Here is a 288,358-nt window from a genome sequence, read left to right as displayed (position 1 = left end):
GGTTTTCCTTTTCTTCCTGCTAACATTACCTCTTCATACTCTGAGGAATACCAATCTACTAAATTTTCTTATTTCAGGATTTAGACACAAGCCTAATAATTAGACAATGGTTAACATGTATCAAACACTTATGTTCCAGATTCTGGGCTAAACAGTTTACACACAAATCTCATTTACTCCTCAAAATCAAATTCTTAATAGCCCTTTTAAATAGAGGAAACAAACTCAGAGAAATTATGTAATGGGAGACTGAATATGCCAATGGACAATGGCCTGACCATATATAAAATTAGAACTCTGACCTACAATCTGCAGTAAATGCCCAGGAAACCAACCCTTTATTACAATGACCAGCCCAGAAAGGCAGCCTGTTATAAGTCAGACTTGTTAGGGGGTCAACTGCTATCTCTAATAACAATCCAGGAAGCCAAATAATACTCCTTGTAACAATCAGCCCAAAATGCCCCAGACTTGATTAATAAGTAAGTGATAGCTTCCCTAATTTTCTCCCTGCTTCCAATTTGGGATTAATTAGAGAAGGTTAAATATGTACCTCTAACCAACAGTATAAAATATGCTGCTTCTAGTTAGCCTGCATCAGAGAGAAATTTTCCTGTATTCTTCTAGGTTCTTTTGACTGGTCTAAGAATTACATTGACATGCACAGAGTAACAGGAAAAAATCCAATTACATTTCATAAGTATGGCTGTTCTATAAGAAAACGGGAGCTCAAGAACAAATCAGGCAGTTGAGGCTTATGTGCCTTCTCGAGCTAAGGAGAAAAGAGTAGTGGTTTGGAACTTCAAAAAGGAGGAAGGCAATTCAATGGAGATAGAAAAGCAAATGTTTACTAGGCCATGCAGAGAAAAGTGGGACACAGAGTGGACTTGGATATCTAGGCCCTACCTAGTCTCTCCTACCACACTTTGCTCACATTCTTTGTAGAGATATCTATGGTGATAGCTCTATTCTGAGAACAGGCCCTTTTATCTAAAATCTTTTAGGCAGTTAAGGGGGAAGTAACAAGAAAAACTTCTAAGTCTTCTGTTTCTTAAAAAACATCCAGTCTAAATTAATGCGTATGCCAAAGAGATACACTTTGGGGTGGCAAATTTTGCTCCCATACACCTGCCTACAGTTTTCCCATTGTAACACCACCAAGTAGGGCATACTCGAAGCCTTTTCTTTTTTCACTGTAAAGATTTTCCACTCCTCTGTCAGCCTTTGAATATCTTCCTAAGCCTAGATAGTGGCTGACTCTCTTGCCACAGCAAGCTCGGAATGAAATAACCTTTGCTTCTTCTCACTTGATTGGTCTTTGTTTATTTCCACAGTGATATCCTAAGGGTCACAAAGCTATTAAGTGGCAGAGCTAGGATTCAATCCCTGGTCTAGCAGACTCCAGAGGCCCAAGTCATTAACCAATAGGATATACTGTCTCCCCACACATACTTTCAGGATGTTCCTGAATTGCACATTTTGATGGCATCCTCTTCACCTTTCCCACTGGAAAGAAGTCGTCCATTTAAGATTCCCCTATGCAGCAACATCTGCCTCCAAAATAACTGGAAACTCTTCTTTACCTTCTCTAAGTCATTGCACAAATGCAGGTGCAACCTACGTACCATAATTACAGGGCTGGCAGCACCCAAGGTAAGAATATACATATGTGTTTTCTTCAGGGCTGACACTATGAGTAGGCAGTATAATCAAAATAAAGATATAACATTTGTTGAGTACTTACTGTGTGCCGAGCACCATGCTAAACACTTTACATGCACTATTACATTTAATCTTCAGAACAACTCTAGGAAAAAATAATTCTATTATTCCTAGTACAGATTATGAATCAGAAGAAGAGAGAGCTCTAGATATGTTGGCGTGACTTCGGGGATGGAGAAAACTTCTCTGCTCCCCAGAACACTTCTGGGTAGCTGTCCTTTTGCCTGAATCCACATTTTTAAAGAAGTGCTGGTTTATGAAAATGCCAATCTCTCTAAAGAGGTAAAACATTGTCTTCCCAGCCCTTTGATTGGAAGTTTAATTTTTTTATTTCTTGATTTGAGAGAGAGAGAGAGAGAGAGAGAGAGAGAGAGATTTTCTGTTCCACTTACTTTTGCATACATTGGCTGATTCTTGTATGTGCCCTGACTGGGGATCGAACCTGCAACCTTGGTGTATTGGGACGATGCTCTAACCAACGGAGCTACCCAGCCAGGTGTAAGTTTCATTTCTGAAAGCTGGTTTGGACATGTAGAAAAGTGGAAAAAGCAAGGACACAGTGAGGTGGCAGACTTTGGGGTACTTACTGAGGGATATAATTCAGGTAAGAGCCAGAGAGCTAGCCCTGGGTTCTGTTTCATTTCTAGTATCCTTCCTAAGAACTGTGTCTGAGGCCTTCCCATTTCTATTTTACAAGCTTTTCTTTTAAGCTTTGGACAAGGACATTCCCTCCCCTTATGAAAATCAGGTTATAAAACCTTTCCCTTAAAGCTCCTTTAAATTATTACTTACCCTAAATGGCCTTCTTTGATTAACGTTATTGAAAAATGGCAGGGTTGCTCTTTGCCAGAGAGAGATGGCTGGAGATGCAAAGAGCTGTTTAAAGGGCTAACACATACGTTTTATTGGCAGCCACTTACCCTGGGGCTCTGGCAAAGGAGGGGGCAGTGTGCTGGAGACACCTGAGGAGAGACTGGGGAAGTAGGCTTTGGGGAGAGAACCAAGAGTAGCCAGCAGGATCCTGGGGCTGACTCATCTCCCATATGGCAGCAGCCCTCTGGCTCAGGCAGATCACTCCCTTGAGTGGCACCAAGGTGAGATGACACAATAACCCCGCTCTCCAGGGGAGACTCTACCCGACCCTGTGGTATCCAAGACTGACTGCTCAGTGCAGAGTGACTAGATTAACAGCTGAGGGAGACAGCCACAAACAGTAGATTCCTGGAAGTCTTGAATAGTCTGCCTAAATTCAGACAGGGTCACCATTTGATATCATCAGAGACAGATCCAGAAAGAAAAAACAGTGGTCTCCTGCCATAGAAGTGCACACCACAAAGTCATGAAATGAAGACAGATCAATTTAAGAAGCAGGAGAAAAAAAGAACAGTCTCACATATAATGGGAAGACAAAGAAACACTCTCCAGTCAAAGGGAAAGGAGGAATTCCCACACAGAACTAAATGAAATAGAGGCAAGTAAACTATCAGATACTGCATTCCAAACAAAGGTTCTAAGGAAGCTCCATGAGCTCAGTGAACTCAGAGAGAATTACAGAAGACTACAGGGAAACTATGAGGAACTTACTGCCAACTGTATCAGCATGAAAAAGGACATAGAAATGATCCATAAGAGACAAAAGGAAATGAAGAATACAATGTCTGAATTGAAGAACACAGTAGAAGGAATCAAAAGCAAGCTCAATTAATTAGAGGATCGAATCAGCGAGCTGGAGGATAAGATAGAAAAAAAGCTCCCAGAAAGAGCAAGAAAATGAAAAAAGACTCAGGAGGAATGAAGAGGCATTTAGGGAAATGCAGGACAACCTGAAACATAATAATATCCATTTAATAGGTATAACAGAAGGAGAAGAAGAGAAGGAAGAGATAGAGAACCTGTTTGAAAAAGTAATGATGGAAAACTTCCCTAATGTGAGGAGAGAAAAAGTCACACAAGTACAGGATGCACAAGGGTCCCACTCAAGAGGAACCCAATGAGGCCCACTCCAAGACACATCATCAATAAAATGACAAATATCAAAGACAAACAGAATCCTAAAGGCAGCAAGGGAGAAAGAGGATGTAATATATAAGGGAGCCCTGGCATGGCTAGCAGCTGACTTCTAAACAGAAACACTGCAAGCCAGAAGGGAATGGCAAGAAATATTCCAAATCATGAAAAGCAAAGGCTGGCAACCAAAACTGCCCTTCCCAGATAGGCTGTCAATTCAAATGGGAGGTGAAATAAGGAGTTTTCCAGACAAAACAGGGCTAAAGAAATACACCTCCATCCAACCAGCACTGCAAGATATGCTAAAGGGACTGCTTTAAGAAGATGAAAAAAAAGAGTCTATGAATACCCAGTTCCTTTCACAGTTACAAATACTGGATATTACCAATATTTTTAATACTTATTAATTGATTGTGACAATGATGTGTTGTTTTAATGGTTTATTATTTGTTGAAACTAAACCTGTTTTTGTATATTTTCCCTATTTATTATTTTTAAGAAGTTTTAAATGAATTTTGGTATTCTTTATCCATTTTTTGATTAAATGTTTGTAGAATTTTTTCCCTAAAAATACAAACAACTATTAACCCTTTTTTAGATGTGTTGCAAATACTTTCCTATTCTATTTCTTGTCCTTTAACTTTTATTATATATATATATATAACTGTATAGTCTTAAATGTTTAATATAGTCATGTTGTAAATATTTTACATTATAACTTCTGGGGTTGAATATTTTACTTCAGGATAAGAAATATATTAGTTTGTATGTCTCCTAAAATCCCTTGATTTTACATATTGATTTTTAACTCACCTAAGATTTGCTGTATAATGTGTAAAATAGGGGTCTATAGTTGTTTTATTTCAAAAAATAGTGGTCCGTGCACCTTATTCGTTGAATAAGCCTTATTTTTCCTATTCATTTGAAATATCTAACTATATATTATATTGTTCGACAGATATATATTTTTGTTCCCATTATGTTGATTGATCTACTTGATTATTTTTGTACTGGTGTCATGTTGTTTTAATGCTGAGATTTGATGATAGATTTTAACATTTAAAAAAATAAGTAAATAAAATCAATCTGCATTAAAAAAAGAAATAAGGAAGGAACTCCTGGTCTAGGGGGGAATCAAGATGGCAGTGGAGTGAGTGGAAGTCACGCTGACCTCCTCTCAGGACCAACCTAGAATTAGAGCTAAATTGTGGAGAAATCACCCAGAACAAACAACTGAACAATAGCGAGAGAGGAGCCTTGTAACCTCGGAGACAGAAGAATTGGCTTTAGCGCAATCTAACTGGTAGGGAGTGCGATACAGACCTGAGAAGGCGGGCGGGGCGTCCATGGGTAGCAGCACCAGAAGGATATTGAAATGGCCAGTTGGATCCCCCTGAAGAGAGTGGGGTCTAAACCAAAAGTGGGGATCTCTAGCCCACAGCACCAGAGCCCAAAAAGTGCATGGAAAACAGCCAACTCTGAAAAGCGGCAGGGTTGCTCTCTGCCAGAGACAGGCAGCGGGAGACGCGAAGAACTGTTTAAAGGGCCAACGCATAAGTTTTTATTTGCGGCCACTTACCCTGGTCTCCAGCAAAGTCAGGGGCATGGTGGGCTAGAGATGCCTGAGGAGAGACTGGGGAAGGAGGCTTTGGGGAGAGAACATGGAGAGTGGCCGGCGGGATCTCGGTGTTGACTCATCCCCCATGCGGCAGCAGCCATCTGGCACAGACAATCCCCTGAGAGGCACCAGGGTCAAAGGACACAATAGCCCTGCCCCAGGTGGGATTCCACCCCGCCCTGTGCTGTCTAAGGCGGCCTGCTGAGTGAAGAGTGAATAGATTAACAGCTGAAGGAGACAGCCAGACAGTAGATTACCGGAAGTCTCAAACAGACTGCCTAAAGTCAGACAGGGTCAACATCTGACATCATCAGAGGCAGATCCAGAAAGTAAAAACAGCGGTCTCCAACCAGAGAAGTTCACACCACAAAGTCAGGAGATCAAGACAGATCAACTTAAGAATCAGAAGCAAAAGAGAAGAGTCACACAAAGAATGGGAAGACAAAGAAATATGCCCCATTCAAAGGGAAAGGAGGAATCCCCACAAAGAGAACTAAGTGAAATAGAAGCAAGTAAACTATCAGATATTGAGTTCAAAACAATGGTTCTAAGGAAGCTAAATGAGCTCAGTGAGCTCAGAGAGAATTACCAGAAACTACAGGAAAACTGCGAGGAACTTACTGCAAACTATATCAGCATGAAAAAGGACGTAGAAACTATCAATAAGAGACAAGAGGAAATGAAGAATACTACTTCTGAATTGAAGAACACAGTAGAAGGAATCAGAAGCAGGCTAGATGAAGCTGAGGACCGACTCAGCGAGCTGGAGGACAAGGTAGAAAAAAGCTCCCAGAAAGAGCAAGAAAATGAAAAAAAGACTCAGAAAGAATGAAGAGGCATCAAGGAAAACGCAGGACAACCTGAAACGTAATAATATCCGTATAATAGGGATACCAGAAGGAAAAGAGGATGAGGAAGGGATAGAGAACCTGTTTCAAAAAGTCATGATGGAAAACTTTGCTAATTGGAGGAGAGAAAACATCTCACGAGTCCAGGAAGCACAGAGGGTCCCAGTCAAGAGGATCCCAATGAGGCCCACTGCAAGACACATCATCATTAAAATGGCAAATATCAAAGACAAACAGAGAATCCTATAGCAAGCAAGTGAGAAAGAGGTAGTAACATATAAGGGAGCTCCAATACGGCTAGCATCTGACTTCTGAACAGAAACACTGCAAGCCAGAAGGGAATGGCAAGAAATATTCCAAGTCATGAAAAGCAAAGTGTTGCAGCCAAGAATGCTCTACCCTGCAAAGTTCTCAATTAAAATGGAAGGCAAAATAAGGAGTTTCCCAGACAAAAGAAGGCTGAAAGAATACACCTCCACCAAACCAGGACTGCAAAATATACTAAAGGGACTGCTTTAAGAAGAAGACAAAGTTTCTATGAATACCCTGTTCCTTTCAGAGTTGCCAATACTTGATATTAGCAATATTTTTAATACTCATTAATCTGATTGTGACAATGATGTTATTTCAATTGTTCCTTTACTATTTGTGAAACTAAACCTGTTTTGGTATATTTCTTGCCTATTTCTATTATTTAAAAAAAAACTTTTTTTTGGTAGTCTTATTCATTTATTGATTAAAGGTTTGTAGAACTTTTCCCCCCTCCCAAAATCTCCAAAAGACAAAAATCTTATTAACCATGTTTTAGATGTGTTGGAAATACTTTTCTATTTTATCCCTTGTCCTTTAACTTTTTTATATGTATATTACTATATAGTTAAATGTTTAATATAGTCATATTGTTAATATTTACTTTATAGCTTCTGGGTTTGAATATTTTACTTCAGGTAGTGAAAAATATTAGTTCTATTTTCTTCTAAAACTCCTTAGAGTCAACATACTGATTTTTAACTCACCTGAATATTTCTTGTATAATGTGTGAAATGTGGCTCTGTATTTGTTTTATTTCAAGTAATAGTGGTCCATGCACTTTATTTGTTGAATAAGCCTAATTTTCCCCATTGATTTGAAATATCAACTTAATCATATATTGTTAGATAGGTATATACGTTTGTCTCTAGAATACACATCATATTTTATTGATCTACTCAATTATCTGTGCTGATGTCATGTTGGTTTAATTGCTGAGACTTTATTATGGTTTTAATTTTTTAATATTTTATAATTAACTTTGACACTTAAAAAATAAATAAAACCAATCTGCATTTAAGAGAGAGAGAGAGAGAGAGAGAGAGAGAGAGAGATGGAACTCCTACCTTTTGTGACAACATGGATGGAACTGGAGAATATTAGGCTAAGTGAAATAAGCCAGTTGATGAAAGACAAATACCATATGGTCTCACCTATAAGTGGACTCTATTCAACATATTTAACTAACAAACAAAATAAACCACAGGCACGGAAACATGGAGCAGACTGAGAGTGATCAGAGGGGATGGGGAAGGAGGTCAATGGTGGAAAGAACGGGAAGGGACTAGACAAAGAATGTCCATGTTATGTATGAATTACCCAGGGACATGGACAACAGAGTGGGAATTGACTGTGGGGGGGGATGGGGGTGGAATGGGTGGAGGCAGGTAAAGGGGTAAAAATTGAGACAACTGTAATAGAATAAACATGATATATAAATATGAATGAATGAATGAATGAATGAATGAATGAACAGAAGTGCCTTGGAGGGATTGAGCAGAAAGGTAAAAGGACTCATGGATACTGGTAACAGTGTGGTGATTGCTGGGGGGAGGGGAGTATAAGGGGACTAAATGGTGATGGAAAAAATACAATAAAGATTAAATAAAAAAAAGAAAAGGATATCAAATTGGCTTAGGAGAAGGATAAGTGTAAGCCAGTTCCAAGCAAAACTTAATATTGTTCACACCTGACTGTAAATGCACAAGTGATTCCCTTTAATAAGAGGCAGTGGTTGCAGCCCTGCTGCTGCTTCTGTGGCTGACTCTGCAAGGAGCAGCGCTGTGCAGGCCAGCTGGCAACAGAAGTGTAAGGCAAGTGAATTCACTCTTGAAATTGTTTTTGAATGTTTTTTCCTCTTTCCCCAAAACTCTTATTCCTTCAAATAAGCTGGTCCTGCTAGCCTGATACTATGAAAGAAAAAAAGCCATACAAACATAGGCGCTGGAAGTTTAATATTTTCCACCGTGAAGAAATATCAAGACTCCTAAAAGCTTGGTCACATCACCGGAAGACGTGGGAAGGTAACAGATGAGTTTGGAAGCCTTATAATTTCAAACAGATGTGGGGCTGCTTGGTAGAGAAATTGCTAAAGAGAAGGCCCTATCTTACACCACAAGCATTTTGCCATTCTTCCTGTTTTGCAAAGTGTTTAGGCAAGTGTTTTTCTAAGCATATTTTTCTCACCACTTGCATTAGGATCTACTGGGTCAAGTAGCTAAAAAATGTAGATTGTGGACCCCTGGAGTTCTTTCTCATTAAGTTCAGTGTTTTTAACTAGGTCTCAAGGAGATTCTGTTATTCTATTATGCAATTTTTGAATAGATGATATCTTCACATGACACAAAGTTTAAAAATATAAAAATGTATCAAGTGAAAGTCTCTCTCCCATTTCTGTCCTCAGGTGCCCTGTTCCTACCTTACCCCACCCCCATCGGCCATACAAACCTAGGTAACCACTGCTTTTGATTTCTTATGAATCTTTTCAGAGTTTCCTTATCAAATACAGGCAAATGAAGATATATATTATTCCTCCTCCCACAAAAGTTATCATTCTTCACACACTGTTCTGCATCTGAAATTTATTTATATATGTATGTATATATACATATATATAACTAAAACATCTTTCTGTATATGTAATAATTTCATTACTAGTTTTCACAGCTGCATAGTAGTCCATTACATGGCTGCACCAGACTTTATTTCACCAGTTACTCTTTTTTAATTTTAATTATATTTTATTTTAGAGAAAGAAGGGAAGGGAGGGAGAAAGAGAGGGAGAGAAACATTATTTGGTTGCCTTCTGCAAGCACCCCAACTGGAGCCGGAACAGAGACCGCAACCCAAGCAAATGCTTTGACCAGGAATCGAACCAGTGACTTCTCAGTTTGCAGGATAACACACAGCCAACAGAGCCATTCCAGCAAGGGACACTTTTTGATGAACACATGCATTGTTTCCTGTCTTCTGCTAATATAGTCAATGGGTGAAATGGATTACCTTGTACACACATCATTTTTCAGATATAGGATAAATTTCCAAAACTAGAGTTTCTTCTCTGACTCATGTTGACACACACCAGAACTTAGAAACCACTGGCTTTAGGGTTGCTGATGTGATAGGACTAATTTGCTTTTGATTAAGCCTTTATATACTCTTTGAATGGCAGAGCAAGCGTAACCCTCAGAGATCTTCTTGCTCATTTTATAGATGAGGAAATCAATTCTCCGATGGAGAAGGGACTTGCCCAAGGTTACACAGCATGTTGGTAACAGACCTGAGACTGGAAACAAAATTTCTTTACTCCTAGGCCTGTGCTTTGCTGCCTGTGATTATCATCAGCAAAGCAATGAAGTGTGTTCTGTGTAGTGTACTATGGACTCTAGCTAGATCAGATAGGGCATGTACTGGAAAGATAATGCAATGGAGCCTGTACATAATGTCAGATATTTGCAGTCATGGAATGGCAGACTTTCAGAAATATCAGAATTAAATAGGCAAAGTATTTTACAAATTATTGTGAACCAGTGACCTCTTTCCACAGAATGGAGAAGGGCCAATAGTACTCTGTTCAACTAGTTTAACCCAAATTCAGGAAAAAGTAAAGTTGTTGGGATTCTGTGCAGCTTCTTTAATGGGCTTGCTAGAGAAGGTAGGGTGTAGCTAGTGACTTGTTACTAAAGACCAAATTAAGGGAAATGACTTGGGATTGGGAATTCTCAGTAGAGGTACAATTCTTATTCTGTAGATTAATTTACAATGTAGAGAAAGCCTCCTTGAGCAAATCAAGGTCTCCTATCCTCTCACCTTGCCAAAAAGGATATGGTGTTTGGTGCAAAGCTGTGGGATGCTCAAGGCTTGTGATCACATGAACTCAAGAGGATACTTCATGAATAATATATTTCAATGCAAATAAACAGATGGTTCACTTCTAAAAATTAAAAAAAAAAAACCTTCTACCCTAGAATCTCTTCTCTAATATAAAAGATTTTTCAGTTAGGCCTCCGTAGGAAGCTTGCTGGCTCTCTCACCTTTTATTCAACGTGGAGGTAAGGTGGGATGGCATCAAAGCAAACCTCATCAATATTAAAGCTTTATATGTCTTTTTGTAGCGTCTTCAACCTTGTTCTCACTACCTTTGCAAAATGAAAGGGAGGGAGTGTGTGTGTGTGCACTTAAAAACAGGTGAATCATTTTGTTGGGTCTTGTGCAAAGAGGCAGTACATTTTATCTCTTATCCTAACATCTGACCTCAGCATAAAAAGAGAAAATATCCTAATTAAAGTGTTCAGATAGGCATCAAAGGAGCTTGGGATTTTGAACTGCAGGGGCTATGTATACCAGCCGGAGAAGAAAGATGCATCCTTCATCCCATTACCAGCCACTCTACAGTTCTAATTTTGATAAGAACAAGGCTATTATTAAGTGAGGTGCTCCTTACTTAACATCTTAATTAACCATAGCTATAACAGCCTCCCTTTTGTATGGTCAGCTATTAGTTGTGTCTCCTGAGAGAGGGAAATGAGAGAGAGAGTCTTTAGAAAGTAGCAGGTAAAAGTAGCCAAAGAAAATTAAATTGCAAGTTTTTATTCTTTAATTCTGAAACATATTTGGCTTAATAGCACCAAGACAGGTCAAAGCTAGAAACCCTTTGCCCCCATTTCCAAGCAAGAGGGTGAAATATGATTTTGTCAGTACCAGAGTGTTAACCCAAGAATTGCTTAAATGTTGAAATCATTTAACAGTATTTTTCCGTCAAGTCCTGTTTGGATCCTATGCCAGTATTTCTCAAAGGATAGTCCTTGGAAAATATCTATCAGAATGATATGGAAAGCTTGTTAAAAAATGCTTCACTTCAGCCTACTGAATCAGAATCTCTGGCAGTAGGACCCAGGTATGTGAGTATTCCTCACATTATAAATCTGTTATACCATAAAACACAAGAGCTGCTGCCCTTACTATGAGGAGCCTTTGTCTGGTGGTTCCTTCTTCTGCTCAAATAGATTCCAGTGTTGTAACCACATATAAACATAATGGCAGTGCATGTTAACTGAGAATTTATTATATGACAGCCACTGTGCTAAATGCTTTGTACATTTCTATTGCACATTTAATCTTTATGATTACCAACTGACGTAGAGGGTATTATCATATCTCACAGTTATGGAAATCAAAGCATGAAGAAAAAGCAGCTAGTAAGTGGCAGGACTGGGAATTGAACCCAGGTCTATCCATTTTTGAAGGCTATGATCTCAGTAATTACTGCACCTTGCCTCCAGCAATCATTTAAAAGCTGATTCTAATAGCACTTAGTAATTCTTAAGGGATAACACAAAATGTCAGGATGAGGAGTTGGCACAGTTATGGAAAAATGTAGCATATCTGTAACTTCATTTTGTCAACAGATCTTTCTTTCCAATCTTCTTTCTCTGTCTTCATATTTTATCTTTGGCACTCACCACTGCTTTCTGAAGGTAAACCTTACTCCTCTGCTCATCAAACTCTACTACAAAGCCACTATACTCTAAACAGTCTGGTACTGGCACAAGAACAGACCCATAGACCAGTGGAACAGAACACAAAGCCCAGAAATAAGCCCAGGTCTCTATGGGAATCTAATATTTGACAAAGGGAACAAAAGCAGAAAATGGAGCAATAATAGCCTCTTCAACAAATGGTGTTGTGAGAGCTAGACGGCTACATGCAAAAAATTGAAATTGGATCATCAGCTGACACCATACACAAAAATAAACTCAAGATGGATAAAAGACTTAAATATAAGTCACAACACCATGAAAATCCTAGAGGAGAACATTGGCAGGAAACTCTCAGATATCCCACGCAACAATTTTTCCAGCAATATGTCTCCTAAAGCAAGGGACATAAAGGAAAGAATAAACAAGTGGGACCTCATCAAAATAAGAAGTTTCTGCACGGCAAAAGAAAACATCAGCAAAATGAAAAGGGGGCCAACCCTATGGGAAAATATATTCTCTAATGATACATCAGATAGAGGTTTGATCTCCAAGACATATAAAGAACTCACTCGACTCCACTCCAAGAAGACAAACGATCCAATCAAAAAATGGGCAAAGGACCTGGGCAGACGCTTTTCCAAGGAGGAGATACAGAGGGCCCAGAGGCATTTGAAAATATGCTCAGCATCACTAGCCATCAGATAAATGCAGATCAAAACCACCATGAGGTACCACCTCACACCGGTCAGAATGGCCATTATACACAGATCCACAAACAACAGGTGCTGGCGAGGCTGTGGAGAAAAGGGAACTGTAGTCCACTGTTGGTGGGAATGCAGACTGGTGCAGCCACTGTGGAAAGCAGTGTGGAATTTCCTCAAAAAGATGAAAATGGTACTGCCTTTTGATCCAGTGATTCCCCTGCTGGGACTATACCCTAAGAATACCAAAACGCCAATACAAAAGAACCAATGCACCCCAATGTTCATAGCAGCACAATTGACAATAGCCAAGTGATGGAAGCAACCTAAATGCCTATCAGTAGATGATTGGATCAAAAAGTAATGGTACATATACACAATGGAATACTACGCAGCAGAAAGAAAAAAAAGAACTACTAAACTTCGCGATAGCATGGATGGTACTGGAGAGCATCATGCTAAGCGAAATAAGCCAGGAGGCGAAAGACAAATACCATATGATCTCACCTATAAGAGAAACCTAACCAACAATACAAAGATGCAAGGAAAATAAGACCAGCAACACTGAAAGGAAAAGAAATCAACAGAGACAAGAGGGAAGGAGGGAGGGGGGGTGGGGAAAAGGAAGGGAAGGGGAAAGTCAAGGAACATATAGCAAGAACTCATGGACAAAACCAAAGGGGAAGAGCTGAGGGAGGGAAGGAGGGAGGGCGCAAAGGAAAGTGGTGGGGGGTAGGCAGAGGCAAATGTATTTCAAAAAATAAATTAAAATTAAATTTAAAAAAAACAAAAAACCTTACTCCTCTGCTTACCAGAACTTTTGGTATTCTGGATACGGGTATTTGTTTGGGTTGATGCTCTGTTACAAAAAAAAAAAAGAGAGAGAGAGAGAGAGAGAGTTAATTCAAAGGATGTTTTCATGTAATAGATGCATGAATGCACGTGTCTAGATTATTTTTTGAATGCCAGACTCTAAATGCCAATCACAACTGCCAGCCTTGCCGACTCAATGTTTCCTTTAGCCAAGCTCTCAAATTCTCCACTTTTACAAAGTCGGTGCAAAATATTTGTACATTTATGTTGATTCTCAGGAAAAAATGTAACTAAAAACTCTTATTATGTTTAAACAAATTGTGTGTCACTATTTTACAGTTCAACTGATCACTTCATGATATGGTTGCTTTCTGAAAATATCCACCACCAATCCCCCAGTATATTGGTCTTTAAGGGACTGGCACAGACCTGCTTTTAGAAACTTCCCTATCTGTAAACAAGTAAAAACTGAATTTATAATTTTAGAAGGGGCATTTATTGTTGACCTCTAATAATGCCAACTACATAAAGAGTATTGCCTACGTGGATGGTAACAGATGGTAAACCCAATTAAGCGGACAGTCTTTGACTCATCTTTTCTTCCTCTCTGGGTCTCACCTGAAAGAGCAGGACCTTGGATTAAATGACATATAAAGGTCTTCCTATCTCTAAATACTTAGAACAGAACATCCAAAGTAGCCAACCTTCTAGAACAATTGTTCCACTAGTATTCCAATTAGTTAAGTGCTCAAAAACTCTAATAAGAGACACTAAAATATTGTGCCTGAAACAAGATAGAGGTTTATTTTTCACTCCCTTAGGAGTTCAAGTAGGTGGTCCAGCACTGGTATGGAGGTTTGAAGATGTTAAGGGCACAGGCTCCTTTTTTCTTGTTGCTCCCCATCGTATTAACATTCTAACTCATATGAAGCAAGAGCATGAACAGTGCAAGACATGCTTCTTTCTTTTAAGGGCACAACTCAGAATTTGCACACTTCTACTTGAGTCCCATTGGCTAACAACCCTGTCACTTGGCCACATTTGGCTGCAAGGTATTGTGGAAAAGGCAATATTTACCTGGGCAATCATGTGCAGTTGAAGCTCCTATCACTATAGGAAAATGTGAGGATAGATATTGTGGGGAGTCAACAAGCAGTCTCTACCAAAACACTCTTTTATAAGTGAATAACTTTGTTTATCTCTTTTTCCCCAAAGACTCCTTCTTGGTTCACTGGCTGTTCTTCACTGGGTGTAACCAAGCAAGAAGGTTCTTGACTTTGGGTGATGAACACAAAGTACAATATACAAATGATATATTACAGAATCGTACACTTGCAACCCATATTATTTTTATTAACCATTTTTACCCCAATAAATTCAATAAAAAAATTTAAAATAGAGAAGTTTCTTGATAAAAGGGATAGAAGAGAGTCCCAGGACCTGTGGCAAATAAGCGTGGGGCCAGCTTCAAGTGGACTTTAGCTTCTTGAGAGGTAGAATATCTGCTCTCCAAGATGCTATCACTTGTAAAGTCTGATCAAGCTGCTGGAGGGCAACACCGAGATCTTTGAACGAGTTTTATCTTTCACCTGAATTCAAACCATAGACATTGTGTCCAAGGTATTGGTAAGAACTATTTTTTTGTTTTGGTCCATTTATTTATATGAATGTACATGTTATTTGTCACTATTAGGTATTATTAAGAGTATTGTAACCAAGCAAGAAGGGTTTTGGTATCCAATCAGTGTGGCTTTAAGGAAATCTTAACCACTCTGTGGTTTAGTTTTTTTGCATGTTAAAATGGCATAAAATCATCTAATTCAAAGATGGTTGTGAGTATTATGTGATTCAGGAACTATGAAATGGCCCAGAATATTGCACATATTAGGCACTCAAAAATATTTTTATTATTAACACCATAAGTAACATGAATGATTCATTTATTAAGTGCCTATTTTGCATGTGCCGGGCACTGCATTAGCTTCTACATAAATAGCAGGTTCACAGGTACATTTTTTAATATATGGGAGTCATAGAAACCTCTTTAATAAATACAGTTTACCCCTGAACAACATGGATTTGAACTGCATTGGATCCCTTAGAGATATTTTTAAATAAATACTATAACTTAAATATCTTTTCTCTTCTTTATGATTTTCTTAACAATGTTTTCTTTTCTCTATTTTAATGATATACTATATAACATGTATAACATACAAAATATGTGTTAATCTCTTAATGTTATTGGTAAGACTCTGGTCAACAGCAGGCTATATTAGTAGTTAAGTTTTAGAGGAGTCAAAAGTTCTATATGGATTTCAACTGCATGGGGTTCAGCACCCTTAACCTCCATATCGTTCTAGGGTCAGCTGTAGTTGCTTTATTAAGGCTCTGTGAATGAATGTGGGTTGCTGCTCTCACTTAATAGAGAGCAGAATATTTTCTGTGTGTCCGGGAAAGGGTGTGGATGGGGCGAGGGTACCAGGAGAGAGTAAACCAATGACTCTAATTTGATGATAGTTTCCATTTCCCTCTTCCTTCAATAAAAGTCAAATTACTGAGTTTTCCCTGCTTTTTTCGTACTTCGCCTGTCACCTCTGTCAGAGAACAGCTGGTATCTCAGAACTATATGTCTTCAAAGTCCTTAATATTTTCCCTCTTTGAATCACAATACCTTTGAGATTAGTAGTATTTTAAATGCCAGCCAGTCATTTACTTGGCTGTGTGACCTTGTAAAAGTTCCTACCATCTTCTGAACCTCACTTTTCTTCAATTGCGAAATGAGCATATTAATAATACCTACTTCATAGGGTTTTTTGTGAAGATTGAATGAGATAATACATGCAAACTGCTTAACATGGTACCTGTTAAATAGTAATTGCTAAATGTTAACTCTTTTCATTCATGCATTAATTCATTCACTCAGTTAGTGTTTATTAAGTGCTAGAAATGAGCTAAGTGCTGTGCCTTCCAAAAATTTCCAATCTCACTGGGAAGCCAAAGCAAGATATAACTTATGAAATGTTAAATATAAAACTCAGTGTGATTCATAGCAAACAAAAGATGAGAAGGTCATGAGAGGAAGAGATTATTGTGTCCCAGAACAGTGTTTTTTAAACTTTCCTGGTTTGAGTCTCACTTCCATCAAACTCTAGAGCATTTTTGGAATCACAATTTGAAAATCATTGGACTAGAGTGAATAAGACTTGGTTCCATAGAGGAGAAGGGACAGGTAATAATAGAAGAACAGCAACCTCGGACAGGTTCTAGGGGCCTTAAATGGATAGATGGAGAATTTAGTCTTCACTGTTTTAGCTCAGAGCCTCCTAATCCTGTGTGCCAGGATTGCCAGGAAGCCACTATGCCAGTCGTCTGGGCTTGCAAGTGGCCTGTTTGTTTCTCACAAGATGCTATATAAATATCACCATTTGCTATGCCTGCTATGCCTGCCTTGCCTTGCAAAGGGAAGCAGTGTTCTAGATTTCCCAGAAGCCGTTTTGTTGGATAGGGATTTGGAAGCATGTGCCACTATCAGAGGGAAGGATAAAGAAACCTGGATTAGGGTAGAGTTTCCTAATCCTTAAATCACACTGGGGAAAGTTCAAATCCAGGGTCCCTCTGCCATCTTTCCCACTACCTGATGATGGCAGATAACTGCTGCCACTCTCTCCACTCTATAAACTTAACCTGGCCTCTATTGACAAAAGAAAAGAAAAACAAAACTCAATGCCCATCCTCTCAATCCAACCATGTGGGAAAAGTCTTTGAAGATGGGGTCACATTTTGGTACCTGGAATAAACTAGCACAGGCTCTATTTATTGTGTAAAAATTGTAGAATAGCCTTGGCCAGTGTGGCTCAGTTTGTTGGAGCATCATCCCATAAGCCAAAAAGTCACAGGTTCGATTCCCAGTCAGGACACATGCCTGGGTTGTGCATTCAGTCCCCAGCCAGGGCACATACAGGAGGCAACCGATCAATGTTTCTCTCTTGCATCAATGTTTCTCTATCCCTCCCTTTCCCTCTCTCTAAAGTCGATGGGCATGTCCTTGGGTGAGGATAAAAACAAACACTGCATACACTTTCTTTTTCCTTAACCCTAATCAAAGGTACCTTAGGGTTTCATGTCAGAAGTGTGGATTCTTACTAAAGAAAATAAGTATTTGGTTCCTGCTTGATTGAGGTTTGGTGGGGATTTCCAGAAGTTTCTCTTTATAATTCTCTTTTTTAAAATATATTTTATTGATTATGCAATTACAGTTGTCTCTGTTTTTCCCCATTTGCCTCCCTCCACCTGGTACCCACATTCCATCCAGCAATCGCCCCCATTAATTCATGCCCCTGGGCCATGCATATAAGTTCTTTGGCTTCTCCATTTCCTATACTTGTACTTAACATCCCCCTGTCTATTCTGTACTGACCAATTTATGCTTCCTCATCCTTACACCTTTTCTCCCATTCTTACCCTACCCCCTCCTATTTGACAAATCCTCCAAATAATCTCCATATCTATGATTCTCTTCTGGTTCTGATTATTTGCATAGTTTGCTTTTTAGATTCAGTTTTTAGCTGTGAATTTGTTGCCATTTTAATATTATAGTTTTTGTCTTCTTTTCTTAAATAACTCTTTTTTACAATTCATGTAATAATGGCTTGGTGATGATGAACTCCTTAAGCTTTACCTTGTCTGGGAATCACTTTATCTGCCTTCCCATTCTAAATGATAGCTTTGCTGCATAGAGTAATCTAGGTTGTAGGTCCTTGCTTTTTATCACTTTGAATACTTCCTGCCAGTCCCTTCTAGGCTGCAAAATTTCTTTTGAGAAATCAGCTGACAGTCTTATGGGAACTCCTTTGTAGGTAACTCTACTTTTCTGTTGCTGCTTTTCAGATTCTCACTTTATCTTTAACCTTTGGCATTTTGATTTTGATGTGTCTTGGTGTGGTCTTCTTTGGGTCCAATTTGTTGGGGACTCTGTGTTTCTGGGACTTGTATGTCTATTTCCTTCCCCAAATTTGGGAAGTTTTCTTCCATTATTTTTTCAAATAAGTTTCCAATTTCTTGCTCTTCCTCTTCTCTTTCTGGCTCCCTATGATTTGGATGTTGGTATATTTGGACATGTCCCACAGGCTCCTTAGCCTATCCTCATTTCTTTAAAATTATTTTTTCTTTTTGCTGTCCTGATTGAATGCTTTTTCTCTTCCTGATGTTCCAAGTTGCTGATTTGATTCTTGGCTTCACCCCCTCTACTGTTGGTTCCCTGTAGATTTTTCTTTATTTCACATAATGTAACCTTCATTTCTGCCTGGGCCTTTTTTATGCTGTTGCAATACCAAATGAGTTCTTTGAGCATCCTGATCACCACTGTTTTGAACTCTGCATCTGAAAGGTTGCTTATCTCCATTTTGTTTAGTTCTTTTTCTGGAGTTTTTTTCTGTTCTTTCATTTGAGCCATGTATCTTTGTCTCTTCATTTTAGAAGCCTCCTTGTATTTGTTTCTGTGTATTTGGTAGAGCTGCTTTGACTTCCTGTCTTAGTAGTGTGGCCTATTATAGAAAAGCACTCTTGTAAATGGTATGGGGTGGAGCCTTAGGTAATCACCAGGGCAGGGCAACCCATATCATCACTCTGGGCTCTGTGTGGGGTAGGGCTTGAGGAAGAGACAGTGCTATTGCCTGGCCTCTGGAGATTTGCCCAAGAGGAAGCTCTCTCCCTGCACTTTCCCGATTGCTTGTCACTTCACTTCCTCCCTGTATGCTACTGGTGCCCTTCCAGCTGTTGCCCTGGTGCTGAATCCCACAGGGGATAGGTCTACGTAAATCTTAAGACTATTTCAGGCCCTTTAAGAGGAGTCACCTGAGAATCCTGCAGTTTCTTCCACCACCCCAACCCCCACTGGTTTTTACAGCCAGAAATTATGAGGACTTATCTCCCTGGTGCTGGAACCCTGGGTTGGGTGGTCTGGTCTAGGGCTGGGATCCCTCACTCCTGAAGTATCCCTCCCAATTTTTATCCATCATACATAAGCCTGGGACTGCCCATTCCACATCTCCACCCCTCTCCATGCTACTCTTCCTCTCTGCATTTCTCTGTGCCACCACACACCTCTCTGAACCTCTCTGCATCTCTCCATGCCTCTGCCCCTCCTATCTACCTGGATGAATGTGGCTTCTTTATATTCTTGGTTGTCAGACTTCCATATATCTCAATTTTCTGATGAATCTGAGTAATATTTGTTTTGTAGTATAGTTGTAATTTTTGCTGTAGTTGTATGTTAAGGTGAAGCATGTTTTACCTATGCCTCCATCTTGACTGGAAGTCTCGTATAACTCTCTTCTTCCTTCTCTGTATTATCAGAGTTCTTGACTATAAGCAGCAGAAAAGAACTACAGCTAATCTAATCAAATTAAAAAAAACAAATAAGGAAACTATTTAAAGGATGTTGGGGTTGGGGAAGGATTCTAAAATCAAGGAAAGTTTGTAGGGCCACACTCGAAGAATGACAAGAACCAAAATTGTCCCAGGTCCATGGGGAAGCACACATACTTGTCCAGATTGTTTGTTACAGAAGAGATGGAGGAAAGATCTTTATCCTTCAACCACTGTAGTTGAGGCAGATTACTATGTCCCACCCAGAGCTCACATCCTGGGAGATTTCCCTTCAAATAAGAGGATGAATGGTGAACAGCAAACAAGTAAACTAACAAGCAAAGCAGTGTTCTTTAGAGCTTCCCACAGTGTTTTGCATGTTGCAGGTGTTAACACATTGTTAAGTTGTGAGATTACTATCATGGGTTTCCAATTAGTTTTTGGTTTAATTTTTAATAGCTTTATTGAGGCATAATGGAAATAATTGCACATATTTAAAGTATAGTGTTTGATAAGCTTTGACATGTGTATATACCTTTAAAAGCGTCAATACAATCAAAATAATTAACATATCACCTACCTCCCCCCACCAAATTTCTTTTAACCTCTGGGTAATTCCTTGCTCCTGTCTCACCCTGCTCTCTCTCCAGGCTCTGTACTCAGGCAACCACTGATCCACTTTCTGTCACTATAGATTAATTTGCATTTGCTAGAATTCTATGTAAATGGAATAATAAATTATCTACTTCTTTATAGGTTCTTTCACTAAGCATAATTATTTTGAGATTCATATTTGTTGTTGTATGTATAAATAGTTCATTCTTTTTTGTTGATGAATTGTATTCCATTCAATGGATACAGCAAAATTTGTCTGTCCATTCACCCGTTGATGGACATTTGGGTTGTGTGATGGTGAATTTTAGGCTTAGTCCTCAATTATTTAACCAAACACTAACCTAGGTACTGATGTGAAGATATTTTGCAGATGGAATTAATGTTTAAAATCAGTTTATGCTTGGTAAAGGAGATTATCCTAGATAATCTTGGTGGGCCTGATCCAATCAGCTGAAAGCCTTTAGAGCACAACTAAGGTTTTCTTAAAGAATTTCTGCCTATGGAATGCAACTTTAGCCTTTCACATAAGTTGTGATATTATTGTATATGTTCTCTATCAAACTGAGGAAGTTCCCATCTATTTCTAGTTTGCTTTGCATCTTTATCAGAAATGGATGTTAGAATTCTGTCAAATTTTTATTCTGCATCTATTGAGGTACTCAGATGATTTTGAAGCTTTTGATTATTAATATGGTGAGTTACACTGACTGATTTTCAAATATTAAAGATTACATTTCTGAGATAAACTTTAGCTTGTAATAATGTATTATCCTTTTTTCATATTACTGGATTTATTTTGCTAAAATGTGATTTAGAATCTTTGCATCTAGGTTCATGGGGGATCTTGGTCTGCAGCTTTCTTTTCTTGTATCAACTTTGGTAATGCTCTTCTCATAGAATAAGTTTGGAAGGTTTCCCTCCTCTTCAGTTTTCTGGTAGAATTTATATTTCTTCTTTAAATGTTTGGTAGAATTGATCAGCAAAGTAATCTGGGCCTGGAGTTTCCCTATGGAAAGGGTTTTAACTAAAAATTCAAAATCTTTACTAGATATGATACTATTCAGGTTACCTATTCTTGAATGAGTTTTCATAGATTGTGTCTTTCAAAAATTTGTGCATTTCATCTAAGGTGTTGAGTTTTTAGGAATAAAGGTATTCATAATATTTTATCATCTTCCTTTTAATATTTATATCAATATAAACTCTTTCATTACTTGGTAATTTGTCTCATTAATGGGTAATTGATTGGTTTCCTGGTGTTAGATAAGGGTCCAGGTTCATTTTTTTGTGTGTTTTCATGGCACCATTTGTTGAAAAGACTGTCTTTTTCCATTGATTCATCTTGGTGCTAATTATTTGACCATATATGGGAGGGTTTATTTCTGAGCTTTCTCTACTTTATTCAGTTGATATATACCTCTGTCTTTATGCCAGTACCACATTGGTCTTTGTTGTTGTTGTTGTTGTTGTTGTTGTTGTTGGTTGGTTGGTTGGTTGGTTGGTTTTATTTTGGTTTTGGGCCCTATGATTATGAAATAGAATTTGCTAAAAGCTTTGGTAAATGTTTTGGAATAACTGCTGAAAAGCCTTTTCATATCCTAACATTTTATATTTTCAGTTTCACACTGTTTTGATTACTATAGCTTTGAAGTAAGTTTAAAATCTGGAAGTGTGAGTCAGTCCCCTAGCTTTTTTCTTCTTTTTCAAGATTGTTTTAGCTACTTGGATCATGTGAAATTCTGTAAGAATAATTGGATTTTTTAATTTTTTTCTGCAAATAACATCATTGGGATTTTGCATAATTCATTTTTCCAATGAGCAAAGGGTTTTTCTTAAAAGATTTTATTTATTTATTTTTAGATAGAAGGAAGAGGGGGAGAAAGAAAGGGAGAAAAACACTGATGTGAGAGAGAAATCTTGATTGGTTGCCTCTCGTAAGTGCTCTAATGGGGCACTGAACCCACAACCCAGGCATGTGTCCTGACCTAGAATCCAGCTGATGAGTTTTTGCTTCTCAGAATGACACCCAATCAACTGATCCACACTGGTCAAGGCAATGAGTAAAGGATTTGAATGAACATTTCTCAAAAAAAAAAAATAGCAGTGGCAAATAAGCACATAAAAAGATGGTTAACATCACTAACATTAGGGAAATGCAAACCAAAACTGTAATGATGTATCACTTCACATCCATTAGGATGGCTATAATTTAAAAGATAATAGCAAGTATTGATGAGGATTTGGAGAAATTGGAAACTTTATATATTTCTGTTGAGAACGTGCAGCCACTTGGGAAAACAGTTTGGCAGTTCCTCAAAAAGTTAAATACAGAGCTACTATATGGCAAAACAAGTCTACTCCTAGGTATATACCCAAGAGAATGAAAGTTGTGTATGAATATTCCTAGCAGTATTATACAAAATGGCCAAAACTTGGAAATAACCCAGATGTCCATCAATTTATGAATGGATAAGCAAAATGGAATATTATTTGGCCATAAAAAGGAACGAAGCACTGATATATGCTATAACATGGGTAAACCTTGAAAAACATTGAGTGAAAGAAACCAAACATAAAACATCACATATTGCATGGTACAGTTTATAAGAAATGTCCAGAATAGTCAAGTCCATAGACACTCCTCTGTATTTTTCTTTTGTCAAGAAAAATATGTTTTTGAGATTTTCCACCACCATGTACAGCTATTCTTCATATTTTTCAACCAAGTCATAGTAATCTATCATACAGGTCTATGGGAATTTATATAATTTACTTTTTAATTATAAAAAGTATAATTAATTATAAAAAGTATTATACAGTACAATTTACTTTTATATATAATTTAAATTAATTATAATTTATATAATTAACAAAAACATTGTTTCTCTTTGTATGCATATATTTGTGTGTACCACTATAAATGTAAAGAGGTTATTGAGCAGTCTGAACACAAGAGGACAAACATGAAATATTTTCTTCTCCAATTAAAGTTTGAAATTATCTCAAATCTCCTTTCCTTCCTTTAAATGATGTCATGTGGGCAGCATCCTTGGTTTTCAAGCTAATTTTATATCACATCATGTTCAATCCAGTTATGTCCTGGCTGAAATCATCAATCTTATTTCTGATGTAGGATGCTTTCTCATGCACCTCAGTTCAGGCATGCCCTGTGGCCAGAGAGACCTGAGTTCCATCTGTTCTTCAGTTCTTCTCCCCTAATGCTTCTAATTTCTCCAAGAAGGGGGGAGTGTGATGTTGTGATTAGAAGAAAAGGGTATGGTTATTTAGTGTAACCAGGGCAGATTTGGCGTCTCTGTTCTCAGTCTGATAGATATCCAAATGTCTCTTATAGGCTTTTATGTGTGTCACTCCTCACAGGTGTAATATTCTCCTGCTGGCTTTATTCAGTTTCTACTCCTGGCTCCTGACCCCAGTGGGTTTTATCCCCAATTATTAATATTATTTTTTGTTTGTAAGAATAGAATAGGAAATATTAGAGTGCATGTAGTATGTCAAAGTGTTATTTTTTTAACATTTTGTGTCAGTTATATACATGCATGTATATGTGTATAGGTTATGGTGTAAAATCTATTTGTGATCTAAGAAGTAGGGAAGCCACTCCTCTGAAAAATTAATGTTATATGGTGGGAAAGGTATCAAGCTCTGGAGACTGGGTTTCTGTTCTTAACCCTGCAATGAGCTTCCTGGTGACCTGGAGCAACTCCCTACTTTTCTTCGGACCTCATTCTCCTTTTCTAGCAAATGAGTGGGTTGGACTCTCATGCCCCTTCTGGCTCTTCTTTTTTGCAACAACAGTAACAACTAGTAACTGTTTGTTAGCAATATGTCAGGCATTGTTCTAGGCACTTTATGTGTCTGGAGTAAATTAATTTTCACCAGAGTTTTGTGATGTAGGTAGTTTTGTTATCATCCTTATTTCCAGATGAGGAAACAGGCCCAGAGAAGTTAATTGGCAGAGCTGGAATTTGGACCCATGCCCATCTGGTTCTAGAAGCAATGTTCTATTACCAGTACTATTACCACTGTACAAGTCTGAGTTAGCAAGATTGCCCTGCCTTTTTCTGGATCATTTTGAAAGGGGGATGTTGGACTCTCGTGGTCACTCTGCTCAGTGACTTTCCAGTTACATGAGTCTTCCTTGCCAATATTAGTTTAATATTTTTCATTTCCAAGTGCTTTCTAGCTTGACAGATAAAAAAGAAATCAGTTGGGTGTTTTCATTATCTCTGACCAATAATCATTAAATTTCCCCTTTTTGGACCATGAGGTTCACAATGAAGCCCAACACATTTTCTGCCTCTTGGACAGTCTGGTTTTAAGAACTCTTGATAGGAGCAGTGTGAAATCTGCTTGGTTCCCTGTCCCAAAGTCCTCTTCTTTCCATAGTTTCCTCTTGGAGCCGCTTGACCCCCAACCTACAAGCCCAGTGGCTCTGCCCCATCTGTGGTACCAGTCCTGCCCTCCAGGAAATTAAGGGCTTCTCATTCAAGCTAAGTTTTGCCAGGACACTGTGGTGATGGCTTCAACCTTCATCCTGGGTCCAAGACCCTGTCTTCTACCTCTGTTCTGATCCTGGCCTTTTGTTCCTGACCTTCTGTTTGGACTTTGATAATTCTCTGTAACTGGGGGTCTGGTCTGTTCTTTGCAGTCCTTTTCCTCCTTCTCCCCAGGAATTGAAATTTTCCAATAACTGGAGCTTTACAACCTGTCACCTATTTCCTTGGCGCTGCTTTCATAGCTGCATCTCTGAACACCAGCTGCTTCTATGGTTCCTAGCACCCTGTTAAAGCACCTGTCAGGAAATCCCAAGTCTTGGTACCTTTAAATTTGCTCCATTTGCTATAGTTCATTCTTCTGTCTGGACTGTGTTATATGAAAGGACAGGGGCCAAATGTTCCTATTTCCTTGACAGTGCATTTTACACTAATACCTTGTTCAAAGTATGGTTCCTGGACCGGGAGTACCAACAGAACCTGGGAATTTTTTAGAAATGCAGAAAAGGAGGCCCCACGAAGACCTACTGGATAGAAATCTGCATTTTTTTCCTTTTTTCCTTTTTTTAATTTATTTTTTCAAATACATTTGTCTCTGCCTACCCCCAACCACCCTCCCCTGCCCCCTCCCTCCCCCCTCCCTCAGCTCCTCCCCCTTGGTTTTGTCCATGAGTCCTTGCCATTTGTTCCTTGACCTTCCCCTTCCCTTCCTTTTCCCCGCCCCCCTCCCTCCTTCCCTCTCGTCTCTGTTGAAATCTACATTTTAAAAAGATCTGTTCTAGTGGTATCAGCTGATACTCTAACAGCATTTAAGTGTCTTTTGTTCATAGGTTCACTTACACCACTGGAGTTTAAGCTCCATGAAGGGCAGAAATTTTATGTGTCTTGTTCACTGCTAGATTTCCAGTGTCCAGAGCTGTGCTTGCCAAATGATAAGTGCTCAATACATATTTGTTGAAAGAATGAGCGAATGAAAGAATGAATTTTACCTATTATGTGGCCTTGAAAAAGTTACTTAAATCTCCTGAACCTCTTTGTTTTCTTCATATGTAAAATTAAGATTCTTATTTCTTGTCCTGACCAGTGTAGTACAGTTGGTTGGGTGTCATTCTGCAACATAAGGGGGTGTCCAGTTTGATTTCCAGTCAGGGCACATGCCTGGGTTTCAAGTTTGGTCTCTGGTAGGGGCACATACAAGAGGTAAACAATCAATGTTTCTTTCTCACATCGATGTTTCTCTCCCTCACTTCTGCTCTCTCTAAAAATAAATAAATAAAATCTTTGAAAAAGAAGATTCTCATTCTTACTTCCAGTTATGAAGATCAGGCATAAAAAGCACACACAGAGTTGTTAATATTTATTCTGATATGAAGGTTACTCTTCACTGAGATATGTGTCTGTTTTGTTTTGGGGTGAGCTAGTATTTTTCAGATACTTTGCTTAAATATTACAGAGGGCTTGTTATACATGATACTATCTGTTTGTAAAAGTCTTCTAAGAAATATTCATTCATTCCTTCATTTAGCAAATATTAATTGAATATTATGGGCTAGGCACTATTCTAAAACAAATTCTCTTTTCCCAAGAAGTTGACATTAGGAATAGACAGACATTAGTCAAATAAAATTATAATATATCAGATGGAGATATTTGTCAAAGAAACAATAAAGTGAGTAAGGGCTCTCTGAGGAGACAGCGTGTGGACAGAGAGCTGCAGGAAGCAAAGGGGTAATCCATGTTGATATCCAGAGTGAGTTTTCCAGGTTGAGACACAATGATTCAATGGCCCCAAAGTGGAAACACGTGTGGCATGTTTAAGGCAAACCAGGAGACCAATTTTATTAGAGCAGAATGCTGAGGCAATGTCAAGCAAGATGAGAACTCAGAAATGATCATTTTCGATGTGACAAAATGGAAGTTTATTTGTGGCCTTGAGAGGAGCTATTTCGATGGTGTAATAGAAATGAAATTCTGATTGAAGATAATTCAAGAGGGAAGTGGAAAGGAAATAGAAACAGTGAACAAAGGCAGCTTTGTCAAGGAATTTTGCTGTAACGAGGAGAGGAGAAATGGGACAGAAGCTGGAGAGGGATGTGGGGTGTCTGGAGGACTTTATTTGGTAGATACTGAAGCATGTAGAGAGAAAGAAATTATTGGTGCAATAGAGAAGTTAATATTTGAGGAGCAATGTTCTTAAGCAGGTTCTTAAGGGCACAAATGGAGCTAGTAAGTGAAGAAACCAGTATTTGAACTAGATCTCCCTTACTTCAAAGACTTTTATTCTCAAGGCAGCAAGATGGTGGCAGAGTAGGATAATTTATCTTGCCATGCCTCCCAGAACCAAGCTGAAAATAAAAATGAAGAGGGGAACACCCACCCAAAATAAACAACTAAAGAATACCTGAAGAAGAGAGGAGAAACATAATCAAGGATGGGCAAAAACCACCTTGAGACCGGTGGAAAGGGCAGGGGCACTAAAGGGGCCCGCACTGCTATCAAGGGCAGTGGCCATGGTTGCCGCAGGACTGTGGGTGCTTCCCCCAGAGAAGAGTGAAGCCTGGGGCTCAGACTGGGCTCCCAAGCACAGAGCACCAGTGCTGGGATCACCTGCCCATGCAGCATCCAGTGGTGAAAGGCCATGGGTCTTTTGCCTGCCAGAGACACACAGAGCCCGCCAGAGAAAAAGCCACCTTTTTGCTTTTTTCCCCCCTTTCTTTTGTTCTAAGAGGCTGGCGCATAGGTTTTGCCTTCCCTGTCATTTACTTTCAGCGTGGGAGGGCAGCATGGTCTGGAGTCACGCAAGGAGAGTCTGCAGTGGGAAACTTGTGGGAATGGCTGCTGGGTTCCCAGTGCTAGGATATAACACCATAATGCAGCACCCATTTTTTCTTGAGAATAGCAAGCCCCACTCAGGGGAAAAACAATTACCCGGCCCTGTGGGAAACTACTTGTCCCACCTTCTGGAAACTTCCTATCCCCATTCTCTGGAATCATGCTTGCCCACCTCTGAAATCTTGCTCACCCCACCCTGCATCCTTTTTAAAAATATTTTTATTTAAAAAAGTTTTTTTTCTTTCTTTCTTACTTTACCCAAACCTGCATTTTATCCCCTGCTGAGGAGAAAGCCAAATAGGTACTCAGAGCTGTTAGACGTTGGTTTAGTGCATGGCCATTCCATACACTTTCCTGGGAACCAGACTGTCACCTCCTAGTTATGGGAGAGTCTAAGAATGCCCTCCCATTTTCGGGAAGACCCAAACTCTGGACTCTGGAGGCCCCACCTGTTCTCCTAGTAGGGGCTTTGCCCTGCTGAGTTGAGAGATATAATCCAGGACAGACTGAGACTTGTGGTGCAGGGACACGGGAGCACACCCACCATCTTCCCTGAAGTCTGAACAGCACCTCCCATAGGAGATCCGGGGGTCCTGTCCTTCTTATTCCACTAGAAGCACTCTCAGAAACAGATGGGTCAGCAGCTACACTAAGACAAACAGCAGGACCCCAGGCAGAGGCATGTGGAGGTGGTTCCAGGAGTGTCTTCAGTCATTATTTGTTTCAGTCCTGGGCCCTATACTGATAAAAAGACTTATAGAGCAGTGAGGTCCATCCCAGATGTAGCCAAGCCCAAAGGAAATAGCCACAAACTGTGGATCACTACTATCTTCAAACAGGCTGCCAAGAGCTAGACTGGACAGCATCTGACATTGGCTTGCACCAGCCTCAGACAACATCAGAGTTGTACCCAGAGGGAGAACACAGCAGGCACACACTAAACTCTGCTGAGACAAATTCCATTTTGTTCTTTATCAGTATTTTCATTATTTTTTCTTTTGCATAGCTTTATATCAGTTTTTCTTTTTCTTCAATTATTTCTTATTTTTCCCCATTTTTTTCTTTCAAATCTCATATTTTACTCTTCCCTTTTCTTACCCCATTAGCCTTCTTCATTATTTTTCTTATTTAAAAAAAAATTATTTTTTCCCTTTCTTTGTTCTTTTTGGGTGATCCCATTTCTATTCTTTACTCTTATTGTTTCTCTACACTCTATCCTCTCATAATTATTTTTCTTTCCTTTGGTCTTACCATATTATTGTTTTTCTTATAATATTCTATTTCTCTTTCCACTTTTATTATTCTATGCTCTTTCATCATGGAATTTGCTGTTGTTATTGGATTTTTTTTTGTTTGTCTGGTTTTTGTTTTCTGTGTTGTTTTGCTTTGTTCTGTCAGCACCAGTGCAACAGCATACAAGATGTGATAGGGGATGAGCCTCTCAGTCAGCCAGCTGGAGGGGAGAACCCACCAATGAATGGGCCAACAACAATCGATACCCAAATACAACAGGGAAGTCCATGTAAACTGCACAAGGGGCATTCCTAGATCCATAGATTATCCAGCCAAAGAGATCAAGGAGACTGCACCACTGAGTCTCACAGGACTCCTGACACATAAGGGTATCCTATGAAGACAGGGAGTCAAACCAGATCTATCTAACATGTAGAAACAAACAAAAAGAGTCAGCTAAAATGGGGAAACAACAAAACAACTTAAACAAAAGAAAAGGAGGAATACCCAGAAAAAGAGTTCATTGAAATAGAGGAAAGCAACTTATCAGACACAGAGTTCAAAGTAATTGTTATAAGGTTGCTCAAGGAACTTAGTGAGAACTAGAAGAAACTTTATGGGAGTTACAAAGAACTTAGTGGGAACTACATCAGCATGAAAAAAAAAGCATAGAAACCCTGAATAAGGACCAGCTAGAAATGAAGAATTCAATACCTGAAATGAAAAATAGACTAGAAGGAATTAAAAGCAGGTTAGATAAAGCAGAGGATCGAATCAGTGAGTTGAAGAACAAGGTAGGAAAAAATATCCAGACAGAGCAACAAAACAAAAAAATACTAAGAAAGAATGACGATAGTTTAAGGGAGCTGCAGGACAACATGAAACAATAATACTCTTATCATACGAATACCAGAATGAGAAGAAAGTAAGCAAGGGATAGAAAACCTGTTTGCAGAAATAATGACAGAAAACTTCCCTAGGCTGGTGAAGGAAAAAGCCACATAAGTTCAGGACGCACAGAGAGTCCCAATACAGAGGAACCCAAAGAAACCCACACCAAGACCCATCATAATTAAAATGGCAAAATTTAAAGACAATGAGAAAACCTTAAAGGCACTAAGAGAGAAACATAAAGTTACATACAAAGGAACACCAATAAGACTGTCAGCTGATTTCTCAACAGAAACACTTCAGGCTGGAAGGAATTGGCATGAAATATTCAGAATAATGAAAAGCTAGGATCTCGGTAACGGGAAAAATATAATAAAGATTATATACATTAAAAAAAGAAAGAAAAGCTAGGATCTACAACCAAAGCTACTCTATCCAGCAGGGCTCTCATTTAAAATGGAAGTCAAAATAAAGAGTTTCCTAGACAAAACAAAACAAAAAACCTGAAAGAGTTCATTAACACCAAACCAGCACAGCAATAGATGTTAAAGGGACTGCTTTAAGAAGAAGTAATAGAGAGAAAGAGAGAAGAATAGGTGTAAAGGAATAAAAAGACAATGAACAAGTACCTAACAAAAATTACTTTAAACATAAATGTAGCAAATGTTCCAATCAAAAGACATAGGGTAGCTGAATAGATAAGAAAACATGACACATATATATGCTGTCTACAAGATATCAATCTCAGAACAAGAGATTTGGAAAAAATCAAGATGGCAGAGGAGTGAATGGAATCACACTGAACTCCTCCCAGGACCAATCTGGAATGACAACTGAATTATGGAAAAATCACCAGGAACAAACAGCTGAACAATAGCAAGAGAGGAGCCTTATAACCTCGGACAGACAGAAAAATCAGCTTTATCACACTAACTGGTACACTGTGGTAGAGACTTGAAAAGGTGGGCGAGGTGCTGACAGGTGGCAGCACCAGAAGGATATTGAAACGGCCAATGGGACCACTCTGAGAAGAACAGGTTAGAAACCATAAGTGGGGATCTCCAGCCTACAGCACCAGAGCCCGAAAAGTACACAGATAACAGCCAGCTGCGAAAACCAGCAGGGCTCCTCTCTGCAAGAGATGGGCAGCTAGAGATGCAAAGAGCCATTTAAAGGGCCAATGCATAAATTTTTATTGGCAGCCACTTACCCTGGTCTCCAGCAAAGGTGGGGACAGAGTGGGCTAGAGATGCTGGAGTAGAGACTCAGGAATGAGGTTTTGGGGAGAAAAATGAGAGAGTAGACAGTGGGATCCCAGTGCTGATTCATCCCCCATACAGCAGCACCCATGTGGCTCAAGCAGATCACTCCTCTGAGCGGCAGCAGCATGAGAGGACCCAATAACCTCACCCCAATGGAGGACTGTACCATGTTCTCTGGTGACTAAGTCTGACTGCTGTGTACAGAGTGACTAGATTAACAACTGAAGGAAACAGCCACAGAGAGTAGACTCCTGGAAGTCTCGAACAGTCTGCCCAAGGTCAGACAGGGTCACCATCTGACATCATCAGAGGCAGATCCAGAAAGTAAAAACAGTGTTCCCCTGCCATAGAAGTTCACACCACAAAGTCATGAAATCAAGACAGATCAATTTAAGAAGCAGAAGCAAAAAAGAATAGTATCACAAACAATGAGAAGACAAAGAAACAACCCCTAGTCAAAGGGAAAGGAGGAATCCCCAGAAAGAGAACTAAATGAAATACAGGCAAGTAAACTCTCAGATATTGAGTTCAGAATAACGGTTATAAGGAAGCTGAATGAGCTCAGTGAGCTCAGAGAGAAATACAAATAACTACAGGGAAACTATGAGGAACGTACTGAAAGCTATATCAGCATGAAAAAGGACATAGAAACTATCAACAAGAGACAAGAGGAAATGAAGAATACAATTTCTGAATTGAAGAACACAGTAGAAGGAATCAAAAGCAGGCTAGATGAAGCAGAGTTTGAATCAGTGAGCTGGAGGATAACGTAGAAAAAAACTCCTAGAAAAAGCAAGAAGAAGATGAAAAAAGACTCAGAAAGAATGAAGAGGCATTGAAGGAAATGCAGAACAACGTGAACGTAATAATATCCACATAATAGGGACACCAGAAGGAGAAGAAGAGGACGGGATAGAGAACCTGTTTGAAAAAATAATGATGGAAAACTTCCCAAATCGGAGGAAAGAAAAAGTTACCCAAGTCCAGGAAGCACAGAGTGTCCCATTGAAGAGGAACACAATGAGTCCCACTCCAAAATACATCATCATTAAAATGGCAAATATCAAAGACAAATATAGAATCCTATAGCAAGCAAGCGAGAAGAGGTAGTAACATATAAGGGAGCTCCAATATGGCTAGCATCTGACTTCTGAACAGAAACACTGCAAGCCAGAAGGGAATGGCAAGAAATATTCCAAGTCATGAAAAGCAAAGGCCTGCAACCAAGACTGCTCCACCCAGCAAGGCTCTCAATTACAATGGAAGGTGAAGTAAGGAGTTTCCCAGACAAAAGAAGGCTAAAAGAATACCCCTCCACTAACCCAGCTCTGCAAGATATGCTGAAGGGATTGGTTTAAGAAGATGAATAAAAAGAGTCTATGAATACCCAGTTCGTTCCAGAGTCACCAATACTTGATAAAACCAATATTTTTAATACTTATTAATCTGATTGTGACAATGATGTGTTATTTTAATTGTTATGTTATTATTTGTTAAAATTAAACATGTTTTGGTATATTTCTTGCCTATTTCTATTATTTTTTAAAAGCTTTAAAGGACTTTTTTGGTATTCTTTATCCATTTTCTTGACTAAATGTTTGTAGAATTTTTTTCCCTAAATAAAAACCCAGAAGGAAACTATTAATGCTTTTTAGATGTGTTGCAAATACTTTCCTATTCCATTGTCCTTTAATTTTTTATATGTATATTACTGTATAGTCTTAAATGTTTAATACATTCATATTGTTAATATTTTACTTTATAGCTTCTGAGGTTGAATATTTTACTTCAGGGTAAGAAATATATTAGTTTGTATTTTCTCCTAAAAGTTCTTAGATTTTACATATTGATTTTTAACTCACCAGAATATTTTTTGTATAATGTGTGAAATAAGGCTCTATATTTGTTTTATTTCAAGTAATAGTGATCCATACACCTTATTTGTAGAATTAAGCCTTATTTTCCCCATTGATTTGAAATAGCAATTGAATCATATTATATTGTTAGACAAATAGATACGTTTGTTTGTAGAATTCTCGTTATATTTCATTGATCTACTTGATTATATTTCTGTGCTGGTTTCATGTTGTTTTAATTGCTAAGACTTTATAATGGATTTAATTTTTTTAATATTTTATAATAGATCTTGACATTTTAAAAAATAAATAAATAAAATCAATCTGCATTTTAATAAAAAAAGAAAGGAACAAGGAACTCCTACCTTTTTCCATAACATAATGGAACTGGAGAATATTAAGCTAAGTGAAATAAGCCAGTCATTGAAAGACAAATGCCATATGATCTCACCTATAAGTGGAATCTATTCAACAAAATAAACTACCGAACAAAATGAACCACAGGCATGGAAACATGGAGCAGATTGAAAGTGACCAGATGGGATGGGGAAGGAAGACAATGGTGGAAAGAAGGTGAAGGGACTAGACAAAGAACATGTATGAATGACCCACGGACACGGACAACAGAGTGGGAATTGACTATGCAAGTGGGAAGCAGGGTGGGATGTGTGAAGGAGGGCAAAGGGGGTAAAGTTGAGACAACTGTAGTAGAATAAACATGATTTAAAAATAAAATCAGAAAAGTAAACGATATGTAAAATATTAGCAAATTTAATAAAAAATGTATTTTGACAACAATAAAAAAACTGGTAAATTCACACAATGGAATACTATGCAGGAGAAAGAAAGAAAGAAATAGCTACTACCCTTTGCGACAGCATGGATTGAACTGGAGAGTATTATGCTAAGTGAAATAAGCCAGGAGGTGACAAATACCATATGATCTCACCTATAAGTGGAACCTAATTTACAGAAGAAACAAGTAAGAAAAATGTAACCAGCAACATTGAAAGAAAGAAGAAAACTACAGTAACGAGAGGAAGGATGGAGAGGCATAACAGGAAAAGAAGGGGAAGGGTCAAATCAAGGAACATGTGTAAAGGACACGTGGACAAAGCCAAAGTGGGGAAGGATTGAGGGTAGGATGTGGGGCTGGATGGGGCAGGGGAAAGTGATGGTAGGAAAAATGGAGACAAATGTATTTGAACAATTAAAAAAAATAGTCTGATGCTAGCATTAGAACAGAGACATAGATTAATGGAACAGAATGGAGATCCCAGAAATAAACCCATGTCTCTATGGTCAATTAATAGTTCATAAAGTTTAGGCAAGAGCATACAATTGAGTAAAGGTTGCCTCTTCTATAAATGATGTTGGGAGAACTGGACTAGTACTTGCAAAAAAAAAAAAAAAAGAAAAGAAAGAAAGAAAGAAACTAGACCACCAACTTACACCATACATTAGAATAAACTAAGTTGGTTAAAAGGTTTAAATATGTCATCATACCATAAAAATTCTAGGGGAAAATATAGGCAGTAAAGTTTCAGTTATCTCACATAGCAATATTTTTGCCAATATATCCCTATGGCAAGGAAAACAAAGGAAAAAATAAACAAATGGGATAACATCAAATTAAAATACTTCTGCACAGTTCAAGAAACCATCAGCAAAATGAAAAGGGAACCCAGTGTATGGTAGAACATATTTTTAAATGATACATTGGACAAGGGTTTAATCTCCAAAATATATAAAGAACTGATACGACTGAACACCAGGAAAACAAAAAAACAAAACAAAAAAAAAGGGCAAAGGACCTGAATAGAAACTTCTCCAAAGAGGACATACAGATGGCCCATAAATATATGAGAAAATGCTCAACATCACTAGCAATCAGAAAGATGCAAATTAAAACCACATGAGATGCCACCTCACATCTGCCAGAATGATTATTACTAATAAATCAACAAGCAACAAGTGCTGGTGGGGCTGTGGAGAAAAGGGAACCCTAGTACACTGTCGGTGGGAATGCAGACTGGTGCAGCCACTGTGGAAAATACCATATGATTTCCTCACCAAATTAAAAGTGGACCTGACTTTTGACCCTACAATTCCACTTCTGGAAATATATCCAAAGAATCCTGAAACACCAATTCAAAAAAGTATATACACCCCTCTGTTCATAGCATTATTTACAAGAGCCAAGTGACCATCAGTAGATGAGTGTATAAAAAAGAGCTGTGGTACATTTACACAATGTAATACTATGCAGTGGTAAAAAAAAAAGAAGAAGAAGAAGAAGGAATTCTTACCTTTCGTGACAATATAAATGGAACTGGAGAGCATTATGCTAAGTGAAGTAAGCCAGGAAATGAAAGACAGATAACATATGATCTCACTTATAACTGGAATCTAAGAAACAAAATAAACTAATGAGCAAAATTAGAGATACAGAAGCAAGGAACAGGTTGTTAGATGTAAGAGGGAAAAGGGGAGTTTAAGACTAGTTGAAAGAAGGTGAAGGGATAAGACAAAGAATATATATGCATGAGGCATGGACATGAAAACAGCATGGGGATTGACTATGGGAAGTGGTGGCTGGGGGCAGAGGGGCAAAAGGGGAAAATTGGGACAACCATAATAACATAAACAACAAAAAGATTAAAATTAATAAATAATAAAACATAAACAAAGGAACAAAAAAAACCCCAAAACTCTTATTCTCAACTACCATGTTATAATCTATGCTACAGTGCTACCCAGACAATACCCATTAAGTATCACCAGGAACTTTAATTAGGGGAACAGTTAAATCTATGAGATATAATTTTTGCTTCTCTTCTGAATCCCTAAAGCCCTCCGTTCCCCCTTCTGATTTTATTTGTCATTACAGGAAAATAAGGGAATCCATAAAAGAGGCAAGTGACTGCTTGGTCTTGTTTGTAATACTGGTCCAATGGGCAGAGAATACTTTTTCTCTTCCTCCTATTTTTCCTCTCTCAACCTCTATAGACTCCTAATGTTGTTCTCACTGGTTATTATAGCAACCCAAGTAGCAATAGTCATTTTTTCAGGTGTTTTTTCACCTGTCCAGAGGCATAGGTGAAACTCTTGGCAGGTGAGAGTGAGAAGGGAGGTGGGAAGCAGGGAAATGTCAGAGTCACCATGTTGCAAATATGCTCCTCTGCAGGGTTTGAAGAATAGCCAGCGTCCCCTTAGGAGAGGCAAACATTGTCCCCAACTTCCCTCCACTATTCACAGGGCATCCAGATTCAGTTGTGTTCCTCTGTGAGCCATTCAGGGTAGGTGAGATGCTTCCCTGCCAGAGATGTAAGCCAATCTAGAGCAGGAGGGGTGAATAATGAGAGGTTGACAGAAATGTTTGCCTAGTTTCCCAGTCAGGTGGCAATATTTGGAAATTTTTAACTGTATTTGAGAATAAGTGTAATTTTCTGGGCCGAGGGAAAAGGAGAAATGGAAGGAGACAGTATAAGGAAGAGAGATAAGATAAAAATAAGAAGGAAGGAACAGTGAAAGACATTGGAGGAGTATCAGAAGGATTAGCAAGTGAAATCCCAGGCCAGTCCTGCTTAATGCTAGTTATTTGCTTCATTTAACAATAGGTACTGACTATAACAAAATAGTATTTCTACTCTCCCACACCCAAACACACACTTCAATGTGAAATTTATGACATTGAATGTCATATATCATAGCAAGGAGAAAAACCAGAAGTCATTTTTCTGCTCTAAATCTTAGCTTATGCCTCTTGTTCTCTTCCTAGGTGTGCAGGGCCTTTGACCAATGTGGTACTCACCATCTGCTTCTAAGAACTACATTGGCTGGCATCTATTAAAAATGCCATATATTAGAGAGCTCATGTAGTGCAGTTGGAGCACAGTATTATGTTATTTATTTCTTAATCTAATCCTCTGCCTTTAGATACTGGAAATGAGAATTAGACAGTCTAATCTCTTCCAGAATTTTTTTTTCCAGCCATGTCTGTCTCCTATAGAAAAGAGGATGAAATTCAATATTTGGATGATGTGATGAACAAGATAGGGAGGGAGCAAAGGACACACACACACACACACACACACACACACACACACACACACACACGCAGGGTTGGGAGAGCCCTAGAAGATGGAAATGGCATTGGAAGGCTGATAAATTCTTTTTTGTAAAATCACCATTTTGGGGGCGCTCCCTTGTGTTTAAAGTTACATGACCATCCCAGTCAGATAATGTGCCTGGGTTAAAGTAAGCTTTAGTTATTACAGTGGACTCAACTGACAGGAACAAATCACACCGAGGGCAAAAAGAAAAAAAAAAGCGAGAGAGACAGAGGGAGGGGGGGAGAGAGAGAGAGAGAGAGAGAGAACTGACAACACAATAAAAAATAATTTACTCTTATTCAATATTTTTGTTTTTGTTTTTTTTCTTTTACTTTAAAATAATTACATGTTAATAAGGACATGGTTTCTGTACTCAGAATTGGCAGTCCTTTGATTTTTGAGGGAAACAGAACATTTTAGATCTAAGTATCCACTGATCTCTTTCTCTTAGAAACTCCAGACTAAATCCTGTATATAAAGATCTTCTACTTGATTTTTAAAAATTAAACTCTTTAATTGAGATGGTTATTGATCCACATGCAGTTGTAAGAAACAATAAAGAAAAATCCTGTGCACTCATTACCCAGTCATGCTTGCTTTAAAAAAACAATTGAGGTATGATTGGCATATGAAAAGTTGTATACATTTAATGTATACAAACCAATGAGTTTAGATTACACACTCATGAAATCATCACCACAATCAATGCCGTGAACATATCCATCACCTCCAAACTTTTCTTCTTCCCCTTCTTATTTATTTATTTTTTGTGATAGACACTTAACAGAAGATCTACCCTTTTAGCAAACTTTAAGTATTCAATGCAGCATGATCAACTATAGTACTATGCTGCTCGATGTTTGCTTTTAAAAGTCCAATTAGATTTTACTTTAGTGGATCTCTTCATTCTTCATCTATTAATATGTGATTAAGTTCATATAGCATTATGGTGTACAGCCTCTGAAGCACCAGGAAATGAGATGGGGAACAGACTGCCAGAGATGGACCATTTTGAAGGAGAAAACAGAAACTTCTATCTGAGTCTCCTGTAATCACATCTTATTCACCTGCCTTGATGACAAATTGGACCTTTCTCTATGTATAGTTCCCACAAACTATTCTAAGCCAGAGTAAAGAAAATACAAAATATGGAAAGGAATGGAATCTATAGCTGTGCTGTGGATTAATAGCATAACAGGAGCTATATGGGTCACATACATGCTATGTTGTATATTCCTTACAGTGGAAGGAGGACATCTGAAAATAAAATGTGGATGAAAGGGCAGATAAAAGGTTGATAAAGAGAAGAGATGAAGGAAGGGAGCAGAAAGTGGCCCTGAACTTAAGGCTCTTCCACAAAGTGTAGTGCCAAGTGGGAGAAGCTCTGGAAAGAGGCTCGTGTGCATGGAGATAAAATTAAGAATCTGAGTATAAAATATTTATTTTTGGACCCCTAGTGTATATATACGAATCACATTCTAGGGGCACAAATCCATGGGTAAAATGAGGATTCCTGTCTCTTATTACTGTGTTCTTTTGGTCTGTTTCCTTAGAAACAAATCCATCACTACCCAGAGAATGCCATCCAAGAGGGAACTGCTCCGAAGATATTCAATCCCCAAGTGTTTTGAAAGCAGATGCTAGATATGCCAAATGAGTGGTTAAAAGAGCCAAATCACTTCCTTATTTGAAACAGCAAGTAAAAAATGCCTACCCATCTTTAAAGGTAGGAGGTATAACCAACTGCTCAGATGATTCAAATATTGTGATCATGAGGCTGAGGTCCTGGGCCCAAACCCTGTGTGGCTTGTTTGCTTCTCAATTGCCCAGTCCCAAACATTAGAAAACTGTGGTCCTCTCCAGAAATTGGTCCTCCAGACCTTGTCAGTCATTTTGCAAGAACAAGCTACAGGTCATATGAGACTCTGGGCAAGAGGCATTTAGACAGATTTTTGCTTGGAAACTTGCCATTCCATTTTATTACCAGTGGGAGCTAAAGCCAAACAAAAATCTATCTTCTTTTCCCCATCTGACTCCACTGCTGGAACAATGAATCAAAGCTCTTGGCCTCCACCCTCACCCCAGTGTATATAAACCACTTGCCTGGGGTTGACCAAATGCATCACTGGCAATGAATTGAACCCCCATCTGTCTGATTTGTTTGTTTACTTTCTTATCCAAATATTAATTAATGAAACAAAGTTGATACTTTTATGTTAATTCAACATCATAGACTTAAAATATTTCTGGCAATATTCAAATTCTGCACAAAGGATGTGCATTTGTGCATTCTTTTTTTTTTTTAGAGGGCAAAGGGAGGGAGAAAGAGAAGGAGAGAACCATCAATGTGTGGTTGCCTCTTACACGCCCCCAAATGGGGACCTGGCCAGCAACCCAGGCATGTGCCCTGACTGGGACTCAAACCAGAAACCTTTGGTTCACAGGCCAGCACTCAATCCACTGAGCCACACCAGCCAGGGCATGTTCATTCTAATGAGTGCAATATATGTTGTCTGTGAGGTTTTAACTATAAAATACCAGTTTGCACATATTACCTGGCATATAGTGGCCCTTGATACATATTCACTAGACACAACGATAACAAAGGATGTAAAGAAATACAACCAGTAGAAATAAGCCTCCCTTAGAAAGATGCTGGGTCTTCCATCTATGCACCTGTGACTAGCTTAGCCTAAAATGAATAGGCCTATGTCTCAATCCAATAAAGCAATTCCTCCATTACTTCATCATGGTATAGACAGTCAAAAGACAAATGAGTTAGATATCCAGGATTCCAAACCACAGCACAAATTTATAAGGCCAGTTATTTCACATCAACAATCCCAATTATTTTCAAGAAATATTAATATGCTAGAAGAAAATTTAGAGGTCAGTTACTGACATCCTTTTGATTCCAAAAGAGAAATCTGAAGCCTAAAGAAATGGAGTGACTAGCCCAAGCTAGTCAACAAATCCAAACCAGGTGTCCTGGCTGCCCATCCCCTCATTCACTTTCAACTAACTGTGACATTGCCACCCTGCCAGGCTTTCCCAGGCTGTGTCAAGGGCGGAGTGAGCAGCCCAAGTCCCAAAGAGTCCACTGCTTTGCCCAATATGCCACAGCAAGTTTTTGACTCTGCCTGGACCTGTGACATTTAACCACAGACTTTTCTTGGAACCCTGGGGAAAAAGACAACTGCCTGACTGCTTCATGATTTAAATAAAGAAATAATACCAAATTGAGTTTGTGATGACAGAGTAAGTGGTAGCTAAAGACTACAAGCCAACAAAGCATTTCTCCACTAATAGTTGTTAATAGAATTAAGGGAAAGTTTAAATTTGGAAGCTTGAATAGTAATTTGTTAGCATTGAACTTGGCTTTGTACATTATAAGAGATTTAATGATGTCAGTTTCTGTTTAAAGTTAGCTTGCCCCAAAACAAAACCTTATTTTTTGTGTTGTTACTGAAGTTTGAATTTGTTCTTTGTATGTACCTGATAGACACTTCTAAATGGCTTTCCTTGTGAAAGCATTATTTTCCCATTAGTTAAGATTTAATGATGGTAATCATCTTTTGGATTTATATATCAGCAAGATGGCAAAGAGCCTCAGGTATATACTCTTATTTACCTTGTGCACATTCTTGTGAAGCAGAGAGGGGCTGGGATTTGTACACTTCTGTGAAATATGAGGAAAGCAAAGCATGAAGTTAGTTAGACAGTAAGTCAAGGAACTAAGGCTAGAACCTGGATATTTTTTTATCTTCAAACATAGTGTTTTTCTCAACTAGTGGACCAGTTATGAAATGATACAGTGGAGAGCTAGTGAAAATTGCAGCTAGAGGTTAGAATTTAGTAGGTTAGAAGTTAGCCAAACAATGAAGAAAACAATCAAACAAAAAATCCACTGGATACTAGGGCACCATATGGAAAAGTTAGCTTGATGTCTAGAGACTACAGTAGACTTATAAGTGAAGTCCAAAAGTGAAAGTTCAAGGTTACAGAAAGTAAACCCTTAAAATAAAGCCAGGAAATATAACACAAGGATTGTGATTCTCTGCCTTCTACAGCTCTGGTTGGAAAACTCTATGCATTATGTGAGCTCAAGTTATTTTCGTCTCATCCTGGAGACCCTTGCATGAATAGAGAGAGAGAGATTAAATCTGTGTTCATGTGAGCAAACCCATTCAAAATGGTTATATGGTTTCTATATGAGGAGAAGAGCTAACACATAGCAATGGGCTTAGAAAATCTAGAAATTTGGAACTGCCAACAATAATAAAGTAGCTAAACACAAGAGGCTGGCATTATCTTGGGGGTGTAAGGATGATGGAAGGAGAGGAAAAATGGCTGTGTATACTTTGTGTTATTTTGGGGTCAGCCATGGCATTCCGGGCTCAGCTCTGATGGGAAATATAGTGGAATATGAGAACTTACTTGAACTTTCCTAAGGTGGGGTTGCATCAGAAATGCTCTTGCCACCTCATGCCAAATATTAATGATGCTTTTTGGGAGCCCTCTGAAACTCGGAGGACCAGAAGTCTTTCTGAGCCTCCTGGAATCCAGAGGCCATGTGCATTGCAGCACTCCAGGAAGCTGGCTTCTGCTGCTTCCCATATTGTATGAGGTTAATGTATTCAAAGTATCTTGAATAGTTCAATAGAAATTTGACAAGGGGGCCCCATTCATAATATTAGCCATGGGAGCATGGCTAGAACTATAGTGATGGGGTGGGAAAGGGCTTCCCAGAAACAGCAGTTCCCAGCTCTGCAATTAAAGCCCTGAGCCCTGGTAAGTCCTGAGTCTGATTGATTTAGCATTTCCTAGATTCTTAGTATTCATTGTCTGACACAAGAAGTCATCTTATGAAATTCACAGACAGAATAGTGAGCAAAATAAGCCAGACACACTAGAGTACATGCTATATGGTTTCACTTATAGGGCAATCAAGAATACGTGAAACTAATCTATAATGATAGAAATTAGAACGATGGGTGCTTCTTGGGTTAGGGATCGACTCAGAGTGGGCAAGGAGATCTAGGTGGTTATTACAGGAGTTTATACATTTATCAAATTCATGGAATGTACACTTAAGACCAATCTCAGTGTATGTAAGTTAGGCCTCAGTAAAAAAGAAAGGCCATTTAAAAAGCAGTGATCTCTTCATAAACAGCCAGCTCATCCATCAAAAGCCTCTGCCTGTGCTTCCATAGTAACATGCTTGGCTGACAGCCAATATTGTGTGTGGGTTGAGGTCACTACCTTTGGGACTAACAGATCTAGGATAAAGTCCCAGCCTTGATACTCACAAGCAGTACTTCTTGAGCCTCTATCTTCTCAACTGTAAAGTGAGGATCACAACAATAGTACTTATCTCTCAGAATTATTTGTCAAGAGGCTTAAATGAGATAATGTATACAAGAGACCCTCCTCACTTAATAGTGTTTGAGCAACCTTAGTTAGATTTTTTTCCTGTAGGGATCAGACCCATTGTAGTTTTCAATCCTGTTAAAAAAAAACAACAAACAAACAAAAACAAAACACCCATACTGTAGAAGAAGATGGCGGCATAGATGAATGTGGTACTTGGAACCTCCCACAACCACATCAAAATTACAACTAAACTAAAGAATAACCATCAATGAGAGCTGCCTGAAATCTAGCTGAATAAGTCCTATAACTAAGAATACAGAAAAGAAGCCACATTGAGATAAGATAAGGGGGCAGAGATACAGAACAGGATGGCTCCACACCCATGTGTGGCAGATAAAAATCTAGAAGGCTATTTCAGCTATGGAGGTTCCTCCTGAGGAGCAAGGGGTTCCAGCGTCACATCAGAAATCCTAGTCCAGGGTTCCTGTGCCAGGAAGAGAAGTCTCCATAACTTCTGGCTGTAAAAACCAGTGGGGTTTTTGGCTGAGACAGAGAGCTTCTGGAGTCCCAGGCAGTTCCTCTGATAGGGCCACTTAGTCAGACTTATTCCCTCTGAGCTCCAGCACTTGGGCAGCAGCTTGGAAGGCACCAGGGGCATGCAGGAGGAACTGAATTGTCTAGGATTGCATCAAGTACTGGAGGGGCAGCTTTCTCTCAGACTGAAGTGTAACAGGGTAGGTTGTACTGGAGATTGGCAGAGAACAGGGGCAACCCTGGTCCAGAGGAACCCCAATCTGACCCTCCTGCCAGGAGAAGGCAAGCAGTGGGGAAAGCTTCTGAGGTGGCAGATTAAAGTAGCCTGCCTTCTCCAAAGGGAGGGGCCATGGGAGCAGAAAGATTGGCCAAGGAAAGCTGTAAACAAGCCAGCGTAGGTTGCCAAAGGCAGCTGATCAATCCATGGCTCTGCAGAAGGGAGCTTGTACAAAGCATGCATGATTGGACACTTTGCCCTGTTGCTAAACATGGCTGCTGGAAGAGGGGCAAAGACAAATATGGCCAACACTGGCCCTCATTGGTTGGAAAGCTGGACACTTGGACTGGCTTCCAAAATGCATGGAAATCTGGAAGAGTACTTTTAAGCAGCAGGCGAACAGAGGCTCACTCTCTTGCTCTCTTGGCTTCTTGGGCTTCTGCTTTGCCCCACATGGATGGGAGCTCCCACAAGGTTTACAGATTCCAGGCCCATTTGGGGCTTAAGCACAGCATGGTTAGAAGCCAGATCTCCAGAAGCAGGGTCCCACACTGGGATGTGTGCCTTACCAGGCTCCAGCCTTTGAGACACTGACCAAATGCCTCATGGCTCATGAGTCCTGGACTGCTTCCTCTCTCTCGTCCTGAGAGCAATGCACAGAAACTGAGAACAGCACATGGAAGCATGAGCTGGGAAGTTCCTTGTGAATGGAGCTTCTCCTGCACAAGCATGTAGAGTAATCTGGCAGTGCACCCCAGACCCCGAGAGACAGAGACAGCTGCTACAAGACAATCGTGGCTCTGAAACCCATGAATGCATGCACCAGAGAGGATGGAGACCTATTTATGTGGCTGGCTTAAGCTCCAAAAAACAGATAAGCAATAATGGGAAACTTCTGGACATGACTTTGGTTTAAAATATTTTGAGAGCAAGGGAGGTTCTGTGTTTGCAGAAGAGAAGGGTTCTGAACATGAGTGCTCCCAGCCCCTCCAAATTGGAAACTCTGTTAATAAAAACATATTTCCTTCCACACAAATCTTTGTGTTTATGTATATAAGATCTATCCATAAAAAGTCCAGCCATTTTAGTATGAGAACGGTTTGCACGGCATCGATGTAACCTGGCAGCCAAGGACAGTGGACTGGAATGCACATACATGAAAAATGAAAACTTCACTGTACTAGTCAGTGGGGGCAGTAGACACCATTGAGTGAGCACATGTACTGTGTGGCCATTGCATTCAAAATGACTAAGCAAGTAGAACACAAATCTGCCTCAAATTTTGCCTTAAGCTTGAACATTCCTCCACGAAAACTACTTGGATGATTCAGAAGGCCACAGCTATGGGAAACTAGTGATAGGCAGCTTCATCACATAAACATGCCCACTCACACATCACATCTTGTGCAGAGTTTTTTTGCAAAACATCAAATCACCTAAGTGACTCAGCCCCCCTACAGCCCAGATGTGGTGTCCTGAGACTTCTGACTTTTCCCAAAACTAAAATCACTTTGAAAGGGAAGAGATTTCAGACCATTCATGAGATTTAGGAAAATACAACAGGGCAGCTGATGGTAATTGGGAAAACTGTGTGAGGTCCCAAAGTGCCTACTTTGAAGGGGACTGAGGTGTCATTGTCGTATGTACAATGTTACTTGTATCTCGTATCTTCTTCAATAAATGTCTCTATTTTTCATATGACATGGCTTGATACCTTCTGAACAGATCTCATACACAGCAATAAGTGGCTGGACCTCATGTATGGTGCCCAGTTACAGAAATGCTGGCAGAGGCCATTGTTTCTTTGCTGAGCCCTTCCCCTCAAAGATCCAGAAAACAGGCACTATATCTGAGTCTCCATCAAGCATCAAGCTGACTCACACTATTTACTTTACCGAAGTGATTCCCTGAGGCCCAGCCCCAACTGACTGGTGGGTCCACCCAAGCTGCTACCAGCGGCTTTTCCACTGAGCCCCACCAGTGAGGGTGACCAGTGGCTTTTCCATACAAATGGCCAGTTTTGGTTCATGCCTTGGACTTTACTAAAATCTCTAATAAGCAGCATGTGGTTTCTGTATATCCTGCGCCTCTTGCTAAATGGCCCCAGACCTGGCACTAGAGGTAGTCAGCCTCAGTTCAAACCTTGGCCTCTGTGGGATACCTCCCAGCTCAACACAAGTAATAGCCATCTGCAGATCACTCTGTAACTCATGCTCAGTAGCCCCAGGCAGGGCACAAGCAGTGGCTGACCTATACCTCCAGGAAGGCCGCAGAGCCAGTGTACCCAGTAGTCAGCTTCAGACCATGCCAGATTACAACACAACCGCCTTCATGAGTGAACACCAAAGCCCCACTGAATCAAGTCCTGCTTTGGGGGGTTGGTCCCTGCATAGCAACTCCTCCTCTGTAGTTGCAGCAGGTCCTCACAGCCAGTTGGCTTGGGGGTAATCCTTTCTTATGAAGCCAAGACAAATCAAAGCGCAACTATAACAGGACAGTGCACACAGTCCACATGGGGAGGGGAGAGGACTCACTCAGGGCACCTAACTCAGGAAGCCGGGAGACTATATCATTAAGCACTACAGAAAACCTATAAATAAGGCCACTCTACTAAGTCTGGGAGACATATCAACTCTACCTAATATATAGAAACAAACACAGGGAGGCTTCCAAAATGAGAAGACAAAGAAACCAGTCCCAAATAAAAGAAAAGGAGAAATGTAATAAATAAATAAACAAACAAATAAATAAATAAAAGGGAGGTGAACAAACTACCAAATACAGAGTTCAAAAACAATGGTGATAAGGTTGCTCAAGGAATTTAGTGAAAACTTAACAGCATAAAAAAGGACATGGAAACCATAAAAAAAAAACAGTCAAAAATGGAGGAACACTAGCTGAAATGAAGAATACATTATATGGAATGAACTATAGAGTAGATGAAGCAGAGAATCAAATCTGCAATTTGGAATATGAGGGAGTAGAAAACACCTAATCAGAACAACAAAAAAATTTAAAAATGAGGATAGTGTAAAGAGTCTCTGGGACAACTTCAAGCATACTAACATTCAGATCATGGGCATGCCAGAAGGAGAAGGGAGACAGCAAGACAATGAAAACTTTTTTGAAAAATAATGAAAGAAAACTTCCCTAACCTTGTGAAGGAAATAGACATACAAGTCCAGGAATTGCAGAGTTCCAAACAGGATGAACCAAAAGATGCCCACACCAAGACACATCATAATGATAATTCCAAAGGTTAAAGACAAAGAAAGAATTTTAAAAGCAGCAAGAGAAAAGCAGTTAGTTACCTACAAGGGAGCCCCCGTAAGACTGTCAGCTAATTTCTCAACAGAAATGTTGCAGACCAGAAGGGAGTGGAAAGAAATATTCAAAGTGATGAGAAGCAAGGACCTACAACCAAAATTACTCTATTCAGTAAGCTATCATTTAGAATTGAAGGACAGATAAAGAGCTTCCCAAACAAACAAACAAAAAAAGCTAAAGAATCTCATCATCAACAAAGCAATATTGCAAGAAATGATAAAAAGTCTTCCTTATGAAGAAGAAAAAAATATTAAAAATATGAATACTAAAATGGCAACAAATACATATTTATCAACAATTACTTTAACTGCAAATTGATTAAATGACTGAATAGATAAGAAAACAAAACCCTTACATATGCTGTCTACAAAAGACTCACTTCCGATCAAAAGACACGCAGACAGAAAGTAAAAGGTTGGAAAAAATATTTCATGAAAATGGAAGAAAAACAAAACAAAAAAGCTGCAGTAACAATACTTATACTATGCAAAATTGACTTTAAAACAAAGACTATAACAAGAAACAAACAAGGACACAGCTACTCCATTTCTGGGTATTTATGCAAAGAAACCCAAAACACTAAATTGAAAAGACATGCTTTGTCCATTTATCTATTAAAAGTTTGTGGAATTTTTTTTCCCTAAAAACAAAACAAAACAAAACAAAAATATTAACCCTTTTTTAGATAGGTGGCAAATACTTTCCCATTCTATTACTTGTCCTTTATCCTTTTTTATATGCATATTACTATATAACCTTAAATGTATAATATAGTCATATTGGTAATATTTTAATTCATAGCTTCTGAGTTTGAATATTTTACTTCAGGGTAAGAAAAATATTAGTTTGTATTTTCTCCTAAAACTCCTTAGATTCTACATATTGATTTTTAACTCACCTGAATATTTCTTGTGTAATGTGTGAAATAGGTCTCTATATTTGTTTTATTTCAAGTAATAGTGGTCCATGCACTTCATTTGTTGAATAAGCCTTATTTTCCCCATTGATTTGAAATATCAATTGAATCCTATATTACACTGTTATATATATATATATATATATATATATATGTTTGTTTCTAGAATGTTCATTATATATTTGGTTGATCTACTTGATTATTTCTGTGCTGTCATGTTGTTTTAATTGCTGAGACTTTATAATGATTTTAAAATTTTTAATATTTTATAATTGACTTTGACATTTAAAAAATAACATCAACCTGAAAGAAAAAAAAGAAAGAAAGAAAGAAAGAAAGAAAGAAAGAAAGAAAGAAAGAAAGAAAAGAAAGAAAGAAACTCTTACCTTTTGCAACAACATCGGTGGAACTGGAGAATATTATGCTAAGTGAAATAAGCCAGTCATTGAAAGACAAATACCATATGATCTCACCTATAAGTGGAATCTATTCAACAAAATAAACTAATGAACAAAATAAACCACAGGCATGGAAACATGGAGCAGACTGAAAGTGACCAGAGGGAATGGGGAAAGAGGACAATGGTGGAAAGAAGGGGAAGGGACTAGACAAAGAACATGTATGAATGACCCATGGACATGGACAACAGAGTGGGAATTGACTGTGGGAGTGGGGGTGGGGGTGGGATGGGTGGAGGAGGGAAAAGGGGGAAAAGTCGAGACAACTGTAATAGAATAAACATGACTTAAGAATTTAAAAAAAGTAAGAACTTATTAAAAATAAATAAAACCATTTAGAAAAAGAAAAGACATATGCATCCATATAGTTATTGCAGCATTATGCTATGGAAGAAGCCTATGTATCCATTAACAGATGAATGGATAAAAAGTGGTGCATATATACAATGGCATATGGTTCAGTCATAAAAAATAATAAAATCTTTTCATCTGTGATAACATGGATGGGTGTAGAAGGTGTTATGCTGGGTAAAATAGGTCAGACCGAGAAGGACAAATGCCAGATAATTTCATTTATCCGTGGAATCAAAAACACAAATAAACTAACAAGCAAACAGAAACAGACTAATAGATACAGAGAACATTTTGACGGTTGTTGGATTGGAGAGGGGTTGGGAGTATGGGAATACAGTCAATGATATTTCAGCGACTGTGTATGGTATGAGAGGGGTATTAGACTTATCTGGATGACCATGTCTTCTTAAGTTATATAAATATCAAATCATAAAGTGTACACCTGAAACTAATATAATATTGTATGTAAACTATAATTTTAAAAAAATTTAAATACACATACTAAGGTCCTACTTCCAGACCTTCTGATTTTGTTGGTACAGGGTGAGTCCCAAGAATCAGTATTCTTATTCTATTTTAATTTTTAAAAGGTTTTATTCATTGATTTTTTAGAGAGAGAAGAAGGGAGGGAAAAAGAGAGGGAGGGAAACATTGATGTGAGAGAGAAATATCACTCAATTCTCTTTTGCAGCCCTCCGATTGGGGAGAAAAACGGCAACCCAGGCATGTGCCCTGACCAAGAATTGAACCAGCAATGTTTCACCCTGGAGGATGACACCCAACCAACTGAGCCTTACAAGTCAAGGCAAAACTTAGTGGTTTTGTTTTTATTTATTTTTTAATTGTCTATCATTTATTACTGCAACTTCATTTATTTATTAAACATATTACTGTTCCATTACAGTTGTCACAATTTTCCCCTTTGCTCTCCTCTACCCAGCTCAGCCCATTCTCCCACAGTCAATCCCTACCATTTTGTCAATGTCCATGGGTCATTCATACATGTTTGACAAGTCCCTTAATCTTCTATTTACCATTATCTCCCTCCAGCCTCCACTCTGGTCTCTGTGAGTCTCTTCCTTGTTTCCAGGTCTCTGGTTCTATTTTGAACATCTGTATGTCTTGCTCATTAGGTTATTCTTATAGGTGTGATAAAAAAAATTGTCTTTTATAGCCTGGCTTATTTCACTTAGCATAATATTCTTCAGTTCCATCCATGCTGTCGTGAAAGGTAGGAGTTACTTCTTTCTCTCTGCTGTGTAGCATCCCATTGCATAAATGTACCACAGTTTCTTTGGTCCACTCATTCACCAATGGGCACTTACACTCTTTATAGCGCTTGGCTATTGTAAATGATGCTGCTATGAATATAGGGGTACATAGGTTCTTTTGAATCAGAATTTCAGGATTCTTTTTTTATATAAGTATAATTTATTATGTAATAATGTACTTTATTAAGTATACTTTATAATTTATTATGTAATTATTAATGTTTTTTTATTTTATATGTATTTTATTGATTATGTTATTACAGTTGTCCCATTTTTTTCCCTTTTATTCCCCTCCGCCCTGCACCACGACACCCAGTTTTCCCCATCCCCCTTATTTCATGTTCATGGGTCATAAATAAAAGTTCCTTGGCTTCTCCATTTCCTATACCGTTCTCAACTTCCCACTGCCTACTTTGTACCTACCATTTATGCTGCTTACTCCCTGTATCTTTTCCTCCATTCTCCCCACTCACCCGCCCCTCTGATCTCCATTTCTGTGATTCTGTTCCTGTTCTAGTTGTTTGCTTAGTTTGTTTTTGTTTTTTCTTTCTCAGGTACAGATATTGATAGTTGTGAGTTTGTTGTCATTTTACTGTTCATAGTGTTTCATCTTTTTCTTAGATTAAGTCCCTTTATCATTTCATATAATAAGGGCTTGGTAATGACAAACTCCTTTAACTTTACCTTATCTAGGAATCATTTTATCTGCCCTTCCATTCTAAACAATAACTTTGCTGAATAGAGTAATCTTGAATGTAAGTCCTTGCCTTTCATGACTTTGAATACTTCTTGCCAGCCCCTCTTGCCTGCAAGGTTTTTTTTGAGAAATCAGCCAATAGTCTCATGGGAACTCCTTTGTAGGTAATTGTCTCCTTTTTCATTGCTGCTTTTAAGATTCTCTCCTTGTCTTTAATCTTGGGTAATGTAGTTATGATGTGCCTTGGCGTGTGCTTCAATGTCTCCAACTTCTTTGGGACTCTCTGAGCTTCCAGGATCTCCTTGAAGCCTATTTCCTTGGCCAGATTGGGGAAGTTCTCTTTCATTATTTTTTCAAATAAGTTTTCAGTTTCTTGCTTTTCCTCTTCTCCTTCTGGCACCCTTATGATTCAGATGTTGGAAAGTTTAAAGTTGACCCACAGGTCCCTAAGTCTCGCCTCATTACTTTGAATTCTTGTTTATTCATTCTTTTCTGGTTGAATGCTTATCTCTTCCTTCTGCTCCAAATTATTTATTTGAGTCCTGATTTCTTCACTTTACTGTTGGTTCCCTGTATATTTTTATTTCATTTTGCATAGCCGTCACTTTTCCCTCCATTTTGCAACCATAGTAAACCATTTCTGTGAGCATCCTGATTACCAGTGTTTTAAACTGTGCATCTGATAGGCTGGCTATCTCTTCATCACTTCGTTCTATTTTTGGAGCTTTGATCTGTTCTTTCATTTGGGCCATATATCTTTGTCTCAGTGCGCTGTTATGTTGGAAGGGGCAGAGCCTTACATATTCACCAGGGCGGAGCAACCCAGGTCGCTGCATTGTGACACTGTCTGTGGGAGAGCGGTCCGAGAGGGAACAATGCTGCTTGTTTGGCTCCTGGCCACTTTCAGTCACTTCCTCTGCTACCCACAAGCAAATCGAGCCCTTCCAGTGCTGATTCATGGGTGGGTGGGTTTGTGTATGTTCTGGAATCCTGTGGGTCTCTCGAACGAACTCTCCTATTGAGGCTGGGAGTTTCTCCCACTGCTGCATCCCCCATGGGATTTTACAGTCAGAGGTTTTGTGGCTTTCTTTTCCTGCACTGGAACCCTGGATTGTGCAAGTCTATCTCACTTCCCAGCTGTTCCTCCCAGTTTATCCACACGCAAATGTGGGACCGCCCAGTCTGCCAGCCGCCACCTTGCTGCACGTCCTCTCCCGTACAGCTGTCCATCTCTGCCCCTTATACCAATCTGGATGAATGTTGCTTCCTTATTTCCTTGGTTGTCAGACTTCCATAAACTTTGATTTTTGGGCAGTTCTGCTTATTTTTTTGTTGTTGTTGTTTTTAAATTTGTTTTTGTCCTTTTGGCTGTGCAAGGAGGCAAAGTATATCTACCTACGCCTCCATCTTGGCTAGAAATATCAGTGTTTTGGGATTCTTAAGGTTATAATCCCAGCAGTGGAATCACTGAGTCAAAAAGCAGTTCCATTTTTTTCATTTTTTTGAGGAAATTCCATATTATTTTCCACAGTGGCTGCTCCAGTCTGCATTCCAACTAACAGTGCACTAGGGTTCCCTTTTCTCCATATCATCACCTGTACTTTTTGTTTGTTGATTCATTAATGATGGCTATTCTGACCAGTGTGATGTTGTATCTCAAGGTTGTTTTACTTGACAACTCTCTGATTATTAGTGATGCTGAGCATCTTTTCATATGTCTATGGGCCATCTGTATGTCCTCCTTGGAGAAGTGTCTATTCAGGTGCTTTGCCCATTTTTTAATTGGATCATTTGTCTTCCTGGCCTCGAGGCATATGTGTTTTTTATATATTTTGGAGATCAAACCCTTCTCTGAGGTATCACTGCTAAATATGTTTTCCCATGTGGTTGGTTCCCTTTTCATTTTGATGATGGTTTCTTTAGCCTTACAGAAGCTTCTTAATTTGATGCAGTTCCATTTGTTTATTTTTTTTCCTTTATTTCTCTTGCTGTAGAATATATATGGGCAAAAATACTGCTGCGTGGATATCTGAAATTGTACTGCCTATGTTTTCCTCTAAGACTTTTATGCTGTCATAAATTATATTTCAGTCTTTTATCTATCTTGAGCTTCTCCTGGTGTATGGTGTAAATTAGTGGTCTAGTTTCATTTTTTGTTGTATGTACCTGTCCAGATCTCCCAATAGCATTTATTGAAGAAGCTATTTTTACTCCATTCTATGCTCTTGCTGACTTTGTCAAATAATAATTGACCATAGAGACTTGGGTTTATTTCTGGGCTCTCTATTCTGTTCTATTGATCTATGTGTTGTTCTTATGCCAGTACCAAATTGTTTTGATTACAATGGCCTTGTAGTATAGTTTGATATGAAGTATTGTGATCCCTTCTATTTTGTTCTTTCTCAAGATTGCTGAGGCTATTCAGGGTCATTTTTGGTTCCATAAAGTTTTTGTAATATTTGTTCTAGATCTGTGAAACATGCCATTGGTATTTTAATAGGGATTACATTGAATCTGTAGACTGCTTTGGGCAGTATGCACATTTAAATAGCGTTAATTCTTTCAATCCACAAACATGGTATATGCCTCTATTTTTTTCTTTTTTTTGCATCTTCAATGTCTTTCCTCAGTGTTATGCAGTTTTCCAAGTACAGGCCTTTTACTTCTTTGGTTAAATTTATTCCAAAGTATTTTTTTTTCTTTTTGCTATAGTAAATGGGATTTTTTCCTAGTTTAAGTTTCTAATATTTCATTGCTAGTGTACAAAAATGCCTTCGATTTCTGAATATTGACTTTGTATCATGCTGTTTTGCCAAATTCACTTATAGGTCAAGTTGTTTCTTGGTGTAGACTATAGGGTTTTCTATCTACACTATCATGTAATCTGCAAATAATGACAGTTTTGCTTCCTCCTTTCCAATTTGGGTTCCTTTTATTTCTTTTTCTTGTCTCATTGCTGTGGCTGGAACTTCTAATATTATGTTGAATAAAAGTGGTGAAAGTAGACACCCTTGTCTTGTTCCTGATCTTAGAGGGAAAGCTTTTAGTTTTTGCCCATTGAATGTGATGTTGACTGTAGGTTTCTAATATATGGCCTTTATTACTTTGAGGTATGCTCCCTCTATTCCCACCTTGCTGAGGGTTTTTATCATAAATGGGTGCCGGTTTTTATCAAATGTTTTTCCAGCATCTATTGATATTATCATGTGATTTTTGTCTTTTGTTTACGTGGTGAATTGCGTTTATCGATTTGTGAACGTTGTATCATCCTTGCATCCCTGGGATGAATCCTACTTGATAAAGGTGTATGATCTTTTAAATTTATTGCTGAATTTGGATTGCCTTACTTTGTTGAGGATTTTAGCATCTATGTTCATCAGAGTTATTGTCCAGTAGTTTTCTTTCTTTTTTCTGTCATTACCTGGTTTTAGAATTAGTATAATACTGACCTTGTAAAAAGAGTTTGGGAGTCTTCCTTTTCCTCAAATTTTTTGGAATAGTTTGAGAAGGATAGGACTTAGTTCTTCTTTAAATGTTTGATAAAATTCACTTGTGAAGCCATCTGTTCCAGGGCTTTTGTGTGCCACGAGTTTTTTATTATGTTTCAGTTTCACTGGCTTTTACTAGTCGATTCAGGCTTTCTGTGTCTTGACACAGACAAAACTGACAATCATCAGTTTTGGATGATTGTCTGTCTCAAGAAATTTGTCCATTTCACCCAGGTTGTCCAATTTCTTAGCATATAGTTGTTCATAGTAATTTCTTACAATCCTTTGTATTTCTGTGGTATCAGATGTAACTTTTCCTCTTTAATTTCTGATTTCATTTATTTGGGTCTTCATTCATTTTTTTCTTGATGATCCTGGTTAAAGGCTTGTCAATTTTGTTTATCTTTTCAAAGACCCAGCTACTGGATTTATTCATCCTTTGATTTGTTCTTTTAGTCTCTATGTCATTCAGTTCTCCTCTGATCTTGATTTTTTCCTTCCTTCTACTTGCTCTGGGCTTTGTTTGTTGTTGTTCTTTCTAGTTCTTGTAGATGTAGGGTTATTTTGTTTATTTGAGATTTTATTATCTTTTTAAGGTAGTCCTGTATTGCAATGACTTCCCTCTCAGGACTGTCTTTGCTGTATCTCATAGGTTTTGGGTTGTTGTGTGTTCATTTTCATTTTGTTCTAGAAACTTTTCAATATCTTTCTTAATCTCATTGTTAATCCACTCATATTTTTAAATACCATGTTATTTGGCCTCCATGTATTAAAATGTTTTGAGTTTTTTCCTTGAGGTTGGTTTGTAGTTTCAAGCCATTGTGGTCCAAGAAGATGCTTGATATTTCTATTTTTTGAATTGATTGAGGCTTGTGTTATTTCCTACCATGTGGTCTATTTTCAAAAATGTTCCATGTGCATTTGAAAAGAATGTATATTTTTGCTTCTTTGGGGTGAAAGGTGCTACATATATCATTTAAGTCCATTTGATCTGGAGTGTCATTCAATGTCACAATGTCCTTGTTGACTCTTTGTTTGGAAAATCTGTCCATTGTTGACAATGGGGTGTCATAATTCTCTATGATGAGAGTGTTTCTGTCAATATATTTCTTGCCACTTCTAAGATTTTCTTTACATTTAGGTGCTCCTATGTTAGGTCCATATATGTTTACAAGGGTCATAGCCTCTTGATGGACTATTCTCTTAAGTGTTATGTAGTGACATTCTTTCTCTTTTTATGGCATTTGGTTTGAACTCCATCTTGTCTTAAGTATTGCTGTGCCAGCATTTTTTCATGTCCATTTGCTCAGAATATTTTTTCCTTCCCTTTGTTTTCGATCTGTGTAGATCTTTTGTTCTGAGGCGGGTATCTTGTAGTCAGCATGTACGCAGGACATGTTTTCTTATCCATTCAGCTATCTTATGCCATTTTTTTGGAGCATATAATCTATTTACATTTAAGGTTACTATCAATAGGTATATAGTCATTGCCATTTTTTCACCTTGTGCCTGTGTTCTTCTCTTTCTTTCTCTTTTTCTTCATCTCCTTAAAGCAGTCTTTTTAGCATCTCTTGCAATGTTGGTTTGATGGAGTTGTATTCTTTTAGCCTTTGTGTGTGTGTGTGTGTGTGTGTGTGTGTGTGTGTGTGTGTGTTTGTGGAGAACTCCTTATTTCACCTTCTATTTTAAATGAGAGCCTTACTGGGTAGAGTAGTCTTAGTTGCAGGCCTTTGCTTTTCATGACTTGGAATATTGCTTGCTATTCCCTTCTGGTTTGTAGTGTTTCTGTTGAGAAATCAGCTGATAGCTTTATTGGAGCTCCCTTGTATGTTACTAGCTGTTTCTCTCTTGCTGCCTTTAAGATTCTCTCTTTATCTTTAACTTTTGCCATTTTAATTTTGATGTGTCTTGGACTGGGCCTTTTTAGGATCATCGTGATTGGGATCCTCTGTGCTTCCTGGACTTACGTGACATTTTCTCTCATCAAATTAGGAAAGTTTTCAGTTATTAGTTTTTTCAAACAGGATTTCTATCCATTGCTCCAATTCTTCTCCTTCTGGTATCCCTATGGTATGAATATCATTATGTTTCATGTTGTCCTGCAGCTCCCTTAAACCCTCTTCATTCTTTTTGTGTCTTTTTTTCATTTTGTTACTCTACCTGGGAGTTTTTTTTCCTGCCTTATCCTCATGCTTGCTGAGTCGATCCTCTGAATCATCTATCTTACTTTAATTCCTTCTAGTCTATTCTTCATTTCCTCCTGGCTTATATTGATAGTTTCTATGTTCTTTTTCTTGTTAATGTAATTCCCAGTAAATTCATTGTAGGTTCCATAGAATTCTTTGTAGTTCTTGCTGAGATCTTTGCTCATCCTAATAACCATTATTTTGAACTCAGTGCCTGATAGACTGCTTGCCTCAATTTCATTTAGCACACCTTTGGGGGATTATTTGTTTTCTTTTGATTGAGGATTCTTTGTCTCCCCATTTTAGACATCTCTTCTTGTTTTTTCTTGCATCTTAAATTGATCTGCTTTGACTCCCTGTCTTTGTGGTGTGACATTCTGTGGTAGTAGACTTGTGGGACTAAGTGGTACAGTCTCCTTGATCTCCTGAGCCAGATGCTCTTGGGATGCCCTTTGTGCCATTTATGTGGAATCTGTCATTGTAATTGAGGTTTGGTTCTTGTTGGGTCATTCTTTGTTGGGTTCTTCCCTCCTGCTGACTGCCTGAAAGTCACACGGCCTACCACATTTTGTACGCTATTATATATGTGTTGTCAAAACAAAACAAAACAACCCAGGAAACAACCCATGATCACAGTAATAATCCCCACCCACAACCACAGTATCAGCAACAAATGATCAAATATTCATAAAGGTGTAAAGACATTAAGAGTATTATAAGACAGGAAAAATGAATATGAGATCACAAACAAAGAAAAATGATTTTGAGAGGGTAGAGGGAGGAGAAACACTAAGAGCAAGGAATGACAACCAGGCTAAGACAGGGAAAAGGTAAAATTTAAAACAAATAAACAAGAGTAGGAGGAAGGCAAAATGGAGTAGGAGAGGGGAATGGTAAAATTTGCGATCTGTAATAACAAAATAGTGAAGATCTAGGAATAAAATTAAAGAAATTCAACAACAACCACCATATCAACAAGCAACAAGCGAAGACTGATGAAGGTGGAGAGAGAATAAGGGTATTTTAAGAATGTGTAAAAGAATGTGAGATGATGAATGACAATAAAAATGGTTTTGAGAGACCGTAGGGGGCAGAAATAGTAAGAGTGCAGAATAAAAACAAATTGTAGCTACAAATTTTATTTGTAGAGACAAATAAAATTTAAAACAAAAATAAAAGGAAGGAAAAGGTAAAATGGAGTAGGAGAAAGGAGGGGCAAAATATGAGATTTGAAATAAACTAAAAGTAAAACCAATGAAATAATAGGCATAAACTTAAAGGAAAAGGAACAAATGTTAAAAAGCTATGCAGGAGAAGAAATAATGCAAATAAAGAAGACTGTGGTGGAATTCATCTCCTTAGAAACCTGTGTTTATCACTGTCTTTTCATTCTGGATCTGCCCCTGGTAATGTCAGATGGTGTCCTAGTCTGGCCCCAGGCAGCTAGCTGGTTTGAGGCTGCAAGTGATCCACAGTCTGTGGCTGTCTCCTTCAGGCTTGGCTGGCCCCACTGTTCTTCCCTCCTGGCATTCCATCAGCACAATGCCCATGAGTGGTTCATTTAATGACTCGAGAGGACTGCCAGTACCTTCTCTACCTGGGTTTGGAGGGGGCCTCTGGTGTGATTGGGAGGTTGGAATCCCTGGCTCACACTTGGGGGGGGTGCTGTTCAGTTTTCTGGAAAGATGGTAGGAGTGTTTCCCCACCCTTGCCACACAATTTGGTTTCTCCCAGATTCTTTCCAGTAATTTATGATTTATGGTGAATTAGCTGTCTGTTTCCTGTGAGGGGCTAATCTGTGTAAAAGGGACAGCTCTTCCCTGCTTTGTGAAGACACCAGCTCTGTCTAGGTGCAGAGGCTGGACAGGACCCTGGACACCCCTTTTTGCCTCTATCTCTAATATCTCTGCTCTGCTGGTTTCAGTGGATTGGGGCCTGAGGAACAGGGTAGTGTCTCGCAGAAGGGGCCCTTTCAGAGGTTTTAGCTTTCCCCTGTGGATATGTGTCCAGGAAGAGAGTCCAGAGCCTGGCATCACTGATTTGCAGAGCCTGTAACCCTGTAGGTGGGGGTTGGGCACACCTGCCTGAGAGCCAATCTGCCTGGCTTCAGTGAATCTCAGACGTTAAGTTCCTGGCTATTCTTGGGTGCAAGCACAGGGTCCATGCTGAGTTTCTAGTCTCTCCTGAGGTCCTATTCTAAAAGAGTTTCTTTGTGGCCTCCTCACTGCAACACCAAGCCCTGGGGTGCCTGTTCTCCATGCACTCCCTTATAGGGGGCCACTTTGAGTGGTATCGGGGACTGCAGTCCCTCCCAAGCTGGGGCCTGGGAGAGGCTCCATAAGCCTTCGCTGGAAAACTGGTAATGTGGTTGATAGGCAGGACCTGATAATAGCTCCGAGGGCCCCGGGGGGAAATCAGGCCTAGAAGTAAATTTTACTCCTTGAAGCATACTTTGTGTCTCACTCAAGCTCTGTTAATCTTATACCAGATAACCAGCTCACTCTGGGAAGGACATTTACATAATTCCTGGACCCTGACCCAAATCCCATTTGGCGCCATTATGTTTACTCATCTTGGACCCAAGCAATTTGTTGTGTTTCCTGCCATTTGTCTTCTTCAAACATCACCTACTCTTTGTAAACTTAAGATACTGATGCAATTAGATTACCTATACATTCCTGCTACCTATCCCCCACTGGTAACCCTCTCAATAAAAGCCATTGAGCATGAGAGCTCGTGGCATTCCTCACTAGAGGGAATCGCCTTCCCCTTTCCTTGACAGGTAAGTGGTGTCTGCAACGATTCTTCCAACCGCAGTGAATCTGGGGACTTCATGGGCCAGAGTCCCCCATACTCCCCCTCTCCAAAAAGTCCAAAGTCTCTTTCAGTCAGGGCTGGCCACAGGATGCCAGAGCCTCTGACACTTTTAGATAAAGTTTCTTTCTGGATATCTCCCAGGTGGTGCTGGGAAGAATCCCACAACACCACATGGGGCAGTAGCGGGGTCCTCTCGCAGCTCCCTCTGGTGATTCTCAACCCCTGGCAGGCCTGCTCCCACCAAGATATTTCTGCAGCCAGCACTACCCTGGCAGTTTCTCTCTGCCCCCCTGAGTTTGAGGCTTCTGAGCTGATCCACAGCTTTTCCATCAGATTCTGCCCCATTCATGATTCCCATGGAACCTGGGCCAAGGAAGCTGCAGCCCCTTCCCAAGTACCAGAGTCCCTGGCTCCTGACACTAGCAGGATGCATGGCCCTTTCAGGGCAGAGGACACAGAGACACTTCTGGGTGTCGAGGTGTGGGCACTCCGGAGTCTTCTTCCCAATGGGGATATTTTAAATTCTTCAAAATGGTTCCCACCCCAAATCTGTACAGCCAGAAGTGCCAGGTTGGGTGGCAGCAGCAGTAGCTGCTCTGCTAGGAGAGCCCAGGCCGCTTGCTTCCGAGTGCCCTGCATGCAGAAAGGCTCTTTCCCACTCATGCACATGCCCCACACACTCGCCCTTGTATACACTCACATACACTCTCACTTACTCTCAGCTGGATTTTCAAGTTGATTGCTTTGTCGTTTAGCTGCAAGACCAGTCCGGGAGCAAGTGGATGGAGCTTCCAGCTGCTCTGCAGCCATCTTGGATCCTCCAAAAATTAGCATTATCAAAAAGCTACCCAGTTGATTCTAAATTGTAGTTAGAAGTAAAAACCCCTGGGCTAGATTTAGTCACATCCCCAGTCAAACACCACCTTTTCTTCCATGAGGATATATACCTGATGAAAAGAGAAAAATTCTAAGATGTCCAAAATTAAATTACAGTGGGCCAGAGAGTGAAAGAAAGGGACGAGAGTAATTAACCAGTTAATACCGGTGGGCCAACTGACAAAAGAGTAGATAATTGTCACCATTATTGTTAATAGAACATTGATCAATCTGTTGACGGGAGAGAACTGGTTCTTCTTGATGACATATATAAAGAATTACATATCAGTAATTGTCCTTGAGAAGAAAATGGAAGTCTGGAGCTTGGCTAGGCAGGCAACTCGTTGTTCCCAGCACCATCCACTGTGTCGCCGCAATTTCCAATTCTTAATCCAAACCCACATGGCACCTTCTCATGGCCTACTAGCAAGAGTTCTTTCTCCCCTTTCCTTCCCTCATGGTCTTCTTATTGTTTCCCCATGGCATGGAGTGAACCATCTCTGAGCTCTCATGCACACGCTCTGTAACAGGTGGAGCTGCCTCCATGGCTGCTACATCTTGCTTTCCTGCTTCACGAAACCGTGTGGTCAAACGCCTCTGGAATGGCTGCTGTGTCTGTGTCCCAACTCCAGCGAGAATACTCCCTTACAACCCCATCTCTGACTCCTTCAGCAGGTGCTGCAACCAGGGGAGCTGCTTGCCAGTTACATCAAGGGTTAAACTTGTTCAAACCTTTCTGGTTAGCCTTGTTGAGATGCAAAGTAACCATCCTTGAATTTGAGGAATGAAGCTATACTCCCATTATTGACATGCAAAATGACTCTCAATGGCCCTGCTTCAAGTCAGTTTTGAAGCTGGCCTGGTATTGACATCCAAAATAACTTGATGGCCCTGCTCCTTGTCTCCCATCCCTCAGGGTGGACCCCTGGTGGGGGGTGAGAATATCCTATATTTTTCTTGGACACCCCAAGTTCTGGACCCCGTTACAAATCCCCTTGGGGGGTGCCTAGCTGCACCCTGTTACAAAAATGACTTAAACATATAATTTTGATTAATAGTTATTAAATATTACAACAATATATTATTTGAAATAGTCTAATGTAATGGGTTTTTAAATTTATGTATTTTCAATAATATTACATATTGTAAGATGAGACAGTCCATCAAACCTAGAATTCTTATGCATGAACTTTCAGAACTGTGCATCTGTCCTAGAACTGCCAACCCATTTTATCTTTTCCTGCCCTCCTTATCTGTACCAATGTAAATTCTTCAAAACAACTTATGTCTTTTTTTCCTAAAATATAATGTATAAAATTGCCAAATGAATCCAGGATGGTTGGCATGTTTGCCTTTTCCACTTAGCCCTGCTGTTGGTGATTTAGACTTCATGCTTCAGGACCTGATCTTTTTCTGGCAAGCATTTGGCTCAATAAACTCTTTCTTTCATAAAACCTTTCTGCCCTGCAAGGTTTTGTTGTTGTTGTTGTTGTTGTTGTTGTTGTTTTATTGAACACTGGCAATTCTTACTACATGTGTTTTCTGTCTCCTCTGAACTTTTTTAATAAATTGAGATATATCCGCTATATGGTAAAGTGCAAAACTTTAAAGTATACAGGTCTATGAATGCTTTTTTTGAAAGATTTTATTTATTTATTTTTAGATAGGGGAAGAGAGGGAGAAATAGAGGGAAACATCAATGTGTGGTTGTATTTCATGCATCCTCTGCTGGGGACCTGGCCTACAACCCAGGCATGTGCCCTATACTGGGAATCGAACTGGTGACACTTGGTTCTCAGGCCGGCGCTCAATCCACTGAGCCACACCAGCTAGGACTCTATGAATGTTTATGAAAGTGTGCATACATGTAAGACCACTGAGATCAAAGTACAGCACACTGCCACCACTCCAGAAGTATTCCTTTCTCCTTCCCTGTCAGTAACCCACAAGGAAGAAGTGTCGTGGGGGAGAAAAAATAGTTTTCCTTATACCTTTCTAGGTTCTTGGATGAAACCTCACCCCTATAATAAAAGACAGATTAACAAGAGAAAGCCAAAAAGAAGTTTAATAATATGTACATGTCCTATATACATGGGAGAGAGCCAGGAAAACTAGTTCTCTGAAATGACCCAAGCCACCATCTTCAGATTAAAGCAAATGAAAATGTTGGGGTGAGGGGAGAGAGGTCAGTTAGGAGCAGTCATTATGCAGATTTAGTTTTGCCTTCTCCATTAATAATAGTTTCTAAGGATTTAGACATCTTCTCTTCCAGGTACAGAGATGGAGACACTTACACATGGAGATTTCCCTGATAAAAGTAGATGTCTTATAAAAGGGTAACTTGTACTTGGTTTTCAAAGCTTCACCTGTGTCTGCTGTTTCTTAAAAATAATCAGCCTAGAATAGTCTTTATGGCAAAGAGTCATATTTTGGGGTGGCAAATTTGGCCCCTTTTGCTGGCATGCTGAACTTTCACCCATAGATGAGTATTGCCCCGTGTTGAATTACTCCTGAATTCATCTTTCCCTCCTGGCCTGTGCAGCTCACTTGACCAGGCAAGATTTGCCCTTGTGGCAGCAGCTCTTATCTGCTTGCCTTGTAACTATACCTCATCCATGTATTGTTAAGCAAACTTCTTTGTGAATCCTGTCTCCCTAGCTGGATTTTAAGCTTCTTGAAGGCAGAGTTTGCCCACATGTCTAACATATTCCTATGCACATAATAGAGGCTCAGTGAATATTTATGAAATGAATGCTAGTGTGAATGATTATGGGGAAAAAAGAAGCAGTAAGCAGATATATCAAGGTAAAGGCTTCTCTCTTCATTCTCCTCCATATACATGCAGTTTATTTTTACTGATGACACTTGATATAATATCAGGATTATGCATTGTTTTTTGATTGTGGATGATCATGCACAAATTTGACTTTCAGGTTAGATTGTGGGTAGAGGGACAGGAGTAGATTCAAAGGATATGAAATGCAGGAGGAGAACAGGTCATATGGCCAAATCAAACAGCAAGCTTATGCTGTTGAATCCCAAATTCTAGTTCTCACTCTGGCACCAACTTGTGTGATCTTAAGCAAGTCACTTTACCTCTCTGAGGCTCAGTTTGTCTGCAACAATTTTGACACTTTGTACTTCACAGGAGGTCAGCTGAGCTTATAGCTGGGAAGGTATTTTGAACAAAGGAATATAGGATATTGTCTTAATGGGGAAAGACGAGTTCTGATCACCAAGCCAGGCAGATCAGCTTTCTGCTTGAAGATCCAAACGTGACTTGGATGAAAAGGCGGGAAGGTTGAGTTCCTAGAATCATAGAATATTAGAGCCAGCAGGTATCTTAGTAACCATTCTAGTCCAACCTCTTCATTTCATCTGAGTACACTGAAATATGGAGAGATGCTTTTCCCCAAGGTCTCACTCAATGGAGCCTGGATTCCAGTATCCTTTTTCGTGGTACACTTTAAGGCTGTACTTAAAAAGCAAAGCTCATTTGCTCTTGTTACTGTTTGGAGACAAGAAACCTCTGGCCTGTGTCCCAGCAAGAAAATGATCAGGACATTGTGTGAAGCTTTTTGAGTTTCTAAAATTTGACACACTGTTTCAGTGCAATTATGGGGACAACAATCTCCTAGTGTTTATCTACTGCCTACTGTCTTTGCCACCCTGCTAGGAGCTATGGCGGGGGATTAGAAAAGATTAAGACCCATCCCTTGCTGTCAAAGATCTGAGTGTGGGAGACAGGACTAACAATGAGAGAACAATAGAAGGCAGTGTGTGATCCAGAATAAAACGAGTAGTGCAGGCAATGACTGCTGTAGAAATTCAGAGGAGGGACAGAGCTCTGGGAGCTGTGGGTGGGGTTTGGGAGAGTGCAATTTCACTTGGGATTTGAATGATGGCTAGGATTGTTTATACAGATGTGGGGGGCACTGAATTTGAGTGTGTATGTATGTGCACACACATGTATGCATGCACAGATGCAGAACTGGGTAGAAATAATGGGTAGCATTTACTGAGCACTTTCTATGCACCAGATACCATATAATATTCTACATAATTCAACTCACTTAAATGTGCATAATCCTAGGAATTGGATGATAATTAATAACTCTTCAATTAATAGATGGAAATTGAGGCACAGATATGTTGAATAAATTGCAGCAAGTGAAATAGACAAATATAATTAGAATCCAGGTCCTAAAAACACTTGGCTACTCGATCTATGAAAAAAGAGGAATTTGTGGTTCCAGTGAGGAAGTTGGCCTGGCTACAGTCTTTAAGGATGGTCAATTTGCAAACACAAAGACTCTCTAGGCCGAATTCCCAACTGAAGTTCAGCATGGAAATTGGAGGGATTAATGAAGCCATTTATTGTGTTGTTCTAATCTGTTAACCTAAAATAAAAGGCCAAAGTGGGAGGCACCGAGCATTTATTTGAGATCTGAAAGTATAGGTATTCAGGAAGCACTGATTCAGGCAGAAACCCAAATAGCATTCTGAATAGAGGGTGAAGGTGAGGGACATTTAAAAGAAAGGTAAGGGTAACAGATACAGGAATAGAAGGGAGGCATTTCTATAGGTGAAGGTAAGCTAACATAGTGATGTTAATTCTAAAGAAGGTCTGTAATTTTAAATCCCATATTCTGAAATGTTTGCTTTCTTGCTATCTTTGCAAACAGTTGTTGGGGATACAGGGCTGCTTTAGGCCCGGTCAAAGATTATTTTGCCCAGTTTTAACAGTCCAAACATTTGAGGAATAAGATGTGAAAGGAAGCTCTTCTGGGATGAAAGCTCCAACTCCATTCCATTTTTGTATATTTTTTATTTTTTTAAATTTATTTTTAGAGAGGGAGGAGGGAGAAAGAGAGGAAGAGAAACACCAGTGCACAAAAGACACATGGATCAGTTGCCTCTTGCATGCCCCCAACTGGGGATCTGGTACGTATCTCAGACAGGTGCCCAACCAAGTGTTTTTACTTTTTAAGTATATCTTTTTGATCATGCTATTACAGTTGTCTCATTTTCCCCCCTTTGGCCCCTCTGCCTGGTACCCCCAATCCTCCCAGTGATCCCCGCCCTTAGTACATGTCCATGGGTTATACATGTAAGTTCTTTGGCTTCTCCATTTCCTATACTGTTCTTAACCTCCCACTGTCTATTTTGTACCTACCCAATTATGCTTCTAAAGCCCTATACTTTTTCCTCCATTCTCCCCTTGCCCCCTCCCCACTGATAACCCTCCAAATGATCTCCATGTCTATGATTCTGTTCCTGTTCTAGTTGTTTGCTTAGTTTGTTTTTGTTTTTTAGATTCAGTTGTTGATAGTGGAGAGTTTGTTGTCATTTAAGTGTTCATAGTTTTGATCTGCTTCTTTTTCTTAAACAAGTCTTTTACATTTCATGTAATAATGGCTTAGTGATGATGAATTCCTTTAGCTTTACATTGTCTGGGAAGCCCTTTATCTGCTCTTCCATTCTAAACGATAGCTTTGCTGTATAGAGTAATCTAGGTTGTAGGTTCTTGCTTTTCATCACTTTGAATACTTCTTACCAGTCCCTCCTACCTCCAAAGTTTCTTTTGAGAAATTAGCTTATGGGAACTCATTTTTAGGTAATTCTCTGCTTTTCTCTTGCTGCTTTTAAGATTCTCTATTTATCTTTAACCTTTGGCATTTTAATTATGTGTCTTGGTGTGGTCCTCTTTGGGTTCAACTTGTTTGGGACTCTCTGTGCTTCCTGAAACTTGTATGTCTATTTCCTTTGCCAAATTAGGGAAGTTTTCTTTCATTATTTTTCAAATAAGATTTCAATTTCTTGCTCTTCCTCTTCTCCTTCTAGCAGCCCTATGATTTGGATGTTGGCCCTTTTGGAGATGTCCCAGAGGCTTCTTATATTCTCCTCATTTTTTATGAATTCTTGTTTCTTCATTCTGTTTTGGTCAAATGTTTATTTCTTCCTTATGTTCCAAATTGTTGATTTGAACCCTGGCTTCCTTCCATTCACTGTTGGTTCTCTGTGGATTTTCCTTTATTTCATTTAGTGTAGCCTTCGTTTCTTCCCTTATGTTTTTGCCTTACTCGCTGAGTTCTCTGAGCATCCTGATCACCAGTGTTTTGAACTCTACATCTAATAGGTTGGTTATCTCCATTTTGTTTAGTTCTTTTTCTGGGGTTTGTTTTGCTCTTTCATTTGCCATATTTCTTTGTCTCCTCAATTTGGCAGGCTGCTTGTGTTTGTGTCTGTGTATTAGGTAGAAGTGCTTTGACTCCCTGTCTTAGCGCACCTGTTAAGTTGTATGGGGCAGAACCTTAGGTATTTGCCAGGGTGGGGCAACCTGCTTCACCGCTTTGTGGCTCTATATGTGGGGGAGAGGGGTCTGAGAAGGGGTAATGCTGCTGCCTGGCTTCTGGAGGCTTGCCAGGTGCTTGCCCTGTTTCCAGTTATTTCACCTACTTCCCGTACATGACTGGCACCCTTCTAGCTTTTGCCTTGGTAGTGATTCCCAGAGTGGGTGGGTTTGCATATATTTTAGGTTCCTGTGGGCCCTTTAAACAGACTTTCCTGAGTAACCAGCAGTTACTTCTGCTACCCCAACTCCCAATATTTTTTACAGCCAGAAGTTATGGGGATTTATCTTCCTGGAGTTGGAACCCTGGAATGTACAGTCTGGCCTGTGGCTGGGATCACTTGCTCTCAAGGTATCCCTCCTGATTTTTATCCACCACACGTGAACATGGGGCTGCCTGTTCCACCACTGCTGCTACCACCTCTTCACACCACATCATGTCCTCTCCGCCCATGCTCCATGACTCCACCCCTCCTGTCCATCTGGATGAATGTGGCTTCTTTTAATCTTTTGTTGTCAGACTTCCATATGGTTTGATTTTCTGGCAGTTCTGGGTGTTTTTGTTTTGAGGTTAGTTGTGATTCTTCCTGTAGTTGCATGAGGATGCGAAGCATGTTTACCTGTGCCTCCATCTTGACTGGAAGTCCTTTCAACTCCATTTTGAAGTGGCTCCATTTATACTGTTTTTTACACCACATTCTTATTTCCTTGAATATGGGAACTTGAGGTCTCCAGATGCTGCATGTCATTGCCAGGAACTCCACAGCTTTCTTGTTAATGTTCCTTGTTATGTTGCAGAGGATTTAACAAAACACGTAAGAAGAATGAATGAGTGAGCCTCTGTATCAAGTCTTCATTGTGGTTATTCTTTACTAATTAGCACTTGAAGAGCATTGGGCCTATGGTAAAGGATGTATAGAGGCTTGGGATTAAACAAGGCTACCTGGCTCTGAGGCTGTAATTTGTCAGGAAAACCAGACTTGGGAAGGATGGGAGGACAATGGCCTGTATTTTATATTTTGAGTCTGGCTTACAGCCAACACCCAGAACTATTTCCTAGGCATGGTGCATAACTGTGTTTTTGTGAATATTGTCCTAACTCATTGTGAGTCTTCAATAAATATTAAAGCAACATGAGGCAATTTTTAAGGAAGTCCTGTTCCTGTTTCCTTGTTCCAAGAAAAGCAAAGCACAGCCAATGGGTAGAAAGCAGCCGGGAAGGGAGGGCCCTGTTTTAATCAGCTATCTTTATCCAATTCTTGGCTTCCCCCTCACCCCCCATAAGCACTGTCTGGGTCAGCATTTCAGTGTTAGGACTGCTAGCCAAGTGCAGGTTGGGAAGCAGCAGCTACCTTGCCAGGAAGAAGGAGTGGAAGAGGTCAGGGGAAGTTTGTTTTGGTCCAGCAAGTCTCCCACGGAAGGCATGGTAGGAAGAAGGAAACAAAGGGGGCTTGCAGAGGAAGTGGCAGGGATGGGCTGTGTAGCCTAAGGTAAAGAAAGAAAAATACTCGATTCAAGCAGGAGAGGGTAGAGCTGGGAAAAGGATTAGAAGGCTCTAGCCTAGACACTTAAGTGTGAGGCTTAGGGATATGGCTACTAAGGTGAGAGAATCTGCCATCCTGGTCTTGCACGAGTCTACTATTTCAGGGCAAAAAGGAGGAAGGAGGAGACTCAAGGGGCAAAAGGCCAGACCCAGGCGATACCCAAAAACAAAGCTGGGCAAGCTGCTCAGCACTAGACTTCAGTCGTCTCTCCTCTCCCCCTCTCCGAACTTAGTAAGGGCCAGCTGAGTGCCTACAAGGTGTCCGCTGTAGAAAGAAGTGCCCTGGAGAAGCGACTCGCAGGATGTGGAATCAGTCAAAAGGCTTCACTGAAGAGGCACCTTCAGCACACGTTGGGGGAGGAAGGTGGATGTGCCCGCGTGCAGGCTCCAGGAGTGCAGAATACGAGGCAGGCCGGGAAGGAGGGGAAGGAGGCGGAGATTGAGTCCGGAGGAAGGAGAGGGCAGGGAGAGCCGAAAAGAGGCAGGGTGGGAGGTGTGACTAGGGGCGGCGGTGTCGGGAGCTAGGGGTCCTGAAGAGAGAAGGAGGCGAGGTGGAATAGTCTTGGCCCCCGAGCGCGGGGTAGCACGGCTTAGTCGGACGGGAGGAGGCAGCGGCTTCGAGGGGGAGGAGAGAGGGAGGGGAAGAAGGAGGAAGCGAGCGCGGCGGCTGCAGGGGGAGGAAGACAGGAGGAGGAGCCGCGCGAGGCGGCGGCGGCGGCTTCGGCCGCCGGGGAGACGAGCGCCGCGGTGCGGGGAGCGCGGGAGCCAAGAGGTGGACCGAGCCGGGGCGGCGGACCAAGCTGCCGGTGAGTGGAACCCCAAGGGATGCGGCGGCCGGTTCCTGGAGCCGGGCGTGACGTGCGGGAAGATGCGGTCTGGGGCGGAGGGAGGGGGCCGGCCCATAGCCCAGCCCCCGGCCGGCCCGGCCTCCCTCCCTTCCTCTCTCCCTCCCTCCCTTTCTCCCTGCCGGCTTCCTCCCGCCGCTGCCCGCGCGAAGGGGCAGGTCCCGGGCGGGCCGCGGGGTGGGGGAGGTGCTGCCCTGAGGGCGGGAGCCGGAGGTGGAGCAGGGGGTTCGGGGGTGTACCCGGAGACGGGCGGCTAGACCCGGACGGCTGTAAATTGGCCGGAGGGACAGGACTGCGGCGAAGTTGCTAGCTGGGGGCAGAGACGGCCACGCGGTTGCAGGAGTAAGTGATTCCCTGTGGCGAGTGCGTGAGAGGAGGAGTCCGGCGTCCCTGCCATCCCCGCTGCCCTCCCCGACTACCTGTCCCTGCTAGTTCCTCTCCTGGCCTCTGCGTGTACCCTCCCTTCTCATCCCGTTACCCCCTGGTTCGCTCCCGCGGCACGGCCGAGTCCTTTCGGCCCTGAAACACTTGGCCTCCGGCTTCCCTTGACCCCTGCTTGCTTCGCCACTATCCCGGTTCCCTTTTTCTTCCCTCGCTAGTTACCCTACCCTGCTTCGTAATTCCCGATGCAATTGCCTCTTTGAGACCTTTTTTTTTTTCCTCTCCTTTTAGATTGGCCAACGGCTCGTTTCAACCCTGCCTCGTTGGTGGCCACTGGAGAAACGCGGGGGGCCCCCCAGACAGCCGTGGGGACAAGTTAGAGCCAGCACTTTACCCCAGGCCTCGAACGTAGCTTCCCCTCCCCTGCTGTCGGTGCCCCCGTGTCTGGAGTGGAGTGCGGGTGTGGGGGTGTGCCCTCCGTACAGGTCCCGCCACCCGAGCAACTCTCTGAGCTTGTGTTCCATCTCACTCTTGTTTCCTGCACGGTGGTTGAGGGGAACCACTTCCTATCATGTCCCGGTATAGCTACCAAAGTCTTCTGGACTGGCTCTATGGGGGCGTGGACCCCAGCTTTGCAGGCAATGGGGGCCCCGACTGTGCTGCCTTCCTCTCTTGGCAGCAGCGGCTGCTGGAAAGTGTGGTGGTCCTGACCGTGGCCCTGTTGGAGATCCTGGTGGCTCTGCGGCACATCCTGAGGCAGACGAAGGAGGACAGTAGGGATGGCCGTGGCTGCCAGCCAGAGCAGGTGACCCAGCGGCCAGAGGAAGGCAAGGAGAGCCTGAGCAAGAATCTGCTCTTAGTAGCCCTGTGCCTGACCTTCGGGGTGGAGGTGGGCTTTAAGTTCGCCACCAAGACCGTCATCTACCTGCTCAACCCCTGTCACCTGGTCACCATGATGCATGTGAGTTTGTTGAATTTTTCCTGGGCGACCTTAGTGATAAGTCATTTGTGTGCTCAAGACGCTCAACAGTGTAGAGCACCTCATCCCTGCAGAAAGTGGAACCCTTAAATATGATTTTCCAAAGATCTGCTGTCTTTGTGCCTATGTTAGATTTTGCTTTCCTTCACCTCTGTACAATACATCAGCCTGACACTAGAGGGGAGAAGCATAGTGCCAGAGCCAACTTGCACTCAGGCTGGCCCCCTGTCCCCTCCCAGACCTGCTGGGGCCTTTCACAAGCAGGAAGTCCAGCCCCAGCCAGGTGCCCTTTCTGAATCACATCTGGAGAGCATGGCCCAGCCCTCATGCCCTCTGTCACAGTTAATTCCCAGAGGCCTGGTGACATTTCTTTCCTGGAGGTGGTCACGTAAGGTTCCTTGTCTCCATGATGGTACTTTGGAGAAATACTTCTACAGGTTTCCCTTAATTATTCTTTTATTTGGGAGTTTATGCTCCTAGGGTGAGGTCTGCCTTTGAATTCTGAGGGTTGGAGCAGCACCGAGCCCTTACTAAGTACACTCTGAAACAGGCCCCAGGCTGACTTGTGAACTTTGGGTTGGTGATTTCTATCCATGGTGAGAGGGTATTTATTATTATTTTTTGCAAACCTCTCTGTCTTATCACTCTTATTCTATCTCCTGTGGTCATGGCCCAGGAGCACTCAGAGCTGATTTCTTCACCTTCCATTAGCTGTGCTAAGAAAAACAAATGAGATTGAAAAGGAGAGTGCCAGATACATAAAAATAATGTGGTTGAAGACCAAGAGTGAGACTGTCTTTCTGTACTCTGTGTGAAGAGGTGTTCTAAAACTATAAAATCTTGGAGGAGAAAGAAGAGGAGAAAGGGAAACAAAACTTTTTTTAAATTTTCAGGTGGTAGAAAACTTGGCGTCTTTTATTCAGGGACAGTTTTGAAAACTTGGCGTCTTTTATTCAGGGACAGTTATTAGAACCTTGCTTTTGTAATTGTAGGTTATTCTCAGGAGACTTGTGACAGCCCTGTGTGGGGCAGCAGGTTAAGAATATTGTCTCCATGTTACAGGCCTGGTGAGGGCCCAGAGAGAGCGAATTCTTTTATCTGTAGCCAAAAGATGAACTATCATCTGGGTAGGAAAGCTAACTCACCCCCTCTAGGCTTGCAACCTGTCAGTGGAATGTCAGGACAGCCGCTGTGGGGAAGCTGAGGCTGATCAGCATGGCAATGCCTACTTGTGGCCCCACATGCTTGCTACCTCTGTGTTTCTGGGAGCTCCTTTGCTTGCAGGTTCCTGGCCTCGATTTCCCAATCTGTGAAATGTGGTAAATGGCCTCAAGCCCTTCCCGTTTTGTAAATGTGACAAAGGTGCAGATAGCTTTGGAATAAGAGGCTGCTATTGTTTGTGTGGCTCACATCATCAAGCAGGGATGGAGGGGGCAGCATTTTTTTTAAAGAGAGAGCTTCTTGGGAAGTGATGCCATTCACAGGAAGGAAATCCAGGGCTCTCCCAGCTAGACCTTCTGTGTTAAATTTGAGCCAGTCCTCTTTCTTTCTTTCTTTCTTTTTTCTTTTTTTTTTTTTATGAATGGTCTTTTTGTTAATGAGAGGAAACAACACATCTCAGCCGCTGCTGCATGAGGCTCTTGGGACAGGAGTGCTTTTTTTGGATGGCAGGTGGTCAGGGTCAGAGGGTACCTCTTCCACAAAGGGGTCTTGAGGCCTCTGGCAGCCACATATCTAGAAGGTCAACAAAGGACTAAATTCAGCCTGACTGGAGCTGCTGCTGGTGTGATGATGTCAAACCTGGCAGCACCATAGTTTTTAGTGGAAAGGTTTTTAGAGGTTTTTAGAAGACCGTGGAGACTTAGTTGTGGCATTAAATAGTTGTGTAACTTTGGGGAAAGTACTGTTCCTGGACCTCAGTTTGCTCATCTGCAAAATTAGGCAGAGTTTCACTTCTAGCTCTTGACAGCCTATGTTCTGTGATTCTTTTGTCCATTAAGCAATGGCTGGGGATGCAACAAATAACTATTCTAGAAATGATTTTGGCCTTTTCGGGTAGAAAAAGGAAACTCGTTTCTTCTCTCCTGAGGTCGGGTGGACTTGTTCATCTTTCATCCTTATTAATCTTTTGCTACTACCTCTGTCTCACCAGAGAAGTTAACCTATTAACCTGACCAGGTCACCCTTGAAGGTATATGTAGATGATGATGGCACTTAGAGATGTCTGCTGCAGAGAGATGGATATTTGGGGGACCATGGACTGTCACCTGTGTATTTTCTGTTGTCCTGTGAATAGCTCAAGCTCTGAACAGTTATGCTGAGGAATCCTTGAGGTCATTCAGGATTAGACTCCTCTACCCTTTACTTCTACGTCGCTACTCTGTGTCATTTAAATAGTAACTTCTGGCCTATTGGGGGACTTAGTCTTTGATGTATCCAATGTTCCATACCCTACCTATGGCTCTTCCTGGGAAGCATGGATGTGTGGATTTTAAAAAGTTGATGTGAGTCCTTAAAAAAAAAATTCACAACGGATGGTGGAAAAGTTTTCTGACTTGGTTGCCGCAATGACTAATGATAGTAAGTATGGTTAATATTACCTTACAGTCATCTACTACTTTGCTATTTATTTTAATGCATTTTTGCATATATTATCTATTTAAGGTTATGATAGAAAGGCTTGAGCCTGGAGAAAGAGATGTTAAAATGTTTCCTGTGACTATGTATATTCCAAAGGGGAGATATTGAGTACCAATAAATGCTTTGGCAAGTCATTTAGCCAAATTGGGCTATATTATGGCAGTAAATTCTATGGAGTTCACAGGTCCTGACAAGGGAAGGGAGCCATTAGCTGAAATAAAAGGGAGAGCTTAGCAGAAATATTTCTCATGTATGTCTTGCAACAGGATGACTCAACTTTGGCTTTATAGAAAGGCTTGTTCCTCAGAATCAGTGCAGGTCTGTCTATAACAAGGATGGTATGCTTTAGGCCAGGAAATAGAAGAGTTGGAGGGAAGTTGGTTAGTTTTCCCATCTCCCATTTTGCAGTCTGTAAAATATTTAATTCTCAAAATCTTGTAGCACAGACCCTCCCCTTAGCCATGTTGCCAGCTTCAGAAGCATTCAGAAGGGCAGTTTTTGTGCCCAAGTTCTGTTCTTGATTAATACTCCTTGTGTCAGGTTTCTTTTTGGTGTTGTCTGATTTCTCAGAGGCCCTGGGACTGTGGACTGATACAGGTTTGTATGAGTGAAGCAGCATTCATCTCATATCTAAATTCAAGCTGGACCCTCAAGCAGGATCAGTAAGCAGCACCATTGTTAAACTCCCTGCTGAATATCAGTGGCATTTACCAATTACACCAATAACTGGTTCTTCAAGCATGGCTCGTCCTCTTGTGCACAGTAGTTTGGCATGTGTGGGTGACAGGAAATGAATTTACTGAGTGATTACGCTGTTTACCAAAAATCACCCAGCCAAGTTAGTGGCAGAGGTGGCTTAAGAACTGAGCTGCCACAGTGGGAATTGGGGCTTTATCAGAAAGAGAGTCTCATAGCTATTTAAGCCCTAAAATCTACAATTTCTCAACAGAAGGGTTAAAATGCCAGACACCTTGACTGATTGTATTTGTAAAGACCAGTGGTCTTAGTCGCCCTTTATCTCTCTTAGGTACAGTTATATTGTCTCTGCCTTAGAAACTTAACAAAAAAAAATCATAATTTGAATGTCTTCTCTAATAATCCAATTCCTGTCAGTTCTGTATGTGTCTGTGTCAACATCTCCTGACGGGCCACTGAACTTAGTGAGGCTCAGTAAGTGCATTTAACCCTCAGTGTTGTATGTACATAAGGCGGCCTGGATTAGGCTGGACATTTGGCAAATAATAATTGATGCTATTATCTCCATAACCCCAAGCCACTGGTTTTTAGCCAGTAATATTGAGTTAGCCCCATTATTTTTTAGAGTTGCCGTTTGCTGTTTGATTTTCTGTCTTTTTTTACAATATATTAGAAGTCTGACTTCCACAAACTATGACTTACCTGATTTTGGTTCATCATTTGATTTCCTTCCACCCTCGTTGCAGAAAGTATAGCATGGCACATACTGTAAACAGTCCTGAGCTTTTTGTATTACCTTTTGGAACTAGCTGAGTATACACCAGTGTGCTCCATTTGCTCTGTGATGGATTTGTTTTACAGAAAACCTGATGGATTTGAGAACTAGGATTTTTTTGTGTGTGTGCTCACCCCCTCTTTTTGACTTCAGACCAGCCACACCTCCTCATCCCCGTCTGTTGTCTGGAGCGTGGATAACAACTCCTGCTTGGAATTTATGTCGGTGGGTAATGGGTACAATGAGGGATCTAGCCATCTGCTGACAGCTTATCAGATGGACTCTGTCCTGTGTCATCAGTCTAGGGGAACACAAGGGGATGATGTTTATAAGGGCCTCAGCAGTGAGGCATGACAATCTTTTTTACTTTATTTTTCCCACGTGGAAATTTTCAGAGAATTTTTACATCTTTCATTGTTATGGTCTTTTGGGGGTATCCATTGTAAAGAGAAATGGTGTGGATTGGTGGATTAAACAGCTTGCAGACAGCTCTGGGATTTAAAATTATGATGCCAGTTGAGCTCATTGCTTACTAGAGAACCTGGGCAAATTATTTAACCGTTTCGTATCCCTCTCTTCTCCATGAAATGGGCCCCAAGCAAACAAAGCATTTTAATCCTCTGAATAGCTCTGTGGTCACTTAAACAGAGAAACTGGACAAAGCTGATCAAAGCTGGTAGATGACTAATATATTTTGACCTCAGACTGAGAAACTGGCAAACCTCAGTTCTTTTTCACCTTTCTTGATAGCCATTAGAATCCATTCCTCTAATCTTTCCTGTTGCTTTTCTATGGATCCTGGCCTTGCCTGCATACCCTTCTAATGCACAGCCTATAAAAGTGGATGCTAAAACAAACCGGAGGCCTAGCCCACAGCTAGATAAGAGGAAAGATACACTTGCCAGCCTTCTCTCACCGTGCACCTATTAATATAACCCATCATGGGGATTGCTTTTGTGTAACGGCATGTTGCTGGCTCCTACTCAGGGGGTAATCCACAAGGTCCCTGAATTTTTATCCCTTTGCCATAAATATGTCATCTTTGTTGTCGTCTTCATGGGATTTGCCATGTGTTCCTCCGCTCTGTAGCTGCTCCTCTGAAGATTTTCCTCCATGAAACTTTGCAGATGATCTTGACCAATCTCCACTTATTCCAGTCATTTTAGTAACACCTTTTGTCTTCCTTTCCAAACTCTCTGAGCATTCTTCAGACTTTTGGATCTTTGAAGCGTACTTTTGTATACATGCAGATAATTCTGTAAGTGTTTGAGTGTTTGACTCAGTTGCTTGTTTTTGCGTGTTTGTTCAGTCTCCACTATTTGCAGGAATAACTTTTTTTTGTTGTTGTTTTTTATCAGAAAAGAATAGTGTTTCTTTTTCTTTGTAATCCCCTGCGGAGTTTAATACAATACCATGCATGCACATTAATTGTTTAATATCTGCCTAGATAATGCTGACTGACTGAATGACTGACAGCTGACTTTATTATTCCCTTTTTTATTTCTCTCTCTTAGCCTTGTCTGTATTCCTTTGAGGTCTCATGGGCATGGTTCCTATGTCTCCTTGTACCCATTAGGAGAATCTGCTGTCTGTTTTTTGAAATAACCAGAGGAGAGAGGCAGTTTCAGCTCCAGCTCACACATAATTTTGGTGAATTTCCATCACAAACAGCTGGTTATTAGAACTGTGGCCAACCCATTTTCTGCCTAACGATGAGGAAATTATGCCATTGTATCCTGGTCTTTTTTAAAAAAGATTTTATTTATTTTTAGAGAGAGGGAATTGAGGAAGAAAAAGAGGGAAACATCAATGTGTGGTTGCCTCTCACATGCCCCCTACTGGGGACCTGGCTCACAACCCAGGCATGTGTCCTGACTGGGAATTGAGCCTGTGACCCTTTGGTTCACAGGCTGGCACTCAATCCACTGAGCCACACCAGCCAGGCGGATCTTGGTCTTAGTCCCTTTGTAGACATCTGGACATGCCTACTTTCTTTTTGTCCTTCTTAATATTATATAAAATTAAAAAAAAAAATTATTGTTGTTCAATTCCAGTTGTCCCCATTTTCCCCCCATTACTCTCCCTGCCCTACTAAATTTTTTTTAAAGTGTTATTAGGCTAGTGACTCACTTTCCATCATTCTCCCCTTCAGTATTTTTCACTGGGTAGCTGGTTGCCATCATTCCTCATCAAAATACCCTCTGCAAGAACAGCCAAGTTTCTCAACCTCTCCTGGTCTTTTATATCATCTTTAAATTTTTACTTTATTTTTTTCAGCTTTATTGAGGTGTAATTAACAAAGAATACTGTAAGATTATTTAAAGGGTACAACAAGATGGTTTATTATAGGTACACATTGTGAAAGGATGCTCCCCCCATTGAGCTTTAACACATCTATGATCTTTCATATGGTTTTTTAAATTGAGGGTGTCTTGTTTTAGGTGCTCCTTTTCTGCCAATGGCTGTTCCACTCATGGCTGAGTGGACATAAAGAGACTATGAGTGCGGAGAGCAGTGATTCTTGAACTTTCTTTGTGAAAGATCCCCTTGGAAGCTCGTTACAATGTAGATGCATGTCTCTCCACACAGAGTCTGAGTAGTTTTAGGGCAAGGATGGGGATCTACATTTATTATAAGCTCCTGAGTAATTCTGGTGCTGGTGAACTTTGGACCCCACTTTGAGAGACATTATTTAGTAGTTAGTGTTTTAGGTGGAAAGTTGGTTCAAATTCTCATCCTGTCTGGCATAACTGCCCTGTGGGCAGGGCATTTAGTCTTCTGGCAGTACTTCGGTGTTTATATAGCTGTTACATTATGTGACTGAAATTAGAGGTTGAGGGCCTTAAGTTATTGTGAAATGGCTTTACAGTTCCGGTGGCTTGTTTGGTGAATGGAAGTTATGTCAATGGAGTATTTCAGCCAGGCCTCATTCAGCACTTTCTAGTCCTTCTATAGTCCTTCTTCTTCCTTCCAACCTCTAAGATCTTCAGGAACTAACAGTAGAAAATATTGACACATAATTATTGCGTGTTTACTGTTTGCAGGACTCTTAAATGCTCATGGGAATTTATTCATTTTTGTGTCCACTTAGCGAACATTTATCCAGTGTTATTATATGTCAAAAATTGTATCAGGCACTAGAGATTCAAAGATGAATAAGAAACATTCCTTGTCCTCATATTGTCCACAGTTTAGATGAGACAGGCAAGAAAAGAGATCAACTAAATTGTAGCATGACGTGTACAGTAACAGATTTGAACAAAGCATAGAGGACAGAGGGTCTTTTTTATTCTAGTGTAATTATGGTACATTTACACAGTGGAATACTACGCAGCAGAAAGAAAAAAAAAGAACTACTACACTTCGTGACAGCATGGATGGAACTGGAGAGCATTATGCTAAGCGAAATAAGCCAGGGGGCGAAAGACAAATACCGTATGATCTCACCTATAAGTGGAACCTAACCAACAAAACAAAGATGCAAGGAAAATAAGACCAGCAACACTGAAAGAAAAAAGAAACCAACAGAGTCAAGAGGAAAGGAGGGAGGGGTGGACGGGGCAAAGGAAGGGAAGGGGAAAGTCAGGAAGTGTGGCAGGGACTCATGAGCGATGCCCGGGTGTTGGGGGAGATTGAGGGTTGGAGGTGGTGGGGGTGGGGGAGACTGGTGGGGGGAAGATGGTGACAAATGTATTTGAACAAAAAAATAAAATCATATTTACTTAAATAAAAGAATATTTTCAATGGAAAAAAATAGAATAACATATCATTGTAAAAAAAAATCTTTCTAGAGGAGGTGACATTTTAGTTGGATCATGGAAACACGTTAGTTCCATGAGAGAGGAGGTCCTTGTGTGTCTTACTTTCCATTCTAGTGCCTCTAATAGGGTTCGATGAACATGTGTGAATGAATGAGTAGGAGTTTGCTGGATGTTGCAGGAAGGAAGAGAATTCAAGGCATAGGAAATATGTGCAAAGGCAAAGTTACTTTGTCTTTCACAGGAAAATGTCTCAACTGTAACATGGAGTCATTTGAGTATTATTATTAGGGGCAGACTTCTTATTTTTCCCTTGGCCCGCCAAGTAAAACTGTAGGAACATTCTGTTGTTTCTTGGCTGTTAATAAGAAAGCTGCAGTTGTCCCTGAATCCTTGGAACAATATAAAGGCCTGTGAGATAGTGTTCTCTGTGATGCCCCAAGGAGGGCTCACACTGTCAAGGACAGACACACAGAACATTGATAAGAGTGAGCAGGCATTAAATATAGAAAATGAGATAGCAGACATCCAACCTGTGACCACAAGATGATTTTTAATGGCTCACAGAATGCTTGATGTCCCCACTGAAGGCCATAGCAGAACTCCTGAAACGGGATGCTATCCTTTCTTTTTCTTATCCCTTCTTCTCTGCTTCCAAGTCCCTTCCCCCACCTACCCCATGCAAGCTTGCCTCCAACCAGAGTACTCCAAGTTCCAAAACAATCTCTTCTACAATTCAAAATGCCCAGTGCCCCTGAGGAGGTGATATCTAAGAGGGAACTAGGAAGAAAGCAGTTCCATTTAAGACATTCATACTGAAGTGCGAATGGTCCATAGACTCACCTGGGCATGGGGGAGAGGATGACTTTTAAAAAGGGCCTTGTTATCCTGAATTGATCTCCAAATGGTGAGGTATATCCCAATGTTTTTGAGTAGTGGCCTTTCCCATGTTCCTTGCCCAGTTTTTTGCCTCTTCCCCAACCTGTCCCTCCCAGGGAACTGGGGTTATCCGCATTTTGCTAGCCTACTTGCTGATCCCCCAGAGTTAGTTTGCCTCTAAGGTGCTTGGGCTCAGCGGTTAAATCTGAAAGCTTGGAGAGGACTCCTCCTTGTCTGGGTGCCAGTCCTCTTTGCTTACCCAGGTCTCTGCCAGTTAAACAGGACATGGCTTGAATATCTGGCAGTGTGTGGTATGTCAAGGGACTTAGACCTACTGCCAGCCTGAGCTTCTGAGCGGAGAGGGTTTGGGGGATGTCTTAGTTGGCTCTGGTTCCTTTCCAGTAGCTGCTGGAGGAAATGTCAGAAGGAAGAAGGGATGAGTCTTGTCCTGGGCTGGGTGGTTCTGTGGGGAGGGACTAGATGGCAGAAGCTAGGAGGTTAGAGAGGATTTGGGCTGTTGACAGAAACAGTCCAAATTATGCCCTGTGGGCGGGTGTTTAGGTGGGTAGAAGAAGGAGAGGCAACATTATCTGGAGGAGGAAGGCAGCATGAACCCATTCTAATTCTATCCTTATGCCTTCAGTCTCCCTGTCTCCATTACACACCACCGTTGGCATAAACTCAAAGTGTATTTTGCCTGTGAATTGAATTGCCCTTGCCAGTGGACAGGCTGTGTTTGCAGAACGACTCTGGCCAACTGTGCTCTGGCTGTTGCTAGCAAAAAAGACATTTCATTCAGGTGCTGATTAAATAAGGCGCAGAGCTGGATTGCACATTAAGGCCTTTAACTATGGCTCTGGGAGCCCTGGGTAAACACTTATTAGATGTTCTGGGCAGAGCATTAGCAGAGACTGCTGGAAATGAGGTACTTTCTTCAGAAACCAGGTTGAGGGGAAAAAGGAGGTGATGAGAGACTTTTAGAGTTGTGATCATCTTCCTAGATTAATCAGATCTCAGTTGCTGGCCTGTACGCAGAAGGGCTAAACAGCCTTCCTCCTTGGCATTGACTTGCCAGATTCCCGCCGGAACCCTGTAGGCTTGGATTGGGATACAGCAGGGTCTATGTAGGGCAGTAGAAATGCCTCTTTTTCCTAATGTAAGCACAGTTTAGTGGGCGGAGCTTTTGGACCCTATTTCCTGGGTTTGTTATTGAGCTTCATCACCATATGATTTTAGGCATGTCATTTAATAGCTCTGAACCTCAATTTCACTTGTCTGTAAAATGGGAATAATAATAGTTCCTACCTAATACGGTTGTTGTGAGGATTAAATGAAATAATTTAAATCAGGCATGTGGCAGAAGGTCTGGCTCACTGTGGGCACTTGGCAAATGTCAGCAGTTCTTCACAGTAGTAGTATTACTACTATGTATTTCAAGACAGTGGTGGCCCACTGGATAGCAGTAGAGACTGTAGGGTGGGAAAGGCCTGGGTTCAGACCACTATCTCTGTAACCCTGGAAAATTTACTTAACCTTTCTGAGCCCAAGTTTCCATATTTGTAAAATGAAATAATAACCATACCTATCCTGAAGGGCTGTTGTGAGGATTAAATGAAAAACTTCTAATAAAGCACTTAAGATAATATCTAGCACAGAGTAAACATTCAATAAAATTTTTAAAAGATTTTATTTATATTTAGAGAGGGGGAGGGAGGGCGAAAGAGAGGAAGAAAAACATTAGTGTGTGGTTGCCTCTCACACATCCCCTACTGGGGACCTGGCCTGCAACCCAGGCATGTGTCCTGACTGGGAATCGAACCGGTGACCCTTTGGTTTGCAGGCTGGCACTCAATCCACTGAGTCACACCAGCCAGGACTCAATAAATTTTAGCTGTGATAATGATGATTACCATCATTATGGTGGTGGCTGCTGCTGTGAACTTGGGTGCTTGATGTTGGGGTAACATAATAGGGATTAGATATAGGAAGGCAGTTTTAAGAACCTCGCCCAAGAAAAGCTGCTTTGGCATCTTTGTTTTATGTAGTGGGCAAAAGTATTGGTTCTATGAAGTTGGCACCCAAGTAATCTCTGTGGGGCAGGGTGGCTTGGCTGCTTGAGACCTAAGGACAGTTTTGTGAATAATTGTTCCTTTAAATTGCACAGTCCTAGCTGAAGAATTTGGAGGATGGCTCTCACTGGCAGGAAGCTTGGCTGCCCAGGGACCTGTTGGCTTAATTATTCCTGCTTCTCATCAGTGGGCCGGCTCCATGGTGTAAGTTCTCTTGAGATTGGTAGTCTAGGAATCCGGTGACTCCATGACAGAAGTATGAAAGGAGTGGCATGGAGGCGGGTGGGCAGAGACAGGTGCGTGGATTTATTTTTTACTTTTTTATTATATTTCATTTAGTTGAGGAAAATGTAAGTTTTTTAAGTGCCACCTGTTACCAGGGTTAGGTAATTTTTGGAGGGGAAGAGCTGCCACCAGAGCTCCTAGGAGAAAGGAGAATTTAAAATACACCAGTATCTTCACTGGAGGAGAAGTACAGTGGTGGCAAATGTGCTCCTCGGGAGAGATTTTCATTGTGCTTCGACTAACACATCAGCAGATGGACAGAAAAAAATCAACCATTATTCTTATGTCTCCAGGATATGGTAAACCTCTCGTTTTCAAGACCAGCTACTCTCTTTCAGAACTGACTTTGCTCTGGGAACCTAAACTACCAGCCACTAGAGGAAGGCCCCCTATTTATGTGCAGCCTTCCAGGGTTGAGGCCTTGGTCATGTAACTTAACAGCCTTGGAGTGAGGGGTGCCTCGTCCCACCAGGGCCATTGGAAGGCCTCCTGCATGTTCCCAAGCATTGTGGGTAAATACACAGTTCCTTAGTCTCGGAGTGGAGAGAAATGAGAAGGCTAAGGTCATATTTTCTGTGATTATTCTGCTTCCCTGGGAGGAGCTGGCTTTGAGGGCATTTATAAAACAAACAGCAACCCAAAGAAACAACAGCCTTTAGAAGTTAGCTGTGAGAGGTCACTTGTCCCAAGACATAGGGGAGATGGTAACAAAGGGTGCTCTTCCTATCACCACTAGTTCCTCGTCAGTTTGCATTTGTTAAGAGTTTCCTTTTTTAAATTCCAGGCACTTGAGCATGTACATGCCTGTCTGCTGCACTTTATTCTCTGTTCCCTGCTGGAATGTGGCTGTGGGTCATGTGCATAAATGCCTTATTATCTTCAGCATTTTTACATCCAGCCCCTCGAGCCACCACTGCTGCCTGCTGCTGCTTCATGTGGGCATTTCCCCCTATTTCCTGGGCTCCCAGTCCCAAGAGGAATATCAGGCCACCCTAAGGAAAGGGGCTGCTTTTACCTTTGGATTTCCATCCCACTGCATGGCAGCTCACTGGACTTTCCACTTCAGCTTTCCTCAGCATAGCCTTGTAAGCCAGCACCGAGCTACAGTCAAGGGTCAAATTTCTGTGTTTGCTTGTGAGGCTTCTGGCCATTGAGTGAAGAGAACAGATTAATGCCCCACCCCCCATCGGCTGTCCTTTCTAGGCAGGGCTCTCAGGGAGTTGTTGCCTTGGGCAAGGAGGTCAGGGTTGACCTTTAGGCCAAGGCTGCATTAGATTTGTGGAGAAGAATGTGAAGTGTGCAGCAGCACCTGGGCTCCTGACTGGTTGTGTGGTGTTTGGCCATACCTCACAGCCAGTGCTGTGTTGTCTCAGATGGACACATGTCCAGGATCATCTTCCCAGATTTCTGACTCCCTGCTTTGGGTCTGTCCTGAAAACAATTTGCAGAGTACACTGTGGTCTGTACCTGTTGTTTTTTCGTCCCCCTTTTCCATAGTCAGTTTGCAGAGAGCTGAGAATTAATCCTGGCTTATCACATTTATTTGCTTGTTACCTTCCTTGGGGTTGGGTTCTCACTTTCCAGTCATACCTGTCCATTGCCATTGAGGACAGTTGGTGCTGCTGGTCATTTAAGGTCCCCCCTTGGACCTTTTAAACACTGTAAACCTGAAACGGCATCAGATGGGCAAAAAATAATTTAGGAGGAAGAATTTGTTATAAATTTTGGTTATATCTGTACACTCTCTGAAAAGTTAGGAGTAATGAAATTACTTGTGACACTTTTGAGCAGATATTACGCTTCAGGGACTATGCTTAGTATACTGCCTAAGTACGACCTCATTTGTGGCCTTCCGTAAAGGTCATTCTTGTTTATCTAATTCTTCCCTTGGTTCAAACTGATTTCACCTTTGGTTGACTACAGATACTGGATGAAGCATTCTAGAAATACTTTCTCAAGGTTGTTAGAATAGAGTGGCACCGACTCAGAGCTGAGAGAAACCTCAGAGATTATCTAGTTTGACCTCTTCAGTTTTCCAGATGAATAAACTGAGACTCAGAGAGGTGAAGTGCCTTGCCCAAAGTCATAGCTAGATAATAGCAGATCTGGGTCTTCTGACTCCTGGTTCACTGTGTCTAGAACACCGTGCATGGTCTCCTTCCATCCCTAATCATTCCAGCATAAAAGGACCAGGACTTTTGTCTTGCTCACTAGTAGAGAAGTAAAAATCTTGTGTGTGTGTTTTTAAACATCATTGTCTGTTGCAGCCTGGAAAATGAGGATTTCACGGTGGCAGGCAACCTCTGTACCTGACTGCAAAGGCATCTGCTTTTTCCATGTGGTTTTCTGTCCTTGCTTCCTCTCTTTCACAGAGAAGCTTGGCTCCAGTGCTCCCATTGCTGGCTGCTTGCCCTGGGCAGTTAGTCCAGCGAGACGTGTGTTCAATGAGCCTGCGTGTAGAGTCAGTGTGTTCTGCCACAAGATAGTGGTTGTTTGGAAATAGGACCCATTCAGCTTGAGATATAACTGAGTTCATGACTTCCTTCCTCCAAATAGAGGCCTTCATTGATTCCTGTTGAACAGTCATATGAGGCTTCAGGGCAAGGGACCATATGAGAACCCAGAGACTTTGTTTAGCAGAGGTGACAAAGGCCAAAGAGGAAAAGGGTCAAAATAATCTCCCAGTGCAGTAGGAGAGAGGTCAGTTCATCTTGGCAAACAATGAAGAGTAATAGAAAGAGCACTGGATTCAGTGCCAGCCAGACCTGGGCTTTGGTGATAGGTTTCGTTACTGACTAGTTGACAGAACCTAGTTGTTTTGGCTAATTAGGAGACTCCGTGTGCCTCAATCTTATACAATAAGGCACATAGTGTGGTAGTTCAGAATACAGGCTCTGCAACATCTGGTTGACATCATGGCCCTGTCATTTCTGAACCAGGAAACCTTGGGGAAATCTCTTCATTCTCTCCGCCTCATTTTCAGCCTCTAAAATGAGATGACAACAGTACCTGCACCTTGTAGGGTTGTTGTCAGCAACCGCACCTGGCACTTAGTCAGTGGGATATATGTGTTGGCTACTCTGATTAAAGATGACACTTACTTTGATTACTGTGGAGAACAACAAAATAAAAGTATATTCTGGTGTGGCTACAATGTATTGATATACGTGGCCATGCCTTCTACTGGATTCTGTCTGTGCTGAAGTGACAATAAAAATAACCATGTGAACATTAAAGATGACACCGGTCCCCAAAGGTGGCGACAGTGGTTTGCACCTTGTGTAATAGAAAGCCCCACCTTCACACAGGCATTAGTGCAAAGAATCCCTCCAGATGGGGTCAGAACCTGGGTATCAGATAGCCTGGGTCACATGATAAGACTGGGGGGATGGGACTAGAGGAATGAGGGTAATGTGGATCTTCTTGATAGATTATAAAGTCCAATTTTGAGTCAAGCAAAATATTATGAGTTCACCAAGCTGTACAATGTGATCCACCTCCTAATAGTGAGAGCTTCAATTTCTTAAAACATAAAATATGCATCCCAATTATGCCATTTGGACATGTTTAATTGTAATTTCCAGTTTTAAAAGGCCTATGGATTTGCTGTGATTAAAATGACTTCTTACTGGTTCCAAAAAAAGTGCAGGCTCTGGAGACAGACTGGCCAGGTTCCAATCCCAGCTTTGCTGCTTTCTAGCTGTGTGACTGTGGGCAAGTTAATTGACATCACTGGGCCTGCCTTCTTCCCTGTAAATTGGGGCTAATCGTATCTACTTTGTGGACTTCTTGTGAGAATTAAATGTGTGACTACATGTAAAGTATTTAGAAGAGTGTCTGGTGCATAATAACTGCTTAGTAAATATGACTTATGGTTGTTATCTGTAAGGTAGCTCTAACTAAAGAACAAGATCATTGTTCTTCCTGACTCATAGGGTTAAGCGTGAGAATCAGTGGAAATAAGGTGAGCTCTAACTAAATGGGAAGGATGATCTTTTGAGAGCATGAACACTCGAAGGTTTATTAGCCCACTGTTTCTAGGATCTTCTATTCATGGACATTTCTTTGGTGATCTGGCAAGAAGGAAGAACTCTAAGTTTATATATTATATAAATGCCAAGGCCATCGAGCAATGCCTATCATGCTTTTTCCCTTCCAGTGTACTCAAGGGTATTCGAAAGCCTTGAAGCCATGCATCCCAAGTGAAGTGGTGGAAGGATTTGAAATGAAAAGCAATGATACTCTTCCTTCAGTGCTCCTATCTTAGCTAATGACATTGGAGTCCACCTAGGGACTCAGGTTAAATCCCTTGAAACCTTGACATGTTTCCATTTCCCCCTTTTCTTCCCTTCCATCACCACAGTCTGCGTCATCTTAATTCTGGCATTCATGATGTCTTCCACCTTGTAGGGTTTTTCTTCCTTTTTCTTTTTCTTCCTTTTGTTCTTTGATTCGTCTGCTCTTGTTCATCTGGTTGTTTATCATCATAATCATCATCATCAATATCATCCTCTGGCTTACTACAGCAGCCTCCTTACTGAGCTTCCCTTCCCTAGTTGTCTTCCTGCACTACTGCTGCCAGAATGGTACTAGTAAAACACATATGGGTCATGCCATTCTCTTGCTCAAAAAACTTCCATAGCTACCTGATAGCTACCTATTGCCTTGCACCATATGCATATACAGAAGGTTCCCAAATAACCTTGTTCTGTTCAATGTCATTTTCTTATAACATCGATGAGATGCCATAGGAACTTAAATCTTGTTTATATTAATTAGCCTAGTGCAACAATGGTTTCCTTATATGTTGTTTCACTGCAGTTCTAAGAGCCAATAGATGACATTAAGTAAGGACTTACTGCACCTTATGGTGCACAGAACAACTTTGCTAATCGCTCATACACACCCTTTCCCAATGAGTCTCCATGTAAGTTCAAAATCTTTCTTGGCATAACATTTTAAGCAGCTACTATCTATCAGTCACTTGGAATTATCATATAGAATAGGGCTGGCAAGTAGATCAACACATTAGAGAAAGCCTGAACTCCTGATGATAAGATTCAGGACTTTTTATGAACTTGGTCTTAACTATTCTTCCTAGCCCTGTTCTCTACTACATTCTTCCATAGGTGTGCCGTGCACTTCTATGCTTCCCTTGAGTTTATATTTTTGTCTATGCTGAACCTTCAGCCAGAAGTAGTTTTTATTCTATCTTCCTATTGAAATGCTAGTCATTATTTAAAGTTTAGCCCAGATATTCCCCCTTGGGAAGCTTTCTTTAAGCCTCCATGCCAAATTTAGGCACTCGTGTGTATGTTAGCATTTTTCTACTTTGTATTACATAATTATTTATGTATCTTCCCAACTCCTTACATTGTGTGTTCCCCGAATGCAAGGTCTGTGTTTTTATTCATTTTTTTATCTCTACAACATGTAGTGCATACTGGAGTCCTAATATAAAAAATGAGTCTGGTCTAGGCCCTTTGTTTTTTCAGATAAGGAAACTGAGGCTTAGAGGAAAAGGTCATAAGCTCATTTGGGGGTGTGTTGAGTTTTAGATGTCTGAGACATTGATGTTGGAATGCCTAGCAGGCAATTGAGATGTGGCTAAGGCTAGAAGAAATGTTGATTTAGGAGGCATTTGTTTAAAGAAGCGAGAGGAGGAGAAGATGAGGACGTCATGCAAACTAGGAAAGAGAATGAAGAAAAATATTCTGTGTAATTTTGGAGGCAGAAAAAAAAATACTCAGTGATGCAGTCATCTAGGAAGTGGAAGAAGACCTGAGAGAGGAAGGAGTTTCAGGAAGCTTGAGTAGGTCCTGTGTGTCATGTGAGACACACATGTGTGCAGAGAGTTTGGGGCCAGATTGATTTGAGAAAAGGCAATTGAAATTGACACCTATAGGCTGGTCCTATTGCCAACCACCCATCCACTTCTAAATAGTTACCCTGGAGATATTCATGTGTGAAGAGTTGCATGCAAGAAGATTTATGGCATCAGAATTGGCAAATAACGTTGGGAAACAGCCCACTAGTAGCAGAATGAAAAATGTGGCCAGTGGAATATTGTGCAGCTTTTAACAATACAAAGGCTGATATCTGTATTCACTTAGAAATAATTTTACAATATATTGTTAAAATTAAAAGCAAGTAGTAGAACACTGTGTATGATAGAAACCTATTCTTCTAAGAAAGCAAACAAACTTTTATATGTGCATTTTTCTGGACACATTGCAAAAGTCTAGAAGAGTATACAGTTGACTCTTGAACAACGTGGGTTTGAACTGTGCATGTCCACTTATATACAGCTATTTTTTAAACAGGTACACAGTTGGCCCTCTATATCCCCAGGTTTTTCATGCATGGATTTAACCAACTGATGATGGGAAACAGTATTTTTGATCCACAGTTGGGAATCTGCGATTTTTTGTAGGACTGACTATATGAATTGTTCTATGCCATTTTATATGAGACTTAAGCATTTATGGATTTTGGTATCTTCGGTGGGGTCCTGGAACCAATCCCCCATGGATACTGAAGGATGACTGAGTTTTGAGGGGGGGAGTCAAAAGTTAAACATGGATTTTCAACTGCGTGGGGGTTTGGCTTTATTGTTAAGGGTCAACTGCATACCAAATAGTGCTTACTCCTGAATGATTAGGATAAGGGGACACTCACTTTTTACTTAACACATTTCTGTATTTTTTGAATTTGGTGTAAGTCCACACTTCTTTAGTAACTAAGAAGAAATTATTTTCTAATGAAAGGAAAAAAAATGATTGGGAGCCTGGGACAACAGTGTCTGCAGAAGAGATTCAATGGATGAAGGAAGCCAATTCATGAGAGAAGATCTGGCAACTGAGAATGCATGTGTTTGGAGGCTGTGCTTACAGGAGCTTTGCTGCCTGTGTGGCTGCTGGAGCTGTGGCAGGGGGCATGGAAAGAGGACTGCTGGAATGAGGCAGCCACCCCAGGCCCAGGAGGCTCAGTGGAAAGAGGACAGGACAAGTAGAAGGGGCAGGAAGTGGCCAAGAGGCAGAGGAGTGCAGCACGGGCAGGTCTGACTGGGTGCTGAGCTGCAGAGGGAGTCGAGAACCTTTAGAGCTATAAGGAAAGTGAGTATGAGGCACAGTGTAGGGCAGTTGAGAAAGGGCAAACTAAATATCAGTTTTAGGGGAAGAAAAGCTTCCCCCAAAACGATGAGATCTCAGGCTGATTAAGCCTTTAATAAATGGAATGGCTGGGGCATAAATTGGTATAACTAATTGCCTTCTCTGACTAACTGAGGGTTAAGGAAGCCTCTTTTGGTCTAGTTATTGGTTTCCCCGCCTGTTTTGGCAGTGACAGACTTATCTTCATGGGTCAGAGAATAGTCTTGTGAGTGACCAAAATGGAATTTTTGTGACTCCTGTATGTCTCTGAGTTGTCTATTGGACGTATCCTTAAATTTATGACTAGACGTGGAGATGGAGAAGGTGGAGGCCAGGAGTCCTCAACCCTGGCTGCACCTTACAGTCACTAAGGAATTGTTTAAAAAATACTAATGTCTGTTTCCTCCACCTCATTCTTATACAGCTGTCTCAGCTTGGGCCTGGCCATAAGCATTTTCTAAAATTCCTCAAGTGATTCAAATGTGCAACCAGGATTAGAAACCACTAGTGTAGAAAGGTTGGATTAAATGTGTTCTGAGCCTAAACGGGCCCATGGAAGCTTGTGTGTGTGTGTGTGTGTGTGTGTGTGTGTGTGTGTGTGTGTGTGTGTGCGCGCGCGCGCGCATGTTTGACAATACCTCCATACACGTGATTTCCTCCTCTATATTCCCGGTGATTAATAGTAAAGTGCTCATCCAGTTGCTTGCTAGTTAGTTGCTAGCCTATTGGGAGAGGTCTGAGATCTAAAATGTCATAGCAACTGTACTTAGTGGACCTCACACTAAGCTTGGTTAACTGACTCATCCTGACTCACACAGCTTGTGGGACGGGTGCCAGAAGTAGGCCAAGCCTGTGCCTTTTCCAGTACAGAGCAGAGCTCCTGGCACCTAGGTGTGTAATCATTGTCACATGAAGTGACAGGGAGCTTTGTCTTTTTGTGCAATGCTTCTTTTTATTAAAAGCTCATGAATGGTAAGATCTGACATCTTCGAAAATTCTGGTGGGAGAGAGGTTTGAGGAGAACTGCCTGGCATGTGAAAAGCTTATGATAAGCCAGGCCCTGTGCAGTGAATCTATATAATGGAACCTTTATTATGCAATTACTGAAGGCCTAGCATCATTCTCGGACTGTGAGATACACAAGAAATATCAAGTATGGTTTCTGCCACCTAAGGAGCTTATTATCGAGGCTCATTTATAGTCTAATGACTACATTTTTAGGTGGCAGTTTATCTGCAGAACTTCTGACAGGGAAATGCTGGACATCAGTGGGCCTTTTGGATTCCCGCAGTTCAAGCCCTTCATTGTGCAGTGAGGGAAAGAAGCCCACAGTGGGAAGCTACTTGCCCAAGGTCACACTGCTGGGAATGGCAGAGGCAGGGCTGGTGTGCCAAGCTGCCTCCCTTTGAAGTCCCATCTCATGTTCTGTCCACAAGCTGAAGGACAAGGGAACCTCATTGGTCATGTTAAAGGTTTAACAAGCATTCCATTTTGGGCTTTATGCTTCCAGGCTTCCTTATGGTTGAGGGAGGGTGGTTTGAATTTTAGTCTTTCTTAAAACCTTGCCTGGGGAGGGCCAGTACTGGTCACCACTGGAATTATAGCTCAGGCGCAAGAGATCTAAAGATGGCTAATTTTCCCTTGGCAGAAACGGCCATTAACTCTATGCCCTCTGTGTTGAACTATGGTACTTTTCTTCTTTTTCTAAGGGACTTTCCCAAACTTAAGAAAGTTTATGAACTTTCCACCTCAGTCACTCCTTAAGGAAACAACAACTTTTGAGAAACTTATATTGAGGCAGGAGGTACCTGGACTTAGGTGTGGTCCTGAGGATCAGTGCAATGGGGTGGGTTCCTCGTGGTACTAGCATAGGGTGGTTCTTTTAGTCCTGTTCCCCCCGTCAGTTCCCAAGTCAGAAATTCAGCTCCAAGTCTGAGGATTTCTTTTAGAGTCAGGTATAATTCATGGTGGAGATACTGGGTTATTCTTCCCAAAGTCCTCACCCTACAAAGAAAGGATTAGGGACAACTCTGCCTTTTGGTTTGCCAGCTTTTATCTTAAAAATATTAGCATGTTATTGTTGAGGTGTATGGGTGTGTGTTCTTGAACCTGGAGGCCATTATTTTGGATGGCTCTTATATCAGCTTGTATCAGGCAGAACTCTGAGAGCCGCCCACAATGCCAGGCTCTTGTCTCCTCTTCTGCCCATTCAGATTAACTACTAAAAGGAAAAACAAAATCATTGACCTAAAGATAGGAAGGGGAAGCCCTGACAGGTGAGCTATGATGGCAGTGATACTTGGCACATAGACCTGTACAAATGTTAGCTTTCTGCTCACCACTTAAAGCTCTTGGGGTACTCCTCACATGTGAACCACCTAGTCAGTTTGCCCAGCAGTGTTGCCATACAGCAGGTGTTAAGAACCTGGTGACATCAAAACCCAAGAAGAGCATCCTGTTCTTTAGGTACCAATCCTGTACCACAAACTGATTATATCTTATTCTCACCCAGGTCTCAGTAGACTCATATGAGTGTATGTTGTGGCCATGAATATCCTGGGCTTCAGAAACAAGGAATAAAATGAGGCCAAACAGTGGCAGTAGTCTTGTGGGATTTTAAAAATATTGCCCAGTCATTCTAAGAAATGGCACCAGCATTTTACCTGGCTCCGTGGCAAGCATTAACTTGCATATTATGCTGGATTGCTGACTTTCATTCTCCTTTTCATGTGATAATGTGCATTCCCATTCTCATTCTCACTTCTGGTCCCAGAAGGAGAATTGAAATTCATAGCTTTAGCCCTGGCTGGGTAGCTCAGTTGGTTAGAGCATCATCCCGATATGCCGAGGTTGTGGATTTGATCTCCGATCAGGGCACATACAAAAGGCAACCAATGAGTGCATAAGTAAGTGGAACAACAAATCAATGCTCCTTTCCCCTGCCCCAAAAATCAATAAACAAAAATTTTCAAAAAGAAAATAAGAAATCCATAACTTTTATACATGTGGGACCACTTCCCTCTTTCATTTCAGGAACTCACCCCTTTTATTTATTTATTTTTTCTTGTGTAGGGCTTTGGAGTCAGACAGGTCTGGTTTTGAAGCTAATTTCTGTCACTTATGAGCTCTGTGCCTTTAAGCAAGTCACCTAATCACTGCCACCCTGTTTCTTAAAACCCTGTTTGTAAAATGGAGCTAAGAATTCTACTTATGTCATCAGGTTATGGAGAGGATTAAATGAATTAATATTTGTGAAGTCATGAGAAAAGTACTTGTACATGGGAGGTGTTCAGAAATATTAGTTACTGCCTTCCGCCTTCCCTCCAAGAAATGGAGCCAGCGACAAAACCCTCTTAAAAAATTATGTTTTATTGGTAATACCATTACAGTTGTCCCTATTTTCCTTCTTTGTCCCCTCCACCCAGCACTCCCCCCACTCCCTCAGGCAGTCCCCCCACCATGTCCATGGGTCCTGCGTATAAGTTCTTTGGCTACTCCATTTCCTATACTGTACTTTACATCCCTGTGGCTATGCTATAACTACTTATTTATACTCCCTAATCCCCTCACCTCTTCACCCATTCCCCCAAATGCCCCATCCATCTTGCAGCCATCACAACACTCTCTATCCATGATTTTGTCTCTGTTCTTGTTTGCTTAGTTTGTTTTTTAGATTCAATAGTTAATAGATATGTATTTTTTGCCCTTTTATTGTTTATAATTTTGATCTTCTTTTTCTTAAATAATTCCCTTGAACATTTCATGTAATAATGGTTTGGTGATATGAACTCCTTCTGTTTTTTTCTTGTCTGGGAAGCTCTTTATCTACTCTTCCACTCTAAATGATAGCTTCGCTGGGTAGAGCAATCTTGGCTGTAGGTCCCTGATTTTCATGACTTCGAATATTTCTTGCCAATCCCTTCTAGCCTGCAAAGTTTCTTTTGAGTAATCAGCTGACAGTCTGATGGGGCCTCCCCTGTAGGTAACTAACTGCTTTTCTCTTGCTGCTTTTAAGATCCTCTCTTTACCTTTAAACCTTTGGCCTTTTAATTATGATGTGTCTTGGAGTGGGCCTCTTTGCATCCATCTTGTTTGGGACTCTCTGTGCTTCCTGGACTTGCTGACTATTTCCTTTAACAAATTAGGGAAGTTTTCTTTCACTTTTTTTTTCAAATAAATTTCCAATTTCTGGCTCTTTCTCCTTTCCTTCTAGCACTCCTATGATGTGAATGTTTGACCTCTTGAAGTTGTCCCAGGGCTGCTTATACCTCATTTTTTTTGGATTCTTTTTTCTTCTTGTTCTGATTGGTTGTTTTTGCTTCCTTATGTTCCAAACAATTGATTTGATTCTTGGCTTTATCTACTCTACTGTTGATTCCTTGTAAATTGTTCTTTCTTTCAATTGGTGTATCCTTTGTTTCTGACTGGATTTTTTTTATGCTGTTGAGATCCTCACTAAGTTCCTTAGCATTCTTATAACCAGTGTTTTGAATTCTGCATCTGATAGATTGCTTATCTCCATTTCATTTAGCTCTTTTTCTGGAGTTTTGATCTGTTGTTTCATTTAGGTGATGTTATTTTTTTTTTGTCTCCTCGTTTTGGCAGCCTCTGTGTTTGTTTCTATGTATTAGGTTAAGAGCTGTTATGACACCCTGTCTTAGTAGTGTGGCCTAATGTAGTAGATGTCCTGTAGGGTACAGTAGCACAGCCTCCCCTATCACCCAAGCTAGGTATTTGAAGTGCACCTTCCATGTGAGCTGAGTGCATCCTCCTATTGTAGTTGAGCCGTGGTTGCTGTTGGCAGGTTAATGGGAGGAGTGTATCCAGGCCAGTCAGTTGCAAGGACTGCCTGTGACCATTAACACCACCAACCTCAGCCCTCCATGGAGGATCAGCTGTGCAGGGGCCCACTCCACAGAGAGGGACTTTCTTCACCAGGGCTCTGGACCCCAGTGAGTCCACCCCTTGACTGTGTCACTTGTGAAGGTGGTTGGGTGGTGGTGCTCTGACTGACTTGGCCTGTGGCTATCCACTGAGTGCACTGGCCCTGTGGTTTCCCGGGTGGTGCAGGCCCAGGTCAGTCACTGCCTGTTTTCTCTCTGGGGCCACTTGGCCTAAGCTATAAACTGTTCTGCAGATGGTTGCCACTTGTGTTGGGCTTGGAGGTACCCAGGTGAGGCCAGACTAGGAAGCAAGGCCAGATGCTGCTAGTGCCAGGCCTGTGGTCACTTAGACGGAGATACAGGGGCTAGGAACTTGCTGAGGCCTGCTGTTGCTTGTTAGAGAGCATTTAGGAAGATCTGAAGCATGAGCCAAGACAGGCTATTCATATGGAAAAGCCACTGTAAATGGCTTGGGTGGACCTATAAGTTGGGTGGGACGGAGCTTCAGGGGATCTCCAGGGTGGAACAGTGTGAGCCAGGTTGATGGAGTCTCAGGTATGGCTCTGGCCTGCTGGCTTTGTGGCTCTGTGAGGGGCGGTTAGTTACAGAAAAGAAACAATGGCCTCTGCCCACCTTTTGTCTGGGAGAAAGCTGTCCCTGGCTCTTGCCTTGATGTCAGACACTTCAGTTCCTCCCTGTTTTCTCCTGGTGCCTTTCATGCTGCTACACCAGTGCTGGAGCTCAGAGGGAGTGAGTCTGAGTACGTATATGTGTGGGTTCCTTAAGAGGAATTGCTTGGGACTCCAGAAGTTTCTTCCACAGCCTCAATCCCTGCTGGTCTTTACAGCCAGAAGTTGTGGGGCTTATCTTCGTGGCACGGAGACCCTGGGCTGGGGGGCCTGGTGTGGGGCTGGGACTCCTCGCTCCTGCGACATCCCTCCTGAATTTGTATCCACCACACGTGGGTGTGGGACCAGCCCATTCCGCAGCTCCACATCTCCTCCCCTCCTGCCAATCTGGATGGATGTAGTCTCTTAAATGCGTAGTTGTCGGACTTTCATCTAACTCAGTTTCTGATGGTCCTGAGTGGTGGTGGTTCTGTAGTCTAGTTGTAATTTTGATGTGTTTGGGTAAGGAAGTAAGACATGTTTACCTACACTTCCATCTTGACCAGTCTTCACGGTTTTCCCTGTTGGCTTTTTAAATATTAAACTAACCTTAAATCACTGGAATTAAATCACATTGGTAATGATCTGTTACATTTCTTATTCCTAGGTATTGTTTGTTAGTATTTGATTTGGTATTTTTACAGCTATGTTTTGAATGAATCTGGCTCTAGTTTTTCATTTCATATTGTCTCTGTCAGGTTTCCTTATTAAGTTTATGCTAGCTTCATAGAAAGCATTGGGTAGTGCTTCATCTTTTTCTAAACTCTGGAAGTTTGCATGAGATTGGAGTTCCTTGTTTTTTTGAGTGCTTGATAGAACCTGTTTTGATAATTTTGTGGGAACATTTTGGACTACTGATTCAATTTCTTTAATGATCATGGGAATTTACAAGTATTCTATTTAATCTTTACTCAGTGTTGGTAGTTTATGTCTTCCTAGGAATGTGCCTGTGTTTTCTAAATTTTCAAATTTATTGGTTTAAAATTCATAATAGATTCTTAACAATAGAAACTGCAAAAAATGCTACAAGAGTACAAAGGCACTAATTTGAAAAGATGTGTGCAGCATTATTTACAATAGCCAACATATGGAAACAAATCTATGTGTCCATCTGTGGATGAATGGATAAAGAATTGTGCTATATGGTATCTATAGTAGAGTATTATGCAGCCATTAAAAAGAATGAAATCTTGGCTTTGGGACAACATAGATGAACCCTAAGGGAATTGTGCTAAGTGAGGTAAGTCAGAGAGAGACAAGTACCATATGATCTCTTCTATAGGTGGAATATTAGAAAAGAAACAAAACCATCTAAGTTCATAGATAAAAGAGCAGATTGTTAGTTGCCAGAGTGTGTGTGTGTGTGTGTGGGGAGGGATAGGTGAAATGGGTGAATTGTTTTTGTTTATGTCTATTTTTAATTAAAATAAAATATTTCTTTTAAATACAAAATACCACAGATATTAAAAAGATGTTGTTTTCACCCATAATATCACTTATTTTTCTAACAACCAATCTTACCATACGTTTATGAGCTTTGTTTATCTTTTATAGGAAGCAGTTTGGGCTTGTTAATTTTCCTTGTAGTGTGTTGGTTTTCTATTTTGTTAATTAAAAAAATTCTTTTCTCCTTTATATTCAGTTTTATTGTTTGTTCTTTTTTTCAACTGAAGTTGGATGCTGAGCTCATTTATTTTCAGAATTTCTTATTTGACTATAATCTTTAAAGGCTAATAATTTTGTGCTTCCCACTACTTTAGCTAGATTCCACAGATTTTGATACATAGTATTTTGTTATGTTGTTCAGTTCCAAGTATTTTGTAATTGCCATTGTGATTTCTTAACCCATGGGCTGTCGAGAAGGATTTAAAAAAAAAATTATAAACGTTTCCTTAGTTATCTTTTTGTTATCAATTTCTTCCTTAATAACACTGTGTTAAGAGAATGTAGTCTGTGTAGTCTCTCTCTGAAATTTGTTGAGACTTGCATTGTAGCCCAGTATGAACCAGTGTCCACTAGATAAATCTTGTTCATTGTGCTGCTCTTTGACAGCCTTACCCAACTTTTTGTCTGCTTACTCTTATCAGTTATTGGGAGAGTTGTTAAAATTTACCATCACACAGGTGGATATAACTCTTTCTTCTTTTAGTACTATCAACTTTTACTTTATATATTTTGAAGATATGCTATTAGGTGTAGTAAGTTACTTTTTACACTTTGTTACATCCATTGATCAAATGTTCAATATAGGGGTTCCCATTACAACTTAGCCTCTAGATAGATTAATAAAGGTTACTTGGTGAAAGCAAATGCATCCCTCTAGGTGGCCCCGGTAAATTGGGTTTTGAGCTCCAGGGAAGAAACGCATGTAAAATCAGAATTGCACCTTCCCAGTTACAGAATTAAATTCTTAAAAGCAATTTGACTTTGCCAAACAAAATTAACACCCTCATATCCTCAAGTGCCAGAGGCTTTTGTTGTTATTAAAGCAGTTTTGAAAGCCGTGTTCCTTTTGGGTTGGGTGAGAGGTTGGGAAGGAGAGTTCTGTTTTTCCTGAGCCTTATAGACATTACTCTTGGTTATTCAGACACGTTTCAGACCCGTAGGCAGTTTTCTTTCTATTGCCTAGCATTCTCTGTGGGACCTGGCTCAAATCCCTTTAGCTCTCTGCCTTTTAGATTCAATGGCTATAATATTGTGGGTAGTGCTCGTTCCCCTTCCACCTGACAGGGGTGAGGTGAGCAGAAATTGAGATAATAGTTGCATAGCGCTTCTAAATAATTCATCAGCTCCTCTGCTCACTCTGCAGAAAGAAAATAAAGGCTGTAGGAGACAAGTGCTCACAAGGACCGAGCAACAGAAACGATGGCAACAACCACATGTTTTATTAGATTTTCAAATAGAATTAGACTTCAGATGCTGGAAATTATACAGAAAGACAAATTACATTTGGTCACATTTGGGTGGGAATGGAACTTTTCAGCTTCAGCTCTGAGCCTACTGTGAAGTCTCATTTTCTGGCTGTGTCAGGGCAGCTCCTGATTATGCTTGTGTTTCCTAAATAACCTTCACTAGCACCTCCATCCCTCCCAGGGAGTTTCAAAGAAGTGGTTCAGGAGAGCTATTTAGGACCTCTGTTTCTGGCTGCCCTTTCCTTTAAATGCAACAATACTCCTCTTTCTCCCTCTTCAATAAAAAAAAAACCTATTATATTCTATTTTAGAAATAACATCATAAATTTAAAAAATTATAAAAGTACAGCAATGTGTAAAGAAAAAGTGAGAGGTCCTGGGAATTCATCTCCCTACCCTTATTCTCTTCTTTTTTAAAAATTGATTTTAGCCCTGGCTGGTGTGGCTCAGTGGATTGAGTGCAGGCCTGCAGACCAAAGGGTCTCTGGTTCAATTCCCAATCAGGGCACATGCCTGGGTTGCCAGCCAGGTCCCCAGTAGTCAGTGTGTGAGAGGCAACCACATATTGATGTTTCTCTCCTTCCCCTCTGCCAATAAATAAATAAATAAATAAATAAATAAATAAAATTTAAAAAATTGATTTTAGAGAGAGGGAAGAGGGAAGGGAGTGGGGGGGATGGTGAGAGAGGTAATGAATTTGTTGTTCCACTTATCTGTGCATCCATTGGTTGCTTCTTGTATGTGCTCTGACCAAAGATTGAACCTGCAACCTTGGTGTATTGGGAGGACGATCTAACCAACTGAGCTACCCAGCTAGAGCCCCTATTCTCTTTTTAAAGAATATCAAAGAATTTTGAAACATTAAACTGCCCAGAAACCTGGGCTAATATCAAAGAATTTCTCCTCCCTGCTCTCTGATTCTTTCTTCAAATTTGCTTTTCTTACAAAAGTGTAGTGCAAAAGACATTCCAACCTAATGAGGGTGGGGGGTTAGGGGTTATCGATTTTACAGAATATGGCTGCATGAAATAAAGATCAGGATTTGAAGGAACTGGATATGGAGATACCAATTACTCATACTTATTTAAAATGAATAAATTATAAGGGAGGGAATAAGATTTTAGGTTCCCACACCCTGATCCAGCTGTGTTTATGTGTGTCGGGCACATGGGTGGATAAGAGGCACAGTTCAAATTAGATCATTTTTGTGAAGCTGCTTAGTAAATGATAACATGCCCTATAAATATGAAATTAGTATTAATATTGGTGCTGACTCTGAGTGTGGTCTCATGTGTTTGTCTAAACAGTTAGTATCCTGTGCCTCTGTTGTTACTTCTATTTACAATTCCAAAAGTGTAATTGCCCTTATTAGCTTAATACATACCACATCAAAAGGGTAGAAGAGCAGAACTCAACCTTAGAGAAGAAAGAGCAGAACAAGTATAACTTATTACTGATGTACATAGTTAAATAACCCACCAGATTTAGGCAACTGTAGAAGCGTATTTTTAATAGCTTTACCCAGTACTGCCTTAAGTACAATGAAGTGGGTGACAGCACTCTATCAACTGTAAAGCTGAGTAATAATATAAAGGATTGTTGTCATCATGACTAGAGATACTGGCTGTCACCCAGCAGCTTAGCTGTGACATGCTTCCAGGCAGTTCCAGAGGTGTCCTGTAAGCTCCTTTCCTGTACATGTACTAAAAAGTGCCACAGAAATACAGTCCCCTGATAACTGTAAAAGCCAGACCGCTAAATGTAACAAGACATTTGTCAAGGAGATAGAAGATAATGACCAATTTTTGGTGGACGGATAGCTGCCTGCTGAAACAAAACCTGTATTGAACTATTTTGGAGTGGGAAGAGGCATTGCTATGACAACAAATTACTTATATTTGATTTAGAAGAAAGAGAGCAGGGCAGCTTAATGTTTCAGAAACCTTGTGAGAATAATTGTTGGTACTGGGTATATGTTAAAATATAAAATGTTAAGTATGGTCTGTTAAATAATTGATCACTTTGATGTGTTCTGTATCTTGTCTCTCTTGAACCAGTAAAAACAATATAAATACATGTGAATTGTTTTGTTTTATAAGGTGCCCCAAATGAAATTCATAGCTTTAAGTTGCTGAGATAAAAAAAAAAAGTCATGTGTTTAAAATAAAACAAAAGAGAGACCTATTTATTGTATTTTTATTCAATCCAGTCCTGGAATTATGGCAGTTTGGAGTTTTTCATTGTGTAGATGATTGATTAATCTTTGTGACCGGTAGTGTGTTCATTTGAAAGGAAACTACTCTTCAGACCATTTCCATCATTTCACTGTTCATGCCTGAGAGAATGAGGCAGTGAAAGTTTGTGTGATCTGGTCTTTTGCAGTGTATCTGGGCAAGTAGGCCTGAGGCAGGTGGTGAAGGCTTACAGAACCTGGAGAAAGCCTGTGAATGGACATCTTTCCTTACTGTCTTTTAGAGAGACATCTTTTTCCTTCCTAAAAATAAAATCAAACAGATGGCACATGTTCCCTGGGGATAAGTTTTAGGGTCTTCTTGAAGAGGTTCTAAGGGTAGGTAGATATAGGGGGACATCTCCAGGGCTCCCAAAATAGAAGCTTCAGATACTTTCTATTCTCTCCTTTTGTGCCTTTCCTTGCCCATCCTCCTCCTACCCAAGGTCATTTCCCTGCGTGCTTCTAGAACAGGAAAGTAGGGTAGGAGGAAAGAAAAAGCTTGGAAAACAAACTGGCTTCAAAAAGAGAAGAATATCACCCTCAACTTTCAAACCGTGTCTCCAGGCAAAAGCCATAAATTTGCATGCAATGGCAAAATTTAATTGGTTATTACTACAGAAAGGAGGCCATGTCATAGGGTTTATTCAGCGGACAAAGTTTGAAAATAATAAGACAAATCTTAGGCTTACCTTTCCCTTCAAATGAGGAGTGGCTCAGAATCACAGCTGTTGATGAATCACAGACTTTGCCTGGCATACAGTTTAAATTCCATCTTCCTAAATGATCTGGTGCTCTGTGGGCATCATACCAGATCATGTTCTACCCTACTCAGAAACTTCTAGTGTGCTCCTGGTTACAAAATATCATCTGAAGTTTTTAGTATGTTCCTTGCCCTCCACAATGTGGAAATAGACCTTTTAGAAAAAGATTGCAGAAGAAACACATACTTATTATAGTAAACTTGGAAAATACAATGATTGCTAAACTTTTTCTGTAAAGGCCAGATAGTAAATATTTTTGTCTTTGCAGGCCATATTATCTCTGCCATTATAGCACAAAATCAGCCATGGACAATGACAATATAGAAATGAATGTGTGTGTTTGTGTTCCAGTAGAACTCTATATACAAATCAGTGGTATATGGGCCAGATTTGGTTTGTAGACTATAGTTTGCTGAGCCCTATTATAGAGAATAAAACTCACCCATGCCTTGGCTGAGTGGCTCAGTTGGTTGGAGTGTCCTCCCATATACCAAAACGTTGCAGGTTTGATCCCTGTCAGGGGACATACCTAGGTTGTGGGTTTGCTATCTGGTAGGGTTGTGTGCAGGAGGCACTGATTGATGTTTGTCTCTCACACCAATGTTTCTTTCCCTTTCTCCCTCTTTCTCCACCCCGCTCTCCGTTCCTCTCTCTCTAAAATCAATAAACATCCTCAGGCGAGGTAAAAAAAAAAACAAAAACAACTCACCCATAATCTTGTTACCAAAGTGTTAACATTTTTGCTTATTTTCTTCCTTCTATTCATATTGTTTTAAATGTTTATGACTATATACTGTATACCACCAATTTTGTGCTCTAATTTTTTCACTTACTGTCATAAACATTTCACATGGCATTGAAAACTTATCAGAAGCATAATTCTTAATGGCTATCTAATACGCTATCCTATAATATCATAATTTACCTAATCATTTCCTATTGTTTTCTTGGTTATAAATAACATTGCAAAAAACTGTGTGTAAATTTTTATGTTTTTTGTAGGACATTTTCCTTGAAGTGAAATTATTAGGTTAGGGGACATGAGTGTTTTTAAGGAGCTTAATGTTGCCTTTCCAAAAAGGTGGCACCTCTTTACATGCCCATCAGCAATGTAGAAGAGTCTATTCCACTACCTCCTTGCCAACAGATACTCTCACTAAAGCACATTTTTTAAATGCCATCTAAGTTAATATATAATTATTTGATTATTGGGGTATTTAGAAAAAATTTAAATTGTTGTCGATCATTTGTCATATTTTTTCTTTGTCTTACTCCTCTACAAATGCACTTGGGCCCTAATTCACTTTCTTGCTCATGCGGTTCCCCCCTTTCATCCTTTGAGTTTCTTCTGTCAAAATTTTCTCATCTTCTAGGGCCTGGTCCAGATCGGAATTCATCTCTCTGGTCATGCAGTCCTCCCTTGTTCTTCACACTCATCTGACCTCTGCCCATAGTACTTCTGGTCTTTATCTTTATGCCTTTTTTTGTAATTTACTGTGTGGCTGCTGCTTTCTCCCCATGGCAAGGACTCTGGGTCATGCTAATCTGTATTGTCTGCCAGAATTTAGCAGAAAGCTTAGTATATAGTTAGTGCTCTGTTGAAAAATTCCTGAGGTTTGCTGCATGTGAGCTTAGAATAAATGTGATGTTACAGTTACCTGTTAAGTTTACAGAACTGGTTGGGATCACAGATGACAATGTTTTGATGGTTATTTAAGATGGGCTGTATCCCTAAATCCTGTGTGCTCCTTTTGGTGAAATCTGGATCCCCAACGTTTCTAAGTAATGGTAAACAATTTGAGCACACGTTAGGCTACGCGTCTCTTGCATATAATAGTATAGCACTGCCTTGTCCTGTAGATGTTTCTGTGATGATGGAAGTGTTTTATATCTGAACTCCTCAATATAGTAGCCACTAGCCAGTTGTGGCTGCTGTGCACTTGATAGGTGGTTACTGTGACTTAGGAAGTGATTTTTTGAAATTAAATACTTTAAATTGAAATAACCACAAGTAGTAGTGGCCACCATAGCAGACAGTGCAGGATTATATAGAATATTGAAGGCACAGTCCCTTTTTATAGCAAAGAGAAGCTTGGTATGTATAGTAATCTGCAGTAACACTGACACTGTGGCTGCCTGGAATTTAGGACAGGCAGTACAGATCCTGGTAGAATCATGGAGAAAGAGAAAGCAGTAAGTTTGTTTCAAAATGAAAACTGCCTGTATTGAAAGGTGTGTGTTGGGAGAAGAGGGAGATTATGCTAGATTGGTAGGGTGCAGGCGGAGTGTGACAAGCTGAAATACGAACAGGAAACATTTGGATTTTATACATTCTGTAATAGGGAGCCATTAAAAATTCATGAGAAGAGGAGTGATGGATGCGAGTGGTGTTATAAGGTCTCTTCTGCCAGGGGTGGGCAAGCTGCTGGGAGTGGATGTGTTATTGGCTCCTCCTTTATTAGATAGGGCTGGGCAGTAGTGATTCACCAACTCCATCAAAATGCAGCCACATCAAAAAACACAAATTATTTGTTTTTGCATTGGCTTCCAGTTATTGTGTGCCTTTCTGTGGCTCAGATGCACATCAGCATTGAGTGCTAAGTGGGAGGTGGGAGAGAATGACTGCCTATATGAGGAGAGGCAGTGCTGTTTAGCCACAGACAGAATTGCCCTTGGTGGCCCTGGTGCCTTTAAAGTGTGTCCTGGATGGCTCTCTGATATTTCCAAAGCAACCTGGAAACCCACCCATTCATTCTGTTCTCACTTGCCTGCTTCCTTTAAGGGCCAGTTGCAAATTATGAGTACCTACTAATAATACAATTATTATTTAAACTATCAGAGTAAGTCGCAGAAATATCCGTGAAACATATTCATATAATTTAGATTTACATATGAAGTGATTTTAGATGGTAATAGCTATGTGGATGAATATTATTCATTTTTGTATATACTGGTCAATCTAAGTATTCCAAGTTCACTTGTACTTTAAATACAAATCAAAATAAACTTGGAGAAAATTTTTCAAAAATGTTAAACATTTATGTTTCTTCCTTCTATTGGCTCCTTACTTCTCCCACCCTATCCCTTATTATATTGGTTATATTTCTATAATCCTGTTGTGACCTTAGCACATGGGCTTAATAATGAATTGGTATTGTTTTAGAGATATGCCTCTGGACTCATTTTGAGGAAAAAGAAAAACGCTATCAAAACTACTCCCCCTCTTTTCACTCTCCCCAATGTGCTCAGCTAACCCGGCCATTCCCATTTGCTACCCTACCTGGACTCCGAACCCTGAGGCCCAGCTCGGCTAAGAGAGACAGCCTAGTTTAGAAGCAACCGCCCTTTTTGGAAAACACATTCTAGTTAAGTCATACTTAGAAGTCCTCAGAAACCATGGACTCGGATGGGGCCTTGGGAGACAGACTGTTAAATTTCCATGTGTCAGCAGGCCTTGCAACTGAGAATGGAATGGTCCCTTCCACTTCACTAACAATCAGTAAGGGCCAGTTGTTGAGAGAAAAGGTGGCCCTGAGTGGACCACCTTACCTCCTGCTCTTGAGATGTGATCAGAATGACTGTGAGTAGCCCTTCTCTCTCTTGGCATAATGAAGCAGCTTCCTCATTGTTGCCCAATTAAAGGAAAGAGAAAAGTTCTTGTCTTGAGTTCCCATTGAGGGAAGGAGAAATCTTTTTAAAAGTTAACTTGAGCTATACACTTAAGAGTTTTGCAAAAATCAATGATCTTTTGGACATGGTAGAGTTTAAGGGGTAAGAACATGGATTTTTTGGCACTGTACACGAGGGAGGACCCCTAAAAAACTGGAATTATTTTCTGGAGGCCAGGCCCCTTGTAGTACAGGCTTCCCACTCTAGGTGAGCGTTCTAGGAACCCGTCTGTATCAGTGCACCAGCTGGCGTTGTTGTGAGAGGCTGTATTCAGCTTCAGTGTATTTTTTTTGATGACTCTTTCAGTGTGTTTGCCAATTTAATGATGGGTGATTTATGAATTCACCTGCCTGCACTGCGCTGAGTGTTCAGCAGTTTTTGACCAAAAATAGGGAGGAGGGGCATGACTCCCATGCCCCTCCTCCCTATTCACTTGATTTCACCATGACTTTTTTTTGTTTCCCCGGATGAAAAAAGTGTTCAAAGGGAAACATTTTTGCGGATGTGGAAGAGGTGAAACAAAAAATGGCAAATGGCAGAAGCGCATAAAGGTATCAAAATTGATGAGTTCAGAAACTGTTTTGAGCAGTGGAAAAAACGTCTCGATAGGTATATTTCATCAAATGGAGAATACTTTGAAGGTGAATGAAGTTTAAATGTGTAAAAATAAATACGCAATTTTTTATAAATAAATTTCGTTTTGGGGGCCCCCCCTTGTATTTACTGACCTTGTACTGTCTGCCAGTATTCTACAAGACACTAGAATCAGACACTAGTGGATTACAATTTTGGTTCTGCCAGTTGTTAACTATTTGAGCTTGGGTAAGTTTTTGTTTTTTTTTTTAACTTCATTTGACCTGCCTGTAAAATGGGAGTAATAATGCTTACCTTGCATGGTTGTTGTGAGGATTAGAGTGTCTATACAGTGCAGTTCCTGGGACATAGTAAGGGTCAATAAAAGGTAGTTGTTATTGTAAAGCAGCCCATTTATGTTTGTAATAACCTCAAGGTTAAGCCCTTGATCCAGTGTCCTTTCTCCTGATTCCTCATGCTTGCTTTTGCATTCGTGAAGCTTCAGATCTTCAGAGTAAGAGACATTAGGTGTGACAGCTTTAGTAAGAAAGATTTTCTTGATTGAAAGGATTCCTAGATACCAGGTGAGTGAGGAAATCTCTAAAGCTGCCTTTGGTAATGAAACCCAAGGTAACTGCCACCTGTCTTAGAGGTCTCTGCTCTCTCTGAGGGTGGGTGGGGATTGATGAAAATGTCTCTTCCCAGCTTTTTCCTGGGAAAATGGCACCTGTACTTTCTGCATTTGAGTGGGTGGGTGGCGGAGGATGCTAGTTTTGAGTCAGGAAAACCTGGTGTTCCATACTTGGGGGTCATGGGTCTCTTTACCTTGACTGGGATGCTCTATTGGCTTGGCTCTAAGGAAAACTTTCCAGTTGACCTCTTAATCGTAAGAAATAACACTGGAAATCAGCTATCATATCACTTTCCATAGAAAACTAGCTTTCAGTTGGCAGAGCTGTGTTCTGGGGATTCAGTGCGTCTAGATTATGACTTTCTGTATTGCCCCCAAGAATTTCTGAGAGTGATGCATGTTGTATATGGATTGAGGGGTCAGGGTTGGCTCAGAGAGTGAGTTGTACAGTGGTAACATTGAAATCCCTGAGGAAGGCTGAAGGGATTCCCATGGCTACTGCCCTCACAGGGGACCCCGGCAAACAAGAACGTGCTGGATCACGGACCATCTCAAAGAGATCATTCTTGGATATCAAAATTAAATGTTAAGAGGACTTCCCTGTAAGAGCCAACAATGTTTTCTCCTTCCAGTTTACTCATCTCTGTTGCAGTCTTTTGTGTGTGTGTGTAAGAATGAGAAGAAGTATGCACTGGAACAATTGCTTGTGATACAAATCCATATGTTAAATTCAACTTTAGTGCTGAGGGAGGCAGCTTGCCTCTCTATTCCAAGGAATTCTATGTACAGCCTTTTCAAGAGATCCTTTGGTAATGTGAATTATAGTCTTCAAATTTCTTGGTTGTTGAATCTTAATTTTAATGTATTGGCTTGGCTTCAAGTACTTAACCCATTTTGCAGGCGACAATCTCCTTTTTAGTGAAAACAACTGGGTATATGTTCCTTTTAGAAAGTACGCAGGGAAATGGCACCAGTGTTACGGTCTCCCTCGATCTAGCTCCTCAGAGATCTCAGAGCTGCAGCAGCAACTCTGTTAGTTCAGTCAGTATTTGGGTTCCCAGCAGCTTCTCTGCACAGAATGTTAAGGAGCTGTATACAATCACCTTTCATGATGACAGAATACAGAGTAACATGATTTAAAAAAAGGACTGAATAACTCTTTGCTTACTCCCTTCTGCTGGCCTTTGCCTTCTCTTGTTTCAGTGTATCTCCTTCCTTACTATGCTCATCTGCACTCTGAGGTTACCTACTCCTTCGGCTCAAGTCCTGAGGCTCAGAGGCAACTAACCATATGGCCTCTGAGGCTAGGGGACACACCTGACACTGATATTTGGGTCCTAACTCTCAGCTTCATATAAAGAAATGCCACTGTTAAATGTCTCTCTTTTTTTTCCTGGATCCATACTGTGAAGTTTAACTCTGGCCCTTTGCATAAAACACCTAGGTGAGCAGCAGGTTAAACGGAAAATCTTTTCGTGAAACAAATCCATTTAATAGTATTATAGCATTCATCCCTCATCCATGGTTTCACTTTCCATGGTTTCAGTTACCCAGATCCAACTGCTGTGTGAATATATTAAGTGGAAAATTCCTGAAATAAACAATTCGTGAATTTTAAGTTATGTGCTGTTCTGAGTAGCGTTAGGAAATCTTGTACTGTTCAGCTCCATCCTGCCTGGCACTTGAATCATCCCTTTGTTCAGCATCTCCACCTTATATACACTCCCCCCCCCTTTAGTCACTTAGTAGCACTCTGCCTGGGTTATTAGATTGACTATCGCTTCATCGGAGTGCTTGTGTTCAAGCACTGTTTTAGCCTACTGCTGCGTCCCAATGCCGTCCTATGTCACTCACCTCACTTCATCTCACCACGTAGGCATTGTATCATCTCACATCATCTCATGAAAAAGGGTAAGTACAGTGCAATAAGGTATTTTGAGAGAAAGAGCCCACATTTATTAAAGTATGTTGTTATAATTGTTCTGTTTTATTATTGGTTATTTTTGTTAACCTCTTCCTGTGCCTAGTTTATAAATTAAACTTTACCATAGGTATGTATGTAGAGTTAAAAACACAGTTCATATAAGGTTTAGTACTATCTGAGGTTTCAGGCATTCACTGTGGGTCTTAGAACTTATGCCCCGCAGAAAAGGGGGGGCTACTGTACCTGTAAATAAGTAACAAACATGAAAAACTCCCATTTCCTCCTCCCGGTTAGCAGTACAGCCAGAGTGCGAATGTAGATCTTTTTTGTTTCTCTGGTTTTGATTTTACTTAAAGTGAATTCTCAGATCAGATGCATTCCTGTTTGTACAGAAGTCTAACAAATATTTGTCACAAGTTGATCTAATAGGCCAATTTGGTTGTCCACAGTTATTAGATTTTATTTTGGCAGGTATCACTGATCTCCAGTAGTTTGAGGTAGAGGAGGGCTGTAGGTTTCCTCCTCATGACTCATATATTACAGTGAAAGTAATGCAGATCAAATTCTGCCACACATACATTAATAGCCAGACACAAAACAGTCATACAGCCTAATCTGTGTGCCTAGGGACAATCCACCTCTTATTTTCCACCCTTTATCTTATGTGAAAGTTTACTGGAGACAGATGTGCCAGTATTTTTGTGGTAGGATGCAGCTTACTTTCTAATCAGAGGGCATACCTGAATCCCTCATAAAGTTTACGAACATAAGATTTGTTGGGACTCTTGACCCTAAGGTGCATTTCAAAGGGGTGAAGGACATTGGATCAGCAAGAGTCTTAGTCATGCAAGGGTAGGAGTGCCTGAATAATATTCCTAACTTATCCCTACCTTGGTGGGGAACACCAAGAAGTTCCCCAATGAAATGTCTGTAGTATCCATTGTTCTAATTAAAATCAACAAACCATTTGAGTGTGGCTTTTTTCCATTAAAAAAATAAAATAAGGTATATTTTACATACAATAAAGGTCACCTTTTTAAGGATACAGTTCTGTGAGTTTTTAAAAGTTTATACAGCACAATCAAGATAGAGAGTGCTTCTGTCACTCCCCAGAACTCCTCCACGACGTTCTTGTAGGCTTTTAAAAGGAAACCCAGCCCTGACCGGAGTGGCTCAGTTGGTTGGAGCATTGTCATGAACACCAGAAGGTTGTGGGTTTGATTCCTGATCAGGGCATATGCCTGGGTTGCAGGTTTGGTCCCCGGTCAGGTTGTGTATGGAGGTGGAGGGGCTGGTCAGTATTTCTCATATAGATATTTCTCCCTCTCTCTGCCCCCTTCTTCTCTGCCTTCTTTTAGGAACATTGAAAAATGTTCCTAAAAACATTTATAAAAAGAACTCTACTCTTTTAATAAACATTAAAAAAAGAAAGATTTATTAAGATATAATTCACACCATAGCGTTCACCCATTTAAAGAATATAATTCATTGGTTTTGGTATATTACATTGTTAATTTTTTAAAAATATTATAAAATTTGCCATTTAATTATTTTTAAGTGTACAATTCAGTGGCACTAATTATATTCACAATGTTTGGCAACCATCACCACTATCTACATTATTTCTGAAACTTTTTCATCACCTAAAACAGAAATTCTGTACCCATAAAGCATTAAGCTGTAACTCCCCATTTTCCCCTCTCCCAGCCCCTGGAAACCACTGTTCTACTTTCTATCTCTATGAATGTGCTTATCTCGGTAGCTCATATAAGTAGAACCATGCAATATTTGCTCTTTTATGTCTGGCTTCCTTCACTTAGTTTGATGTTTTTAAGGTTCATCCATGTGTAGCATCTATAGGTACTTTATCCATTCACCTACCTATTCAGGGACACTTCGGTTGTTTCCCATGGCTATTGTGAATAATGCTGCAATGAACATTGGCTTACAAGTATCTGTTCAGTCCTTTATATCAGTTCTGTTGGGTATATAACTAGCAGGGTAATGGCTGGGTCATATGGTAATTCTATGTTTAGATTTTTGAGGAACTGCAGAACTGTTCCACAAAATGTAAGCCATTTTATACTCCCACCAGCAATGTACAAAGGATACCAATTTCTCCACATCTTCTCAGGCACTTGTTTTCCATTTAAAAAATTATAGCTATCCAATTCCACTGCTAGGATTATAAATCCCTAAGAATCCTGAGACACCAATTCAAAAGAACCTATGTACCCAAATGCTCATAGCAACACAATTGACAAGTGCTGGAAGCAACCTAAGTGCCCATCAGTAAATGAGTGGATCAAAAAACTGTGGTACATTTACACAACAGAATACTATGCAGCAGAAAGAAAGAGCTACTACCCTTCGCGACAGCATGGATGGGACTGGAGATCATTGTGCTAAGTGAAATAAGCCAGGGGGCGAAAGACAAATACCATATGGTCTCACCTATAAGTGGAACCTAATCAACAAAACAAACAAGCAAGCAAAATAGAACCAGAGACATGGAAATAAAGAACAGACTGGAGAGCATTATGCCAAGTGAAATAAGCCAGGGGATGAAAGACAAATACCATATCATCTCACCTATAAGTGGAACCTAACCAACAATACAAAGACGCAAGGAAAATAAGACCAGCAACACTGAAAGGAAAAGAAATCAACAGAGACAAGAGGGAAGGGGGGGGCAGGGAAAGGGAAGGGAAGGGGAAAGTCAAGGAACATATAGCAAGGACTCATGGACAAAACCAAAGGGGAAGAGCTGAGGGAGGGAAGGAGGGAGGGGGCAAGGGACAGTGGTGGGGGGAAGGCAGAGACAAATGTATTTGAAAAAATAAATTAAAATTAAAAAAAAAAGAGCAGACTGACAGGGACGAAAGGGGAGGGGAGAGGGGGATATCGGGGGGAAAGAAGGGGTAGGGTCAAGTCAAGAAACATGTATAAAAGGACCCATGGCCAAAGACAACAGGGCCGGGGGTGGGTTGAATGTGGGAGGTGGGGGTGGGTAGGGAAGGGAGAGTAATGGGGGAAAGATGGGGACAACTGTAATTGAACAAGAATAAAGAAATTACAGCTATCCTAGTAGGTATGAAATGGTATCTCATTGTGGTTTTCTTTTGCTTTTCCCTGATGAATAATGATGTTGAGCACCTTTTTTTGTGTCCATTGGCCATTTGTGTATCTTTGGAGAAATGTCTGTTCATGTTCTTTGCCGACTTTTTAAAAATATTTTTTGCTATTGAAATTTTGTTTGATAGAGATTACAGTTGCTAACTAATCAGCCCTGGAGTGTGTATTCTTAATTAGGGACCTTCACCTGTTAACAGTAATGTGCTGGTAAATGTTTAAAGCACTGGTTTATAGCATTTGTCATTTTCCATAGTGTATTTCAAATTACCCATCTGTCTACATTAAAGTAACAAGGAGTTGGGAAGGGATGTGCACAATCAACTCTTGCTAGCCAGTGCTGTTGGGCTTCCAGCACACCACTGAATGTTACCTAATCACTCTACAGTGTAGAAAAAACTAACACATACACACGTATTACAGCGTCTGTGCTGAAAGTAAGTTGGAGACATTATAACTCAGAGGAAAAGAAAATGATTTCCAATTATAGCACTTTAAATTTCCCAATCGAAAGTAACACTAGTTACCATTTGTTGAACACATTGTATGCTAGACATGTTTCAAGTGTTTCATACGTATTAGTAAACAGAGGAAGAAATTTGAAACAAGTTAGTAATAGGCTGAGACTTGAACCTGGACTCCAGAGGCCCTGTGTTTGACCTCCGTGCCACAATGCCTTCTGTCCCATTCATGCCATTTACTTATTGAGTGCCAACTATCATAAGCAGAGTGGACAACTTTCTTCCAACCCCAGAGATGCTTCTTTGTTACTTTCTTCCCTCCCGCCTTTCTAAAACCTATAGAATTGGAAGTGAAAACCAAAGCTGTGGAGGTACCACCTACTGATGAACTGGAGGGCTTTAAAAATGTCCTTTTTTTTTTTTGACAGCAAAAAAATGTTTAGGCAAGTCATAAATGGCAAAAATAGAAAGTGAAAATGCTCCATAACCCCATTCACCAGATAATCATTATTAACAGCTAGCGTTTATTGCAGATCTTTTCTTTTACACATATTTTTTACAAAAATGGGATGATTACTTATAATTGGAAACTTTTTTTTTTCACTTGACAATATAATCAAGTGAAAAAAATCATGTGCAGGAAGTGAAAGGGATTTTGAAGGGCTATTTTGAAGAAGGGATGATCAGTGGCACCTGGGATAAGAAGAGTGCTAATTACCGTTGGGTACCAAAATAGCACCATTCTGTCCACTCCCCCTGCAGAGCTGCCATAACCTACTTACTTGGAGTGATAAAGCAAAAATTATTGTTACGAGTTACAAGAAAACTCTTAAACTAAACTATTCAGGGATAATTGCAAGGTAAGACTACAGGTCAAATTCTTTTACATTTCTTTAGGGCTTTGCGTCTGTTACTCACTTTGTGAGATGGGTTTTCAATGGTGGTTACTGTTCGTTTCCTCCTCTGTCCAGGCAGTTGCTATTAGCAAACCTCCTATTGACTCTATCAGGTGTGGCATTTATTGTTGTAGAAACAGGGAGTTGATAAGCAAAAAAGTTAGCTAGGGGAAGGTTTAATTGAGAAATAGTACAAGTGTCTGGCAGTAATTATTAGGTGGCTGTCAAGTAGCATGCTTTACTCTCCTGCATGTATCACTCCAGTGAATAAAATAACCCAAGAATGATAAACTCTAAATAGCCATCTGTAGGTTTGTGATGCTGCTTCCCTTGTTCTAGTTAACATTGAACACTGACCTCACATGGCAGTTGGACAAATGTAGAAGAAGATAAGATGATCATACTGTGTACAGCAAACTGACACACTGCCTGCTGAGGGATGGCTTTAAGTCCGGTGCTGTCAGTTGATCAGGATTTGTCTATCTGCTGCTCTCTTCTCTTTTCGTCTTTACCTCAGGGAGCTGACAGTAGGGCTCAGAGGTTTGGGTTGGAGTCAGATGCTATCATTACTCTTAATTCAGAAAGTAAGAATATGGGTGTTTGAAGCTCATGAATGGACATGTCATTATCTTTCAAATTACATACTAAGCATCAGGCTTATATGGATATATTTTACTGTGCCTTCTGGTTCACATCTCATTCGAAGGCACCACTGCATACCAGCTGTGCTGGGCTGCAGCAGCTGTGAACTGTGCCAGACACATCATCTCCCTGGCTTGGGTTGATGAAAAGTGGCCACCTGTCCTCAAAACAGCCCATCTATCACCTGGCTAGCAACATAGGCTTGTATTCCTTTCCTATAATAGTAGAATTGGGAAATTGAGAGGCTAAGTAAGACCATCTGCAGCAGGGACAACAGCCAAAAGACGATGGTGAGAGGAGCAATCATGTTATGCCATGTACAAACTGCTGTTATGAGGAGACAGAAACCATGAGTCAACAGAGGAAGCTAGTAATGAGGAACAGAGATGCCCTGAGAGACAGAGAAGCTATTCCCTACACTCACCTTGAACCTAGAACCAACTTTCCAGTTCTCCTGAGGCCAAGCTTTATCCTGCACTACGATTCTCATAGGATACCTCTTTTCTTAGGAAAACCTCCCTTTTCTTAAGCCACATTGAGAAAGAGTCTGTTTTCGTACAATAAAAATGGTCACACCAGCACTTCTTATCTTTTGTTTTTTTATAATAGCAAAAAATAAAAGAGATAAATGTTGGCGAGGATGTAGAGAATTTGCAACCTTGGTACACTGTAACTGGGAATGCAAAATGTTGTAGCTGCTGGAAAGCAATGTGGAGAGTCCTCAGAAATTAAAAATAGAACCATCATATGATCTAACAATCCCACTTCTTGGTATGTATCCAAAAATATTGAAATCAGAATCTTAAAGAGGTATTTGCACCCCAGTGTTCATTGCAGCACTAGTCACAGTAGCCAAGATGAAGAAACAACCTAAATGGCCATTAATAGATGAATAGGTGAAAAAAGAAAACATAAATATTGAATATATACAATAGAATATTATTCACCCTTAAAAAGGAGGAAATCTTGTCATATTCTTCAACATGGATGAACCTTGAGGATATTATGCTGAGTGAAATAAACCAATCACAGAGGATAAATGCTGCATGATTCTACTGATATGAGGTACTTGTAGAGTCAAACTCATAGAATCATAGAATAGAATGGCAATTACTAGGGGCTTGGGAGGGAGGGGTCACCAGGGGCTGGCAAATTGCTAATTAATGGGCATAAAGTTTTAATTATACAAGAAGAACAAATCTGTTTGCACAATATTGTACCTATGGTTAACAGTACTGTGTTACAGACTTAAATTTTTGTTAGGACGGTAGATCTCAAGTTAAATATTCTTATCATGGTAAAATAATTGTCAGACCAGATGTAGCCCCTACTTTTATAGTTTTACAGTTTTGGGCTGAACTGATAACGTTTAACATTTAGAGTTAATGTTAGGTGCCGAATACTGTTCTAGTATTAGGAACAGTGACAAAACACAGATACCTGCTTATTTCTCTCAAGCTCAGTGCTAACATTATGGCCTTTAAATCTGTTCTTGGCAAACTGAGAATGAAAACAGGCAGGGATCCTGACTGTTCATTTGTCACCTCACAGCTCTCAACCAACAGGGGGCTGCTTTTATCCTGTTGAACCTCTCGGTAGAATATTTACCTTTCATTTATTCCTCTTTGCAGTAAACTCTTGATTATTTATATAATAGAGGAAAGCATTAATGTGAATAATAGACTGCCCCATCTTAGCCTCTTCCCTGCCACAGCAGCACTGAGTTCCAGAAATGGAAACCAACTAGCAGGAACAGTAAGGAGGCTGAAAAAAGTTGAGGCAGGGCCAAGTGAGTTAACATTGTTCTTTCTCCCACGGTTATATCTTCCTTTTAAATCATCCCTGTTGAATTCCTTTTCTGGTGTCAGTAGATTGCTGCAAAAGCAATGCCATCTGTACAATTAAAGTAAAAATATGGGATTTTTGAAAACTAAAATATACTTGGGGGCAAGTCGACTGAAATTCTGTTCTTTTCCTCTCTCATTTATTTTACCATTTGTCAGTGTCACGGCATATCAAAGCCACTCAGCTAACTAAAATATCTACAGTGCGGTTTTTCAGAGTTTGATTCTTGAGCTGCTTACATCAGAGTACCTTGGTTGCTTATTAAAAACAACTCCTGGGCTCTAGCTCGGACCTGTTGAGTCCCGATATGGGGGAGGGAATTGACCTGGGAATATGAATTTTAACCCGCCCATCTCTAGGTGATACTTATGCATACTCAACCTTGAGAATGACTACTCTGTAAAATGACCTGAGGGGATTTGGAAGGTAGTTCTGGGAAATCACCAATACTTCCATTTTCCTCTCCATTAGTAGACCAAGTGAGTGGGTGGGGAAAATGTGGCATTCCAGGTGTCAGAGGGTGTTCTTCTGAGTGCAGATAGACTGGGGTTCTCTGCTGAAAGAAAAGTGAAGAAAAATGGAGATGCCACCATGCAGAATTAAATGGGTCTTAGCATTTAAATATTTGTTGAATTACTGCATGGGTAATTGAGAGTTGTTTGGGTAGAGACACGGAAGATTGTGCCAGTTACACACTTGGTTTGCATCCATGTTTCCTTCTAAAGAGGCCACCTTCTTCTCCATTTCTGCATTGTCTTTATTTAGAGTGGAAATAGCCAGTCATCGCCAACAGATTTGGGGTTTTGTGGTAATTGAAATATATAAATAGGCACTACATGATGCCACTCAATGGTTGTGCCTAAATATAACCATGCTAATCAAAATGAGGATATTGTGTTTATTTTAAGACAGTGGCTATAGTGTTCAGTCTATTTTTCAAACACTGCCTCTATGGAATAAAGTAAGGTCCTGTGTATCATTGCTTGTCAGGCATTCGTCAACAATGTTGAAAGGGTTTTGTTCCAAAAGTCTCTTTGGGAACCTGTTTAGAAATCAGATTGCATTTTCCCATGGACACAATATTCTTGGAGGTCAGAAAGCATAATAAATCGTTTGCTTCACCTTTTGCCTAGTGAGACATACCCCTGGGCTGCTAAACCATGCTGGGAAGTACCAATCTGGTCCGACCCTCTTTTACAGATGTGGGTTCCAACATTTAGAGAGGAGAGTTTTTTTCAAGTCCATAATATAGTTAGCAGATGTTCTGGGATTAGAATTTAGGGTTCTGACTGCCAGGCCCTTGTAGTTTCTTCCAGAGGTATACATTCCATTTAAAAAGCCTGCATGCATTGAAACAGCTTATTTTTCTGTGGATATTAAGACACTCTCAAATCACTTGATCCAGGTCATTGCCAGTGATGGACTGGAGAAACAGGAAGGTGAAGTAATACAGAAAGTACATTCTGTAACTTAGATTTGGTTCATTAATGCTGGGCCTGGAGGAGAGCTAAGGGAGTACAGCTTACCCAAGTCACGGCTTACAGAATTGAGATATAACAGATGGCTTTTTATTATTCTAGGATTCCACATCTGTAGAGAATTTAGAACATGACTGAATGCTCAGTGGGTATTTCTTGATTATGTGACTTGCTAAAATCATTCCACTGGTGTAATTTTTTTTTAAAATCATAGAACAGTTAATTTGTAGGCATGTGTTTTGATAAGTGATATTGTTATTATTATTAGTCTTATGTAGTTTCTACAGCGCTAGGAGGAACCTTTAGGTCATTTGGTGTGGAGCTATGCCTCAGCTATTAAAAATTACATGGTACCTTAAATACCTGTTTTTCAATGTTATTTGCATGTCTTGTCTTGACTGCTGTGGGTTTCTTCTGCTCATAATAGAATCTGCCAGAAGACTGAATTAGAGGACACAGCATAATAGGTCACCTAAGTAAATTTTAAAGGCATTTAGGTGAAAGGCCAACTTGTAAGCTCTGGAAAGGAAGGGAAAACAGTGCTTTTGCAGGTGTAAGCCTGTGGCCCAGAGCTGGAATCTTGTGGAAGGTACATGACTGACTGGAAAGGACAGCATAGCTTATTTCTTCACACGCCTTCGAGCAGAACACACTGCAGGAGTCCCACATCAGGCTGGTTATTTCTCCCTGTGGTGAGGAAAAGAACCAGCGGGTGACTGATTAAAAAGATCATAAGCCCAAAAGTCAACCTCAAAGACTTGGGAGAGCCAAGCATCCTTCTGAGCCGCCTGAAGTCCTCTGAGACTGGTGGGGCAATATAATAATAAAGGAAAACACCATTCATTGCATTCTTTTAAGAAAAGATATTGTATGGCTTTGAATTTCCTCAAACTACCAATGGTTTGCTTCATTGTAGTTTTGTTTGTGCGCCCCTTCACTGTCACTCTGAATAAACTCTTGGCTGTCTGTCTGGACTGAGGGAAATAGAATGAGCCTAGAATGGCTCTTCTTGAAGTCATGTATTTCCTCCTCCCTCCCAAACCACCAAATTCTGGGTCATTTGCATCTGCCTCAATTTCTCCACATAACATGTGGCAAAAGTGTTTTTGCTTCTAGGTACAATGCAAAGCTTTCTGGGGTGAACCAAGTGCTGTAATTTGAAGTAGTTTTCAGGAAAAAGCTCGTCTGGTAAAGAAGACCCATTTTCTCTTCTTCTTCTTTTTTTTTTTTTTTTCATTTATGCCTCATCACATCTTGTCCAATTTCAGCTCATCACAGGCTGAATTTTCCTTTTGATGTCTGCTTTCCAGAAAAGTCCTTGCCTGAAAAAGAGGACAAAAGACCATCTCCGTAGCTTTTACTTTGCAGTGTCCCCAGCCCTTTTATCCACCTCAGTGCTTCCCTGCTTGGGAACAGAACTTGAGCTCCAGGGTGAGAGCGCATATGGAGGAAGAGAGCTTTTTAAAAATCCAAGCACATGTGGATTTCATGTTTCATTTTTATTCTGCTCTGCTAAATGGGCAGGTGGAGGTGTGAAATGAGAGAGGGCTTGGAGGGAAAAAAAATTGGTTTGTAGCCTTCACAACAGCAGACATTCCCATTTTTTCCCGCAGAAGGTCGATTAAGAGAGCATGTTTTTAAGGGCTTAATTTGCTAATTCATGGTTGCTATCCATCTTTAGGGAATCTGTGTCAAGGTACTCAGTTTGAAAAGTGGAGCCAGGAGTTTGATGTGCTAACATCCAGGCTCTCTCACAGACATCATGCCTTTGTTCTTTAGTTTCCTATCTATTTCTCAGTGTCTGCTTTCAGACTTCACTTTTTCTCTTCTGCTTCCTTTGGTTTCAAATCACAGAGACCTATCTCTTTGTGCTCCTAGCTTGTCCTGGTTACAGACTTCTTTGGCCTGCCTTTTTTGAGGGGAATATGCTGTTTAAAGAAGAGTTTTAAAAATAGAAACTGAGCATTCTTTCCCTGCAGATACTGAGGTATTCAGCAGTGGGTACAAGTGTGGTTTTCAAACCTGGCTGTACCTTGAAGTCACCTGTGAAACTAAAATGCTGCTGTCCAGGCCCCAGACCTGAGAAGCTGAGTCGGGAGTGGGTGCCAGGATTAATATTTTACTTTAAATGAACCACCTAGGTGATTCTAATGTGTGTTTGGCATTATTGTGTTTTAGTAGCAAAAGCCAAACAGCTGGATTCTGGGCTCTTTGAGACAGGTGAGGGGAATATGATTAACTTTTTCATACCTTAGTTTTTTTCTTTTCTTGCCAAGAAGATGGTACTAGTAAAGCTTGAGGAGCTAAGAGGCCCACCATCACATTCCTGTCATTACTGTCACTCACAAAAGGAAGGTACCTTCCCTCCCAAAAAATATCCAGCTCTCCAGCTGGCTTGTTGTCTGGGCTGTAATAGCGCCTTGAGGCAGTCTCAGGGATTAAAATAAATACTTCCAGTTGCTCGAAGAAAGAGCGTATCTGTGAGGAAGAAAAGCAGCGTCATGTTCCCTATAGGGTTTTTGAATCTGTCTCAACTTGTAGTTGATTCCATTCCTGTACACTAGGTGGTTAACAACATATTTTTATTCTTTGTGAAATTGTCTTTTTAATCATGTTTTTCTATCATAAAAGCAATACACACTCATGATAAAAACCTCTAATATTACAAGTATATGACACATAGCACAAAAAAGTCCCCCAGAAGTCTATCACCTAGCGATAACCGCTATAAGCATGCTTTTCATTCACATTTTATGTTTTTTAAAGTTTTTAAAAAAGATTTTATTTATTTTTTAGAGAGAAGGGAAGGGAGGGAGAAAGAGAGGGGGAGAAATATCAATGTGAGAGAGAAACATTGATTGGTTCCCCCTCGTATAAACCTTGACCTGGGACCGAACCTGTAACCCAGGCATGTGCTCTGGCCGGGAATTGAACCAATGACCATTCACCTTGTGGGACAACACACAAACAACTGAGCCACATGGGTCAGGGCCACATTTTATTTTTGATTGGTTATTAAAAACCTCAAACAATTTGAAAGTAGTAAAATAGAATGTATGCTTCCCCCCCACTCCCTGCCTCGCAGGGAGCGCTGTGCGGGGCACTCCTGGATCTGAGGATCACTGTCCTGAGCCACCTGAGGAGGGAGCGGGGCTCTGAATCCCACAGAGCCCGTCCAGGGGTTGTCACAGATGGGGGGAATAAACACGAGTCCTGGCAAACACTTCTCTGTCTGCCAGGAGAGGGGACATGGCTCTTCCCTCTGGTAGAGAAGGCCCCAAGCCCGCATGTTCAAAGGCTCTTATTGAGAACCAAATGCACAGGGGTATGGATGCAAAGCTCATCAATCAGTGTCAAAAGGCTATGTTTACAGAAAACAGATACAGATCATAGATAACAGTAGGAGGAACACCAGAGATCTGCCTCATTCAGGGTCTATGAATAATGTAAATCTTCCCAGTATGAGCCATTTATCATAGCTTTTGAGGAAAGAACAAAGCTTGCTTCAAGGAACTTACTTCTAGGCCTGCTTCCCGCCCCCCCCCCCCCCCCCAACTACCCGATCCAGTTTAGGGCCATACCTGCCTTTAGTATTGTTTCAGGCCTGAACCAGGCAGGTGGGGCAGAGCCACTAGGACTTGAGGAGACTTCTTTCAGATAGAATGACGACCCCGGCCATGTCCAAGCTGAGCTGAGGGGTGCGGGCCTTTTTGCCCTTTCTCTGTGTCCCCCAAGTCCTTGTCTACTTCCCTAACTAGCCATATCTGTCTTAGGTCGTCCCTCCTCTTGAGGAATCTTATCTGTTATCAACTACCCACCCTCACAGGGCCAAGCACGGTAATGTGAGGGAGGCAGGGGCTGTGCCACTGCTAGCGGGGACAGGTTTCATGTCCTCAGGGGCCTGTTTTCCCAAGGCCTCTTTGATTAGCTCCAGCCACGGGGCCCTCTTGCCCGGTCGGGGAGGCTACAGTCCCTGAAATCAGGCAGGGTGTTTCCAACACCCACCAACCCCCGCATCCCTACTCAACTATTCCTTCTACCCAGAAAGAAACCACCGTTACCAGTTTCTTGGAAATCTTAAGAGACACTCTATGCATAAACAAGGCTTGCATATTTGCATTGCTTTTGATTAGTTAACCATGTTTTTTTTCATTTGTTTATTCAATAAGTATCTGATAAGCATCTTGTATATTCTAGGCACTGTGTTAGCTTCTGGATCTACAGTATGGACTGGGACACAGCCACTGCCCTCCAAGAGCTTACAGTCTAGCAGGGAAGGTTGATGTTTAACAAAAACACACCTACTAGAAAATGAGAAATGGTGATGTATTGTGAAGGAAAAGAGTAGAGTTCACATGCATCACTTCCAAATTAGTGGCTGATAGAGTCTCCTTCCCCAATTTTCTAATACGGAAGTGTGGATGGGATATTGGAAGCAAAAACATAACCCTCAACCTTTATTCTTGCCAGCAGTTTTTTTTCTTTCCCACCAGACTTTTCATCTGGCAAAATGGCCTGCTGAAACCATCATTTAGTGTAATGATGAGAGTTAGTGTAATCCATCAGCCAGCTTTATCATTGGTTGACAGAGTCTAGCAGCACTGCACATTAGAAGACTGTTGTCAGAGAGACTGTTAGCTTCTTGCAGACAGGAACCACATCCTGCACCTCTGTGTGCCCAACCCAAGCAAGGACTAACTGATGCAGGCACTGGGTGATTGGTACTTCTATTACATTTTTCGTTTATATTTTGGCAGCATTGCAAGTGGTGGGTAATCTTATTCCTGTTTTTAAAGATGAGAAAACTGAGGCTTAAAGAGGTATAAAAAATATTTAAAAAAAAATACCTTTCCTTCTTTAAAAATACTTCTATCTCCTCCCCTCCTCCCAAAATCCTTAACCATAGTCACATGGCTTCTTGGTGGCAGAGCTATGCAAACATTTGCTGGCCCACATGGCTGTGACCCTGACACAGTTGGTCCTTTTCCTTCAGGGAACTGGACAGGGAACTGGATACCATTCATTCCTCCCATTGGTTGGCTGGCCTAGGCTCTGTTCCTTCAGAGCTGTCTGGAAGAGTTTTAAGACAACCAGGTCATCCATTCTAAATATTTTTCTGGGACTGAGGTCAAGGCAGCAGCTTGAACCTTAGTAAATGAGTCAGAGGAGGACTCCTGTGGCTCCCTGGAAGGCCGAGCCTCTCTGTACTCACTGCCCCTCTTCCCTTTTGCAACTTGTGTGGGCTGAGTTCTGGCCAGAGAGCAGAGTTACACTTGGCACATGTTTCCTAGGAAACTTCTATGTGTCTGACAGTGTGTTAGGCATTATGGGTAGTAGAGGCAAAGGAGACTCCTTAAAACACAAATTATTGTGGGGGAGACAAAAGGTAGTATTGGCTACAAACACTGTTTTTGGGATCAGTTCTGGGTACAGGGACTGATTTTCACTTACTCATTATTTGTATGATCTTAGGCAAGTTACTTAACCTTAGTTTGATTTCCTCATATGTAAACAGGGGAGGGGTGCAGTGGAGAAATATTACTTTCCTCATAGGACTGACATGAGGAAATGATATATAAAATCATTTCCCCACTGAAATGATATATAAAAGATGCTGAATATAGTGCCAGGCACATAGTAAGCACTCAATAGAGAATAATTGCTGCCATTATTATTATTATTATTATTATTATTATTATTACCACTACTGTTATTATTATTAACAATAGTAGGAGACTAACGGAGCAATATGTTTATAGCACCACTAAGTACAAATGGAGTTCAGGAAAGGAATGATCAGTTTGGGTGGGTTACCCATGAAATGTCTGGAGGAGGAGAAAAGATGGAATTAAATATGCTAGGCAGAGCAAATATGAAAGTGGGAGGCTCAGCTGAACCTTACTGGAGGCAAAAAGAAGGAACAAACCCAACGTCTGGTATACTCAGACTCTACTACCAGCTCACCTGTCTTCACAGCCAGTATGGTTCCCCGTTTTCAAGAGTTGCATTACTGCTTGCAGTTTAGTGGTGGTAGTTGGGGTGGGGGTGCTTGTTGAATGTCTGCTCTGGCTGAAGTTTAGAGGGCATCTGCCTTAGTGGAATTGACATGGTTCCTAATTCCGCAACTTGGCTATGGGTTCTGAACCTAATTTTTTTCACCTTACCCAGGGGTGTTGGTTTTATACTCCCCAACCTTACAAAAGACTTCTTGAACCACAAGGTGGATGAATGGATTGATGATGAGAGAGAGACCTGTGTAGAGACATAAAACTTGTGTCTATCAGCCGGGTCATATCCTTCCAGATAGCAATGTTCTTGAAGTGAAATTAAACAGGGTCTTGTTTGATAACCCAAAATGAGAACCTAATGGACTAGAAAGGTCTCATGAGCTAAACCATACAGATATGTTACACCTTGGTATATCCTTTTCTCTCTCCACCACTGGAAACCCATCCATGACAATTTTTCCCTTAGATACTCCTGGTATCTTTATTACATGCAAATGCTGTGTGTTTGTTATGCCCATGCTATGACCATATTATTCTCCTGAATTTCTTTTTGATCTTGGTAAGGTTTGGAGAATACCCACTTCTGAAGAGCAGTACAGCTACAGCGATTCTTTCACTGAGTACTATTTTTGGCTTTGTTCCCTAATTTTACTGATGTTTCCAATCAGGGCTGCCATGAACAGCTATGCACTGCAGAACCCTAGGAGAGTGTGCCATTCACATAGACTATAATTGAATGGTGCCACTAGGGTTGTGCAGTGCAAAACTTATACAGCTATACTCGGCATCCCTAGCATAATGTAATGTTAGTGCTTTGTTCTTCAAGGGAACGGTTTTGGGAGAGGCAAAGAATAGCCATTTGGAGCCATTCTCGAGGACTTAGTAATGGAGCTGAGGCAGTGAGCTGCTGCTGTGACTAGGTAAGGAAGAGAAAAGTGCTGTTGTGGCTTTGAGAGGATTATTCTCTGGCAGTAGCAACCATAACATGCGAAGACTACTTACCTTCATTCTTTCAGTGAGTAATTTTTTGAGGACCTACTATGTGAGGATTGAACATGGAAGAATTTGCATAGGAGGGAGCATTTGAACTGGGTCTTGTGAGAGAAGCAGGATATAAACATGTAAAGATGAGTGAAGATGAGTTACAAGGAGAGAGTTCCAGGGGAAAGGAATAACGAGAGGAAAGACAAAGATGAAAAACTGCATGGGGCATATGGGCAATGGTGAGTAATTTACTTTGGTTTGATAGAAAAAGCATGTGAAAAAGTAGTGAACAATAATGCTGGCTGGGGGCTCAAATGATGATGGGTGAGGGAAGGGAGCTGTGTGCCACAATTTGAGAGTTTGGACTTTATTCAATAAGCAATAAGGAGCCATTGAAGTTTTATAAACTAGTTTATTGAGATATAACCCACAGTACTATTCTTTTTAAAGTATTGAATCCGTGGCTTTTATTATATTGACGGGTATATATAGCCATCGCCATAGTAAATTTAGAATTGATACATCACCTCCAAAAGAAGCTTCATACCATTTGCCTGTCACTCCCCATCCTGTTCTTCCCCCATCTTCCTAGCTCTAAGCAGTGACTTATCTACTTTCTGCGTCTATACATTTGCCTATTCTGGACATATGCGGTCATATGATATATGGCCTGTTTTGACTGGCTTCTTCCATTAAGTGTAATGTTTTCAAGGTTCGTCCATGTTGCAGCATGTATCAGTACTTCATTCTTTTATGTGACCAAATAATATTCTATGGTAAACATACACCATATTTCGTTTAGGCATTCATCCATTGATGAGTATTTGAATTGTTTCCACCAACTGGCTATTATGAATAATTCTGCTATAAACATCCGTGTATAAGTTTTTACGTGGACATTTCTCTTGGAGATACACACAGGCACACGCATATATGGAATTGCTGGGTCATATGATAACTATGTTAAACCTTTTGAGGAACTGCCGTACTGTTTTCCAGTGGTACATCATCATTTTACATCCCTATCAGCAGTTTATGAAGTTTCCAGTTTCTCCATATCATCACAAACACCTGTGATTGTCTGTCTTGTTTTTGCCTTGCTTATGGTTGTGAAGTGGAACCTCACTATGGATTAGATTTACATTTCCCTGATGATTAATGATATTGAACATCTTTTCATTTGCCTATTGGCCATTTGTACATCTACTTTCGAGAAATTCTATGAAATCCTTAGCCCATTTTTTAACTGGGTTATTTCTCTTTTTTGTTGAGTTTTAAGAACTATTTATGTATTCTGGATGCTAGACCCTTATCAGAGATAGGATTTACAAATTTTTTTCTCATTCATGATAATGTCCTTTTAAGCACAGAGGATTCTGATTTTTGTGAAGTCCAGTTAACCTATTTTTCTCTTTTGTCACTTGTGCTTTTGGTGTCATATCTAAGAATCCATTGCTAAATCTGGAAGCATAAAGATTTACCATTATACTTACTTTTGAGAGTATTTTTAATTTTTTTCAGTTGTTATTCTCTTACAGTTGTCCCAATTTTCCCCCTTTGCTCTCCTCTGCCCAGCCCACCCCCCACTCCCACAGTCAATCCCCACACTGCTGTCCGTGCCCATGAGTCATTCATGTATGTTCAATGACTAGTCCCTTTCCCTTCTCTCCACAATTGTCGCCCTCCCTCCGCCCCCTCAGGTCACTGTCAGTCTGTTCCATGTTTCCGTGTCTCTGGTTCTATTTTGCTTGTTGGTTTATTTTGTTCATTAGATTCCTCTTTAGGTTAGATCATATGGTATTTGTCTTTCACCAACTGGCTTATTTCACTTAGCATAATGCCCTCCAGTTCCATCCATGCTGTCGCGAAGTGTAGTTCTTTCTTTCTGCTGCATAGTATTCCATTGTGCAAATGTACCACGGTTTTTTTGATTCACTCATCTACTGATGGGCTCCTTAGGCTGCTTCCAGCACTTGGCTATTGTAAATTCTGTTGCTATGAACATTGGGGTGCATAGGTCATTTTGAATTGCTGTTTTGAGATTCTTGGGGGTCTAATCCCAGCAGTGGAATCGCTGATTCAAAAGGCAGTTCCATTTTTAATTTTTTGAGGAAATGCCATACTGTTTTCTTTTTTTTTTAATTTTTTTAATTAATTTATTTACTTTTTAAATACATTTGTCTCTGCCTTCCCCCCACCTCTTTCCCTTGCCCCCTCCCACCTTCCCTCCCTCAGCTCTTCCCCTTTGGTTTTGTCCATGAGTCCTTGCTATATGTTCCTTGACTTTCCCCTTCCCTTCCCTTTCCCTGCACCCCCTCTCTTCCCTCTTGTCTCTGTTGATTTCTTTTCCTTTCAGTGTTGCTGGTCATATTTTCCTTGCTTCTTTGCATTGTTGGTTAGGTTCCGCTTAGAGGTGAGATCATATGGTATTTGTCTTTCGCCCCCTGGCTTATTTCGCTTAGCATGATGCTCTCCAGTTCCATCCATGCTGTCGCAAAGTTTAGTACTTCTTTTTTCTTTCTGCTGCGTAGTATTCCATTGTGTATATGTACCATAATTTTTTGATCCAGTCATCTACTGATGGGCATTTAGGTTGCTTCCAACACTTGGCTATTGTAAATTGTGCTGCTATGAACATTGGGGTGCATAGGTTCTTTTGTATTGGCGTTTTGGTGTTCTCAGGGTATAGTCCCAGCAGGGGAATCGCTGGATCAAAAGGCAGTTCCATTTTCAGCTTTCTGAGGAAATTCCACACTGCTTTCCATAGTGGCTGCACCAGTCTGCATTCCCACCAACAGTGGACTAGGGTTCCCTTTTCTCCACAGCCTCGCCAGTACCTGTTGTTTGTGGATCTATTTATGATGGCCATTCTGACCGGTGTGAGGTGGTACCTCATGGTGGTTTTGATCTGCATTTCTCTGATGGCTAGTGATGCAGAGCATCCTTTCAAATGCCTCTGGGCCCTCTGTATCTCCTCCTTGGAAAAGCGTCTGCCCAGGTCCTTTGCCCCTTTTTTGATTGGATCGTTTGTCTTCTTGGAGTGGAGTCGAGTGAGTTCTTTATATGTCTTGGAGATCAAACCTCTATCTGATGTATCATTAGCGAATATATTTTCCCATAGTGGTTGGCTCCCTTTTCATTTTGCTGATGTTTTCTTTTGCCGTGCAGAAGCTTCTTATTTTGATGAGGTCCCACTTGTTTATTCTTTCCTTTATGTCCCTTGCTTTAGGAGACATATTAGCTGGAAAAAATTGTTGCGTGGGATATCTGAGAGTTTCCTGCCAATGTTCTCCTCTAGGACTTTCATGGTGTTGCGACTTATATTTAAGTCTTTTATCCATCTTGAGTTTATTTTTGTGTATGGTGTCAGCTGATGATCCAATTTCAATTTTTTGCATGTAGCCATCCAGCTCTCCCAACACCATTTGTTGAAGAGGCTGTTATTGCTCCATTTTATGCTTCTGCCCCCTTTGTCGAATATTAGATGTCCATAGAGACCTGGGCTTATTTCTGGGCTTTCTATTCTGTTCCACTGGTCTATGGGTCTGTTCTTGTGCCAGTACCAGATTGTTTTGAGTATAGTGGCTTTGTAGTAGAGTTTGATGTCCGGTATTGTGATCCCTACTACTTTGTGTTTCTTTCTCAAAATTGCTGCGGCTATTCGGGGTCGTTTATGGTTCCATATAAATTTTTGAAATGTCTCTTCTATTTCTGTGAAATACGTCATTGGTATCTTAATAGGGATTGCGTTGAATCTATAAATTGCTTTTGGTAGTATGGACATTTTAAGGATATTAATTCTTCCAATCCATGAGCACGGTATATGCTTCCATTTATTTGTGTCTTCCTTAATTTCTTTTTTCAATGTTGTATAGTTTTCTGCATACAGGTCTTTTGTGTCTTTGGTTAAATTTATCCCTAGGTACTTTATCTTTTTTCGTGCTATATCGAATGGTATATTTTTCCTGATTTCTTCTTCTTCTATTGCATTGCTGGTGTACAAAAACGCCTTTGATTTCTGAATGTTGACTTTGTATCCTGCTGTTTTGCCAAATTCACTTATTAGGTTGAGGAGTTTTTTGGTAGAGTCTACAGGGTTCTCTATGTACACTATCATGTCATCTGCAAACAATGATAGTTTTACTTCCTCCTTTCCTATTTGGATGCCTTTTATCTCTTTCTCTTGTCTGACCGCTGTGGCTAGGACTTCCAATACGATGTTGAAAAGAAGCGGTGAGAGCGGACATCCTTGTCGTGTTCCCGATTGCGGACCGGCCCACAAAATAAGTAGAGCTGCCCAGAGTCCCTGGAGGAGAGATTGGGAGCCACACTGCTTTCCACAGTGGCTGCACCAGTCTGCATCCCCCCGAACAGTGCACTAGGGTTCCCTTTTCACCACAGCCTCGCCAGCACCTGTTGTTTATCAATTTGGTCATGATGGTCATTCTCACTGATGTGAAGTGGTATCTCATTGTCATTTTAATTTGTATTTCTCTGATGGTTAGTGATGTTGAGCTTCTTTTCAAAGATTTATTGACCCTCTGTATGTCCACCTTGGAGAAGTGTCTGTTCAGGTCCTTTGCCCATACTTTAACTGGATTGTTTGTCTTTCTGGTGTTGAATCATATGAGTTGCTACATATTTTGGAGATTAAACCCTTGTCTGAAGTATTATTGACAAATATGTTCCCCCATATGGTTGATCCCCTTTTCATTTTAATGATGGTTTTGTTACCCATGCAGAAGGTTTTTAGTTTGATGTAGTCCCATCTAAATTTCTTTCTTTATTTCCCTTGCCCTAGGGGATATATCAACAAAAAAATTTCTACATGGGATACCTGAAATTTTACCATATATGTTTCTTATAGGTCTTTTATGATTTCAAAATTTGTATTTGTCTTTTATCTATTTTGAGTTGATTCTGGTGTATGGTGTAGGTTGTTGGTCTGGTTTCTTCATTTTTTTGTTGTTGTTGTTGTTTTGTTTTTCCATGTACCTGTCCAGATCTCCCAACACTATTCGTCGAGGAGGCTATTTTTACTCCATTGTACGCTCTTCCCATCTTTTAGAAATATTAACTTACCATAGAGACATGGGTTTATTTCTGGGCTTTCTGTTCTGCTCCATTGATCTATGTGTCTGTTCTTATGTCAGTAACAGGCTCTTTTGATTACAGTGGCCTTGTAGCATAGTTTGATATCAGGTATTGTGATCCCTCCAACTTTACTGTTCTTTTTCAAGATTGCTGAGTCTATTTGGGGTCTTTTTGGTTCCATAAAAATTTTTGGAGTCTGTATTCTAGATCAGTGAAATATGCCATTGGTATTTTAATAGAGATTTTGTTGAATGTATAAATTGCTTTGGGCAGTCTGGACATTTAAATGATGTTAACTCTTCCAATCCATGAACATGGTATATGCTTCCATTTATCTGTATCTTATTCAATTTCTTAGGTGTCCTGTAGTTTTCCAAGTATAGTTCTTTTACCTCCTTGGTTACATATATTCATAGCACTTTATTTTTCTTGTTGCTATAGCAAATGGGATTTTTTTCCTAGTTTCTCTTCCTGATAGTTCATTTTTGGTGTACAGAAATGCCATCAATTTCTGAATATTGATTTTGTATCCCACTACTTTGCCGAACTCACTTACTAGGGTCAGGTAGTTTTTTTTGGTGGGGATTATAGGGTTTTCTATGTACATTATCATGTCATCTGCAAATAGTGACAGTTTCACTTCCTCTTTCCAGTTTGGATGTCTTTTATTTCTTTACCTTGTCTCATCTCTGCAGCTAGAACTTCCAGTACTATGTTGAATAAGAATGGTGAGAGTGAACACCCATGTCTTGTTACTGATCTTCAGGGAAAAGCTTTTGGTTTTTGCCCATTGAGTATGATGTTGACATTAGGTGTTTCATGTATGGCCTTTATTATATTGAGGTATACTCTCTCTATTCCCCCTTTCCTGAGGGTTTTTTTCATAAGTGGATGCTGGATTTTATCAAATTCTTTTTCAGTATCTATTGCTATGATCATGTGGTTTTATTTTTCACTTTATGTGGTGTATTTGTTTATTGATTTACAAATATTGTACCATCCCTACATCCCTGGGATAAAGGTCACTTGATCATGGTGTATGATCTTAATGTATTGCTGGCTCTGGATTGCCAATATTTTTTGGAGGAGTTTAGCATCTATGTTCATCAGCAATATTGGCCTATAGTTTTCTTTTTTTGTTGTGCTTTTACCTGGTTTTGGAATGAGAGTAATACTGGCCTCATAAAAAGAGTTTGGGAGTCTTAGCTGTTCCTGAATATTTTAGGATAGTTTGAGAAGAATAGGAGTTAGTTTTTCTTTATTAGTTAGAATGTTTGGTCAAATTTGCCTGTGAAGCCATTCAGTCCAGGGCTTTTGTGTACTGGGAGTTTTTTATTACAGTTTCAATTCCGCTAGTTGTTATTGGTTTATTCAGGCTTTCTGCTTCTTCTTGATCCTGTTTTGGAATATTTTATGTTTCTAGAAATATATCCATTTAGGTCATGTTGTCCAATTTCTTGGCATACAGTTCATAGTGATTTCTTTCAATCCTTTTTACTTGTCGTATCAGTTGTTACTTCTCCCCTTTCATTTCTGACTTTATTTATTTGGGTCCTCTCTCTCTTTTTCTTGTCGAGTCTGGTTAAAGGTTTGTTGATTTTGTTTATCTTTTCAAAGAACCAGCTCCTGGATTCATTGATCCATTGAATTGATTTTTAGTCTTTAAGTCATTTAATTATGCTCTGATCTTGTTTATTTCGTTACTTCACTTGCTCTGGACTTCATTTGCATTTGTTCCTCTAGTTCTTGTGGATGTAGGGTTAGGTCGTTTATTAGAGATTTTATCTTCTTTAGGTAGACCTGTATTGCTATGAACTTCCCTCTCAGGACTGTCTTCACTGTGTCTGATAGGTTTTAGGTTGTTTTGTGTTCATTTTCACTTGCTTCCAGGTATTTTTTGCTTCTTCCTTGATTTCATTATTAACCCATTCATTATTTAATATCATGTTATTTAGTGTCCATGTGTTTGACTGTTTTTGAATTTTTTCCTTGAGGTTGGTTTCTAGTTTGAAGCCATTGTGATCCAAGGAGATGCTTGATATGATTTCAATTTTCTTGAATTGCTGAGGCTTGTTTGCTGTCATATCATGTGGTCTGTCTTTGAAAATGATCAATGTGCATTTGAAAAGAATGTATATTTTGCTTTTGGGGGGGGGTGAAATGCTCTGTAAATATCAGTTAAGCCCATATGATCTCTGGTGTTTTTCTTTTTTTTTACTTTATTTTCATTTTCATTTTTATTATATTTAAATTTATAAATCATGTTTATTCTATTACAATTGTCTCAATGTTTACCCCTTTACACCCCTCCACTCATCCCACCCCAACCCCCACTCCCACAGTCAATTCCCACTCTGTTCTCCATGTCCATGGGTCATTCATACATGTTCTTTGTCTAGTCCCTTCCCCTTCTTTACACCATTGTCCTCTTTCCTCATCCCCTCTGGTCACTTTCAGTCTGCTCCATGTTTCCGTGCCTGTGGTTTATTTTGTTCGTTAGTTTATTTTGTTGAATAGATTCCACTTATAGGTGAGATTGTATGGTGTTTGTCTTTCATCAACTGGCTCATTTCGCTTAGCTTAATAGTCTCCAGTTCCATCCATGTTGTTGCAAAAGGTAGGAGTTCTCTCTCTCTCTCTCATTTCTATCTTTCTTAAAAGCAGATTGATTTTATTTATTTTTTAAATGTCAAAGTTAATTATAAAATAGTAAAAAAATTTAAAATCATTATAAAGTTTCAGCAATTAAAACATGACACCAGCACAGAAATAATCAAGCATATTAATGAAATATAATGAGCACTCTAGAGACAAATGTATATATCTGTCTAACAATATAATATATGATTAAGTTGATATTTCAAATCAATGGGGAAAATAAGGCTTGTTCAACAAATAAGGTGCATGGACCACTATTACTTGAAATAAAACAAAGATAGAGCCCTATTTCACACATTATATAAGAAATATTCAGGTGAGTTAAAAATCAATATGTAGAATCAAAGGAGTTTTAGAAGAAAATAGAACTAATATTTTTCATGACCTGAAGTAAAATATTCAAACCCAGAAGCTATAAAGTAAATATTGACAATATGACTGTATTAAACCTGTAACTATATAGTAATATACATATAAAAAAGTTAAAGGACAAGGAATAGAATAGGAAAGTATATGTAACACATCTAAATTATGGTTAATAGGTTTTTTTTTCGGTTTTTTTTTAGGTTAATCAATAAATGGATAAGGAATAACAAGTCATTAAAAGCTTTTTTAAAAGTAATAGAAGTAGGCAAGAAATATACAAAAACAGGTTTAGTTTCAACAAATAGTAAAGGAACAATAAAAATAACATCCTTGTCACAATCAGATTAATGAGTATTAAAAATATTGCTAATATCAAGTATTGGCAACTCTGAAAGGAACTGGGTATTCATAGACACTTTTCTTCATCTTAAAGCAGTCCCCTTCGCATATTTTGCAGTGCTGGTTTGGTGGAGGTGTATTCTTTCAGCCTTCTTTTATCTGGGAAACTCCTTATTTTGCCTTCTATTTTAATTGAGAGCCATGCAGGGTAGAGCAGTCTTGGTTGTAGGCCTTTGCTTTTCATGACTTGGAATATTTCTTGCCATTCCCTTCTGTCTTGCAGTGTTTCTCTTGAGAAGTCAGCTGCAAGCCGTATTGGGTCTCCCTAATATGTTACTTCTTCTTTCTCTCTTGCTGCCTTTAGAGTTCTCTGTTTGTCTTTGCTATTTGCCATTTTAATGATGATGTGTCTTGAAGTGGGCCTCATTGGGTTCCTCTTGAATGGGACCCTCTGTGCTTCCTGGACTTGTGTGACTTTTTCTCTCCCCCAATTAGGGAAGTTTTCCATCATTACTTTTGTAAACAGATTCTCTAACCCTTCCTCACCCTCTTCTGCTTCTGATATTCCTATTATATGGATATTATTATGTTTCAGGTTGCCCTGCATTTCCCTAAATGCCTCTTCATTCTTTTTGAGTCTTTTCATTTTCTTGCTCTTTCTGGGAGCTTTTTTCTACCTTGTCCTCCAGCTCGCTGATTCGGTCCTCAGTTTCTTCTAGTCTGCTTTTGATTCTTTCTAATGTACTTTTCAATTCAGAAATTGTATTCTTAATTTCCTCTTGTCTCTTGTTGATAGTTTCTCTATCCTTTTTCATGCTGTTATATTTTGCAGTAATTTCCTCGTAGTTTCCCTGTAGTTTTTGGTAATTCTCTCTGAGCTCACTGAGCTCTTAGAGCTACCTTAGAACTGCTGTCTGGAACTCAATATCTGAGAGTTTCCTTGCCTCTGTTTCATTTATCTCTCTTTATGGGGATTCCTGCTTTCCCTTTGAGTGGGGGGTATTTCTTTGTCTTCCCATTATTTGTGAGACTCCTTTTGCTTCTGATTCTTAAGTTGATCTGTCTTAATTTCCTGACTTTGTGGTGTGAACGTCTATGGTTGGAGACTGCTATTTTTACTTTCTGGATCTGCCTCTGATGATGTCAGACATGGTCCCTGTCTGACCTGAGGCAGTCAGTCTGTTTGAGACTTCCAGGAACCTACTGGCTGTGGCTGTCTCCTTCAGCTGTTAATCTATTCACTCTGTAATCAGTAGGCTCCTTTAGACAGCTCAGGGCAGGACAGGGTCCCTCCTTGGGGTGGGGTTATTGGGTCCACTCATGCTGCTGCCGCATGGGGGAGGAGTTCGCACTGGGATCCTGTCAGCTACTCTCTCCATTCTCTCCCCAACGCCTTCATCCCCAGTCTCTCCTCAAGTGTCTCCAGACCTCCTTGCGCCCCCTTTAGCCAGAGATCTACTGTCTGTGGCTGCCACTCTGCACTCAGTAGGCAGCTTAGACAGGACAAGGTGGTGTGGATTCCCACCTTGGGGTGGGGTTATTGGGTCCTTTGATGCTGGTGCCATTCAGGGGGAGCAGTCTCTGCCTGAGCAAGATGGCTGCTGCCTCATGGGGGATGAGTCAGCACCGAGATTCTGCAGGCTACTATCTCAGTTCTCTCCCCAAAGCCTCCTTCCCCAGTCTCTCCTCAGGCATCTCTAGCCCACTCTCTCCCACCTTTGCCAGAGACATGGGTAAGTGGCTGCAAGTAAAAATTTATGTGTTTGCCCCTTAAACAGTACTTTGCGTCTCCAGCTGCCTGTCTCTGGCAGAGAGCAACCCTGCCACTTTTTGCAGCTGGCTGTTTCCTGTGCACTTTTTGGGCTCTGGTGCTGTGGGCTAAAGATCTCTCCTTTTGGTTTAGACCCTACTTTTCTCAGGGGGATGCAACTGGCTGTTTCAATATCCTTCTGATGCTGCTGCCCGTAGGCGCCCCGCCCACCTTCTCAGGTCTATACCGCACTCCTTACCCGTTAGATTGCGCTAAAGCCGATTCTTCTGTCCAAGGTTACAAGGCTCATCTCTCACTATTGTTCAGTTGTTTGTTCCAGGTGATTTCTCCACAATTTAGTTGTCATTCCAGGTGGGTCCTGGGAGGAGGTCAGTGTGACTTCCACTCACTCCTCCGCCATCCTAGTTCTCATCTGGTGTTTTTCAATATCACAAATCCTTGTTGATTTATTGTTTGGACCATCTATCCATTGTTGACAGTGAGGTGTTAGAATCCCCTCCAATGACTCTATTGCTGTCAGTATCCTTCTTTAAGTCCTCCAGGATTTTCCTTATGTATTTTGGTGCTCCTGTGTTTGGTGCATATATGTTTACAAGGGTAATATCCTCTTGTTGGGCAACTCCCGTAAGTATTAGGCAGTGACTTGTCTCTCGGTATGGCCTTTGTTTTGAAGTCTACTTTGTCTGATAAAAGTATTGTTACTCCAGCTTTTTTTGTATGTCCATTTGCTTGGAATGTTTTTTTCCATCTGTTCAATTTCAGCCTGTGTAGATCTTTTGTAGTGAGGTGGGTCTCTTGTAGACAGCATATATGCGGTTCTTGTTTTCTCATCCATTCAGCTACCATGAGTGTTTTGCTTGAAATATTTAATCCATTTACATTGACGGTTATTATTTTTAAAATGTATTTCTTTTTTTATGTTTCAAATACATTTGTCTCCATTTAACCCCCACCAGTTTCCCCTGCCCCTCCACCCCTTTTCCTCCCTTCAATCCTTCCTTACCTTGGCTTGTCCTTGTGTCCTTCACACCTGTTCCTTGATCTGACCCTTCCCCTTCTCCTCCCTGCCACCCCCTTCCCTCCTTCTGAAGGTTATTATTGGTAGGTGTTTATTCATTGCCTTTTTTCCCTTCGTGTGTGTGTCTCTCTCTCTTTTTCTTCTTATTCTTAAAGCAGTCCCTTTAGCATCTCTTGCAATGCTCATTTGGTAGAGATGTACTTGTTTAGCCCTTTTTTTTTTTTTTTTTGGTCTGGCAAGCTTCTTATTTTCCCTTTCATTTTAAATGAGAGCTTTGCTGGGTAGTGTGGTCTGAGTTGTAAATCTTTTCTTATCATTACTTATAGTATTCCATGCTGTTCCTTTATGGCTTATAGTGTTTTTGTTGACAAATCGGCTGATATACTTATCAGAGCTCCCTTGAATGTTACTTGCTGTTTCTCCCTCTGTCTTTAAGATTCTCTCTTTGTCCTTAAATTTTGCCATTTTAATTATGCTGTGTCTTGTGGGCCTCATTGGGTTCCTCTTGAATGGGCCCCTCTGTACTTCCTGAACTTGTATGACTCTTTTCCTCACCAAGGTAGGAATATTTTCTTTCATTATTTTTTCAATGAGGTTTTTTTATTCCTTGCTCTTTTGTCTTCTTCTTCTTCTGGAATTCCTATGATGTGGTTATTATTATGTTTCAAGTTGTTCTGTGGGTTCCTTAAACTATCTTCATTCTTTTTGATTCCTTTTTCTTTTTGTCACTCTGATTGGGTGTTTTAGTCTTCTGTGTCTTCCCACTTGCTGATTTGATCCTGTTCTTCATCTGACCAGCTTTTAATTCATTCTGTTGTTTTCTTCATTTCAGATATTGTGTTCTTCATCTTCAAATGGTTCTTCATGGTTTCTGTGTCCTTTTTCATGCTGATATAGTCCCCACTAAGGTCCTTGTAGTTCCCACTGAGTTCTGTTAGTATCCTCATAACCATTACTTTGAACTCTGTATCTCATAAATTGCCTGCCTCAATTTCATTTAGCTCTCTTTCTGGGGATTCCTCCTTTCCTTTCAATCTGGTGTTGTTTCTTTGTCTCCCCATTTTAGATGGCTCTTTTTGTTTGTTTCTGCATATTAGGTTGATCTGCTTTGACTCCCTGTCTTTGTGGGGTGGACTTCTGTGATAGGAGTCTTGTGGCACTCAGTGGTGCTGTGTCCCTGAACTCCTGAGGTGGATACTCCAGGGATGCCCTTTATGCAGTTTATGTAGGCTCTCTTGTAATTGGGTTTTGTTTGTTGTTGGATTGTTCATTGATGGGTTTTCCCCTCTGGCTGGCTGACTGATAGTCACAACCCCCAACATGTCATTTATGCTGTTGTACAGGAGCTGCCAGGATGCCTTCTTCAGAATCAGGCCCTGATGTCAGCTGGTGTCCCAGTCTAGCTGTAGGCAGCCTGTTTAAGGCTACAAATTATCTATAGTCTGTGGCTATATCCTCCAGGCATGGCTGGTCCTATTTTTGAGAGTTTTGTAATTACACTTAGATCTTCGGTTGATTTTTTTTAAATATATATAGTTGTGAGGTAGAGGTCCAAACTTCATTCTTATGTACGAAAATCTAGTTTTCCCAGCACCATTTGTTGTAGGGTCACTTACTACATTGTATGGTATTGACACCGTTGATGAAAATCCATTGTGAGGGTTTATTTTTAGACTTTCCATTCCATTTCATTAGCCTATATGTCTACCCATATGGCAGCACCATACTGTCTTTATTACTGCTGCTTTGTAGTAAGTTTTGAAATCAGGTAATGCAGGGTCTCCTACTTGCTCTTCTTTTCAAGATTGTTTTGGCTCTTTGGGATGACTTGTAGTTCCATATGAATTTTAAAATTAGCTTGTCAATTTCTTCAAAGAAGTCAGCTGCGTTTCTGATAGGGATTGTGTTAAATCTGTCATCTGACAATTTCTAAGGATGAGCATAACACGATCAGGACTCTCTTTTAAGAATAGGAACTTGACAATAGTGAATGAACTTGAGTGAAGAAGGGGAGACACTGCAGACCTGGAGATCAGACGGGAAGCTGTTATAGTAGTTTAAGAAATCGATAGGGACTGAACTAGGAAAAGATGGTGAGGGTAGATTGGAGATATATTGAAAAGGTTAAAATTTCAAGATGACAAGACTTGGGGAATGACTATACATGTCGGCTCAGAAAGAGGAGTCATCCAAGATAGTCCTGAGGTTTAAAGATAGGCTAGTGAGTGGATCACAGTACTTTTTCAACTTGTTCATGAAAAAAAAAATACAGAGAATTTCCTTACACCCTTCAATGAGCTTCCCCTAATGTCAACATCTTGTATAACTATGATAAAATTATTAAAACTGAGAACTTAACATTGGTGCTATAGACTAAACTATAGGCTTTATTATGATTTTATCAGTTTTTCCACAAATGTCCTTTACCTGTTCCAGGATCCAACCCAGTATCCTACATTGCATTTAGTTGGCATGTCTTCTTAGTCTCCTTCATCATGACAATTCCTTATTCTCTGTCTTTTATTACCTTGACACTTTTGAAGAACATTGGTCAGTTACTTTGTAAAATGTCCCTAATTTGGACTTACCTGATGCTTTTTCATGATTAGATCTGGGAAATTGGGCAAAAATACCACAGAAGTGATGTTGTACCCTTTTTAGTACATCATTTTCAGGGGTACATTATGATATGCTTTATTACAGGTCATGTTATCCTTGGTCACATGGTTAAGGTAGTGTCGACCAGATTCCTCCACTGTCAAGTTACTATTTTCCCATTGTAATTAACAAGTGTCTTGTATGTAAAAATGATAATGCCCTCATTACTAATCCACATCTATCAATTATTCTTGCCTGCAACAGTTATTGCAACGGTGTTTGCCTAATGTTGATTTTCTGTTTCCCTCATTCCTTCTACCTTTATCAGTTGGAATTCTTTTGTCAGGAGAGCTGTCCCTTCTCTCCCACTTTTTGGGGAAGGGGTTAGAGGGGGTAGGGATTAGGGAAAGAAGATGGCAAGTTCAGGTTTAGGCATGTTTGGTCTGAGGTACTTGTATGACATCCAGATGGAAATATCCAGAAAACATTTGGTATCTGAATAGGAACAGCAGTTGAGGTTAAGATACTGGAGGCAAGCACTATTATTCTTTTTCATTTTAGAATGTAGAAACTGAGGTTCAGGGTAAAAACCTGAGACACAGTGGGGAATACAACTGGTAAGGCAACCAGGAGTTGGAGGGTACATTGCTGAGGGCCATGATTACCCTGCAAATTACTTTGGACTTTGTTCAGTGGTTCACCAATGCCAGTTTAAGATTTGTCGGGAGGGAAATGTTGATAATCAAATCCTAGCTCTCAATCTACTATATCACTGTGTACAATATCAGAGAACCATTTAACATCCCAAATTAAATAAAATCTAAGTACCTAATGAGTTCTACGGGCCACTAGAAAACCAGAAAGGTGTTATCTGGAGTTCTTGGAGCAGCCTTTCTGGAGGAAATAGAACTTGTCATAGCTTTAAATGGAATTATCAGTGAGAGAAGAGAAAAGACGTCTAAGAAGGATGATGCTATCAACAGCTCATACTTATTTTATTCCTTACAATGTGCTAGGGATTAAACTAAGTGCTTCAAGCATTTAATCCTCACATCCACCCAGTGAGATAGTACTGTTGTAGTCCCCATTTGTCAGATGAGGAAAGTGAGCCTCGAGTGGTCAAGTATTCTCTCCCTGTAGGCAGCTGGACAAGGAAAGCCAAATAATATAGCAGAATGTTATTATGCAAATGTGGAATTAAAATAAGTTTAGTTAGATGAACTGAAAGTTCAAGATGTGCTACTATAGCTCACAGTAGGGATGGATTTTCTATTAGATCAGAATACTTATAGCTACTATGTATTGAGTGCTGGCTATGTGCTAGGCATTGTGCCAAGTGCTTTGCTTACTTTATCTCATTTGATCCTCTCCAAGACATGGTGAGGCATAGATAACATTTTTATCCCTATTTTAGAGATGAAAATTACTCCAGGCTCTTGCCCAAGGTTACAATGCTGCTGAGTGTCAGAGCCAGCATATGGACCTAAGTCTGTCTTGACTCTAAAGCCACTGAGCCATGCTAACTATCCTGCTTCCACCCTCTTAGCAGGAGTGAATCTGCCAGTGGGACCAGAAAACTTGATGTTGATGAGCTAAGGTTCTCTGGCATGTTTATATCAGAACACCTAAATCTGTAGTGAATTTTTATAAAACTTTATTTGAGCCAAACAGAGGCTAAACCTGGAAGCAAGACCTCAACAAACTGACATAAATGCTTCCAACAATGATAGGTTGCAATTTCTTTTATGCATTTGGAATTAAGGGGGGAAATTAAGGAAGATTATAAGCATTTTTAAAAAAAGATTTTATTTATTTATTTTTAGAGATGAGAAGGAAGGGAGAGAGGGGAACATCAATGTTTGTTTGCATCTCGTTGGCCCCCCTACCGAGGACCAGGCCTGCAATGCAGGCATGTGCCCTGCACTGGGAATCGAACCGGCGACCCTTTGTTTCGCAGGCCAGCACTCAGTCCCCTGAGACACACCAACCAGGGCAGGAAGATTACATGAAGGTGGGAAAAAGCAGGTGGAAATCTGATTACAGGACAATTAACAGGATTATGTGCTCTCTTGAAGATGGTCATGCTTTAGAAAAAGGAGGGTGAAAAGAAGCATTTCAAAGGTATGTTAACCTAGATGCACAGAAACCATGGACAGTGTTGGCTTAAGGCAAAGATAAACCTTTTGTTAAAGAAGTCATATGCCTGGGGCACAGCTACCCACCATGACCTGCCCAGCTAGGAATTTATGATGAGATCACTCTGTGAGGTTACTTTTCACAGAACCTCTTTTTTTTTTAACTCCACAGGCCCCTGGATAGTGCTTGGGTGTGCATGCTCCCAAATATGCTTTGTGACTCTCCTTATTCTTTCTATATGTCAGTGGTTAACCGACTTCATTCTTTCTTTAGGTATAATTCAAGCAGATTACAATCTGGTTTTTCAAGTCTTCGAGCCATTCTGGCTTTAAGATGAACATACAACCTTTTAAATCCTTGTATGTTGATTTTTAAAGCCCAACTCTTAGTAGGTACTCTAATTTTCCTTTTGTCTAAACTCTTGTGGAAGAATTCTCTTTGTAAGCTCCTCATACTGACAAAAATGGTAATTTCTCAGCAAAGGTAAGCAGAGTGAGTTAATGGGAGGATAGGGGATGGGCATTTAACCAAATATTCCCTGGAGAAAATAGTGCTTAATTTTGTATTTGAAAGGTAAATAGAAGTTAATCAGAAGAGGAAAGGTGAGAATGTTATTCTGGAGGAGTGAATAGGATTAACAATGGTACAATTTCTTGATATTCGAGATTGAAATTTTAAAATAAAATTATGAAAGTATTAGGAAAATAAGTGACTATAATCTCAGGGTTGTAAAAGATTTTCAAAGGATGACATCAAAAACAGAAGCCAGAAATGAAATGACAAATACATCTGATTGCATAGAGATAAAAACTTCTATACATCAAAAAACTATCATAAGCATGGCTATGAGAGACAGTAACCACTTGGGAAAAGTATTTTCAATAAATGTCAAATAGCCTGTATTAAATGTCATTAAAACATAAATAGCTCTTACAACTCAATAAGAAAAATGACATACCAGTTGAAAAATAGGCAAAGAGCACAGATGGTCACATCCCCCCAAAATAAATACAGCTAACCAAAACAACATGTCAGAAAATAGTTACACAAATTAAAGCAATAGGGTGTGTGTTTGTGTGTGTTGTAGGGGAGGGAGAATAATTTTCCTTCTATCCTTCTAGGTTCTTGGTTAAGACCCTGACTCCGCATCATGATAGATTAACAAGAGAAAAAGAAACAGACATTTAATAAAATATATACCCCCTGTGTACATGGGAGAGATCCAGGAAACCTGAGTAACTCCCTGAGATGGCCCAAGCCACTATATTAAATATATCTCCAGGTAAAGACAAAAGGTTTTTGGTGTGTGTGTGTGTGTGTGTGTGTGTGTGTGTGTGTGTGCGCGTGGGCGCTTGGGGTGGAGGGGAGGAGAGGCTAATTAGGGAGGAAGAGTCTAATACACAAGGGGAAGGCTATTAAGCAGATTTAAGCCTTTGTGTTCTCCATTAATGATTTTCCTAGAGATTTATGCATCCTCCTGTTCCTGGTACAGTAAGGGAAAAACCATTCCAAATGGAGATTTTCCTCATACATGTTAATGTCTCTTACTGAAGGGGAACTTCTACCCAGTTTTCAGAGCTTTTCTTAGGTCTGCTGTTTCTTAAAACTTAGCCTAAGATAATCAATATCCCAGAGATATATTTTAGGGCGGCAAACTCTTTTCTCCTTCAGGAGCTTGAGCTTTTTTTTCTGTAGGTACTGGCAAACAATGAAAGGATTTTAAATGGCAGATCAAAGCTACATTTTAGATAGGTCCTTCCTGAAGCAGTGTGCCTGAAAGCCAGAGATCAGTGAAGAGATTATTGCAGTGGTCTTGGGAGAGTATGAACATTAGTGACTAAATAGAGCCTAGAATAGTCTTTGGGCAGCCCAAGGAATGGCGATGTAAAACCAAAATTAATTTTAGACTATAACAAAGAATAAAAAGCAATTATTTGAGCAAAAAGAGCTGCAGCACGGGAGACACAGATTCAGGGAGCAACCTAAATTGTGTTCCACTGAGACGAAGGGTAGGCCACGTTTTGAAATATATTGAAAGCTCTTGCCCAGGTTCCCAATTAGGTCTGTTTTATGTAAATGTGGTATCCAAATTGTGTAGTTCTGATTGAACTGGATAGCTCTCAGTACGTTGGTAGAAAGGGGAAACCAGGGCTCCCCTGCAGTGGTTGACTCAGATGGCGTAAAAAAACGGGCATAGTGTGGGAAGCCTTGAGTTCAGTGTGAGGTTCTTCCTCATATACAGATTAGGTGAGGAGCCCTTGTTAGCAAATGGCCACTAGGCTCTTACTATTTATAAAATTTGGGCCCTCAGTTTACCATGGGGAATCCACCTCAGCAGAATTCCTGCCTGGGGTTTACATCAAGTGAATCTGTCTTCTTGCAGTCCACAGTGGGTAATGGTTATAAGCACTAGTCCTTAGGACTCCCCAAATAGCTGTGTGCCTTCATAGACTGTGGAGCCATGAGGACTGGAGCCAGAGGGCTGGGCCTGGGATGATTGTGTGCCAGGGCAAGCACCACTCTCCTGTCCCCTTCTCACTGTCTGTTTTCCTTTTATTTAGTTTTCCATCACCCTTCACTCCTTAAACTGGCAGGCAAGTCGCTCTTCTAGGATAATCTCTGGTGACTGGCCCTCCTTCGCAATTACATTTCTCATAGTACTGACACTTAACTCCTGTGAACAAAATTTATCTTCTTTAGGTGTCCTGGAAACGGGGGTTTATTGAATCTAATGTTGGGGTGGAGCAGAAGTTAATGGGAGGTTGGAAAATTATGCCAGTGAACTTGGGGCTGATATGACTCTGTCACAGGAACAGGAACAGGGACAGGGAGGTGCTACAAGTGATAGTTTGGCTGGGAGGTTTGGTAGGGAAGGTGGGGAACTTGGAAACAGAGTGCTTCAGAGGTAGAGGATGAATTGGTACACCTTCTGGTAACTAGATTGGGTATGTTAAACAAGATTTTTGTGTCCAAAAACTTGTATGAAACAAAGATTTATGGAGCCATATGCTCATGAGAAGAAGTACCAGGTCCTGGGACATAGAATCTAAACCACCAACAGCAGGGCTACATCGAGAAGAGAACATGTCAGCTGTCCTGGAGCTGAAGCAGCTCTTTACGCAGTGAGCTTGGGGAAGAAAGATGTGATTTTTTTGAAAGAATCTACATTGGCTATAGAAAGAAACTGGGAGCAGAGAACGTGAAGTGAGGGCAGTTCTAGCCTAGATGCATAGTCTGTAAGTAAGAAGTATTTTCTACTCTTTGATTCATTGGGGGCAACAATCCAGAAAGTTCATACATAAGCCAGATGTAGCGGTGTGTCATTGTTATCTAGTGGTCAACTTTTTTTTTTTTTTGATAGCCACCTGGAAGTTGATTCAAATTTTAAACCTACATTGAGGAATGTGAGCAGTGTTTTGTTAGTTTTAGACTGCAGCTCTTAAAGGATTAACTACCTTTGTCTCTTTCTCCCATCTTCCAGTCCACCGTAATTTAATTTAGGACATTTCTGAATTTTTCTCCTGTCAGGTGCTTAGGAAAGAGCTGAATTTACAAGTTTCTGGGCAGGACAGCTTTGGAGTAGTACAGGAAGGTTTCCTGGGGAAGCTGAGAGAGTGTGATTTACAGTGCTTTATTTTGAAAAAAAAAATCCTTTTATTTCTTTATTTATTTAATTGATTTATTTATTTTTTCAAATACATTTGTCTCTGCCTCCCCCCACCACTTTCCCTGCCCCACCTCCCTCCTTCCCTCTTGTCTCTGTTGGTTTCTTTTCCTGTCAGTGTTGCTGGTCTTATTTTCCTTGCATCTTTGCATTGTTGGTTAGGTTCCACTTATAGGTGAGAGCATATGGTAAGCCAGGGGGCGAGAGAGTGTGATTTTGAATGGAACCTGTAGGTTTTTCCTGGAAATACAGCCAAGAAAGACATCAGTTATGTAAGACTGCAAGAATTGCAACCACCCAGCACACCTGGAAATGAGGTAGGTAGACATAATGAGGTAGACATAAGATGACCCTGTCTTTACATGATCCTGAACTCTGAAACCCATTTGGGTAAATGTGATTTGCTACCAAGTTAAGTTTCTGTTTTGAGATGTTTCACCTTCTAAAGAGTAAATCTTGTGGGTTGTGTGGTAGCACAGGTTTGGAGCCATTGAAGTGACTCTATGTGCCGTGGAGTCAAAAGGGGCAGGGCTAGAGTATAAAGTAGAGAAGTACCCATGAGGCCTGCAATGTTTCTGGTGTGAGGTGGAAAGGGTGTTCATCTGGAAGTTAGGGGACCTAGGTTCTCGTCAGAAAGCTTGTCAGGGCCTTTTCCCCTGGGTTTCTTCATCTCTAAAATGGGATATAATAAGAAGGCTCTACTTACCCCCAGTTGATGGGAAAATGGAAGTGTTTTGTTGCATTTCTCTCTATGCTACCTTTCCATGCACTTCTTTAAATTAAATTTATTGGGGTGACATTCGTTAGTATGACCGTATAGTTTCAGGTATATATATGATACTAGATCTGTATATTGTACTGTGTGCCCACCACCCAAAGTCAGACCATCTTCTGTCACCATATATTAGGCTCCCCTCACCTCCCATTCCCCTACCCCCTTCCCTCTGGCAACCACCACATTGCTGTCTTTGTCCATGAGTTTCAGTTTTATATGACACATATAAGTGAAGCCATATGGCTCTTAGCTTTTCCTTACTGATTTATTTCACCTAGCATAATATTCTCAAGGTCCCTCTGTGTTGTTGCAAGTAGCAGTATTTTGTCTTTTCTTATGGCTGAGTAATATTCCATTGTGTACATATACCACATCGTCTTTCTTTTTTTAATTAACTTTTATTGTTCCAATACATTTGTCTCCTTTACCCGCCACCACTTTCCCCTGCACCACCCACTCCACCTCCCCCCCAATCCTTCCCCACCTTGGCTTTGTCCATGTGTCCTTCACACCTATTCCTTGATTTAACCCTTCCTCTTCCCCTCCCTGCTAAGCCCTTCCCTCCCTCCCTCCCTCCCGTCCCTGTCAGTTTCTTCTTTCTTTCAATGTTGCTGGTCACATTTTCCTTGCCTGCTTGCTTTGCTGATTAGGTTCCACTTATAGGTACCACATTGTCTTTATACATTCTCTGTTGAAGGTTGTCTACACATCTTGGTCATCGTGAATAATGCTGCAATGAATGTAGAGGTACATAATTCTTTGTGAATACATGTTTTTGTGTTTTTCAGGTAGATACCCAGGAGAGGGATTGCTGGGTCATATGGTAACTCTATTCTTAATTTTCTGAGGAACCTCCATACTGTTTGCCATAGTGGCTGTACCACTATGTGAATGTACCACTACATTCCCACCAGCAGTGAATGAGGGTTCCCTTTTCTCCACAACCTCTCCAACACTTGCTATCACATGTCTTGTTGATAATAGACATTCTAACAGGTGTGAGGTGGTATCACATTGTATTTTTGATTTGTATCTCCCTAATAGCTAGTGAGATTGAGTATCTTTTTAGATATCTTTTTTTTTGTCATTTGTATGTCTTCTTGGGACAGGTGTCTGTTCAGGTCCTCTGCCCATTTTTCAATTGGATTGTTTGTTTGGTGTTAAGTTTTATAAGTTCTTTATATATTTTGGATATTAAACCTTTCTCAGAGCCATTGTTTGCAAATATCTCACATTTGGTTGGTTGCCTCTTTGTTTTGTTGTCAATTTCTTTTGCTATGAAGAAGCTTCTTAGTTTAATATAGTCCCATTCATTTACTTTTGCCTTTAATTACCTAGCCTTTGGGGTCAAATTCATAAAATGTTCTCCACAACCAAGGTCCATAAATTTAATACCTATGTTTTCATCTATGTAATTTATTGTTTCAGATATTATATTTAAGTTTTTGATGCACTTTGAATTAATTTTTGTAAATGGGGACAAACTGTAATCTAGTTTCATTCGTTTGCATGTAGCTTTGCTATTTTCTAAGCACCACTTATTGAACAGGTTTTCTTTTCTCTATTGTATGTTTCTGGCTCCTTTGTTGAAAATTATCTGTGCATATACATGTGGTTTTATATCTGGGCTCTCAATTGATCTGTGTCTGTTTTTCTTCCAATAGCATGCTGTTTTGATTATCATAGCTCTGTACTATTATTTGAAGTCAAGTAGTGTGATGCCTCCAGTTTTGTTCTTTTTTTCTCAGAATTGCTTTGGCTATTCAGATTTTTTGTGGTTTCATATAAATCTGATGATTTTTTGTCCAATTTCTTTTATAAATGACATTGATATTTTGATGGTGATTGCATTAAATCTGTATATTGCTTTCAGTAATATAGCTATTTTATGTTGATTCTTCTGTGAACACGGAATATCTTTCCATTTTATTTATTATTTTTTTATCTCTTTTAATAATGCTTTGTAGTTCTCAGCATATAGGTCTTTCATGTCTTTTGTTAAGTTTATTCCTAGGTATTTTATTATTTGGGTTGCAATTGCAAAAAGAATTGTTTATTTTCATTTCTTTCTTGTTAGTATACAGGAAAGCAGTGTTGTTGTTTTTTTAAAAGATTTTATTCAGAATTCAGAGCCAAGAACTCTCATGCAAGAAGTTTACTTAGAAAGTCACATAAGTAGAAGAAATGAGCCAGCTGGACTGTGTGGGCTCAGGAAAGAAGTTACAGAGGCAAAAGAAGGGCCCTTGGAGCTTAGGAGACAGCAAAAATGACATGCCTGGGGGAAAAAGAGGGGGAAAGGCTTGGGCATGAGAGAGAGAGAGAGAGAGAGAGAGAGAGAGAGAGAGAGAGAGAGAATGAGCGAGCGCACACCTTAGGAAAAAATGGGGTGTGGACAGGTATAGGCATGCTCAAGGGAGAGAGAGCACATGCATGGGGTCCTTTGTCTTAAGATTTTTTTATCTGTTTTTCCAAAGGTGGAGATTTTAGAGGAGGTCTTGGGAGAGGATCTCAATAGAATATTCGTTAGCTTTCCAGGTGTGTCCTTTCCTGGTCATGGTCTCTACTGATTGGTTGGTACTAGGGTCGATAGTCATTAGTCATTGCATCTGTTCCTGATATCAGCCATGGCCTTGATTCATCTGGTTTTGCTGCTTTTCTGGGCCTGGAGCTGAAATACAACTGAGGCCTAAATGTCATCTTTAGTTTGACCAAAACTCTGTCTCTGTGATCAACAAACTCAAGGTTTTGTTCCCATGATTATTTGATGTGGGCCAGAACCTCATTGTCATGTAAAGGCTTGTACGGAAGCTATATGAGGCTGTTCTCTGGCTACCTTGTTCCTCTTCTCAGGCGGTCTAAACCACATATGTAGTAATATAAAAGGTCAAGGGGACTAAGCTGCATGTCTAGCGACATGTTGGGGAGGAAAAGTCACCCTGGGGGCAAGGTCCCAGATGTCTGGTTTCTCAGTTTTTCCCATTACTAGGCACCCAGGACTTTCTGCCCTGGTGACATTCCATACTTGGCCTATGGTTTCTTCTCTGCTTATGCCTAACTGCCTGCTCTATCATAATGATGTGGCCACATGAAAGTAACTTGGAAAACTAACTTAGAGTGAAGAGTAGATTAATTGCCTCAAAAGAAGTTAGATCCATTACTGAATTGAGGATAATACGATGCCCTATTGAGTTGAAACTAGAGGCTTGCTCTCTTTAGTAGGTTTCTGTGCTTCTGGTGTCATGCTGTCATGGATGAGAACCAGACAAATGGAGCAGTTATAGGGAATCTGCCCCCAAGACTCTACTCTTCCCTTCTTGGTGGTGGGTATAGAAAATGAAGAGTTAACTGTGGGGCCCAGTGATATATTTTGCTTTTTGTTTAGCATGTTAAAAGTATCATGGATATTTCAAAAGTTCAGGAAGACTGCTGGCATGGCTCTTAAGAGACTTAAGACGTACTGAGGACCTTTCCAAAGTGGTTGGGTGCCCCTCTCTGCTGTTTCTATACTGTAGCTTCTAGGTGTAGTCTGTGATGGGCCAGATGCTGGGTAGCTATGTGCAGCCTCCAACTTGGTCCCTTAACTAAGGTGAGTAATGTTATTTCTGGCCGGTGGTAAAGAATACCAGCTTTGTTTCTTTCATTCTTTCTTGGACTGCTCCTGAGGGTTGGAATGGGGATAAGTTCATGTTTGGATGATTGAAATTCCAAGTCAACAATCCCTATCACAAACCATTAAGGTCATATGTATTTCATAAATCACAAATTTTGAATATTAGGTAATACAGTGCATGTGGAGTATCTTACATACGCAGCCAGTGGGGTTTGGGGCAGCACCCCATAATCAAAATACATTATTTTTATGGAAAAATGCATGAGTATTCACCATAAGTGTAATAAACCAAGTCTGTTAATTGCCTCAGCTCAGTTCAAGTCATATTTTACTACCAAATTAGCTTTGAAAAAAACTGACTTTGAGAGCTTTTCGACTTGAAGATTGCCTGTAAAGGACTGTGGACCTGTAATTGTCATTAGTTTTTTACTTTTAATCAAATTGATTGACAGAGGGAAAGGCGCATTCTCAATGGATTATTTCCTTGGAGGGCTTCTCTGATGAGCTATTGTGCAGGTGATGGGCTCCTGCCTGTGTTCCGTTCAAGATCCCCTCTCTTATTCTTTTGTCTTCCTCTTTGCAGGGATTCAAGTGAGTGTCTTTTCTTATATTGTTTTTCCTTATAGTACCCTTTCCTTCTAAATATATACTCTGAGAACTGAAGAACCAAATGCTAAGGAACATACACATGATAAAGCCAAACAAGTCTATCATGAAGACAATCTGTATTAATAAATGTTCACAAGATAGGAACATATATTGATGATATTATAAACCACACCATTAAATCACTGTAGGTGAAAGAACTCCAAAAACAGGCATTTCATTTTTTACCAGTCCTTAGTCCTGCTGTATGTCTCTGACTTCAGGCCAAGGTCAAATATTCAGCATATTGGGCTGCCAGGAGTGGTTGAATGTCCTTGGTTTTGTTAAATGTCCAGTTTCTCGAAGTCCCAGCCTTCTGGAATCAGCATTCTTAATAGAGGAGCCCAGAAATTCTCATGTTTAATAAGCGATCTGCAGAGGTTTCTTTGTCCCTCTGCAGAACCAGTGCTTGAGTAAAGGTCGAACTGCCACAGCTTTGGAGGCTGTAATCCAGTCCTAAGTTAAATAAAATGGCCCTGGACTGACTTGTCTCTTAGGACAAGGTTCTTTTTGTTAGGTTTGACCTGGATGGAGAATAGGATAAAAATAACTACTCAGTCATGCTTAGAAACAAACCAGTTCAATGTGGGGGAGGAAAAATAAATTTCCTTCTACCCTTCTAGGCTTTTGACTGAAATACCCTTGTTATAAAAGACACATTTACAAGAGAAAAACAAATAGATGTTGAAAAAAATGTATACCTCTGGTATACGTGGGAGAGACCCAGGGAAACAGAGTTACTCCTTGAGATGGCCTAAGCTACATCCTCAAATACCATCTCTAGCTAAAGATAAAGGGAGATGATGGGGAGGGAGAAGCAAGTAATGGGAGGTGACCAAGAAAAAGCGCAGTAAACAAGAGTAAGGTTGTTAACACAGGTTTAAGTCCTTGCCTTCTACATGGAAGAGCTTCTAGAGATTTAGTCATCCCCCTCTTCCTGGTGCTCAGAGGGAGACACCCTTACAAATGGAGGTTTCCTTTATTAACGTAAATGTCTCTTACAAAAGGGTAACTTCTACTCAGTTTTCACAGCTTTTCCTGTGTCTGCTGTTTCTTAAAAATAATCAGCCTAATATAATCCTTAGGCCAAAGAGAGAGATTTTTACTCCCTTTCAAAATCAAAGGGAGGTATAGGGCCTGGGGTGGCAATATCGATAGGGTTGCCAGATAAAATACATGATGCCTAGTTAAATGTTAATTTCAGATAAGCATTGAGTAATGTTCTAATGTAAATCTATCCTAAATATTACATAACATACCTGTACTAAAACATTATTCTTTGTTTATATGAAATTCACATTTAACTGGGCATCCTGTATTTTTATTTGCTAAATCTGAATGCTGGGTGTTGATTAACTCACCTTCCCTCATAGGAGGCAAACCGGATGGCATTTGTATACTTGTTCTATGTTCAGAATCTCTTTGTATTTGTGTTGGGTTGAAAGATTCTCAGACTGGCTACTTTTCTTATATTGAAGTGTTGAAAACTGAGTCTTGTTGTAGAGGTTAAGAGGAAGTGTTCCAGAGATTAAAAGGGCCTAAAGAAAGCTTTCTCCATTTCCTTCCCTTACTCTCCATCTCTGTCCCTCTTCCTCCATCGTGTGCACATATGCGCACTCAGACATATACACATGAAGATGCATTTGCAAACACAAACATGTTTGGAAAACCACCTGCTTGCCTTTTTAATTGTTTATATTACATTTTTTGTGTTAGAATTTGGTTATTATTATTATTATCATAAGTATCATTGTCTCTCTGGATCTGGCATTTCTTTTAATACTCATACTTAATTCATTTTCCATTGCAGATATTTCTCCTGGCCTGCCCTCCATGTCCGGGAGCTATCGTCATCTTCAAGTAAGGGAAAATTGTTTTTTGCACTGTTGCCACTGCTCTTCAGACTGCTTTGTCTGTTTGGTAACCTAGGATGATGAGCTCATTGCTGTGAACACCGTGGGCCTGCACCATTTAGTCTCTGGGCATCCGAAGGGACAAAAGTGTGTGAGGTCCCCATGAAACAAGGAACTATTCTATGTGGAGATTTGGCTTTTGTCAAGCCCTGACAAATCCTTTTTAGCTATTCCTTGTGGTGGTTTATCGCCAAGGCACGCTCCCTTGGAAGTTTGCTGCCTTCCTAAACTTTCTCTTGAGAGCAAGCTGGGGACAAGTCATTTTCCCTCATCTCAAGAATCTTCTTTATGGCCCTGTTGCTCCACTGAGGTTATGTCTTCACTTCGAAGGCCTTTGTTGTGCTTTTATGTTTTTTTCCCTTAAAATTAAAGTAAGAGCAAAATATCACCTCATTACAAGTCTTGGGTTTCTTAAAAATAGCAAACATTAAATGCATTAAAGTGTATTTCAGGCAAATTCTGTTTATCTGAAGGCCAGTTTGCTTAAACAAAATTCTCAAGAGTCCTGGAACCCTCATTGTAACCATGAGTTGTGACCATCTCATTTATCAAGCCTTTTATTAGAGTTACTAACGAGAAGCTAAATTGACCAAATTAATTTCATCTCTTTTCTCCTTCCCTGGCCCCATTTGGGAGTTGTTCCTGACCAGTGAAATGACCACAGGCCAGGGGGAAGGGACAGGAAGTAAAGAACCCAGAAGATCCTTAGATAATTGAGAGTGGTGTAAATGGCTTTCTGATATACTTAAGTCATTAAAGTGTTAGGTAGGAGAAAATATACCCTATTTGCTGTTTCAAATAGCTTCTTGCAATAGCCACCACCTAGTCTCTTGGCTTTGGTGAGTAACTTTCTGCTGGATGAGAGGTAATGGGACTTGATTTCATATATATCTCCTACTTGGACAGCTCCTGAGGGAAAGGGGTATTTAACACTGTGTCCTCCCTTGATTTTCCAAAATGAGCTCAATTTTTTAGTGTAATGTTTTTAAAGTAACATATATTAGTTTTATTTCTTTATTATGAAGGTAACAATTCACATTATAGAAAATGCAGAGACACATAAAGAAGAAAATGAAGATTACCCTTAATCCTATCATTAAGAGATAATTTTGGTTATTTCAGTTCTAAATAAGGAGAGATCCTCTTTAGGATTTTTACTGTATCTTTTCCAAATGTAATTCATTTTATATATACTGTATTTTGCTGTGTATACTGTGCACTTTTTTGGCCCAAATTACTGAGAGAAAAATAACGATGCATGTTATACATGTGTAGTACTAATTCCATGTCTATATAAAAGTTTTTAATTCTATTATGTATGGTTATGCATTAAACGTGTAACTGCAGAAAGCAATAATGATATCCATATGGAAAATAATACTCTGAAATACAAACATTGGTTTTGTTTCTAAATATAAATACATAAATAAATAATTTAATTTAATTTAATTATCTCTGGCTTGTGTGGCTCAGTGGATTGCGAGCTGGCCTGTGAACCAAAGAGTCATCAGTTCGATTCCCGGTCAGGGCACATGCCTGCGTTGATGGCCGGGTCCCCAGTAGGAGGTGCGTGAGAGGCAACCACACATTGATATTTCTCTCCTTCTCTCTCTCCTCCTCCCTTCTGTTCTATAAAAATAAATACATAAAATCTTTAAAAAAAATAAAGTTAGCCCTGGCTGGTGTGGCTCAGTAGATTGAGTGCCGACCTGCAAACTGAAGGGTTGCTGGTTCAATTCCCAGTCAGGGCACATGACTGGGTTGCAGGCCAGGCTCCTGGTCAGGGGCCCAAAAGAGGCAAGTACACATTGATGTTTCTCTCCCTCTCTTTCTACCTCCTTTCCCCTCTGTCTAAAAATAAACGAATAGCCATGGCTGGTGTGGTTCAGTGGATTGAGCACCGACCTGCGCACCAAAGGGTCACTAGTTTGATTCCCGGTCAGGGCACATGCCTGGGTTGTAGGCCAGGTCCCCCGTAAGGGGGCATGTGAGATGCAACCACACATTGATGTTTCTCTCTCTCTCTTTCTCCCTCCATTCCCTTCTCTAAAAATAAATAAATAAAAATCTCTTTAAAAAGAAGAAATCAATTAATTAAAAAATAAAAATAAATGAATAATATATTTTTTAAAAACTTTAAAAAATTAGAATGAAAGATTTTTTTTCCCCTGAAAGTTTGGGCCAAAAACGTAGGTGCACATTATCCTCAGCAAAATATGGTACATTTTATACATAAAACACATAAGTATGACTGGTGGAATTATTTTTTTATAGCTGCCTTTTTTCCTTTTCCTTCTTTTGTTTGGCTCCTCCATCTTTCCATGACATCCTTATATATTACCAAACAAGTATATATCCTTCCATATTTTTTCCATGTTCATATTTATATACAGACACACACACACAATTGCACAGGTTTTTGTTCATTATTTTACAAACATAGAATTTTATATATAATTTAATACATCTTGCTTTTTTCCACTCAACAGTATCTCATTGAATTCTATCAAAGTCTATCGGTATAAATCTTACTCTTTTAAAACAAGGGTACAAAATATTTTATAGAGGTGCAACAACCTATTTAGCTATTCTCCTATTAATGAACATTTACGTTCATTCTTTCCAGATTTCTGCCACTATAATCAATGCTGAAATAAACATTGTGCGTATGCCCCTGTATACAGGTGATACACGCACATGTGAATTTTTATATATAAATGTATATATATATGTGTTAACATGTATGTCCATATTGATTTACAAAAACAGGCTATTATAATTTACTTTTACCTTTTTTATGTAATATATGAGATTATTCTTTTCTTCATATCCCTACCAGCATAAGGTGTTATAGTTATTTTATGATTTTACAATGTAATGGATAGATTTCCTTGATTACTAATGCAATGCATTATTATCTTATACTTTTTTGTCCAACTAAATTTGCTTTTTGAGTTACTTGTTCAAATTATCTGCCCATTTTTTATGGGTTGTTTATATTTTTCTTAATTCGTAAGAACTCTTCAGATATTGTAGTTATTGGCTCTTTGTCTATCATTGTTATAGATAATCTCTCCCAAGTCTGTATGTGTTGAGTTTACTGGCAGTATATTTTTCCCACAATTTTTTTTTACTTTTTCATATCCAAATATGACTCTTTTTATGTAAGTTCTGTTTTCCAGTCTTGGTTAAGATTATTTTCTTAAAGGTGGATAACCAGTAGCATAAGATATTAAATAATCCCTACTATTCTCTGAGAACTGAACTACCACCTTTATCATGTCATGAACTTTTAGAAAATTCAATTTATTGAGGTGACATTAGCTAATAAAATTATACAGATTTCAGATGTACAATTTATATATTGTATGGTGTGTTCACTATACAAAGTCAATCTCTTCCTGCCATCATAAATTCACCCTTCACCCTTTTCAACTTCCCCCAAGTACCCTCTCCTTATGATAATTACCATTCTGTTGTCTGTCTATGAGGGGTTTTTTTTGTTTAATCCCTTCAACTTTTTCACCCAGCCCTCTAACCGCAAACCCTCTGACAGCTGTGAGTCTGTTTTTATTTTGTTAGTTTATTTTGTTCATTAGATTACACATATAAGTGAAATCATATGGTGTGTCTTTCTCTTACTGGCTTATTTACACTTAGCATGATGTTCTCCAGGTCCATCCATGCTGTGGCAAAAGGTAAGATTTCTTTTTCTTTTTTTTTTTTTTGTAAAATTTTATTTTATTTTATTTTTACTTTATTTTTTTATTTATAAATCATGTTTATTCTATTACAGTTGTCTCAATTTTTCCCCCTATACCCCACGTCGACCCATCCCACCCCCACCCCCCACTCCCACAGTGAGTTCCCACTCTGTTGTCCATGTCCATGGGTCATTCACTCATGTTCTTTGTCTAGTCCCTTCCCCTTCTTTCCACCATTGTCCTCTTTCCCCATCCCCTCTGGTCACTTTCAGTCTGCTTCATGTTTCCGTGCCTGTGGTTTATTTTGTTCATTAGTTTATTTTGTTGAATAGAGTCCACTTATAGGTGAGATCATATGGTAATTGTCTTTCATCAACTGGCTTATTTCACTTAGATTAATATTCTCCAGTTTCATCCATGTTGTCACAAAAGGTTCCATGTCTCTCTTTCTTTCAAATGCAGATTGATTTTATTTATTTTTTTTAAATGTCAAAGTTAACTATAAAATATTTAAAAAGTTTTAAACCCTTATAAAGTCTCAGCAATTAAACCAACATGACACCAGCACAGAAATAATCAAGTAGATCAATGAAATATAATAAACATTCTAGAGACAAACATATATATATCTGTCTGACAATATATGATTAAGTTGATATTTCACATCAATGGGGAAAATAAGGCTTATTCAACAAATAAAGTGCATGGACCACTATTCCTTGAAATAAAACAAATATAGAGCCCTATTTCACACATTATACAAGAAATACTCAGGTGAGCTAAAAATCAATATGTAGAATTTAAGGAGTTTTAGAAGAAAATAGAACTAATATTTTTCATCACCTGAAGTAAAATATTCAAACCAAGAAGCTATAAAGTAAATATTAACAATGTGACTATATTAAACATTTAACTATATAATAATATACATATAACAAAGTTAAAGGACAAGGAATAGAAAAGTATTTGCAACACATCTAAAACATGGTTAATAGGGTTTGTTTTTGTTTTTTGTGTTTTTTTTGAAAAAAAGTTCTACAAACCTGTAATCAGTAAATGGGTAAAGAATACCAAAAAGTCATTTAAAGCTTTTTTTTAAAAAAAAAATAGAAGGCAAGAAATATACCAAAAGAGGTTTACTTTCACAAATAATAAAGCAACAATTAAAATAACAAAATTATCACATTCAGATTAATGACTATTAAAAATATTGGTAATATCATGTATTGGCAACTCTGAAAAGAAATGGATATTCATAGAAACTTTGTCTTCATCTTAAAGCAGTCCCTTTAGCATATTTTGCAGTGCTGGTTTGGTGAAGGTGTATTCTTTTCGCCTTCTCTTGTCTGGGAAACTCCTTATTTCGCCTTCCATTTTAATTGAGAGCCTTGGTGGGTAGAGCAGTCTTGGTTGCAGAACTTTGCTTTTCATGAATTGGAATATTTCTTGCCATCCCCTTCTGGCTTGCAGGGTTTCTGTTGAGAAGTCAGCTGTTAGCCTTATTGGAGCTCCCTTATATGTTACTACCTCTTTTTCCCTTGCTGCCTTTAGAGTTCTCTGTTTGTCTTTGCTATTTGCCATTTTAATGATGATGTGCCTTGGAGTCGGCCCCATTGGGTTCTTCTTGAATGGGACCCTATGTGCTCTCTGGACTTGTGTGACTTTTTCTCTCCTCCAATTAGGGAAGTTTTCCATCATTACCTTTTCAAACAGGTTCTCTATCCCTTCCTCAGCCTCTTCTCCTTCTGGTATCCCTATTATGTGGATATTATTATGTTTCAGGTTGTCCTGCATTTCCCTGAACTCCTCTTCATTCTTTTTGAGTCTTTGTTCATTTTCTTGCTCTTTCTGGGAGCTTTTCTCTACCTTGTCCTCCAGCTCGCCGATTTGGTCCTCAGCTTCATCTAGCCTGCTTTTGATTCCTTCTACTATGTTCCTCAATTCAGAAATTATATTCCTCATATCCTCTTGTCTCTTATTAATAGTTTCTATGTCCTTTTTCATGGTGATATAGTTTGCAGTAAGTTCCTCATAGTTTCCGTGTAGTTTTTGGTAATTCTCTCTGAGCTCATTGAGCTTCCTTAGAACCATTGTTTGGAAATCAGTATCTGATAGTTTACTTACCTCTATTTCATTTAGTTCTCTTTCTGGGTATTCCTCCTATCCTTTTGAGTTGGGGGTATTTCTTTGTCTTCCCATTATTTGTGAGACTGTTCTCTTTTGCTTCTGCTTCTTATATTGATCTGTGTTGATTTCCTGATTTGTTGTGTGAATTTCTATGGTGTGAGACCGCTGTTTTTACTTTCTGGATCTGCCTGTGATGATGTCAGATGTTGACCCTGTCTGACCTTAGGCAGTTTGTTTGAGACTTCCAGTAATCTACTGTCTGTGGCTGTCTCCTTCAGCTGTTAATCTATTCTCTCTGAACTCAGCAGGCCGCCTTAGACAGCTCAGGGTGGGACAGGGTCCCTCCTGGGGTTGGGGTTATTGGGTCCTCTCACTCTGCTGCGTATGGGGGAGGAGTCCGCACTGGGATCCCACCGGCTGCTCTCTCCATTCTCTCCACAAAGCCTCCATCCCTAGTCTCTCCTCAAGTGTCGCCAGATCTCTCTGGGCCCCCTTTAGCCAGGGATCTACTGTCTGTGGCTGCCACTCTGCACACAGCAGGCAGCTTAGACAGCACAGGGTGGGGTGGAACCCCACCTGGGGGCAGGGATGTTGGGTCCTTTGATGCTAGTGCCGTCAAGGGGGCGTAGTCCCTGCCTGAACAAGATGTCCGCTGCTGAATAGGGGATGAGTCAGCACCAAGATCGGGCCAGCTACTCTCTCAGTTCTCTCCCCAAAGCCTCCTTCCCCAACCTCTCCTCAGGTGTCTCTAGCCTACTCTGCTCCTGTCTTTGCCGGAGACCAGGGTAAGTGGCTTCAAATAAAAATTTTGTGTTGGCCCTTTAAACTGTTCTTTTCATCTCCATCCTCCTGTCTCTGGCAGAGAGCAACCCTGCTGCTTTTCGCAGCTGGCTGTTTTCTGTGTACTTTTTGGGCTGTGGTGCTGTGGGCTAGAGATCCCCACTTTTGGCTTAGGCCCTGCTCTTCTCAGGGGGATCCAACTGGCCGTTTCTATATCCTTCTGGTGCTGCGGCCCGAGGGCGCCCCGCCCACCTTCTTGAGTCTCTACCGCACTCCTTACCTGTGAGGTTGAGCTAAAGCCAATTCTTCTATCTCTGAGGTTACAAAGCTCCTCTCTCACTCTTGTTCAGTTGTTTGTTCCAGGTGATTTCTCTACAGTTTAGTTGTCATTCCAGGTTGGTCCTGGGAGGAGGTCAGTGTGACTTCCACTCACTCCTCCGCCATCTTGATTCCCCCTAAGATTTCTTTTTTATGGCTGAGTAGTATTCCATTCTGTAAATGCACCAGTGCATTTTTTTATATACTAATCTACTGATGGAAACAAGGGCTACTTCCAAATCTTGCGTATTGGAAATAATGCTGCAGTGAATATAGGGTGCGTATAGTCTTTTGAATGAACATTTTGTGTTTCTTTGTATATATTCCCAGAAGTGAAATTGCTGGGTTATAAAATAGTTCCATTTTTAAATGTTGAGGAAACTCCATCCTGGTTTCCACAGTGGCTGCACCAATGTGCATTCCTGCCAATAGTGCACAAGGGGTCTCTTTTCTCCCTATCCTCGCCAACACTTGTTGTCTGTTGATTTATTAATGACAGCCTGTCTGACAGGTGTGACGTTATACCTCGTTTTGGTTTTAACTTGCATTTCTGTGTTAATTAGTGACTTTGAGCAACTTTTCATATGTCTCTTGGCCATCTGTATGTCCTCCTTGGAGAACTGTCTATTCAGCTCTTTTGCCCATTTTTTAATTAGGTTGTTTTTTTTGGTGTTTAGTTGTATAAGTTCTTTATAAACTTTCGATATTAACCCCTTATGAGTTGTATCAGTGTATAAATTATCCCATTTAGTCGGTTGTCTTTTCATTTTGCTGATTATTTCCTTTCCTGTGCAAAAACTTTTTACTTTGATGTAGTGCCATTTATTTATTTTACCTGTTGTTTCCCTTGCCTGAGGAGATATATGAGAAAAAAAATTGGTGTGAAAAATGTCTGAGATTTTACTGTTTATCTTTTCTTCTAAGATTTTCATCACTTTGAGTCTAATATTTAAGTCTTTAACCCATTTTGAGTTTATTCTTGTGTATAACAAGGCAGCCTAGTTTCTTTCTTCTTCTTCTTCTTTTTCTTCTTCTTCTTTTTTTTTTTTTTTTGGCACATATCTGCCCAGTTTTCTCAACACTTTATTTAATAGTATTTCGTTACTCCATTGTACCGTCCTGCCTCCTCTGTCAAATATTAATTGATATAAAGGTGTAGGTTTATCTCAGGGCTCTCTCTCTGTTCTGTTCCATTGATCTATGTGTCTGTTTTAATGCCACTACCAGGCTCTTTTTTTATTAGTATGGGTTTGCAGTATGGTTTGATATCAGGTAACGTAATTCCTCCAACTGTTCCATCTAAATATTTGAAGCATTTGTTCTATTTCTGTATAATATGCCCTTGATTATCTTGATAGGAATTGCATTCAATCTGTAGATTGTTTTGGGTAGTATGGACATTTTAATGATGTTAATGCTTCCTGTCCATGAACACAGTACATGCTTCCACTTATTTGTACCTCCTTAATTTTCTTTATTTAGTATCTTATAATTTTTCAAGTACAAGTTTTTTATATCCTTGGTTAAATTCCTTTCTAGGTATTGTTTTGAAGCAAGTGTAAACGGGATTGTTTCTGCTAGTTTATTGGTGTATAGAAATGCAACTCATTTCTGGAATGTATCCTGCTGCTTTACTGAATTCATTTACTGAATTCATTTATCAGTTCTTGTAGTTTTTTGATGGAATCCTTAGGGTTCTCTATACACAGTATCATATCATTTGCAACTAGTGACAGTTTTACTTCTTCCTTTCCAATTTGGATGCCTTTTATTTCTTCTTGTGATTGCTGTGGCTAGGCCCTCCAGTACTAAGCTGAATAAGAGAGGTGAAAGTGGACATATCTGTCTTGTTCCCAATCTTAAGGATAACGCTTGTAGTTTTGCCAGTTGACTGTGATGTTGGTTGTGGGTTTGTCATATATGACCTTAATTACGTTTAAGTATGTTCTCTATTCCCACTTTGCTGAGAGTTTTTAGTCATAAATAGGTGCTGGATTTTATCAAACGCTTCCTCTACATCTACTGATATGATCATGTGATTTTTATCCTTCATTTTTAATGTGGAGGTATCACATTTATTGATTTACAATATTGTACCAACCTTGCATCTCCAGAATAAATCCCAAGTATCATGACATATGATCTTTCTAATCTATTCCTGGATTGGTTTGCTAGTACTTTATTGAGGACTTTAGCATCTGTGTTCATCAGGGATATTGGACTATAATTTTCTATTTTTGTAGTGTCCTTGCCTGCTTTTGTAAATAGGATAATTCCAGACTCATAAAATGAACTTGGAGGTCTTCCCTCCTCTTGAATTATTTGGAATAGTTTGAGAAGGAGGGTTGTTAATTCTTCCTTGAATGTTTGATAAAATGTACCCATAAAGCTATTCAGTATAAGACTTTTGATTGTTGGGAGATTTTTTTTTATACTACTACAATTTCATTAGTTTTAATTGATCTATTCAGATTTTCTGATTCTTTCTGATTCAGTTTTGGAAGGTTGTATATTTTTAGGAATTTATCCATTTTTTTCCCAGACTCTCCAGTTTGTTGGCATATAGTTCATAATATTTTCTTACAATCCTTTGTATTTCTTGTGTTAGTTGTTACTTTTCCTCCTTAATTTCTTGTTTATCTTTACACAGAACCAGTTCTAGATTTCATTGATCGTTTATATTGTTTTTCTTAGAGTCTATTCTATTTATTTCTGCTCTGATCTTTAGTATTTTTCCCTCCTACTGAATTGGTCTTTGTTGTTCCTTTTCTAATTTCTTTAAATGTAAAATTAGATTGCTTATTTGAGATTTTTCTTGTTTCTTGAGGTAGGCCTATAATACTATGAATTTCCTTTTTAGATATGCTTTCACTGTGTCTCATTAATTTTGGGTTGTTGTATTCTCATTTTCATTTCTTTTGAGGTATCTTTTGATTTTTTCCTTGATTTCATTGTTAACCCATTCATTGCTTAGTAACATGTTATTCAGCCTCCATGTATTTCTGTGGCTTTCATTTTGTTTCTTTGCTTGATTTCTTGTTTTATACCACTGTGGTCCTAGAATATGCTTGATATTATTTCAGTCTTCTTAATTTGTTGAGACTTGTTTTGTGCCCTAACATGTGTTCTATCCTAGAATGTTTTCCAGGTACACGTGAAAGGAATGTATGTTCCAGTGCTTTGAGTTTAAATTCTCCAAAAACATAAATTAAATCCACTTTATCTAGTGTGTCATTTTTTGTTTTCTTGTTGATTTTCTGTCTAGAAGATCTATCCATTGAAATCAATGCAATGTTACAATCCCCTACTATGACTGAATTATTGTTGATGTCTCCCTTTATGTTCATTGAGATTTTCTTTATATATTTAGGTGCTTCTATTTTGGGTGAATAAATGTTTACAAGGGTTATATCTTCTTGTTTGTGTGCTCCATTTATCATTGTATACTGTCCTTCTTTGTCTCTTAGTATAGCCTTTGTTTTAAAGTCTATTTTGTCAGATATATTATTGCTACCCCAGGTTTTTATTTTTCATTTCCATTTGTTTGGAATGTCTGTTTGCATCCCTTTACTTTTATTTAATTTTTTTATTGTTCGAATACATTTGTCTCCATTATCCCACCACCACTTTCCCTTGCCCCACCCACCTCCACTTCCCTCCCTCAATTCTTTCCACTCTGGCTTTGTCCATGGGCCCTTCATACATGCTCTTGACTTGACTCTTCCCCTTCCTTTCCTGTTACCCATTCTCTCCTTCCCTCACTGTCAGTTTCTTTTTTCTTTCAATGTTGCTGGTTATATTTTCCTTGCTTGCTTGTTTTGTTGATTGTGTTCCACTTATAAGTGAGATCATATGGTATTTGTCCTTTGCCCCCTGGCTTATTTCACTTAGCATGATGCTCTCCATTTCCATCCATGCTGTCGCAAAGGGTAGTAGCTCTTTCTTTCTGCTACATAGTATTCCATTGTGTAAATGTACCATAGCTTATTGATCCACTCATTTACTGATGAGCACTTAGGCTGCTTCCAGCACTTGGCTATTGTCAATTGTGCTGCTGTGAACATTGGGGTGCATAGGTTCTTTTGAATTGGCGTTTTGGGATTCTTAGGGTATAATCCCAGCAGTGGAATTGCTGTTTTCATCCCTTTACTTTTAATCTGTGTGTATCTTTTGTTCTGAGGTGGGTCTCTTATTCATTCAGCTATCCTATGTCTTTTGATTGGAGCATTTAAACCATTTACATTTAAAGTGCATATTGATAGTTATATATTATTATTGTCCTTTCATTGTTTTAACTGTATTCTCTTTTGGCTTTTTAAAAAAGAAGATCCTTTAACATTTCTGCTAATACTGGTTTGGTAGTAAAGAACTCTTTTAGGTTTTTCTTGTCTGGGAAGCTCTTTATTTCTCCTTCAATTTTAAACAATAGCCTTGCTGGGTAATGTAGTTTTAGTTGTTGGCACTTGCTTTTCATCACTGTAAATATTTCATGCTAGTCTTTTTTGGCTTGTGATGTTTCTTTTGAGAAATCAGGTGATAGTCTTATGGGAACTCCCTTGTAGGTTAACTGTCATTCTCTTGCTGCTTTTAAGTTTCTCTCTCTTAGTCTTTAACCTTTGCCATTATGGTTTATTTTACTGGGTTCAACTTTTTTTGGGACTCTCTGCACTTCCTGGACCTGCACCATGTTAGGGAAGTTTTCAGTCATTATTTCCTTAAATAGGTTCACTTTAAAAAGTGATTCCTTGCTTGCTTGCTTTTGCTTCTGTTACCCTTATGATGTGGATGTTTGTATGCTTTATGTTGGCCCAAAGGTTCCTTAAACTATTCTCACTATTTAAAAAATTTGTTTTGTTTTGGCTACTCTGGTTGTCTTGTCTTCCAAATCACTGATTCGATCCTCTGCTTCTTTTAACCTACTATTTATTCCTTCCAGTGTATTCTTCACTTCATATATTGTCTTCTTTACTTGTGACTGTTTTTTTCCTAGTTTCTGTGTCCTTTTTCATGTCGTAATTCTCGGTAAGTTCCTTGATATCTTTTATAACCATTTTTTTTTAACTCTGCATCTGACAAATTACTTGCCTCCATTTCATGTAGTTCTTTTTCTCGAGATTTCTGTTGTTCTTGCATTTGGTGCCTGTTTCTTTGTCTCACCATTTTGGCTGCCCCATTATGTTTGTTTCTGTGTATTAGATAGATATGCTATGACTCCCAGTCTTGGTAGCATGGCTTTATGTCGTAGGTGCACTGTAGGACCCAGTGGTACAGTCTCCTTTATCACCTGAGCTAGGTGCTCCAGGAATGTTCCTTGTGGGCGTTATGTGGGCCCTCCTGCTGTAATTTCACCGTGATTGCTATTGTCCCACTCTTGCAGGGTGTCTACCCTTTGGCTGGCAGAATGTGAACAGCACCCCTGGGCACAGTGTACAAACTGCTGATCACAAGGAACTGAAATTGCCTTAGCAACGTCTGGTGACCGCTGGGTTCTCCCTTTGGATATGCAGCTTGTGAATCTATTTGCATCCTGCTCTGATGTTATCTGTGTGTGTTGTTTCTGGGGCCTCTCTGAGGGATTCTGCTGCAGACCAGTGTCAGAGCTTTCTGTGACTGGTCCTGGGCAACCTGTTTGGGGCTACAAAACAATCCACATTTTTTGTTCTCCTCTGCTGGGCCTGGGTGTGCTGGGGAATGATCAAGCTGTGCACCATGGCTGGCATTTACCAGCACCAGGCCTTTGAGTAGGTCATCAAATGTCCCAAGGAATCCCAAGATCTGCCTCTGTCTCCCTTTGCCTGCTGGCTGCCTTTTAGGCTTACTCTCTGAGACAGCCTCTGGTTGTACTCAGGTGTCATGAGGTAGGTTTTCAGTGAGTCACCAGGTAGGGGCGAATGGTGTTCACCAGATGTACACTGTTCCAGACTGAGTCCCAGTGCTGGTTTTGAGGCTACTCAGCAAAAGTCCCCAGACATACCAAGTCTACCTGCCACCTACTGGATGCTCACACACCTTTGTGGCGGGGTGAGGTCTCAGGGACCTTTTAAGGTGAGTCCAGCAGAGTATATCAGGGTCCAAACAGGCCAAAATTTGGCCATTTGAAGGGAAGTGTCTACACCAGTTAGGCATTTCCTCCATACTAGGGCCACACAACTCAGTCTGTCCAAGATTCTGCTAGGAGTCTGATCCTAACAGGGCAGTCAGGACAGGGGGAGATGTGGTAAGGTTTGGGGGAAGACTGGGGGAGTAACCCCTGCCACGGAGGTACACAACTCAGTCTGTCCAGATTTGGGGAAGGCAGAGCGGCCATGAGATGGGAAGGTGTGGCTGCTACTAGCCTGGAGAGTGGGGATAGTGGATTTCCCATGACAGGTGTCACCAGTCAGGTTCATGGGAAAGACGGGGGAATGACCCCAGCCCCAAGACCACACAGCTCAGACACTGACATCCACTTGGTGTGCACAGAACTCTGCAGCTGAGGCTGTTGACTCATTATGGCACAAGCTCCATAGGCTGGTGGGACAGGGAGCCCGCAGGCTGGGGCTTTTGCATTCACCCAGGATGATGTCACAAGGAGGGGAGTGTTCCACCCCAGAAGGATGGCATCTGAAGTGTGGGAGAGGGACTCAGAACAGGGATCCTGGTGGCCATCCTTTCAGCTCCCTCCCCAGAGACACAGACCTCAGTCTCCCCTCACACAACTCATCATGCTAGAGCCCAGGGTAAGTGACTGTGTTTGAGATTTTGAGCGTAGGCTCTTTATGAGGGTGCCTGTGTCTCTAGCAGACTTTCTCTTCCTGGCAGATAGAATTCCCACTGATTTTCACAGCCTGGTATTATGTGGATACCTCTTCCCACCTCTGGTGCTCTGGGCTGGGGAGTCGTGTTTGGGGTTGAGACCCCGCACTTCTCAGGGGGAGCCACGGCAGCTGAGATATCCCTCTAGAATCTCAGCCACTGCCTGTGGGAGTGGGGCCTGCTCTTTTTGTGTCTCCTCCCTCCCTACCAGTCTTGGTGTGGCTTCTTCTGTAATCCTGGATTATAAGACTTGACTTCAGCTAGTCTCTAGTTGGTTATTCTGGTTGCTTGCTCTATATTTGAGCTGTAATTCCAGTTTTGTTCTGGGAGGGTTTGAAGGTAACATCCACCTACTATGCTGCCATCATGGATCCTCCTTATAAAGTTTCTATATACTAGTAGACATTTATGAATTTTCTATTCTGTTTCATCTGTCTATTTGAGTATGTGTACCAAAGTTATATTGGTTTAGTCCATTAGCATAAAAGTATTTCTCTTGGCTATTCCTTGATTTTTTTTTACGTACACATTTTCAGATCACTTTTATTCAACCCTTCCCCCCCCTTTGGAATCTAGTTAGAATTGCATTAATATTTATATTTCAGTTTGGTGAGAATTGATTTTTAAAAGTTATATAGCAATTTTATCTAAGAAATGGTGTTACTTTTCTGTATAGATCTTATCTTTCAATTATATACATCATATATGTATTTGTATGTATATACATCCTGCATACTTTTCTTGACATAGTTTTTAAAGAATTAATATCTGTTTTCATTGTTCATTATAAATGGAATATTTTTGTTCTTTCCATTCTATTTTGTTTTTTCTTCTTTTTTCATTCTTGTTTATTCTATCACAGTCCAAGTTTTTCCTCCTTTGCCCTCCTCTGTCCAGCTCTCCTCGCCCAGTCTGTCCCCACGCTGTTGTCCATGTCCATGGGTCATGCATATATGTCCTTTCACTAATCCCTTCCTATTATTTCCACCATTCCCTCCCATCCCCTTTCCTCTGGCAGCTGTCAGTCTGTTCCCTGTTTCCATGTCTCTGCTTCTGTTTTGCTCCTTAGTTTATTTTGTTCATTAGAATCCTCTTACAAGTGAGATCATTTGGTATTTGTCTTTCACCAACTAGCTTATTTCACTTAGCATAATATTCTCCAGTTCCATCTGTGCTGTCGCAAAAGGTAGGAATTCCTTCCTTCTTTCTGCTGTGTAGTGTTCCATTATGCAAATGTATCTGGTTTTGATCCATTCATTGACTGATGGATACTTAGGATGTTTCCAAAAACATGGCTAATGTATATAGAACTGCTGTGAACATAGGGGCGCATAATTTTGAATTGGTGTTTCAGAATTCTTAGAGCATAATCCTAGCAGTGGAATTACTGGGTCAAAAGGCAGCTTCATTTTTAATTTTTTGAGGAAATTCCATACTGTTTTCCAAAGTGGCTGCACCAGTCTGCATTCCCACCAACAGTGCACCAGGGCTCCCTTTTCTCTACGTCCTCGCCCTTGTACTTGTTTGTTGATTTATTAATGATGGCCATTATGACAGGTGTGAGGTAATATCTCATTGTGGTTTTAATTGACATCTCTCTGATGGCTAGTGATGTTGAGCATATTTTTATATCTCTTTGGGCAATCTGTATGTCTACCTTGGAGAAATGTCTCTTCAGGTCCTTTGACCATTTTGTAATTGGATTGCTTGTCTTCCTGGTGTTGAATCATTACGGGTTCATTATATATTTTGGAGGTTAAACCCTTGTCCTATGTATCATTGCAAATATGTTCTCTCATACAGTTGGTCCCCTTTCCATTTTGCTGATGTTATCTTTAGCCATGCAGAGGCTTTTTAATTTGATGTATTCCCATTTATTTATTCCTTTACTTCCCTCGCTCTAGGAGATGTATTGGCTAAAATATTGCTACTCAAGATATCTGAAATTCTACTGCCTATGTTTTCCATTAGGACTTTAATGGTTTCATGGCTTTTGTTTAAGTTTTTTTTCCATTTTGAGTTAATTTTGAAGTATGGTGTAAGTTGGTCGTTTAGTTTCATTTTTCTTGCATGTACGTACCTGTCCAGCCCTCCCATCAACATTTATTGAAGAGGCAATTTTTACTCCATTGTGTGTTTGTGGCACCTTTTAGAAATATTAATTGACCATAAAGACATGAGTTTATTTCTGGGTTTTCTCTTCTGCTCCATGGATCTATGTGTCTCTTCCTATGTCAGTACCAGGCTGCTTTGATTACAGTGGCCTTGTAATATAGTTTGATGTCAGGTATTATGATCCCTCCAACTTTATTATTCTTTCTCTATATTGCTGAGGCTATCAGGGTCTTTTTTGGTTCCATATAAATTTTTGAAGTATTGATTCTAGATCTGTGGACTATGTCATTGGTACTTTAATAGGGATTGCATTGAATCTATAGATTGCTTTGGGTAGTATGGACATTTTAGTGATGCTAATTCTTTCAATACATGAACAGAGTGTATGCTCCAATCATTTGTATCTTACTCAATTTCTTTCTTCGGTCTTCTGTAGTTTTCCTAGTATGGGTCTTTGACCTCCTTGGTTAAATTTATACCTAGGTACTTAATTTTTTTGTTTCTATAGTAAATGGGATTTTTTTCTTAGTTTCTCTTTCTGATAGTTCATTGTTGGTGTACAAAAATGCCATCAATTTTTGAATATTGCCTTTCTATACTGCTGTGTTGCTGAATTCATCTATTAGGTAGAATAGTTTTTTGGTGGAGTGTATAGGGTTTTCTATGTACACTATCATGTGATCTGCAAACAGTGACAGTTTTACTTCCTCCTTTCCAATTTGGATGCCTTTCATTTCTTTTTCTTGTCTGATTGCTGTGGCAAGGACCTTCACTATGTTGAATAAGAGTGGTAAAAGTGGACATCCTTGTCTTGTTCCTAATCGTGAGGGAAACATTTTTAGTTTTTGCCCATTGTGTATGATGTTTGCAGTAGGTTTTTTGTATATGGCCGAAATTGTGTTGAGGTATGATCCCTGTATTCCCCCTATGATTGCTTTCATCATATATGGATGATGGATTTTATCAAATGCTTTTTTGGCATCTATTGATATAGTCATTTGATTTTTGTCTATCATTTTGTATGTGATGTATCACATTTATTGATTTCGGAACATTATACAACCCTTGCAACCCTGGGATGAATCACACTGGACCTTGGTGTATGGTCTTTTTAATGTATTGTTGCATCCAGTTGGCTAATATTTTGTTGAGGATTTTTGCATGTATGTTCATTAGAGATCAGCCTTTAATTTTCTTTCTTTGTTGTGTCTTTATGTAGTTTTGGAGTTAGGATAATACTGGCTTTGTAAAAATTGTTTGGGAGTCTTGCCTCTTCATCAATTTTTTGGAAAAGTTTGAGCACAATAGGTGTTAGTTCTTCTTTGAATGTTTGGAAAAATTTGCCTTTGAAACCAGCTGGTACAGGGCTTTTGGTGTTGGTGGTTTCCTGATTACTGCTTCAATTTTGCTAGTTATAGGTCTATTTAGATTTTCTACTTCCTCCAGATTCAGTTACGGAAGACTGTATGTCTAGAAATTCATTCATTTTACCCAGGTTGTCCAATTTTCCAGCATACAGATATTCATAGCAATTACTTTTTAATTTTTTTTTAATTGTTCAAATACATTTGTCTCCATTTTCCTGCCACCACTTTCCCCTCCCCCACTCACACCCAATTCACACCCTCAAAACTTCCCCAGTTTGGCTTGTCCATGGATCTTCTATACATGTTTCGAGACTTGACCATTCTCTTTCTTTTCCCCATTACCCCTCATCCTCCTCCCCTCTGCTTACTGTTGGTTTGTTTTCTCTTTCATTGTTGCTGGTCATATTGATCTTCCTTGTGTGTATCGTTGCTTAGGATCCATTTATAGGTGAGATCATACGGTATTTGTCTTTCACTGCCTGGCTTATGTTGCTTAGCATAATGCTCTCCAGTTCCATCCAAGCTGTCATGAAGGGTAGAAGTTACTTCTTTCTGCTGCATAGTATTCCATTGTGTAAATGTACCATAGTTTTTTGATCCACTCATTTACTGATGGGCACATAGGTTGCTTCCAACACTTGTTTATTGTAAATTGTGCTGCTATGAACATTGGGCTGCATACATTCTTTTGAATTGATGTTTTGGGCACAATAAGGCACAGCAGAGGAACTACTGGGTCAAAAGGCAGTTCCATGTTTAGCTTTTTGAAGAAATTCCAAACTGTTTTTCACAGTGGCTGTACCAGTCTGCATTCCCACCAACAGTGCACTAAGGTTCCCTTTTCTCCACAACCTATCTAGCACTTGTTGTTTGTTGATCTGTTTATGCTGGCCATTCTGACAGGTGTGAAGTAGTATCTCATTGTGGTTTTAATTTACAATACTCTGATGGCTAGTGATGCTGAGCATCCTTTCGTATGTCTCTGGGCCCTGTGTATGTCTTCCTTGGAGAAGTGTCTGTTTAGGTCCTTTGCCCATATTTTAATTGGATTGTTTGTCTTCCTGGAGTGCAGTCGTGTGAGTTCTTTATACATTTTGGAGATCAAACCTCTGTCAGATGTATCATGGGCAAATATGTTTTCCCATACGGTTCGTTTCCTTTTCATGTTGCTGATGTTTTCTTTAGCCATGCAGAAGATTCTTATTTTGATGAAGTACCATTTGTTTATTCTTCCCTTCATGTCCCTTGCTCTAGGGGACATATCGGTGAAAATATTGCTGCATGAGATATTTGAGAGTTTCCTGCCTATGTTCTTCTCTAGGATGTTTATGGTGTCATGACTTATATTTAAGTCTCTTATCCATCTTGAGTTTATTTTTGTGTATGGTGCAAGTTGGTGGTCGAATTTCAATTTTTTACATGTAGCTGTCCAGCTCTTCAAATACCATTTGTTGAAGAGGCTATTTTTATTCTTTTTTAAGCTTCTGCCCCCTTTGTCATATATTAATTGACCATAGAGACATGGGTTTATTTCTGGGCTCTCTATTCTGTTCCATTGATCTAATTGTCTGTTCTTAGGGCAGTACCAGATAGTTTTGATTGCAGTGGCCTTGTAATATAGTTTGATGTCAAGTATTGTGATCCCTCCTACTTTGTTCTTCTTTCTCAAAATTGCTGCAGCTATTCAGGGTCATTTGTTGTTTCATAGAAATTTTTGAAATATTTATTCTATATCTGTGAAATACCTCGGCATTTTAATAGAGATTGTGTTAAATTTATAATTTGCTTGGATACTATGGACATTTTGATGATGTTAACTCTTCCAATCCATGAACACAGCATATGCTTCCATTTATTTGTGTCTTCTTTAATTTCTTTCTTCAGTGTTGTGTAATTTTCTGCGTACAGGTCTTTTACCTCCTTGCTTAAGTTTATCCCTAGGTACTTTCTTTTTCTTGTTGCTATAGCAAATGGGATTTCACCCCCTCATTTCTGATTCTGATATTGCATTGTTGGTGGACAAAAATGCCTTCAATTTCTGAATTTTGAGTTTGTATCCTGCTGTTTTGCCAAATTCACTTAATTAGGTCAAGTATTTTTTGGTTGAGTCTGGGGTTTTCTATGTACACTATCATGTCATCTGGAAGTAATGACAATTTTACTTCCTCCTTTCCAATTTGGATGCCTTGTATATCGTTTTCTTGTCTGATCACTGTGGCTAAGACTTCCAATATTATGTTGAATACAAGTGGTGAAAGTGGGCATCCTTCTTTTGTTTCCGATCTTAGTGGGAAAGCTTTCAGTGTTTGCCTGTTGAGTATGATATTGGCTGTAGGTTTTTCATATATGGCCTTTATTATGTTGGTGTATGCCCCCTTTACTTCCACTTTGTTGAGTGTTTTTTATCATATATGGATGCTGTACCTTATCAAATGCTTTTTCCATACCTATTGATATGGTCATGTGGTTTTTGTCTTTCCTTTTGTTTATGTGATGTATTATGTTTATTGATTTGCGAATATTAAGCCATCCTTGCATCCCTGGGATGAATTCTTCTTGATCCTGGTGGATAATCTATTTAATGTATTGTTGCAGTTCGCCAATATTTTGTTGAGGATTTTAGCATCTATGTTCATCAGGCATATTGGGCTGTAGTTTTATTTCTTTGCTGTGTCTTAATCTGGCTTTGGGATTTGGATGGTGCTGGCCTCATAAAAAGAGTTTGGGAGTCCTCTGTCTTCTTGGAGTTTTTGGAATAGTCTGAGAAGGACAGGAGTTAACTCTTCCTCAAATTTTTTGTAAAATTCTCCTGTGAAACCGTCTTGTCCAGGGCCTTTGTGTGCCAAAAGTTTTTTGATTACTGCTTCAATTTCACCAGCTGTTATCAGTCTGTTCAGGCTTTCTGCTTCTTTGTTCAGTTTTGGAAGCTTATACTGTTATAGAAATTTGTCCATTTCATCCAGGTTTTCCAATTTCTTGGAATAAAGTGGTTCACAGTAATTTTTTACAATGCTTTGTATTTCTGTGGTATCAGTTTTTATCTCTCCTTTTTCATTTCTGATATTATTTATTTGGGCTCTCTCCCTTTTTTTCCTGATGAGTCTGTTTAAAGACTTGTTGATTTTGTTCATCGTTTCAAAGAAGCAACTCCTGGATTGGTTGATCCTTAGAATTGTTCTTTTAGTCTCTATGTCATTCAATTCTGTTCTGATAGTGATTCCTTCCTTCTACTCACTCTGGGTTTTGTTTGTTGTTATTTCTTCAGTTCTTGAAGATGTAGGGTTAGGTTGTTTATTTGAAATATTTATGTCTTTTTTTAGGTGGGCCTGTATTGCTATGAACTTCCCTCTCAGGACTGCCTTCACTGTATCCCATAGGCTTGGGACTGTTGTGTGTTCATATTCTTTTTTTTTCCACAAACTTTTTGTTTTCTTCTCTAATCTCATTATTGACCCATTCATTGAGTAATAGCATGCTATTCAGTCTCCATGAGTTTGAATGTTTTTGAGTTTTTTTTTTCTTTGAGGTCTGTTTCTAGTTTCAGGCCTGTGTGGTCCAAGAATATATTTGTTATGCAATTTTCTTGAATATGTTGAGGCTTGATTTGTGTCCTATCATGTGGTCTATTTTTGAAAATGATCCATGTACATTTGAAAAGAATGTATATTTTGTTTCTTTGGGATGAAAGGTTCTATATATCTCAGTTAAATCCATTTGATTCAATGTGTTGTTCATGCCCACAATATCCTTGTTGATGTTTTGTTTGGAAGATTTATCCATTGTTTACCATGAGGTGTTAAATCCCCTACTATCAGTGTGTTGCTGTCTTTATCTTTCTTGAAGTCCTCCAAGATTTTTCTTATATATTGGGGTGCTCCTATGTTGGGTGCAAATATGTTTACAATGTTTATGTCTTCTTGATGCATTCTTCCATTGAGTATAGTGAAGTATCCTTCTGGATCGCTTTTATTTTATTTTTATTATTTTTATTTTATTTTGTTTTACTTTATAAATGATGTTCATTCTATTACAGTTGTCTCAATTTTCTCCCTTTACTTCCCACCACCTATCCAACCCCCACACGCTGCTCCCACAGTCAATTCCCACTCTGTTGTCCATGTCCATGGGTCATTCATACATGTTCTTTGTCTAGTCCCTTCCCCTTCTTTCCACCATTGTCCTCTTTCCCCCTCCCCTCTGGTTGCTTTCAGTCTGCTCCATGTTTCCGTGCCTGTGGTTTATTTTGTTCGTTAGTTTATTTTTGTTGAATAGGTTCCACTTATAGGTGAGATTGTATGGTGTTTGTCTTTCATCAACTGGCTCATTTCACTTAGCTTAATAGTCTCCAGTTCCATCCACGTTGTTGCGAAAGGTAGGAGATCAATTTCTTTCTCTCTTTCTCTTTGTTTCTCTCTCTTTCTTTCTCCCTTCCTTCCTCACTCCCTCCCTCCCTTCCTTCCTTCCTTCCTTAAAAGCAGATTGATTTTATTTTTTAAATGTCAAAGTTAATTATAAAATATTAAACAATTTAAAACCATTATAATGTCTCAGCAATTAAACCAACATGACACCAGCACAGAAATAATCAGGAAGATCAATGAAATATAATGAGCATTCTAGAGAGAAATGTATATGCCTGTTTAACAATGTAATATATGATTAAATTGATATTTCAAATCAATGGGGAAAATAAAGCTTATTCAACAATAAGGTGCGTGGACCACTATTACTTGAAATAAAACAAATATAGAGTCCTATTTCACACATTAAAAATCGATATGTAGAATCTAAGGAGTTTTAGTAGAAAATACAAACTAATATTTTTCTTATCCTGAAGAAAATATTCAAATCCAGAAGGTATAAAGCAAAATATTGATAATACAAATATATTAACCATTCAAGACTGTACAGTAATATACATATAATAAAATTTAAAGGACAAGTAATAGAATAGGAAAGTATTTGCAACACATCTGAAACAGGGTTAATTTTTTTTTATTTTTTTAGGGAAAAATTCTACAAACATTTAGCGAAAAAATGGATAAAGAATAGTAAAGAATCACTTAAAGGTTTTTAAAAGTAATAGAAAGAGGCAAGAAATATACAAAAACAGGTTTAGTTTTAACCAATAATAAAGGAACAATTAAAATAACACATCATTGTCACTGTCAGATAAATACTTACTAAAAAATATTGTTAATATCAAGTATTGGCAACTCTGAAAGGAACTGGATATTCATAGACTCTTTTTCTCCTTCTTACAGCAGTCCCTTTTGCATATTTTGCAGTGCTGGTTTGATGGAGGTATATTCTTTTAGCCTTTTGTCTGGGAAACTCCTTATTTAACCTTCCATTTTAATTGAGAGCCTTGCTGGGTAGAATATTCTTGGTTGCAGGCCTTTGCTTTTCATGAATTAGAATATTTCTTGCCATTCCCTTCTGGCTTGCAGTGTTTATGTTGAGAAGTCAGCTGCTAGTCATACCAGGGCTCTCTTGTATGTCACTACCTCTTTCTCGCTTGCTTGCTTTAGGATTCTCTCTTTGTCTTTGATATTTGCCATTTTAATGATGATGTCCCTTGGAGTGGGCCTCATTGGGTTCCTCTTGAATGGGACCCTGTGTGCTTCCTGGACTCGTGTGACTTTTCCTCTCCTCTAGTGAGGGAAGTTTTCCATCATGACTTTTTCAAACAGGTTCTCTCTCCCTTCCTCCTCCTCTTCTCTTTATTTTATCTCTATTATACGGATATTATTACGTTTCAGGTTGTCCTGCATTTCCCTGAACTCCTCTTAATTCTTTTTGAGTCTGTGTTGCAGCCTGTCTTGGCTGTGTAGGTGCACTTGAGGCTCAGGGAAATGGAAGTTGATGCTTGGATACATGGGGAGGCTTGACATTGTTTTATTCAGGAGAGTCATGCAGGCCAGTAGCCCTTGTCTCTGTTGATGCCCAAGTCATTCCGTCTTTTATATCTCCTACTCCCTAAGTACTAGTCCTGAACGAAGCAGGCTACAGGCCAGAAAGTGAAGCAGCCTTGCGTGAGCTGTGTATGTGAGGCTATTCACGGCTACAGGGCAGTTTGTCGCACATAGGCTCGCGGCCTTGGGAACACTGCTTTATTAGACTCCTTCAAGGTTGTGAGAGGATGCTCCCTCTAGTTACCTCACGCATCTGGGTGAGGGAGCCAGACTGTCTCCACTTACCCTACAGAGTCTTTTTTCATTTTCTTGCTGTCTCCATGAGCTTTTTTTCTACCTTGTCCTCCCACTCACTGATACAGTCCTCTGCTTCATCTAACCTGCTTTGGATTCCTTCTACTGTGTTCTTCAATTCAGAAATTATATTCTTCATTTCCTCTTGCCTATTGTTGTTTGTTTCTATGTCCTTTTCATGCTGAGATAGTTTGCAGTTAAATTCCTCATAGTTTCCCTTTAGTTTTTGGTAATTATCTCTGAACTCATTGAGCTCATTGAGCTTCCTTAGAACCACCGTTTTGAATTCAATATCTGATCGTTTACTTGCCTGTATTTCATTTAGTTCTCTTTCTGGGGATTCCTCCTGTCCCCTCGATTGGGGGTTGTTTCTTTGTCTTCCAATTATTTGTGAGACTCTTCTTTTTTGCTTCTGCTTCTTAAATTGTTCTGTCTTCATTTCCTGACTTTGTGGTGTGAGGTTCTATGGTAGGAGACCTGTGAGATTCCTATATTATGTATTTTTTTACTTAATTTTGAGCTTTTCAATCTTTTTTCCTAGTAAGATCATTTCTCTGATTTTTTAAAAAAAAATTTAATTTTTTTAGATTTTAAGGGGTCTGATTTTTGTTTTTTAATTATATTTTATTATTAATATTATTGTAGTTCTCCCAGTTTTTGCTCTGTTGTCCTCTTCCCAGGCCTGCACTCTGTAAGGCAATCCCCACACTGTTGTCCATGTCCATGAGTCATACCTATATGTTCTTTGGCTACTCTATTCCCTATGGTGTAGTTTACATTCCCATGACTGTTCTGTAACAACCAATTTGTACTTTTTCATCCTTTCACCGTTTCCACCTATCTCCCTGACTCCCCGCCCCTCTGGCAATCATCAGAATGTTATCTGTATCTACAATATGATTCTATTTCTGTTCTGCTTGTGTATTCTATAATTTAGATTCAATTGTTGATAGATACGTATTTATTACCATTTTATTGTTCATGTTTTTGATCTTCAATTCTTAAAGGAGACCCTTTAACATTTCATGAAATACCGGTTTGGTGGTGACAAATTCCTTTACCTTTTTCTTGTCTAGGATGCTCTTTATCTCTCCTTCAACTCTAAATGATAGCTTTGCTTGGTAGAGTAATCTTAGTTGTAGGTCCTTGCATTTCATCCTCTTGAATATTTCTTTCCAATCCCTCATGACTTGCAGAGTTTCTTTTGAGAAATCTGTTGACAATTTTATAGGCGCTCCCTTGTAGGTAACTAAGTGCTTTTCTTTTACTGTTTTTAAGATTCTCTCTTTATCTTTATCCTTTGGCATTTTAATTATGATGTATCTCAGTGTAGGCCTCTTTGGGTTCATTTTGTTTGGGACTCTCTGCAGTTTCTGGACTTGTATGTCTATTTCTTTCACCTCATTAGTGAAGTTTTCTGTTATTATTTTTTCAAATAGGTTTCCAACTTCTTGCTCTGTCTCTTCTTCTTCTGGCATTTCCATGATGCAAATGTTGGTATGCTTCAAATTGTCCCGGAGTCTCCACAAACTTTCCTCATATTTTTGGATTCTTTTTTCTTCTTTTGTTCTGATTGGTTGTGGGTTTTTTTTTTCCTTCCTTATATTCCTAATTGCTCATTTGATGTTTGGCTTTATCCACTCATCTGTTGATTCTTTGTAAATTATTATTTATTTAAATTAGTGTATCCTTCACTTCTGACTGAATTTTTTTTAATGCTTTTGATGTCTTCTTTATAGTCCTTGTGCATCTCTATAACCAGTCTTTTGAAGTGTGCGTCTTGCAGGTTGCTTGTCTCCATTTTGTTTAGCCCTTTTTCTGGAGTTTTGTTCTGTTCTTTCATTTGGGCCATGTTTCTTTGTCTTCTCATTTTGGCAGCCTTCCTGTGTTTGTTTCTGTGTATTAAGTAGAATTGTTACATCTCCCAGGCTTGGTAGAGTGGCCTAATGTAGTCGGTGTCCTGTGAGGCCCAGTGGTATAGCCTCCCCTAGTACCCAAGCTCGGCACTCAAGGTGCTCCCACCATGTGGGCTGTGTACACCCTCCTGTTGTAGTTGAGCCTTGATCACTGTTGGCACATCCAAGGTCAGCCACGAACTGTGTTCTATGCAGATTCACACAGCATAAACTATAAAGAATCTGCAGATGGCTGCTACTTGTGCTGAACTTGTAGATGTCCAGGAGGGGCCAACTGTTAACCAAGTCTAGCTACTGCTACTGCTGGGAGTGCGGCCACTTCATTAGGGGTACGGGACTAGCTAAAGGCAGATGTTGCTTGTTTGAGAGAATTAGGAAGATCTGAAGCATGGGCCATGACAAGCTATTTGTATGGAAAAGCCACTGGAAATAGCTTGGATGTATCTGACATTTGGGTGTGGCAGGGCCTCAGGGAATCACCGGTGTGGGGCAAACAGTATGAGCTAGGTTGGTGGAGCCCCAGATATGGTGCCCACCTGTTCGCTCTGTGGCTGTGTGATCGGAGCACTCAGAAAAGGAACAATGCCCTCTGCCAGCACTTTTTTTCTGGGAGAAAGGTGCCCCCAGCTCTCATCCTGATGCCAGACAATTCATTTTTTCCCTGTATGTCTCTGATACCTTTCAGTCTGCTACCCCATCACTGGAGCTCAGATTGAGTGAATCCGAGTGAGTCCGTGTATGGGCCTTTTAAGAGGAACCACCTGAGACTCCAGCAGTTTTTGTCTTCCACAGCCTCAATCCCTGCTGGTTTTTACAGGCAGAGGTTATGGGGGATTATCTTTCTGGCACTGGAACCCTGGGCTGAGGAGCCAGGTGTGGGGCTGGGACCCCTTGATCCTGAGACATCCCTCCTTATTATCTGCCACATTGTGTGTGTATGACCAGCCTGTTTTGCGTCTCTGCCCCTCCTACTAGTCTCTATGTGGTTTCTTCTTTAATTTCATAGTTGTAGGACATCCATTCACCTTCATTTCTGATAGTTCTGAATGATGGTGTTCTATAGTTTAGTTGTAATTTTGATGTGGTTGTGTAAGAAGGTGAGCTGTGTTTACCTACCTCAGCTTTTTTATATTTATCAATTTTATCTTCTTTTTTTCTTATCTCTCAAGATGTATATTTATTCATTTATTTTTGCCTTCTTTAATTATAGTTCTCTGTTGTGCTTTGTTCAGTTGATGACATGTTCCCCATTTTAGTACAAACATATGCACATCATTTTTAAATTAGGCTTTACATTTTGAAGTAATTACACAGCACAAATATATCGTATCATATTATATCATATCATAATATAGATTTAGTTGTAGGTAAAATACAGAGACATGCCTTGCATCCTTTTCCTAATTTTCTCCAATGGCAACCTCTTGCAAAACTGGAGTACAGTATCACAACCAGGGTATTGACATTGATACAGTCAAGGTACTGAACAGTTCCATCAGCATGTGAATCTCTCCTGTTGTCATTTTATAGCCACATGCAGCCAACCCTGTTCCTAACCCCTGGTAACTAATCTGTCCTTCATGTCCATAAATTGGTCATGTCAAAAATGTTATATAAATGCAACCATATGGTATCTTACCTTTGGGATTGCATTTTTTAATCTTAGCATAATTCCTTGTAGAGTCATCTAAGTTTTTACCCCACACATTATTTTCGTGGGTACTTATTATTCCATTGTGTAGATAATACCACACACAATGTGAAGTTAAAAATCCCTGTTTTAGAAAGTAGCTCTAAAAATAACTCTACCTTACATTAGTCTAACCTTTTATTGTTTTCAAAGTACTTTGTCTTAAATGTTCTCATCTAGTCCTTCAAATAATGCTGTGATACAGGTAATGCATATCTGCATTATAAAAAAGCTGTTGGGGCCAAGAGATATTAAATAACTTGGCTAAAATTACAAGTGGAAGAGTGAGGTTTCTCATTTTTCCTTTTCCTACTAATGATCATAATCAGGTTTACTGTGTTCCTAGGCACAGTTAAGTGGGAATCACTTAACATGTATTATCTCATGTGATCCTTCCAAAAAACCCATGTGGGAGGTACAAATAATATCCCCAGTTAGATCAAGAAAAAAGATTCAAAGTTTTAGTGACTTCCATGGCTGGTAAGTGATGCGCGTTGGATTTGATGCAATGTCTCTGTGACTCCAGAGCTAGTGCTCCTAATCACTAACTTATGTTGCTTAAGTGAATATTTTCTGCTATTCTGTTACTAAATAAGGAGTTAAAACTTTGAAAACATCTTATTTACAATATCATAAATCTCAACGTACACAGGCGGGCACTGCTATGGTCTTTATGTCATTGTGTTCTGTGGGTTTACTGATGATCACTATATACCTGTTTCTTGTTTTGTTTTGTTTTTTCTTCTATTGGCCCTTTACTCTACCGTCCATGAATCTGTCTGATTCTCAGCTAAGCAGGGGCTGTCATGTTCTTCATGGTGGCATGCCCATTCATCGCAGGAAAAGGGTATGGTCTACCCAGCAGGCCTCATGCCCATGCTGGGCAGGGGCTGGCAGTTCAGTTTGGAGTGTGGGGAAAGGGTAGGATTCTCCAGAGGGTTCCCTTGGTACTCTTCACAAGAGAGAATGACCATTCCCCAGTGCCCTAGCTGGGTCCCAGAGTGCTTCATTTATGTGCTCCTTAGTTGCCATGTGACTTGCTAAGTCTGCTGCAAGAAAGTCTGCCTCAGCAGAAAGCATGCACTCAGAACATGGAGCTAAGATCGGAAGGGGTTCTACCTGGTCCACCACTACAGCTACCTAGGGCATGGTGCTCTTTTGATTGTAATAGCTCCAACTCTTAGAATTCCAGCCTGGCTGCCTTCAACCTTGAAGGCTTCTTATCCTTCCTGTTCCATGCTCCTCCTTTGTAGATGCTGATATAGTAGCACCTGAATTGCTTGTTTTGTTGTGGCTGTACATGCAGTGCTGTTCTGTGTCTGTTTGAAGCTGAGCCATCTTTTCTTTTTTTTTTATTCATTTGGTTGTTTTGAGTGGTTCTCTCCTGAAAAGCTACCTACCAGTACCGTCGATATCAAGCCACAGAATTATTTCCCTCACTTAGGCTTGAGTAAAACAAATACCATATTTTGCTATGTATAACGTGCACAAAAATATGAGTGCATTCTAGACAGCAAAATATAGTATATCCTTAGAGACCATTCTGTGCTTACTAATCCTGTTATTAACTTTGAAATAAATTATCTAATATAATTTCTTTAGATACTAGAAGTGCTTCTAGGATAACATTTAGCATATTAAATGGAAGGAGATTAAAAATGGTAGAAGTGTACTCTAGGAAGAAATCCTATAGCTTTGATCAACCTGAAAATTTTAGCTAAAAGTGGCTTTATTGGACTAGACTTAATTGTAATAGATTAGAGCATGTATTTGATATTGTTATTATTTTTAAAGTCTTGATGTTATTTAATGCATGGAACATTTTATTGATAAGTGAAAGCATAATGTAACTTGTATTTAATTTTTCTGGTTTAGACATTATGTTTATGCCTTAAACATAATCCAGTCTTCTTGAGTTTTAAAAATGGAAATCCATTCTTCTTGAATTTTAACTAAAGGTGGACAAACTTAAAGATAGAAGAAAATAACTCAATTTTTTCTTTGCATATTTAAACATTTTATTTGACATTAACTGGATATTTGAGGAGAAAGCAGGTCTGAAAATTGTGGGGGTCAGAGATAGGGAGGAGATCAGAGATGTCACTGATTTGAAGAACTAGCCCTGGTGTCCTGATCAAACAAGGCAGGACACCCAGGCACTCTGGTTGACATATGTTTTCAGTGGGCTAATTCAGCACATCTAAGAGGGTCCTAAGACTTTTGTTATTTCTGAGCAGCTTAGAAACATCGTGATACTTAGTATCTAACTAAAATTGAACACTTCTTCAGAGATTAAAAAAACAACAACAAAACTTACCTTTCTCAGTTACCTTTATCCAGTCCCATAATATGAACCTGCTTGCCTCATGGGTTCTTAATAAATAAGATTCCCTTTTGCAAACCTAAGGGAGAGGAAAGAGGGTGGTGTTGCAGTGCAGCCAGATACTCCTCAGTTCCCCCCACATCTCCCTTGTGTCTTTTCTTCTTTTTCCCTACTTGCCTTTTTCCTCAGTTTTTTCCCTTCACATTTTATTATAAAAAAACTCCAAACATATATGTACTGTGTTTATTATTCATTATATATTTTAATCTGTGAATTTTCACTTCATGTTCTCAGCCCAGTTTTTATATAAGGGTGTTTCTCTTTTTATTGATCTGCATGAGATGTCCATATGTAAAGAGCAGTAATTCTTTATCACCTTTGCAAAAAATGTTTCCCTCAGAATGTCTTTTAGCTTGTTGACAATGCTTTCAATGTATATTTTTTTGTTTTATTGGCTGGTTTCCAAACCGCCTTCATATTATGCTAACTTTGTCCAGTGCTTTTATGTTTGAAGATTTTAAGACTTTTCCCATTCTAAGATCAGATTGATGATCTAGTTTTTTTAAATCATTTTAAAAATATGTAGCTGTCAGTTTATCTAAAATTCATTTTGTGAGTAGTATGAGGGAAGGATATTACATATTTCCTCCAAATTTTCATTTATTTGAGTACCATTTGTTGAATAACTATTTTCCTATGATTATTGCTGTTTCATTTTTATCATACCTAAATTCTCATATGCTAGGGTTTATTTTGGGTGGCTTGTTGTACTAGTGCATTGATATCTCTGTTGGGTTCTTCACCAGTTGCATACTCTCATTTTTGTAACAACTAGCAGGCCAGATTTCTCTCTGCCTTTATCTCCAGTTTATTACTTGACCCACACTTTTTTTCTCAGCTAGTCTGAATCATTTTTTTTCCTTTCAAATGAATTTAGAATGTTTTTTGTCACATTCTCCACCCAGATCCTATTTGTTTTGATTAGAATTGTTTAAACTTAAAGTTTCATTAGCATCATTACAACAACGAGTCTCTCCATCCTGAAAAAGACATAGTATGTTTATTTTTGAAATTTTTATTTATTATTTTTTTTAGAGAGAGAGAGGAAAGGAGGGAGGGAGGGTGGAGGGATAAAGAGAGAGAGTGAGAGAAACATTGATTTGTTGTTCCATTTATTATGCATTTATTGGTTGATTCTTATATTTACCCTGATGAGAGATTGAACCCACAATCTTGGTGTATTGGGGTGATACTCTAATCAACTGAGCTACTCAGCCAGGACATGACATAATGTATTTCTTTATTTACTCAAGTTTTCTTTTATGTTTTTTAGGGTGTGTGTGTGGCACTTCAGGGTGTGTGTGTGTGTGTGGAGTGCGCGCACGCGTGCGTGTGTTCTGCATATTTCTCATCGAAGTCTCCTGGACAGTTTATAGTTTATGATGCCATCTATTTATTATATTTTCAATCTAATTATTACTAGTACATAGGAAAGGTTTTTATTTTATATGTTTATTTCATATTTGGCCACAGTGTTTAACACTTCTAATAGTTTCTCAGTTTCTTCACTTGGATTGTATGGGAAATTGATAGTATCAACTCCCATATGATAATTTTATCTCATTTTAAACAAAAAAACTCCCCCCACCTTCAAGCCTGATTGTATTGGCTAGAACTTCCAGGACAATGATAAATAATAGTGGTATTGGCAGGAAGTCTTGCCTTAATTCTCATTTTAGTTCAAATGTTTCTGGTGTTTCACTGTTGACTCTGATGTTGGTGGTTGTTTTACATTAGATGGCCTCTATAATATGAAGAACTTCTTATTCTTAAATTCCATGTATTTTTTTTTTAAATCAGGAATGGTTGCTGAATTTATCTAATGCTTTTTGAGAATCGACTGAAAGGTTCATTTGGGTTTACTCCATTGACCTCCCTATCTTGTTTGTTATATTAATAGATTTCCTAATAATCTTTGTTGGATTCCTAAGATCAGCTTTCCTTTTTTCTGCATGCTTGGGAGAGATTCAGATTTGGCTTCCATGCTATAAATTTGATTGATTTTGCTCTTTGTCATCTCCAATGTGAATTTTAATTCTGCTGCCACAATATTAATTTCTTTGTAATTCCTCCTTGTTTTGCTGAACCCTTTTTTTACCCCAGTTTGTTATCATTCTTTTTCAATATGTTTCATTCTAATGGCTTTCTATACTTGTTTTTATAGAGTCCATGTTTTCTTGCATTATATTGAAGGTACAATTTTATCAAATATTTTTTCTGGTTCAGACACTAAATTCAGACTTTTGTTCTTCTTCCAAGTCATTTATCTTCTGCAGTCAGAAGTTTTCATAGGAACTATACTGGTTTTGTTGGGGTATGTTTATGCAGACTTAAAGGAGGATTTATTTGTTATCTGTCAAATAAAGGGTATGCGGATTGCCTTTGATTCTTCCATGTTTTCTTTGGTATTGGTTAGAACCTGTTCTCAGCTCCACTCTTGGTTGGCATGTTGATTCCCATAGCTTCTTGTTCTATTCCTAGTGTCTAGACTAAAGTCTTCATCTTGTGTGCTCTGTTGGGTCTGTATGGAATCACTTACCCTCACTATAGTACTAGTGTCTCTGATACTCTCAACAGGTAAAATATGTGAAAAACTGCAATCTCCTACATTAGTTGTTCCCTGAGGTTTGCTTGTGAGGTCTCCCACTACCAGGATACAATGTGACAACACGAATGCCATCACATCAGCCCTTCTGGTTTGTGGGAGTAGGAGCCTCCAAATGGTTGGAAACCAGTTTGGAGTACTGTTGACTTCCTTGGCAAGCAAAACAGTAGCTCTGTAGTGGAGATCCAGGTGTCTAGTTTGCTGGTTACTAGATGATGAGCTCTTGATTTCTAAGCTATGAGGCTGCCAATGGCTGAAAGACTCAGTGTCTTTCTGTCTTGTTTCAGGTTTCCCCTGCATGAATTCACTACAGATTGCTTTTCTTCTCATTTCAACATTAACCTTGTTGTTAGTGGAGATTTCTTCCAGATTCTCCTAATAGGATGACTGTCAATCTAAGTTTCAAGTGATTTGGTGAGTTTTATCTTTTCCTGTATCTACATAGGCATTTTAGTGGAAAGCTGGGAGGTGCTGTGTTAGTGGCTGTTAGGGAAGTGCTCTTTTAAACCAGAAATCTACTGTATATTTTTGTTTAGAACGGAGGTTGGCAACCTTTTTATGTAAAGAACCAGACAGTAAATATTTTGGAAGTAGTGGGTCATATGACCTCTGTTTTAACTAAGTAACTGTTGTTGTAACATGAAAGCAGCATAGATAACACATAAAAGAATGAGTTTGGCTGTGTTCCAATAAAAATTTTATTTGCAAAAACAGGAGGATCAGATGAAAAGTTGTGGAGCTGGATGATGGTGATTTTTGTACAAAAATGTGAATGTACCTAACACTGTACTGTAGACATAAAAACTGTTAAGATGATAAATTTTATGTATATTTTACCACCACCCTCCAAAAATACATAACAGGAGAAACTGTATTTTGCTGACCCAGAGTTTAGAGCAGTTAAATCTAGCAGAAAGAGAGAGGGGGGAGAGGTGAGGAGGGAAGGAAGAAGGAGGAGATTACACGAGTATAAAACAGTGACTTTGTTAATAAGCTCAAAGGTAATGGGACAGATTTCTCAAATATTTAAAAGGAATACCTTAGTGGGAGTGTGGTGGGGTGATTCTGGAAAGCTGCAGTTCATCTTGGTAACATGGTCTTTAGGTGTAGAGATACTTAGAGTTCACAGTCACACTTTTTTGCATGAGGATCAGAGCAGGGATTTTCTATTCCCCAGGCTGGGGAAACCTCTGCAGCTATCAGAAGTGTTGATATCAAATGTAAATTAAAAGCCAGCTAGTCCTTCCTTCTTGGTGACTGGTGACACTTCCTGTAGATGATTTGGCTTCTTCCCAAGTCTAGAAAATCCTAACTTTTTAGTTAGTAACCACAACAAAGTTACTAGATGAAAAAGAGCAGCTGCTAGTCTGAGTCAGCTGTTTTTGCACCTCTTTGCCAAGATTCTTATGCCATCAGGACTCCTTGTCACTGAAGACCTGGGCCCTTCATATCTGGAAACAGTGCTGCTTTCAGGACCCCAAGTGCTTCTCTCAGTGGTGTGGACAGGATTCTCCTAATTTCCAGCTCTAGCCTTGGCAGTCCTCAGCTTGACCAAGATCTTTAAAGAGTCTAAAGTCCAAATCCCATCTGCTGGGGAAATGGGTCTCTGGTAAGTTTAATGCTGTTCTTGGAGCACAGTTAGCATATCAAGGCCCATTTTATTACACCCGCCCCCATCCAAAGGTAAAGCTGGAGGGAAGCTAAGATCTGTGTTATAACCGATAGGTGGGGCTAGGGCTGAAGACAGCACCATTCAGGTGAATTGCAGGCCTGTCTGTCTGCTGTCAGAAAGTACCTTTGGGCAGTGCAGCATCGTTCGGAGTTCCCAGGTCTCTGACTGGGTTGATTATTTAGACTGAGGTAGGGTGTCGTCATCATGGCAGAACACACTCACTCCCCCTTCCCAGTCACTATGGATCCTATCACCACGAACGGCTCTGAATGCAGTCAGCCTCTTAGTTATCAGCTTTCTCTTTGGCATCATGGCTGCTGTTTTAGAAGAGGGTGAAATTCTTGATTTCACAAAGGGCTGGGAGTCTTTCAGAGAAACCAGCTTCTTGGAACTCTCCCCTTTCTGAGCTAGGATATTTTGAAGGAATGGATGAAGGAAATTGCAATGGCTGTTAAGATTTCCCCAGCTTCGGCCCTGACCCGTGTGGCTCAGTGGGTTGGGCATCATCCCATAAAGCCAAAGAAGATTGCCAGTTCAACTCTTGGTTAAGGCACATGCCTGGGTTGCAGGTTCAGTCCCTTTTGAGGCAACTGATTAGTGTTTCTCTCCCTCTCTTTCTCCCTCCCTTCCCCTCTCTCTAAAGATAAATAAATAAAATCTTAAAAGATTTCCTCTGCTTTATATTATGATCAGGCAGTTAAGCTGTCTGGTGAACACCCACTGCTTAATGTTCCTGGTTATCCAAATGTATGTTGCCAGGGTGAGTGGGGGCTCATGGAGTGGGTCACTGAGCTGTGTGGTTTGAAAGGCAAAGGACTCTTTCCCCACCCCACACTGGTAAGAAAAGTGCATAGCAGAGCTAGTGGACATCCTCTGTCTTAGGAAAGTGCATGATCCCCTCTCCCTAAGAACATCGAAACCCTTAAATTTGCTCATTTTTGTGTACACATGGAAAATAGTGGATCTGTGATGCAAGTTGGATTATTTGGTCATGATTATCTGCGGACTCAGCCTGGAGAGGCTTTTGAAAGAGATGAGATGAAATTTCACCTGTGTTACAGACAGCAGGGGGTGTGCATTGCTGGATGGAGAAAGAACTGTAGGCTGGTGTGAGCCAAGGTAGGTGCTGGAAGCAGGGGGGGCTTGGGGAGGAGAATTAGGACAGCCTGACATGTGACCTTGGCATTGCGAGATGGATAACCTGTAAGCCTTTGAGTCACATGATATTACAAGAGTTCAGCAGCCCTCCCTTTCTACATCCTATTTATTATAACTGTCAAGTTTTTATTTTCATTTTTTTCATTTTTTATTGTTGTTTAGTTACAGTTGTGCCCATTACCCCCCACCACCCCTTGCTCTCCCCTGCCTTGTCCATCCGCCGCTCCAAGAACAATCCCCTCTCCATTATCCTTGTCTATGGGTTCTTTGTATATGTTCCCCTTATTTCCCCCATTATTCCCCTCCCGCCTCCCCTCTGGTCCCTGTCAGTTTGTTCTTTATTTCCATGTCTCTGGTTCTATTTTGCTTGCTTGTTTGTTTTGTTGGTTAGACTCCACTTATAGGTGAGGTTATACGGTATTTGTCTTTCACTGATTGGCTCATTTCGCTTAGCATAATGCTCTCCAGTTCCATCCAAGCTGTCATGAAGGGTAAAAGTTCCTTGTTTCCTTCTGCTGCGTAGTGTTCCATTGTGTAAATGTACCATAGTTTTTGATCCACTCATTTATTGATGGGCACTTAGGTTGCTTCCAGTGCTTGGCTATTGTAAATTGTACTGCTATGAACATTGGGGTGCATAGGTTCTTTTCAATTGGTGTTTGGGGATTCTTAGGGTATAATCCCAGCACTGGAATCACTGGGTCAAAAAGCAGTTCCATCTTTAGTTTTTTGAGGAAATTCCACACTGCTTTCCACAGTGGCTGCACCAGCCTGCATTCCCACCAGCAGTTTACTAGCGTTCCCTTTTCTCGACAGCCTCGCCAGCACGCGTTGTTTGTTGATTTGTTTATCATGGCCATTCTGATTGGTGTGAAGTGGTATTGCATTGTGTTTTTAATTTGCATCTCTCTGATGGCTAGTGATGTTGAACTATCAAATTTTTAAAGAGCGTAACTTTGCCCAGGGAGACTCATATTTCTAGGACCATTCTGATATCATGAGATGGGCTGAGGCTGAACCAGTTGTGTCTTAAATATCTCAGAATGGTTTTACTATATCAGCACCCACTTTCCCAGTGCTGAACAGATCAGCCACTTTGGAACCTTAAAAGCTGCTTTTTTTTTTAATTTTTAAAAATTTTTAAATCATGTTTATTTTAATATAGTTGCCTCAATTTTTCCCCCTTTGCCCTTCTCAAACCATTCCACCCCGCCCCCCTCTCCCACAGTCAATTCCCACTCTGTTGTCCATGTCCATGAGTCATCCATACATGTTCTTTGTTTAGTCCCTTCTCCTTCTTTCCACCATTGTCCTCTTTCCCCATCCCCTCTGATCACTTTCAGTCTGCTCCGTGTTTCTTTGCCTGTGGTTTATTTTGTTCATTAATTTATTTTGTTGAATAGATTCCACTTATAGGTGAGATCATATGGCATCCATCTTTCACCGACTGGCTTATTTCACTTAGCATAATATTCGCCAGTTCCATCCATGTTGTTGCAAAAGGCAGGAGTTCTTTCTTTTTTCCTTTTTTTTAAAATGCAGATTTATTTATTTATTTTTCTTAAGTGTCAAGATCCATTATATTAAAATTTTTAAATCCATTATAAAGTCTCAGCAATTGAAATATGACTCCAGCACAGAAATAATCAAGTAGATCAATGACATGAGTGTTCTAGAAACAAATGTATATATCTGTCTAACAATGTAATATATGATTAAATTAATATTTCAAATCAATGGGGAAAATAAGGCTTATTCAACAAATAAGGTACATGGACCATTATTACTTGAAATAAAAAAACATAGAGCTCTATTTCACACATTGTACAAAAATATTCAGGTGAGTTAAAAATCAATATGTAAAATCTAAGGAGTTTTAGGAGAAAATACAAAATAATATTTTTCTTATGCTGAAGTAACATATTCAAACCCAGAAGCTATAAAGTGAAATACTGACAATATGACTATATTAAACATCTAAGACTATATAGTAATATACATATAAAGAAAGTTAAAGGACAAGTAATAGAATAGGAAAGTATTTACAACACTTCTAAAAAGTTAATAATTTTTCTTTTAGGGCAAAAATTCTACCAACATTTAATCAAAAAATGGATAAATACCAAAAAGTCATTTAAAGCTTTTTAAAAATAATAGAAATAGCAAGAAATATACAAAAACAGGTTTAGTTTCAATAAATAAGGAAGTAACAATTAAAATAACACATCATTGTCACAATCAGATTAATAAGTATTAAAAATATTGGTAATATCTAGTATTAGTGACTGCGAAATGAACTGGGTATTCATACACTCTTGTTCTTCTACTTCTTAAAGCAGTCCCTTTAGCATATTTTGCAATGTTGGTTTGGTGGAGATGGATTCTTTTAGCCTTCTTTTGTCAGAGAAATGAAAAGCTGCTTTTTAATTTAGTTTTGGACTCATTACTGTTAAAGGTGTTCGGGAGACTGCTTCTAACCTGAGAGGCTCTATTAAGACTCTGTTCTTGGCAAGGGAGAAAAAGTCCTACATATGAATGCTGCAGATTTGAAAGGCAGAAAGACCAGGAACCTAGGAAATCCATAGTAAATAAGCAGCAATTCAAGACCAATTTCCTTTTGTATGTGAAATGCTGTGCAGATGTCTGCTTCTGCAAGAACCACCTGTGAAGTTGTTGCCTTGAATCCATACATGTTCTTTTCTTAGTGCTTAGAAGAGGGAAGGAGCTTTCAGGTTGGTCACAGGTCTCTTCCCCTGCTACATAGACTGGGACCTGCCTTCCTTCCAATGCGTACATGTTCAATTTTGTTCTTTCCTGTAGGGAGCTTTGGCTTCCATAGTCTTGGCCCACATTTTCTGATTTAGTATTTTCATCTCTCCAAATCCTCTCCTGGAAGTCTCATTGAAGGTTCCTGAAGCAGGGCCTGCTTTTTTTCTTCCTCTTGGGCTGCTCTGTTTTAAACATGTGTTGGATGAATATCATCTCCTGGTAAAAAGAATGTTGAAGATTTAGATAACTTTTCCCACCTGGGCAAGCATGCAAAGCAGTACAGAGTAGAGGAGTGTGGACTGGTAATTTTTGGCCTCTCTTACTTTGTCAACCCACTCAGTCCTTATGGAAGCCAGGAGAGGAATCTGCTATGCTGTGTATTGGGCAAAGGCAATTCCAGAAAAAAAAAATCAGTACAGCATAATAGGTAAGGTTTGGGCAATAGATATAGCAACTGTGCAGTAGCTAATGAAAAAGTAGAAATGTTTTGTTCTCATCATAAAATCAATCCATGATCACTGTAAGGAAAACATTGTACATTATAGAAAACAATAAAGAAAATAAGAATAACTGATAATTCCTGTATTAATATGTTGGTATAATTTCCTCTCTGTTTTATGTGTATATATACCCATTTCTAAAAATAAAATTAGGATTATTCTGTATATGCTACTTTATAATGTATTAAAAGATGATAGACTATAATTGTTTCCCCATGTCATTAAGCATTATTCTAAACAAGACTTCTAATGACTCAGCATTATTTCGTCATTTGGATTAACATAATATTGATGTATTCCAACAGTACCCTGTTATTTAACATTTGGTTTGTTGGATAGATATCTTTTGAGGGAATCTTGACTAGTGCAATGGAAGTAGGAGATGAGATGAAGTTAGGTTATAGATGTGGTTCTGCTACTTAAGCCTTCTGAGCAAGTTTTGAGGTTTCAGTCTCCATTTCTCCACTTGGAAAAGAATGTTCTGAATAGTAACTACTTCCTTGAGTGGTGGTGACAATTAGATGAGATGATCTATATTACTCTTTTAGCATGGAACCTAATGTAGATTTAAGTAATCTGTAAATGTTAATCATCTATCTTAATTATCCTTGTCTTTATATTTTACCATCTGTGCTTATCTCACTGTTAGAATTAGGGTCCCAGTGAATGAAAATTGCTTTCATCTGTCAGATATGTAGAATTTCAGAATGAAAACTGCGTTCAGGTCAATAGCCCCTGTTTGTTAGTTGAGCACATTTCAGATGGAGACTTTGGCCAACTTCCTGAACTTCACAAGAAAAAGAGTTCTAGAGCCTGTGCGGTTCTATGGCCCCATTTGGTTCTGAACAAGGAAGTGGGAAACCACAAGTTGCAACCACAGGCAAAACCAGACAAGCCCTCCTGTTATGTGTGTTTTTTTTGTTACATGATTTTTATTTTCTAACTTAAATCCTGCCAATTTTCAAACATACAACAAAATGAACAGAGTAGGACACTGATAACTGGAGGTATGACCTCCAGACAGCAGCTTTTGTCATGCTTCCTGATGTGTGAGTTAAAAAATGGAAAATCCTAAATCTGTTCTCTGCTATATGGCAGGCTTGTGCTTCAGGGCCTCATATAATGGGCAAAAAATGTACACCCTCAGATCAAGGGTTTATGAAAACAGAAGGTGAGAGTGGGAGGACCCTGGGCTCTGGGATGGTGGAAATAGAGCTATTGCTGGCTGAAGGGAAGGAGTAGATTCAAATGTCGATCAATATGAAAGTGACTAAATAATTTCTGATATATTTTTGCAATCGAATAATATACAGCAGTGAAAAACACATGAAGTAGTTACATGTATCAACATGGAAAATTAAAGAAGCCATGTTGGACAGTCTGGTGATTGTGGGGACGGGGGAAGAGGTATAACAGGGATGATTGGTAATGAGAAAAGACAATAAAATAATTTTTAAAAAAAGAAGACATGGTGAATGAAAATATTTACAGAAGGATATATATGTATATAATTTATATTAATATTTATATTTACATATTTATGGTGTATCATTTATTTAAGGGGTAGACATGAAACAACAATGTATATGGTTTGTGGATACATGCAAATGTAATATGTGTATAAAACATAGACAGAAAGGAATCCCATTACTTCAGAATAAAGGTTCCCCCTGGTTAGGAAGATGAGGAGATGAATGATATTCAGGAAGGGTATATAGGGCTTCAGATGAATCAGTAATATTCACATTTATTAAAGCAGGACAGTAGACATGGAAGTTTTTAATGCTTTTATAATTTTCTGTGTTGGAAAATTTTAACATTAAAAAAAACTAGAGTGAAAAAAGCATTGTTGAAAAGGCTCATACCATATGATCTCACCTATAAGCGGAACCTAACCAACAATACAAAGATGCAAGGAAAATAAGACCAGCAACACTGAAAGGAAAAGAAACCAACAGAGACAAGAGGGAAGGAGGGAGGGGCGGGGAAAAGGAAGGGAAGGGGAAAGTCAAGGAACATATAGCAAGAACTCATGGACAAAACCAAAGGGGAAGAGCTGAGGGAGGGAAGGAGGGAGGGGGCAAAGGAAAGTGGGGGGGGGTAGGCAGAGACAAATGTATTTGAAAAAATAAATTAAAAGAAAATTAAAAAAGAAAAGAAAAGGCTCAGAATCTTGGATCACTTATTTTGTATGTGTGAAAGCTGAGGCTGGGGGAGTTCAGGTCTTTGCTTCTCATATATTTTTGAATTTTATTTAATTTATAGAGTAAAATTGATATTTTTTGGTATACAGTTCTATGAGATTTTTCATTTTTATGGGAAAATACACTTAACATAAAATGCAACATCTTAATCCTTTTTAAGTGTTCAGTTTAGTAGCATTAAGTCCATTCACATTGCTGTGGAACCATCACTGCCATCCATCTCCAGAACTGTTTCCTTCTTCCAAAACTGCAGCCATGTACCCATGAAACACTAAATCCCATTCCCTCATCCCAGTCCCTGGCAACTACTTTTCTTCTTTCTGTCTCTATGATTTTCATTACTCTAGGTAGGCACCTCATAGAGGTGTAATATAGGGATAGACAGAAGTAGATTTACAGTTGTGAGTACATGAAACAGATAGTTCATTTTTGTATTATTTATTCATTTATTATTTTTCCACGTGAAGACTCATAAACCTACTTTTTAAATATATCCTCAAATGAGAATATGTTTTTCTATGTGGGTTTTTGTTTTTGTTTTTGTGTTTTTTAGAGAAAGAAGGTGGCAGGGTATGGAGAGAGAGGGAGAAAGAGAGAGACATCGATGTGAGAGAGAAATACTGATCTGTTGCCTCCCATATGCACCCTGACTGGGGATTGAACCCACCACCTAAGTATGTGCCCTGACCAGGAATAGAACCCGCAACCTTTTGGTGTATGGGACATGCTCCAGCCAACTAAGTCACCTGGCCAGGGCTCTTGTTAACCTAATTTTTCCCCCTGTATAGTATTTGTCTTTTGTGACTGGCTTATTTCACTTGGTACAATGTCCTCAAGGTTCATCCATTTTGTAGCATGTGTCAGAGTGATATTCCATTATATTTATGTATACATTGTTTATCCATTCGTCCGATGGTGGGCATTTCAGTTCTGTCCACATTTTAGCTATTGTAAACAATGCTGCTACAACATGGGTATATAAATATCCCTTAGAGACCTTGCTTTCAGTTTTTTGGGTGTATATACCTAGATGTAGAATAGCAATCCTAGATATGGTAATTCTATTTTTAAGTTTTTGAAGAAATGCCATATTGTTTTACAAGCAGCTATACTGTTTTACATTCCCAATGACAGTGTACAAGCATTCCAGTGTCTTTATATCTTTGGCACCATTTGTTATTTTCTGATTTTTTTGATAGTGGCCATTTTAATAGTGTGAGGTTGTGTCTCATGATTTTTTTAAAATTTTATTTATTTTTAATTTATCACATACATTTGTCTTCATTTACCCACCACCACTATCTCTGCCGCACCTACCCTACCTCCCCACAAATCTTTCCCCACCTTGGCTTCGTCCCTGTGTCCTTCTCCTTCACACCTCTTCCTTGAACAGACCCTTCCCCTTTCCCATTCCGCTAAACCCCTCCCTCCTTCCCTCCCATCTGCGTTGGTTTCTTCTTTCTTTCAATGTTGCTGTTCATATTTTCCTTGCCTGCTTGCTTTGCTGATTAGGTTCCACTTATAGGTGAGATCATATGGTATGTGTCTTTCACCCCCTGGCTTATTTCACTTAGCATAATGCTCTCCAGTTCCATCCATGCTGTCGTGAAGGGTAGTAGCTCTTTCTTTCTGCTGCGTAGTATTCCATTGTGTAAATGTACCATAGATTTTTGATCCACTCATTTACTAATGGGCACTTCAGTTGCTTCCAGCACTAGGCTATTGCAGATTGTGCTGCTATGAACATTCAGGAGCATAGGCTCTTTTGAATTGGTGTTTTGGGATTCTTAGGGTATAATCCCAGCAGGGGAATCCTTGGGTCAAAAGGGAGCTCCATTTTTAGCTTTCTGAGAAAATTCCAAACTGTTTTCCACAGTGGCTGCACCAGCCTGCATTCCCACCAGCAGTGTACTAGGGTTCCCTTCTCTCCACAGCCTCACCAGCACCCGCTGTTTGTTGATTTGTTTATGATGGCCATTCTGACCGGTGTGATGTGGTGTCTCATTGTGTTTTTAATTTGCATTTCTCTGATGGCTAGTGATGTTGAGCACCCTTCCATGTGTCTCTGTGCCCTATATAAGTCCTCCTTGGAGAAGTGTCTGTTCAGGTCCTTTGCCCATTTTTTTTAATTGGATTGTTTGCCCTCTTGGAGTGGAGTCATATGAGTTCTTTATATATTTTGGAGATCAAACCCCTGTCTGAGGTATCTTTGGCAAATATATTTTTCCATACTGTTGGCTCCCTTTTCATTTTGCTGATGTGTTCTTTAGCCGTGCAGAAGCTTCTTATTTTGATGAAGTACCATTTGTTTATTCTTTCCTTTATGTCCCATGCACTAGGGGACATATCGGTGAAAATATTGCTGCATGGAATATCTGAGAGTTTCCTGCCTATGTTCTCCTCTAGGACTTTTATGGTGTCACAACTTATATTTAAGTCTTTTATCCACCTTGAGTTTATTTCTGAGTATGGTGTCAGTTGGTGGTCGAATTTCAATTTTTTGCATGTAGCTGTCCAGGTCTCCAAACACCATTTGTTGAAGAGGCTATTTTTACTCCATTTTATTCTTCTGCACCCTTTGTCAAATATAATTGACCATTGAGACATGGGTTTATTTCTGGGCTCTCTATTGTGTTCCATTGATCTATGTGTCTGTTCTTATGCCAGTACAAGACTGTTTTGATTGAAGTGGCCTTGTAATATAGTTTGATGTCAGATATTGTGATTCCCCCCTACATAGCTTTTGTTTCTCAAAAGTGCTGCAGCTATTCAGGGTCATTTATGGTTCCATAAAAATTTTTTGAATGTCTGTGTCTGTGAAAAACACCATTGATATTTTAGTAGGGATTGCATTGAATCTATAAATTGCTTTGAGTATGGACATTTTGATACTGTTAATTCTTTCAAACCATGAACATGGTATATGCTTCCATTTATTTGTGTCTTCCTTAATTTATTTCTCCAGTGTTGTATAGTTTGTGGAGTACAGGTCTTTGACCTCCTTGGTTAAGTTTATTCCTAGGTACTTTATTTTTCTTGTTGCTATGGCAAAGGGGATTTTTTCCCCCTGATTTCTGTGTTTGATACTTCATTTTTGGTGTACAAAAACGCCTTTGATTTCTGAATATTGACTTTGTATCCTGCTGTTTTGCCAAATTCACTTATTAGGTCAGGTAGTTTTTTGGAGGAGTCTATGGGGTTTTCCATGTGCACTATCATGTCATCTGCAAATAAAGACAGTTTTACTTCCTCCTTTCCAATTTAGATGCCTTTATTTTTCTTGTCTGATGACTGTGGCTAAGACTTCCACTACTATGTTGAATACAAGTGGTAAAGTGGATATCCTTGTCTTCTTCCTGATCTTAGTGGGAAGGCTTTTAGTTTTTGCCCATTGAGTATGATGTTAGCTGTAGGTTTTTCATATATGGCCTTTATTATATTGAGGTGTGCCCCCTTTATTCCCACTTTGCTGAGTGTGTTTATCATAAATGGGTGCTGTACCTTATCAAATGCTTTTCCTCATCTATTGATTTGATTATGTGGTTTTTGTCTTTCTTTTTGTTTATGTGATGTGTTACATTTACTGATTTGCAAATATCAAACCATCCTGGGATGAATGTCACTTGATCATGGTGGATGATTTTTTTTAATGTATTGCTGGATGCAGTTTACTAGTATTTTGTTGAGGATTTTAGCATCTATGTTCATCAGCGATATTGGCTCATAGTTTTCTTTTTTGGTTGTGTTTTTATCTGGTTTTGGGACTAGGAGGATGCTGGCCTTAAAAAGAGGTTGGGACTCTTCCCTCTTCTTGGATATTTTGGAATAATCTGAGAAGGACAGAGGTTAGTACCTCCTTAAATGTTCTGTAAATTCTCCTGTGAAACCATCCAGTCCAGAACATTTTTGTCCTGAGAGTTTTGTGATTACTGCTTCAATTTCACCAGCTGTTACCTATTTGTTCTAGCTTTCTGCTCCTTCTTCATTCAGTGCTGGAATGTTATATTTTTCTAGAAATTTGTTCGTTTCTTTAAGGTTTTCAAATTTCTTGGCATATAATTGCTCATAGTAATTTCTTACAATTCTTTGTATTTCTGTGGTATCAACTGCTATTTCTCTTCTTTCATTTCTGATATTATTTAATTGGGTTCTCTCCCTTTTTTCCTGATGAGTCTGCTTAAAGACTTGTCAGTTTTGTTTATCTTTTCAATGAACCAGCTACTGGATTTAACTCTTTGAATCGTTCTTTTAGTCTCTATGTCATTCAGTTATGCTTGAGTCTTTTTTATTCCCTTCCTTCTACTTGCAGTTGGCTTTGTTTGTTGTTGTTTCTCCAGTTCTTGAAGCTGGAGGGTTAGGTTGTTTATTTGAAATATTTCTATCTTTTTTTTAGTTAGTCCTGTATTGCTATGAACTTCCCTCTCAGGACTGCCTTCCCAGTGTCCCATAGGTTTTGGACTGTTGTGTGTTCATTTTCATTTGTTTCCAGAAGCTTTTTGATTTCTTCTCTTATCTCATTATTGACCCATTCATTGTTTAATAGTGTACTATTCAGTCTTCATGAGTTTGAATGCTTTTGAGTTTTTTTCTTGAAGTTGGATTCTAGTTTCAAGCCCTTGTGGCCCAAGAAAATGCTTGTTATGATTTCAATTTTCTTGTGTTTGTTGAGGCTTGTTTTGTGTCCTATCATGTGGTCTATCTTTGAAAATGTTCTGTATGCATTTGAAAAGAATGTGTCTTTTGCTTTTTTGGGATGAAAGGTTCTATAAATGTTAAGTAAAGCCCATTTGTTATAATGCGTCATTCAGTTTCATTATATAATTGTTGATATTTTGTTTGGAAGATCTGTCCATTTTTGACAGTGGGTTGTTAAAATCTCCTACTATCAGTGTGTTCCTGTCTACATCTTTCTTGAAGTCCTCCAAGGTTTTCCTTATTTATAGGGGTGCTCCTATGTTGGGTGCATATTTGTTTACAATGTTTATGTGTTCTTGATGGGTTCTTCCTTTGAGTATTATGAAGCGTCCTTCTGGGTCTCTTTTTACGGCCTTTGTTTTGAAATCTATTTAGTCTGATATAAGTATTTCTACCCCTGCTTTTTTTTTTCCCTGTCCATTTGCTTGGAATATTTTTTTCCATGCCTTTACTTTCAGTCTGTGTAGGTCCTTTGTTCTGAGCTGGGTCTCTTGTTGGCAGCGTATATGTGGGTCATGTTTTCTTATCCATTCAGCTATCCTATGTCTTTCGTTTGGAACATTTAATTCATTGACATTTAAAGTTATAATGGATAGATACTTATTCATTTTTTCCCTTTGTACCTGTGATCCTCTCTTTCTCACTCTTTTTCTTCATCTTCTTACAGCAGTACCTTCAGCATATCTAGTAGTGCTGGTTTGGTGGAGATGTATTCTTTTAGCCTTCTTTTGTCTGGGAAACTCCTTATTTCACCTTCTATTTTAATTGAGAGCCTTGCTGGGTAGAGTAGTCTTGGCTGCAGGCCCTTACTTTTCATTACTTGGAATATTTCTTGCCATTTCTGTCTGGTTTGTTGTGTTTCTTTTGAGAAGTCAGCTGCTAGCTGTTTTGGGGCTCTCTTATATGTTACTACCTCTTTCTCCCTTGCTGCCTTTAGGATTCTCTCTTTGTCTTTGATATTTGCCATTTTAATAATGATGTGTCTTGGATTGGGCCTCAATGGGTTCCTCTTCAGTGCGACCCTCTGTGCTTCCTGGACTTGTGTGACTTTTTCCCCCCTCCTTTTAGGGAAGTTTTCCATCATTACTGTTTTAAACAGGTTCTCTATTCCTTGGTCCTCTTCATCTACTGCTGGTATCCCTGTTATATGGATATTATTATGTTTCAGGTTGTCCCGCCTTTCCCTAAATGGCCCTCATTCTTTTTGAGTCTTTTTTTTCTGGGAACTTTTTTCTCCCTTGTCCTCCAGCTCGCTGATTCGGTCCTGAGCTTCATCTAGCCTGCTTTTGATTCCTTCTACTGTATTCTTCAATTCAGAAATGGTATTTGTCTTTTCCTTTTGTCTCTTGTTTATAGTTTCTATGTTGTTTTTCAGGCTGGTCTAGTTTGCAGTAAGTTCTTCATTGTTTCCCTGTAGTTTTTGTAATTCTGTCAGAGCTCACTGAGCTTCCTTAGAACCATTGTTTTGAACTCAGTATCTGATAGTTTACTCTCCTGTATTTCACTTCCCATTATTCGTGAGACGCTTCTTTTTGCTTCTGTGCCTTAAATTTCTGTGTATATCTGTGTAGATTTCCTGACTTTGTGGTGTGAACCCGTATGGTCGGAGACTGCTGCTTTTTGTTTCTGGATCTGCCTCTGATGTCAGATGTTCACCCCATCTGACCTTAGGCAGACTGTTCAAGACTTCCAGGAATCTACTGTCTATGGCTGTCTCCTTCAGTTGTTAATCTATTCATGCTGCACTCAGTAATCAGGCTTAGGTACCAAAGGGCGGAACAGAGTCTCTCCTGGGGGCAGGACTATTGTGTCCTCTCATGATGTTGCCACTCAGGGGAGTGGTCTGTCTGAGCAAGATGCCTGCTGTCATATGGTGGGGGAACCCGCACTGGAATCCCACTGGCTACTCTCTTAGTTCTCTTCCCCTAAGCTTCCTTCCCTAGTCTCTCCTCTGGCGCCACCAGCCCACTCTGCCCCCGCCTTTGCTGGAGACCAGCGTAAGTCACTATAAATAAAAATATATAAGTTCGCCCTTTTAAAGTCTCTTTTTGTCTCCAGCTCCCTCTCTCTTGCAGAGAGAAACCCTGCCACTTTTTGCTGCTAACTGTTATCTGTGTACTTTTTGGACTCTGGTGCTGTAGGCTAGAGATCCCCACTTGTGGTTTAGAACCTACTCTTCTCAGAAAGGTCCAACTGGCTGTTTCAATATCCCTCTGGTGCTACAACCCTTGGTTGCCTTGCTCGCCTTCTTGAGTCTGCACCACACTACTTACCAGTTAGGTTGTGCTGGTTGTGCTAAAGCTGATTCTTCTTTCTGTCTGAGGTTATAAGGCTCCTCTCTCCCTATTATTCAGTTGTTTGTTCCAGGTGATATCTCCACAGTTTGATTGTAAATGCAGAAGTGTACTGGGAGAAGGTCAGTGTGACTTGCATTCATTCCTCCGCCATCTTGATTTCTCTCAAGAATTAAACATTTCATTCTTTTTGATATGTTGTATTATTTTTGTCTAGTTCATAATGTTATATAATTTCCTTTAAGAATTCTTTTTAATGGATTTGTCTTTGTAGTCACTTATACACTTTGTTGTCAGTTCTATGTCTTTTGGTTCTTGGTTGTGTTCAAGTGTTAAATTGAAATAGAAATAATCTCATGAATGTTTTAATAGATTTACTTGTTATGAATAATAATGTCATATTCATTTACATTGCTTTATTAAGGATAATAATAACTATCATGTATTGGGTACTTACTATATCTTAGGTATTATGTTGATTACTTTACGTGATCATATCTCATTAACTTCTCCAGCAACCATTTCAGTTACGTACTATTAGTAGACCTGTTTTAAGACTGAGGAACCTGACACACATATTTTAGGTTACTTATTGAGAGTCAACAGGCTAGTAAGTGATTCTGTCTTACTATGTATTATGTGCCTTACACTGTGCTGTGTACTTTTCTAAGCACTTCACACATATTGACTCCTTATAATAATATTAGGATTTGGTACTGTTATTGTTTCCATTGTACAGATGACGGAGCTCTCACAGGACCTTCAACTGACCCATTTTCCATTTTCCATTTTCCATACCCAGTAGAAATCTGGGTGTCAGGCTGGACGTGTGTATAGAGTGGTCAGTTGCTTACCCATTGGGCTGTGCATTGGTTCTGTAGAGGGCAGTTGCACTGTGTAATTGGGGCAGTTTTTCCAGAAAAGACACAAAGTCTCTTTAGGCATTACCTTCCCTGTCTCGCTGACATCCCAGAATTTTTCCTACCTGGACTTCTGTCTGACACTCTCATGTACTCACACACGTGCGTGCACGCACAGAACGTGTGTAATATTCATGTCATCAATTTGAAGCAGAGTACAGTGGCAAAGAAATGGGCTTCAAAGTTGTGGAGACCTGAGTGTGACTTCTCCCCCTTCTACTTATTATCTGTGTGATCTTTCGCAAGTCACTTAATTACTTAGTGTTTTGTTTTCTCAGCTGTGCCATTGAAGATGATGACTATAATAAAATATGTGGGGATTAAATAAGATGATGCATTTGAATACTTAGCCCATTGATTGGCACATCAAAATTCTCAACACATGTCAGATATTTTTGTAATTATTGATATGCAAGACCTTTTTATATATTGTGGATAATTCATACTTTGGCATATGTGTAGCTTGTGCAACTGAATTTTGAGGACTCAGAAAGAAGCCTGCTTTTATCTAGGAAATTTATTAGTCATTTTGAATCTTTATGTTCATTTTATCTTCTTGATCTTTGGCATTCCACAGCTCTTGGAATCACTTCCATCATCCTCAAGATTTAATTTTTGGTGCCCCAGTTTGTAATTGGCCTTGTATAAATGCCAACGTTTAAGGCAATTGCAAACCTGGTACCACAGTCTGTTATGCTATGTGCAATATACAGAAGTTTATGCTGTGGCTGTCACGTAGGAGGGGCAGACAGGCTAGACTACTTAACCTGAGCCCTGGAATCTCTGTTAATGACCCTTGCTCTAGGCACTGAGGCTCAAGCCAGAGTTTTCAGTAGTCAGTTTCTTAGAGCATGGAGTATCCCCATGAGTGACCCTGTTGTAAAAGCATGGTAACCTGTCCAGCCTGGGAAGGTACGAGTAGCACCAAATTGGTGTGCCTCCTCTCTTTTATGGACCAAGCCAAGTCCTGTTAAACTGTTGGTTTGTAATGACCTGCCAGGACTTCAGAGCATTCTCCTTCTGGATGTTCCCTGAAAGCATATTAAAAATCTCTGACAGTGGTTGTTGATTGAGGTGGTAGAGAGACCCCTGGAGCTGAAAGGAAGGAAAAAGGAGTGTCCCTGACTCTGCCTGAGGTCATTTTTGCAAGGGTCCATCACAGGGAGGCTCTGATAGAAGACAGCAAGAGGGATGTAAGAGTCTGGGGGCTAGAGTCATATGAACCTGCATTTGAATCTTGTCTCTTAAGTGTGCTGTTGATCAGATCATTTTGCTTCTTTGAACCTGGTTTCCTCATCAATGAAATGGGAAAAATAGTGGTACCTATCTGATAAGATTGCTGTAAGAATTAAGTGATAGTGCTTATATAAAGCAGTTAATTAAGATACACCACCCTCATGGCAATGATGACAAGAGCATCTGTAAGAAATACACCAGCAAGAATGAAAAGCAGCTTTGGGGATACTGTGCTATCCCCCTGGTCTCCTCGTAAATTCTTTTAATCTTAGGCATATATCTGTAAACTCCAAGAGAAGAGTTCAAGTCCTAGGGGTCTTCAGGGTATGAACTGTTTTCCTGTCCCTGGTATAGGAGAAATTCTGGTATCTCAGGGCTGCTGTGTTAGTGTGTACGTAATAGATCAAGAAAGTGAGAGAGCTAGAGTGAGAGGGATATACTTGAGGTCTAGGAGGCATGTTGACTTAGCAGTGGTTGTATGTGACCTATCAAATTAGCTGTTTTTCAGGAGGAAAAGTCTGTCATTTTTTGCTTCTCTCTTAGTAGTAAGGGACCATTTGTCTTTAATCATAAAGAAAGATGCTTGCTAGAGCCCTGGAGTCCCAGCTGGTTATGAGCCCAGTTCTACAGTCATGCACTTCTTTCCTTTCTAAATGGCAAATGTCGCTGTGTCCTTTGCCAAGGACTTCCTGGCAGGTGGAGTGGCTATGGCCATCTCTAAGACAGCTGTAGCATCCATTGAGTGGGTCATGCTGCTGCTGCACGTGCAGCAGACCAGGAAGCAAATCACTGCAAATAAGGAGTACAAGGCCATTACAGACTGCATGGTATGTATCCCCAAGGAGCAGGGTGTTCTGTCCTTCTGGTGCAATAACCTGGGCAATGTCATCAGCTACTTCCCCACCCAGGCTCTCAACTTTGCCTTCAAAGATAAATACAAGCAGATCTTTCTGGGCGTGTGGACAAGAGAACCCAGTGTCGGTGCTACTTTGCTGGAAACCTGGCATCAGGTGGTACTGCTAAGACCACCTCATTGTGTTTTGAATAACCTCTTGATTTTGCCTGTACCTGTCTAGCAGCTGATGTGGGCAAAGCTGGAGCTGAAAGGGAAATCAGGGGCCTCAGTGAGTGTCTGATTAAGATCTGCAAATCTTGTGGCATCAAGGGTCTGTACCAAGGCTTTAATATGCCTGTGCAGCGTATTATCATCTACCAAGCTGCCAACTTCGGTATCTATGAACACTGCAAACGGAATGGTTCCAGATCCCAAGAATACTCACATTTTCATCAGCTGGATGATTGCACAGTCCATCACAGCAGTGGCTGGGTTGACTTCCTATCCATTTGACAGTATACGTCACCACATGGTGATGCAGTCAGGTTGCAAAGGAACCGATATGTACAGAGGCACGCCAAACTGCTGGAGGAAGATTGCTTGAGATGAAGGAGGCAAAGCTTTTTTCAAGGGTGCATGGTACAGTGTTCTCAGAAGCATGGGTGGTATTTTCGTGCTTGTCTTGTATGATGAAATCAAGAAGTTCACATAAGTGATTTCTTAGTCTTCCCTCCCCCTAAGTCCCCTTCCCGAACAGGCTTGTTGTATTATGTAACATACCTTGAGTATTCTTGGCAGACTGTTGGCTGTCTATCAGTGGCAACTATTTACCGGTTGAAAATGGCAAGCAATAATATTCATCTGACCAGGTTTCTCTTAAAGCCATATCCATGATGACGATGGGACTCAATATATTTTTTATTTCAGTCACTCCTGATAAATAATATATTTGAAAAAATTAAAAAAATCTGAAATATATAAAAAAGAAAGCTACTTAAATCCATCCTAAGAGCCCTCACAAATGAAGTTTGTTTCTGATTTGGTTGTTCTTGACTTATAAGGGATTTCTAGTATGTGTTTTAACAAGTCTGATATTGGGAAACAGTATCACTGCAGGATGCTGGAGCGACCACTTTTCTCCCCACCACACCTTCCTTTCAAGTCAGAGAGCCCAACAAGTAAAATAGATCAACGGAAACCTAGAGGGCTGCCGCTTCTACCCTCGCCACATCCAATAGCAGCCCCTGAAGGCATTTCTAGGAAGGTGAGGGAACAATTTGCAAAACACTTCAGTTGGCTCTCTGGGTTATACTACCCTTTTCAGGTTGCCTTTTGTGGGGAAAGTATTAGAGGTGGCCCTGTAAATAAACAGCCCTGTTACAGAAATAGGTCTCTACTCTAATAACAGAGTGGTTGCCTACTACAGTTCTCCTTTTCTAATGCCACTGTAGCTGCAGCAGTTGAAGCCACTGACTGGGATTGACTGGATGTTTAGGGAGCTCGGAGCTCATTATGTTATGAAGTGTTGTAACCAAAGTGTGTTCCAGAGGTGTTTAGGAGATTTTGAGGCAGTGATGATGCTTTTTAGAATGTTTCAGTTAATACAAAATATGCAGCTTTTTATTTATTATCCAGTGCTGTTTTACAGAGAGCGACTTATTTACATGTTCTCTGATATGGCATGGCATAACCTGACACATTTTTGTCTGCCCATCCATCAGACTCTGAGTGTGACCTAAACTTTATCTTTCTTCCTCTCCAGGCTACAAATGCACATGTTGAATGGAGCTCTTCTAGCCTTGCTCTTTCCTGTGGTAAATACCCGACTGGTAAGTAGCCACTTCTAGGAATATACCAGCAACATACAAAACAGCATTTTCTCGCTATTTTGTTATCCATTGCTTGTCCTCACCCTTCAGCTCATGTGCATATGTGAACGTTATATATATGTATGTATGTGCGTGTGAGTGTATAAAACGTATACATATATATATATATGTATATATATGTGTGTGTGTGTGTATATATATATATATATACTTTACTCTTGAACAACATGGATTTGAACTGCACAGATACAGTTATGTGTGGATTTTTTAAAATAAGTATGTACAGTACTGTAAATGAATTTTCTTTTCCTTATGATTTTGTTAATAACATTTTTTTCTTTAGCTTATTTATTGTAAAAATACAATGTGAAATCCATAAGACATACAAAATATGTGTTAATCAATTGTTTATGTTATTGGTAAGGCTTCTGGTCAGCAGTAGGTTATTAGCAGCTAAGTTTTTGGGGAATCAAAGTTACACATGGATTTTTGATTGTATGGAGGGTTGATGCCCCTAAGCCCACATGTTGTTCAAGGGTTAGCTGTATTTAATTTTGAGGTTTGATACAGCCATATTTGGATACAGTGGAATGTGATGGGAATAGGAGTATTTTGTGGAACTTTGAGGCTGCAATAGTGGTTTAGGCCAGAGCCAGGCCAGACCAAAATGCCTATGGAACATCTTAGAGAGGTTTGATGGAGAGAATGGGGGCTGGGGGCCCCACCCATTAGACAGGTGCTTCCAATGTTTCTAAGCATCTGTAGTGTGGACTCAGTCCCATTGGACCAGGATAATCTGCTGCAGAGCTTTAACGCCCATCTACTTTGCAAGGAACCCCCTTTGGCAAGAATTAGATTCCTTCCCCATTCATCCAAACTCACAGGGAAGTCTGGGCCACACACATCCCCTGCGGCTAGCAGGTAGAATCCAATGGCAGGAGGCTGGGTGATAAACCAGCATAGAGAGAAGCAGGAGCTACAGGGCTGGGTGGCAAGACCCTGTCTTCAGATTCCCACATGTGGGAGTTTAAGGGATTAGCAGGCCATGTTAGAAAGCTCGGGTAAAGAAATCACCAGTAAATCCTTCTACTTTCTATTTTCATAACCTAAGTTTGCTTCATGCATTAAGATCATAGTTTAAATCTCAAAATGATCATCTTTACTCTTTGGATAACATATAGTTTATAAGATCTTTTCATTGAACAGTTGAAAAGTAGGTAGCTAGGGCAAGTTTTATAGCCTTTAGTCACAGAAGAAGAAACTGACACTCATGGAGTTACACACACACACACACACACACACACACACACACACACACACACACACACACACACACACACACCCCGCCCCGGGCTTAAGCCTCTCGATCCTACAGCCACAGCTATACTCACTCTCTGAAGATTGAGTCACACCCTCCCCACAAATACTCATGCATATCCTTATGCTTGTCATACTTTTCTAGATGCATTTTATACATCAATATAAATTAAAAGAAAAATCATCAATCTAAAACAGTAATTTTGAACCCTCAGTACATTCTACGTTCACCTAGGGGTATTGTGAAAAACAAGTAAACTGATGAATAAAAAAGCCCTGTTCCCCCCAGCCTCAGATCACAGGTCTCAGTCATGACCTGTGATGCAGCCTTGGTACAGTGTTTTAAAAAGTCCCTTCTAATGTGGAGCTGCAGTTGAGAGTCACCGATTTTGTGCAGTGATTCTGAAACTTAATGTCCATGCCAATCACCTAAGGGAATGGCTAAAAAATGAGGCTTGCCAGACCCTGTCCCCAGAAGGTCTCATTGAGCGTGTCTGGGGTAATACCAGGGAATGCCAATTGCATGTGCTCTCAGACCACTCTTGGAAAATCAATGTCCTAGTTGCTCAAACAAAGTTACTTCATGTGTATCTGTGGTCCAGGGTCAGCATGAGTTGAGTGCTGCTTGTTAGAAATGTAGAATTTCAGGCCCCACTTAAGACCTACTGCTTCAAAATCTGGATTTTTAATAGGGTGCCCAGGTGGCTTATATGGCCTAGCTTCTTTGTTCCAAAGAGCAGGAAGTACCTTGTAGGTTGATCATTCAACCTCTTGAAGTGAGGAATGCAAGGCCAAAAGAGGGCAGGCCTTACAGCAGGACCTTAAATAATGTTATTTTCCTTATAACGAGATGCCCTAGGAACTTAACTCCTGTTTATATCAATTAGCCTATGATAAAATTGGTTTCATTATACATCATTTCCCTTATATTTGCCAAACCTATCGATGATGTTAAATGAGGACTTACTCTGTTGTCTCTATTGTCTGTGCTATAATAGGCCTGGCACATTAAGTTCAGTGTTCCCCTGTTAACTGGGTCCAGCAGGCACAGGCTTCTGACATAGGTACCTATGCCCTCCCTCTTGCACTTGCCCATGCTGTGTGGCTTACTTGACTTCACATGGTGAACTGTAGAATCAGAACTCCTACCTTGGTCTTAGAGCTATAGGGGTTAATACCCAAGAATGATGTAAACCAAACAAATTGAAAACACATTTCTTTCTGGCTCAGGTTTGTGGAGTGGTGCTGAAGCTCAGGTTACTCTACCTGTGAAAGTAACCTGCTAAGGGACAGAAGTGGATTCAGTGCTATCTCATTCCATCTCTCTGATCACCCTGTTACTGTTTTCTTGAAAGATTTAGAGGTCATGTAACTGAGCAGACGGGGGCCCGTCCACGTGGCACCTTGGTACATGACCCAACAATTTATGCTGGAAGGAACAGGTCTTTATTTACAGTTTTCCAACTTTGGGGAGGATGCTTGGAGCACTTCACCTCGGAGCCCTCCTTTCCCACGAGACCCAGCACTTCCCTTGCTCCCCAAAAGGCTATAAGCCAAAAGCAAACCCAATAATCCCCCATATTATCTTAGGCTGGCTGTGCAAACAGTTCTCCAGTCTCTCTGGAAGGTACCAAAGTCACCATCCTCACTCACCAGCTCTCTCCTTCAGGATCTGGGGTATGTTGTCTTCAGCCTCCATGTAATAGCCCATGAAAGACATAAGTCCCGAGAGTCCAGATAGCGTCTGGATTTGCAAGTCGACAGGTCAGCATCTTAGAAGGGAGTCCTTGGTGTCTCCTGAGTCAACGAGAGCAGGTACAATTAAAGCAGCAACATGTTTTCTTCCTTATTACACCAGGCTGCATGGCTGGATCCTGACTACAGACTACATAGTTACTTGCTTACTTCCTCCCTCTCACATGGCTGCTACCTCATCCCTCCCTCATGGCTCTTGTACTCCCTTACAAGCCGCATGGCCAAATCTCTCATGGCTGTCCACCCTTCATTTAAATCCTAACCCAGAGCCTTCTGCATGACCCCATTTCAGACTCCTTCCACAATGGGCTGTGTTCTGCCAGTCCACGGTACAGTGTACATTATCTCGGCTGCTATCCTTTGTCAGGGCAGATGTGTCTCTGTGCTACAGGGGAATCGCCTCCCTGCTCCTCACATAGGTGCTGTAAGCCCCCCACCCTACTTGAGTCAAAGTCACACCCAGTGAAGTCACAGCACAGCACTTAACTATCAAACTAGCCAAGTTGCCATAGATATGCAAAGTACCTCTCGATTGCCATCCTCCTCTTCCCCCATCCCCCAAACCATGGTTTGTGGGGAATATTCTGTGACCCCTGCACTACACCCTTTTATCCTAAGACAGAGAGAAATCTGCTCTTTCCCCAGTTTTTTAGCAGCTCTATCAGATTCTAGGGACGAGTGGCGCACCAGAAAATTGCCCATAGAGTTAATGTTCCTGAATGTGAATGCATCTAGTCCACAACTTTGGCCCAATAGCCTCTGCCTTCAGTTGAGGTGGGTATGGTTCCTCTAAGCAGGTCACCTACATCTCTCCCCTTTTTGGGACCTTTTCCCCAAGGAAAGCCAAAAAGTATTCTCCCTGTGGCACCACTGAGCATAAGCAGATGTTATGATTCCCATTGTGCAGGCTTGAAAAATAAAGGTCCCCAAAAGCCCATCCACATACCTGAAGTCAGAATGCTGGTACTGAAGTTTTCATTCAAGCATTATTGTGTTACACTTAAGGTATATACCTTCACTAAGCCTGCTAATGTTTCCTTAGCCCTTTTAACACAAACACCAGCAGCAACAACAGCTGATACTTCTAGAGTGCTTACTATGTGCCTGGTACTGTTCTAAGTGCTTTCCATTGACTAGTTTATTTAACCCTCACAATACACTTGTGTGGCAAGGTCCTCTTACTATCCCCAAGATCAAGGTGCCAGCAGGGCTGGTTTCCTCTGAAGCCTCTCTCCTTGGCTTGGATAGAGCTGCCCACTTGCTGCCTCTTCCTATGGTCTTTCCTCTGTGTATACATATCCCTGGTGTCTCCCTGTGTGTCCAAATTTCCTCCTCTTAAAAGAATACCCATCAGATTGGATTAGGGCCTACTATTGATGGCTTTACTCTGTCTCCAAATACAGTCACATTGTGACGTACCCGAGATTATTAGGGCTTCCACATATGAATTGGATGGGTGGCATAAGTCAACCCTTAATAGCTTTATTACTCTATACAGAAAACAACATTTCTCTCTCCTCCCCTCTTTCTCATCCTTCCTTCCCTCCCTTCCTTTTTTCCCTCTCTCTCCTTCTTCCCCTCTCTCATGGCAGATTTGCTATTATATTTGTTGTCATATACTTTCCAAATAAATGGCAAGCTGCAGCCAGGCAGCTTATCAAGAATGCTCAAGTACCCTGGCTAGTGTGGCTCAGTGGATTGAGTGCCGACTTGCAAACCAGAGAGTCGCGGTTCGATTCCCAGTAACGGCACATGCCTGGGTTGTAGGTCAGATCCCCAGTAAGGGGTGTGCGAGAGGCAATCACACATTAATGTTTCACTCTCTCTTTCTCCCTTCCTTCCCCTCTGTCTAAAAATAAATAAATAAAATATTTTTAAAAAAATAATACTCAAGTAATGTTTCTTAACATCAAAATTTCTGTAATGAGCTTTCTCTTAAATGGCAACTTCAGTCATCTGTTAAATAATTTTTATGTCCTTTTCTAAAATGAAGCTAAGAAAATCTCATGGTGCTGGGCATGTGTCTTGATAATTGGCTTTGGTCCAGTTATTTCAAAAGGTTGGGAACCCTCCTGGGCTACACCTGGCCTTCAGGAGTTGCATTTTGCAACCCCTTAGTTGAGCTCCAATTGACTTAAACTAGGACACAGTAAGACAAGCAACTCTTTCTTAAGCCTTTGATCCAGTTAGGTGGGAAGCCAGCCTTTGACTTTTGCCCTTCCTTATTGGCCCTTTATATTTTTAATCCTTTTTTTTTGTTTTTTGCTCATTAGCAGTAATGAGGAAGCAAGGACAATAAAATGAACTAATTAACACAGACAAGCATACACTTATATATATAACGACAGAGCAGAGAAGGTTGGAGGAAATTGCTACAGTCAGCTAAAGGATCAGGAGTCATCACTAAATTTCCATGTGCTGCACTCTGTCCTGTGACTCATTGGCACCAGCTAGAGAATGCCCAGTTCCAGTTCCTCTTGGTTCTACATCTTAGAAGCTGACACCTTAGAAGAAGGATTGTGTATTCCAATGGCCCATATTACAAGTAAGTGCTCTTTGCTGCCAGAATTCTGGAGGTCTCTTTCTGGCGTCAGATGAAGCATCTTAAGGGCATTTTTTCTTTTGCTTCTTTTATTTGTTAAAGATTTATTGATTTATTTTTAGAGAGCGGAAAAGAGGGAGAAGGACAGGGAGAGAAGCATCAATGTGTGGTTGCCTCTCGCTCTTGAGCTCCCCCTACTGGGAACCTGGCCCACAGTCCAGGCTTGTGCACTAACTGGGAATTGAATCAGCGACCCTTAGGTTTACAGGTCGGTGATCAATCCACTGAGCCACATCAGCCAGGGCCGCTTTTTGCTTCTTATGAGGAAGGAAAGGTAGTGTACCATGGAACCATTGATTAATAGATTAGCAGGGAGCTGAAAGCTCATCTGGTTTAATCTCTCCTTGAGGGGGAACTTGGGAGGATAAATGACTTGCTTAATAAGTGAAAGTGGGTGCGCCTAGAACCCAGGTCTCCTGATTCAGGCTTAAGAGCACTTTTTGTGTTGTCTGACTGAAATTCAGGGCAAGTGTGAGTGCTAGTGAGTCGAGGTGCAGGAGATGCTTCTTAGCTTTCCTTCCTCTAAAACAGTTAGGTCATAGGCTTCTATGAGAAGCTGAAGAGGACCATGGTAACTCTTCCTAGATAAATGCACAAATACAATTTGCATATAGTTTCGTTAGGGACACATGGACTTCCACCTCCTACCTTTTTCCCTACAAGCCCATCCATGCATCTCATATTAAGGTTCCCCTGCCCAATCTGTCAGTAATTGAGGGTTTGGAGAATAGATATGCGGCCTGGTTTGTAAGCTCTTTGTTATAGCCAGTGGCTTTTTGGCCTGATGGTGATGCCATGTTCCTCATCTGTGCCTGTGACTTTGCAAAGAATATCATTCTTTCCAGGCTAAACCACCTTCTAGAAAATGAAAACCAAAAAGTGGGAACTAAGTAGGGTGCCCATGGAACCTGGTTGCATATTAGCTTTTCAGTTACCACTCTTACCTTGCAAAACTGGTGACATTGCCCTCAAAATGAGGCACTGTGCCCAAGTGGCATCCCCAGCCCTGTTCCTTTTGCTCTCTCAGGCCCATGAGAGTTTCTTCTCACTGCAGAGTGTTTTGAGGAAGGAGATTGGAAACAGAAAAGAAGAAGTTTAAGGTGCTGGATCAGCCTCCTTCCCAGGCCTAAGACTCTAGAGTGGCTTATAGTTGTGTTTGCAGCCATCTGTCTTCTACTAGAATAATAATGAGAAGAATGATAATGATTTTTTCATCAAGCTCCTTTCTTCTAAAAGGCCAAAAGCCTAGGGTATATTATAATCTCATTATTATTAAAATTGTCTATTTGTGTGTATCCATGTTGATTTATTATATTAGTTCTTTTTCCCTCCTTTACCATCACCCCTCCCCTTTGGCCCAGTACTTTTTTTCTTAGGTGGTTCTTTTGAATGTTTTGAACTGTCAGACTGAGTGGAAGAGGTTAGTAATGATCTTCTTCATTACAGGGGCAGCTACCCACCACCCACAATCACTTCAGTGTTCTTAGGATACAACTCTACTGCTGGCATACCTTGTACCCATGTGTGCTGCTTGAGAAACTTTGCTGTCACCAATGCAAATAGGTTTGAGAATCTCATTCTTGCTAATTGGCACATTGAAATGTGCTAATTGACCTAGGAAGGTTATTTCTGTGACTGGCAAATTGAGCAATTTAAAAAATTATAGTTTGGATTTTGGACCTGAACTAGGAACAGAATGTTCCTAAACATTTAAAAAAAAAAAAAAACCAACCTGGTTTCAAAACAGCCCTTAGCTTTCTGAAGAATTGATTTGGGCAAAATTGCACCTCAGCCTACAAAGGTCAGTGCATTGCTAATCAAATGAATGCAAGCATGTGAGGATGTGGAGGGCTGAGGAGAGTCTGGGATTCCTGGTTCAAACCAAATTATGGGGACTACCCTAGAACATGTAGTTGCTACCTTTATTTTAAGATTCATCTTTGAGAGTCTTGCATTCTCCATGAATTCAGCCAAATCATATCAGTTAATACACAGGTTTTTATTGTGCACTTTTCTGTGTCAAGTATTGTGCTAAATGCTTCAGGGGGTGCAGGAGTAGGTAGAGTACAGACCTGGCCCTCAAGGAACTTGCATTTAGAAATATAAGGCATAAATGCCTGCAAAGTTAAGGCGATATTAGAGTCAAAATTGTGAAAAAGGAACATCACAAGGCAATTTTCAGGCTTAGTGGCTAAATTGTAATTGCTTGAGAGTTCTAAGAAATGGGAAGATTAATATTAGCATTTATAGAGCATTGATAATGTGCCAGGTAATTTACATATTATAATTCATTTCTACAAGGACCCTATTTTACATATGAGGTAATAAGCTTGGAGATGTTAAATGACTTGCTCAGAGTTACATGGTTTGCAAGTGCTAAAGCTAAACCTGTGAACTTTGCACTCTAGTGCACCGTCTCCTACAGTAGCAGTCCCCATCCTTTTTGGCACCAGGGACTAGATTCTTGGAAGACAATTTTTCCATTGACGTGGTTGGGGAGGGATGGTTTTTGGATGAATTAAGCTCATTACATTCAAGCTCACCTCCTGCTGTGTGGCCTGGTTCCTCACAGGCCTGGACCTTGGGGACCCCTGTCTTAGAGTGATCATTAAGTGGACCAGAAAAGCCTTGAAAGACAATGAGAATATGCATGCAAATTGTAGAGGAAAGAGGCCATTCAAGCAAAGGGAATGCCATGGCCAGTAGAAAACAGTAAACTCATTATTGAAATTCTGAAGAGCAGGATGGAGACTCATGAATTCCAGTTGTAGATACAGACTTTGTGATTTATACGCAAATTGTCAGAAGACATCCTGTGACACTGCCTCTGTCACACCTTGTAGCCCTTATAGTGTTTAGATTTTACATGTATTTCTTATCTTTTTCATCCCTACTTATAAGAATTCCTTATAGGTATATGAAGCCCTCTTTCGCAAATATCTCACCCTACTGTGGTTAAGAATATGTACTCAGGGATCAGATTCTCCAGGTTTATATCCTGGCTGTTCTTCGTGTGTGTGTGTGTGTGTGTGTGTGTGTGTGTGTGTGTGTGTGTGTGTGTGTGTAAGAGAGAGAAAGAGACAGACAGAGAGAGAGACACACACAGACTTGGGCAAACTAACTTCTCTCATCTTGAAAACGGAGGTGATAATAGTGCCTACTTCCTAAGTGTTCTGAGGATTAAATTAGTATGTGTAAAGCACATAGCAGAGCACCTGGCAAATAGGAAGCCCTCCATCAGTATAAAACATTAACTATCAGTGTTTGATCCTCAAAAAACACCCTGTAAGTGGATATTAGAGTCTCCATTTTATAGAATGAGATTTAGAAAGTTGAAGTAATTTGCACAGGTACACAGAGGAATTGACAGAACTGATCTGAGAACTTTGGCCTTCCTGATCCCAAATCTCATGGTTTTCCTTCTTCCTCTGCCTTAATTCGATTGATTTTCAAGTATTAAGCCAAATCAGCTCTTTGTAGTAAATTTTATACAATATCCATTAGAGGTTTGGGGGACTGATTATACTTTTGATTTGTTTTTAACAAAAATAATGTATGCTCATTGGTAAACCAATCAGAGGAGTATGAAGAGAAAGCTAATCATTTTACCCCATCAACTTTCAACCCTATCCCCTCTATGATGACCTGTGTTAAAGGTTTGTATGTCTTTCCATTTTTATTTTGCTCATCAATGTAGATGAAGAGTTTCATATTTCTAAGATTGTTGGTTTTTTGGGTTTAGTTTTCCTTGGCATTATATTGTAAACAGTACTCCAGTATATTTTCCTTTAACACAATAGGAGATAAGAAGTACTCTTTTCAGGTGTGGAAATAACTCATTCTTTTCTAATAACTGCTTAGCACACCATCATTTGATTGGACTTTATATTCAGCCTGTCCCTACATTCTCAGCACTGCTTCATAACTATTCTCTGTGGGCATGGATAGTGTCTTTTGTGGTATCTGTCCCCTGCAGGGCCTCACACCTAGCACATAATGGATATCCACAGAGAGAATAAATAAATTAGGCAACCAACCTGAACCTCTGTGATGATCAGAGAAATTGCAAGGATCCCTCTCACATACCTGAGATCTTGGGTGTGAAGATGGAGGATAGATGATATTTTTCCCAGGTAAATTTTTAAACCACTTAAAATAATAATACTTCCGTGTTTACAACAAAGGACATTTACTGTTGAAAATTTGTGAAATACAGAAAAGTAGAAATAAAAAAAAGTCACCAATGCAAAGGTGGCTATTTTTCAATACATGAAAAAAGAAATAACAAAAAGCACAAGGCTTTTGTGCCTTCATCTTTACAAATATGTAAATGTTTTCTTTATACAAGTATATATGTTTATAATGGAAAAAAATAGAAAACACAGAAAAACACCAGAATAAAATAGAAATTATTGAGCAGTAACAACTATTAGCATTTTTGCTATATGTTCTCAAAGTCTTTTTGTTTCTGCATAGATGCTGAGTCAGTATTATGTAGTGATCAAAAGTGCAGACCCTGGAGTCAGCCTATCTAAGGCTCCTGTGCCTTTTAGCCCTGTGACCTTGGACAAATCACTTCACTTCTGTGACCTCATTTTCTTATCTGGAAAATGGTGCTCAGATAATTAGAAATAATGTGCCAGTCTCTGTGACTGGCATATATATATAATGTGCTAATGAATGTCAGATGCTATCACTATTGTTACTTATCTCAGAAATTGAGGGGGGTTCCTATTGACATGGGCTTTTCATGTTAGTTGTGAGTAGTTTGGCTCCAGCATCTTTTTTTTTTTTTTTAGTTTAATTTCGTTAAGTACAGTTGCCTCCATTTTCCCACCACCACTTCCCCTGCCCCTCCCAACCCCACCTCCCACCCTCAATCCTTCCCCACTTTGGCTTTGTCCATGGGTCCTTGATACATGTTCCTTGATTTGACCCTTCCCCTTCTATATCCTATTTCCCCCTTCCCTACTTCCCTCTCATTACTGTCAGTTTCTTTTTTCTTTCAATGTTGCTTGTTATATATTCCTTGCTTGTTTGTTTTGTTGATTACATTGCTCTTTTAGGTGAGATCATCTGGTATTTGCCTTTCACCACCTCGCTTATTTCACTCAGCATAATGCTCTCCAGTTCCATCCATGTCATCGCAAAGGGTAGTAGCTCTTTGTTTCTTTCTGCTGCGTAGTATTCCATTGTGTAAATGTACCATAGTTTTTTGATCCACTCATTTACTGATGGACACTTAGGTTGTTTCCAGCACTTGGCTATTGTGAATTGTGCTGCTATGAACATTGGGGTGCATAGGTTCTTTTCAATTGGTGTTTGGGATTCTTAGGGTATAATCCCAGCAGTGGAATTACCAGGTCAAAAGACTGTTTCATTTTTATCTTTTTGAGGAAATTGCACACTGTTTCCCATAGTGGCTGCACCAGTCTGCATTCCCACCAACAGTGTACTAGGGTTCCCTTTCCTCCACAGCCTCGCCAGCACTTGTTTGTTGATCTGTTTATGATGGCCATTCTGACTGATGTGAAGTGGTATCTCATTGTGGTTTTAATTTGCATCTCGCTGATGGCTAGTGATGCCGAGCACCCTTCATATGTCTCTGGACCCAGCTTCTTGAGCTATCGGGTGATGGCGAAGTGAAGGGAGCATTGATTCTGAATTGCCTTGCTGAGGGAGATTAAAATTCCCTGGCAAGCTTTCTTTTCCACATTGACTAACAGGTTCTTTGTTTTTTGCATGTTTCCAAGAGAGCATGTTTGATGAAGAAACTGGCCAGCTCCTTCACCTCCCTCCTGACAGGTGAATTACGCCCACTCATAGTTATTCTTCACATTTGAATAAAATGGCCTGAGCTTTGGGTTTATCATGAGGCCCAAGCCCCTGAGCCCATGGAGGGAGTAACAGCAGTGAGAATGCCAGCAGCAGCCTTTTTGCCTCTAGAACCTGATGTTCTGTGCCTTTTTTTTCCCTAAAATGAGATAAGAAAGAACAGCCATTGCCAGCTGACAAATCCTTTTTTCCCCAACCTTGACCCACTACCCCAAGCAGTGTTTCTTTACGCAATAAAAGCTTTACCTAACAGGTGATTTCACTCACTCCGGTTGGTGGACAAGTGGTTCTCAACCCCAGTTAGAATCATCAGAGATGATTTCAAAACATAGTCATTTTAAGAAAGCACTCCAGGCAATCCCAGTGTGTAGACAGGTGGCTCTTCTGTGCACCCTCTTCTGTTCCCCTCCTGCCACTGACTGGGACACCTGGAGCATTGAACAGTGAACTTGACCTCATCAAGCATTAGTTTCCTCTTTCATCGACCGAGATTAGTAATATCTGCTCTCTCTACCTCACAGAGAGGTTATAAAGAAAACATAAGAAATAATAAAAGATAGAGATAGCAAAGAGGTTTGGAAATTTTTAAAAAACACTATACAAACAAGTACTTGCCTTGTTTTCACTTTTTTCAATCATTTTTTGAGGGGGTAATTTAAATATAATTTACATAGCATAATGTTTTAAAGGGTATGATTAAGTGTGTTTTAATATTTCAGGGTTGTGTAACCAACACTACTATTTAATTTTAGAATATTTTCATCACCCCCAAAACAAGCATTGTACACATTAGTGATATCTCTCTATTGTCCCATCTCCAGGGCCTGGCAACCACTACTCTTGCTTTCTGTTTCTATGTATTTGTCTATTCTTGACATTTTATGTAAATGGAATCATATAATATGTGGCCTTTTCTAACAGACTATTTTTCACATAGCATGAAGTTTTGAAGTTCATCCATTTCTTGATGTGTCAATACTTCATTCCTTTTTATGGCTGAATAATATGTCCTTGTATGAAATGTTAACCTAAAAATAAAAGGCCAAAATGAGGAACAATAGTGTTTATTTGAAATCCTAAAGCTATTTAGGAAGCACTGATTCAGGCGCAAACCCAAAGAGTGTTCTGATTAGGAGATGAAGGCAAGGGGTATTCATGAGAAGGGGAAGGGGAACAATTGCATGAATTAGAAGAAAGGCATTTCTGTAGGAGAAGATGAACTAATATAGTGATTTTAATTTTAATGAATGTCTTTAATTTTCAGTCCAGTAGTTAGAATGTCTGCTTTCTTGTTACCTTGGCAAACAGTTGTTGGGGATACAGGGCTGCTTTAGGCCCAGTCAAAGGTTATTTTGCCCACTTTTAACAGTCCAAAAGTTTGAGGAGTAAGATGTGCAAGTCAGTTTCTCTGGGATGGATGCTCCAACTCCATCTTGTAGTGGCTCCATTTATATTATTTTTCTCAGATACCCCATATTTTGTTCATCCATCCATTCATTGATGGGCATTTAGATTGTTTCTACCTTTTGGCTATTGTGAATAGTGCTGCTATGAACATTCATGTAACATCTCTCTGAATGTCTGTTTTGGGTAGATACCTAGAAAAACTGCTGGGTCATATGGTGACTCCATGTTTAACCTTTTGAGGAACTGCCAAATTGCTTTCCAAAGTGGCTCTACCATTTTATATTTCCAGAAGAAAGGTATGAGGATTCCAGTTTCTCTGTAGCCTCACCAACTCTTTTTATTGCCTATTTTTTTTATTATAAACATCCCAGTAGTTATATATATAGCAGTAACTTTTGCTGATTTGATTGTATTTTCTGATGACTAATGATACTGCGCACTGTTTCAGGTACATTTGTACAACCTGTTCAGAGAAATGTCTTTTCAAAGCCTTTCTTAGGTTTTATTGGATTATTTCTTTTTGATGTGAGAGCTATTATGTATTTTGAACACTAGACTATCAACAGATAGGATTTTAAATATTTTCTCCCATTCTGCAAGTTGTCTTTCCATTTCATTGATGATATCTTTTGAAGCACAAAACCTTTAAACATTTTTAATATATAAATTATGTTTATTCTATTACAGATGTCTCAATTTTTCCCCCTTTACTCCCCTCAACCCATCCCACCCCCATCCCCCCTCCCACACGCAACTCCCACTCTGTTGTCCATGTCCATGGCTCATTCATACATGTTCTTTGTCTAGTCCCTTCCCCTTCTTTCCACCATTGTCCTCTTTCCCCATCCCCTCTGGTCACTTTCAGTCTGCTCCATGTTTCCGTGCCTGTGGTTTATTCTGTTCGTTAGTTTATTTTGTTGAATAGAGTCCACATATAGGTGAGACCATATGGTATTTGTCCTTTGCCCCCTGGCTTATTTCACTTAGCTTAATATTCTCCAGTTCCATCCATGTTGTCACAAAAGGTAGAAGTTCCATCTGTCTCTCTCTCTCTCTTTCTTTCTTTCTTCCTTAAATGCCGATTGATTATATTTATTTTTTAAATGTCAAAGTTACTTATAAAATATTAAAAAATTTAAAACAATTATAAAGTCTCAGCAATTAAACCAACATAACACCAGCACAGAAATAATCAAGTAGATCAATGAAATATAATGAGCATTCTAGAGGCAAACATATATATCTAACAATGTAATATATAATGAAGTTGATATTTCAAATCAATGGGGAAAATAAGGCTTATTCAACAAATAAGGTGCATGGACCACTATTACTTGAAATAAAACAAATATAGAACCCTATTTCACACATTATAGAAGAAATATTCAGGTGAGTTAAAAATCAATATGTAGAATCTAAGGCATTTTAGGAGAAAATACAAACTAATATTTTTCTTACCCTGAAGTAAAATATTCAAGCCCAGAAGCTATAAAGTAAAATATTGACAATAATATTATAATAAATATTTAAGACTGTACAGTAATATACATATAAAAACGTTAAAGGACAAGTAATAGAATAGGAAAGTATTTGCAACACATCTGAAAAACAGTTAATGGTTTGTTTTGTTTTGTTTTAGGGAAAAAATTCTATAAACATCTAATCAATATATAGATAAAGAATACCAAAAAGTCATTTAAAGCTTTTTAAAAATAATAGAAGTAGGCGAGAAATTGACAAGAACAGGTTTAGTTTCAACAAATAATAAAGGAACAATTAAAATAACATCATTGTCACAATCAGATTAATGAGCATTAAAAATATTGGTAATATCAAGTATTGGTGGCTGTGAAAGGAACTGGGTATTCACAGAATCTTTTCTCCATCTACAGTAGTCCCTTTTGCATATTTTGCAGTGCTGGTTTGGTGGAGGTGTATTCTTTTAGCCTTCTTTTGTCTGGGAAACTCATTTCACTTTCCATTTTAATTGAGAGCCTTGCTGGTAGAGCAGTCTTGGTTGCAGGCCTTTGCGTTTCATGACTTGGAATATTTCTTGCCAGACGCTTCTGGGTTGCAGTGTTTCTGTTGAAAAGTCAACTGCTAGCTGTATTGGGGCTCCCTTATATGTTACTACCTCTTTCTCGCTTGCTTGCTTTAGGATTCTTTTTGTCTTTGATATTTGCCATTTTAATGATGATGTGTCTTGGAGTGGGCCTCATTGGGATCCTCTTGACTGGGACCCTCTGTGCTTCCTGGACTTGTGAGACATTTTCTCTCCTACAATTAGGGAGTATTACATCATTACTTTTTCAAATAGATTCTCTATCCTTTCCTCATCCTCTTCTCCTTCTGGTATCCCTATTATACAGATATTTTGTTTCAGGTTGTCCTGCATTTCCCTCAATGCCTCTTCATTCTTTTTCAGTCTTTTTTTCATTTTCTTGCTGTTTTTGGGAGCTTTTTTTCTACCTTGCCCTCCAGCTCGCTGATTTGGTCCTCAGCTTAATCTAGCCTGCTCTTGATTCCTTCTAAACTGCATTCTTCAATTCAGAAACTGTATTCTTCATTTCATCTTGTCTCTTATTGAGTTTCTATGCCCTTTTTCATGCTGATATAGTTTGCAGTAAGTTCCTCATAGTTTCCCTGTAGTTTTTTGTAATTCTCTCTGAGCTCACTGAGGTCATTGAGCTTCCTTAGAACCATTGTTTGGAACTCAGTGTCTGATAGTGTACTTGCCTCTCTTTCATTTAGTTCTCTTTGTGGGGATTTCTCCTTTCCCTTCGAGTGGGGGGATATTTCTTTGTCTTCCCATTATTTGTGAGACTCTTTTTCTTTGCTTCTGCTTCTTAAATTGATCTGTCTTGATTCCTGACTCTGTGGTGTGAACTTCTATGGCAGGGGACCGCTGTTTTTACTTTCTGGATCTGCCTCTGATGATGTCAGATGTCATCCCTGTCTGACCTTAGGCAGTCTTTCGAGACTTCCAGGAATCTACTGTCTGTGGCTGTCTCCTTTAGCTGTTAATCTAGTCACTCTATACTTAGCAGGTCGGCCTAGGCAGCTCAGGTTGGGGCGGAGTCCCTCCTGGGGGTGGGGTTATTGGGTCCTCTCATGCTGTTGCCATATGGGGGAGGAGTCAGCCTTGGGATACCACTGGCTACTTTCTGTTCTCTCCCCAAAGCCTCTGTTCCCAGTCTCTCCTCAAGTTTCTCCAGACCTCTCTATGTCCCCTTTAGCCAGGCACCTACTATCTGTGGCTGCCACTCTGGACTCAGCACGTGGCTTAGACTGCACAGGGCGGGCTGGAATCCCACCTGGGGGCGGGGTTATTGGGTCCCCTCATGCTGGTGCTGCTCAGGAAGAGTGGTCTCTGCCCTAGTAAGATGGCTGCTGCCGCATGGGGAATGAGTCAGCACCGAGATCCCGCTGGCTACTCTCTCAGTTCTCTCCCCAAAGCCTCCTTCCCCAGTCTCTCTTCAGGCTTCTCTAGCTCACTCTGCCCTCGTCTTTGCCTGAGACCATTGTAAGTGGCTACAAATAATAATTTATGCATTGGCCCTTTAAACTGTTCTTTGCATCTCCAGCTGCCTGTCTCTGTCAGAGAGCAACCCTGCCACATTTCTCAATGGCTGTGTTCTGTGTGCTTTTGGGGCTGTGGTGCTATAGGCTAGAGATCCCTGCTTTTGGTTTAGACCCCGCTCCTCCCAGAGGGATCGAGCTGGCCGTTTCTATATCCTTCTGGTGTTGCCACCTGTGGGCACCCCACCCACATTCTCGAGTCTCTACCGCACTCCTTACCAGTTAGATTGCGCTAAAGCCTATTCTTCTGTCTCCAAGATTACAAGGCTCCTCTCTCACCATTGTTCAGTTGTTTGTTCCAGGTGATTTCTCCACAATGTAGTTGTAATTCCAGGTTGGTCCTGGGAGGAGGTCAGTTTGACTTCCACTCTCTCTTCTGCCATATTTATTCTCCAAAACCTTTAAACATTGATGAAGTCTAACCTCTAATTTTTTGTTGCCTGCTTTTGCTTTTGGTGTCATATGTAAGAAACTATTCCCTAGCCCAAGGTCACAGACTTTTATGACTATGTTTTCTTCTAAGAGTGTCATGGTGTTAGAACTTACATTTAGGTCTATGATTCATTTCAAGTAAATTTATATACATAGTATGAGGAAGGGGTCCAAATTCATTCTTTTGTATATTCCTTCGATCCAGTACCATTTGATTGAAAGACTCTTCCTGAAATGTCCTGGCATCCTTGTCAAAAACCTATCAAAAGTAAACATAACAGTTTATTTCTGGACTATGAATTCTATTCTAATGACATTTAAGTCTATCCTTATGACAGTACCGCACTGTCTTGATTATACTGGCTTTATGAAAAGTTTGAAACTGAGTAGGGGGAGTCCTCTAAATTTGTTCCTCTTTTTCAGTATTGTTTTGACCATTCTGGGTCTCTTGTATTGCCATAGGAATTCCAGGGTCATTTTGTTAATTTCTACAAGGAAGCCAGCTAGGATTTTGATAGGGCTAGCATTGACTGTAGATCAATTTAAGGAATACTGCCACCTTAACAATATTGTCTTTCAATCCGTAAACATGGCATATCTATCCATTTATTTAGATCTTTTAACTTTTTTCAATGATGTTTTGTAGTATAGGTTTTACACTTCTTTTGTTAAATGTATCCCTATGCATTTTATTCTTTTTGATAGTATTGCAAATGGAATTGTTTTCTTAATTTTAACTTCAGATTGTTCATAGTACTTTGTAGAAATGCAGTTCCTTTTTGTGTATTGGCCTTATATCCTGCAACCTTTCAGAACTCATTTATTACTGCCAATATTTATGTGTGTGTATGGGTTTTTAAAGATTTTATATAGACAAGATCACATTATGGACAAGTAGAGATAATTATTCTTTCCAATCTGGATATCTTATATTTCTTTTTCTTGCCAAATTGCCTTGGCTAGAACCCCCAGTACAGTGTTCAATAGAATTGGTGAAAGTAGACATCCTTATTTTGTTCTTCATATTAGGGGGAAATCATGCAATCTTATCATCGAGTGTGATTTTAGTTGTGGATTTTCCATAGATGCCCTTATGAGGCTGAGGAGGTTCCCTTAGTAACATTTAATAAATGTCTGTTGTTGGGGAACTGAGGGTAGTAGGATGTTGCTTAATTTGCAGGTACTTACTCATTCAGAGTTTGAAACTGCTTAGGGTGAGAAAATTTGACTTCTTTCCATTGTGACGCTTCAGGGGTTCAAAGTCATTTACATTCACATTAAAATATGTAATCTTAAGTGTATTAAGAAGAGCAGTCAAAGGTAATAGAATTTCTGTTAAAATGCAGTGGTACTGTACTGCTATGAGGGACCTAGAGATAAATATAATATTTCAGGGCTGACATATTGTAGGAGCTCAATAAATGTTTACCAGATAGCTGATATGCTTAGTTTAGGTGTATTAGTCAGCCTGGACTGCCATAACAAAACCATAGAATGAATGACTTAAGCAACATAAATTTGTTTCTCACAGTTCTGGAGGCTGGAAGTCCAAGATCAAGGGATCAGCATGGCTGTGTTCTGATGAGGGCCTTCTTTCTGGCTTTTATAAGTGGCCGCCTTCTTGCTGTGTTCTCCTGTGGCAGGGACAGAGCCCTCAAACTCTCTGGTGTCTCTTCTTATAAGGGCAATAACCCCATCGTGCAGGCCTCATCCTTATGAGCTCATTTAAACCTAGTTATTCCCAAAGGGTCAACCTTCAGATACGTTCACATTGGGAGTTAGGGCTTCAAAATATGAATTTTGGTGAGGGGGGGCATATGTTTGGGACAGGCATAGAGTCCCTAACAGTAGGTTAGAATACTAATATCAATACATACCAGGTGTGGTGTGGGCCAATTTGAAATATTAGGATTCATAATAACAGCAAAGGTAGGGGAATGGTGGGGCCCAGTCAGACATTCACAATAATAGCTACCGTGTATTGAGGGCCTACATATGTGCTCAGGACTTTGGTAGATTCATTACTTCCCTTATCTCAGTGCATTCTCACAGCAGCCTTGAAATTGAGGTGATCTCATTTATAAAGAGGAATAAACTGAGACAGATGCAAAGGTGTAAAGCAATCCTCCCATAGACACTCAACTGGTGCAAAGGCTACTAGTGAGAGGCATTATTAAAAGATAGAACCCAAGTTTCTGTTTCCAAAGCCCATCCTCTTTCAACTACACCATGCCACCTTCCTCACTGTACACTGAGTACTTGCAACTCAAATTTGGGGCCACAGGCCAGCAGAATTGACCTCCCCTGTGAACTTGGTAGAAGCTCAGAATCTTTGGCCCCAACTCAGATCTACAGAGCAAGAATCTGCATTTTTTTAAAAAACCTCCTGCAGATTGGTATGCACATGAAATTTTCCAACGGCCTGGGAAGCAAAATCAGGAGAAAGCAAAATGACCAATATGTAGTACACAAAGGAGCAAAGGCAACTCAATAATACTCAGCTCTTACTCTGCTTCTGTTCTCTTTACGGAGACCTATTATTGGACAGATATGGGTGGTTCATAGAGATGGAGGTCTTCCTAGTCAGGTGTTCAACTAATGTAAATGAAGCCTAAACCATAGGGCTTGACAAAAGTTAAAGTATTATTTTACTTTGATATTCAATATATGTGATTTATACCTCAATAGAAAGACAGTGGAAAAAAATTAGTGGAAACTGAAATCCACTGCAGGGGAATATTAAGATTTATAGAGCATAAATATGTAGCCTAAACTGAGCTTGAGTAGCTATTTTGATTTTTGAAAAGAAGCAAAGGTAAAATTCTGGGAGTTCTAGATCTATGATAATCCCATCCAGAACAGCCTCTAGCCAAATTAAGGAACAATGTATGAAGCAAGTGACTGCAGAAACAGAAAGGAGACATAGGCAAATCTCTGATTATGCCCTCCTCTTACCTCAACAGCTGTCCTCCCATCCTCTTATGTTCTACACACCTAGGACTTTACGTAAAGTGACTTGAGACTTTAAGACAAACTGAGGGTTTAGAAAATCCAAGGGGCGGGTAATCACTTCTAAGTCCTGATACTGCCTGGATGCCAGCTCAGGAAGCTTTGACGGTATGAGCTGACTCAGGAAAGAAGTTTGGGGCAGAAAAAAATGTGGCATAAGTCAGGAGGTTGTAAAATGTAGTGGATAGAATGTGTATAATTTTGTGTCTCTATAATTTTATATTTTAGAAAATTGAAAAATTTATAAAGGTATAAAAATGACCCAATTTCAGCAGTTGTCAGCTCATAGCCAATGTGTTTTTTTTAAACCAATATACCTCATTCCACCTCAAACTGCCCTCCCTCCCCATTACAAACACTTATTCCTGGATGATTTTGAAGGAAATATCACTTAATTTTAACTGTCAATTTTTCATTATACACCTCTAAAATATAAGGACTCTTAATATATATAATTGTAGTACCATTATCGTATCTATAATAATTGTCAATAATTCCTGAATATCATGAAATACCCAGTCAGCAGAGCACAGGTTTCTAATCCAGCCATTCACAACTGCATTCTTGCTTCTACAGCATCAGTGGCTCTTTTCTCAGTCTGTTCTATATTGTAAAATGAGGATGATCATAATGAGTTCTAAACCTTTAATAAAATAATATATGTAAAGTGCCTACCACAATGCCTAATACTACTGCAAATGCTCAATAAAGATTAGCTAATATTATTTACTAATACTCTAAATTATTTGAGTTGCTCTGCAGGTACCTGTAAGAATGGTTTTACCCTGGCTGGGTAGCTCAGTTGGTTAGAGCATCAGCTTGATATGCCAAGGTCATGGGTTTGATTCCTGGTCAGGGTACATACAAGAATAAACCAATGAATGCATAAATAAGCAGAACAACAAATCAATGTCTCTCTCTTTCTCCCTTCCTCTCTCTATCTCTAAAATCAATAAATATAAAGTGTAAAGGCCAAATATATGGTGATGGAAGAAAAAACCTATATGACCCTATGGACTAATGTCACACAATAAATTTAATTTAAAAATAAAATCAATAAAAAAAAAGAAAGGTTTTTACTTACAATCAAGAAGCAGATTTGGAGCCCAGGAAAAAAACAAAACAACTTTCAAAGTGGCCACAAAAACTGCCAAGAGAACACTGATCTGAATTGCGGCTCAAAATGATAGCATCCTTGATTTCCTTCCACTGTATATAGTTTATCCCCCCTGAGATTCCCTGTTCATTGTGTTAGAAGCCTGTGCATATTGAATAGCTCCTCTCCTCCCCTGGAAGAGAGAGGAGAGCCAACTGGGATGTGGGGTGACAGTAATGGAACAGATTCAGGGCAGGCAGGGACACTGCAAGCAAATGGGGAACAGTGGCCTCAGAGTCCTTGCTCAAGAAAGTTCCCTGGATAGTCATGCACTTAAAGCTCCACCTTGGCACAGGCCTGAGCACCCCTCCATCTGTGCATGAGGTCTGGTGGCATGAAGCAGGCTCATCCTGTAGTGTTGCTCTAAGAATCATTTCCTTACTCTGGGACAGCCTTACTCTCTGCTGCCTGTTCTAGGCATCAGCTGAAAGCTTTTTAATGAAAATGGAACCCAAAGGAGGAAGATAAGGTATCTGATTTTAACCCAAATTGAGAGAACACCAGATGTTTCATTCTGTCTGAAGGTCCAAGGGAGGGAAAGCAATTAGCACCTGCTACTGACTTAGCAACAGACACCTGCTAAATGAAAATCTGTAAAACCAGTCAGGCTTGGCACCACAAATGTGTATGCTGTTTCTGGGAATTGTAAATTATGTTGGCCCCAAATAGGCTTGGATGGGGTGGGGTGGCTGCAGTGGGGCTGTGGGCTGCAGAGTGTGGAGGAGCTGTAAAGAACATGTCCATACAGACCGGGAGTATGTTTTTCTAAGGTGGCAGCAACTTAGAAATGGCTAATTGATGGGTGAATGAAGAGGAAGGAAAGAAAATTATTATTCCAGAAGTTGCTTGCTTACACCTTGCTTCTGGCCTAAAGGGTGCCCTCTGGGGGCCATTCCATAGAGACAGAGGTAGGACTGACAGAAGGGTGCGGCCAATCCTGCTTCCCACCCCTGATGATATAAGAGCTTACCTCTCCTCTCCACGCAGGGCAGTGAGTCTCAAAGCAGGAGGAACCCTTACCTCTGTGCTCAGGGCAGCCTCCTTCCCTGGGACTGTTAGACACTGCTGAGCTTGTGCTTTACTTTGGCTGGGAATGAGGCTTATGCTCATCTATAGGTTTCTGCTTTCCAGAATTCTTTTCTAAGTAGACATTAACTACTGCTGTTCATTTCCATTTTTCTGAGGCATGCTGAAACACAAACAATGGAAAGAGAAATTCACGAAGAGGGCTTTAGGGGGAGAGAGAGAGGGTGTGTGTGTGTGTGTGTTGGAGGGGGTGGGAGGATGCAAGGTTCTATATGGAGTGGGTGTTCAAGATTAGACTGATTAGACCGACTGATTAGAAAGAAGGTCAGTTTGTAGGTAGTCTAGATGGTGTTGAGAGAATTGGGCCACTCCCATTTGTGCCTCATACCACCTACACTGTATGTAACTGCTGTTGCTCAGTCTCCCAGCTAGGCCAGAGGTCAGCTGCAGCTTATTGCCAGAGGGATGGACCTTGTTCTATTTCCAGTGGTGAGCAAAGGGATGATTGCTTACCCTGTGGAGCAGGGGCTGGGGTGTTGGGAGAGTGGGCACTGTAGGCAGATGCACGGCCAGAGCTGGCTCGAGAAAATACTGCCTGGAACTTTAGCCTGGCAAGGTGTTTTCATGTAGGTGAAGACTAAACTCTGAATTCCATTGGTGGAACCAAGAGAAGATTCTTTTCTCTTTCACTGAGTAGGCCCTTAGCCAAGACCAGTCTGTGGATCCCAGACATGTTTGAATTTCACTTCCTCTGCTCTGCACTGCCAGCACAGGAGGGAAGAAGGAACAGTAAGGAAAGAATAGAGGAAGAGCTAGGATCCCCACTTCCTATCCAGATTTGGGGGAACTCCATCTTATCTGGTCATGAGATAGACAGCATTCCTCCCATCAATCGGTTCCAATAGGTGGAATAATAGTGACAACACGCTGCCCTACAGAGAGACCCAGAGAGCAGCCAGGCATTCCTGGGCTGGGCCCTTTGTGTACAAGTCACACACCAATCTGCTAAAAGTATGTTTTTAAAAACCCATCATACACTTAATAATTCAAACTAGCTTATGTGCCAAAATTCCAGTGACTTCTGAACAATGGAATTACTTACTTTCCTTTAGAACCTAACACCCATAGGCCTCAACTAACCAGAAAAATAATTTTGGACTCTGGTGACCAACGGGAGCATGTTTCATCCCAAGGTGGTATTTGTTTGATGGGCACAGGCCCTGCATAGGAGGTTGGCTTTTCCAGGGGTCCTATTAATGACGGGGGTTGGGTAAGGCTTGAACCTCTACTCATCTGAAACTCCAGAGCACAAAAAAGGGCCTCTTCTCAGCACAGATGTGACTGCCAGGTAACACTTAGGCTGCTAGTATTTTTCCCTTTCTTTTTAAAAGAAATTTGTTGGATTTATTGGGGTGACATTGGTTAATAAAATTATATAGGTTTCAGTTGTACAATTCTATAACATATCACCTATATATTGTATTGTGTGTTCATAATCCCAAATCAAGTTTCCTTCCATCACCATTTATCCCCTCATACCATCTTCTACCTCTCTCAGACCCCCTTCCCCTCTGGTAATAATGCTGTTGTCCGTGCTGTGAGGTTTTTTGGGTTTGGTTTTGTTTAGACTCCCACTTTTTGATATAGGTTGGAAACTCCAGGTTGGAGCATTGTGTGTTTTTTAATTTTCCTTCTAGCCTTTTTGGGGGGATTTATTGGATATTTTCTTCTCATTCTGTTTTTCTGGTTTAGGAGTTATACACACTATTTCAGTTACTGTTTTTTCAGTGGTTATCCTTCCAAAGTTAACATTCATACTTATCAAAGTCTACAGTCAATCAGTATCTTTACTTTTCTCTCAGATGGTATAAGAACATTGTAATATTTTTGGTGATAGCTTTATTGAGTATAATATAAAATTCACTTATTTACAGTGTACAATTTGATGTTTAGTATATTCACAGAGTTGTGCAACCATCACCACAGTCAATTTTAAAATATTTTCATCAGCCCCAAAAGAAACTTGTACCCTTTAGCCAGCATCCCTCCTTCCCCTAAGCTCCCCTGCCCCACAGCCCTAAGCAACAACTGATCTAACACCTGTCTCTATAGATTTGTCTGTTCTAGTCATTTCATATAAATGGAGTCATATAATATTTGTCATTTTGTTTCTGACTTCTTTCACTTAGCATAATGTTTTGAAGATTGATCCATGTTGTGGCATCTATTAGTATTCCATTCCTTTTTATTGGCTAACAATATTCAATTATATGGGTATACCATATTTATTTATTAATTCATTAGTTGATGGGCTTTTGGGTTGTTTCAATTTTTGGCTATTATGAATGATGCTGCTGTGAACTTTCATGTAAAACTTTTTGTGTTGGCTTTTTTTTATCTCTTGGTATATATGAGTGTATGTGCTGTGAAATAGGGTTACAGTTTCATTCTTTTGCTTGTGGACCTTATAACATTTTAACTGTTCATCACCCTCAACTTACATGCTTGTGTCATCATATATTTTAATTATTTATTGTTTTAGCTTTTCTTTTAAAAAATAATACAAGGCAAAGTTATTTTATATAGTCATTGCTTTTTTAGATTTACTTATAAAATTACCATTTTCTTTGCTCACTGTTTTTTATTGCATCTCACGCCTTCCATTAGACATAACTTTGCCTTTGCTATAAGTATATCCTTTAGAGTTCCTTTTAGAGGTGATCTGCGGGTGGCATGCTTTCTTGGTTTTTCTTTGTATAAAAATGTTTGTATTTCTTCATTCTTGAAAGATTTTTTACTGGACATAAAATTCTAGGTTTGTAATGATTTTTCTCCCAGTTCAATGAAGATGTGATTTTACTATATTCTGTCTTCCATTGTTGCTTTGAACAGTCAGTGGTCAATCTTAACCTGCACTGCTTGGAAAGTAAGCTCCCTTTTCTTTCTGGTTATTTTTAAGATCTCATTGTCTTTGGTATTCTGCAATTTTAGTAGGATATGTTTCAGTGTTGATTTGTTTTGCTTATTCTATTTGAGAGTCTTTGAGCTTTTTGAGTTTGTGGATATATGTGTCTTTCATCAGGTTTATGAACATTCTCAGTTATTATACCTTCAACTATTTACAACTCTGTCTCATTCTCTTTTCCTCTCCTAGGACTATATTTAGAGTTATGTTACTCTGTCTTCCACATCTTTTAATCTTTCATATTTTCCACCTCTTTGTCTTACTATGTTGCATTTTGGATAATTTCTTCAGCTCTATATTTCTATTAATTATCTCTTTAGTTGTACCTAGTCAGCAACTAAACCTATCCATTAAAACTATCAATAGAGAATTTATTGAGGTGAGGTGACATTAGTTAATAAAATTATATAGGCTTCAGATGTATAATTCTATAATATATCATCCGTATATTGTATTGTGTGTTCACCACCCAAATCAAGTCTCTTTCCACCACCATTTGTCCCCCCGTTACCCTCTACCTTCCCCACCCCCCTTTCCTTCTGGTAATTGCTACACTGTTGTCTGTGTCTGTGAGATTCACCTTTTTCACCCATTAGTCATTTCATATAAATAGAATCATATAATATTTGAACCCCTCCCCTTTGACAGCTGTCAGTCTGTTTTAAATTTCAATTATTTTTCATTTTTCAAATATACTATAGTCTATAACTAATGGTTATATTCTGAGGACCTTAAAGCTCTGTTTTCACTAGTTCTTGGCTTAATTCCTTATGTCTTTAGGTTTTATTTCAATATTACTGCTGTTGTTGTTGTTTGTTGTTCTTTTACTGTACATTCCTTATTTTCCTTGAGATTTTATTTGTGGAAATTTTTGAGTCCTGGATTCTTCTAGAGAAGATTTGTGGGGTGGGGACAGTTAATTCATTGTGGGTTTGTGTTTTTTTTTTACAAAACAAAATACTTTCATTTGGTCCACCGGATCCTCTGTCTGGGAACACTGATGGGGAATCATCCAGAGGGGTCGGTGCGGGGGATAACTGATAAAATAGTCTCAGCATTAGAAGGGCTAGCCATATGTTCAGGGTTAAAAATATTCATGGCTCAGAGTAAAAGGATAAAGTAGAATTTGTTTTTGTTCTTGTCAGGTACTTCAGGGTTGCAGTACATATTCCTGGAAACTGCCTGTCATTTATGAGAAAATATTCTGATTCCACACCTACCATTTAGAGTTTTGGAGCCTGGCCTACTGTAGTGTTTCTATAAATATATGTTAAGCACTTCTGCATCCAGATTACATTAGGGACCTTTATTAAAATACACAATGTTGGGCACCATCCCAGTGGGTGAAAAATTTTCTTTTTAAATCTGTGATGAAAATAGAGATGTTTCACATTCTTTGTACGTTGGTTTAGTCACGAGCTGCAGCAAGTCTGTTTATCATCCTTCAGAGCTGATAGAAAACTTTTGAGCAGACTTGGAGCATTGGAAGAGATACAGAATGGGAGAGTTAAACCAAGAAGAAGAGAAAAGAAGTAGGAAAAAAGTGATCGGAGTCTACTCACGTCAGGAGGCTTAGTACCGTCTCTGGTGGCCTCAGGGGACATGTGATTTTTGCCTTCCCTTGATTTCGGGACTCGGGAACCTGGCACCAGCTTGTAGCTGAGGTGATGGGCCTTGTTCAAGGGAGATGTTAGAGGCAGTAGGATAGTGAGGCTACCTTACAAATGGCTGCCTGGCCTTTTGGTTGCCTTCAATTAAAGTTCCCCAAGAGCAGAAAATTAACCAGACTCCCTGTTAGGTTGTTGAGGGCAGTGGGCTGGGTGCTGAGTGCCCTTGAGCTGTTTTGACTGGGCTGAGAGCCAAGTTTCAGATGCTTTTGACCCTTTCATGGTTCCAGTGCTAATGTTGCATTGCCCTTATTTCAAGCCATCTGACACTCATGTCCTCTGAAAGAACTAAAATATAAACAGATGGTACCACAGACTGCCCGGGATGATGAGAGACTGTGAGTTTAGTACCTTTCCTCTTGTAACTCCCACTCTGCATGGCTTACATTTTCCGAGTGGAATCTGTAACCCAAGGCAGGGGAAAATGATGTCTTGGTCCTGTTAGTGGTGCAAAAGGCCCCCATGGAGCCCCATGTCCCACTACCTAACCAGGAAGACCAACCTTGGGTAAGTCATTCTGCAGGCACAGTTTGGCCTCTGCACACAAGCTGATTGTCTTTTTGACTTGCAGCTGACCTGGATCTTCTGTAGGCCTTTTGAACAATGTCTTTCATTACTCTTTGGAAGAATATCTGTCATTAGACTTTCCCCTGAGTTCTGTGGAGAGAGGCACACATATATTTATTTTCTCTCCTTGCTAAAAAGTCAAATAATGTGTTCAGGGCTGGACTTCTAAGTCCTGAAATACCTTCTTGTCTACTTGAAGCTTCTCATTTTTACACATAGAAGTTGAGCTTTTGGCCTGGTCTAAAGAAGTGGTAGATCAGAATTTAGTGAACTTGGAGACACTGGGTCCACTTTGATGGCTAGTGTCTAGATTGTGGTAGTTAGGCAGAGCAGGCCTTCAGGTTTCATAGTAGACCCTATTTCTTCTCCATCAGGGTAAAAGCCTGGAGTATTGAACAGACAACAGTGGTTAAGGTCATACATACTGGAGCCAGGTTTCCTGGGTTCACATAATGGCTCAGCCATTTAATAAGCCTGGAGACCTCAGACAAGTTATTTAAATGAACCCTCACTGTGTGTGTGTGTGTGTTCCTAAATAAGATATTATTTAATTTTAGTTGTTTTTTGGCCCTTATAAAAAAAAGTATTATATACAGTTATATACTACTAACTGTATGTAGTCTTCTGGGCTTTACTTATTTTATTCAACATTATATTACTAATATTTATCACTATTACTGAGGGTAACTATAGATACATTTTTACTGTAGTATAAAATTCTATTACATAAATGCACCACAGTCTTTCTTCATTCTCCTTGAGATGGGCATTTGGTCTTTTCTAGTGTTTTCCTATTGCGGAAACTTCTGTGCCTCAGTTTTCTCATCTTAAAATTGGAGAAAACAACAGGAGCTACCTCCTAAGTATGTTATGAAGATGAATGGAATTAACAGTTGTAAAGAGCTTAGTACAGGCCTAACTCAATAGTATATGATTGGTCGGTGTGTTAATTTGTTTGGGCTGTCATAACAAATACCACAGACTGGGTGGCTTAAACATTAGAAACTTTTTTTTCCACAATTTTAGAGGCTAGGACTCTAAGATCAAAATGTCACTAGCATTAGTTTCTTCCGAGGCCTCTCTCTTTGCTTGTAGATGTTCATCTTCTTCCACAGCCTTCACGTGATTTTTCCTCTGTATTTCTCTGTGTCCTAATCTCTCTTCTTATAAAAACACCAGTCATATTACACTAGAGCATAGCCATAGGACCTCATCTTATCTTAATTTCCTCTTTAAAGGCCCTATCCTCAAATATAGTCCCATTCTGAGTTACTGGTAGTTAAGACTTTAACATACGAATTTGGTGGGGTCTATAAGGTCTGTCCGGAAGATATCCAGCCTTGTAATATTAAAAACAGACATTTATTGAAGGAGATACAAGATACAAGAAACATTGTACATAGGACAATGACACCTGCATCCTCTTCAAAGTAGGCATGGTGAGACCTCACACAGTTCTCCCAATTGCCATCAGCTGCCCCATTGTATTTTCCTGAATCTCATCGACGATCTGAAATCTCTTCTTTTTCAAAGGTGATTTTAGTTTTGGGAAAAGCCAGAAGTTGCAGGATGCCAAATCTATTGCTATAGCGGGGCTGAGTCACCTGGCTGATTTGATGTTTCACCAAAAAACTCTGCATGAGATGTGAGGCATGAGCGAGTGCACTGTTGGGACGAAGGTGCCAATCATCAGTTGCCCATAGCTATGGCCTTCTGAATCATCCTAATAGTTTCCGTGGAGGAATGTTCAAGCTTGATGCAAAATTTGATACAGATTTGTTGCTCTACTCACTGAGTCATTTTTAATGGGACGGCCACACAGTACACATGCTCACTCAATGGTGTCTACCGCAGTCCACTGACTAGTACAGTGAAGTTTTCATTGTTGACACATGCGCATTCCAGTCCACTGTCCTTGGCTGCCAGGTTACATTGATGTGATGCAAACCATTGTCATTATATTAACAACGGCTGGACTTTTTCCGGACAGGCCTCGTATGATTCAGCCCATAAGAATCACGAAGTATAAGCCATTATGGTCATCATTATCTTCTTACTCCTCTTGATTACATCTTATGAAGATGCAGCAGAATTAATTATGACATTTGCCCTAGTGACATTCAAATATTACTCTTTTCTTATTATTAGATGGTGGGAACACCAGAGCTTACTTTCTTGCCTTTTTAGGAAAGACTGTTGATAACAGCAACAATACTAAAGGATGGCACTTTAAGGTTTCCCAGAATGATAGGCAGCAAGTCCTAAGTCTGATAGAGGCAGGAGGAGAGGAGCGCAGAAGTTTCATTTCCATTTTGGTTAAAGGAAACAGCTAAGTGTGGTAGTATATTCAAAGGCTGGCTGACCCCAAATTGCTACCCAGTAAAGTTCTATGGGCTGGCTTGGTCAAGACAGGCAAGTCTGGGCTGCCATATCTTTCACACCAGGAAATACACTTGCACAAGTATCTGCACCACCAGAACAGATAACAACTTTGATTGGCTTAAAATACCTTGCTCTGATGTTAGGGAGTTGGCTGGGGGCTACCATATGACAACCACAAGTCTGTCCTACTGGTCTCTTGAGGGCTTTGAGCACCAAGGGTGTAGACCTGACAGGGTTTGGACTCCAAAAGGAAGGACCTGTTTCCACCATGCCTGTCGCTCAACACTCCGTCTCTCCACATCAGACCATGAGAATAACATGGAATATCATGTGCCTGGTAGGGCAATGGGCATCTGTCCTTATAAGGTGTGGGGGTAGGGTAAAAAAGGAGGATAAAATGAAAACAAGGGGTTGGGGGGGTTTATAGACTCTCCTGTTACATGTTATTTTCTTTTATGTAAATTTATAAATCATGTTTATTCTATTACAGTTGTCTCAATTTTTCCCCCTTTACCCCCCTCCACCCATCCCACCCCCATACCCTGCTCCCACAGTCAATTCCCACTCTGTTGTCCATGGCCATGGGTCATTCTTACATGTTCTTTGTCTAGTCCCTTCCACTTCTTTCCACCATTGTCCTCTTTCCCCATCCCCTCTGGTCACTTTCAGTCTGCTCCATGTTTCTGTGTTTGTGGTTTATTTTGTTTGTTAGTTTATTTGGTTGAATAGAGTCTACTCATAGGTGAGATCATATGGCATTTGTCTTTCATCAACTGGCTTATTTCACTTAGCTAATTATTCTCCAGTTCCATCCATGTTTTTGCAAAAGGTAGGAGTTCTCTCTCTCTCTCTCTCTCTCTCTCTCTCTCTCCTCCCTTCCTTCCTTCCTTCCTTCCTTCCTTCCTCCCTCCCTCCCTCCCTCCCTCCCTCCCTCCCTCTCTCTCTTTCTTTCTTCCTTAAATGCAGATTGATTTTATGTATTTTTTAAATGTCAAAGTTCATTATAAAATATTAAAAAAATTAAAATGATTGTAAAGTTTCAGCAATTAAACCAACATGACACCAGCACAGAAATAATCAGGTAGATCAATGAAATATAATTAGAATTCTAGAGACAAATGTATATATCTGTCTAACAATGTAATACATGATTAAGTTGCTATTTCAAATCAATGGGGAAAATAAGACTTACTCAACAAATAAGGTGCATGAACCACTATTACTTGAAATAAAACAAATATAGAACCCTATTTCACACATTATACAAAAAATATTCAGGTGAGTTAAAAATCAATATGTAGAATCTAAGGCATTTTAGGAGAAAATATAAACTATTTTTCTTACCCTGAAGTAAAATATTCAAGCCCAGAAGCAACAAAGTAAAATATTGACAATATGACTATATTAAACATTTAAGACAACACAGTAATGTACATATAAAAAAAGTTAAAGGACAAGGAATAGAATAGGAAATAATTTGCAACACATCTGAAAAAGGGTTAATGGTTTGTTTTGTTTTGTTTTTTTAGGGAAAAAATTCTACAAACATTTAATCAAAAAATGGATAAAGAATACTAAATAGTCATTTAAAGCTCTTAAAAAATAATAGAAATAGGCAAGAAATATACAAAAACAGATTTAGTTTCAACAAATAATAAAGGAACAATTAACACATCATTGTCACACTCAAATTAATACATATTAAAAATATTGATAATATCAAGTATTGGCAGCTCTGAAAGGACCTGGGTATTCATAGACTCTTTTTCTCCATCTTACAGCAGGCCCTTTAGCATATTTTACAGTGCTGTTTTGGTGGAGGTGTATTCTTTTAGGTGTATTTGTCTGGGAAACTCCTTATTTTGCCTCCCATTTGAATTGAGAGACTTGCTGGGTAGAGCAGCCTTGGTTGCAGGCATTTGCTTTTCTTGACTTGGAATATTTCTTGCCAGTCGCTTCTGGATTGCAGCATTTCTGTAGAGAAGTCAGCTGCTAGCTGTATCTGGGCTCCCTTATGTGTTACTTTGTCTTTCTCCCTTGCTGCCTATAGGATTCTCTGTTTGTCTTTGATATTTGCCATTTTGATGATGATGCATCTTGGAGTGGACCTCATTGGGTTCCTCTTGAGTGGGACCCTCTGTGCTTCCTGGACTTGTGTGACTTTTCCTCTCCCCCACTTAGGGAAGTTTTCTATCATTTTTTCAAACAGATTTTCTCCTCCTTCTGGTATCCCTATTATACTTATATTATTATGTTTCAGTTTGCCCTGCATCTCCTTCAATGCCTCTTCATTGTTTTTCAGTCTTTTTTCGTTTTCTTGCTCTTTTCGGGGAGTTTTTTTTCTACCTTGTCCTCCAGCTCACTGATTCGATTCCTGGCTTCATCTAGCCTGCTTTGGATTCCTTCTATTGTGTTCTTCAATTCAGAAACTGTAGTCTTCACTTTCTCTTGTCTCTAAGTTTCTATGTCCTTTTTCATGCTGATATAGTTTGCAGTCATTTCCTTGTGGTTTCCCTGTGGTTTTTTGTAATTCTCTCTGAGCTCACTGAGGTCATTGAGCTTCCTTAGAACTGTTGTTTGGAACTCAGTATCTGATAGTTTACTTGTCTCTCTTTCATTTATTTCTCTTTGTGGGGATTCCTCCTTTCCCTTCGAGTGGAGGGGTATTACTTTTTCTTCCCATTATTTGTGAGACTCTTCCTTTTTGCTTCTGCTTCTTAAATTGATCTTTCTTGATTCCTGACTCTGTGGTGTGAACTTCTATGGCAGGGGACCGCTGTTTTTACTTTCTGGATCTCCCTCTGATGATGTCAGATGTCATCCCTGTCTGATGTTAGACAGTCTGTTCGAGACTTCCAGGAATCTACTGTCTGTGGCTGTCTTCTTCAGCTGTTAATCTAGTCACTCTGCACTCAGCAGCCCAGCTTAGGCAGCTCAGGCCCGGGGGAGTCCTTCCTGGGGGCGGGGTTATTGGGTCCTCTCATGCTGCTGCCACATGGGAGAGGACTCAGCACTGGGATCCCACTGGCTACTCTCAGTCCTCTCCCCAAAGCCTCCTTCCCCAGTCTCTCCTCAGATGTCTCTAGCCCACTCTCCCCTTGCTTTTTCCAGAGACCATGGTAAGTGGCTGCAAATAATAATTTATGCGTTGGCCCCTTAAATGGTTCTTTGAGTCTCCAGCCGCCTGTCTCTGGCAGAAAACAACCCTGCCATGTTTCTCAGCTGGATGTTTTCTGTGTACTTTTTAGGCTCTGGTGCTGTAGGGTAGAGATCCCCACTTTTGATTTAGACCCCGCTCCTCTCAGGGGGATTTAACTGGCTGTTTCTGTATCCTTCTGGTGTTGTCGCCCGTGGGCACCCCGCTCACATTCTCGAATCTCTACCGCATTCCTTACCAGTTAGATTGTGCGAAAGCCTATTTTCTGTCTCCGACCGTTACAAAGCTCCTCTCTCACCACTGTTCAGTTGTTTGTTCCAGGTGATTTCTCCACAATGTAGTTGTCATTCCAGATTGGTCCCAGGAGGAGGTCAGTGTGACTTACACCCACTTCTCCTCCATCTTGATTCTCCCTACATGTTATTGTCTTTACATGCTGAGATACTCTGAGAGATGGAGTTCTTTTTCTTTCCAGACTTTATTTATTTATTTTTAGAAAAGGGAGGGAGAATGAGAAGGAGAGAAGCATCAAAGTGTAGTTGCCTTTCGCACACCCCCTACTGAGGACCTGCCCCACACATCAGGCTTGTGCCCTGACTGAGAATTGATCCGGTGACCCTTTGGTTCACAGGCTGGCACTCAATCCACTGAGCCACACCAGACTGGGTGAGAGAGGGCGTTCTGAAAACAAGAATGATTCACACTAATCTTTAATAGCTTAATGCATCCTCTTGGTTAAAGATTCCTGCAACATAGAGGTATGAAGAAGAAACATGAAAGTTCTCTCCTCCCACTCCACAGAGGTGATTGTTGCTAACTGTTTGGTACATTCCTCTTTTGACCTCTTTATTTGACTTATGAAAACTTTTAACGATGTGATTAATAAATGAATATATTAATTCATTGTAAAAATCCAACTATACAGGTATATAGGATTTAAAGTCAAGGTCTCTGGTTCCCTGTCCCAACCTCTCCTTCCCAGTCCTGTCCACTTGCCCAATTGGATAAATATAATCTCAATTCTTCTTTATGCATTTATATACACCTAGAAATACAAATACTAAAATTTGTCCTTTTTCTTCTACAGAAAAAATCATGCTTTGTACAACATAGGTTTACCTACAAATGGTTGTACCTCCTTTGTTAAGAATGGTTGACTAGTTAGTCTTCCCAAGTAGTTTTTTAAAATTTTAATTAATTAATTATTTTTTCAAACACATTTGTCTCTGCCTTCTCCCAACCATTTTCCCTTGCCCCCTCCCCCCTCTCACTCCTTCAATCCTTCCCCTTTGGTTCTGTCCATGAGTCCTTGCTATATGTTCCTTGACTTTCCCCTTCTCTTCCTTTTCCCCCGCCCACCCCTCCCTCCTTCCCTCTTCTCTCTGTTGGTTTCTTTTCCTGTCAGTGTTGCTGGTCTTATTTCCCTTGCATCTTTGTATTGTTGGTTAAGTTCCGCTCATAGGTGAGATCATATGGTATTTGTCTTTCGCTCCCTGGCTTATTTCGCTTACCATAATACTCTCTAGTACCATCCATGCTGTCGCAAAGTTTAGTAGTTCTTTTTTTCTTTCTGCTGCGTAATATTCCATTGTGTAAATGTACCAGGGTTTTTTGATCCAATCATCTACACATTTCAGTTGCTTCCAACACTTGGCTATTGTCAGTTGTGCTGCTATGAACATTGGGGTGCATAGGTTCTTTGGAATTGGCGTTTTGGGATTCTTAGGGTCTAGTCCCAGCAGGGGAATCACTGGATCCAAAGGCAGTTCCATTTTCAGCTTTTTGAGGAAATTCCACACTGCTTTCCACAATGGCTGCATCAGTCTGCATTCCCACCACCAGTGTACAGTGTTCCCTTTTCTCCACAGCCTGGCCAGCACCTGTTGTTTGTTGATCTGTTTATGATGGCCATTCTGACCGGTGTGAGGTGGTATCTCATTGTGGTTTTGATCTGCATTTCTCTGATGGCTAGTGATGCCGAGCATCCTTTCAAATGTCTCTGAGCCTCTGTATCTCTTCTTTGGAAAACGGTCTGCCCAGGTCCTTTGCCCACTTTTTGATTGGCTCATTTGTTTTCTTGGAGTGCAGTCGAGTGAGTTCTTTATATATATTGGAGATCAAACCTCTATCTGATGTATCATTAGCAAATATGTTTTCCCATAGAGTTGGCTCCCTTTTCATTTTGCTGATATTTTCTTTAGCCATGCAGAAGCTTCTTATTTTGATGAGGTTCCACTCTTTTATTTTCCCTTTATGTCCTTTGCTTTAGGAGACGTATCATTGAAAAAATTGCTGCATGGGATATCTGAGAGTTTCCTGCCAGTGTTCTCCTCTAGGACTTTTATGGTGTTGTGACTTATATTTAAGTCTTTTATCCATCTTGAGTTTATTTTTGTGTATGGTGTGAGCTGATGATCCAATTTCAATTTTTTGCATGTAGCCATCCAGCTCTCCCAACACCATTTGTTGGAGAGGCTATTGCTCCATTTTATGCTTCTGCCCCCTTTGTCAAATATTAGATGCCCATAGAGACCTGGGCTTATTTCTGGGCTTTCTATTCTGTTCCACTGGTCTATGGGTCTGTTCTTGTGCCAGTACCAGATTGTTTTGAGTATAGTGGCTTTGTAGTATAGTTTGATGTCCAGTATTGTGGTCCCTCCTACTTTGTTTTCCTTTCTCAAAATTGCTGCGGCTATTCGGGGTCGTTTATTGTTCCATATAAATTTTTGAAGTGTCTGTTCTATTTCTGTGAAATACGTCATTGGTATCTTAATAAGGATTGCGTTGAATCTATAAATTGCTTTGGGTAGTATGGACATTTTGATGATATTAATTCTTCCAATCCATGAGCATGGTATATGCTTCCATTTATTTGTGTCTTCCTTAATTTCTTTCTTCAATGTTGTATAATTTTCTGCATACAGGTCTTTTACCTCCTTGGTTAAATTTCTTCCTAGGCACTTTATTTTTCTTGTTGCTCTATCAGATGGTATTTTTTTTTTCTGATTTCTTCTTCTTCTCTTTCATTGCTGGTGTTTAAAAAAATGCCTTGGATTACTAATATTGACTTTGTATCCTGCCATTTTGCCAAATTCACTTATTAGGTTGAGTAGTTTTTTGGTGGAGTCTACAGGGTTTTCTATGTTCACTATCATTTCATCTGCAAACAATGATAGTTTTACTTCCTCCCTTCCTATTTGGATGCCTTTTGTTTCTTGTCTGACCCCTGTGGCTAGGACTTCCAATACAATGATGAAAAGAGGTGGTGAAAGCGGACATCCTGTCGTGTTTCCGATCTTAGTGGGAGAGCTTCTAGTTTTTGCCTGTTGAGTATGATGTTGGCTGTAGGTTTTTCATATATGGCCTTTATTACGTTGAGGAATGCCCCATTTATTCCCATTTTGCTGAGTGTTTTGATCATAAATGGGTGCTGTACCTTATTGAATGCTTTTTCTGCATCTATCGGGATGATCCTGTGGTTTTTGTTTTTTCTTTTCTTTATGTGATATATTATGTTTATTGACTTGCGCGTATTGAACCATCCCTGCATCCCTGGGGAGAATCCCACTTGATCATGGTGGATAATCTTTTTATTGTTTTGCTGGATGTGGTTTGCCAATATTGTGTTGAGGATTTTAGCATGTATGTTCATCAGCGACATTGGCCTGTAGTTTTCTTTCTTTGTAGGGTCTTTATCTGGTTTTGGGATCAGGGTGATGCTGGCCGCATAAAAAGAGTCTGGGAGTCTTCCCTCCTCTTCGATTTTTTTTTGAATAGTCTGAGAAGGACAGGGATTAGCTCTTCCCTAAATGTTTTGTAAAATTCTCCTATGAAACCCTCTGGCCCAGGCCTTTTGTGTGCCGGGAGTTTCTTGATGACTGCTTCAGTTTCCCCAGCTGTTATCAGTCTTCAGGCTTTCTGTTTCTTCCTCCTTCAGTGTTGGAAGATTATACTTTTCAATAAATTTGTCCATTTCATCAAGGTTTTCAAGTTTCTTGGCATATAATTGTTCATAGTAGTTTCTTACAGTCCTTTGTATTTCTGTGGTATCAGTTGTTATTTCTCCTCTTTCATTTCTGATATTATTTATTTGGGTCCTCTCCCTTTTTTCTTCATGAGTCTGCTTGAAGGCTTGTCGATTTTATTTATCTTTTCAAAGAACCAGCTCCTGGATTGGTTGATCCTTTGAGTTGTTCTTTTAGCCTCTATGTCATTCAGTTCTGCTCTAATCTTGACTATTCCCTTCCTTCTCCTTGCTCTGGGATTTATTTGTTGTTGTTTCTCCAATTCTTGAATTTGTAGTGTTAGGTCTCTTATTTGAAATGTTTCTATCTTTTTTAGGTAAGCCTGTATTGCTATGAACTTCCCTCTCAGGACTGCCTTTGCTGAGTCCCATAGGTTTTGGATTGTTGTATGTTCACTTTCATTTGTTTCCAGAAATTTTTTGATTTGTTCTCTTATCTCATTATTGACCCATTCATTGTTTAATAGTCTACTGTTCAGTCTCCATGAGTTTACAAATTTTTGAAGTTTCTCTTTGAGGTTGATTTCCAGTTTCAAGCCCTTGTGGTCCGAGAAAAAGCTTGGTATTATTTCAGTGTTCCTGAATTTCAGAGGCTTGCTTTGTGTCGTATCACATGGTCTATCTTTGAATAAGTTCCATGCGCATTTGAAAAGAATGTGTATTTTGCTTCTTTGAGATGCATGGTTCTACATATATCAGTTAAGTCTATTTGATTCAGTGGGTCTTTCAGCTCCACAATATCCTTGTTGATGTTTTGTTTGGAAGATCTGTCCATTTTTGACAGTGGGGTGTTGAAATCCCCTACTATCAGTGTGTTGCTGTCAATATCTTTTTTGAAGTCGTCCAAGGTTTTCCTTATATACTTGGGTGCTCCTATGTTGGGTGCATATAAGTTTACAATGTTGATGTCTTCTTGATAGATTCTTTAAGTATTATTAAGTGTCCCTCTGGGTCTCTTTTTATGGCCTTTTTTTTCAAATCTATTTTGTCTGATATAAGTATTGCAACCCCTGCTTTCTTCTCTTGCCCATTTTCTTGGAATATTTTTTTGCATCCCTTTTCTTTCAACCTGTGTAGATCTTTTGCTCTGAGGTGAGCCTCTTGTAGGCAGCATATGTGTGGGTCATGTTTTCTTATCCATTCAGCTATCCTGTGTCTTTTGATTGGGGCTTTTAGTCCATTTACATTGAAAGATATAACTGAGAGAAACCAATTCATTTTTTTTCTCTTTGTACCTGTGTTTTTCTCTTTCTTACTCTTTCATTTCATTGTGTTAAACCAGTCCCTTTAGCGTATCTTGGAGTGCTGGTTTGATAGAGATGTATTCATTTAGCCTTCTTTTGTCTGGGAAACTCCTTATTTCCCCTTCTATTTTAATTGAGAGCTTAGCTGGGTAGAGCAGCCTTGGCTGTAGACCCTTGCTTTTCATGGCTTGGAATATTTATTGCCATTCCTTTCTGGCTTGCAGTGTTTCTGTTGAGAAGTGAGCCTCTAGCCCTTTCGGAGCCCCCTTGTATGTTACTTTCTCCTTCTCCCTTGCTGCCTTGAGGATTCTCTCTTTGTCTTTGATACTTGCCATTTTAATGATGATGTGTCTTGGAGTGGGCCTCCTTGAGTCCCCCTTGAGTGGGGTCCTCTGTGCCTCCTGCATCCATGAGACCTTTTCTCTCCTCAAATTGGGGAAATTTTCCATCATTACTTTTTCGAGGAGGTTCTCTATCCCTTGCTCCTCTTCTCCTTCTGGTATCCCTATTATGCGGATATTATTGCATTTCAGGTTGTCCTGCATTTCCCTCAATGCCTCTTCATTCCTTTTGACTCTTTTTTCCATTTCTTGTTTTTTCTGTGAGCTTTTTTGTACCTTATCCTCCTCTTCACTGATTCGATCCTCGGCTTCATCCAGCCTGCTTTTCATTCCTTCTACTGTGTTCTTCCATTCAGAAATGGTATTCATCATATCCTGTTGTGTCTTCTTGATAGTTTCTATGTCCTTTTCCAGGTTGATGTAATTCGCCGTAAGTTCCTGATAGTTTCTCTGATGTTTCTCATTGTTGTCTTTGAGCTGGCTGAGCTCACTGAGCTTCCTTAGGACCATTGTTTTGAATTCAGTATCTGTTAGTTACCTTGCCTTTATTTCATTTAGCTCTCTCTCTCTGTGGATTCCCTTTTTCCACTCATTTTGGGGGAACTTCTTTTTCTTCCCATTTTTGTGAGAGTCTATTAATTAATTTGTTTGTTTGTTTGTTTGTTTGTTTGTTTATTTTTTCTTCTGGTTCAATTGATCCATCTAGATTTCCTGACTTTGTGGATTAAACTTCTATGGTAGTAGGCGGGTCTTTTTAGTTATTTATTTATTTATTTTCCTTTACTTTTCTTTCTGGTCCTGCCTCTGTTAATGTCAGTTGTTGACTCTATATGATCTTGGGTCGCTTGTTTGAGCCTTCCCGGAATCTACTGTCTGTGTCTGACTTCTACTTTGGGCAGCTCTGTGACCCTTTCGACCAGGGATCCACGATTTCTGTGCATCTCTCTGCACTCTCACGTCGGTTCTTTGAGCGTGCTCACCCCACTCCCCAGGGACCTGCGGACTTGCCTGACCTCTTGTTCGCCTCAGGCCTGGCAGGCGCTCAGCACTGTTCAGTCTAGGGTCTTATATTGTGTGCTTTCCCCACTTTTGTCTCTTTGGGGGTGTGGCCTGCCTGCGCAAAATGGATACTACAAAAATGGAAACACATCAGCTCCGGGACTCTCCGGTTAATCGTGTCTCCAATCTCTCCTGCAGGGTCTTTGGGCAGCTCTGTGACCCGTTCGGCTAGAGATCCACTATTTCTGTGGACTGTAATTGCGAGCCTTGTGGCTCCTGCACCGCTTCTGCCTCTTTGCGGGAGCGTCCTGCCTGTGCAAATGGGGACTACGGAATGGGGAGGGACTCTGCTCTGGGGATTTCAGATAATCCTCCAGTGTTTTCCCCAACCCCTCTGTCTCCAGTCTCTCCTCAAGGGTCTCTGTGCAGCTGTGCATCCCCTTTGGCAAGGGATCCTCTATTTCTCACAGCCAGTCTGCACTCAGGCCCTAGTCCACATGCCCACAAGCTGTGCGCGGAGTGCACAAAAGGCAGGTTCATTGATTCTCTTATGACTGGGCAAGGTAGTAGCTGCAGAGTGGGAGCTGAGTTATCACTGGGGCTCCACCGGCCACCATCTCAGTTCTCTTCACAAAGTTTTCCTCACCAATGTTTTCCCAGGCACCAGCCCACTCTCCTGCTGCCTCTACCCAGAGATCAAGGAGGGCGGCTGCCACTGCAATTTTTGCGTTGGCCCTTTAAATGTCTCTTTGCATCCCCAGCCACCTGTCTCTGGCAGAGAGCGCCCTTAAGCTTTTCGGGGCTGCGTTTTGTCTGTATTTTCCTGGCTTTAGCTGCTGTAGTTTAGAGGTCCCTGTTTATGATTCAGACCCCGTTCTCCTTGAGGGGAGCTCACTGGACGTTTCAATGTCCCTCTGGTGCTAGTGCCTGTGGGCGCCCTGCGCCCCCTCTCGAGCCTGCACCGCACTTCTCACCCGTTGGGATGTGTGAGAGTTGAATCCACTGTCTGTCCGTGGCTCTAAGGCTCCTCTCCCTCTATCGTTCCATTGTTTTCCAGGTAATTTCTCCACTATTTAGTTGCAATTCCAGTTTGGTCTTGGGAAGAGGTCAGCATGACTTCCACTCACTCCTCCGCCATCTTTTTTTTCTCCCCAAGTAGTTTTTTGATGACTGTCCTACTAATGGACATTTTTTTTTCTTATTACATATTTTTGTTATTACAAATAATGTAGCAGTGAGCATCTTTATACATATAGTTTTGATCTATATGCAAGTATCTCTGTTAGTATGAATTCCTAGAAGATAAATTCATGAGTTAAAGTGAATGAGTGTTTAAATTTTTTTAATCATGTTTATTCTGTTACAGTTGTCTCAATTTTTCCCCCTTTACCCCCCTCCACCCATCCCACCCCCATACCCTGCTCCCGCAGTCAATTCCCACTCTGTTGCCCATGGCCATGGGTCATTCATACATGTTCTTTGTCTAGTCCCTTCCCCTTTTTTTCACCATTGTCCTCTTTCCCCATCCACTCTGGTCACTGTCAGTCTGCTCCATGTTTCTGTGTTTGTGGTTTATTTTGTTCGTTAGTTTATTTTGTTGAATAGATTCCACTTAGAAGTGAGATAATATAGTATTTGTCTTTCACCGGCTGGCTTAGTTCACTTAGCTTAATATTCTTCAGTTCCATCTATGTTGTCACAAAAGGTAGGAGTTCATTTCTTCTTGTTTTTAATTGCAGATTTTATTTATTTATTTAAATGTCAAGACCCATTATGAAATATTAAAAAAATTAAATCCTGTATAATGAAATGTCTCAGCAATTAAAACAACATGACACGTGCACAGAAATGATCAAGTCGATCAATGAGACAAAATTAGCATGCTAGAGACAAATGTAGGGACAAACTGGCCATTTCAATATCCTCCTGTTGCTGCAGCCAATGGGCACCCCGCCCACCTTCTCAAATCTCTACCACACTCCCTTCCAGTTAGGTTGTGGCAAAGCTGTTTCTTCTGTCTGTCTGGGGTTATTAGGCTCCTCTCTTGCTCTTGTTCAGTTGTTTGTTCCAGGTGATTTCTCCACAATTTAGTTGTAATTCCAGATTGGTCCTGGGAGCAGGTCAGCGTGACGTCCAGTCACTCCTCTAACATCTTGATTCTTCGCTAAAATTTTTGGTAAATATTGGCAGATTGTCCAAAATGGCCATACCTTATGTTTCCTTCCAATTAATATTTTTTAAGGATTTTGCTATATTAGTTCAGCTTTTCCTCATTTAAATTCATTTAATTTTTTAGACATTTCCAACTTATATTTTAAAAGTTTTCAGACATACTGATGAGTTAAAATAATAGTATAAAAATGACTATATACACTGGCTGGATTAAACAATTAACTTTTTTCCATATTCACTTTCTAAGTCTAGTTCTCTTTCTATGTAAGATTTGTGAATAATTTCTAAAAAAAAGTTGCATGTGTCTTGACACTTCAATTCTAGGTACTTCAGCCTCAAGCTCCTAAAAATAAGAACATTCTCTTTTACAAGCACAATACCTTTATCATACTCAAGAAAAGTACTAACAATTGTATTATATAATAGTGTATTTTATCTAATAATCAGTTTATACTCAAATTTCCCCACCTTTCCAAAAGTTTCTTTTTAACTTTAAAAAAAATGGAGTCCAGTCAAGTTTCAAGATTGGTTTGATTGTTACCTCTTCTGTTTTTGTTTATTTTTTTTAATCCAAAAAGAGCCCTTCCACCTTCTTCCTTCACGACATTGAAATTTTGATGACTCCAGGCCAGTTGTTTTGCAGAAAGTTCCACCTTCTGGATTTGTCTGAGTGTTTCTTTATGGCACCTTGTTGTTTTTAATAGCAGCATGTGTTCTGTTCTGTGAATGTATTGTGGTTTATTTTAGCTTGTGGGCATTCCTTTTGTGGCTCCTCTAACAAGGTGGTATTTATTCCCAAGGAGTTTGTGGCACCAGTAGGCCACAGTAAAAGTCTGTGGTCAGTTAATAAAGATACAGTGTTCCAAAGCCAGACTTAGTTGGCAGGAACATTGTTACCAAAGGCAGAAATAAGAGTGGGTTACATCCTTTCTCTTCCCTTTGCCTTCTAAGGGAGATGAATTATTGTTTTATTCTGCTCGGGCTTCTTTAACAAAATGCCATAGACCGGGTGGCTGATGAGCAAAAGAAATCTTTCTTACAGTTCTGGAGGCTGATATTTTGAGAACAGGGCGTCAGCCTGATCCAATGAGGGCCTTTTCCAGGTCGCAAACTTTTCATTGTGTCATCACAGGGCAGAAAGCGCTCAGTGGCTTTCTGGGGCCTCTTTTGTAAAGGCACTGATCCTCTTCATGAGGGTTCCATCCTCATGACTTAATAAGGCCCTACTTCCAAATACCATCACATTGAGCATGAATTTGGTAGAGTGCATTAACACTCAGACCATGACAATTATCTTTTCCTATTCTCTCTCTTTTTTTTTTTCAATAGTTTGCCATCTGGGGCTAAGCTGACACCAGTGTCCTCTCTTTATAATCACCTATCCTCCCTTTGCACCTCATCATCAGCCATGGACTCTTTTGGTAATGCCAAATTTCCTGCCACATAGTGTGAGCTCCTAAGTTATGAGCTCCCTCGATTTCTAGAATGTTCTTCCTTGTGCAGTTATTCTCACTTCCACTTGTCTTTTGCTGCCCACCTCCTGGAGCCCAAGCAAATCCTTCTTTTTGTGTTCTGTGTCCTGTCCCATGGCTTCTTCAGGTCCTCTCACCATCCTGTGCCTCCCGCCCCTCCTGCCACTTTAACTTCTCCCTCTCTGCTGACTCTTTCCATCAGCCTATAAGTATGTACAGGTCTCTCCATTCTTTACAATTCTTTTTCTTTATTGATACTACCCTTGAGTTATGTCTTCCCTCTTTCTCCACTAATTGACTCTTCTTGAAAGAGTACTGTGGGGCAGGTGTCTGAAAAGTATGGTGCATAAGATGTTCTGTTGGGTGATTAAATAAAATATTACCATTTCTATGCATTTTAGAATTTCATGCTTTTAGTTTTCCATATTTGTGCTTTATAATGAGTGTGTGTGTGTGTGTGTGTGTAGTCTAGTTATACATGTATATTGCTTGCCTTTCCACTCTTTTCATCCTCTCCAGATGCACATTCCCACTGATTTATGAGCATCCTGCCAGGCTATCATCCTAACCTCACAAATTCAGCATGGTCCTAGCTTCTTTTCTTGTACCCCACCTTCTCCAATCTGCTTCCTTGACTGTAGGCCCCAACTTAGGGAGAAGCCCCAACATCCCATCATTCACCTCAGCTTTAAGCCTGGGGATTATCTTTGACATTTTTCTTCCACTACTACTGCATAACTACTATGCAATCAGTTACTTAGTGCCAGTGATGCAGCTTTCTTACCTTCTCTCAGCTCTGTCCACCCTCACTTTTCTTGCTCACTCTGCCTTAAGCTTGATTTAAACATTGCTGCTTCCAGTCCCTGACTGGTGTCCCTGCCTCTGTTAGCATTCCATGAACCCAGCCCCCAGCAGGAGCTCTACACAACTGTACATCATACAGGACTGTCCCTGACTTTCAATGAAAAATCAAACCAAATTCAGTGCCTGATTCACAGGTACTTCCATGATTTTTTGTTGCATAGACATTATCCCTTTATCTGTTAGCCTCCTTAACTAGACTATGAACTCCTATAGGGCAGGGATTGTCTTGATTATTGCCATATACCCAGAGCCAGGTACATATGTTACCTGGCATTTAGTCACGTCTCAGTGAGGGTTATTTTTTTTCTTGATTGGATGGGAGAAAAAATAGGGTTATCATGGGTAGGAAGAGGAGAGCACTGTTGAAATTCCTTTGAGAAAGAAAGTGGGCTCCAGGGATAAACTTGCCTAGAGATGGGCCAAGAGAATGGATTAAGTTGGGAAGCTAAAGTTACCCTGGTATTTATTTGATAAGTATACAGATACGTGACTTAGGGCTGTTGGATAGGCCCAGTTGCCACCGTCTCTTGCTGGAGGCTCTTGCTAAGGCAGAGTGATGAGGTGAAAAGACCTCCTGCTTTTCACTCTGGGAGAACTGGCATCAAGTCTTGTTGGCTGGGATTGAAATCCTAGCTTTACCACTTAGTGACTGATTGATGTTGAAGAGGAGGATGCTGATAACAGCCAATGTTTTCTGAGGACATATTATATGCCAGCACTGGGCCATGCATCATATCAGCAAATTTTTTCACCACTTGATAAGATATGTACTATTATTCCCATTTTACAAATGAGCCAACTGAAGCAGAGGAAAATTAAATGATTTACCCAAAGGTTCATTGCAACGAAATGATAGAGCTAGAATTTTAATCTTAGCAGCTTGACTCTAGGCGAGAGATATTCATTTGGGAGTCATCAGTATATAGCTGCCATTTAGAGCCAGGGACCTGGATGAGAGTATATGGAAAAGAGAGCCAAAGAATTGGTTCTGGTCCCCTCCAATATTTAAAAGTGAAGGACATAAGGAAGATTTAATAAAGCAGATTGAGAACGGGAATCACTGAGGTAGGAGAAGAACACAGACTGATGACCCGGATGCCCAATGCAGATAGTGTTTTAAGGATGAGAGAATGATCAACTGCATCAGGTGCTGCTGATAGGTCAAATAAGAAGAGACCCAAAATTGACACCCTGGCAAGGGGATGATGTAGGGGCAGCTATTTAAAATTCATACAAAGGTGCTATAAGGGCTAGCTGCCATCCTCATAAGACATTGGAAATAGGAACATGGAGGCCATTGGTAACCTCAGTAAAAGCAATTTAGGGAAAGTGTTGGGTGTGAAAATTTGCTTGGAATGGACGGAAGGATAATTAGGGAAGAGGCAATGATGTTTTGAGGAGTTTTGCTATCAAGGGAAGCAGAGATATGGGTCTGTTAGCTAGAAGGGAAAGTAGGGTCAAGAGTTGTTGTCCCTTGTTTTTCCTTTTTTCATCTTCACCTGATGACATGGTCATTGATTTTAGAGAGAGTGGAATGGAGGGAAAGAGAGAGGGAGAGAGAAACATGAATTGATTGCCTCTTGTACGAGTCCCAACTAAGGGCCAAACCCGCAACCCAGGCATGTGCCCTGACTGGGCATCAAGCCCACAGCCTTTTGGTTTATGGGAAGATGCTCCATCCAACTGAAGCACACCGGTGAGGGCAAGAGTTTCTGTCCCTTTAAATGAAAAAATACTGTAACTTGTTTGTTTTCTAATGGGAATGATCCAGCGTAAAAAACAAAACAAAACAAACCAAAAAAAGGACAGTTGCAGGGATGACATTAAGTTGGCAAAAAAGGATAGGATCTAGTCCACAAATAGGAGGTCTATCCTTAGCTTACAGCGCGTGTGGTTTCTGCATAGCAGCAGGAGACAAGGCAGCTGAGGGGACAGGTTCAGGGAAGAGGGTGACATCGAGGTGGGAGCTTGTGCATGTTCTCTTACAATTACCCCTTTTACCCACAATGAAATAGGAAGCTGTATCTCTGGCTGTGGGGGAGGATGTGTGAAGGTTTGAAGAATGTGGGAGAAGCTGTGAAATAGTTGTCTAGGAGAGAGAAGAGCGAATGGACCTGGGAATGCAGTCAGATCATGGGGTCGAATTAAGGGCCCACTCAAAAATTGCAATCATGAATTTAAAGAGTTAAAAGCATAGCTTTATATTTCTCTCCAGCCATGCTTACTTACATGGTATAGAGACATGAAGGCAGAGAGTTGCATTTAACCAGAAATGTGGTTTTGCGTGGCAAGTAGGAAAAAGGAAGAGAGGGCGTCCAGGGACTATGATACTGGGTAAACGTGGAAGTGAGGACCTGAAATTGGGGAGGGGCAATAAAAAGGTGAATCAATAGACCATGGTAGGCCCCAGTAAATGTGAAAGATGGTTAGACTTGGGATATGAAGGTGAGTGAGTTGGACAGAAAGCAAGTGGTGGCTGGAGAGTAGAACACACCACAGAATTTATGTAGGGATCCTGGGTGTTAGTAATAATAGGTATGACAGTGGGAATGAAGGGCTGGGGTAAGATGGAGATGAGATCTTGAGGGGAATGGAGATCAAGGCACTGAGAGACCAGAGCATTGCTCAACATTAGAAACAGGAATTTTGACAAAGGTGTGTGGGAAAGGAGTAACAAGGAGGCCAGAGTTCAAGTGTTCAAGGATTGAAGGGGAGTGCACAAGGAGAAGACACACAGATGACTGTACCAAGAAGAGTGGTGGGTGGTACATAGAGTCCAATGACATGAGATTTGCATTGAGGGAGTGGTTAGGAAGGAGGCAGAGTGAATGGTCTGGGAAAGACAGCAATTTAGAAAAAGCAGTAAGGAACAAACAGGACAGCGCCCAGTGGCACAATGAAATATGGGAGGAAAAACATCGAAAACATAAGAGGGTTGTAAGGCTAGCAGTGTCCTTGGAGGGAGACCAGGTTTTTTGTTAAAGCAAGAAGGTGAGAAAGGACCACGCAGAGAAGATATGCATGTATAGGAGATTTTGTTAAAGATATCATTGGCATCCAGAGGATAGAGTGGAAGGGTTTCAAGAATTGGGGAGTAGTAGGAGATGGGGTCAGATTAGGGGATATACAGAGCCATGTGGGGACTAGGGTTCAGGTGTTGGCGCAGCAACCATGGAGTCTTGGGCTTTGTATGGCGACTGAAGGAACCAGGGATGTGGGGCATGATGAGGTTGGTGGTCCATGCCTGAGTGCAGTGGTGCGGCTGTCAGGTCTGTGGATTAGAGGGAAGAGGTCAGGATCTTGCCTTGGACAGAGTCCATGCACCTAATGTTTCAGGCAGTCTGGCTCCAGAGACCTAGAGAAGTTTACCGGTCCGCTCTTTAGATTCTAAGGCAGTGACCTGTGCAGCTTAAAATGTTTTTATTGCTTTTCACTTTTAATCCCAGTGATGTAAGATTTTGATCTAAAGCCTTGGGAATCCTCCAGCTGAAAAAGAACCAGAATATGTACATTAGAGTGCGGTTCCAGATGTGAGTTCTGTAGGTTAGAAATGAATTAGCCAAGTGGAACTTCTTTTGGGGAAGTACGACAGTTTTCAAATAGTCTTTGCAAAATGGGGAGAAGAAAGTGGGGAGGCTCCATGAGAAAGTCCCTGGGACTCGGCCTAGATTCAGTGCTCAGTAAAGAATATTGCCTTTTTTTTTCCTTCTTCATTGCCAGATATCCTTTACCATCCCTGCCCTGCTGCTGCTGCTTTGGATATTATTTAACATCTCTCTGTCTCAGTTTCCTTATCTGTCAAATGGGAATGATCATAGTTCCTGCTTCATAGGAAACTTACAATGATTAAGTGAAATAACACAGGTGAAAGTATTTGACACAGTGCATGGTACATAAGTGCTTCATAAATATTCTTATTAAGTGACCAGTGGCAGGTTCTTGTTCCCAGTCTGCTCCCTTCTTCCTGCCACTTGTGTGTGTGTGTGCGCGCGTGTGTGTTTTCATATCCCCCCCCCCCAATCTCTTCTATCTCTTTCCTCTCCTTATGCTCCCATACTTCTTCCTTTGCCTGTATCCTCTTTCTCTTCCCTGGTCCTGACTCTTAAGTGATGCCCACACTCACTTTAACACTCCCTGTGGCCTTCCAAGGTAGGGAACTCTTGGAATACGGGGCGAGGCAGCTCTCAGAGGAAGGACACTACTGATGGGTCAGTCTCCTGGCCATCCCAACTGAGATCTGTGCGTGAGGTGTCTACACAGCTTCAGTGGGCTGGTGCTGCAGGCCAAGCTGGGCCACTGTGTGATGTGGGGCTAGAGCTACAGGGGTACAGAGCAGGCTGTGAAGGAGAGGGTCATGTGAACAAGAAGGGGCCATGCCCAGGCCCCATGTAAAGGACAGTGAGGACAAGTACTAATTTTGGTGCTGCTAATGTACTACCTTTACCAGTCTCATTAATTACAGCAGCTTCTATCCACTGAGCATCTTCTGAGCGTAAGCCTTTTTTTTTTTTTTAAATGGGGCAGGATGGTGGAGGGAGTGACAGTGGGAAGTAGTGAATACCAGCTAAATCTATACAGTCTAGAGCCAGACTGCCTGGGTTTGAATCTTGATTCTGTCACTGAATTTGTCATGTGCCCTTGGGTAAGTTATTTAACCTCTCTGTGTCTCAATTTCTCATCTATAAAATGGTGATAATTGGAAGAGTACAGTACGTCCTCACTTAACCTCATCAGTAGGTTCTGTGACTTTAAGCAAAACGGCATACTACAAAACCAGTTGTATCACAGGCTCATTGATAGAAACAAGAGTTAAATTCCTACAGCAGCTCATCAACTTTGTAACAAAACCAGATTGAAGGAAACAATGTTATTTGAGTACCTGCTGCTTAGTTGTTACAAGGATTAGGTGGAATAATAGTTAACTAAGTGGTTATAATAGTTCCTGGAACATACTAAGTGCTATATAAATGATTGTTATTTTTTGCAACTACAGATCTTACAACAATCTTACAATAGCCACAGTTATCTTCATTTGACTGGGGCGGGGAGGTTAAGTGACTTACCTGAGACCACAGGGCTATTAAGTGGCAGAATCAAATCTAGAACACAAATTTGATAGACTCCAGAGTCCTTGCAGCCACAGTACTAAACTGGACATGCAGGTGGGCAGTTTGCTTCCTACGGGGCGCTGTCAGGGAGGGAGAAGCAAGTGGGCACGGTGAGTCTAGTGGGGGTAAATAGAGTCTGAAAGGCTAGCACAGATACTGTTTGACAACATGGCTGGGAGCACGGGCTGCTGATCCTTGGCCTGGTTCTCTGCCCCCTGCTGTGGGAGAGCAGCCTGGGCACCCAGGACTGTTTCAGGGAGAGGGCAAGTCCCATAGGTACCTGAAAATTCAGATTACAGCCAGAGCGCTGCCTTCCTGGGTCCTTTTCCTCCTTGCCCGTTTGCTGGGTGACCACCATCAAGCCAGTTAACCCTTTTGCATCTCAGTTTCCTCATCTGTCAAATGATGATGATACTTTACCTCCCTACTTCAGGGGGTTTTGAGAGGATTGAGTTGATAATGGATGCGAAAACATTAGAGAAAACATGAATCAGTACTGAAATTTAAGATAGGGTGATCCAAGACCACATTACTATGAGGGTCCAGTATGGGCCTCTCAAGCCTCCATAACTACCTTTTGCTTGTGATGCCCATTGTCAAACCCTGTGATGTTATCCCAGCTATGCCATTATGGTCTATAGAGATGCTTGGAACCTATCTGTTTTTCTGGGATTTTTGCATTTCCCTCTGTGAACATAAAATAATAGTCGAGTGTAATCTGGATCCATGGGAAATTTTTCTTCTGTGTGGGTTTTATTTTCAAGAACCAGAGCCAGCGTCTGTCCAGGATCCACAGTTGTCCCAGCTGTCATTCTGGCTGCTCTGCCATCTTTCAGTCTCAGCTCTTGGCACGAGGCAGGCGTGGGCTCCCGGGCCTGGGGAACCCATAAATGCCTTCTCTCATTAGCACAAAGCCTTGCTTCTTGTGCATGTGCTGTAGGAACAAGGAGGCAGCTGACCCTTCCCCTGGGTGTCCTTGTTTCTCTGGGCTTCCCTTTACGGGAGTGTGTGTTGAGGGCTGTGTAAACTTGGAGGCCAGGCCTCTTGTCAGCTGCTGGGGTTGAGTTAGTCACCTAGCCATTTCCATTCTCTACCCGCTGCCATGGTGTACAGCGTGGTGCCCATGCTAGCTTGAAACTGCTCTGCCTTGGTAATCCAGAGCTTCCATTATGAGAGAGAAATGGGAAACAGGAGTGAATGAATGAGCATGTTAGATGGAGGGAGGTTGGGGACTATTTTTTGGCAACATATGACAAAAAATATTGGCCCAGTTGCTTGGTCTTTACCCAAAAATAGGGGTAACTCTGGACTGACCCCAAATATCTGGTGGGGAAACTCTTTATTCTTGGATCTAGAGTACATTGGCTCTAGCAAGTGTTCTTCTTTTCATCTGGAAATTAGGAATAATAAATCCTATTCCATATGTTCTTCATGTCAAATGATCAATAAGCTTTTAAATAGCTCACCAGCTACTTACCAGGAACAGGAAGCGACATAAGGCTGTGTTTCTTCCAGCGTATTCTTCAGAATACTGAGTGTTATTTTTAAAAAGGCACTGGTTAACTAAGTTTGGAAAACACTGGATAAACAATACTGAGCAGATTTTGTAATTGTAGAGAACCACCCAAGTTCTATCTTTTTAAATCATTTTTTTATTTTTAAATTAGAGTTGATGTACAATATTATATTAGTTTCAGGTGTACACCCCAGTGATTAGATGTTACATAACTTACTAAGTGATCATCCCAATTAATCTTACACCCATTTGACACCACAGTTATTAGAATGTTATTGACTATATTCCCTGTGCTGTACTTTACATTCCCATGACTATTCTGTAACTACCTATTTGTACTCGTTAATCCCTTCACTATTTTCATGCACCCCCCCCAATCCCCCTCCCATCTGGCATTTGTCAAAATGTCCTCTGTATCAGTCTGTCTCTGTTCTGCTTGATCATTTATTTTGCTTTTTTAGATATAATTGTTGATATGTATGTATTTATTGCCATTTTATTGTTCATAATTTTAAACATTTTTTTCTTCTTAAACAAAACAATTTAACATTTCATGTAATACTGGTTTGGTGGTGATGAACTCCTTTAGCTTTGTCTTGTCTGGGAAGCTCTTTGTCTGCCTTTTGATTCTAAATGATAGCTTTCCTGGGTGTAGCAATCTTGGCTGTAGGCCCTTGCTTTTCATCACTTTGAATGTTTCATGCCAATCCCTTCTAGCCTGAAAAGTTACTGATGAGAAATCAGCTGACAGTCTAATGGGGCCTCCCTTGTTGCTAAACTGTTTTTCTCTTGCTCCTTTTCATATTCTCTGTCTTTAACCTTTTGCATTTTAATTGTGATGTGTCTTCATGTGACTCTCTTTGGGTTCATCTTGTTTGGGGCTGCCTGCACTTCCTGGAATTATAAGTCTATTTCCTTAACCATGTTAGGGAAGTTTTAAGTCGTTGTTTCTTTAAATAGGTTTTCAATTTCTTGCTCTCTGTCTCTTCTCCTTCTGGCACACCCCCATGATGCTAATGTTGGTGCACCTGATTTTGTTCCAGAGCCTCCTTACACTGCCCTCATTTTTTAAGTTCATTTTCCTTTTTGCTGTTCTGATTCAGCGTTTTGTTTTACCTTGCCTTCCAAATTGCCATTTGTATTGAAAAGCTACTGGAAACATATTGGGTGGGCCCACAAGTTGGGTGGGGCATGGTCTCAGGGAATCACCAGGGTGTGGTGAACAGTGTGAGCCAGGCTGATGGAGACTTAGATGTGGCCCCCACCTGCCAGCTCTGTTGGGAGGTGGGTTGTCTCAGGAAAGGAACAATATCCTCTGCCAGCACTTTTGTCTGGCAGAAAGCTGCCCCCCACCCCAGTTTTTGCCCTGATGCCAGACAATTCAGTTCCTCCCCATATGTGCCTAATTCCTTTCAAGCTGCTGTCCCGGTGCTGGAGCTCAGAGTGACTGAGACTGAGTAAGTCTCTGTGCAGGCACTAGAGGTAGGGATGGTTAGGGGGCAGGGGAATTGAGCAAAAAGGAGAAAGGACTCATGGACATGGACAGCAGTGTGGCACTTGCTGGGGGCAGGGGGGTATAAGGGGACTAAAAGGTAATGTAATAAAAATACCGAAAAAGTGATAAAAATAAATTTAAAAATTAAAAAAACGAAAAAGGAGAACTGCGTGGTACTCCAGAAGCCCTCCATCTTTCTCAGCCGTGATCCCTACTGGTTTTCACAGCCAGAAGTTATGGAGTAACCCACTTCCTTATTGGAACATTTTTCAAGCATCATCTCAGCAAAATGCACTTTGGAAGATGCCAGTCTAGGACATCAGTATATTCATTTTAGTCTCTTTAAAAAAAAAAAATCTGATTGTTAAGGTGGTGAACTGGTGAAATGCACGGGGTTGCTAAGATGTGGGTTGTAAAGAGCAAAAGTGTTCAAGTTCAGAATCTGTTGAAATGTGTCCTTCTTGCTCTAAAACACCTCTCTCCCCTGTCCTTGCAGCTCCCCTTTGAATTGGAGATTTACTACATTCAGCATGTTATGCTCTACGTGGTACCCATCTACCTGCTTTGGAAAGGAGGTAAGGCCAGCGAACCATATTCCTATTCCACCCTAATACCTAAATGCTCCCTTCTATTTTCGGGAGTCACAGCTTCTTGGGTGCCTATCAGGATCTTGCACTTCTGTCTGGTTTGGTTTCCATAGCATTCTTTATGTCAGATACCAGGCAGTGGGAAATGGGCATGGACAGGGGCTTTTAGAACCGTCCTTTGTGAATGAAGTTGGTACTGCTCACTGTGTGTTCCAGGGCCTAAACCTTGAACTCTTTGACTGTGGTTGTTCAGGTTTACGTGGAACCTCCCACACTTGGCCACTTGCTTGTGCTTGTGCCTTCTCCTTGCTTCAGTGTGCAGTGTGAGGTGGAAGGAGAGAAGGAAGCACTCAGCCCTCTCAGTAGATACACCTTGTGCTCTTGCTCACTATATTCATCCTCTCAGAACCAAAGAAGACACTGAAAGGCCAGAAGTCCAGGGACTGTGGGATTATGGGATTGAGAAGGCAGAGGCAGGTGAAAGCAGTGGCCTTCATGTGAAATAATCTGTGGAAAACCTTTATTTGGTCATGAGGGAGAAACCACCAACCTGGGAGAGGTGGCATAGAATGTAAGCTGATTTGTGATCTTACAACGCCCCTTAAATTATCCCCTCTGTCTATTGTGTAGTAGACAAAAGGGAAGGGAAGTTCCTATCCCTTTTAGACTGCGTGAGAGCAGCTCCTTCCCAGTGTTCTTACCATCCTGTAAGGCCTATACCTGGAAGGTAGCCTATTCTAATGTTAGCCATAAGCCCCTTTATTTTGGTTGCTGGGAGTGTTCTGGGAGATCATCCCTCCCTACCTCACCCCAGGCAGCAAGGGTTTTATTTCTGTTGCATTGCCCTTGAGCCCACTGGAACATGGTTTGGAAGTGCGCTTCCTCTAACTCAAGAGTTCTGGCAGAACTCCTGGCATGGGGCAGCCTCAAGAGCCAGTCAATCCAGGGACATGTTTGTGGATAGGCATTATTGCTGTCTATGATGGCTACTACCAGTCCAGTGATTTGTCCCTGTGCATGGTTTCTATCAACTGATATTCTGAGGACTTATCTAAATATTCTTTGAGACAGCTCTTACGCTGTGCAGTCACTTGGGGTCTCACACTGTCAAAGAGATCTTAGCTCTTCATGTGCTTTAAATGCACTATTTTTCCCTCTGAGCTTTAAAGGAAGTCTGAAGTTCCAATAGCCAGGGCTCCTGTGTTGTTTCTCTTGTCTGTCCCCTGTGGCACAGGAAATAATTTCCTAACAATACCTAAATCTTGGAGATAGACTCATTCTGAAGGGCACCAGGCAGGCAGCGGTCCCAAGGCTCCATCCATACCCCCACCACTCATTGTTGCTGGTCTCTTGGGTGTGATGCAAGTACTAGCCAAATGCGCATGGGCTATTAGTTAAACCTGTTTGTGCTCTGAGGCGCTTATAAAAATCTGTCAGGTAGCTGACCTAGACTGGTCTGACACAGAAAATACCAAGTAGGCATTCCCTGCTCTCCCCTCCAACAAACAAAACACAGTTTGGGAAGCAGCACCTTCTAGAAGTGGCTGATTCCACTGTGGCCTGCTGTTGGGTCTATTGCTGCACTGTTCAGGGAAACTGAGCTGAGGAAGTAGGAATTCCAAGTCCAAATTTCTATTTATTATCTACTGTTAGTGATTTCTCCCCCTCTCCTTTGGTGCCTGACTCTGAGAAAAGGCTATAATAATAACAACAGTATAAATATCAATGCTTTCTTTTTATTGTTTACTGTTTGTGAGATACTGTGCTAGGCATGTTTTATCTATTTTCTCATCACAGCCAATCCGGTGAAAAATCTTCCTTCTACGGAGGAGAAAATCAAGGCTCAGAAATGTTAGGTGTCTTGCCCACAGCCCAGATTCAAAGTCAGCCTAGATTCCCTCCCAAACCAGTACTCTTTACCGCACACCAAGCTGTCCTAAAAGACAGACGACTGTCTCCTAACCACATCAGGCTGGGAGCCTCCCTTCCTCATCTACGGGGGAAGATGGACCGTTGTAATGCAACGTCGTAGGTACCGTGACAGCATGGTATGATTTCAGAAGCCTAGTTCACTTTCCGTTCTTCACTATTTCTGGTCTCCTGTGTGGGCTCAGCTTCCCTTTTGGCTCTTTTCTGCCCTCTGCTGTTCACTTGGGGGAAATTATGAGCATTTTGACAATCTGAATTTCTGCGGGCTGGTTTGGCCTTCAGTTAGAGCCTTGGTCTTAGGCCTCGCAGAGGGAAAATGGAATCCGGAGTGAGCAATGGGAAGATTATTCCCTATAAACCAAAAAAGCTGAGGGTTTGAGGCTTCTCTTCTCTATAAGTCTCTCGTAATTTTCCAGAAATAACTGGCTCAGGGTTTTTTTCCCAAGGCAAGACAGCTCTTCTATAGATACCTCTTGTTCCCAGGAGCTCTGTTTTCTTAAAAGGCACACTCCTGCTTCTTCCCGTGGTTCGGAGGCAACTGAGTGGTGCTTAGTGGGGACCCCATACTGCCCTTGTTCCTTGAGCCCTTTGGCACCACCATCTTTGTCCACGGTATTCTTTTCTTCTTCTAGACTGGCTCTTGATTTCTTTCTTTTCCTCCCAACTCTTTGTCTTTGGGCCTCTGTAACTATATTTTTGTATAACCCCCCTAGCCCTGCCACCAGCTCCTCAGAGAACACCAAGTCCTACCTCTTGCTTGAAGCTCCCCCTAATGGAGACCGCCCTTTTTGCTCGGCCCCATATGCTGCTTGGCTCGACACTGTCTCTTCCAGGCTACTATTTCATCTCTACCTTATGTGAAAATGCTTCTCCTTTGTCATTCCCTTGACCTCCTTTTTTCATCACCACCACCACCTAACTTCTTGGCCACTTGCTCCACATTCCTGGTGGGCTCTCAAATTTTCCATTACAATGCTAGCCAGCATCCTGACAGGCTGCCAGTGCGGACAGCCAGCCCATTTTATCCCCAGCTTTTCAAGGTTTTGCTTTCTTAACTCAGTGACTTTTGCATCCCTTTCTCTTCAGCCATCTGGACCTTACCTCCCGCCTACCCCTAAAACTCCTCTGTCTGAGATTGTAAGCCTCTGTGTCCCTTTATTTGACCCAAATCTCTACTCCTTTCAGCCTCCTCCTTTAGTCAGTCAGCTTATACCACTATGACCAATTACTGGAACTTTCCTTTTACCGGCTCCTGAAAGTGTCTCACTGCCTTGCTCCTTCTGCTGAACAAGTATCCAATCCCTCTGCCCAGTTTTGGCCTACTAACGAAAATCTCTCAAGTCATTCAGATTTAGGCCACTAAAATGTCATGGTTTCTGTTCTAATTGTGCTCTCCACACCTCATGAGGTGATTTCAGGTGGTAGAGAAATAATATTTTTTAAAAAGTTATGTATTTAACATATATTAAAATAGATGCCCAACGCAGTGAATCCAGGATTTCATGGATAATATAAATTTCTCTTATAAACAAATATATGAAAAAAAATCAATTGGTTTGAGGACATATATTATATACATCATAGCACAAGCAGTTACGTGGATAAGGCTCTGCTCTAAGAGCTTCCAAAATCTCCTCCTCTCTTGGCTTGTCTACCTCGCCGACCATGTCTTTTGTCTTCTTCAGTTATTTTTCCTCTGTGCTCCGAGATGTTGATTTCCCCAGAGTTCTGTTCTGGGCTCACCTTGCGCTTGCTACTCCCAGCGTGATCACATGAGCTTACACGGTTTAACTATCAGTCTGTAGAGTGATGACCTCCACATTCCTATCTGCAGCCCAGGCTTAGGAGATTAACTTTCATGTTGTTACTCAACATCTCCACCTGAATGTCCCAAGCATACCTCAAAGTCAGCCTGTCCATGCTGCCCTCATATCTTCCCCATCAGCTGTGCTTCTCTTCCTGTGGTTTTCTGAGAGATGGCCCCACCTAGTCACCCCAGCTAAAACCTGGGAATTATCCCAGCCTGGTATCTGGTTCCTCCATTTATCTAACGTGGCTTAATCGGTTCAGGCTGCTATAATAACATACCTCTGAGTGGGTAGCTTATATAAAATGTAAGTTTATTTCTCATGGCCCTGAATATTGGAAGTCCAAACCAAGGTGGTCACCTTCTGGTCAGGGCCCTCTACCTGGTTCATAGCCAGCACCTTCTGACTGTGTTCCCACATGGTGGAAGGGGCAAGCGGCCCTGTGGAGCCTTTTTTCTAAGGCACTGATCCCATTCATGAGGTTTCCACCTTCATAAACTAAGTACCTCCGAGATGCCCTGCCTCCTAATACGATGATCTTTGGGGGTTAGGATTGCACCACATGAATTTGGGAGGACACAAACATTCAAACTATAGCAACATATTCACATGTGCCTTTTTTCTGCCAGGCTCTGCACTCACCGACTGGGTGCAGTGAAAATCAGACACTGCCCCTTCTCTCATAGAATTTATATTGGAGTGGAGGGAGACAGACGTGAATCAAATGATCACAAATGAATGTATGCAGGGTGGGGGGAAAGTAGGTTTATAGTTGTGAGCATGCAAAAACAGAGTTTATTCTTGTATTATCATTGATTAATTGTTGTATTATTTTTCATACAAATAAATGTAAACCTACTTTTGCCCTGCCCTGTGTAACTGAGGTAAGTACTCTGAAGGAAAGGGACATTTGTTTACGAGAGCTTACAATGCAAACTGACCTGGGCTGGAGGCTTGGGGGAAGAGTTCCCTGAAATAGTGGCATTTCATCCGAGAGCTGAAGGATGAGTGGAGAAGTTTACAAGGAAAGCGCAGGATTAGGAGAGGGGAACGCGCATAGCCAGACAAAGTAGCATGTGTAAGAGCAGTGCAGCAGGAGAGGGAGTCAGGGGAGGGTGGCTGACACTGGACCTGAGGGACAGGTGGGGGCCATATATGAAGGGTTTTTTGCCCATGGTCATGGGTTTGGCCTTTATTCCAAGAGCTAGGGAAAACCAGTGAAAGTTTAAAGAAAGCATAAAATCCGTTTGATTTTCCCATTAATTCTTTTCTTACATAATTCATTGATACAGATGTTCCTCAATGGGGTTATGTCCCAATAAACCCATCGTGAGTTGAAAACATCCTAAGTTGAAAAGCATTTAATATATCCTACCAAATGAACATCATAGCTTGCCCTGGCCTACCTTAAACATGCTCAGGCCACTTACATTAGCCTCCAGTTAGGCAAAGCCATCTAATAATGAATGCACTGTAGAGTATCAGTTGTTTACCTCTGTGACACATGGCTGACTGGGCGCTGTGAGCTCAGTGCCACTGTCCGGCATCATGTGAGAGTATTGTACTGCATATGACTAGCCTGGGAAAAGATTCAAAGTCAAAATTCGAAGTATGGTTCCCAGTGAATGTATATTGTTTTCACACTATTGCGAACTCTAAAAATCATGTGAATAACCATCATAACTTGGGGACTAGCTGTACTTCAATATCTAAGATACAAATAGTCATTCTGTGAAAAATCACCTTCCTATCCCTTTTCCCCATCCACACAACCCCCCCTACAACTCCACAAGTAAACACCTTTTTTTGCTTTTGCACATCTCCCAAAAGTTTGGTTTAAATATATAAGTAAATATTAACAGTGTTTTAGTTTCCGCCTTAAAATGCACATCTCAAAATAGCATACTACTACATGACTGTTTGTTGCTGTTGTTACTGTTTTGCTTAGCAGTGTTTATTAGCCAGCTTTCCATGTAAGCCCATAGGAAGCTTCTACACTCTTTTCCATAGCAGCATGCGTTCCATCATGTGAGTGATAAAATGCAGTATAATAAAAATGGTAACACTTTATACAGCACTATGATATGCCAAAGGGCGTTGTTACAAGGTCTTCAGATACCAGTTCATGTAATCCCCACCACAGTTCTAATAGGTAGATGTTACTATTATCTCTCTTTTAAGTGAGGAAACTGACACTCAGAAACTAAGTGGAAGACCTAGAATTTGAACCACTGGTATGGCTCCAGGATTTTTGTTGTTAAACATAACACAAGGCTACAACACTATACCATAATTTATAGTATTAGAAATTGAGGTTATTTCAAATATTTTGGTAATATAAATAAAACTGCACTGAACGACCTTGTACTGATGCCATTTTGCACGTGTGCAAGTGTACCTATAGGATAAATCACTCTAAGTGGAATTGCAGAATCTAAGAGTGTGTGTGTTTGTGATTTTGATGAGCATTTCCTAATCCATGAAGTCATACCAATTTAAATGCTCATTAGCAATGTGTAAGACTTCCTGTTCCCACACAACCTCACCAAAAGGGTGTACTTACAACTTTTTAAATTTTTGCCTATCTGATGGGTAAAAATAATGGGCATATTAGTTTGGCTTTAATTTGAATTACTCTTATTTTGAGTGTCACAACTATCTAGTTGTTTAAGCTCTGTATTGCCACTAGGTGGCAGTAGTCTCATCTTCATCTTTTGAAGAGATGAGGCTATACAATTAAGATTATAAAATCTTAATTTTAAAAATATTAAATTCATAGTGTTTATTGTAATTAACATGCTATGGGAGTTATGGAGAAGGCAACATCTGTGAGGCCCCAGGATTTTTGCCTGTGTTGCTGTGGGGGCGAGGCTGGTGGGAAGGATAGGGTGCTACCAATGGAGAAGGAACACAGAAGGAACGAGCATGTTTTTGGGGAGGAGGTGATTTTACTTGGCTCTGAGGTGCTTCAGGGCTATCCAGGTTGAGATGTCCAAGAGGCAGTTGTATGGAATGTTCTGGAGCTGTTCAGGGGAGTGTGGGACACAGGCTGACTGAAGTATCATTGCTGTAAAGATGGTAAATACAAACACGGAAGTAGATGAGGTGGTCCAGGCTAACTATGTAGGTGGGGAAGACATAGAACTTAGAAAAGGTTGAGGAGTGTCAACCTATAAATAATATACAGAGGAAGAAGAGTGTAAGGAGAAGAATGTAAGAGTATAAGGAGAGTAGATAATATACAGAGGAAGAAGAGTGACCAGGAATGGTCAGAGGAATAGGAGTGGTTGACTCTCCTGGAAGCTAAGGCAATAGAAATGTTCATCAAGGTAGTAGTGCTCAAGAGTGGCACATTGTTTCAGAGAGTTCCGGGAGGGTAAGGCTGTTGGAGAAGTGGGGGTGGGGAGGAAGAGGAAATTAAGGGTGTCATGGAGGGAGGAGTTAAGGGAGTTGTAGAGCCAATGGAGGGATTTTTCTCCCCCCTTTCCTCTCTGTGTGTTGCCCTCACTCCATTTCCTATATTCCCCTCTCCTCTCTTTCCCAAGGCTAGGCATGTTAAGGTGCTAACATGAAGGCCAGCGGTGAGAGAGAAAATTGAAGGTACTGGGGAGAAAAGGAAGTCGATCAATTACAGGGTAATGACAGCTGCTGAGAATGAAAGCAGTTTATGGAAGATCGAGAAGGGCAGGGACAACAGGAGCAAGTGTTGCAGGAAATGGGAGGAGATAATTCTAGACTGTTTTGGTACTGTCCAGTAGAATTCTCTGTGATGATGGAGATATCCTTTATCTGCTCTGTTCAGTATGGTAGGTAATAGCTACATGTGGCTCCTGAGCATATGAAATGTGGCTTAGTGTGACTAAGGAACTGGGACTGAGGAATTTCTAATTTGATTTAAGTTTAATGAACTTGATTGAAATGGGAATAGCCACCCACCTTTAGTAGGCACTACAGTTGACCCTTGAACAACAGAGGTTCAAATTGCACAGATCTGCTTAACAGGTGGACTTTTTTCAGTAAATATACAGTCGGCCGTCTAAATCCATGGGTTTCACATTCATGGAATCAACTAATCACAGATCAAACAAAGTATATTCCGTCCACAGCATTGTTCTATGCCATTTTATATAAGGGACTTGCATATCCGCAAGTTTTGGTATCTGTGCTGGTCCTGGAACCAATCCCCTGCAGATACCAAGGGATGGCTGGGAGGCTAAAGTTAGAGTCAGATTTTCTACTTCCAGAGTGTCGGTGTTCCTACCCTTTGTTGTTCAAGTGTCAACAGTGTATTGGACAGCGTAGTCCAAGAACTGTGGTGGCGAGCACTGAGGGAGTCCACCCGAAACAAATTTCTGTGCATTTTTCCAGCACTGGTCTGTACAATCACCCCATTTTCTCCAGGAGGGCTCAGCAACCTGAGTGAAGGAGCAAAACATCTGGGTTGGGGTGTCCATTTGAGCTTGGGACTCTGTAAATAGAGTCAGCGATGTGGGAGATACAGAAAGCAAGGGATGTTCAGGGTTTGGGACAGAATTTGGTAATCCTGCCACTCGCTTTCCTCTTTAGGGTTTTCCCCCAGGGGCAGGTCAGCCACGAGCAGTTACGGAATTAGAAACAGAATGCCACTTTATTCCGAGCTGAGGAGGCACGCAGTACCTCCATGCAGGCAGGGCTCCTCTGGCAGACTGGGCTAGAGCTTGCAGCTTTGGTATTGACACCTAAATGAACTTCCTGCTCCGAATGTACCCTGAGAATCTAAGGTAACCAGACCTGCAGAGTGGTCCTGAGCTTATTTCCCACCCAGTCAAAGGAATGGAGAGGTTAGAGTAGAGAAGAAGGCGAACGACTCTAGCCGTCCAGAGACAGATTTTCTCTGAGATGTGTATGGTGAAGCTAGGCTACTGTGGTTTCAAGTCCTGGTTCTGTGACTTACTAGCTGTGTGACCTTGGACAAGTTCCTTAACTTCTCTGTCGTTTAATTCCCTCATCTATAAAATAAGAATAATAGTACTTCCTCAAAGGGTTGTAATGAGCATTAAATGTATTTATGTATGTAGAGTGCTTAAAATAGTGTCTGTCACTTAGCTCACACTTATAGTATACATCTACTCTTATTACTGTGGTGTCTGCTTGCTAATGTACCATGACTCTGCCTATTAATGTAATAAAATGTGGTCTGAGCAGTTTCTTATGTTCTCACTCATTGCAGGCCACCCCTTGGGGATAAACTAGTGAGGGGGGAGGTAGAAATGTGGGGCACAAAGGATGAAGAGTGCCCTCTGCCCATGGGGGAGGTGAGGGTGCTAGCGTGAGAGTTCAGCTGATTGGTCATGGGGTCCCAGGTAGGGCAGAGAGAGGGGAGGCTAAGAAAGAGCCGCAGACCAGGGAGGAAATCCACGGGCTGTGGCAAGAGACTTCAGTGTCAGAGGCCACAAAGACGTCTCTGGGCATATGCATGGTAGGAATGAGGATATGAAAGCTGAAACTCTGGGAGGTTGTGCCCAACCACAGTCAGATGATCCTAACTGAGGCAGGGTGATTGTGAGTACTTACTGAAACTGGTTGTAGGTGGGGAGGTGGAGTAGCGGTTGTAGATCTCTAGAGATGAGGAAGTTCAAGAGGCCATGAGGTGAGGGTGGTGCGAACGGTGCCTGCATGGACGTTGAACTCAGCCAGAATGCTGGCAGGAAAAGGCCTAATGTAGATTAGGGATCTGGGATGAATCTGATAGTGACCTGGAGGACAGTGGGTGGTAGTGAAGAGGAAGAGAAGCTGAAACTTGAAAGGATAAAAGAGAAGAGCAAACCTCTAAAAGCAATAGTGGGGGGCTAGAGGAATCTTCAATTCCCCTTCCCCCCAAAAAAGCTTTCAGTGAAAATAGGAGGGATGAGAAAGAACAGCATTGGCTCAGAGCAGCCAGAGAGAGAAACAGTGTCCTCAGGGGAGAGCCAGATCTCTTCAGGGGGAGGAGGTGAAAGGGCCGTGCTGTGCAGACACGGAAAGTATAGAAGGATTACAGGGTTTGGAGGCAAGTAAGCCATGGGCTGCATATGGGAGAGCGCCTGCACAGTTTCAACACCTGAAGGGCTGGTGACAAAATCCTGCCCCCGACCGCCCAAACTCCCTTTTCTTCATCCCTGTGGGGTATTTTTGTTATTGTTGTTGGTTGTTTGTGGGTCTTTTTATTTAGGCAGGGATTCTTAACCTGGAGTCCACAAACAAGAATTAAAGGTTTGTTAACTTAGATGGGGGGGGGGGCGGGGGGAAATCACATCTTTATTTTCACTAACCTCTAGCAGAACTGTAGCCCATGAATGTAGGCATCGAGCACACCTGCGCCTTTGTTGTCAGTAGCAATCACAGATGGCTTCCTATCACATTACAGAGGTTGCAGACAGATCAGAATACTGTTTAGCTCACCACTGCTTTGAAATTATGATAGTAATTATACTTGAAGCTAAAACCTATTATTAAACACATTAATAAAGAAACACAGGAGGACTATATTTCAAGTCTGTTTACATACTTTGATAACTTTTAATATCATTGGCTTATTCTATAAATCTTTCCCTTTTATTTTATGCATTTAAAACATTGTTCTCAGAAGGGATTTGTCCGTGTCCCCATGCTGCCAGAGGCGGTCCCAGTCTGGGGGGAGGAAGGTTAAGAAGCCCAGCCTCCAGCCCTTTCAGTTTCACTAGAGGGCGCTCCTGTTTTGGAATTGGGGAGCCCTGGCTCCTGAGGCTCGGCACTGGGTAAGAAGGTTGTTTTGAAGTACAGGCAAATTGTGTTGTCTTTAGAGACATTTCTGGAAACTGGAGTGTAAAAATCCCAATGCTGGTTGATTCCTTTTGTCTCTTGAGAGGGCTTTAAGCTTGTCTCATGGCAAGTGAAGGTTGAGATACAGTCCCTGTGCTGGCTTCTAACAGTTAAAGCCAAAGCACTTTGGCTATTGATGGCTTGAAAATTGGCCCCAAGGTCATATTAACTCTAGTTCCATGTTTTCCTGCCTATTCTCCCTCCCACACACCCCCACCTTCCCAATTAGTGCAATACTTCTCTTGCCTAGCTAGTGTCAGGATGCTGGGAAAGTTTTCCTCTTTCACTGCCTTTGCACTTGTTTTTATTGATTTGCAAAGGAGGCATTGATTTGTTGATCCACTTCTTTATGGATTCATTGGTTGTTTCTTGTGTGTACCTTGACCGGGAATCAAACACACAACCTTGGCGTGTGGAAATGACACTCTAACCAACTGAGCTACTTGGCCCGGGCTGGCTTTCCACTTTCACTTTGCTGGTCAGGTGAGGGGCAGGGGAAAGGATAAGGGACTCAAGTAGGTTCGAAGGCTCTTGAGGGCATTAGTGGGTGAGAGGAGAGCTGGGGAATTTGAAAAAATTGACCAAGGCCTGAGCCTTCTGCAAGACTGTAGGTAAGTGACCTTCTGAAGACCTCCCTGCTGAGGAGGAAGTCCCCGGGGCTCAGGAGCACTACGCAAGAGCAGACGATTAAGTATTTCCCACCTTAATTTTATCAGCTTCTAGGAAACACTGCTCCTCCATCTGGCCAGATTGTGGCTCCTTTACTCGTAGCTGTTCCCAGGCCTCTTGGTACTGCTTCCAATTCTAGGATTTCCCCCTAAGTCAGTGTTTCTCCTGTGGGGTCAGAAGACCTAGCAGGTGCTTGTTACTAAAATGAAAATTCCAGGGCCCACTCACATCCCCTGGATTCAAGTCTCTGGGGAAGGGCCCAGGAATCTGCATTTTCAACACATTCTGTAGGACAGGGGTTCTTAATGTGCAGTTCCTGGAGCAGCAGCAGCAGCAGCAGCAGCAGCAGCAGCAGCTCAACCAGGGAACCTGATAGAAATACAAATTCTCAGATTCCTGATTCTAGGCCCTGCCTCAGACCTACTGAATCAGAAATCTTGGGGTGGGGCCCAGTTAGCTGCCTTCTAATAAGTCCTCTAGGGGATTCTGATACAGAATGAAGGTTAAGTCTCATAGTCTCAAATGATCTAAGACTTGGCCCTCCTAGTTGAAAGCTCACCAGAGATGCAGCTATTGCTAACCGCAGAACTCTGTGAGGCATAATGGTGTGTTATGTTTAAATAGTACTTTTCTCTAAAGTATCCCCATGCTCCTTGAGCTTTTCTATCCCTATAGTGCTCCTGAAAGGAAGGTAGGGAGGGTCTGGGATTCTCCTGTGAGAGGTACGCTAATGCTTAGAGGGTTTTTGATCCACACAGACGGTTACACAGCAACTTGGTAAGAGTAGAAGCTGGAACCCGGGTCTCTGGACTCTAGTGGCCATTGTCTTTACCACATGATAGGTCAACGATACTGAACTATATAATATTCTTGAACATATTAGGCTGTTCGCTTTATTCTTTCAGCAAATATTTATTGAATTTCTGCTCTGTGTCAGGCACTGGGGATAAAGAAAGCAGTGAGCAAAACAGATACATATTCTTGCTTTCATGGAACTTACATTCTTGTGGTAGGAGACAGTAAATAAGTAAAATACATATTAAGTCAGATGATGTTAAGTGCCATACAGGAAGAACAAAAGTAGAATAAGGGTCATAGTGCCCTTGAATGGTGGAGAGGGCTGAAATTTTAAATGAGGTGGTTTCATTTTAAGGCAACGGCTCACCAAAAATGTGACATTTGAGGAAAAGCTTGCAGGCAAGGGAGTGAGCCACTGAATGTCTGGGGGAAGACTGTGTGAATCAGGAAATAAGTATAAAGGCCCCGAGACAGGAGGGTTTCTAGAATATTCCATCAAGAGGAAGTAGGTCAGTGTGTCTAGAGCCATGTTAAGGGGAATGTAATAGGAGGAGATGTTAGGGTGGTGATGTAGGTGAAGAGGCAGCTCATATGTAGGGCCTCATAGATCATTGTGAGGACTAGGTATTTTGTTCTTACAGATATGGGTGGCCATTGGAAGGTTTTGAGCAGAGGACTGATGTGATCCAAATTAACGTTTCAAGGGATCACCCAGTTGCTCTGCTGAAATGAGACCGTAGGGGGCAAGGATAGAAGTAGGAAAACCTCTATGTGATATCTGTAATAATCCAGAGAGGAGACGACAGAGGATTGGGCTATGATGCTAACAATAAAGATGAAGACAAGTCATTGGATTCTGGATACATACTGAAGGTACAGTCAACAGGATTTGCTGATGGGACATGAGAGAAAGGGGGCATGAGGGAAAAGGAGGGGTCAAAGATGGCTCTAAAGTGTTTGATTCTTAGATGGGCATTTATCGAGAAGAGGAAGACTAGGATAAGGGGTTTGGAGCTTGTTTATTGTTTTGGTGGGGGCGAGGGGAAGTGCTCTTTCAGTTATCTATTGTTGTGTAACAAACAACCCAAAACCTAGTGGCTTAAATCAATGACTTACTTTTCTCACAACTGTGTGGGTTGACTAGATTGTTCTTTGTTATGGACTGAATGTTTGTGTTCCCCAAATTTCATACGTTGAAGTCTTAACTCCAATGTGATAGTATTTGGAGACGGGGCCTTTGGGTGGTAATTAGGATTGGGATGTGTTTATGAGGGTGGGGCTTTCATGAATGGGCTTAGTGCCCTTATAAGAAGAGGCCTGCCAGAGAGATCCCTAGCCTCTTCCACCATGTGAGGGCACAGCAAAAAGATGGCCATCTGTGAACTAAGCAGTAGGCTCTCAGCAGACCCTGAATCTGCTAGTGCGTTGATCTCATGAGGAAATAAATTCCTGTTGTTTAAGCCAGCCAGTCCATGGTATTTTCTTAGGGCAGCCCAAGCCGACTAAGACAGTTTTCTACTGGTTTTGCCTGGGCTCAGCTAGAATGGCTGGGATGGTTGGGCTTCTCTATCTACACAGCATTTTGTGGTAGGGGGGTTCTTAAGGCAGCATTTCAAGAGGGAATGTACAAGTGCTTATCAAGCCTCTGATTGCATCTTTTTTGATGACGTTCCATTGGAAAAAGCAAGTTACATGGTCGAGTCATGTGAGCCACAGGGTTAAATCAGTGTGAGAGGGAATACATAAGGGTGTGGATACTCTGATAGTATGATTCACTATGAGCCAGTACTGTATCAATATACCATAGGAGCCCAGATTAGAAGTTGGGTTTCAGAGTGAGATGCCCTCTAGATGTCAAAGTTCAATATTGAGTAGGCTGTGAGCTATGTGGGCCTGGTGTTCATGGCAGAGGTCCAGGCTGAGATATGATGGTTGGTATCATCAGCACATAGATTCTCTTAAAGCTGTGAGATTGGTTGAAATCACCCAGGGAATGGAAGTATATAGAGATGGGAAAAATTCTGCTGTGGCCTGATCCAGTCTATCATTTAGAGGTCAAGGTGATGAGGAGGAACCAGTAAAGCAGGCTGAGAAGAAGCAGGCTATACATCAGGAGGAGAATCGAGAGAGCAGTATCCCTGAAGCCAGGTGAAGAATGTTTCGAGAACAAAAGGGAACATAAGATGAGGCCTGAGAATTGATCATTGGACTTAGCAATGAAAAGGCTGTTTGTGATCTTTCTGGGAGCTGTTTTGGTGGAAGCCTAAGTAAAGTGAGTTAAGAGAGAATTCCAGACAGGGAGTATAGACAAGGGCTATCCAATAAAAACATGTGAGCCATATATGTAATTTCAAATGTTCTAGTAGTCACACTAAAAAAAAAAAAAGGTAAAAAGAAACAAGTGAAATTATTTTTAATAATATATCTTATATCTTATTTAACTCAATATAGTAAAAATATTATTATTCCAATATGATTAATATAAAATTCTTACCAGGATATTTTACATCATTTGAAGTCCAGTGTGTATTTTACACTAACAGTTCCTCTCAATTCAAACTAGCCATATCTCAAGAGCTCAATAGCCACACATGACCAGTAGCTACCATATTAGACAGCACAGTTGTAGACAGTACTTTCAAGGAGTTTTGCTGTTACAGGGGAGGAGAGGAATGAGGTAGTTGCAGTGGGAAGTGAGGTCAAGTTATTGTTTGTTTTAGAATGGGAGCTAGTACAGTATATTTAGTTTGTATGCTATTAGGAATAATTTAGTAAAGAAGAAGAAATGGCTGATGTAAGAGAAAAAGAAAGTTGCTGGAGTGATATTGAGTGGGCAACAGGGTACAGGATCTGGATGCAAATGGGAGAGCCGGCATTGGCTGGGAACCTGGGCAGTTCATCTGTGGTAACAGGCGGTAAAAGCAGAGCACATTGGACCCCAATGCAGATAGGAGGTTAGATGCCATCATGAGAGCTTATGGAACACTTTTGTCTGATTTCCTTCTTTCTCAGTGAAGTAGGAAGCAAAGTCATCATCTGCTATTGAGGATGGGATAAAAGTATTGAACATCTAAGAAGAGAGGAGAAAATATTGAATTGTGGCATGATGGAGTGAATGGACTGGGGAAGTGTGGTCTGATTGCCTGGCAACATGAAGGATGCATTTGAGGTTTGTGATCACATATTTGAAGTGAGAACAGTCAGTACAGCATTGTTGTTTTTCTGCAGCCACACTCAACTTTGTAGATGCCAGCAGGGAGGAAAAGAAGATTGGAACTTAACCAGATCTGGATTTTTTTTTCCAAGATGAGTACAATAATGAGAGGCACAATGGAGTCAAAGTTGTATGCCAGAGATAATTAGAACTTAAGGCCATGAAATTTAAGGAGGAAAGAGGGAGCCATGAGGGATAGCAAAAAGATGATAGAACCAATGGATTGCAGATTCTGGTGAGGTCAAAGAAATGTTGTGCTCAAGTTTAGAGGGAGTGAGCTATAAATAGGAAATGCTTGACTTATGGAAGGGCTGCAGCTATTCGTAATGAAAAGGTCTCAGGCATGACTATGACAATGAGTGGCTGAGGTGCGATAGAGGACAGTACAGTTAGAGGAGAAGAGACCAAGAAACTGAGAGGTCAGGATACGAGAAGATTCAACTAGAGCTTTGTTGAAATTATCAAGAAATACAACAAGAATACTGTTGGAGAGAGTGGTACCAAGCCAGTTACTAATATCCCCAAGGAATATTGAGGGCCACGACCCACATGTTTTCAGACAAGTGTAAGAGGGAAGAGTAGTGGGTGGTACAGTATCATGGTTGTGAGGTTTTAGGGAGAAAGGAGGAACAGTGCTCAGGAAACAGAATGCAAAGAAAGAAGTTACCTCCTGTACCTATGTGGGCCACAGGATCAAAACCAGTGACTTTAGAGGGCTAGAGATGAAGCAGGCTCCTCATGGGGAGAGGTGGAAGGGTAAGAGCAACAGGATGAAGGAGACATTCAAAGAAGTTATTGAAGTATCGGGAATTTGGCTAAAGATGCCTATGGAACTGCATGTCCTGTTCCCTTTTCCTGGAATTCCCTTCCTTACCTTGTGCACCTAGAAAACTTTTCTTCATCCTTTACCAGCCAGTTCCTGCATCGCTACTTTCCTGAAACTGTGATAGCAAAGATCACCAGTGACCAGCATGTTATCAAACCCAGTAGAAGTCATTTGTCTTTCCTTTACTGTGCCTCTGTAGAGAAGTATGTTACCAGTTTAATTTTATGTAATGGTGGGAATGTTCTATTTCTGCACTGTCCAATGTGGTAGCCAATAGCCACACGTGGTTATTGAGTACCTGAAATGTAGTGTGGCTGAGGAATGAAATTTCTAATTTATTTAAATGTAAATTATCACCTGTGACTAGTGGCAACCTTTAATCTTGTTTTCAACTCTGTCACCTTCATGGATCCTCTTGTGGCAGCTATCGCTGTTTCCCAGGCTCTGTCCTTGGTCCTTTAATTTCATTCTGTTGACCATTCCTCATTGATCTTCTCCATCCCCCAAGCTCTGTTTCCAGGTTATCTCCCTCTCCTGAGCACTAGACACGGACATCGACAGCCTACTGGAGATGTCTGCTTGGATATCCTATCGACATTCAGGGTCAGCATGCTCCAGCCAACACTCATCTCTCCCCTCAATCAACTGCTCTCAGTTACTCAAGTCATAGACCTAGGAGTCGCCCCAGATGTCTCCACATCAGACAGATTGCCAGGTCATCTCTGTCTCCACAGCAGAATCTGAACTGGTCTACAGTCTTGTGCTTCTCTAGTCCAGCATCCACACTGTTGCCACAGCAATCTAGCCAGCTGAAACATGAACTGACCTTGTACTTCCCTGTTTACAAAGCACTTAATGGCTTCTTTTGGTGTGTAGGATGAAGGCCAAGTTGCCCAACATGGCAAACGAGGTTCTTCATGATCTGACCTTGCTCTCCTGTCTCTCCAGCTTCATTTCCTGACACAAGTCCCCTCCCACTTTATGCTCCAGCAAGACAGACCTGCTTGGGATTGTTTGCAAACAGCATGCTGTTCCAGTCTTCCGCACCTTTTCTCAGGCTGTACCCACTGCCGAGAATGTCCTTTCCTTCCTTTAAGCTCTTACCTCAAATTCGTCTTATTCTTCCAAACTCACCTCAACTGTTATCTTCCTTGGTGTCCCCATTACTTACTGTGCTTATCTTATTGCACCATCTCATTGTTCACTTATAAGCAGCAGAGTCATTTTCAATGGCAGGGACTATCTTTGCCTCCTTATTCTCACTGCCTAGCGTGGAGTCTGGTGCTCCAGGTGCACTCAGTTGACGTTGAGTGAATGTGTAACATGGAGAAGTGGATGAGTTGAAGGCAGCATGACGGAGACTGGAGAAGGGAATGCCACCGTGGCCAGTCTCACCTCCTTGGTGTAAATCTTTTCTGGGTGGGATTATAGAATGAGAAAAAGGGCCTTTGGAAGCCTCCCTGGGGGAAGATCTTCGCTGCTGGTGGTACAATCGAATTCTTTCCCAGCACTCATAAGGCCTCTTTCTGGCAGAAATTGATTTCAGAAAAAGCTATTATCTAGGTTTCCCCCTACCTTTAGTGCTGAAATGTGTCTATCCTCCTGGGATAGAAGATGCTAGCAGAAAATGTCACATTTTTTTCTTAACGTAGAAAAAAGTTTTATGTGTTTAATATTTCTGAAAGTGCTTAAGTTTCTATTTTCCTTTAGAAGAAAACTGGTTCTTCACTGGGATTATCCCAGGGCTGCATCCAGTATATAGAAAAAAAAGAATGATGTGTGTTTGCATATAATTTGCATATATCTATGTAGATCGGGTCATGTATTCTCAGGGTGTGTTTTTCTGTTTTTCAAAGAAATCGAATATTTGGTCATCTTTGCAATGAAAAGAACCAACAACAGTGAGAAGGCAGTGGAGACCACAGTCAAAGTCTCCCTTCCTAGAGAAGATCACCTTTTATAAGAGTCCCTTTCTTCAAGTCTTTTGTAGATGCCTGTGGTGGGCATGGTAAAAATAGCAGCTGCCGCCTGTCTGCCAGGCTAGCTGCTGCAATTACTTTTCTATATCTTCCAGCAGCCTCGAAAGGGAGAGGTTACCTGTAGTCTACATAGGGAAGGCTTAGAGGGGCAGCACGATTTGCCCAAGGTCACCCCTAGAGGCAGTGGCAGAGACAAGATTCAAACCCAAAGCTATCTGACCCAAAGGCCTTTGTTTTAAACTACTAAGCTGTATTTTCCATCATTGATGTACTGTTTGGTGTTCTGTCTTTTATACTTGCCATTACTAGCCAGGGACTTAGTTTGTCAAGTTGTCATTTGAATGACAGTGGAGTGTTACACAATATTGAGGTACCAGAGTTTACTTATCTCCCCATTTGCTTTGTTTCCAGTTTCTCAAGATTATAGGTAGTGCAGATGTAAACATCTTTGTGCAAATAAGAGTGGTTTGTTTTTGTTTGTTTGTTTGTTTGTTTGTTTGTTTTTAGGCATTTGATGGTAGTCCTAAAAGTAGGATTGTTGAGCCAGAAAGGCCGTGCACTTCCTTCACCCATGTAGTGGTAATTTTCTGAGTGCTTACTGTGTACCAGGTGCTGGAGGTGAAGAGGTAATTCAGAAATGGTCCCTCCCTCAGGGAACTAAGAGTTCCTTGTAGGACAGATGATGTGCCACAAAAGGATTGATACTAAAGTGGGGGTTTGGGCAAGAAACAGGGAGAGCACTGAGAAACGTGGCCCCTGGTGGTATCTGAGTGTTCCTTTTCCCCCATGTGACAGGGCAGGGCAGATGGGAGTACAATGAGAGGTGTGAGAGGGGGCTGCCCAGCGGTTGAGTCCTTGTCCCAGCTTTTCCGAGGTCTGTGGCTGAGCTGCCTCCTGGATAGGGATACTTTCCCCACCTGTCCCTTCCCTGCAGCTACCATCTGGCACGTGGGGCCTGGCATTACTGCTCATATATACTAGGCGCAGCCAAGTAGAAGGTGGATGGCAGGGACACATGGGGAAAATGGCTTGGGGCTTGAGGAGTGATATGAGCGGCAGTCCTCCAGGTCCCCTCTTCTTCCCTTTTATCTAAGCCCCCAGCAGCCACGGTGACAACACGTTGACCAATTCCCACTCACTTAGCTAATAAGAAAGTGCACAAAGCAGCCCTGGCTGGTGTGGCTCAGTGGATTGAGTGCTGGCCTGTGAGCCGAGGGGTCACCAGTTCAATTCCTGGTCCGGATGCAGGCCTGGGTTGCAGGCCAGGCCCCTGGTTGGGGGCATGCGGGAGGCAGCCACACATGGATGTTTCTCTCCCTCTCTTTCTCCCTCCCTTCCCCTCTCTCTAAAAATAAAATAAAATAAAATCTTTTAAAAAAGAAAGTGCACAAAGCATAATTGCATAGCTCAATGTCTTCACAAACCAAGTACTGTGCTAGATGCTAGGAACAGAGAAATGAGTTCCATGTGGCCCTTGATCCCAAGGCACTCTGGTCTAGGTGGTTAGACAGACAAGGGGAGAAATGGTACAGCCTGGTGTGATGGAGGTCTGTGCAAGTGGCAAGGGACATTGAGCAGTAGTCCCCTGGAAGTGTCTGAAAGCCCAGTGCTCTGTAATTTCGGCTTTGGCTGTGCTGCTTCCCATCTCCCAGCGCCATTCTCCACCTACAAAATGGAGGGATGAGTTTGATACCCTCAAAGGGCCTTCTGTCTCAGATGTGCTGTGAGTCTGACTCTTGTCAGAGAGCAAGGCCGAGCTGCTCCCCGAGAAGACCCAACTTACTTGGCTTCAGTCATTCCATCTCGCTCATCTTCTCCCCGCCTCCCACCACCGCATTGTGTTATTTGGTGTTCTGCCACCAGCCTTCTTCCTCTCTTGGCCTCCATATACTCCTGTGACTTGGGTTACCGTTATGCACTGATGACACCTATATCTGGACATTGAGCCCTGTCCTCTTCGCTGAGTTTGTGATTCATATGCAGGCCTTGCTTTATTGAACTTCACAGATGTTGTGTTGTTACCAACATTGAGGCAAGGCCCCCCACCAGCAAAAAGATTACAACTCACTGAAGGCTCATATGATGGTTAGCATATTTTAACAATAAATGTTTTTAAATTAAGGTATAGATATTGTTTTAAAGATAGGATGCTATTGCATACTTAATAGACTACAGTATAATATCAACATAACTTTTATATATACTGAGAAACAAAAAAAAATGTGTGGTTCACTGTAATGCAAAGAATCAAGGTTGAAGCATTTACAAGGTATGCCTGTAATAATAAAAGTAATCAGCATCTGTTAAATCCCAGATTTGATACTACAATTATTATTTAAATTATCTCATATCATCTATCCAACAACCTTGTCAGGTGGGCAGTGGTACCCCATTTTATAGATGAGTGAGACTGAATTCAAGAGATACTGAGGCTTGCTCAAGGCCCTGGAGTTAATAAGTGACAAGACCCGGGATTTGAAAACCTGTGTGTGCCAGGACCCGGTGCCCACACTGTCACGCATCACACCATATATTAAAGAATGCGTCTGGTCACCAAAGAGATATTTCCACTAAGATATTCCACAGATCTCAAATTCCACGTGTCTAAAATTGGCCTCACTGTTTTTCTGCCTTCTGTCCAGTCAGCCTTTTCCCGTCTTCTGCATCTCAATAAATGGCACTATCAACCCAATGATATCCAAACCAGAAGCCTGGGAGTCTTCCTAGACCCTTCCTCACCCTTTCTTCCAACATCCAACCTTTTACAACTTCCTGGTGATTTTTCCTCCAATTTTCTCCAGTCCCACTGCTATTATCTTCAAAGGCCATCAGTGCTCTTCCCTCTTTGGGTTTCTGCAGCAGTCTCCTTATCAGTCTCCCAGCATGGACGCCCTCTGCCCCAGGCCATCCCCCGCGCCCCCCCCCCCCGCCCACGCACTAGTGGGCCAGGATGATATTTGTCAAGCACACATGTGATCGCATTGCTTTCCAGCTTCAAACCTTCCACTGTTTTCTATGGCTCTGCAGCAGAGCTCAAAGCTGGCCACCCATGGGCAGAAATCCATCTAAGAGGACATGTTTTGTTTGGCCCATTGAGCATGCTTAAAACATTTTGAGTTATTTGCCAACATTTAGAAATCAGGAAACTCCATATGAGAGGTTTATTTCTGGCTTCTCTTGCAAAAGTGAAAAAACTGGCAACTCTGGGCCCATGTCCCTGCAGGTCAGTGATTGGATGGAGCTGAGTGGTGGTTGCTGTCTTTAGAAGGGGCATGGGCTCTCCAGTTGGCCAGTCTCCAGCATCTCCAGTGTCTCTTTGTCTCTGGCCATTCCCCTGCTGCCAATTACCTGCCTGCGTCTTGAGGCATTTGGGCTCATGATCTTGCAGCACGGGGTGGAGCCCAAAGCCCTCAGCCTGGCTCCTAAAGTCCTGCGTGGCTCAGCTCGGAGCAGACCAGCTCTGCCAACCTATTAAGCCTTACTTCAGCTCCCTGCCCCAGCACACTATCCTCTGTGGCCCCAACTCTTACACAACTCTGGGCCCACTGAACCAAGAAGCACTTGTTTCGACACCTTCCCCCCAAAGCTGAGTTTTGTCCTTCCATAATATAGGGGTGGACAAAAATAGGTTTACAGTTCATATGGAAAATAATACAATAACTAGTAAAGAATAATACAAGAATTAAACTCTGTGTTTTGTGTACTCACAACTGTAAACCTACATCTGCCCACCCTGTATGTGGTACAGACCTCAGTCACCACACCCATCATACTGATTCATAGTTGTTGACTGGCTTGTCTTCCCCTCCTCCCTGACAGTGAATCTGAGATCGTAGGAAGTCTTTCTTTTTTGTCTTCCTATCCCCAAAGCTTGGCATAGGTCTTCGAAGATAATAGGTGTCTAATAACTGAGGAATGAATGGATGAATCAGTGATAGACTTACTTGAGAAACTACTACTCCAGGATATGTAGTAATTTTGCCACATATATGCTTGGTGTGGAAGGTTTCAGGTTCCTTTCATTCTGGACCACTCCTTTCCAAGGTTCCATTCAGAGTGACAGTGACAGCATTTATAAACCCTACCCCAGTCCTGCGACCTATGGAATTTATCCAAGCCTACTGGGATGGTGGTTCTTTGTGACGATAAACGGAAAATAATATTATTTGTGCTGTACCAGGGGAGGGAGTTGACTAGCAGTTGGGGCATGGCACAACCATTGTATGTGGCACATTCTTTAGTTATCTGAATAATAATAATGGTGTGGTAATTATAGCATCTAACACACATTGCACACTTAGACATTGTACACTTAGACATTGTACGAGATCTTGTTCTAACAGCTCTCGTTATATCATATCCTTTGCTTCTTACAACAATTTTAAGAAGTAGGAAGGACTTCTGTGCTCATTTTACAGAAAACTCAAGTGAGATTTGGGGAGTTTAAACAACTCTTCCTGGGTCACACATCCAGTAAGTGGTAAAATACAGATTTAAAGCCAAATCTGTGTGACATCACAGTTAGTATTCTCAACCACCCTGCTATACCCAATAAATGATATTTCTCTTCTGAAACATGAGGCAATGATTAAAATAAATGTAGAAATAAAGTGTGTGTGTGTGTATTCCCATAGTAATAAAAAAAATAGGATCTCCTAAGGCATAGAGAAAAGAACCAAGGAGACCCACCCATTGGGCTAGCAGTAGTTACATTTGGGTAATAGAGTGCTGGGGATGATTTTCTTCTTTTCTTTCATCTTGTTTCTACTCTTTTTTTTCTAAATTCCCTTTAGTGAACACATTTTACTCTTTTAAATTACATTTTGGTGTCTTATTTAACTCAATATAGTCAAAATATTATCATTTTAACATGTAATCAATATAAAATTAACATATTTTACATTCTTTTGCATATGCAAAATCTGCATATTTTGCACTTACAGTGTATTTCTAGTCTAGTCACATTTTATTTTATTTTATTATTTTTACAATAAATAAAACCCCTCTCTTTGTAATGGCCTCATTATTACATGGCAGAACAGAGGTTGGGAAGGGGTTGATTGGAGTACCCAGGTAATCAGTGGGGCTCTCTCTCAGGCAGCTGTCACTACCCACGGAAAGGGGGTAATCAGCACGTAACAGCTGTGGCCTCAGCACCTGCACCTCGCGGGGCAAAGGAAGAGAAGTGGGTCACGAACCCTGCTATCTTACCATCTCCCTTTCTTCTTCAGGTGCTTACACCCCAGAGCCCCTCAGCTGTTTCCAGTGGGCGCTTCTCTCAACTGGCCTCATGTTCTTTTATCACTTCAGCGTCTTACAGATCCTGGGTCTGGTAAGTTTAATTCTACCCCCTTCTGTCCCCTCTGTTTTGGAGTTGTCTTCATAAATCTTGATAATCCTGCTTGGCACTGGTACATTGTTTTGTTTTGAAAATATAAGATGCCAAAGGCCAGGACATCGGATTGTCGTGTCTGGGTTGCTGATTTATGATCTGCAGCCGTGGCTTCTCTAAAGAGTTTTCTGAATCCTTTAGTGATGGCTGTTTCTTTCATCCATTGGAAGGCAAGGATACCGCCTTTCACTCGTGGCCACTTGGGTTGGAAATGGTGAGCTGCAACTGGAAAGTGGTTTGCTGTGGACCCCATGGGGAGGCATAACCATAACCCTCACTCTAGGCCTGGATAAGGCTTTTGGGCCTATGCCAAGACCCTGAGCTGTGTGGCCAGTGGAAGTACAGTGTTGGGGGACCCGTGGGCATACTGGGGTGTTCAGACCTGCCTGGAGCTTGGATGATGGCTGGATTCAGTACCCGAGTTATCCAGAGCCCAAGATTGCTGTGTGTATGGGTGTCTGTTGGTGGCAAAGTGAATAGGGAAAGCTCCGGGCTGGGGCTGGGGCTAGGGGGTCAGGAGACCCAAGTTCAAGTCCTGGTTCTGCCACTGCTCTGTGTGAGTCACCTTATCCTCCAGGGTGGAGAGCTCTCCACTCCTCTGTGACATGGTACAAACCCCCCAACCTCCCCATCAGGTGGTAAGGACTTGTCTTTAATGTGAATGGGCTTGAAGGGCTTTGGAAGGAAGATGTAGTGGCTGTCCTTGGGGCAGGAGTGGCATGTCTGGTGTTATTGCGAGCGGCAGCAATGTAGTATTTTCCACGTGGAGCCTTGCGGGGCCTGGCAGGACTAGGGTGTGTAACCGGTGTGAGCAGTGCCTTTATAGAAGCAGTTACCTTCTCTTCCCCACCCTGGCATATTGTTCTGTTCTGGTTTACCTTGGGGTGTGGTTTGAGCTCCTTGCTGAATGTGTGCATGCTTCCTGGCAATAGAGATGAAGTAGTATGGCCTTCACACTTTTATCCGCACTGCCCTCTACTGGGCCTCCTTGATTCCAGAGGAGTCAGTGTCCTTATGTCAGCATCCATACCATACTCGGTCCCAGTTCCAGGCTGGCTCAGGCCACACCTCCTACAAGGAAGGCTCTGCTTGCTCCATCCTTTACCGTGACCTCCATCCACCCTCCGTGAGTGCATTCAGGTGCCACTTCCTTCATGAAATCTTCCCTGAAGACTTGGCCCCCACTCTCGGCCCTCTGTAGATCTCCTGGTGGAGCAAACCCGGTGAGCTCTGTCTGGTCTGGGGTCAGATATGGCAGATAGGTTGCCAGGGATGTGGAGGCAGGGACCATGCCGTTGACGGTTCTTTTCTCCCATAACACCTCTCTGGGGACTAGGCACACAGTAGATGCTTCGGAATAACAACAGGCCCTACACTCAACCCAGAAGGCGAAATGGAGCAAAACCAAACAGCTCTTCTAGTGGACAGCCTTCCCCATCACCTCCAGTGGGCTCTAGCCTTGACTAACTCAGGAAACCTAGGGGAGAGAAATCCTATTATGAACAGGTGGGGATTTGTCAATCCCTACTTGCCTAGTTTCCCTTTAGGCAGAGATGGCTGAACTGGCAGAAGCCAGAGAAAGCCTAAGGATGGTGAACGCTCACTCTACCTCCCTTGTCCCTGCAGGTCACCGAAGTGAATTTGAACAACATGCTGTGTCCGGCCATCTCAGACCCATTCTACGGCCCCTGGTATCGCATCTGGGCCTCGGGACACCAGACTCTCATGACCATGACCCACGGGAAGCTGGTCATCCTGTTCTCATACATGGTTGGGCCCTTGTGTAAATATCTGCTGGATTTGCTCCGGCTTCCCGCCAAGAAAATAGACTGAAGGTGCTTTTCTTTTTTCCCTGAGGAAACAAGTCCTGACTTGATTTGGAGAACACCCAGTTCTTAATGAAATCATGGGAGAGGGCAGTACAATGTTTGGTGTATTTCTTTTTCCTTCCTCTCTGTCCCTTTCTTCCACCACTCTTCCTTTCCCAGCTCTTCCTCCCAGGACATTGCCTGGAACCTGGGCATAGTGCTGAGGGCTGGATTTGTCCTCTGCCCCTTTGCTCTTTCTCCCTGCTCCCAGTGGCCTTACATAGGGAGACAGTAGTCAGTAGCTTTCACTCTGCTTGTTGGTGCTTCAACAACAGCTAGTTGAGGAGAAAGGAAACAACAAGCAGTGGTTCTTTTGGCATTGAAATGATTAGATTGGTTGTGTTTCATTTCTCCACTGCCAGGGACCTACAGGTTTATGCTGGGGTCCCCTTTTGTCTCCAGCAAAGCCCCCACTGTAGGGGGACCGAGGCCTTGTTTCTATACCAGCGGCAAGCCAAGAGCCACGGGATTTCCCAACTCATGGCCACAGTAGAGCTGTCCAGATTCTTCCCACTGGTGTCCCATGACTCACAGCAAGCAACCAACCAGCCACACTCTCCAGAAGGCTGCCTGCAGTGGGAGATGGGACACTACCCGGCCCAAAGGCTTGATTCCATTGAAGGGGGAGAGAGCTGCTGCAATGGCAAATCCGAAGTGAACAAGGTTTAAATGTCCACAGGTAATTCTCAGCAGGACCCTGGGGGCACTCTGCCTGTGAGAGCTGAGAACTGACCCACAGCCCAGTCAAAACTGAGCATAGAAATTAATCAACAGAAGTAGTAACTTGAGAAAGCAGAAAACAGATTTGACTCATATGCTCCATTTCAGTTTAATGTTGGTAATAGATACCACTTTAATCTTGAGTACCCATTAAATGTTCCCTCTTTCTCTCTTTTTTAAAGGCAGCTCCAGGGAAGGATGAGCTAGAGGTGGTTTTGTTTGTTTGCTTGTTTGCTTGCTTTTCTTGCTTTTTGGATTTTATTGGCTTGCCCATTTGTTTTTGGATGTTTGAGTTTGGAGAATTCTTGCATCAGGCCATGTCTCCGGAAGGGCTCTTGTCAGTGCATTTTGTGGTTCCACAGGGTATGTCAGCATCCTGGGTTTCGGAAGACACAGATCCTGCTTGTGTTGTTTCCCTAGGGTCAGAAAGCGTCACTGTAGCCAGGCTTGGTGCTGAATTCTTTATCGTGGGAGGCACTATATGCTGCCCACCCTTCCTACTCCTGAGCCTATGTCTAGGTTGAAAGGGTGGTACCAAGGAATTAAGTCTCCATGGGTGGAGATTCGAGTGCTCCAAATGGAAGACCTTTTGTTGAGAGACTTTAGGTAAGTCACACATGGATCTCAAGAAGGGAGGCAGTGGCTGGGCTTTTGCTGACTCCTTGTTAGCTTCTAAGAAGAACAGAAAAGATGGTTCAGTGAGTCCCTCTGGTGGGCCTCCCCTCCCATCTCCCATTCTAGGAAGCCCAGTTGCCCTGGGCCAGTTTCAATATTTCAGGTGTTACTGTATTAGATGTGGACCGAGCTTCGGTGACTCAGTGGGTACGATTTTAGCAGATGGACCTACAAGAGGCAGCAGAATATAGGAGGGTCTCTCTGAGCAAGGTGAGGCCAAAGGCAGCAACCCTGGGACCTTTGGCAGAGGCCTGCTAGCACTGAGGCGATCAGTTCCCAGGGTGTGGGGGAACAAGAGGGAGGACACTGGGTGCTTTTAGTCCCCATGAGCTCCTCATGACATGTAACCTTCATTTTCTGCTGTCTTTGAGGGCTTGGAAAGGTTTTTCTTAGTGCCTCTCACCCTAGGGTCGCCTTCCAGAAGAGGCACCTTCTGGTTGGCTAGATTTGCCTTGCCCACCATCAAAGTGCTGCGTGTAGGATGAGCTGATAAGGAAATGTGCAAGGCCTCAGTGCCCCTCGGCCTCTTTACAAAAAGAAAAGTTGGAAGGAGGCCATGGGTGGAGCCGTTAGGGGCCTGCCCTGCCCCCTATAAGTACACGGAGTCTTTGTAGGCAAATGATGTGCCTCGGCTGGCCACAGTGGCATAAGTGACTCTGCAGGAGCTCTTTTCCTCCCTGTGTGGCATGGCATGGGTTGCCAGTCAGCCTGAGCTTTCCCCGCACTGGCATGCCTCTAAAGCTTGCCTTTGCCCTGGCTGCAGCTCAGTGTCCCATTCTGGCTGGCATTTTCTGCTGTTTGGAAGGAAAGAAGAAAGTGAAAGCCATGTGCCTGCCCTGGCCAGGCCAAAGACAGATACACCTGTCAGGGAAGGGAATAAGTGAAGGGGAGATGCAGGGCTTCTGAGGACCAGGCTGGCTCAGAAATGTGGAGGTGGAAGGAACAGAGAGTGAGCCTAATCCAGAGGCTCCACAGGGAGTCAGGGGCTCTGGCTGAGGTGTTAGGGAGCAGTGTGCATCTGAATTGGTCTGTACCTCACTCTCTCACCTTGGACCAAACCTGGCCAAAAACCAGGGCAGCCTGCCTGGGAGGGTGGCACCTTTACCAGCGGGCCCAGACTTCCCAGCTCCTTCTCAGGGCCTTCCTTTCAGTGCCAAGGAGGTTCCCCAACCACTCTGGCCAAGTTTCCATGTCATTAGCCACTGTGTGCGAGCTTAGTGTGTGTTTGAGAGAGTGTTTGGAGGAGTGGACAACTTCTTTTAAAACAGTCCTCAGAAGAGAAGTGAGTATTCCCTCAAGCCCCTGGGTACTCTTGGCCAAGGATCTGGGCCAATGAGAAGAGTCTGTTCAGTTGTCCAACTTGTGGCATCAGGTCAGAAGAGCAGAGATATGGTCATGCCTGCTTGCAGTCTCAGTATTTGGCTTTGGACACCAAAGATGATCCGGCCCATTTTCTTCCTAGTGATGCCTATCTCTCTGAGCTTGTGAGGAAAGCATAGACTCTGCCTCCCCAAGTCAGTACTCTCTCTTTCTCCTTGAACTACTCAGCATTCACAGAAGCTGCTTGCAGAGTGGATGGCATAAGCTGGGTGGTCGGCGCACTTTACCGTCCAGTACCAGAAGTCTAGCTATGAGATCATCTCTTTAGCTGCAGTCTCAGCCAGGGCTTTGCTATTTGTGCCGCTCAATAATTCAGTGTTTTGGGGAGTGGGCACAGCTCCCCACAGATAACAAATTGTCAGCAGGTTTTCAGGCACTGGTGTTGGGTCTGGGTGGCGCTGTGGGTGTAAGCTGGGTGGCTCACTAGGTGGTGGAGGGCCCTTTCTCCTGTTCCCTTGGCCAGAAAGACTTCCCTGGATCTCTAGATGTTGATCCAGAGTCATCTGTCCTCTTTGGAATACTGAAGAGGAGGCGTGGGAGGAGAAAAGAAGGGCTGAGCCCCCTCTGTGGCTGGTGTGGCTCAGTTGGTCGGGCGCCATCCTGCAAACCAAAGGGTCACTGGTTCGATTCCCAGTCAAGGCAAATGCCTGGTTGTGGTTTCGGTCTCTGGTTGGGGTGTGTATGGAAGGCAACCAATAGATGTTTCCTTTTCACATTGAGGTTTCTCTCCCTCTCTTTCCCTTTCCCTGCCCCTCTCTCTAAAATCAAAAATTTCAAATACATACACCCACACACAAATAAAAAACAAAGCAGGGCCATGCATGACACTGCAGGCTAACATGCAGGTGCAGTGCTGGTTTTGGTAAATCTGGAGAAGACATAAGAGCCGGGCCCTGCAGACCTTCGTGGGCTCCTTGACAAGGCCCCCGACTGAGAAGGGACCCTCCTGCTGCCTGCCCTGCCCTGCCTGCCCTGCCCTCTGGGTGGTGGGCAGAGTCACGACAGGGAGTGAGCCGCCTTTTTCTGTATATAGATTGAGTCAGTTTGTGCTCAGGAAAACCTAGTCATTTGTTGTTGCTCTTGTCTGTGACATTTTTTTGTACAGTGGTTTGCTGCTCAGTGGCATGAAACAAAACAAGTCATTTTAAGCAAAGCTCTTGTTTTGGAAACTTCCAGTGTCAGTTTGTTTTATATTTTAAAGAAGTCTTCATTTCTATTACTGTTATTGTGGCAGAGAGAATGAGATAGTCTGATCTGTAATTATTTCTGCCAGGAAACTGGCAAATGCCTCTGTCCCTCTTACACCCCATCCCCACCCTTCCTCACTCCCACGGACGATGGCTATGCACTGGGCAGACCCCTCCCTGTCCCTCCTCCCCTCGATGGTTCCCTTTTAGACCAGCCTTTATAATCCCCCTAAACAGCAGCAGGGTGAGTATTTTTGCCAAGGCAGCTCTTGGTCCCTCTGACCCTGCCGGTTTGTTCACCTCTTGGGGCGTTTTGTAATGTGTTTTCTCTGTTTTCTAAAACCTTGTGATTGTACCAAGATGGTTCTGCAGTCATCTTTGGAAATAAATGGTCATTAATTTATGTACTTTGCATTCTGAATTTTGGTCTTAGGTGTTTTGTTGTTGATGATCCCTGAATGAAAAGGAACCCTCACCATGGGACATACTGTTACAATGTTTTCTTCATTTACTGTTATTAAAAGATTTATGAGAACCTGAGAGTCTCGGCCTTGCTTCCCAGACCCTCTCAGAAGGTCCCCGGCCTTGAAAAGGAGACAAAAGGGGGCCACTGGTCCCCCACGCTATGGAGGGGAGCACCGAAGGGCAGCTGGCACTCTCTGCATAGCTTTGCCCTGGGAGCTGTGTGGCAGGACGTGTGGCCTTGAATTCCCACGTGCTACCTGCTTCTGCTAGGGCTGCCAGGGACCCAGGGAGTCCTTTGCCCTTAGCAGGGCTTGTCTGCTGGGGACATTTGCTGGGCTCACTGGGCCCATGCTGCGTGGAGCCAGGCTGGATGACTGAGCTAGAAAAGGCAACGCTGGAACCGGCATGTTCAGGCTCACTCATCCCAAGTTCCCTGAGGGCTGGCTCTGTGCCAGCAGTGTTTGACCAAGGGCCTGTGCCCAGCACAAGGCAGGATTTCCTATGGGGAGAAGTGGAGAAGAGAACTCTGCACTTGGGGAACAGTCATACCTTCCTGCCTAAGGCTCCCCACTGAATAGCCCATGGTGAGCGTGATCAGCCCAGCTTGACTTTACATCAGACAGAGACCCTCCTTGATGTTTTACTGGTGCTGCTGCTTCTAGAAGGGACACAGCTAGCCAAAGTGGCCCGCAGTGCTGGTGGATGTCCTCATCGGCGAATAGTTGGGCACCCAAGACACCAGTGAGGCAGGGGCCTGCGATCTTGCGCCACAAAACCACCATGCAGTGCCAGTCATCTGACCTCTTGCCACCCCAGGTTCTCCATGTAGTGGGAAGCAGGAAGTAGAGCCACATGCCAGGTATGATGCTGAGTCCCTCCACACACTGTACTTGCTGTGAATCCCACAAAAGCACAGTAAGCTGACTGGCGATGCTGTTGCCACCTGACAGACAGACCTAGTAAAGAGAAGTGACGCCAGTTTGTTAGGCTCCAAAACTCATGTGCTTTACACTCACCCCAGACTTCCATGACCTGTTTGGGCTGCTGGGGTTACTGGTCAAACTTGAAAGAGAAGGGAGGAAATCCAGGAGGAGAGCCGGAAAATGATGTGGCAGGCAGGAGAGAGGAAAGTGAGACTCGGGACTGCATGACCCAGAGTAGTCAAGCCCATGTTTTTTTCTGCCACCAGCACGCCTGACTCTGACGAGCCTCAGAGCAGAACTGAAAGGTATAGGAGTGGCGGTTGGGGAAGGGGCACAAGGGTCCAGGTAGAGCTGGCCCCGGCGGAAGGAAGGAAGGAAGGGAGGGAGGGAGGGAGGGAGGGAGGGAGGGAAGGAAGGAAGGAAGGAAGGAAGGAAGGAAGGAAGGAAGGAAGGAAGGAAGGAAGGAAGGAAGGAAGCTGTTAGGTGGATGGGACACAGTTGAGCCCATGACCTTTCCATGTATCTCCCTTTTCAGGAATTGCTAAATACCAGTGACCTAGGCCATGCCTTTATTAGCGCTTCTGCCCCTGCCTCTGCTCCAGTCTTTTTCCCTAATGCAGGCAACAGTCTTCCAAATGCAAATCTGACCACTTCATTTCCCTGGGCCCTGTAAACCACTAGGTTTCATCTCCTCCTTGCCAGGCCCCCCGGGGAACCATACACTGGGAGAGACCCTTTGCTCCAGGTACACCACGCTCCATTTATTTGGGCCATTCCATTTCCCCGCTTCTTTACCTTTCTCTTTGTGCTGTTTTCTTACTCCACTGTCCGCTCTCCCTTCTCGTCTAAAGGCCTCGGCTCAAGGGTCAGCTCCTGTGCAGTCTTCCCTGAGCCCCAGTCCGCACTGGATTCTTCTCCGCTTGGCTCCCACAGCATCTAGTGCTCACTCCTGGGGCTGCCATTTACCCCCTATTGTGTAATTCCTTAAGGCTTTCTCTCACTCCATGGCTGTTGAGCTCCTTCAGGGCAGGGTAGGGTCTGATTTGCCCTCCAACCGCTGGCACCTGACCTGTTCCATAGAAGGGGCTAGATGAACAATGATCGTCTTTGGAGTCCTGCAGGCACCTTATCAACTGAGGGAGAATCTTTGGCCCTGGAGCTGGGGGCTCTCGCGCATCCTGTGAGCTCTGCTGCTGTGGGCTGTGCGCCTTTGTTTTTGAAGGCCCCTCAAACTCCAGCCTCTGGGCCTCCTTGCTCAGGGGCCCATCCTGCTTCTCTGCTCAGCTCTCTGCGGTTGGGATCTTGGACGAGGTGGTGGTATTGGGATGGAAGACAACTGAGACAGTACCTGTTCCCCTGACTCTAACCCAGACCTCGGGGTAAAAGGCGAGGAAGGCATCATCCATCTGCTTTGCCATGTCCCTGGCTCCTCCTCACCAGGTTCATCCCCTTCAGAGCCACCCCTCCATTTCCAGGGCACACAGAGTTGGTGTTTGCATGGCAAAAGCCCCACCAGCCCATGGAATGCATCGCCTACATCCCAGACGGGTACGAAGCAGCTTGGGATGGTCACCATCTGATCCCCTAGTGAGTTTTTCCCTTCTGCTGGTCTGCCAAAGCCAGTGGAGGAACAGAGATACACAGATGTCAGTTTGACAAATGCAATGGCTTTTTCAAAGGATATGTGCTTTGCAAACCTTGGCAACAAGCAAGGTTGGCCTAATCCACAGTCAAGGACTCTGTTACTGCCTGTACCGCCCCCTCTCCCAGTCAGCACTTTCCCCGCATCTAGATCGCACATCCGGGATGTCTGAACTGCTTGGTGAAGGGGTTTAAGTGTCTCCCAGGGAGGCAGTAGGGAAGGCTGCTCCTGTCACTAGCGGATGACCCAAAGGGCTTTGCCCTTCACAGCTGACCTCCTAGCTATTGTGCAGCTTCTCCTATATCTCAGCCAGGTGGTGGCCTCAGCGTCCCACAACAAGGCAGATCCTAGCAAGGAGGGTGATGCTTCCCCGATGTATCTGTGGTAGGTGACTGGGCTGATAGCAAAGACCCATGCGTGTTCTACTTTCCAAGGTTCTAAGGACCCATCCCCAGCCATACCTCTGTTCCAAGGACCAATTCTCCCTGGTCTTCGGCCTCTTCTCTGTCATCCAAGGGGCCTGCAGAGGTGCTGCCTGCTTTTGCTCTTCCTTCAGCTGTGCCTTCCTCCTCGCTAGTTCCCAGGACCCTCAATCCCTTTGATAGTATATTTTTAGAAAGACCCGAGGCTCTCCAGTATTCTGCTCCCTGAGAATGGAGGTACCTTCCTGCACACCCCAAGACATACCTTCAGATTTCTGGAATGTTGGAGCTGACAAGATAACACTCATACAGGGGCTTATAAATTTTCTTGTGTATCAGAATCACCTGAGGAGCTTCAAAGACCGTTTCAATGCCCAGGCTTCACCCCAGCTAGTAATTCAAAGCAAACTTTTTTTTGGGTTTACTTTAAGTTTCCAGGTTGTGAGTCTTGTGTTTCAACTGACCATCTACACCAGTGTTTTGTTTTTTTTTTAATGACAAGTTTAAGATACAACAAAAGGAATAAAAAATAATATCCAAGTTCAGCTTAAGAAAAAGAATATTGCCAACACAGTGAAGCCCCCTTACTCCACAGGTTTGGAAATTGTTTCTCAGAGCTTAAGGGAGGCTGGGGAGGTGCTGTAGAAGCCACTTGGGATGTGGGATGGATGAGGGCAGTGTGGCTGGGCTTCTGGCCGTTCCCTTTCTTCACCCATGACAAAACCAATTTTATTCTGTTTTGTGCATTGAGGATGTGTAAATAATTTCATTGGGAAAAGGGTTGAAAAGCCACTTATTTATACCCTCACTAGTTCTGTCTCTACCTTTCCAATCATAGTGCAGTAGTTGAAACGGTATGGTGTTTGGAGTCAGCAGAAGGGGCCTGCAGTTCCAGTTCTCTGTCTCCTCTTAAGTCCTGGGTGCCCTTGCTCAAATCATACCTCTCTGAACTCCAGGGAAGCTGTGAGATATCCAGTGAGGTAAATGGGTGTGAGAAGGTTTTCTAAACACTAAAGTCCTGGCCAGCGTAAGGGGGTTCTGTTTCCAGACAGTGTGGTTACTGCATTTGTTCTCAGAGCCCAGAGGTTAGTTGTGGTTTTGACTATTGTGTCCATATGGGTATGGAGGGGAGTTTGCACCTCACTTTTAAGGAATTTTTCTGTATTTTATTGAGTCTAAGACTTTTTTTTTTTTACATTTTAATACCTCTAAATTTGGGATGCATTGTATAAGCAATGAATGGCATGGCATACTTTCATCAGCAACTTGTTTTTCTCTTTCTCCATTACATAAAGAAGAGGGTATTTGACAGTCTGAGGCCTCTTAGAGTCACTGTAATTCCATGATCATTAACTTTGTTTCCTTTTACCCATGATAGTCACCCACCTGGCTACAGAAAACCCCTTTGGAAAAACTCTGGTTTCTTTATTTCCCAACACAGCCTGGCCAGACAGCTCAGCCTTCTTCCCTAGCGAACTCCCAGGGCCAGTCATTGCCAGAGGTGAGCTATGAGGGGCGTGGGAGGAAGGAGCCCAGCCTGACCTAAACTCCCTGGGTCGATGTGAGCAGCGGGTCTGGTCCACACAGAGGAAGGTGATGATTTCCTCACCCTTTCCAACAAGATGGAAGAAGGGTTAGTTAGTGGGCCTTTTAAAGAAAAGCAGCACCTTAACCAAGGGTAGCCTAAGCCATGGACATTCACTGCGTGGAAATTACCACCAAGTATCCCTCAGTCCTGGCAGCCACTCGAATTAAGCATGACCTTTGCAGCCTTTATGTCAAGCTCTTTCAGAAGGGGAAGGAGTGACTCCAGTGAAATGCGCAGACATTTGGGAACAGGGAACAGTTTTTGGACACTGCTCCCCCAAAAGACCCAACTTGGCTTCAGTCATTCCATCTTGCTCATCTTCTCTACCCTCTCCCCACCCCGCCAACAGCTTAGCAAAACGTGATCAGCCCAGATTACAGCTGCCCTCATGTAACTGGGTTAAAGCGTTGGCCTACTTAGGCCCCTCCTGCAGGGGCCTCCTTCAAAGCTGATGAGGCCGATTACGGGGCTATTTCTGAGCCTTAGTTGTGTATCCAGAAGCCTGGAGCAGTCCTCCTGTGATAAGAAAGACAGTTAACTAAGGATGGACAACCAAGGGCAGAGCCTGCTGCTCTTGAGAGAAGAGCTGCCAGACCTCATGTGCTCTTAGGAAAGAAAGAGTCAAATAGTACGTTGAAGTCCCTGGATTTTAAACTTCAACAATCAAACCAACCAATCAGTTTTCAGGGAAAGACTTTGTCCTATGTCTTTGCCATCTCCAGCCCTACAGAGAGATAGTGGATGGTCAAAATGAGGTCATCAATGACAGTCACTAACCTCCACTGAGTAGACTCTGTGCATTTGAGAAATACTGCTATTCAACATCTCTGAGCCTCAGTTTGCTCATCTACAAAATGGCAATAATGACAATACCTACTTCAGAGAACTGCTGTGAGGATGGATTACATAAGGCACT

General features: G+C 40.8%; 1 protein-coding gene and 1 pseudogene across 2 annotated transcripts; both read left to right on the top strand.

The window, feature by feature from the left end:
- The first annotated feature begins 68,722 nt into the window (after positions 1 to 68,722).
- Positions 68,723 to 282,795, top strand: TMEM164 (transmembrane protein 164). 2 transcript variants are annotated; one of them, XM_054580368.1, is made up of 8 exons: positions 68,723 to 68,781; positions 69,112 to 69,781; positions 148,237 to 148,286; positions 200,394 to 200,460; positions 253,048 to 253,126; positions 276,412 to 276,512; positions 278,199 to 278,407; positions 282,029 to 282,795. In XM_054580368.1, the coding sequence occupies exons 2-7, from the start codon at positions 69,392 to 69,394 to the stop codon at positions 278,403 to 278,405; spliced, it is 894 nt and encodes a 297-aa protein (XP_054436343.1). In that variant the 5' UTR covers positions 68,723 to 68,781; positions 69,112 to 69,391; the 3' UTR covers positions 278,406 to 278,407; positions 282,029 to 282,795. The 2 variants fall into 2 exon arrangements, with proteins under 2 accessions (XP_054436343.1, XP_054436342.1); XM_054580367.1 differs by lacking the exon at positions 282,029 to 282,795 and having other exon boundaries at positions 278,199 to 281,582.
- Positions 198,450 to 199,343, top strand: LOC129076183 (ADP/ATP translocase 2-like; annotated as a pseudogene).
- Positions 282,796 to 288,358: the final 5,563 nt, after the last annotated feature.

This window comes from Pteronotus mesoamericanus, unplaced genomic scaffold (assembly GCF_021234165.1).
Source record: "Pteronotus mesoamericanus isolate MK-2021 breed Mesoamerican mustached bat unplaced genomic scaffold, CSHL_Meso_final contig_58, whole genome shotgun sequence".
NCBI classification, from domain to species: domain Eukaryota; kingdom Metazoa; phylum Chordata; class Mammalia; order Chiroptera; family Mormoopidae; genus Pteronotus; species Pteronotus mesoamericanus.
Note: the sequence above shows the minus strand (reverse complement) of the source record. Positions and strands in the feature narration are given on the sequence as shown.

Excerpts from the sequence above, each read along its gene's own strand:
- TMEM164 (XM_054580368.1), top strand. The coding sequence starts at position 69,392 with ATGTCCCGGTATAGCTACCAAAGTCTTCTGGACTGGCTCTATGGGGGC. Across the intron at positions 69,782-148,236 it reads ACCTGGTCACCATGATGCAT|ATATTTCTCCTGGCCTGCCC; the intron begins GTGAGTTTGTTG and ends TTTCCATTGCAG. Across the intron at positions 253,127-276,411 it reads CTACCTGCTTTGGAAAGGAG|GTGCTTACACCCCAGAGCCC; the intron begins GTAAGGCCAGCG and ends TTTCTTCTTCAG.